General features: G+C 42.4%; 2 protein-coding genes across 2 annotated transcripts; both read right to left on the bottom strand.

Annotated features, from left to right (window-relative positions):
* Nucleotides 1-16,849: 16,849 nt before the first annotated feature.
* Nucleotides 16,850-43,175, bottom strand: tgfbr2b (transforming growth factor beta receptor 2b). The gene is made up of 8 exons (XM_072679849.1): nucleotides 42,929-43,175; nucleotides 34,669-34,819; nucleotides 33,954-34,138; nucleotides 26,190-26,485; nucleotides 25,380-25,886; nucleotides 23,628-23,769; nucleotides 19,298-19,425; nucleotides 16,850-17,927 (listed from the first exon to the last, which is right to left on the bottom strand). Exons 1-8 carry the CDS (start codon nucleotides 42,990-42,992, stop codon nucleotides 17,739-17,741), a joined length of 1,662 nt encoding a protein of 553 aa, XP_072535950.1. The 5' UTR covers nucleotides 42,993-43,175; the 3' UTR covers nucleotides 16,850-17,738.
* A 40,976-nt stretch (nucleotides 43,176-84,151) lies between these two features.
* On the bottom strand, nucleotides 84,152-249,389 carry rbms3 (RNA binding motif, single stranded interacting protein). Its single transcript, XM_072679848.1, has 14 exons — nucleotides 248,198-249,389; nucleotides 208,643-208,800; nucleotides 192,425-192,483; nucleotides 188,196-188,287; nucleotides 135,896-136,053; nucleotides 134,790-134,869; nucleotides 109,852-109,958; nucleotides 107,824-107,867; nucleotides 103,421-103,517; nucleotides 101,179-101,229; nucleotides 92,086-92,196; nucleotides 91,495-91,584; nucleotides 87,608-87,735; nucleotides 84,152-87,343 (listed from the first exon to the last, which is right to left on the bottom strand). The coding sequence occupies exons 1-14, from the start codon at nucleotides 248,270-248,272 to the stop codon at nucleotides 87,340-87,342; spliced, it is 1,254 nt and encodes a 417-aa protein (XP_072535949.1). The 5' UTR covers nucleotides 248,273-249,389; the 3' UTR covers nucleotides 84,152-87,339.
* Nucleotides 249,390-251,386: the final 1,997 nt, after the last annotated feature.

Genomic DNA, 251,386 nt, shown 5'->3' with positions numbered 1-251,386 from the left:
GAATTTAACTGCCTGGTTTTGTTACTGTGCCTTTAACACTGATATGCACATCATATCAGAATATTATGACCACCCCTGGTCTGGATTGAACGCAGCCCATTATATCAGTTCCGCTTACCATATAAGAGCACTTTGTAGGCCTATAATTACAGACTGTAGTCCGTCGGTTTCTCTGCATTGTTGACATGGTGGTGGGGTGTTAGTGTGTGTGTTGCACTGGTACGAGTGGATCAGGCGCAGCAGTGCTGCTGGAGTTTTTAAACAGCGTCTCGGCTGCACTGAGAATAGTCCGCCAACCAGAAATATCCAGCCAACGACGTCCTGTGACCACTGAGGAAGGGCTAAAGAATGACCAACACAAACTGTGAAGCAACAGATGAGCTTCTGTCTTTGACTTTACATCCACAAGGTGGCCCATCTAGGTGGGAGCGGACAGTGAGTGGACAAAGTGTTTTACCAGTGCAGCACACACCTACACACCACCACCATGCTAGTGTCACTGCAGTGCTGAGAATGAACCGCCACCCAAATAATAGCTGCTCTGTGGGGTCCTGACCATTGGAGAACCGGGTGAAAGGAGGCTAACAAAGTATGCAGAGAAACAGATGGACTGAGATAGTCTGTAATTCTACAACCACATAGTGCTCCTCTATGCGAAGTGGAGCTGAGGTGATGGGCTGAGTTCAGTACAAACCAGGGGTGCATTGCTCTAAAAGCAGCCCGGAATGAAAATGGTCTTATACGTGAATAGGAGGGAGTAAAATGCTGTAGGCTGAATAGAGGGATATGTGTCAATGCATTTACGCTGCATTTTTTTGAATATTACTTCACTATTCAGGTCCATATATGGTCATATATTAGACATTCGGTTCTCACAATGAAGCCTGTCACTTGCTGATGTGTTGGCTATGTGTGGGAGAAACAGGTACAGACTAAGCAAAGCTCTTAACGGCATCAGCACAACTGTTTCTGTCGAGGGTGGCACAGACCGTTCCCCGTCACTCATTTTAACATTTACATTTATTCATTAGGCCGCTGTTGTTTTTTCAAATCTTTTCTTATCTTTTCAAAAGCAACCCACAAGCCAGGTAAGTACAACCCAAGCATGCAACTCTGACAAAAAACTTACAACGACATTATTCATTTGAACTTTCTTAAGACTTGAGGCCTTTTGCTGGTATGAGGGTGTGCAGCCCCATTTAGTCATGTTCAGGGCATAATTGTACTGTAGCTAAACTCAAAGGATAACTATAGGAGCTCCATTCAAAGGTGCAGGATGGTAAGCAAGCAGTATACAATAAGGTCATATACAGTTACTACTGATCCTGCCCACAAAAAGCCTGAATCCAGAGTTGTGAGGAATGAAGCAATTATTTCCAGACACACCATTTATTAGCTGCCACTGTAGTGTGACATCAGAAATTCACTGTAATGATACCTCCGGTGCTTTGAAAGGCAGAAAGAGAATGCTGAGATGCTTTGAGGAACTTGTTTAGTATTCACTCAGACTTTCTTTTGATCACAGCCATGACTTATAGACTCAGTGCCTATTTCTCTGTACTATGTACAGACTCGCCCGAACTGTTCATAACCAGGCTACTTCTTATTGCTCCTCTTCTGCGTTCATCTAACCTAGCGGCCATTTCCTGTGTTTCTGAACAGACCAGCGTGCAGAGAAAGCATAGCTACACAGGCCATGACATGTCCATCATTCGCTCTCAGATATTTAGTGTGGTAAAGTCAAAAAGTTCAAGGACACCCCATGAAAAACCTTCTTTTTTTGATATGTTTAAACATATAGACATTTGATTTTCACTTAAAGAAGATATGTCTTTTAAAAATCATGCATAAAATGTAATGAATGATCTAACAGTCTTTGGCATCAACCAAATACTTAAGTGCATTTGAAAGGATTTAAAAGTATCTGTACTTTTACTTAAATACTCTCAAATATATATATATATATATATATATATATATATATATATATATGTGTGTGTGTGTGTGTGTGTGTGTGTGTGTGTGTGTGTTTGTGTGTGTGTGTGTGTTGTTTTACTTTGCAGAATCAGATCTGGGCCATGAAATGTGGGAGATAACTGGTCAATTTAAAAAAAAATTAAGCACTTTCAAATTGTAGCAAGCCAATTATAGCACACCTTTCACTAAACTCCGCCCCTAACTGCAGATTTTTCTAGTCATAACATACAGGAGTAACAGCAGCTCTACTAAGCCATGTCACTTACTTCTGATCCCATTTGTATTAAGTAAGATAGTTTGTCAATTTTATAATCTGTGCTTTGTTATGTGTGCAGCCAAACAGGTGTTAATAAAAAAAATACCTATGATTTTGAATGGCTTAGTATTTTCGATACTTCTGTACTTCCTCAGATAGAAATATGAGTAGAGGCCTTTACTTTTACTTAAGTAATATTTTAGTAAAGATATATTTCTTTATTCTTTCACTCAAGTACAGAATTTGTGTTCTTTCTTATCCTCCGGTTACGTCTGTGAGAAAATGATTCAGGTAACTTTGACATTTGTGGAAATGGTATGGGGGTTTGTACATGTCTTAAGTAGAAGAGCATTAGAAAAACTTAGCACACACTCTCAGTCTGAAAGAAAACGATAAACCTAAAGGTACATGGTCAGTCTGTTCCTGCGGGGAAAATCCATTATGTATTGTATAATAGTGCAGTACCAAGCCATTGACCTTTGACTTTTACCTTGTCTGCCACCTACCTGCATACAAACTAAGTAGGTTAGAAAAATGTTGAACGCTACACAGACTCAGCACCAGCAAAGGCCCAGCTGGCTGAGGTGACTGTGCTGAAATCTATTTCAACAAGTTCCGTTCAAGACACTAGCCCCCTCTGGAGCCACCATGCTGAATACTCTTAATCACGAGACACTCAAAGAAAATACTGCAGATGCTTTGAACTAAATTGAAGCAACAGTGTAAAATAAAATACAGTGTTTGTTGTGTTGCTTGAACTATGTTTACAAGAATGAATGGAGTAAAAAGGATGCCCTCTGCTGACTGCTAGGCGTAGGCTGTGATAAGGAGTAATTATGGTTTATTATAAAACTTTGCTTCAGATTAGACGGATGGTTGAGTGCACAGCTATGAGTACTAAATGGAAATACACACGGCTTCACAATTTATGTGCTGCCAGGCTGCTCATACATATTATTGCTTGTTTAGTAAAGAATAATTAAAGGATTTGTAGGGAGATGTTATTTGCAGCATGAGAAGGAGAGGTCAGCTCTGTTCTACATTTTTTTCTTTTTCTTTTTTCAGAAATCTCCCTGTTTCATAAGACTACATGTTTTTGTTATGGTGCAATCCTTTGAAACAGTTGGTACATTAATAACACTGCATCATGCCTAGTGAATTCATCTTAACAGCAGTCAATATGTTCGTAGTTTGTAGCTCAGATGTAAAATATGATGAGGAACAGTGTAGTCATCATTCAGTCAATGTTTAGAAACATCCCTTAGGCTCAAAATATCTGTTGGATTTTTTAGAGGCATGGCCCTCAGAAATATAAAAATGACTATCAATAATGCACTAAACTATTTCTGTGCCCGGGGTAGTCAGATCCTATAGGGCAGCTAACCCACGCAAGGCCTGGTCCTGATGTTTTCTCCAGTCTTTAACCTCTCCCTTGACTGTTGGTTTTCCCTACATGCTTTAATGTTGGCCTAGAATGGAAACTGTCAAACTTGGCACAGTTGAATAATGAGAGTTCGGTATACAGAACTGACACACCGTGAACCTCAAACTTCGCTGTTTCTTCCTTGAAAAGAAAATTAACCAAAAACAATACTTTAAAATAAGACGGTTAAAAAAACCCCCAAACTATCATACAACGTTATGCGGGCCAGAGAACGGAGAAGGACCAACCAGTGAATGGACGCAGTGAATATCAGCATGCGGGAGGCCATGGGAAACGCTAACACTAGGCTAGCCAGAAAAGAGAAAAGGACAGATCATAGAAAGCTTTGTTCTGCACCTTCTTTAGCTAGCTAAATGCACATCACAACGTGGGGAAACTGAGAGGCCAGCAACACTATCCGTAAAGACTACATAATAACAAATAGTAATGTGTTCTTGTTAGAGTGCTGAGCTGTAGTAGGCGAAGCTGTGCTAGCTACTAGCTGCTGTGATCCATCACGATGGCATACAAAAGTCAATAGAAACAGAGCTTTCCAGTTTATTTTCACAAGCCCACCATAAGAATAGGAAAAGGCAAAATAACAGGGCTGTAAATGTGCTTGTAAAACTGCATTCAACACTTTATTGTGCCCCAACCAAAGTGAAATAGGCTGCTAAATATCCATACGTCAAAAAACAACTTAAAACACTGAATAAATGCATTCTCTGCCACTTTTAGCAGAACCACCCAAGAAACCTGCCATAACTTGCCTAAATGAGAACCACCTTGTTACACTGACTTTAGCAACATTGATTATGTCAACATCTCAAAGAACACCTTTGAATCCATTCCATGAAGAATTGAAGCTGTTTTTAGCCAGAAATGAGATCCTAATTAGTACTAGTGTAATCTTCCTCAATACAGTTTGCAGAGGTTACAGCTGCGTGGCAGAAACACCACATGAAGTCTGGTATGACAACACCTACCACAGTAATTCTACATCAACAGCTCAGCCTTGTCAGGGCCTTAGGTCAAGTACCCTGAGCCCAGTTTACCACCTCTTTCTAATCTAAGGATTAATACCTTCCTTAAAGCTGATCTCTAAAAGATTCTTCATTGTGCCAAACCTCTTGGCTGAACCGTTGGCGCCTGAATGCTGGATTGATTGCTGTCAAGCGTTTTAGTGTACACTGATTATCAGCTTACTTTAGTATAATTGCCATTGGAACCCAACTTGACTAATCCCCTAACTCCCGTTGGCCCTTTGAATCTCCAACTCGATTTTTCACCCTCAGAGCAAATCCTGATTTCTTCAATCAACTGAATGTTAGACCGGATGCTTATTACTCAATTCACCACACAGGCCTTGAACCCCATTCTTTCAGCATTTGCCCTTACTTTTAGAATTCAAAATTCTAGAAAGTGACACCGCTGGCTTTAGAACTTGAAGGGAAAGGAATGAAAAGTGAAAAGGGCTCAGTAATTAGTTTAGCAGCTAAATGTGGCTTCTAGAATAAAAAGAAAAACTGTAGAAAGTGATAACTGAATAGCACTGAAATCCTTTGGGAAAGCTGCTGCTCATGTATGCTGCTTGTATACTTTGGGTAAGTGCCTAAATCTCTGAGCTCACAACAATTTGGTGTTATTACAGTAATAGAATATAGAGAATCAAAAGTACTGAAACCAGCTTGGAAAAAAAGGTTGGCTAAAAAATAAGTGTATATACTACTCGATCAATGCTGTTGAAACATCAGTAGTCAATGCATCACAATGCACCACTGCATTTCTACCCCCATGCCTTTGGGCTTTCCTGTATTGGCAGGCACAGTTCCAAAGTAGCTCCAGTGTTTGTGCTGGCTGAGGAGGCCTGAGATAGGCGGCTGGTATGTTTGAAAATACAGTGTTAATGTAAAACCGGCTGCAAGAATTCCATTGCCATGATGTCATGTACCTGGTCTGCCACAAAGTTTAGGTAGGTAGTACGTCAGACTGTTGTCCACATGAATGCTTGGGTCCCAAGGTTTCCCAGCAGAATATTACAGAGAGCATGACGCACTCTCTCCACACTCATACACTTCACTGGCTTGTCTTCTTCCAACAGAGTATCCTGGTGACTTCACTTCCCCAGACAAACAGCTTCATGTTCTTGGACTGGTCACTAGCTGCGTTCCGAAGCCTAGGCCGCAACTGTAGGTAGGCTGCATTATTTGCCTGGTCATAGAAAGCTGTTCCCAAGTCTTTAATTGTTAGGTTAGCCTACGCTTGGTGTGATCTGGAGGATCTGTGCACTGCAAAAATGGTGGAAAATGAAGCTTCCAGAGCAGAGTTGGTTTAAAAATGTTATTTCTGTGAAGAAATGAAAAAGTGCACACACAGTTTCACACTACAATTGCATAAGGGGGGACATTTCTGGTGACCTCACTACGCAGCCTGGTTAGACTGTTCCATTTGTGTGACCAACAGCCTGCTAAGAAGGAGGTTTCAAAGGACAGTGCTACCGAGGACCTGCCATACCTCGGCTGCAGTCTAGGCTTTGGAACACAGACTACCAGAATTGTTCAGCCCAACATTGTATCTCAGACCTTAACATTTTGAGAATGAGAACATTTTGAAAAAAATCTCACTTATTACTCATATTAAAAATAATAATAATTCAAAATATTACTTGAATAACTACAAAGGATATCACTGCAGAGTGTGAGTGTGAAAAGAAAAGTGTCTGAAGAGAATAACTGAATGTGAGAGAATTCAGAGCAAGTTCCTTAGAGATACTGTGTGTGTGTGCGTGTATGTGTGTATGTGTGTATGTGTGTCTTCTCTTTGTTCAAGGAGCTGTTCCTTTCATGGTGAATGTGACAGCAGGGACTACTGTGCTTGGGGCTTTTGATCTTCTGAAGACATTTGTGAACATCTGTGAGAGAACCAGTCTCGGGCTCCAGGTAGATGTCAGTATCTCATTCATTCTCTCATTCATGTGTGTCTCTTTTTGTGTCTCTAGCTTTGTGTATGCTGGTAGGGGAGTACTGAAGTTAAAGAAGCATCATGTGGTAAAGATAATCGCAGCTTTTCTCAATGGCTTTTCAACATGGTTGTAGAAATTATCACAAAAAGTATATCTATATCTATATCTATCTATCTATCTATCTATATATATATATATATATATCTATATATATATATATATATATATATATATATATATATATATATATATATATATATATACACTAATAGGCTAATATAGGCTAATGTTGCTAAGAAACACTGGACATAGACTGTCAACCCACTCAAACCACATCCTGATGTTCATCCTGATGTTCATTTGTATGTTGTGCTGACGAGTTGGTGATTATAAGAACATGGTGTGCCCAACAGTAAATGTCTCCACACAGCTGCTTAGTGGGGCAGCCATTTTTCCACTTCTAGTTTAAATAAAGTATATCTGTGCTGTTTTGTTCAATGTCTTTTAATAAACGTTTTAATGTAGGTTGTCAATACATGTGTGAGGTAGCTGTATAAAGAGTTTGGTGTCTATTTAACAAAATAAGATTCAGCCCAGTCCATGCCCAGTGTTTGCTAATTACCATGACTCTAAGTACAATTGTCACGTCAGTTTGTCCTGTTCTGCAGAACAAAATACAGATGCAATCGAAACAATTCAATCTACATTGCAAATCAAAAAAATAAAAATAAATAAACCCATCAATTTAAATAGCTCAACACAATTAATAAGTGCTTTCTCCAAATTATTTAACCCCTTCATGACAAGCATCTTCAGTACTTAGTACAGAACCCTATTGCTGTTATGACTTGCTGCAAATGTGATGCATAGCCAGACGCAAGGAATCCTATTCCATTCATTGGACAATGGCCTCCAGTTCACTAAAATATTTGCGTTTATGTGCTACAACCCACAGTTCAAGCCAGGTGACTGTGACAACCACTCCAGAATTTTACAGGACGTTTTCTGAAACTAGATCTTGGTGGACTTGTGAAAAATGCGGTATGCTTGGGATCACTGTCCTGTTGCAAGGTCCAATGACACCCAAGCTGCATCTTCCTCAAGGAAGGCTTGATGTTTTCTCCTAGTATTTCTTGATGCTTGCTTGATTCAATCTTGCCCTCCACATGCTGCAGGTATCCAGTGACAGAAGAAGCAAAGCAGCCCCAGATCATCCCCAAGCCACTACTATGCTTCACTGCAGGCAGGTAGTTCTTTAACCTTGAACTTGTGAACTCTTCCAGTTGTACCTTTAGGAGAGGCCTTTGCTCTCTTACTGCAAGCAAGGCAGTGATCTCTTTTCTGAACTCTTTGGACCCTTGATGCTACCAATGAAGCCCTTGATTAGACACCTGATTTGCAAGTGTCTTCTCTTGAGAGTCGTCATTAAAGACATTGTGTGTTGAATTTGGAGAAATCACTTACTGCAGTTGTGCTTGTTAAAATGGTCTTGTTTGATTGTTTTTTGCAAAAAGCTGAACGTTTGTAAATGTTAATATACCTGATTTGCAGTGGAGGTTGAATAATTTCTATTGCGACTGAATTTCTATCCCACTAGGGGGATAAACCTCACTCACTAGGGGGCATAACTCACTCATAATATTGCATTTATATTCCAAATCAATCAGTGAGTACAATTATTATCCCCAAATGGATATTATTATTATCATTATTGCTTAAATGAAGACTGTCAGAATGCCAAAGAATATTGTCAGTATTGCAGGGCACCCTCAACAGTAGCGTCCCTGTAGAGGCAGCATTAGTCAGTGTCCCCATTTCAACAGCAGCAACAAAAAGATTCATAATTTTATATTTCTGTATGTTTACAGTGTAAATGTAAAGGATTTTTTTCCCCGCAACCTCATCAATACTCATCCCGTCACTCCTGTTGATCTGGTGTGCCTAAAGTTTTGCACTGCTGTAAAAATTGGAGAAATAATGTTTCGCATGGCACAGCTGTCTAGTTGTCTCCTCCATGTTGGTTCACACATTTTCATTTGATTTTGATTACTGCTTCATTACTGAAGTGAAGGCTGACAGGTCTCATGCTCATGCTCTGGTGGGAGAGTTTATCTTGGAGCCATAAGCATCATCTTCTCTGCTGCTGAGATTCAGCCTTTCAGCCGAGGCCTCCTGCCTCTTCTTGTAGGACAGACTCTGTGACGAGTGTTCAAGCAAAGGACAAGTCTGGATGTTGACCGTGGACATGCAGAGCATGGAGAATAGACTGGATGAATCCCTAACTTTGATCCGGTGAGTTTTGGTAATCGTGCAGAAGCTGTCAGAGTTTCTCTATAGTGTAGAACTGAGGTTACTATAAGAATGTGCCCTAAAGGTATGTAGTCTTTTGAAGGTAATTGTACACATTTGTACACTGGCCACCACTGGCCTTGTGGTCTTTCTGCATAGTAGGCCAAAGTGGCCAGTACAGTGGGCGTGTTGATTTCATGCGTTTCCTTGTGGCACTGCTTTGGTAAGAGCGCCCCCTGCTGGTGTTGCGGTTGAGCTGCACACAGTCAGCTACACCATTCACACCACTGACAGGTGAAGTGAAACGCGTTGATTATCTCGTTACAGCGGCACCTGGTAAGGGTGGGATATACAGTAGGCAGGAAGTGAGCAGTCAGGTCTTGAGGTTGAGGTGTTGGAAGCAGGAAAATAAATCTGCACGAGTCTTGTGGGGTGTGTCCCGGTATGCAGTGGTAAAAACCTACCAGAAGGTCGAGGCTACATGTTAATCCTCGCCTTAAAGGCGCCTTAAAATGCACTGAAATGAACGACCACACCCACAAACACTTCAGTTGTCCTGAATACTTTTAATATCTGCTTCATCCAACAGTTCAATAAAGTGTATTTTAAAGAACGTGGTGTTTTTGTTTAATTGAGGACTAAAATATGATTTCTGAATTCATCCACAATTATGGATATTTACCTTTTCACGTACGTATTTTTTTATGGTCCATTGTTATATTTTTATTCCACAGTTTATATTTATATCCCGTTTAATTAAACTTTACTTTGAAAGACTTTTATCGATTCCAATTACTAATGTACAGGTAAAGCTTGTACAGCCCTTTTTACGTTACGAATTACAAATCCTATACAGGAAGCAGCGTATGCCTACGTAATTATTATTATTATTATTATTATTATTATTATTATTATTATTATGAATCATTATTATTGTTGTTTTATTTTTAAATTTTTTTGCAAATGTTAGTACAGTTTATATTAATCTGCTAAAATTGAATATATTTTAATGGAATAGAAAAGATAGAAAATGTGCCAAATATTCTTCCTGTCGCATTTAATTATATATATATATATATATATATATATATATATATATATATATATATATATATATATATATATATATATATATTGCAGGCAGTGTAGCTAGGTGCTAACTACAGTGTATTTTGAAGCGCAGTTGTTCATTTAATGCCAATCGGTGAACATAGTCCGACCAGGGTGTCTAAACTTTTTCACACGACTGCTACAGCCAGCACTGAGCCTATGTGCTGAGTGATTTCTCCTCGGTTTCATTTGGTAAACCCTCAATGACTCTGATGACCAACAGGAGGCGTCCTAGTGGAGCAGACTGGCCTGTTTTTCTAAGAGCTCAAAATAGCCGTAATTACTGAGAGGCTCGTCTACGAGAGGACTGTAGTGTAAAGTTGTGCGAATGACTGGAATACAGCCTGACCACGTCCCTGGGCTGCGAAGAACAAAGGTTATGTTTAGTGCTCGAGTTCTGGCAGAAAGAGCGTTTGGTTAGCAAGTGGTGCCTGTAGTGCTCTCCACAGCGTGCTCCTCTCCGAGAAACAACACACACTGTTTTGGAAGGAGAATGTTGGCCCTGAGCTCCAAGATCTAAAAGCAGGACCAAAAAAAAAGAAAAGAAAACACACAGAAAGGGGAAAATGTGTGTATGCTTTCATGCATGCGTGTAGTCCCGCTACAGAACTGCTGAACTGAACTACCAGTATGCTCCACAGTTCCCCCCTTGTAGTAGCTCGCTTTTATCTGCCTTATCTGTTTGAACACTGTGCACCCATGCGGTGCTGCTGATCAAAGAGTGAGCGAGGAAGCACAGCTCCATTGTGTTGAGCTACCAGCCACACAGAGGCACAGCCAACAACTTCATCATCAGGCCTCAGGTCAGCCTGCAGGACATGGAGATCTCTGCTGGACAAAATCAACATGCAGGAAGAGAGAGATGCGAATTCAGCTGGGAAGGGTGGGCCAAACCTCGCACAGGCCGTATTAGTATTCTCTGTATCGGCAGCAGCCAGTTGCAACTTAAATTTAGCCAATCAGCGTTTTCTGTTGAGAGGCTGAGAGGCCGCTTATGCTGCCCTCAAGTCATCTCATCGTATTCAGGAAAAGAGTGCTTACGTACTTACGGCTGGGAAACTAGGATTTTTCGATGATTCCCGACTTTCCGAGTTGGGGATATGTCACTAAAAACTGCAGATAACTGTGTTATGTGCTAGCTAGTTATTAAGCAGCAACACAAAAACAGACAATAACATGCTACTGATACTTCTTACTGGATAAAAATATCACTCATCTGATTGTACATATACTTGCTCAGAAGAAAACTAACAAACAAACCAAAAACGAAGTGTTAGTGAGGTTTCCGACCAAAACCACTTGATATTAGCTACGTCGCACTCACGAGCTCTGAAGTGGTAGCAAAGTACGAACTCTGGAGGTGGACTTTTAAAGCAGCATTATTTAGTGGTAAACTACGGATACATGATAGATATTGGCCATAATGGATGTGAAGCACGCTTTAGTGGAGAAACTATGGGCCTTGGTCTAGATACTCCAAACATAAAAATCACACAGCAGTCTAGTGGTAAAGGTAAAAATCTATAGGTTTCTTCGAGGTTTCTCACGTAATTTGTAGAGAGAGAGAAGCTTGGTTAGCTGGATGCAGTCATGAAAAAACATTCCTGACTTCAATACCAGTCATTGAGAGCTTTGCCATTTAGATGGACAGAAGGGTACATTTCTGTATGAATAGGCCTCTCTCTCTCTCACACAGCCCAGTGTTCTTATTATATGATATAGATATGATCCAGCAATATACAGCATTCTAGAAATTCCTAGAGTTCTCTTAATAAGGTTTTTAATAGGGATGCCCCGATACCAGATTTCCATTCCAATACTGATACCAGATTTCTAAGTATCTGCCAATACAGAGTACCGATACCAACTCTGACTTAAATACTTGATAGTAACAACTATAATATTCCACTTATATAATGTGTAACTTTATATATATTATAACCATATATAATATATAATAACTTATATAATTACTATAATCTTCCACTTTTGGTAGGTTGTGCTTTTTATCTCTTATCCCAAATAAGATATAATAAGCTTGAAAGAACAGCATTTACTGGTTGATTAACTGCATTTGAAAAGTTTCAGAGCTATGAGTAAATAAAAATTGCCACAGTGCAGAAACGCTTGTAAGCAGGGAAGCAGAATCTTGCTAAGCTCGACCAAACAGCTTTTTAATTGGTGTTCACATTCAATTCACATTTCAGAGCAGTGAAAAAATGGCAGTTTAGAAACAAAAAGTGCTTCTGCAGCAGTTTCACATTCAGGTACACGTCCCTGTGTAAAAAGACACTACACTTCAGTGTGTGGCCTTTAAACAAGCTCCTTAAACTCAACTTTTGGTTCAGAAGCAAAAAAAAAAGAGCTAAAAGTTGCATTAAATGTCTGTTTAATGGTAAGAACTAGTTATGGCTGGCTTTTACTGGTTGTTTAAATATTTGGTATGCAAAACAAAAGGTAGGGCTCTCTATTGCTGATACTGATACTGTGCATAGGTGCCCAGTATTGGCACCAATAACGATACAGCATCATATGTCTGTATATGTTTCAGAACCAGACCTGGTCTGTAATGTCTCGTACTGTATCTTCTATCTGAGCACATTAGAGCTGAACTTTCTGATCATTTAGGTAACTGTTAATCTGCTGATTTGTTTTTAATACCAGTTATATATTTACTCAGTTTCAAAGCTTTGGTGTCCTGCAGGTTGTGTTAAACTGTATTGGGATGGTTGTTGAAACTGGAGCAGTTTCGCCACCACGGCTCTGTTTATTAGCTAATGTAAAGCACTGATGAAGGCAAGACAGTATAGCTTAGCAGCAAAGTGGTAGGGCATCAGATCACAAGTGCAGCGTCCACACTACTACGTTTTCGTTTTAGAACCCTGGCGTTTGAAAACGTTGGCTGATTCTCAATCTGCATTCTTGTAAGTCTGTACTTGTCTGTGGTCTATTCAAAAGTTCACTTCTAGCCAAGTTCAGTCTGAATTCCCGGATGTGTTCATGTTCCACACGTGTTATCGAGGATGCATCAGGAGGTGACTTGTGTGGACTTGGCACAGCCAAATATCCCAGAATACATTATGCACTGCGCTTCTATTCCAATTGCAAAATGACTGTACAGCGTCCTCCCGTCCTCTGGACTTTGTACTCGTGGGTCGAACTTGACAAGTCAGTACTACCAAGTACATCAGTCTAAACTTGCTGTACTTTGTATTGAGAATCAGCTTACAGGCATAGTGAAGTAAAACAACACAACCTCAGCTAACTCCACAGACTACATCAACAAGAAACTACTGACTACAAGTTGGCCTACTGTTCTATGGGACAGTGTTGTAAAATGGTCAGTTAGTGAGAACGTCACAAGCGTTTTTGCTACTTTGTGAGGTAGTCATCTGTTAAAGGCGCGGTTTGTGACTTTGTTAGTGTTGTGGTTGTACAGTCGCCAGAGTGATGTGGATACAAGTGATATTTCCATAGGATAATATCTACACAAAAGTGTGTGGACACCTGCTTGTGCAGAGTTTCCTCTAGAGGTTTTTCTGCTCTTCAGCCCAATGCTGGGAGAGCTTAGTACTGCTATATCCCATGCTTGGCATGTTGCATGGTGGCCTTGGGCGCAAGTGACCCATTCTTTTGCCAATATTTTTGTGTCTATGTGCATTTGAACAATGGTGTGAGAGATTGGTGTACCTTTAGTGAGGGTGTCTGGATACTTTTGGACATATAGTGAATAAAAAGTCATGTTTTTGATCTGTCAGGCTAAAATGGGCTAAAAGTTTCCACACGCAGCCTTGAGCCAGCTGCAACATATTTTTCTTTCCATGATAAAATTAAGTTCTTCTTCTGTACCTCCCCACCCCTCACCCTGGCTATTGTGGTGGAGCAAAATGTGCAATATTTTCTTGCTCTCCACCCAACCAAAAAATGTAGCGATGGAGTGCTTTGCTCTGGTCAGCAGCATCCCATGTAGATGTGCCAAAGACTCACTTCAGGTCCCTGAAGGCTATTCTGAGCTCAGTTCCATAGACAAAGCTATTTACAGACGCAACGCCTGTGTCAGCACCGTGGCTGCTACCCCCAGACAAAAATCCAGTGGTTTAGATCTAAAATAGTGTAGTAGAGGAACAATGGTGGCTGAGTGGAGGAAGGAGAGAGCAGGCAGGCAGAGAGCAGCAGAAGTGCGGGGAAGCTGTAGCTTTACTGAGGAGTTAGAACAGGGTCTGTCTGAGTGAGCCAGGTTGACATTATGGTTGTCAGTGTCAGTGTGTGTGGTGTGTGTGTGTGTGAAAGATTGTGTGTGCTGCATGGCTACATCTGATCTGCAGTGCTTGCAACAAAGCCCAGGCAAACTGCTGGCTGCATCTGAGGTGAAAGCTTTCTCCAAACAGCCTCACGCCTCGGGAGAGGTGCTGTAAAGCTGAGGTTATTCTGCTCAATTAGATGACCATCTGCCCTCTGCCCTTCTCTGCTACTGAGCGCACTCACTCCTGGCCTTGTGGGACACCCGTTTCCAAAAGACAGCAAACGCTGTATGCTTGCAGTGGACTGAAGAGGGCCTTCTAATTATTACAAATTGCTACAGTGGCATTAGTACACTTAATGTTCAAAAGTGTCCAGACACCCTAATTCATCTAATTAATGAATTCCGTTTCTTGATGGTTCATTTGACGCTGACACAGGCATTCAGTTGTGCATACACAGCTTGCATAATCTCCATTGAAAAGCACAGGCATTAAGATCGGATGCTCTGGAGCAACTGCACATGAGTGCACGTTTTCTGGAGTGATGGAGCTCCATCCCAATGCTTTTGGAATGAGTTGGAGTTGTGATTCAGAACAAATCATCCAGGATCTGAACCTACCTGAACTCATCAATGCTCCTGTGGCTGAAAGCAAAGCTGTAGAAACAAATCTTTGATTTCTGAAGAAACGTTAGATGTGGTGTCCACAAACATCTGGCAACGTAATGTAGGGTCACATGGGTCACAATTAAAAAAATCTGATGATCCAGCAGTAGAAGAATGTCCTTCACCCATCCATCTTGGACAAGGCGCCAGTCTGTTGCAGGGTACCACATCACTATTCAGGGGGGCATTTAACATAGCAAATTCAGTCTGTTATTCTAAATTGATCATTTAATATCTCTACATAACCTCCTCTTGGCTTAGTGCAATCAATTTTGCACAGCAGTGTTTTAACATCTGTTGCGAAGCCTTCTCAGAAGAGTAGAGACTTTTACTGCAGCAACAAACTCTCTATTAATTCCTTTGATTTCCTGAAGAAATGTTAAGTGAGGTGTCCACAAACCTCTGGAAATGTAATGTAGGATCACATGGGTCACAGTGCAAAGAATCAAATGAACCTGCTGTAGAACAAATGGCCTTCACCCATCCATCTTCTTCTTGGTCAGGGTCTCGGTGGGTCTGGAGCCGACCTGGAATCATTGGGTGCAAGGCAGGATTATCCTAAGGTGCCAGTCCATCGCCACATACCACACACACACACACACATTTACTCACAGCTTAAGCATTGCCATTTCACTTACCATGTGTTTTCAGGAGGTGGGAGGAAACCCACATCAAACTCTACACAGTATCAGTAACTGGAAACGAGTATCAACCCCACAACCCCAGATCCTTGCAGTGTCACTGTGGTTATAATTTTCCATGAATGCAAAAAAAATGACACTGCAATTTGTAATGTGCTTGTGTACTTACTGTTGTTTACCTACTATCTCAAGCCAGTTGGTGCTCTAATGGAGGCCAATGCTGGAAGTACCTTGTAGTATTAAAGTAACTACCCTTGAGTGATGCATAAGTAGCGATATACATTATATGGACAAAAGTATTGGGACATGTGCTCATTTAAGAGGTTTATTCTTCTCTTGTTGGAGTAACCATCTCTACTGTCCATGGCTTTCTTGATTTTGGAGCATTGCTTTGAGGATTTGATTGCATTCAGCAACAAGAGCAGTAGTGAGGTCGGGATGTTGCATTATCACCACCCCACCTCATTCCTAAAGCATTGGATGGAACACCACAATTCCAGAGAACGCACTAATTATATAATTATTATAATTGCAATGCTTCACAGCTCAATATTGGGGGGGGGGTGGCTCTAGCCCACACCTGGTATTAGGTAAGGTGCCAGCAAGTTCATGTTTATGTGGTCCAAATAGTCCTATTCTATTGGCAGTACTTCTCTACAGTACTACCCCACAATATGGGCCCCAGTTCAGGGAACTGGGTCCAATAAAGTCTTTATTGAACGACTTACACTATATGTCCAAACATAGGACTAGACAAGTAGCTAGTCCCAGTTCGACCTGCACTGCCAGTTGTTCTGCTGTTGCACTGCTGTCATTCTCTGTGCTGTACTGGTGCTGTTTATGATGGTCTGTACATCATAAGTTTGACAGTTTCTGTCTGCGTGCGTGAGCTGTAATGCTCTTAAAATGTCAGCAAGTCTGACATTCTGCTAACAGGTTCGTTTCCCAGACTACAGAGAGAGTGTGAGAATGCACATCAACAACAAAGTACTGTCTATAATTCATGCCTGCAGTTACTGACTACTCAGGAATGGAATGTTCTTTAGGACTCTTCAAGCCCTGGGTTGCAGCTAGTAGTGATTAATAACTGTCAGTCACTTCTTATGAAGTACGGCGCAAAGATGTAACACCTTTGTCAGACTGAGAGTGGAAATAAAGGTGATACAGATAGTAATGCAGTGAAATCAAAATAACAAGCAGATATTATCTATGTTTCTATTCACCTGATAGCAAAGGAAAGCGGAGAAGCGTAAATAAAGAGAAAATGAAACAAGTCCAGCCACTGTTAGAGTAAATACTGTACATAAATGTATTTGATCATAAAAGATTTACAATATATTACATACAGAAAATACATAAAAAGAAAGGCACACATTGCTTTTGATTCCTGATCAAGTATAATATAATATGACATCTTTGGAAATGCTTTACCAAAATACTGATTTTCTTTACACATGAAATTCCGTGCAGGGCTGTGTTCCCTTTTTTGGTTTTTGCGAAGCTCTGAAGATGTTTTCCACTGAAACCCTATTTACACTGTGCTTATTCTCTCTGGCATACACGTAAAATAAAAGTCCTTGTTAAAACAAAGTCAAACACACACCTCTTATTCATACAGATGGAGTCAGACATGATTACCTACATCCACACATGCGTATATACACACACACACACACACACACACACACACTCACTCACACGCACGCACAAACAGTTTGTCATAAAAACAGTGCTGAATTGATCTGTACAAGTCATATAATCTCTTGTTAATACCTGCTGAAGTGGAGAAGTCCACATAAATCATTGGTAAAAACACCAGCTATGCATAGATAATCTGATAAAGTGCATTAACTCTTTGGTTATGAGACACATTATAAAAAAGCTCTAGGTACTTCATTTCCCCATGGCCTTCACCCTGAGGCCTCCAATACACTCCAGTACCCAACTCTCCCACCCCCACCCCTAGCACACACTCACACATTAGCTGAAACACACTGAATGTATCCGCTCTTCCAGTTTCCACTGTTTGGAGGCAGAGATTCTTCTTTGGGAATCACATGAGCTGCACACAGATGGACCTGGTTGGCCACCAGTCGAAGCAGCAGACAGAACAGTCCAGGGAGGCTTTAATTGGTCTCTGTCTCTCTCGCGCTCTCTCTCTCTCTGTGCCTTTCTCATTTGTCATCACTCACGCTCACGGAGCAGTCCTCCGGAATCTTCTCTGCTGAGCTGCTGCGGGTGGACAGCTTGTCTAGCTCGTCGTCCATCTCCCTGAAACGTTCGGCCACACACTGCGCCGTGAGCCGGGCCTCTGGGTCGTGGTCCCAGCACTCATTGATAGTGGCACACACCAAGGCCACGCCCTGCAGGGCACAGAGAGAGAGAAATCAGATCACATGCCTGTTCTGCAAAGATTCCTGATGCACAGTTCTAACAGGCTTGACCCCAACATGTCCATACACACAGCCCACAAGCGAAAGGCTACTTTAGGAGAATATGGAGGTGAGGCTAAATTGGCCTAAGTTGAGAAAAGCCAGGGTGAGAACTGCAAGGGCCATGTGCAATGGTCAGCTAGCCAACCACACCATGCCGACTGGCCACAGAGAGGTCAGCAGTGCTATCCAGTAACAATGATTACAAGTACAAAAAACACTTGTGTGTTAAAAGTTAGGCTAGGCTATGAATGCTGTGCATCCAAGAGTCGTTGTGGTGATGTAATCCAGCCATTAAAAGCAGAGTTCATCATTTTACAGTAGGCCTACAAGCTTACTTTCATTCTGAGGCAAAATAACAGGGCTGTAAATAGGCTCTTAAACCAAAATCACATGCTTACTATTTATACATCAAAGAACAACTTAAAATACTGAATAAATGTATTTTATGGTACCTTTTAACACACTGGAAAAAAGATAACATTTAAAAAGTGCCATAAGAACATGCCACATGCCTTTTCCCCAATATATAACATTTAGCAAATAAACAGTAATTGTGCTTTTAAATGTAATAGAACTTAAAATTCTCTCTATTCTCTGTAGATGATATGAAGAATGTTCTTTCACTTACAAAATTGTTCATTTGACCCGCGATGCCTAAACGTTTGCATTTGAGTGTATATTTCAAAGGTAAAACAATAAAGATAGACCAATACTGCACAATAACAAATTCTGCATAGCTGTAAAAAGATTTTTTGTGGGTGTGGGTTTCGTAGGTTAACGAAGACCAGTAAGAGAATTTAAAATATGGACCATGATCATGTAATAGGCCAAATAACAATCACTGCTGATTCATTCACAGAGTAAACTTTCTGTTTGTTGATTTTTCAAAACCAAGTAATCATTTGAATCTAGTCATTGTGACGGCCCTAAACAGGCCCTGAAAAATACTGAATCTGCGGTTACAGTTGAAATTTCATTGTGATTAACCTGCATGGAAGAACTGGAGGGTAGATTCATAGCCAGCATGAACATCCTGTGTGGTTTGTTTGCATGCCTTTGCATAGTTTTCTGCACAAAAGATACCGATCAACTACCAGAAAAGTGATTACTAGGTTTTCAGTAATTGGCTGCCAGTTTTTTTCTCTTCAGTGTGTTTCCTCCTGCTTCCTAGTAATCGTGTCAGTAAAGAGGAAAGCATTAGCTGCCCTCAGAACATCTCCTTGAGCTTCTCTCTGCAGTCTGAGTTTTGTGGTCAGCTGTACTGTAGCGGTAAACGGCCTGTGGCTCTGCTCTCTTACCGGATGTTTCGTCCAGCTGTTGGGGATTTCGGGTCTGCCTCTGTCTCGGAGCACGTTGTCCTTCATGCTCTCCACACAGGGGTGCTCTCGCACTTTGGAGCCAAATGGAGGTTCATAGTCCTTCACCTCTGTAATGCACACAGACACACGCGATTAATCGCTCACAGCATTTCTCTTCAGGAAAAAAGTGCTTTTTACTGTACGAGATTAGATTAGTTTGGCTCTGTGCGCCGAGGTTTGGAAAACCGTGGAACTCTACTCTGGAAGTAATGTTTGGTTTGCTCTGGCACCTTCTTTTTACATGGGTAACCGAACAGCAAACACAAAACACCACCGGAGAGATCGGTTTCCCCAGCAGAGAGCCAACAATAATAACAATAATGAGAAGTTCTGATGGCGTGTTGTTTGTTTTCCTTATGAAAACAAATTGGGGGAAATATGGCCTAATCGCTAGACCATGCCAAGACAGCGCAAACCAGCAGTGTTCCAGGATAATTTTCCAAAACCCTGTGAAATGGAGCTCGCAGCAGCTGCAAAGACCTTTTCCTATAGCTCCGTCCTGTCCACACACACACGCGTGCGCGCACACACTTGGAAAAGGGCAAATAAAGGCATACCCAGGGTGAAGAAATCTGCAACAAAGCAAAAGGATATAACAGACCCCTGGAACATGTGTGCTGTTACAATAGCAGCCAGCATAAAACTCATTCCCACAACCGTAAGTGGAAGAGTAAGTTTACTTTGGAGAGCGTGTTCTCGACAGGAGAGAGAGTGTGGTATGTGTTTTTTGCCCTGTGCTGCGGGCCCACAGGAAGGGGCCTGGCCAGCATGGAGTCCAGGACAGGAAGTGCAGGGCTGTGATTGGACCCCTGCAGAGAAGCTGACTCCACATGCGGACGCATCCTGTTTTTGACAAGTGGACTTCCCCTGTTTCAATGCTTAAACAAAATACTCCCACCACATGCGCTATTTCTGCCACTACGCTTCGGCCCTGGATGCTGAAGTGTATAAAGGTAGCATGGAAGAATCTTTACGCCTACACAGTGTCGCAGGGGGCCGCTTTGCTGTGTTCACCTTAAGGGCATCACTCTGCAGACATGGGAGTGAGTCACAGTGGGACATAAAGCACTAGTGAAGAAACAAAACAGCTCCACCATCTCTCTCTGCACTGGGAGCTGTGGCCTGAGCTTTGAGAGTGCTCTCGCTATGCGAGGAATGCCGTGGTTTTGGGAACAGATGTCCCGCGGACCAAGGCCTCCCTCTTCAGGCCCTGTCGGCCCGCTCTGGCAGAGCGAGCTGGGGGAACAGCCTTTTCCCTTTCAGATTATCCGTCTGAAACCTCCACAGGCTTGTCTGTCTGACTCTGCGTCTGGGAAAGACGGGATGAAAAAACAAGGCTTAATCCTTAGGAGAGTTATTACTGTCGTTCTTCTGGCCTATTCAGATGTATTGACATTACAATATGCAATGAAATATAGATTTTTTATGCACTGACAGAGTTTAATCCACACTTTTCTTTCTGATTTGGTGTAAAAAAAAATATCCAGAAACTCCAGAAAAAGGCAGGGAAAGAAAATTAAGAATTAAGTGCTGAACATAAAATCTGTGATGGACCGTGCCCAGCCTTGTGCCCAGCCTTGTGCCCAATGATTACAGGTAGGCTCCAGACCCACTGCAACCCTGATTAGGAAAAGGGGGATAGGAAAATGGCTGGTCGGATGGAATGAACATAAAATGTCAAAATCCTTTTGTTATTGCCAGTGATAACTGCACAACAGGTTTTAAGGGTTAAAGGTATGTGAGAGAACGACAGCTGGTCAGAACAGACAGGAGTAGAATTCCTTCAGAGAAGAGGAAGAAGAAGAAGAAGAAGAAGGAGAAGAAGAAAAGGGCAGCAATGTTTCAGAATGCAGGGAACGTCTAGGGGCTTTGAAAGGCAGTCCTGGCATGAAGTCAAGCACACTGAGCTATTTGAGAGTGTACGAGCAGTGTGTGTGATTGTATATTAGAGAAAGAAGCCTGTGCGGCACTGCAGTGAACCTGAAACCTGTAGTGATGGATGGCCCAGCCGTATGGGGTGCTGCCACCTGCCACACAGCTGCTACACCCCCCCCAACCCCCCCCCCCCTTCACTACAGAGGGGAGCAGTGTGGTGTTTCTTAGGCTGGCTGACTCTCAGCTCTGCGCTCTCCGCTCTGCTTTACTCTGATCCAGCCAGGGCCGCACCCCATGCTAATTCAGGACATGCTAACAACAACACAGCGATCCAGAGCACAACAAACCGGCAGCCACAGGTTTCCATCACTCCCTCATGGGCCGTGCTGTCTCTGTCTCCGGGCAGGAAGAGCCTAGTGACTTTTGGGGCTCCAAGACTAAAGTTTGAAGTATTTGTGTGAACTAGACAGGGCCTGACTCTTCATGTAGGGGTTGGTCACTTTCAAAAAGCATTTCTCAAATAGTTCTCGAGCTCAGGTCAGGTTCAGATTTCACGTCTGGGTTTCTCATTGCCTGTCTGTCACCTTTTCGGCCTGCGTTTACCCCTGCTTCAGTTCAGACAGCCTTTATTAACACATTTATTGGCAAGGAGAATAAAAGCCTGGTGTGATTTCATAATTTGATATTAAAGGCCCCATACCATGCAAACTGATGTTTTTGTGATTTACATAAATGTATAAAATACACTATATGGACAAAAGTATTTTGACACCGCGCATTTATTGATCCTTTTAAAATCAAGGATTTCATCAAAAAATGTTCATCCTGCTTTAGTTGGAGTAACTGTCTCTACTGTTCAGGGAATGCTTTGTACTAGATTTTCAAGAGCGTCACTAGGTCAGGATGTTGGATGATCACACATCTGTGCACATCGGTGTCTTAAAGTAAAAACTTAAAGTAAAGTTAAAGTATGGTTTATAAGAAGGGGTGTCCACAAGAATTTGGACATATAGTGTACAATTATGTAGAATGGGGGCCAAAGGTACAGCAAGACGAAAGCAGAGTTCAGACTCAAACTTTGGATTTTAACAGAATGTTCTCAGGGCCGATTCAAAACGCTCCCCGAAACAGAGGGACAATTTCTGGATAGCTCCTCCTGATGCCTACCCACATCAGTGTGGAGCTGGAATGTGACAGCGTGTCTGGCTGGAAATGTCGTGAGGTCTGCAGATAAGCCCATAGTAGCAAAACAGCGAGGCTCCTGTCGTCCCTCTCAATCACACAGGGAGCATGCTGGGGCATGTGGGTAACACAAACCCTGCATCGGGACAGTGTGCTTGACAGCAAACATACGCACATATACATAACGGCACGCACTTGGCCCATTAAAATAGCCAACACCAACACAGAAGCCCTTCCCTGTGAATGCGATGACCTGAGCACTTGAATGCTAGTCAAGCTCATGGGAGCTACTGACTTTCACATTATGTGAATAATCAAGGAGTCATAACGTCTTACACAATCTAGCTAGCTATCTAGCTCCTGTTTCAGTAACATGCTCAAAATGAAAGGTTCCTAAAAGATGAATAGTTTACACAATTTTATTAACTTCACTTGGAATAGATCCATTAGATGACATAGAGGTTCTTTTTCTTATTTACAAAAATGGTTCTTTAGAGAACTGGCCTTCAAGACTCTTTTTGTACACCCTTAAAATGGGGGTTCCTAATGGTAACAATGTCACGAAGAATACTTAGAGACTTCTTACTTAGAACCCTATTTTTGCTATGTGTTGGAAGAAATTAGCTGAGAGCTGTCATTTTTCTTTTGCAGAAGATCGCACACACACATATGTGCTTGTGCAAACATGCATACACACAGACTCAGAAGAAACATAGAGGGATTCTTTTCCCCACCTGACCAAAGAAGGACAAGAAATCTGATGGTCTATTTCACGTTCTACACATTCCTGACATTCCAGCAGCCAAGTGAACAGCAAGGCTACAGAACCACCTCTGTTCTGCTTTAGAGTGATGCAGAGAGGCTCTGGAATAACAGGAAACAGCAAATCGGTCGAACCCGTATATGGGTTTGCAGTGAGTTTACTGTGCACAGCTCTGAGACAATAGCCTGGCAGCAATGGCAAAACAAAATGCCACAGCCTAATAGGAGAAATAGCTAACCTATTTCCATCCACTCTCTCCTTGAGGGGCAATGACTGACTCCATGGAAATAGAACTGCATTCTTCTGAGGTTGTTAGGGATGTTGGACACAAAACTGTGCTCTCACAGGGTTTCTTGTTCTCCACACAATGCCACAAATAGCACTACATGTTTGGCCCTCTTTTGCAACCGTGTTGTTCATCTGGTCATGTACTGATATGAGCAAACTCACCTCCAATGGCGTTACACCTAGAGGTGAGCTCCCACAGCACTAGAGCCATGGAGTACACGTCCGTCTGCTTGAAGGATTCAATGTTCTCCAGGTTGATTCTTGACTCCAGCACTTCTGGGGCCATGTACCTGGCTGTTCCAACCTGTAATGAGGAGACAGAACCACAGGTCATTGCAATTCCTTGCCTTTGTAGTCTAAACTCTGCATGGGCTTTGATCTCGATCTTGGATTCAGGATTTATCGCAAGGAAGATAGACAGACTCCTATCTACAGCCTGGAGGCCTCTTATCTCTAACCAACTACTTGCTCAGTTCTTTGTTCTGCACATGCTGCATTTGTTTGTTATGCTGCTTTCAGTGAGTTTTCCTCTTAAAAACTGTGAAACCTATTTAAAGGTCTCAAAGGAAACCGCGATGTGAAGGAACAGTGGTTAAAGTGATTGTGGGTTTTTTTGAGTGTAGTGACTTATTTTACGCTTTGAAATGCTTCACAGCTTATCAAGCTTATTTGGCTGCTTACTCATTTACTCAACACCTTTGTGTCTTTGCATTTTCAGCCTGTGAATCACAAATCAGCGCAAACACACAGAACAAAGGTCACACATGCATCAAGACTAAGAGATGCCTGAGGGGACTTTCCCTGCAAGTCATAACATAGCTCTGCCCTAACTCTCACACTGACACTGTCAGCAATAAGATCGGCTTTAGTCAGGCATCACACCAGTGCGTCACACTAAGCCAACCGCCATCGGTTGTGAGTATATGTGAGAGATCTGAAATGTGTGACAAAATGTGTGAAAGAACAACACCATAAATCATTTCTCATAGCCATTTTGTAATTCAGTCATGGTGTATCGGTCCACCCCCGGGGGTAAAATCCAATTTCGTTTTTCGCGTAGGCTGTCGTAGTGAGAGTCAAGATTTGAATTTTTGTTCGGCTACAAGACAATCAAAGTGTTTCTGTAAATTGACAAAATCAACTTCTCAAAAAATGACTGATTATAGGAATTGGAACTGATTACGGGAAAGCTTAGATTCTCTTATTATCTGTAGGAGATAAGTTATTCTTAAGGTTGTGGAGTAAGTACTGTACGTATGGATCCATCAGCACCAATTCAACCTTGAGGTGACTTGTGAGAGTAATTTTTCCTAAAAAAAAAAAAACAGAAAGAAAAAAAACACGCTACATGATACACTTTAGATCCAAATGTTTGTAGACAGCCCTTCTTATGAATGCATTCAGCTACTTAAGTTGTCACTGAATCCCATCAAATCCTTGCAACTGTGCTTCAGTGCCCTGGACAGTAGAGACAGTTATTCTATTCTGTGTCCCAATACTTTTGTCCAGTGTAGCGTATGTTTTTGTTAATTGATATCACAATGCTGACTTTTGCGATACTGATACACTACATGTCCAAAAGGTTCTACAAATGCATTCAGCTACTTTAAGTTGCAACCATTGCTGACACATATGTGAAAATATACACATACAGCCTGTATAGTCCCTGTTGAGTAGTATTGCCAATAGAATAGGACTAGCTGGAACAGATGAACATGAACCTATTGGCACCATGCCTAATGCCAGGCGTGGGCTAAATGCTCCAAAATCTAGTAGAAAGCCTTCCCTGGACAGCAGAGATTGTTTGGCCATGTAGCGTATCACAAGTCACATCCCAATCAGGTCATATAGAAATATACTCGCATTGTGGTATTTTGTCCACATCGTACCGCCCTAAAATAAACCAAAACTTGCCTGTCCGCTGTTGGCCAAGTCGTCCACAGACAGGGAGTTGTCCAGCCGCAGGCCCAGGCCGAAGTCGCACAGGCAGCAGGTGAGGTCATTCTTCACCAGAATGTTGGAGCTCTTGAGGTCTCTGTGGACGATAGGCACTTTGGGCCGGCCACAAGGTGTGTGGTCACTGTGGAGATGGGCCACGCCCCGGACCAGCGAGCCGCCGAGCAGGCGCAGGTCCTCCCAGCTGATGACGTGGCGCGTGAGGTACTCCTGCAGGTTCCCGCGAGGGTGGTAGGCCGTGATCAGCCAGTACTGCTTCTCCACCTTCCTTTCCTCGGCTGTCAGGAAGTGCAGCACGTTCTCATGCTTCAGGTCAATGTCAGAGAAGATGTCCTTCTCATTTTTCCAGGAAGCGTACTCCTCGTAGGGGAAGATCTTGACCGCCACTGTCTCAAACTGCTCTGAGGAGCTCTGTTTCAGCTTGGCCTTGTAGACCTCGGCAAAGCGGCCCTTGCCCACCTGCAGGTAAGGGTGAGCAATATGATGAATAGGTATAGTGTGTATTCTGTAATATATGGCATATCATAGACATTGCCAGTTTAAACCAAACACCTATAATACAACAGGCCTGAAAAATATAGAGCTTTTAATCGTCATCAAAATGCTGTTAATTTGCAATCCAGATTCCATCTCATCCACTTTCAGTTATCAAGGAAACATGGTCTTATGCAAAGGTTTGGGCACATTTGAAGTATGTGTTGTGGATTTTCTAAGGGAAAGAAAGGTCACATTGTGATGTTGTTTCACGGCGCTCCCTCTCACCTGCAGGTCCAGTTCGATGGGCAGTGGCTCAGTGTTGTGGTTGAGGCTGTTGGCATGTGTGGAGCTGCTGTCGGAGCGGTCGTCGTCCATCATTATGGCGCAAGCGTCACTGCAGTCCAGAGGTCCTTTGGGACCTTTTCGCTTCAGTGGCTTTTTGGTCTCCCACTCATTGAGCTTGCGGCGTCGCTGGATGCGGTACCAGTAGAAGGAGACCACGACAAGGATGGCCAAAACCAGCAGAGGCAGCAGACTGACCAGAATCACAGACACCAGTTGGCTCTCTATGACACCTGGCTCTATAGCTGTGGACAGAGCACCACAATTAGCTTTCACAGACACTCTGTTCAGTACCAGTAATGTTGCTGTATATTGCAATTTGTGTCAACAGAGACTTCCACTGACACATCACCTGCAGGTTCAGTGTTAATCCCTACAGCAGCAGTATATCTGTTGCGTTAGCAACCAAAAAGACACTGCAGTGCTGAGATATTTCAAATACGGCCTGACTGCTTTTAGCATAACACAGACTTTCTATGATGAAAAACTATGCTAGAATGAAGAAATCAACAAAAGCTCTTAGGATTCTGGGACTCCAGAATGTGAATTCTCTTCGTCCCCATGCTATACTACAGTATTTATATCATTGTTTATATAAGGATCGTTGAACAGAATGTGACAGTTCAGAACTGATCACATTTGACAATGTGACAGTCTGACTGTCATATTATGCAGTGAAAGACAAATAATTGGAACTATTGGAGTCTTTTGTTTTTTTGTTTTTCTTTTTTACAGCACTAGCAATGCTCCCAAAACGAGGAGGGTTTCCTCCGATACATGTGAAGCCCGCCACTGCCTCTTTTCAAACTGCCGCCAATATGGCATTGCCAGGCAGCCAACATGCTAAGATGAAAGTAATCCCCAGCTCCGCTGCACTAGCCTACAGACGCCTGTGCCGGCCAACATCACTTAAGAGGGTGATGAGGGGAGAGAGCATAGCCAATGGTGCCCCCTTAGACTCCGGCCACTGTGTCATGGCTCAGAATTCCACCTTGCGACCCCTGGGCCACAGTGATCAATTTCATTTTGGACCACATTAAATTACACTGCACAATACTATATGCCATATTACACTATGCCATAATATTTGCCATTATATGCCATAATTAATAGCTTATTAGTTTTACATCAGTCAAATTCTACACTTAAAAATAAAAGGTGCTACAAATGGTTCACCTGAGCAATGACACAGAAGAACCACGTTAGGCTCCATATATGTAATGGAGATGTGTGAGTATGAAAAACCATCACTTGACCAATTTAAAGGTTCTTCACACTCAAACATCTCTATTACAAATATGGAGCCTGGTGGAGAGGTGGTTCCTCTATAGAATGGCTCAATGAACCATTTGTAGCATCTTTATTTTTAAGAGTGTAGTTTAGGTACTGGTTAGGATGAAGAGTCTTCACTAATATGCTTGAAATCCACGGTCTGTTTGTGTTTTTGTGGGACCTATGAGGAAATGAGCTACACAGAAGGCCTATGTTCTGAGGCACTGTCTCAGTCCCTCAAGGAAATTTACCATGCCACTCTGTCTGCCTGCCAACCTGGAGTTTGGCATAGCACCTCGAGCACTGCAGGTTGAGTCTGGAAGCAGAGCTATTGGGCAGAGAGTGGAGGCAAAGCTCCGTCTGTCTGCATTCCTCAATCACACACACATACACACACACACACACACTTACAAAGCACTACCATCACTAAGAGACAGACATAAAACACTCTAAAATAGATACCCGGCTGCGGAACATTAAACATGACAATAAAAGGCAGGGCTGTCTGGAAACGAGAGCAAAACAAAGCTAACTTGAAATTAAAAAGAGCTCTACAGGACAGACTGAAATGCGCAGATTTGTGCATACTACATAGAGTGGAATATTCTGGTTTTTTTCTTTCTCCCACATTTAGTAAAAAAAAAAAAAGAAAAAAAAAAGATGAAGTCATGCCACTTTTTCTACAAAAAAGAGAAAAAAAAAGAGAAAAAGTCAAGAGTGCCAGCTACGCTGTGGTGACTGGTGAGAGTATTAACTAATAAAAAAGCCTCTTTTCCTCTGGCCATTCAATTATACACATGTGGATGTGTGTACATGTGAGTGTGCCAAGCTCTTTCTAACAGGCAGTATGGAAGTCATGTTCTCCAAAGCCCCTGACTCACAGGTTAGTCAAATAGAGTCTAATTGCTTCAACATTCTCAGCGGGTTCAGAATAACAGTCCAGAAAAAAGGGATGAAATGTGTCTGGATTCTCATTAAAAGGAAGATCCTTCAGACGTAACTTCACGGGAAAACTATGAAGACAAATTGGAAGACAAATTAACAGCTGCTGAGCAGCTTCATCTTAAAAGAGGGTCAGGATTTAAATCACAGTTTAAAACTGAAGACAAGTGTCTCCTTGTCTCTGAAGGGCTGTAGAGTAATATAGATTAAAGCACAGATAAGACATCAGATTCCTAGATTAAAGACATTTGCCTTGTTCTTACTGAAGTGTGGGATCACTCAGAGCACTACAGTGCGGTTATGCAGGTTTGGCCAGATGCTCTGATTCCTGCTTGCTCATTTCACTTACTGCAAATTATTTGTTTATAATATAAGGTTTGCATATTTTAATTGGATTTTATTGAACAATAAACTGACTGATTCAAATATTCCAAAATGTAATAAATGCATGTACAAATGCATATCGTTGCTATTCATGCAAACCTCTCATCTCCAGAAGACCAACTTTACAAGAGCCTTAACTTTCAATGGAAGTGACTGTTAAAAGTCACTTTATTCCAAGTCATTTATAAGCATTTCTATTTCCATGGCAAATCAGCATGGCTTGGGATTTCGCCCTTTACACACAAACTTTTAGATTAGACCACTGAGTCAATCTGAGTTCTCCTCCAATGTCACATTTACACATTGAAATATCACTTGTTCCTGTCAGATGAGTAACTGGCATTTAGATCTTTCTGTTCTGCTGGTGGGACAGAGTGTGTGGGAGTTCTGCCGGAGAGTGGCTGCTAACATACAGCTTGTAGCATAATAGAGAGTTTAGGTCATTGTTATTTGTTTGTTATGGTTACAACTATGACTAGTTTCACAGCATGACTAGCGCTGTAAATGTGTTTATCTCGCTTTTTTTTGATGTTGCAAGAAATCCCTCTCTTGCTCCCCCTCTCTCTCGCCAGCAGTGACTCAGTCATGTCTTCAGAGCATCTGCTCTGTGACTGGAGGCCTGGATTCCATGGTGTGGGGGAAGAGAAGAAAAATCTGTACGGACCAGACCTGTCAGACACTTCCACACTCTTCTGCTGCCTTTTCTTCTCCTTTTCCTCAAAATAACCTGTGATAAAAGAGCAACTGAGGGTGAACAATTCCTGCCCTACCGTCAGACTGACTCGGACACTTAGTAAGAATGACGCATTGGTGAAGAGTTCTTGCTCCTGACTGAGAGGTACAGCTGAAACAGTTTGAGAGAGCAGTGTAAAGAGATACATCTCTACAGACGTACAACTACACATGTGCCAGTTTCGATTTCGACAGCCATGAGCATTTTCACTGAGACCAATGTGAGGAAATCTGTCATAGGTATGAGCAGTTGCCTCTTACCTACTGCAGCATTCAAAACAGACAAAACGTGTTGAAAGTTGAAAGTATGTACACTCTGAGCGAAAAGGGTTCTATATGGTACTGAAAATGGGAACCATTTCTATATAGAACCGTTTGCCGACGAGAGTTGAGAGTTGTCATGGTTCTATGTCATCAACGTCACACAAAAAAGACGTTGAAGGAAGCAACCCTCTTAACTTCCAATGGAAGTTGATGTAAAAATTGTCATTCTGGAGCATTTCTATTGGTCTATGTATGTATGGAACCATGCCAAATTCAAATGATGTCAAAAAGTGTTTTTGCTATTCAGTGACAAAAAAGAGCCACCGCATTTGCTAAAGCAATTTTCTGAAGAGTGTAGAAGACTGGTGCTAGTACACTGTTGCACAAACTCCACTGAAACAATTGAGAACAAAAACAACAAAAAAACCCCCAAAGTAACAAAGTAAAAGGATGATGAGAAAGTAAAAAACAAACCCAAACATAATGAAAATGACTAGCATAAAATCTATTTCACAACTGTAGTCTGGAACTGTGACCACATGCACTAACAAGCTGCAAAAGCTTAGTGTGAAATTTGTTATGTGTGAAGCTGTGGCTATAAAAACAGTGCTGAATGCCACTTTAGAAGAATAGTCCTGAGATGCTTCCAACAGCTATAAATCGAGAGCGCTGCTGCAGTCCACATTACATTTGTCACTCTTCCTATTGAAGCAATCGAGTTTACAACTGCAAAAACAGGAAAAATGTGTGTAACTGACACAGCAAAGCGCAACACGCTCTCACTGATAAGCTTTATGGGTTGCTTATTAGAAACGAATGTACGCTTGGTGGAGCGCTAAAGAGGAAAAGCAGGAATATAGCCTATGCTCATGATTCATTTAGTGATCTCCATCTGTGATCCATCTTGAATTCAGAGCCAGATTCATTTGGGCCGTCAATCAGGATCAGAGTGAGTCAGTGTGCAGCTATTTGCGAGGCCCAACATGCGGTTCTCATGTCATATTAAACTGCCAGTAAATCAAGATATAAACATTTTGTGACTGATACAAATGAAGTGGCTAAAAGTTCAGACACACAATTTGTACTTTATTGTAGTGAGAAATGAAACATAGTTTTTGTTAAATAGAGTTTAACTCTAGTTCACCAGTTCTGAATGTTCACATTTCTTAAAGCAACTCTATGTAGTGTTTCTACCTTAAAATAACAACATTAAAATCATTGTGATGCTCCGCTCACCTGTAGCAGGGAGAAAAGCGTAGCTGTCGCTGCTACTCGTGGCTCGGCACACTGCTAACTGCACTATGTAACTTTAGAAAAGCAGGCAGGACAAGGCAAGAACTGCTTAGAGCTACTCTACCACATCAATCCATGTGTTTCTTTCAGTTTCTTTCAGTGCATCTCGTCCAGACAAATGTGTTCTTCAGGGGTGGCTCAAAGTGTGAATTACACTTCCCTACTGTTGGGAGAGCCCAGGAGTAAGAAGAGCAAATTTTCCATAGCGCTGCTTTAAATTCACAGCAAATGAGACTCTTCTGCAAATTCAAATCTTCTGCATAATGAAATGGTTAAGATGTAAACAAGGTAAGTTTGTTGATCTACAGAAATGTAACAAGTAAGAAACGTTGGTGGTGTTGAAGTTCCTTCATGGAAAGTTACTCAACAAAGTTTTGGCATAAACCTTTTTTTCCAAAATCTCTTCAGGGTGAGTGGCATGTGCAGGGTGTTGTCCATAATTAACAACACTGAATATGGTTACTGCCATGCAAAAACCTTGTATCTCCACTGTTGCTATCTCCGTTTTTCACTTTTGACAGTGTCAATCTGGCAGTTGTTCTTTATATCGTATCAAACTTTCATAATGCATGGACCAACAGAAATGCTCTAAGATTTTTACATTGATTTTCATTGCAGTTAAGAAGCTTTTTCCTTCTACTGTAAAGTTGCTATTATGGAGGTATATGGTTTTTTTTTTGTGTGACAGTGGTGATATGCAAATTTAGAATACATGCATAGGTTCACTGGCGGCTTTGGACAGTCAATGAAATGGCTATATTTGTGTAGGACAAAGCAGTGTTGGGAAGCCGGGCTCCCCTTGGTCACAACTGTAAAGAACGTTTTTCTACAATTGTACATGAAGCCACTCAGAACGATGATGTTTACATCTCAGCCATTTCATTAATTATACAGTCAATATATAAATAATATTCAGAACTAAATAAGAAGTTAAAATAGCAGTTTTTAATTATTTTTCATTATTCATTATTCTTTCATTATTCATTATTATAGAAAGACTCACGCTAAAGATTAGGTTTGGTCTGTATTAATATAACGGTAAGCAGGTGGTCACTATAAACCTTTCTGAAGACAGGCCTACAAACACAAAATTCCAGATGTGAAAGGCTTTCCACACGTCAGAGGTGTCTGTTTGTTACAATATAAACAAAGGCACTAAGTAGCAGTATTTTATCAGTGGAATTTTGGAATGGGAACATTATTGACATACTTGTTGGGCCCTAATTTCCAGTAATGCTGTGTAAAGAGTCGGAGTGTTTTAATAAAAACAACAGCTAAAATCTTTGTTTTCCTCTTTTTAATTTTAATGTTTAGTTACATTTGTTTCTTAAACAGACTGAGCTGGTCTCCTCATGCTCTGCTCGTGATGTCTAAAAACACTCTTCTACCGATCCATGTTGTGGCACTAAAAACTGCAACACTCTGGCTCCACGCCACACATAGTTAATTTCCCAAAAATGCTACGGCTGGGAAAAAACAATGCCAAGCATTTCTGGAAAGGTAAATCGTGGCTCCGTTCCAGTAAATAAACATGGGCTTCCTGCACGTCCTCACTGAGGGAAGGAGTGAGGCCTCCTCCTCTGTCTGAACCTCGAGGAGCATGGGCTACTCTCACACATCTCACACTTTACACACTTGCACTATAGAGCACTATAAGCCTGTATCCAGTGCCCAGCACTGTAAGCTATTACAATGGTCTGCTAGCTTTTATAGTGTTTATGTTTACTCACATTTTCTTTTTTTTCTTTTTTAAGCATGTAAAGAAGGTTTTGTGAATGCAAGAAACAGTGTGTACACCTCCTCAGCCTTGTTTACATTTGGGAACACTGAGTCAGAGCATGCCCAGTGCAGCCAGCTGCTTGTCTATGTGGTTGTGATGCCTCTGCTTTGAGTTAATAGACAGGAAACCACATGTCTGAGATCCTCCGCTTCATGGCCTCGCAAGACAGCCCGAGCCAATCTGTCTCAAACAGGCCAAAACACAGCTAGCGTCACTGAAAAGGGGTTGTACTACTACCTTGGTATTTCCACATGAACACATCAACTAAAAGACAGAATTGTGTTGTGTCGACGATTGTGTAAATCTTATTCCTGTGCAGACTATGTACACACAATTGAGCAGATCATGTATTACAGTTGCTGTAGGGCAAAGTCTCTCATGACTTGAGCAAAAGGCTGATATATCATTCCAACTATGACTTGATGCGCATCCTGTAGCTATGCTAGGCTATGCAGATAAGTGAGTGGTAAAAATCCTCAATGCTGCGTACAGGTTTTAGTAGAGCTTTTATGACTAAGTGACAGTAGCAATATGGCTTTCTAACACAGTCAGCGACTGCAGAAAAGCTACAGATTAGAACTGATCTTCATATGCAAAGCCATGTGCCACTCTGAACCATGCTACAAGAACACAAAGTGGGCTATGACTCACTACACAGCAAAGTACCACAAGGCATCAAACAAAAAGTCCTCATTTGACATTACAAATGTATCAAAACCACATTCTCACCCACACACCCACTCGCTTAACCTACTGAGTTTCAAAGTTCTGTTCATTGCAAAGTCTAATGACATTTGATGTAGCGTATTACAACTTAATGCACAGATGATGCACAAATGAGAACTTTTCAAGTCCTACATCTTCGATGTAGGTCAAAAGGCTCACAATTTTCATTGTAAGAACTGTGTTTTTTCAGGTTATTTAACCCATTTCTAGACATCTAATGACCTTATCAAAAGAAATGAACGGATTGGTACAAAAGTCTCATGACGGAAAATGTGTAGTGTAGCTGGAGGAGGAGAAAAACCAATGAAAGTAGATCTTACTGTGAGGGAAAGCCAGGATTTCATTGCACTCTTCACCGATGCATGAGCAGATGTAGAGCTGACCAATGGCTGTCTTATACTCCTTCATCTCGCATGTGGTGCTGTTATAGTCGTCCAGATGAACGCCATACACAGGCTTGGACGGGTGATGACAAACTGTCTCAACTGTTTGGTTCCCCTCATTCCTGAAGGAATTGGACACATCCGAGATTGAGCACACACACACAGTGATTAAAGGGGTTATATAAAGAGGGAGGTACTCAGTATAAACACAGTCAGTCTAGGATATTTCCACATCTACGCAAACTCAATAAACCCATCAGAGCCGGAGATGCTTTCTAACATAATTGGGTTAAACTTCTCAAAAACAATATGACAAAGAGATGGAAAATAACAATTCTACTGGTGTGTTTTTTAAAGTGATAATTTAGCCACAAATATTGTGTTGTTAGCCTTATTAGTCTTAAGATGCTAACGTCGCTGTTAAGGAGTAAATGCAAAATCTCCATTTTTGATAATCTGAGTTCTAAGCTTCCATTACTTGTTAGCACCATTAGCATCATACCTAATTTCAAACAGCAAATACACCTCTTTTTTTTTTCCCTGCTTCACAACTGGTCTATCTAACTGGAGTGCTGTACTGGATCTATTATTATGAATGATTTATTATTAAGGTTTGTGGTGAAGAAAAAAAATAATAAAAGCAGTGACATACCAGATTGCCACGCAGACCTCGTCAGTATTCTCACAGATAGATGTGATGCTGCAGTTGGCCTGGCAGGTGCCGGTGCCGTTACAGGAAGAAGGCTCCTTGTCGCAGAACTTACACAGCCTTTGCAGCTTAAACATCCCAGGAGGCATCCGTTCTACAATACAACAGAAGAGCAACAGACATTCAGTACGATCCAAACTGTAGTGTAGGATTGTGCCACAAACCTTTCCACCACCGACTGTCAAACACACTGACTGTCATTTTCCCTGCACGTAAACAGTATGATCATGAAGTTGTTCCCAGTCCAGTCCACGTTTTTGGTCTAGTCCTGCTCCCATCAAGCCTGAGCCAGATAATTAGCAGTCTACAGGCCCTAATTACCTCCCTGAAGTTTGTTGTGTGCTAGAGCAGAATAAAATTGTGGTCGGGTGGTCCTTCGGTACTGGATTAGGAACATGCATATTGTTATAGTACATTCTGCACCCTAAGTCCCCTCTTCTGGAAGTGGCATATCAGCATGCTGGAGGAGGGATATCTGTAGTGGCTCACTGTGGCGTGTGGGAGCGTGCATCTCCTAGGCCATCTTCTCTATTTCTGACCTGTTCATGCCATCCTCTGTAACTCACTCACTTTCCCTTGAGAATATAGACATATTTTAGAGTATATACAATATATTAGTATATAGATATACTATAAATTATATATATATATATATATATATATATATATATATATATATATATATATATATATATATATATAATTTATTAACATTTTATTATTCTTTCAGTATAGCATTTTCTTTATGACAAAAAGATTACTGGTTACTGGTTACTGTTCTATAGCATGGATCCAGAGAACTCCTTTTGGCAGCTAAATGACACATTTATAACCCAAATACAGCCATGCCCTACATATACACACACACCTATGGTTGGGAGGTATCCACTTCATCCTGCGTTAGCTTACTCATCCTGCTGTTGATTAACTGACACAGGTATTTCCAATAAATACTCAAGCGACTGGTGTTGGAGTGACAGAAAATGTGGCAAAATGTGACAGGTTTATGGTGTTTGGACCTGTGGCTGGCCAGCTAGGCTTGGTGGGCCTGTTTTTTCCCGCCTGTTTTCAGAGCGTGATCCCCAATCAGTGAGCTCCCACAGCGCTCCCACCCTGTGGCCATCTTCACATGAATGAACAAGCTACTTCGGCTGTGTACTAGATAGACACTAGGGATGCACCGATCAGGATTTTTCAGTTCCGATACAGATACATAAACTCTGCATATCGGTCGATACCTGATACAGATCCGATACCATTGTAGAATTAATAAACCGTATACCTCACTATGCGGGAGAGACTTAAGGCATCAGGATTGACTTAAACACTACTTTACTAACTTTGTAAAACAAAATATAACAAATTAACACATAGATAGAAATGTACTAAAATGCTATTTATTTGTCACTAAAATAAACAACTGTGCAGGACCTTGACACAACATTCAAATTCTAAATAAAAAAATATATATTATAGAATATATTAAAATACATAAAATGTATCAGCATATATAAATAAAATAAGTAGCTTCACTTTGTCAAACTCACAAACAGTAATCAATCTTATTTTTTTATTTTTAGAGTAATTCAAAATAAAATCTATCAGCTGAACCTGAGCATAAATAAGTAACTTGATCAAAAATTGCAAACATATAAACATGTAGTGCTGTCTCACACCAACAAATTAAAGTGAAAGGATACCCGATCCAGCTAATTTCGTTAATATCGGGACCGATATCCGATCCTAATATCGGATCGGTGCATCTCTAATAGACACATCAGATGCCCTACTTTTATAAACAGGTACTGCAGTTAAATAATAACTGCAGTGATGACTATAATGACATTGCAGTTGGAATCACATAACCACAGTATTGCAGACCTAGCACTATTTTCTTCTCCGTTAATATTGTACTAATGAACACATATGAGCGCTTATAGACAGCCCAGGCATAACTAATATACCAAATGAAGCAGTTTTAATCAGGTGTAAAAAAGAGGGAGAAGTAATCTTCAGTTTGGTGTGAATCGTTTCTTTGGCATTAATAAATACCAGGAGCAGCCAGGGTTAATCAAGACAGCCCCAACAGCTGACCACTTGTGTCCATGTGTTTATGTGTGTGCACGTATTTGTGTGTGGGTGGCATATGCAGTCATTAAACAGTGTAATGTAGCCCTCTAGAGCAGCTGTCAGCTTCTGTAATAAGCATGCCTCCCCTGATAAAAGCCTTCCTCTGCTCTGATAAAAGGCTTTCCCTGCCTCTGGCTGGCTGAAGGGGAAGCCACTGGGGCAAAACCATCACAAGAATCTCGGTCCAATGTATGTGATAGGATATATGGCCACTATAACCAGCAAACTAAATTAAATGATCTATAAAACACACAAAAATACCCTTTTATCCAAGCGACAAATTGCATCAATGCAAAATAAAATGAAAAGGAACACGTGGAGCCGAATCACCGACCCTTCACACTGGCACAAATTGCCTTTACCCACATATGTATGAGGATAGGACAATTAAGCAGGTGATCAAAAGTTAAAGGGAACTTACAAAGCTAAGAAACAGCACTAATCATGAAAATGAGAGCTAGCTTCATATGTATTTGGACAGTGACTGTTTTTGTAATTGTGCCCCTATAACCACCAAAATAAGGCAATCAAGATGTATTTGAAGGTTTTTATCCATCTATACTTGCAATATTTGGCTGGATCACTGGTTCCATTAACAGCCATACATGTCCCTGCCATAACAGTGCCTCCACCATGTTTGGCAGATAATATGGTATTGCTTCAGATCATCTCCATTAGTTAATCTTGATTTCAGCTTTTTGTTCCAAAGAATCTTGTTTCAGAACTGGGCAGGTTTTTGTTGAATAATTTAATTAAATCAGTCAAATCTGTTCATGAAAGTCACCAGTGTTTTGCATCTTGTGGTAAACCGTCTGCATTTACTTTCATGAAGACGTCTCTTGATTGTCTTCCTTGGTTTTCCACTTCTTTTTTTTGGTGTTGCTGAGCTTGCCAGTGCATTCCTTCTTTTTAGGAATGTGCCAGATTGTTGATGTGGCCACTCCTAACGTTATTACTTTCTCTCTGATTGGATTATTTTGTTATTTCACCTGTATCGACACCTCTTTGGACAGCAAATTAAGAGTTCCCATAAAATTCAACACTAATGAGTGAACAGACCATGAAAGTGCTCATCAGATAATGTAATGTGCAATTACTTCTGAATCCATATAAATGATGCAAATGGAGGAACAATGTAAAAAAATTCGTAAACAGCTTGTAAGGATTAACTGTCCAAGTACTTATGGACTTCAGTAATAATCATTTTGAAGTTTGTAGATGAGGTCAGCTTTCTAGACCTAATCACAGGTAGTGTCCTATTCATGCTCAATCATAGGCATGATAATACAGTACAGAATGGAGACTATGTGTCAATTTGGTTGTAAAGACCCTGAAATCAACAAGATAAGTGTAAATAATTGCTAACTGTCACCAGTGCCCTGCTTCGTTTCCGTCCAGTTTCAACATGATATGACAGCAGTGATATTCTAATATAAACCCGCATTCCCTTTACTGTAAGCATCACAACAACATTAAGTAAGGTTTGGCTCCACAACCATCCTCTGAGAAATTCATTGGCGGGGACATCTGCACTGCTTCAGGGTAAATTCAGGGTGTTAACAAGAACACTGCTGGACACCCCACCCCATCCTTACCAAGCTTTTTCCAAAAGCTTCAGTATATTAAAATCTCTTCCAAATACCAATGCTTTCCAGAAACCATCTGAATTCACTTCACTTCTTACACCCCATCCATCATACTGTATCATATTTCCCACATTTGTTAAAAAACAAAGGTGCTTCAAAGGGCTCTTCTAGCAATGCCACAGAAGAATCACCTTTGGTTCCATTAAGAAACTTGTGAAGAACCTATCAATAATCAAAAGAATGTATCAGTGTTTAGGCTCTTTACATTTACACGTCTCTATTACAAACATGGTTCTTTATATGACCAAAGAAATTCTTCCACTGAATCGTTCAAATCACCTTAAAAAGAACCCTAAGAAACGATGGTCTTATCAAGTAGCTCTGGCCTGAGGGTCTTTGTCTTGACTAGTAACAATCCATCTACTCTCGGACACTTTAGACTACAGCAGGACCACTCTGTTCTTCCCCTGTGTCCCCCTTCCTTTCATGTGTCCCTTCTCCACTCCTCCCCTTTAAGGATGGACCAGGTGACCTGGACGAGGAAGGAAGAACAGACAGGGCGGAAATTTGGCTTTCCTTCCACAGCTAGAATAATAAAGCGGGACAACTTTTACTGCCACTGCAGAGAGATTCACATCCACTCTGTCTCTGACTTCACAATGATTTGATTTTTTTTTTTTGGGATTCTTTAGGAAACGATTCAGTACAAAATTCAAAATGACTCTAAAAAGACAATTCAATTTGGGATGATCTATTGCACAACAGTGTAATAGATCAATGCCTTTATTGTCAATTATGAATGCTTCCACTGCATTTCTACACTGCTGCACTTCATGTCTCTGGCTGTCTATGGATCATGTGGTTTGTGCCTGTGGTTGGACTTCAGCAGGCGCAGTACCACAACGAGCAGGGTGATAGCAGCCCTATAAGTCAACTAAGCCCCTTCTTCCCTCATTCAAAAAAGCCACATCTCCCCTCGCTCCCCTTGTGCAGGAAGAGCATGTGGATGGAAGCCTCTGGCTCAGTGGAGCGGGCCAAGAAGGGATTGTGCCCGCCACGAGGAGAGGAAGACTAATATGGTCAAATCAGATCCAGCCACTTTGAGGTTACGTGACCCCTCTTCTCATCCCTAAATAGCTGTTTCTCAGCTCTGCACCCAGAGGCCCGCAGAGGCAAGAGTAAACATGGGCTCAGACTCACACCCCCTTCTCAACTGGCCTGAGTCTTACACTGCTCTAAAGGCCTACAAAAGAGCCCTTTCAGCCTGGAACCACCACTCTGCTGCCTGCACTGAAAACCCTTTCACTCCAAAAGTCCATCACTCATAATCTCCTTATAGGACAGCATAGGAAAGCAGTCAAGCAGGCTTCAGTTTCCCTTTACCAGATTTTCAACAGGTGAATATATGGCTTTACAGGCAGTGGCTGGCTCAAGGAGTAGTACTTTATGTATTTATGGTAGACCTGAAAAGATATTGGTGAACAGCAGACATGTCGTTTTCTGCTTTGATCGTGTCTTTCAACAGCTTGGCTGTTGACGCAGAGATAAAAAGGCCTGATGGTTCAGACAGGCTGTGCAGAGCTTCTGATAAGTCTGGAGGGAGTGGACACTCTCCCAAACCAGGGGATAGGAACGGTTGCACATTTTATCTTAGAAAAACGTATGCTTATCAACATCAGTGCAGTCAAGTCTGAATTACATACAGACTGACAGACAGGCAGGCAGGCAGACCAGCAGACATACAAGCAGATAGCCAGATGAGCAGATAGCCAGACAAGCAGACACACTGGAATAGAAAAAAAATATTTAAATGGTACGGTCTTCTGCCTCCACAGGCAGACTGCTTGTATCCTAGCTCTAAATAGTCAGTGCTGAAGGTGGGAAGGGAGAAAACAGGTGAAGCAAACTGCAGTACCTCAGCGGAATGCATTACACCCACAGCCAAAGGCTCTCTGATGTAATGAACTATGTGTAATGACTAAAGCAAACAAGGCACAAGCCCAGCTCAGTGTGTGAAACTCAAAGACATGATACACCACATGAACTCAATACTACAACTCCTTTCTATTGCTAAGTAATACAGAGTTAATTGGGCTGAACGCAAACCTGTGGACATTGCTGCCTCGATGTGAAACGTGCGACTGCAATTAATGACAACATATTTACAGCCTGCAAGTCAAACGACTCCCTCTGTCCACTTTTGGCGGGATGATTGGGTAATTATTATCTAGGAGCTAGGAAGCACCTGTCAGGAAAAGGCCAGTTTAGGGAGAGTGACTTATGGAAAACAAAGTGTTGAAAGAAATACCTTCTGACGGCCAAAGCTTGGCTTACAACCTACTAAATGACAAAACCTCCATAACCTGCCCTCTTAAACTATGGGAAACCTAAAAATGTAAACATCCACTGAAAACTAGCTCTGAAAATAGTCCACTACAGACTGTGTAGATGGTCTGTTTGTCAATGACATTCAACTAAATATCTAACTATTAAATATCTAACTATTAAATATTTGATGCATTGATTTTTAATGTTAAGTTACTGTCAAAAGGGTAGATTCTAGTACTGTAAAAATGTAACTCATAATTGTCGTTTTATTCAACTCAAAGACCTGGGACTCTTTTGGATCTCAACTCAAAACCATGGAAAGCGAAGAGTCAGTTTAGATAAACAATTCAATATTTGACTTCAACAAAAAACTAATGCTAACATCAAACTCCAAACCTAACCCTAAATCCAAACCCTACTGTTGTACTAAGTTTTACTAGGTTGCAATAATGTATGCAAGCCTCTCAAAAAAAAGTGTGACCTTAAATCGTAGTAATTTTCCTCGTGTAGGTATTTAAACTAGTCGCTCATGAGCTTATGGTTCATGATAATACACCAAACTGTGCAGAATGCTTCGGAGTAAAGCCATCCTTCCAGCCCTGTAGACCAAAGAGAACCCATCAGCCTTGTCTATCACAGGCAGGTTGCTATTTAAGAAGGGAGCTGAGGCCGGGAGGGCCTCATTTGATATAATTAGTGCCTAACTCACCTGTAATCATGGGGTGAAGAACTGGAATTAATGACAAGGGAGAGGAGAATAAACAAACAGCTCACACCGTATGAAAGAAAGAAGGAAGGGGTGTCTGGCTGGGGCTGAAATGTTTCCCTCTTTAGACCCTCAAGAGCCAAAAACTCCCACTAAACCCAGCAGAGCAACAATGTAGAGGTTAGCTAACCCTCAGCACCACTATTTCCATACACACAAACACACAGCAGAACATGTGCTACACGTTTTAACCCTGCACCTCATCTGAACCCGGTGCAACAGTCGGAAACATAAGGTCAAAAAAGCTAAACTAACTAAATCATTTCATCATAATGACTTAGTATCAGAAATTCAAATAATAATAAAACTTTTTGGAGTTTTTAAGTGGCAGCCTTGCACTTTAAGGGCCTCTAAGGACTAAAAAAAAAAAGAAGTTTGGACCAAGAATAAAATAAAGCAAACAAGCAGAAGGCATGTCTCTGTAAACCTGTGGGGGGAAACGCCTTAGGAGTTTATTATTAGCCTAGCATGCTGCATAAACCCCCTCATAAACAACCTCCTGCACCTAGCAAGTAGCTGCAACTCAGCACCAACTCCATTACAGTGGAGCACCTGTGGAAATATGTGACTGATTGCTCATGTTGCGTAACTTGGGCTTCAAGATGAGCTACAAGGAAAACAGCGCGTACTGCCCAACTCTGAAACACGTCCACTGTAAGCGATCACCTGCTGGACACAGCGAGATCAGCCTGCTTATAGAGGAGGTTCGAGTACACGGCTGTGTTGCACTGCTGAACAGGACTACCGTTCACTGAGAGTGTGTGTGTGTGTGTGTGTGTGAGTGAGTGAGTGAGAGGGAGGGAGGGAGGGAGGGGGGGAGTGACTACTGTAGTTACTCAGGCTGGATCTGTACCTTGTTCAGCATTTCCCAACTTTAAATATTTACACTGACGAGTGTGAGGACCTAGATCTCGCCTTCATCAGTCCATGTAGCTAAACACGCTTTCAGCACCTGGACTGCGGTGTGTGCTGTTGCTGTATGTCCGGGCTGGAGTAGCCTGTATTCTGAGGTAAAACGGACTACACACACTCAGTCACACACATCTACCGGAAAGTGTTTTTTCTGTGGATTCAGCACCTGAACTGATTATCTGTTGCCCCCGACAGAGCCCCTTTACCTAAAAACAGCCCACAACGCGCTTCAGCCGCAACTCCGTCAGCTCCTGATGAAGTTCTCCTGCGGGTGTGTGAGTTCCTCGGCACCTGATAGCTAGCTACGTTTTTAAACTCCTGCTAAAGTTGTTTTTTTGACTATTATTTCCTCCCTGCTCGAAGCCTTATGTAGCTGAACTAGTAGAACTTCACCCCGGACTGGTTTTAGCCTCCTCTCCCGCTGTCCCCTGCTGTCTGCGGCCGAGAAGGAGACGAAGAAATGTCAAAGAAGCGGACTCACCGATTCCAGCTGCGGACACGAAGAAAGTGGCCCACCACAGCACGCAATACCGATACGGCTCCATCAGTGAAGTTAAGCCTTTCCGTGCCGTTCATTAAACTGAGGCGAGGCGGAGAGTCTGTTGTGTGAAGTGAAGCTGTGTTTGCGCGCGCGCGCGCGCGTGTGTGTGTGTAAGAGTAAGTGAGAGAGAGAGAGGCAGAGAGCGCGCTCTCGCTATGAGCTGCTCTCTGAGGAAAAGCTCGGCGCTCTGTGGGCTGAGCCACTGCAGCCCGACACAGGAAATCTTTCAGCTAGGGCAGGACTTTTCCTCCTCCAGCCACCCTCCCGCCCTCTGCAGCTACACACTGTTACCCCAGCCTGTAATTACACGCCTCAAATTCTAATTTAGAGCACGCTACTTTAAAATGACACGTTGACGATGTTACACACACTCGCACTGAACACAAATGGCACACTGAGTTGACATGGCGTCCAGTGAATGAATTGTGTTCATGTATTGATGATTGATTATTGATTATGTGTTGATAATGGCTCCCACCCTCTCTACAACACGGCGATGAGACACAGGAGCAACAACATTCAGTGCAAGACTCATTCCACCGAAATGCACCACAGAGCGCCACAGGAGGTCATTCCAACCTGTGGGCATCAAACTCTATAACTCCTCCCTCAGCGCGTGACACTATGGTTCATCTGTGCAATAATAATAGTACTGTAATTTAATGTAATGTGGGTGCCATAATTTTAATTTTCATAATTATTATTATTACAGTTATTACCACTATGCCACTTTATTATATTTGTATAATGTATATATATATATATATGTACATATTTCAAGTTTTCTCGATTTTTTTCTCGATTTGTTTTCAATTTATTTTATGTATAGAGTGTTTATTCCTACACAAATCAAATCAAATCAAATCAAATTTTATTTGTCACATACATAGTCATACACAGTATAACTTGCAGTGAAATGCTTTTATGACAGTCTGCCCACATCAAAGCTGTACAATAAAGATCTACATTTAAACTTAACTAAACCTAACTAAACCTAAACGGTTGCAACTGTAACAACTGCAATTTCCCTCCTGCGATTAATAAAGTATTTCTGATTTTGATTCTGATTCTTGTGACCACATTTAAATCATGTAAATTTACTGTGTCATTTTTTTCTGCCCACAGGATCTCTTCATTCAGGAAATGCTGCAGATCCACTGCAGCACAGAGCAGTTACTTCACAGCACTGGTTAAAAAGGAGAGAATGCAAAAGATGGGATTCTTAAGAATCAAATGGGGTTCCACACAGAAACTGTAGAACTTCATGTTTAGCAGATTTAGCAGGAGGCGCTCGCAGCTTGATCATTTATTTGCAAAACGCTTTTCCTTCACGCACTTTTTCACAATTTAACAATATTCTAACTTGTCCTAGTGTAAACATCTTATATTTGGGTGTATTTTCCATTTTCCATTTTCAAAAAATGGCAATAATTTGGTGGCTGGAAACCCCTCATAATACATATGAATAACAAAGGAGAGAGAGAGAAAAATAGAGCTAGAGAGACACCTATAGTTAGAGAATGTGATGCCGCTGATAAGACACATAATTAGACTATCAGTGAGACACAGTGTGACTGACCGGCAGCACAGTCCACTTAAGTTTCAAACTTCCTTATTTGTAGGGTGAGAGAAAAAGAGAGAGAGAGAGAGAGAAAGAGAGAGAGAGAGAACGGAGAAAGAAAAAAGATAGAGAGAGTAAGCAAAAGAGTAAAAGAGAGAGAGACAGAGAGAGGACAGACAGCTCAAAAGAGGGAAGAAGAGAGAAAAAAGAGAGGAAGAATTAATTTAAGAGAAAACAGAGAAAGAATTAGAGGTGGTGTGTGTGGGGGGGTGTTGACTGAAATGTGGGGTATGCTCTCCCTCTCTGTTTTGGATGAGCAGTCGTATGGCTCGAGCTTGGCCAGACAGACAGGCCTGAACATGCACGGAACCACACACACACACACACACACACATACACACACCTGGCAAAGCGCCACCCAGCCAGCCTAACACACCCTGCCGCTGTAGATAAAGGCGAGAGAGGAGTCACAGAGTCTGCAGAACTGAGCGCTTGCCACCGAACAGCAGTACTTGATGTGGAACCACAGCAAGTCAGAAGGCCGTGTTTCTGCACATGCAGCCGGGAGCACTGAGGTCTGCTGATGATCGATGGCTGTTTGTGCGTGATCAGACTTCAAACAGCACCGCCAGCACCTCTCTCTCTCTCTCTCTCTCTCTCTTTCTCTCTCTATCCCTACACACACATATCAGCATGGTTAAACCTCCATCCCTCCACCTCCACACACTATTTACACATTGTGTCCCAAAGCTAAGCCCCTAACGGCGGCACACCCTCCCCTCCCTACATCACCTGTGCTGGATTCATGTCTCCAGCACTCTGGGTTACTCCTTATCTCTATTAAGACCCATTAGACTCCACTCATTATTCCTCACCTCAGCATATCAACCCCGCTCTCTGCCAGGGGCGCGTTCTGAGTTATTCTGTGCATTTCTTTGAAGTGAGAGCACCCTCTTGGCACGAGTGGGACAGGTTATGAAAGAGTCTGTTTGGACAGACGGAGACAGAAAGAGTGAAAAAGAGAGAGAAGGAGAGAGAGAAGGAGCGAAATATGGCATAAGATTTTGTGTAAAGCTTTTTTGAGCTTCAAAACAGTGCATGTGGCGCAAAGCTCACATGGCCCATGACTACACTAACTGTGAAGAATGGTGGTGGTAGCATCGTGTTACAGGATGCTTTTATTCAGTGAGGACTGGGAAGCTTGTAAACACAGAAGGATGGATGAGTGATACAGAATAAAGTTGGACAGTGAAGGCAACCTCCTTCAGTCTGCTAAAAAAAAAAACTAAAGCTTGAAAGAGGACCTCTCAGCACGACAATGATCCCAAACACCAACACAGGGATGGTTGAAAGTCCAGATCTCAATCCAGTTAAGAATCTGTTGACACTATTTAAAAAATTCTGAAGCATCATCCATTGAACCGGAACAACCTGGAGGAAACTTGCCAGGAAGAATGAGTGAAAAATCACTCGCAGACAGTGATCAATGCTGGTAGGAACGTATCACCACAGACAGGTTACAATACTTTTGAAACACTATGTAGACAAAAGTATTGGGACACCTGGTTATTCATTGTTTCGTCTGAAAGCAAGGGGGAAAAAGAGTTTATTCCGCTTTCTATTAGATTTTGGAGCATTGCTGCGAGGACTTGATTGCATTCAGCAACAAGAGCATTAGTGAGGTCAGTATGCTGGAGAACCAAAACCCCACCTTATCCCCAACCAGGAGCACTGCCAGGGATTTTGGGCCCCATGAAAAGATGTTACAATGGGCCCCACAACTCACAACTAACAATTCTGCCTTCCATACACTCAGGTACTTCAAGCTTTAAAAGAGTGATGTCATACACAAACCACTTTAGTTTCCATGGCTAAGAACCATGGCTGGGTCCCAATTGCGTCCCACTACACCCTAACATTATAAGGTACATACTATATACTAATCTTAATAGTGTGGGTTTGGCAGGTTAGTACACAAAATGTTAATGTGCTAACCCATTTTCTACAAACAGGAAGTGATGAAGCGTTGCCATGCCAACATACATCACTGCAAGTTCACCTACTGCCATCGCCGCTGCACTTGCATCATTATCCACCATTTTTCTAATAATTGTTCCAGGAGTCACTCCTCGCTTTCTGCTTCGCATTGCATTGTGGGATGATAGTGTCTATCATAGTGTCCACACTTAAAAACCGACTGGTTCTGAGATTGCGTCTTGGATATTTGAGTATACTCAACTTTGAAACTTTTATCTATACTACATACTTCATACTCAAACACTAGCATTAGTAGTTAGTACACATCTGGGACGCACCCCATGTTTGTAAAAGAGATGTGTGAGTGGAACCAAAAGTGGTTCCTCTATGGCATCTTTATTCTTAAAAGCACCATTATTTTTAAAAAAGTGTAATTCCCCCCATTAGTCCTTGAGATGAGTACTTTGTGTCCTGACAGTCTCCAGAGATATTGAAGAGAAGGCTGTATTTACGAATGGACGAAAATATCATTCACTTTCTCCAGCTCTGTCTCTTAACACTCTGAATGTAGACGTTTCAACCTGACAGGTAAATGATTAGCCTCTGATGACACATGGCGGTTTTATACTCTTTCAACAGGTGCCCTCAGGCTGCCACATTGTCTGATGAAACCAGCTTGACATTTCACTGGTGCTGACAGTGCTGCCACAAACATATCTAAACACATCAAGTGTAAGTGCTAAATGACTCGAAAATACACGACTCCTGTGGTTATATTACACGTTATGTTTTATCAAAGCTCTCTGAGGGTGCTGTGAACTTTATTCAGGTTTATTCTTGGCACTCAGAGGCTGCATAGAGGAGTTGGGTTTCTGTTGGCATGCTTTGCTTTGACACAGGCACTGTGCCTCACTCCTCCAGTGTCATCTGATCCAAGCCACCGCAGAAACACAAGCGGACGGGATGCATCATTCGCGCATGCTGCAGGTCAGAGGTGTACGCCAAAGGAGGTGATCTTACTTACCACTGAAGGATGAATCCTATTGTTCCGAACCATTGTGATAAGTGTCTCCTGCCAGACTCTTCATTTGATCCTCCCAGCACATTTGAAATGAACTGAACAGTCTCAAAGTGACAGTAGGGATTGACATGAAATTGCAGAAAGCATTTAATGAAACGACCAGTTCTGTTCTTTTAAGAATACTTTTTTTTATATATGAATTAAATGAGATGACAAAAGTCCTGCACCTAATCGTCTGGGTTACACAAAGCATTCTAACATAACCTAGAATCTCTAGATACCCCCTACCTTACCAGCCCTTCCCAGGGGTCACCAGGTAGGTACCCCCCTCAGTGTTTTGCTGAATTAAGCCGAAAACACCTCCGGAAGGCTTAACAGTGAGGTCTGGCGTTCCGGACCCGCCCTATCCAAGCTCACTTCATAAACCTATCATTAAACCAACCTCATAACCGCAAACGTGATTATTCTGTGGTAGGATTTGTCTTGGGAGGCAATATTTGTAGAGGGGCAACAAAGGAAGAGATATACAAGTAAAGAAAGTAGGTGGTCTCTCTTTACGGCTGAGGGTCAGAGTTAGAGAAACTTTCTGGAAGGCCAAACCAAACGTCCTCATAGCCCAGGTTAGGCCCACTGGCCACTGACACCTTTTAGAAGCAGAAGTTTATTTTGCTTATATGTCATACTGACGCCAACAGTCGGCAGAAAGTCAAGCAAACTGAAAGTTACAGCTGCTTTTCTTATGCATGTAGCACAAGTATGGACGAATTATCTTCAATACAACCTGTGCAACGGGAAATACCAGCCAAACTAAGGTGTTTAATCAGTGTTGGTGTTCAGAAATGGGGTGAATATGAGCTCAATGTACAGTGTTTAGTGTGTAGTTCTGCATGATGATAATATCTAAAAACGTGCTTGTAATACATGAATATGTGAAACTTTCTGTAGGGGATATTGTGAGAAGAGTCAAGGGCAGGATAAGAGGCAGCATTATCGAACAGCATACAGGTCCATTTATTCTCATTTTACAAATGATGTCTTCTAGAGTGCAGAAACTGCAGCTTACATTAGTAATGAATGACCACATCGCTTTCATATAATACAGAGAAACTGCATGAACTGCATGGAAATAAGCACATCAGTGAAAGAGAGACATAAATAAAATAAAGTGCCCTGCAAACTCACCTCTATATTACACACAGAAATGTTTTACACAGAGAAGAACACAAGATGATGGATGGTGGGAAGTAAATAATAGTTTATTGGGGAATAGAGCCAGTGGTAAAGATGTGAACATGGTGCCTCTACTCTGTAGGAGGGCAGAACCTGGAATCTCGTTTACTCAAGGAGCAGGTCTCCAGGAAAACAGCACAGAGCGTGCATTACAAATAGACATCTGTAATTTTGTATCGGTAAATCGTATAAAAATATGGTTCTTTCACAAGTGCGCACTCCTTATGGCGCTACACCTCCTTTTCTCTCCCTCTCCCTGATGTAAGTGACTCATTTTAACTGCAACCTTTTCTATCTTTAGTCTTTATCGCCTGAAAATTAGCAAGTACTTGTTTTGACATTGGTCATTGGTGTTATGGTATATATTGGCTTGCCTATTTACCGTTGTACTGAACTTGTATCAAACTACAGTGTGAACCCAACCACTTTTGTGTACTGTTACATCCTTCTTTCATATGTATTTAATCAGCTAAGCAAGTTTTCCTCTTCAGTTTTAAAGAAGTACCATTGGATTGTCTCTGAATTAGCTGACAATCAATTTTCCCTTCAAATCCTACCAGGGCTATCCTATTTATGAGATTAGTGTGCATATGATGTTGTAGGTGCATATGATCATAAATTTGGGTGTCACTTTATTTGTATAGCACGCTTCAGCCAACTGTAGATTCTCAGCTGATGACTGCTATCAAACTATCTGGTGAAACTTCAGATGGGAGCAGGGTAAGGGGTAGATCTAGGTTTTGTCTTAGGGTTAATGTAATGGATGGAGATAAAAAATTAGGGGGAAGTTAATTTAATAGCTATTTATTTTAACAATTTTTAAAGCTATTTTAGCTATTTAAAAAGCATCTATCTAACCAAGTGAACTATCCAAATAAAACATTATCCAAACATCTGTAATTCAATTAAACAGGAAATTCAGTTGTCCATGATGGGGACTGTTTCTTGCTAATGCTAAAGTGGTCTGTGGGTTTTGTCTATTTTTTCTATTTCAATATTAACTGATTGCACATTTTATGGCATTATCACCCATCCACACTCGAGGCGTAGGCTAATTAAGTTAATGTTGTATCCCTTTGCCTATGCTACCAGAGCACCCTACATATTCTCTAGGTGGTACACTGCTCTGCTTGAGTTAAGTAGGGTGTTTGATCAGCTTAGGGTCCGAAATTTCGAACTGAATGTGAATGTATGCCTTTACTGCACCATGTCAGGAGCTGATGTGCTGATATGCACAGTTCATCTAAGCTGCATACACAATCAGCTACAATGTAATGACGCAAACTCAGACATATTAGATACACACAGACTAGCTATTATGTACAAGTATATATATATATATACACACACACACACACACACACACACACACACACATGGAACTCATTCCATTAGTCTAGGTTGAGCCATACATGCTTCAACAGGCCTCATGCTAAATTTGCTTGTTGATCACATTCCACAGGATATCAGATTAAAAACAGGATATCAGTGCGCAAGAAGCTCTCTAGCACGTCTTTTTTGAAAAACATGACAGCATGCGCATGCGCATGCGAATACACACACACACACACACACACACACACACACACACACACACACAGACACACACACAGAGCTGTTGTTCCCAGAATACAAATCAGTTCTTGTCCTATAAAAATCCTGCATGTAAAAATAAGGGAATAGAAGTTGTGTTCATACTGAGAGGCCTCTAGAGAGTGTGTGTGAAGGCTCATCCTGCAGTTTTTAAACTCTGCCCTGACATAGGGGTCGTGCCACCACTCACTCATGTCCTTCTGTCAGGGCTGCATGCCAGAGATGAGACACACTCAAGTCGCATGTTGCCTGACTTTCGACTTGCGCTTAACTGACTTGCCAAATTGCAAATACTGCAAACCTGAAAGCAGTAAACAGATAAACCTTTAATTTATTAATAAATGTATTTATTAACTTCTGTATTTACAGTCTCTGCCTGTGAGTTTGAGCCATTCGCAATTGTAATGCAAAGTACTTAACAGAAAAGTGAAGAAACAAAATGCCAAATGTGGATATCACCCCAGCGCAGTAGGAAAATTAAACACAGTCGGAAATCTGGAATTAAGGCTCAGCAAAGGTGCACAACAGTATTTACTATAGTACTGTTCTCCCACAGCTTGTAGTGGCATTACATTCTGAATAATTAAGTTTTGCCTTTAGAAAAAAAGCTTTAGTCTGAAGGAAGAACAAAGCACTATGTGCAGTAAATGCTGTGTTTATTAAAAAGACAACTTGCCCTTCATGTGGTTTGGACAGCATTCTAGCTAGCTAACAATTGCTTTTTAATGAGTCTGATATTTTGTCAGTTACAAATGTCACTGTTTTACAACAAAACTGGATTATCTACACCAGCTAGCAGGATTTTGTAGGGGTTTAGTTCAGTATATGGACAAAAATAAATGGACATGTATTGTTATCCAAAGATTTAATTTCATTCCAAAATACATTTCACACACAAAAATGTATTTTAGAATTTATCACAGACATACCAAATATATTTCAAAATCCATTAGCATTTTCATAGCATATATGTTGTTTCAGAATGAATTAAATGTCATGAAATTGCAATTACACAACTTGTTTAATTTGAAATGACGGATACAGGAAGTGGAGACAGGATGATGCCCAACCCAGTCTTCCTATCTCCGACAAGAGGAAGAGAGAAATAAGAAAGACAGGAAGAGGAGAGAAGAGAGGTAGATTAAACTAGCTTTAGGATTTTAGGTGGATTAGAAACTGTGTGTGTGTGTGTGTGTGTGTGTGTGTGTGGGTGGGGGTGGGGGGGGGTAAAATGTATAATTGTAGCAGGAAGCAGAACTTTTGCAGAGTAGAAAAGAGGAGCATCCTTCTGGTTTCCTGCTGTAGCTGTAATGTCCTTTCTGATGTAAGACAACCATATTCACCTTTTGTGTTGGACACCACCTTTAACCCATCCGTGCAGTGAACACACAGGCACAGTTGAGCAGAGAGGCAGCTTGCCAAAGCCCAGGTATTGAACCCACAATCCCTTTCATCAATAGCTCAGTGTCCTAACCACTGAGCCACCACTGCCTCTACCTAATGTATTCAATCCATCTCTCATTAAGCAGCTGCAGGTGGTCAATCGGCCTTTTCCTTCTTTTTAGAGGTATGTGAAGCTTGGTTAGCTGGGTGTTTTTTAATTTTTTTATGCAAGTATCTGTATTTTATTATTATTTTTTACATTTGTATTACTGTATCCTCTCCCTGTTTGGGGTTCCTGCAGCTGATGAGACTAAGCTAAAATCCTCTATTAAACACTAAACACTCAGTTCACACTCACACTCAAACTCTCGGCATTTGTTTGCACAAAGCATCTTGTGAACACCTCTGCATTATACACAGTGCTTCATCGCCCCGACACATTTTTGGTGCTTAAACTCTATTGTGTTGGAGCTCTAGTGGTTAAAGGACCATTGCCCCTCTGCAGATACACAAGACCACTTCTCAAACCATGCAAAATAAACAGAGTAGCTTATTGTTCTCTGCATTTGGGAATGAGCAAACTAGACAGTCCACAAAAGAGAGAAGTTGCCCTGCGCATTGTTCTGAGCTGATGCTTTAAAAGCACTGCTGGTTTATGAGTGCCTTGACTTCCACAAAACCTTCAATGAATTATGAAAATACAATCAGAGGAATCATAATTAGAAGAAACCACATACAGGTTCTGGATATGCTGGGTAATGACAGCTGCTCTAAATGTGATCAAAGTGCCTGATAAGTGAGTGCAAGATGATTAGAACATAAGCAAAATGTGCTCACAGTTACACAGTTCATAAATCTTCTCTCAGGCAGTTAGATCACTCAGTCTTTCATCATTCTAAGCTGGGTGGCCACTTCACTGTTATCCCTCAGCAAACACAATGACTAAACATTTTGGTCATCAGTAATTAGCATGGAATTACAGTGGAATTGTTCCGTAAGGGGGCAGAGAGAGAGAGAGAGAGAGAGAGAGAGAGAGAGAGAGAGGGAAGACTGTTTCAGATAAAGTCTTTCTTGTCTCTGCATAGACTCCTAAAATAAAGGTGTCAGGAGGTTGCTTTGGCCTCTTTTCCGCTGCAGGGCTAAACGGTTCTGAGCACGGAGGGCAACCTTTCCGGTGACTTTTCCACATGGACAAGGACAAGGTTTGGCACAGAACGTTTACAAACCTGGCTAAGCCTGGTTTTCTCTGCATGGTTAACTGGCCATACTTGGGCCACAGAACTGTTCGGTAAGAGGGCTTAATGATGCAGGGATCCGCTGATTGGCTCCACATTTGCATATCCTTTAAGGACTAAGATCCAGGGTCTTATATTTCCAGTACAAAAAATAATGGTGACCGTATCTTGGTCAGTGGAGGACACACTCGTTCAGCATTTGCAGAGTACAGTGTGTGCCGCTTAGGGAAAAACAGTCCAAAAAACCTAGTTCTCCATTTCACATTTGGTTAGCATGCTAACTCTGTGAAATCAGGGCGGGAATGTGAGACCAGTCGCATAATTATTACGAGGCATTGAGCGCTTCCTGGTCCTGACTTAGCAACAGTGAATAGAAAATGAGGCCGTAACCGATCCGAACTATTTATTTGGACCTGCAGTGGAAAAGAGGCCATAGTAGTGATGCCATAGAAGCACCAAACTTCTAACTATAGACCTATTCTACTGCAACTGAACCGCTTTTGCAAATGAGGTGTGTGATTGTTTAGCACTGTTATGAAGACTTAGGATCCTAGATGTAGGTTCCATACTCATTAACAATTGTTCCTAGAACTGCTCATTCAAGCTGAGAACCCTGTAGTGTGTAGTTCAGCCAATATCTACTATCTTCAGCTTAAGTAAGGTTTTGAGGGAAGGAGGCCAATGGCCCACTATAATGTGTGTGTTACCTGGGAAGTGAAGAAGAGTGTGGGTAGAGTCGTGAATCTGCATGCTGTGTGAGGACAATCTGTCGTCTTTGGCTAACAGTGGGGATTTTCTCTGTCCTCCCTCACCCTTCACACATAGTCTGTGCCAGTGACCCCTGCTAAGCACGGAAACAGGCTTTTCCGACAGTAAGCAGTTTGAGGAGGAGGCTGGAGCACTGATCTGAATGCTGCAGACAGGAAAGCAGGAAGAGGGGGCCTTCCAGCTTCTGGACAGGAGGTGACCAACATTGACTTCTTACTCTTGGACCTAATGATTACTTGCTACAGAACATTTAGAGCCTGTTTCTCAGACACAGATTAGGCCTAGGTCTAGACTGAAATGCATTTTTCAGTGGTGAAACACTATTGGCATTGCAATTTAATCCAAGTCTGGCTTAATCCATGTTCCAACATCCCTTTGACCATTAATGTAAGCCAGGCTTTCATGGCACTTCAGAGGCAAAGATCTGCTCACTAAATACTACTCGACAATAGCAGAAAGTCATTGTGAGTATGTTTTAGGTTTAGGAGCAAAATGCTTTCCTTTGCAATTCTATGAACCAGTATCAGATCTGAGACTGCCCCAATTGCACATGGCTCTCTGATTGGAGACAGAAAGCTGCTGTTAGGAAGAGGCTGGTGGAGTAAACTATAAGGCAAGTCTTCATGCCATCACAGCTGCAGTATTTGACCATAGGCTATTGATAGTGAGCCACTCCCAGAACATATGGAGGGTTAGGCCAGCTGTTTGTGCATGCCATATAAGCCAAAAAGGATCTGCACGTGATTCCCCAAACCATTGAAACCTTTCAATAGCGCTGGTACAGGCCATAGGAAGACGTTTCTGATTTAACTTCCCAGTAATTGGACCATCAGGTTCAGAGCATATAAGGGAAAATGAAGCTATATCTCTAAATGGGTCTTGGTGGTTGTGGATCAGGTTAACATTACAACACAAGATGCTAGGCTAACTTTGCTAAAAAACACTGGATTTAGACTGTCACCAATCTCATCTCAGTAAGAATCTTGATTTAGTTGTTTCGAAATGCAAACAAAATGCGATGTAATCAAGTCTTTTAGAAAATTGCCTACCAAAAGAGATGTGACCAGGTCTTATGTAAACATTTAAGCTAAAACTGAAACTAAAATTTTGAATGAACGCTCAGCTAAAGCAGATCTTCATGTATATACATGGGTCTGAGTAAGCCTTACTCAGCCTACTTTGTCCTGAAAATGTGGTCTTCAAAATCACACACTGGCCTCTTTTCCACTGCAGGGTCGAACTTTCTGAGCATGAAGGGTTACCTTTCCAGAGCTTTTCCACACTGGCGTGATTCGGCATGGAGCGCTTACAAACTGGGCTGAGCCTGTTTTTTTCATGCATGTTTAGCTAACTGTTCTTGCCATTCAGTGAGAGGGCTTAATGACTTATGAGGTATCCACAGGTTGGGCCCCACATTTGCATCACCTTTGTGCTGCAAGATCTGGGATCTTAATATTTCTAGTACAGAAAATGATGGCAACAGTAACATGTTAAACATACTTGACTACTTGAGTACTCGACCATGGGCTTCATTCAACATCACTACTGCAGTGTTGACATGCCCGCCATGGGCCTAGTCCAAAATCCCTACCACAGCAATAGCATGCTGGCTACTAGGTTCACCCAACATCACCGGCCAGGCTTGCTTAGAGGACATTAGCTTAACGTTTGTGAAGGAAACACTTAAAAGTAAATGTCATGTCCAACATTATTTGGAATACTACATATATGAAAATGGGCTCCTTTGCATAGTTTGAGACAAATGGGGTTTATGCATGCATATGGCTTCAGTAAGTTAGCTAGCATTAGCTTGTAGTTGTAGTGCAAGACTAAAGAATGAAACTGTTGCGTAATTATTATGAGACGCTGTGCACGTCCTGTCATATTGTGTCCTACTGTGTTCTAAACCATACTGATTTGCCTGCATGAAACAAATAAACATCTGAATGGAATGGATGAGTGGATTGAGACATTTCTGGGAATGTATTACTGGAGGATTGGTGACAGTCTACATCCAGTGTTTGTTAGCAGTGTTAGCTTAGCTTATCTCTCATTCTACAGTAAAGAAGTGCACATTAGAGACCAAATATGTCTTAGCTGATCAACTGCATGTGGTGTAAGTATTCCTTTAATGATGACAGACTCCACATACCACCAAACTGTTCCCTGGGTTATGACCACACTGTGGTATGAACAGATGAAAGGGGGGCTTTAACTGAAGGAAACTTTCAGCTTGTAGAGATGGAGAACACTGCTGAGAACCCCACTTCCAGGGCTGAAGCAGGGGAGGTCTTGCTGGGACGGGGTGGAGAGTTTTACTGGGGCAAACCCCAGAGAAACCCCTTTAAGGGGGGAGGATGCGGCTGCTTGGGTTAGGGATCTGGCAGAGGCTGAGCGTCCATAATGAGGAGCAGGTCTGTCATTAGAGGATGAAAGCAGAGGGCTCAAACCAGAGAGGGGATAATTACAGGCCCTGCCGACGATGGTTGGAGATACAAGACCCTCACTGTGAGGAAGTTCGGGACTTAGTGTTTACGATTTAGAACAAGAGCTTATAAAAAGTGGTTGAAGTGATGTACATAGTTTATAGAAAGGCTCCTCTTATGTTCTGGTACAAAGAGGAAAGAGGTCGCCATGACAAAAGACGTACGTAAATTGTTACCAACATCTGCTGAAGCACCCAGAGCAGCAGGACTACAGGGCCTACGTGCACTATGTGCAGCTACACTGCAGTTAGCCATTAGTCATGCAAATATTACTGTCACTATTGATTATTCAAAGATCCAGAGAGTCTACATATATTTTGCATTTTGTCCCCCCAAGACAGATATGCTATATATCCAAATGTTTGTGGATGCCCCTTTTAATTAATGCATTCAGCTACTTTAGGTTGCACCATTGCCGACAGAGATGTGCAAATGCACGCACACATTGTCTAGTCCTGGTATTAGCAATAGAATAGGACTTTCTGGAGCAGATAAACATAACCCTATTGATACCATGCCTAATGCAAGGTATGGGCTAGAGGGGTATAACGAATGATAGTTAGTGCTCCATTCAATACTTTTGGGATGAGTTGGGGAATTGGGGATGAGGTGGGGTGGTAATCATCCAACATCCTGACCTCAATAACGCTCTTGTTGCTGAATGCAATTGAATCCTCACAGCAATGCTCCAAAATCTAGTAGAAAGCTATCCCTGGACAGTAGATGCAGTTGCTCCAACAAAAGGCAGATGAACTCTTTTTAATACCCTTGTTTTTCAGAAGAAACAGTGGCGTAAACAATGAACTGGTGTCCCAATATTTTTGGCTATGCAGTTGTTCATTCTTTGAAAGATATTTATATGAAAATTAGATAATGCACTTGCATGAACATGAGATAAAAATAAGTGAAAAACTAGGAGCTTCCAAAATTGAATTTATAAAATGCATTGAATGACAGAGAGCGAGAGAGAGAGAGAGAGAGAGAGAGAGAGAGAGAGAGAGAAGAATATGACTCTAAACAACCATTCAAGACCTGGTAGGCGAATAGGCAAACCAAGGTATATTTATTTTAGAGAACATTTCATAAACAAGAATAAACAGACAGACAGAGGTGAAAATCATGCCCCGCTCTCGCATCAGATCTGAAAACGTCCACAAGGGTTTCTGTTCATTTTTTCACTGTGAGATGACAACTTAACACTGTGGGTCTAAATGAGTGTGGAGCTCACGAGGAAAAAAGGAACAAACATAATTTACATATATATAAAAAAGTGGGTTCCCCACCACCCCAGATCAGAGTCCAGACCTTAACATTATCGAACATATTTGGGATAATTTGGGGGGTGAGAGAAAGCTTAAACCTTATAATAAACAAATAAACAAATAAACAAAAACCTCACTGCAGAGATTTCCTCCAGATAGCCAGTCTCCTAAAAGAATGGAAGCCGTAATAAAGGTAAAGGTGGGCAACGCACTTAACATTCAACCATCTGATACAATATTTAGTTGTTGATGTCTCTTTATAATTTTCTGTTAAATAATTTGTAAAAATAATAATAATAATAATAATAATAATAATAATAATAACTGAAGGGTGCACTTTTGCATAGCCCATTATGTCAATAATCTCCATTCTGATTAGCTGTCCCATATTGCCCTAGATTAGTGTCAAACTATCAAAAGGCAATTTAGGTCACAATACTTCTTCCTATTCTAATTTAACTTTCATTTAATTGAAATTGCTTTATTATTATTATTATTATTATTATTATTATTATTATTATTATTATTGTTCAAGAAACCAGCAAGATAATTAAAACCATCCATTACAAGTAATTTGCAATACAAACACTGTTAACTTGTGTTCATTTTAATAGAGAATTGAGTTAATCGTTAATCGAGTAATCGTTACAGCCCTCCATTCAAATAAAATTGGCGTCACCGCCCAAAGATCCCCTCCTGGCCGTAGAACAGGCTTGTCCCATCTCTCCACAATGCGCCAGGCAGCAGAGGGCTGAAACTGAGCCATGGTGTGGCTGTGGGACAGGAAATCCCGTCAGGAAAAGCAAGGATCCAATAACCTCTGGCCTAACTGTACAGGCCCCGTCCCAGCCCAGCCACTGTCAGCTATTACACCATAATGATTTACTGCTGCTGAGGCCTCAGTCAGCTCGCCTTATCTGCTGCAGCAAGGGGGGAGGAGGGGACTCTAATCTCTGCCCAAGAAGAATAACAGCTGATAAGTCTTTTGCTGGGATGTTGTGCTTGTATGTGTGTAGTGGGAACACACACATGGATGACATTTCTAAAGTAAAAGCTCCGGGGGGGCTTTTGCTCTTAGGCCCCACAGGAATGAAGTGTAACCAGATACAGTAACATGTATGCTGAAATACTAGACCAACCACATGGTATGTGCTACTCTCCATGGGATGGTAAAACGTGTGATATGGTGCCTCATTCAAATATGTTGAGGTATTTCTTTACCCTAGAACCAGGAATCCAGGAAGGAGACTGGAAAGCAGACCAATAAGCAGTCACCTGGATGGAGCTATTGCAAGACCACAGCATTCCTCATTTTGCTGGGAATGACACACAGTTCTAATTAAACCTTAATGGCATTTCCGATAACATGTCAAGCTACAGTGAGTCATTGAAACTGTGAATGCCTGCAATTTGTAAAGTCATTTATTCACACTTATTAGGCGGGACGTCTATAATAAATTCTAGCTTTTCAACAACACCTACAACAGTCATTTTCCAAAGAACTTTAATAAGAAAGACAATGTAGTCCTCATAATTATGCACATTCTTGCAGAGGCTGCCATTAAGCAATTCTGGGCTGTAATTTCCACTAGATTAGAAGATTAAACCCCTCTATGCTAAAGACAGTGGTTTTATATAGAACCATGACAACTCATAAAATGGCTTAAATGGTTCTTTGGATGGTTAAACGGTTCTACAACCAAATTCAACTTCCACATTTAACCCATCTGTGGCAGTAAACACACATACTCATGATTAGGGCAGTGAAAACACACACCTGGAGTGGTGGGTAGCACTCTTAGTACCCGAGGAACAATTGGGAATTAGAGCATTTTGAGAATTGGACTTGAACATGGCAACTCAGCTATGGATGCCGGTCCTGGGGCTCGACCCAGCAACCTTCTGGTCTCAAGCTTCATTTTCTCTAACCTATAGATTTATTGGAAAATCCTTTAAAATGCTTCTACAACAGAAACCCTTATGATGGTTCTATATGGCATCAAAAGGGTTCCATTGTTACAAGTGAAAGAACCCTTTTTCAGTGCAGCCGTTTTGCTTAGAGTGTAGGTGGACAAGGAGATTTATGTAAGAGAATTCAAGACAAGACAACCGTATTCATCATTTGTGTTGGACAAAGATGGAATTTTGCCTCCACCTTTAACCCATCCGTGCAGTGAACACACACACATACTAGTGAGCAAGCACACACAGTGACAGTGAGCACATGTGCCTGGAGCTGTGGGCAGCCATTACTGTGTTTGCTCAAAGGCCCAACAGTGATAGCTTGCCAAGCCCTGGTATTGAACCCACAACCCTGTAATCAATAGCCTGAAGCTCTAACCACTGTGCCACCACTGCCCCTAATGGGCTGTGTTTCCATTTGTGGACTGCACTGATTAAAAAGGTTTGGAACTTTCCTATCTCCTTCTTGGTCAGGGTGGTGTCGGGTTGGGGGCCTACTCTGAATTATTGGGTGCAAAACAGGAACCCTTTTTTTCTTTCAAATAAATGTTGTCCTTCCATTTTATTTCTGTGGCCTTCATTTAAAAAAAGACTATATAACTCAATTTGCTGGATAAACTCCTGCTTCACTAATCGTGACTATTTTGCAGTGAGGGAACTCTATAGTTGTGACATGCAACACCACATCTTATTACACGTGAGACTGAGTAGCAGTTTGAAAACTCTCACTACCATGTAATGATGCTCATTGCACTGCAAAGCCCAGGGAAGCGTGGGCCTGCATGTTGATGATGTCATTCCAAAAGGCCTGTGTAATCCCCAAAGGGGCTGAGAAACACAATGCTCTCACTCTGTCATTCAGTGACTAAGTGCGTAAGATACACACACAGCCCAACGTGGACAGGAAGTGCTCCGTTTTGCCTGCCAGTTGAGGGCGAGGCCTGTGAGGTCGTGGATGAGGTTGTTATCTCTGGGGAAAGACTTAAATAAGACCTTACAAATAAGCTGAGAATGACTTAAGGACGCACACATGTTTAGGAAAAGAGTGATTCCACAGTTCATTAGCTCCAGTTTGTAGCTAAAGAGGCTACACCATTCCCTTCACCCCCAAAAATGTAACACTAACATTAGACGTCACCAAAAGGAAATCAGTGGATTTTCTCATTCTTACAAGATTTGGGTTTTTTTGGTAACAGGAGCAAATTTTAGTTTTTTGTAGTAAGGCCATAACACCACCACCCTCTCATTAGATGACTAAATACATGTACATTTTATATAGTAAATAGAAAATAACAAGTTTAAAATTAATTTAAAACAATCACATCAATGATACTGAGCATCAGGACATTTTAGTACATACCTCAAACCTTTTAGAGCTTTTGTGAAGGAAGAAGCTGAATGAAAACTGTAGTAAACATGTGATAAGTTTGCCACCCGTGTTTGATTGGACCTGTGCGTACATTGTACAGTTAGGAAACTTTTGACAACTCAAAAAAACAACAATAAAATGACATAAGATGTAAAGATTTTAGTAAATCTCCCCTGCACCTCAATGGGTTTGAAATGAAGCAATCAAGAAATGACTGAATTGTTGAACTTTCAGCTTTAATTTTCAGCTTATGACAACTGATAAGAAGTTACATGGGCAGGTGTGGCCTGGTCCCTCATTATTTCAAGGCAAATATTAGGAGATAAAAGGTTTGGAGTTGATTCCAAGTGTGGTTCCAATGCAAGTTCTAATTTGCATTTGGTAGCAGTTCATGGGAGCTGTCAATATAGGATCCAAAATGTGGTAAGAGAGCAGAAATATTAGAAGTAACTAACTCAGCTATTTGGTACATTAAAAAAAGAAAGAAAAGGATGCACTCACTACTACGTAACAACCTGGAGGATCATGGAAGACAACTAAAGTAGGCGATTCTTTCTTTTTATGAAGAAAGATCCTTCAAAACATCTAGTAAAGGGAAGAACAATCACAGGGACGTAGGCATATTATTGTCAAAGTCTACAATGAAGCAACACCTTCATGAAAGTAAATACAGAGGGTTCACCCTGAAAAAAGAAACACAATGGTCTGATTAGACAGATAGAATCAGTCTAAAATGTCTGTCTGGGTTTGGAACAAAAACGGATGAAACCAAAATTAACTTCAGTATGGAAAAGAAAAGGAAGCAATGCTACATAAACTGTCAAACATGGTGGAGGCACTGTTATGGCATGGGCATGTATGTCTGCCAATAAAACTGGATCACATCACATTGATAGGAATGCTGATAGAAGTACATAGCAGGGTGAGTGTATGGAGTTATAGTATATATAATAATATACTATCATCTGAGTTTTTCAAAGTCTTATCCCAGTATATTCTATATGTGTTCTAAATATATACATCTAAAAATAACTTAAGTAAGTACTTTGTTGTTATATAAAAATGTTGTTATACATTTTTCTGGCCAGAAATAATGATAATAGTTAATAAATGTTAAATGTGTTTATTTACCAGCAGGGTTTATTCTTCTCCCATGAAATGTAAAGTTTCTAAGTTTAAGCTACAAACAAACCCTAAATTAAGTAGTTTGAGTTATTTTACCCAGTATGTGTCTGTATCTATGTATACTTAATGTCCATTTTAACTTTAATGTCCATGTATAAGCTACAGAGTGGCTAAGAGAAGCCTTTGGTGGACTCACATGTTCCATCACTCCCTAACTGACTTGCTTTGTTTGGCTACACACATTTCATCTTCCCCATATCTGACACATAACACATGTCTGGACACTTTCTTGTACCCTAAACCACCATGTCTAGTCGTCTAGAGTCCTTCACTTCCTATTTTAGTGTCCCAGTAATGATGCAGCAGTTTCAAATGGTCAGAAAGGCCACATGCCGACAGCACGTGTAAAGCCACAAATCCGATCAAAAAAAAAAAAAGCAAATCTGCATTGCACTCAGCTGTCTAAACACAGTCGAAGACATGCACTGTGTTTTAACAGCTGTAAACAATGCAGCCGGACCGCTCCATTCAGCAGCGTTACACCGGACCACAGAGAACAGGCTTCAGCCGAACAATGACTGTGCACATATTGACATCACACTTTTCCAGGGTGACATGCCCAGGCCAGGCGCCCAGCCAAGACAAACATTCTCTTCAGACTGAATCACTGTTTCCAATCACACCAATCCACACCATTGGCTGCTAAAGACAACCAAGAGCTAGGATTTAAGTCAGAGTCAATTAGAGCAGTTCCCATCTGCAGCGGGGTGTGGACAGAACAAAAACACAATTCATTTGGCAGCGCTGGACCTCTCTGTTACGTGAAGGTTCATCACTTAGACAGCTTCACTCATTTTCCCGAAACGTTTCTTGTGATTAATGCAGGGAGAGGCCTGTGCACTGAGCTGCTAAGGAGCTCTGTGGAATGGTGAATGTGCTGTTAAACATCTGAAAGCTCACCTGCTCTGCTAACCTGTCAGTGGTAGCAGAACCTTCACCTTAGCCTAAACCTAAACCTCAACTTAACCTACTACACCTAACCCTTATCCTCACCTCAACCATAACAGAATGTGATGTTCTTACTGTTTCAGTCCATACATTACTATTTTAGAAGCTCCATAATGGAGAAAAGCAGTCTGAAATGTGGCAAGACTGTTTGCTCAAATCCGCACGTTCACATATATCTGGATTTTTAAAAAAACACTAAAAACAGAGCTTTTAGAAACAGTCTCTAAGGTGGAGGTTTCTGAAAACTCTGTATTCAGTGTTGTCTTGTGGACGGGGAACACAGAGCTTTATGAAAACGCTGCCATCACAATGTATAATATTTCTGGCTAAATCTCAAATATCTCCTTATTCTGTGTCTAGTGAACTGCGCAAGTCATGAAACTACAACGTCTACACGCAGATAGCTGTTCTATTTCAAAAATATATTAAAAATTCTATTCAGATTTGGAATCCATCATGTCGTGACTTGCATGGTACACTACATTAAGTGTAGTTTGGGATGACAGGGCTAGCATGCTCATGCAAGCATTTTTGTCTCTGTGTGAATGGATTTTTTTTTTTTCAAAAATGGAGGGAGGGAAATATTTATATATTTGTAAAATATTTGGATGCATGTGGAATGTACTCTGTAGACTGTTTTTTGTATCTGGCAAAAGAGCGTCACCAGTGAACGGGAGCTGTATTAGAAGTAGTACCCCCGCAAGACAGAGCTGGTGTACAGCCCAGGAACTGCTGGACTTCACAATGATCTTGCCATCTCTATTAAAAAAACTCACTGGTCCCTCCATCTACAGAAGCATGAAGCCTTGGTGTAGACATGGATGATCAGGTTATCGTCCTCAAGTCATGTTGCAAATCTCACTCGGTCATGCAGATGTCTTCTTTTCAACATTCAGAGAATTGACCCTTCCTCTCTAGAGAGGCCACCCAGGTGACTGTTCAGTCTCTCGTCATTTCAAGACTCAATTACTGCAACTCTTCTAGCTGGTCTCCCTTTGCACACCATCAGGACCCTGCAACTAATCCAGAATGCAGCGGCACAGGGTGCCTGCGTTCTTTTCACTGTCTTCCTGTAGCTGCTGCCTGAATCAGATTCAAAATCCTGATGCTGGCCTACAAAGCCAAGAATGAACCAGCCCCCCACCCCCCCATACCTGATAGCAATGGTCAAAAGCCGGTCAGTGCCAAGAGCCCTTTGAGCTTTAAGTACGGCTCAGCTTGACCCATCATCCCTCAAGATTCACGAAAGACAAGCGTCCAGGTTTTTTTCTGTCCGGGCACCAAAGTGGTGGAACGAACCTCCCCTGGGTGAAGGAACGGCAGAGTCACTGGCTGTCTTTAAACGCAGACTGAAGACCCACCTCTTCTGAGGGTACTTAAGCGAAGGGTAGTGTGAAGTATTATGGTCTTCATGTTGACTCTGACATGTTTAGTAGTATGTAGGCTTAAGAGGTATCTTTTGATCCTAGGCTATACAAACTAGCTACGGGTATTTTCTGACTAAACAGAAAATTTGCATAAGTAGAATTTTAATTACAGACATCTCTCTGATAAAACCAAATCCAACCAAAAGCAAATCGTAAAAAAGCATCGCTGAAATGATTCGCTGAAACTTTCCAGGAGACGGAAAAAGCGTCACCAACTCTTTACTCCACTGTGCTGTTTTTTTTTGTCCCCATCCCCCATACCTTTGTGTTTTTTTTTATTAATGAAACCTTTTTAGATGCTGTATTTTTTATATAAAATGATAAAATATGTGTGGCCATATGGCAACAGCATGAGGCAACGGACCTGCAATCTGCAATACACACAGTGGGAGTAAATGAATACACTGCTATTGCTCACTTCCCTTCCCATACCAAGTTTTTTTTTTATCAGTATAATTATTCTCATCTGTATTTGTCTTCTTAAAATATGTATACATAAATGGCCATTACATGCCTGGATAGTGGATATTGTGGCTGTGTCCTGTGGAAGTGTACTGGGCGTGCAGTTCCATTGTGACAAGTTTATGCCATATGGTGATAAAAAACGTTTCCAGTGTAAAGTTTGCTAGTTTCCAGTGTAAGCCTGCTGTACTGCTTTGCAATGCAAACACTGTATGTGTGAATGGGCAGCATGCTGTAGCAGTCATGCTGTGGTGTCACCACACTCCTAAAAATATGGTGATGAGTGATGCCAACCAGTTTCAAATCCATAAGGGAGCATGTCTGTAATAGAGCTGTGCGAGTGTGAACCTTTACATCAAGTGATGGTTCCTCAGAGCTTCACACATTTCTATTATAGACATGGTTCTTTATGGAAGTGGTTCTTCTATAGCCTCACTTCAGTGTATGTCACACAGAGGTAGTGTGTGTGTGGGTGGAAAAAACACTGCAGCTTACTTGGAAGCTCTTCCTCAGGGCAGATTTGCTTCTCTCTGCACCTCTCATGTACACCAATTCTGCAGAGATAGACTGAGGGTGAAGAACAGAACAGGGCATCAGTGGGGAGAAGGGGCAAAGTCTCAGATCAGAGGCGTTACCTGAGGTACATGAAGGCTTTAAAATCAGCTGCTGAAACGATCTGGAAAACAAGACAGAAGTGGCATCTGTTGAAGTGCTCAGAAGCTCAGCAGCTCAGCAACTCATCAGCTCAGCGGAGTGAAAACGACGAGGGGAACTCAGCCTTTGGGTGGATAGTGGATACGAGGCCTGCAAAGAGGGGAGGTGGGAGAAAGACAGTGAGTGATGGAGAAAGAAAGAGAGGGAGGGAGAGGCTATTTGAGAAAGAAAGCGAGACAGTGAGAGTATGCAATTAGAGCGAGAGAGAGCGAGAGAGAGAGAGAGAGAGAGAGAGTACACTTTCTCATGATCAGTCAGCACAATGTGATCTGTTTGGGTCACACCTAGAATTTCCCTGGTGAGACGTTTCCTTGAACTGCTCTCAGGATAGAGATCAACTGTGTATGGGATTGAGTAAGAAGAAAGATTGGGTGTGTATCTCTCCCTCTACTTCTCTCTCTCACACACACAAACACATGCAGTGATCTTACAGCACAATCTCAAGGCAAACAGGAGAGGCTTATTTGTTCATTCGAACACTGAGAAGACAAATAACATCATATTTATTCATTCAAATGAGTGAGGCCATGTGCTTGTTTATGAAGGGCGGGCCAATTTCTGTGCAGCTCTAAAACACATTAAGGGGCATGGTGATACCCAAGACCACATGTGTTGGAGAAAATAAGAGAGAGAGAGAGAGAGAGAGAGAGAGAGAGAGAGAGAGAGTGTGAGAGTGAGAGAGAGAGCGAGAGAGGGACTTTAAGGTAGAGGAAGTGGCTGAAACCCTGTCTGAGGGGGCTACAGCGTGCTGCCTTTAGCTTGGCATCTGCAGACCGAGTGTTTGAACAGCTGGGCTGCAGCCTGATAGTCTCAACAGACAGTAAAAATAGTGTAATATTTCACTAAAGTCACTGACTTACACAAACCAGAACTGTCGGCCTTGGCATGCAGAGCCCCGGAATTATGGAACAATTGACCAAATTCATGTTCAAAACTAGGGTTGTGTATTAGCCAGAACCTGGCAGTACAATACGTCTCACAATATACAGAGGTTACGATTCAATATAATGGGATTTATCATGATACTATAAAGAAATGAAATATATTGTGATTTGATTCAGTTAAAAGATAATATTGTGATACTCCAGTATCTCAATATTTTCTTACACCTCTATTCAGAACTAAGATACTGGGATGATTTTTAAATCTAGACTGAAACAATTTGAATTGACATCATTTCATAATTTCAGATAATTTTTTATCATCTAAATGTATTAGAGGGGTAGTACTATAGGTACACTGTACACTTTACATCAGTCAGACTTTAATTCCTCTGGCTGATGAACCACTGGATGTTCAACAGTCTGTTTTGGTGTACAGTACTGTATGTGGGTCAGAGCAGAATTGCTGAAACTGTGGAACTGTGTTTGATACTGTAAGCAAGACGACATATTGGGATTTAATTCAATTACATTTTAGGAAAACTATCAACAGTAAAAAAGATACACCACCTTATGCGTGAGATCTGAGTAAAAGAAAAGTATACTTTTTATGAGATCAGAAATATTGATGTATTAAAGTATTGCAGTACCAACCGCAGGATAGCGATGTTGTACTCGGCCTTCAGATCCCCCTGTTCTGATTGGATAAAAAGTTCACTTTTCTTTTACTCAGATTTTATGCATATGATGCTGTGTTTCTTATACTATGACAGTGACAGTTTCTCTTAAATTTTATTTTTAAAAAATCACATTGTTTACAGTATCACAGTATATTGAATTGTAACCCCTGTATCATGATATGTACCATATCATTTGGTTCTTGCCGATACACAACACAGAATGAGCCACTGTCAGCTACAAATCTATGCATGCAAACTTATAATTAAAAATCAATTCTGTGTTTCTGAGAATCACTACAGTATTGCAAAAGATAATATTGTGATACTTCAATATTTTAATATTTTCTTACACTCCTATTCAGAACTGAGATAGTTTTATAATCTAGACTAAAACAAACCTTTTTAACCTAATTTGAATTTACATAATTGATTTCATATTTATATATTTTTAAATCTTTTTTTAAATCTCAAATCTTTGTCTTTTTTATTACTTTATTACCTTGATGTATTTACAGTCTTATTAATACACTGTTGAGAGTCCTTCACCCTGACCCTTATGAGTGCACTGCTAATAGTGGTGTATTTTTTTAGTCTTTAATGAGTAATATGTGCTTATGGATGTCTCATGCAACATACTCATGTTGCTCATGTGACACTGGGACATTAAACTTAAAGCTGTTGGAAAATGTGTCTGTGTACTCAAAAAAAAAAAAAGAGTCAACAGAACTGATTCAGCGATCCTGTTATAGACATATTCATGATTAAACGTGACATGTGCTGTCTTCCAAAACTGCTACAAAAACTGCTTCAACCTGCAGGGCATGGACTCTAGTGCACTGACAAGCCACAACATTATGAACACACACAGATCATCACACATTCATGTAATCAAATCATGTCAAGGGCTGGGATGTATGGTAGATGGTAACTGAACAGTCTGGGCAGGTGTGCAGGCTTGCAGAGTGCAACCAGGGGTGAGTACTATTGGTGGTCGAAGGGAAGCAAAAACTAGCGACAGGGTGTTGGTCGGTCAAGACTTATCTAAGTGAGAGGGCAATGAAGGCTATAGCACCAGGGAGGGCTACTGTGGCACGTCACCCTGTTGCATATAGGAACGCATATCCACAACTCAGTGCCCATGTTAACCCCTGTCTGCCATAAAAAGCATATATACAAATATTGGAAATGCACTGTGGAATGGAAGAAGGTTGCCTGTTCCATGTGGATGGCCTGGTACGCATGCACCAGAGGAACCAGGGGAAGTGATGTCACCAGAATGCACTGACGAGCTCGTGGAAGCTGTGTGATGCTCTGGGTCCAACATTGATAGTATCGGATAATGCACCCTGCCCCACTTGCAGTGTCTTGTACAGTGTCTAGAGCCTTTTATCCAAAGCTCTAGACACTGTATATTTTATTAGAGACGCATTTTGCGTTTGGCACATCATTCAGACTTTAATTCCTGTGGCTGATGAACGACTGGATGTTCAACAGTCTGTTCTGGCGTAAAGTTCTGTATGTGAGTCAGAGCAGAATTGCTGAAACTGTGGAACTGTGTTTGATCAGTCACATCTGATGCTGTTTTCTAGGAGCTGATTGAGGGTCAAAAAATGTCTCTACATCAGTCTTGTGTAGGAGCGTATGAGTACACTTCTTTCTTTGAGCAATGCCATTGAAGAACTATGTGTGAGAATGAAGAACTAAGTGTTAGAGGCACCTTTATAGGCTCTCTAGGCCTTTCTACACCAGAGCTACTTCAAACAAAGGCCTACCTGCCCTCTCTGCAGGCTCGGTGTGAAAGCAGCAGCCTTTAACCCCCCCCAAAAAAACAAAAAAAAACAAAAAAAAAAATGGAGTGCACATGGTGTGTGTGTGGTGAATCATGCGAGGAATCGTAAAGCGTGTTTAGTGCAGTATGTTTCTCAGTGACCCAAGTCCACCCTACCAACTCTACCTCAGCGCTCTGGTATGCAGCGCTCACAGCCTCCTCCTCTTTCTCTCTCTCTCTCTCTCACTTCACACGTTCATCTTTCCACCAGACAAACAGCCTTTTAAATCAGTTTATTCCACTTCCTGATTTTATGGCCCTGCAGAGAGCGCAGGGCGTGCTCACAGACGGTCCGGGGCTGTGTGGCAGAAGGTGACTTTTGGTCAAGTGCTTCACATCTCAGTCATGTGAAGCAAACGGTCTTGGAAATGTGCGAGGAGAAGTAGGAGTAGAAATGAGAGACATGGGAAGGAGAGAGAGAAGGGTGTGTGAGAGCGAGAGAGAGAGACTTCTACATGTGTGTGTATGTGCTGTGCATGTGTGTGGTCAGTGCAGGGGAAATTCAATAAGCCAAAGCCACCGATCTCCAAACCGTTTTTATGGGTGTTCCTTTAACAAGCATCAGCTCCACAGTCTAGACTCCTTATGACTGTCTATGTGTGTGTGTGTGTGTGTGTGTATGTGAATGAATTAAAGCAGCATATGGACACAGAGGAAGAAAAACAAAATGGTGCTCATGCCCGTTACACAACAGTTAGGTAGGTGGAACAGAAAGCGCAGGCAGAAATCCATGCTGAACTCCTGAACTCTGAAGCCTGAAGATCCACCGCAGTTTTGCAGTACTGCTGAGTTTTGGGCTGAGAACTGCAGCTCACAGAAGTCAAGCTTGATCAAACTCTCAGCTTAATTCAGGAGGACAAATCTGGTTTAATTAGGGGCAGTCTTTAATGGTCAGGTGACTCCTTGGGGTTTGCCAGGCGAGTCAACCTGCTAATTAAGCCCCCCCCACCCTCTCGCCGCCCTTTCCCTAAACATTGTCTTCAGGGCATGCAGGAAAATGAAATGTGGCAGGCAGGGCTTTACAGAACAGTGTATGCTTCGCCCAGAATGTGCTCTTTCTATTATGAAATTGGAAATGTGGGGCCTGTATGGTTAGTCCAACTAGAAACCAGATAGTTTTGTCCATGGGTTCCATGTTGGGCTTAGATATGGATGCCCTCCAAGGTCTGTGATAGGACCAGGAGGGGTTAAACATGGCCTGGATCTGGGTTGTACACTGCATATGGGGCCTATATGGATGTGATTATGGTGGTTGTTGACAGTCAACACTTAAAACGACATACCTGCATTAGCTGAATCTGACGATTGCTAACCAAGCCATGCTGAACACGGATCTGTACTAATCTAATGGCTACAGCTGTGCGGATCTGTCCTGAGGAAATTTACTGATCTCTCAAACGTATCTCTAAAATAACTCAACTTTGAGCAAGCATAGGGGAACCATATGTCCTCTGGATTTCTGAATTTCTGAACTTAATGTCATGCAATTCATTTTGATTTCCAGTCAGCATTTGCATCTACAGTCCTCACTCCTCATTCTGTGTACTGATGTCTACAGCTGTAAACATGTCTCTGTATGCCCCACCTTCTTTACACCACTGTTAGTCTACCCGTACCTGCAACTACTGTACATTCAACCACAGGCCAAACTGCTTCCCATATATGTGTTTAACAAGAGCAGCACATGATAATTGACCATGAATGTAAATACACACCAGTCATTTATAGAAAATCACTCTGTAGTTGCACCTTAGCAAAACCAAGTGGACCAAATATCCAGTCAAAATTTCAGTGACTATACTGATGCTATACTGATGATGAGGGTGTGGCCTAAGGAGGTTAACACCCTATATCAAGGTGTGCACAGTTATTAGGCAACTTTTTTCTTTAGGCAAAATGGGCTAAAATAAGAGATTTAACTGACTCTAAAAAGTCAAAAATTACCACAAGTCTCTCAGAGGGATGCAGCACTCCTGAAATTACTAAGATATTGGGGCGTGATCACAGAACCATCAAACGTTTTGTTGCAGTTCTGTCATATTCCAGAACTGCAACCTACCTGGAGTCCCAAAAAGTACAAGATGTTCAGTGCTCAGAGACATGGCCGAGGTAAGGAAGACCACCACTGAACAAGACACATAAGCTTCTAGGAAATATCTGAAGACAGATTTTTGGGGTTTTATGGACTGATGAAATGAGAGTGAATCTTGAGGAATGGGTGGATGGGCTCGTGGCTGGATCAGTAACAGGCACAGAGCTCCACTTCGAGTCAGACGCCAGCAAGGTGGAGGTGGGTTACTGGTATGGACAGGTAATATTAAAGATGAGCTGGTTGGACCTTTTCAGGTTGAAGATGGGCTCAAAATCAACTTCCAAGACAACTGGTAGTTTTTAGAAGACACTTTCTTTAAGCAGTGAACCAGGAAGAAGTCTGCATCTTTCAAAAAGACCATGATTTTTATGCAGGGCAATGCTCCACCACATGCATCCAAGTACTCCTCTGCATGACTAGCCAGTAAAGGCATTAAAGATGAAAAACGTATGGCCTGGCCTCCTTCCTCACCTGACCTGAACCCTATTGAGAATGTGTGGCAATTTTTAAACAGGAGATGTACAGTGAAGGAATACAGTACACCTCTCTGAACAGTGTCTGGGAGGCTGTGGTTGCTGCTGCACAAAAAGTGGATCGTCAACAGATCAAGAAACTGATAGACTCCATGAATAGAGGGCTTATCACTGTCATTGAAAATAAGGGTGGCTATATATTGGTCTCTGATATATATTTATATATATATATATATATATATATATATATATATATATATATATATATATATATATGTCAGAAATTTCACTTGAACAGATGAAAAGAAAAAAGTGAGATGGGAAAATGTATGTTTTTTATTTAAGCTGCGTAATAATTCTGCACAGTAATAGTTGCCCAATAATTGTGCACATATAGATATTGTCCTTAGAAAGCCAAAACCATATGACCATATAGGTTTTCATTCTAAACAGAAAACAATGATGTGCTGTTAAAGAAAGCTGGACTGAGGTCATCTTAACTGGAGCACTAAGAAAACGAGTCTTACTCTTAGGTGATAACATACCAGACACTAGGGAACGGATACAGGGACAGAGGGACAGTTGTATTTGGAGCGTAGGGAGAAGCTGAAGTACACACACTTATCCTCCGTGTGATGCTCGAGTCCTAATGCAGAGCAGATGTGCTTTTGAGACACTGATTCAGGCTTGACTTACAAACAGTACACATGAGCTGGAGAAACAGACCCCCTGGAACTGTGAGATGCAGGGAGACAGTGCCAGTGCATTGATAATATCTTCAGGAGCCCAGTGTGAGTAAGCAGCTTCCACAGGGACAACTCAGTTTATCCAACACTTTTAAAAATGAATAAATATAAAGGAGCCAAAGAGGCCTCTCTGGAGCCATGCCATAGAAGAATCACTTCTAAAGAACCTTTGAATGGAGATTTCTTCAGAAACACTTTGAGTGTGAGTTGTGAAAGTAAAAAAGACGTGGAAAAAAGTTTTCGAAGGTTTTCTCTATATAAGATAAAGCTTTACCTCCATTAAAGTGACCATAGTCTACATTTTTTATGTAGTCTACATTTTTACATTTACATTTTTTTCTCTATTAATGTCTTAATTAACAGGACGTTGGTAACTATGGCTTTAAAACTCATATGTAAATGTACTTTGTGTTCTTATTGGCTGTTCTGCGTTGTGCCTTGTCCAAAAAGCATCCCAGGTTGAAACATTCCTTATATGATTTGGCAGACTTAACCAAATAGGCAGAATAGGCATAGGCATGGAAATGCATTGGGTTTTGTGATTTTTCATTTTACAGCTTAGTTTCCAAATATGGGTGACCTGGGGAGGTAGCATGGGGTGGTAAACCTCTTAGAATGTCTAGTGCACACAGTGCCCTCAAACCATTTAACTACAACAATGTGGGGGTAATTAGGCTTTCCATGATACGGGACATTTAACCGTGAGCACACCGCAGATCACAGCAGTTCACCTTCACACTGACGCCTAACTTGCGTAGAAAACAAATGCCGATGGCTCTTTCCCAACACACTTTCGACTAGGTTGGGTTAATATTGGGCAAATCTGGCACCAGTCTGCATTAATCAGCAGGCTTCTACTGGTCTCTGGCCTATCAGTGGGCTTAAGTTAACATTCCATTTAATTAGCTCATTACCACACTCCTCAAACATCACCCTCCCCCAGGACTATTACACAGAAAATAGTTAATACGCTGCCAGTGCCAATGGAATGTTCCAGCAACTCTGCACACACACACTCACACGCACAAGTACACACTGCTGTGACGAGCCGTGTGGAGTTCAAATCCAAGGATGAGGCAATGGCGCAAGCCGTCCCATACTATTCTGTGAGAAAACAAACAGAGTCCAGAGAAGAGCTATAACTCTCTCATCTCCTCTCTCTGTACAGCTCTGATCCTGAACACTCACAGCCTCCTCTACGATGGTCCACATGGGAAATACATCCCCCCTCCCCCCTTGATATAAAGAGCTGAAAGACCTGGGGTTGGACTTGCGAAAGGGTTCCTTAGGAAAAAAAAAATGGAGGATCCTCAGAAGAGTGACCTTCATGGAATACCCCAGTGTTTTTAAAGGAGTCTCTATCTGCTGTAGCATGTGGTCCTCTATCATCTGAAAAACCAGTTGACTCAAAACACACTAGTTAGGTGCTGAAGCATGTGTGAGGTTTTCAGTACTTCTTTCTTAAACAACAGATGAGATTTAGGAAGATAAATGCCTTAAATGCAAATTTAAAATATTTTTTTAAAAATTTAAAAAATATTGGCCACTATTATATTTCTACCAATATATATTTATATATATATATATATTATAATATCCGCAGCAAAGCTTCCTTCTTATTGGAGAGGCATAAAATCCTCTCTCTTCTACTGAGTGGGAGTCAGCGGAATGCCCTTCTCCTCTGCCTGTGTCAATACACAGCTCCGCGCCTACTCACCACACACTACACACACACACACACGTACACACAGCGCCACTGTTTATGCCTGTTGTCAGGGCTGGAGTCATAGCAACGGCTGCAGCCATCTGAGCCTCCGTTAAGCTAGCCATATCTGGAGAGAGAGCATGGAAACATGAGGGAAAAAAAATATGAGCGTCTGCATAAAGTTCCACATTCCAGGGAAATATCAGAGGGAAAGAGAGAGAGAGCGAGAGCGAGAGAGAGAGAGAGAGAGGAAACAGCAGGAAAAGAGAAAGAGACAGAGAAAAGAGGATGTCAGTGCATGGCAGATATTTGTGTGTCTGATGGGTGTGTGTGTGTGTGTGTGTGTGTGTGTGTGTGTGTGTGTGTGTGTGTGTGTGTGAGAGAGAGAGAGATAAACCTTAATGAACTCCTGAAAAGAACAAAAAATCCAAGTCCATGTGAAATGGAAATTCATCACCATCCTACCAAAGGCCTGTGCACTTCCCACTGTTCAGCCCAGCGGTGGGTTTGGCTGGGCCGAGTGAAGAATGCAGAGGGTCCGACTAGTGGGAGGTCTAACTCACCTACTCACCTCCAGTCTCCCTCTAATGGAAACACAGCAAGCATCCAAATACTCTTACACTGACTTCACATACACTCAAATGAGGCTCTATGAAGGAGTATGTGGGAGGTTTTGGTTAAATAAGGGCTTCAGCAATTTTCATACTGAACATATAATATACTTTACCCACACGTTTATTCTGACCATTGTTTCTGTATTTAGTCGTTTACATTAAAAGTGAATACCAGGGCACGTGGTCCTAACAACCGTAGTAATACTTTCATACATACATACACAAGTTCATATTGCTATCTGTGTGGGCTGGACTCGTTGATCTCAGGAACCAAAATTAAAGCTTACTTTTTCCAAAACAAAGCTGCAGATAGACAGTCATGTGACTATTTAGGACACCCCCATGGAAATCTTTGTTGTTGTTTTTTCCATTGACTAGTTACATTTGAACATATGATCTTCATTTTGACAATATTTTGAGATTGACTAAATACATATAAGTGAGAAAATAGCTTTTAATAATAATTAATGTTTAAAATAATAAGCAATCCTAAAATGTCATGAAGGGACCCACAGATAGCTCTTGCTACAGCTGGTACATAACATTAGGTAAAGTGAAAAACTATTATTATCAGGCATCTGTCAAGGGTTGGGATTATCAGGCATCTGTCAAGGGTTGGGATATATTATGCAGCAAGTGAACAGTCCGTTATTGAAGCTGATGGGTGTTAACAGCAGGGAAAATGAGCAAGCATAAGAATCTGAGTCACTTTGATAAACTGTGAAGGTTCCCGATATGCAATGGTCAGTACCTACCCAAAGTGGTCCAAGAAAGGACAACCAGTGAACCATTGCCAGGGTCATGGGCAAGTCGCACTGATGTGATCCATAGAGGCCCCACCTCACACATTACAGGACCTAAAGGATCTGCTGCCAACATCTTGGTGCCAGGTACCACAGGGCGCCTCCAAAGGTCTTGTGCAGTCCATGCCTTGAATGCTCTGATCTGTTGTGGTGGCACAACCACCAATGTTGGGCAGGTGGTGTTATTGTTATGGTTGATTGGTGTATTTATTCACATACACACACACACACACACACACACACACACACACACAGATGGAGTGAGAGAGAGAAAAAGAGAGAGAAACCCATTCAAACTGATTAGGAACAGAGTTGCTCAGGCTCATTGAGACATATGGAAAATTAACAGAGACATCTTGGCCTTTATGGCTGTTTTTCCTCCATGCTTTCTCATCATTTGCTACATGCCAGAAACCAGAGACAATACAACTGCTGGGCTTCATTGAGTTGGTCCAGGAGACCAGCCGAGGTCGCTCACAATTCAGTAGGTTACCATAGAAACATTCCCCCAGGTTTCCAAGACTTTCCCAAGTCTCTGGTCCACAGGTAATCGTAGAAACAGCCCGGCCAGCTGGCGAGGCGCTCGGGCAAGGCTGCCAGTCTCCCCCTCACACTCTCTGCTGGCTCACTGGCTCGGGCCTAAAGAAATTACTGCACTGCCTTCCACAGCCAGCTCCTCAGAGCTCTTCACAGCTCTTGTAGGCTGAGCTCTCTCTTATAGGAGCTTGGCCCGTCAGCCTTTTGGCCTGCTGTCTGTTCCACTATAAAGGCTTCAGAAGGTGAAGAACTGGATTAATCAAAAGAACAGATGTATTCAACTCAAAACGCCTCATAAGAAATGACTCTTGGCCTGGGCAGTGTTTTACCTTAGGCATAGGCCATGAGATCCATTAGAACAATTATGTACACTGTAGGTCTAAAAATTTGTAAACGTCTGTTCATCCAGTGCTTCTTCTGAAATCAAGGATATTAACATGGAGTTAACAACATCTAGTCTTCTGGGAAGGCTGAACTCTAGATGTTGGAACACTGCTGTGCGAGGATTTGATTGCATTTAGCCATAAAGACTTTAGTGAGGTTAGGTACTAATGTTGAATCATTACTTCTGGATCACAAATGTTCAAACAGTTTCACCTCTCCACAACCTAATGCTGACTGATGCTTGGCGTTGGGCATGATGATCTCAGGCTCATGTGCAGCTGCTCCAGAGCATCCCATTCTACTGGCATCCTACTGCTTTTCAATGGAGATTATACAAGTGTGTGTGCAACTGAAATGGCTTCGACAGCAGTGAGTACACCTTAAAGCAGCTAAAAACACTAGTTAGAAGAGGTGTCTGTAAACTATTGGACATATAGTGTAGACTCCAAATCCTGTACTTAAGGTAAAATATCAGTGTATTTGCTTTAAATGCAGTTAAGTATTAAGAGTAACTAATGTTAGGAGTTATTGTGATTTAATAGTTCATCTCATTTCTTTTTGATAAAGAATTTCTGTTAAGGCCTGTGGAAGTAGAAACTGTTGCTTTTAATAAAAAAACAGCATATTGCATATTGTTCAATTCTTAAAGTGTCAGTGGTATTAGCAGATGGGGAAATTCTGAAAGCTAACATTAGGTTTATTAGTCGGTGTGACTAAAGGAACTCATATGTCCCGTCTAAAAAGATTCTGTATCATAAAAACTAAAAAAAAAAAAAACACTTTTATGCCGTCCTCCAATTTTCCATAAATTCTTACAATATGATGGCTGATGTATACTGTTAAAAGTATATTCCTCAAGAAACCATTGGCGTTCTTCAATTTTAAACTGTGAAGGAACCTTTAAGAAAAAGAAGAATTGGCTTTATGGACAGTTCCTGAAGGTACTTTTAGGAACCCTAAAACATTTTCTTGAAGGTTCTGCCAAAGTTTCAAATTGAAGAACCTCTAAAAATACCTTTGAGGAACTCACACTTTTTAACAGTGATACTGCTACTTAAGACCTTGTCATAACTGTGAAGGTTAGTACTGTTAGTGTTGTTACTAATATCGTAGTTTTGTGTGTATGAATACAGGCTTGATGTGTGTGTATATTATTATTTTTTAATTTTATTTAGTCTTTATTTAACCAGGTCGGTCCTGTTGCGACACAATGATCTCTATTCCAAGGGAAGCCTGGCTGAGATAGCAGCCTAAAACATCAGTTTCAACATTTAAATATGGTGGTGCTGGTCAAATGTGTAAACTATGTTATCCATTATAGTAAGTAAGCAATACCTGATGTATGCAGTAATATATTATTAATGAAGGAAAATACTGGGAACAAAAAGTGTGTCAGAGGTACCTGGTCTGAGTGACAGATGCTAAGCTATGATTGTACTTTTAGTATTTAGGGATGAGGATTAACTGATGTTGAAAACGTTAGCGGCCTCACACATAGTGACAGCTTGACAGTGACATTTCTCTGTCCTTTTGTTGTTAGTCGTTAAAATCCCCACACCACACGATCTGCCCTAATCGAAACACCAAAGCTTTAGATTATACATTAGATTATATATAGAACAAAAGACAAAACCGACGGCTCTGAACCTCAAACCCTCACAGCACTTTCTCTGTAACTGCTACATCACACACAAACAGCCAAGAAGGAAAGGAAAAACAAAAAAACTGTAATGTAGCACCTTGTACATCTGTGCATTTAAAAAACATGAATCTGGACAGTAAGAATGAACACGCTCAAACAACACGTGTTAGAATAAAAGAAAGGACTGATTAATAAAGCAATACTAATAAAGTAACACTTTTTGTGTATATTGAGGTGTTCATCAATTATGATTATTTGTAGCTTATCATCCTATCTGCTTTTGTTAACATTGATAAAATTGGGTGTGCTGCTGGTGGGTTTGAAAAGGCAATGCTATGGCTGGGACCACTGAAGAGAAAGCTGGTTCTAGCTCAAAAAAATATTCAATATTCAATATTCATATTAAAAATAAGAAGTTCTTGTTTTATTTTGGTGCACCAGTGATCATTTGTATTTGCTCCCCTCATGTATGCACACAACAAATAAATGTATGTATGTGCGTATTGGCCTTAGGCTTGCTTTGTAGAATGTGAGAGCCCTGTTGACTGTATTTAAGAAAGTTTGGCTCAGCTCAGCTTTCACTGGTTGATGGTCTTTCAGACATTGTGCTTCACGTTTACGATTCACGATCGGGGCGGCTAACATCGAGAGACCTTTTTGCGATTGTCGGGAGGTGCAAATCGGCCTCAAAATCAGGCAGACTATCCTGTAGTGTGGGCCAAGCATGAGTGAGATATGCACTATAATAATTAGCTTCAGTTTGCATGTACATTTAAAAACACATACTTTCAGCTGACATTTATCAGTTAAACCCATAATCCATGCAGAAAGCAGTGGGATAAGAAGCAGGATATTTTACTTGTAGTAGGGTGGAACTGTTGCACCGCAGGTAGTGTGCATGCTGCACAGCTCTAGGGGCTTGGAATTGTGGGCTTAATCCTCTGTTAGGAGTTTGGCGTGTTCTTCCAGTGTCTGTGTGGGTTTCCTACGGGTGCTCCGGTTTCCTCTCACCTCTCAAAAACACACATGGTAGGTGAATTGGCAATGCTAAATTGTCCCTAGACATAAGTGATTGAGTGTGTGTGTGCACGTATGTGTGTGGTACCCTGCTATGGACTAGTGCCTTGTCCAGAGGGCCCAATGAATCTAGGCAGGCTTCGAAGCCACTACTAGGACTAAGTGGAAAAAGACTAAGCTCATAGTGGAGTGAAAACAAAAGCATCAAAAATGCTACATATAGGGAAGGGATAATTCCTTTGGCAAGCACACCTGACTGATAGACAGGTACACCTCCCTTTCCTTCAGAGACTTCACTAAGTATGTCAGGACAGGTAAGTGCAATCAATTCTGACTTTGGGTTAGAGCTCATTTTTGTGTTTCTCAAATTCGGCAAAAAGTTACGTTAGAAATTGTGCATGTGGACATTCTACGCTCAGATCTTAGCTCAGTATCGACTGAGTCAAGTTCAAACGGCTAGCAGCTGCCGTTTAGGTGCTCCTGAATCTTTACATGTGGTGATCTCATCATCTCACACCATATCCTGCCTTTCCTGTTGTGATCCTTTGAATGGGTCCACTTAGACGAGCTTATTGTGCCTTTGACTTGCACTCCTGTAATTTACAAAGATTTCCCATGGATTCCTTGCAGCAGAGAGATCATCACAGCCAATGGGAAAAGAACAAGTGAGCCTCAGGAAACTGGGGGAAGGCAAGATGCTGGAAAGTGTGCTAAAGGCAGCTATGATAGGCAGTCATTTGATAAAGGAAGCTGAGTTGCCGTGTGATTTATGTGGGACATATGCTCCACATGTCAACAAGAGTGTAGTGTATACAGTCATAGCACACATACCAGAGCACAGCACTACTCTGCTCTCTCTTTGAGCGAGCCTCATTAAAAAGTAAGAGCTAGCAAGATGTCCATGTATTTAGGAAGACGTGAGGTATGCTGATCAACGGGGTAATGTGTGTGTGCCCCAGGCATTAACACTTCTGCAAATAAACCAAATAAGGGAATGTGTAGACTGTCGGCAGAGGTTTCTTTTAAAAAATAGATCTTCTGGAATGGAGAACAGATCCTCTACTGTAAGGAGAAAAATGTGTCTGGCTCTCTCCTTCGCTGCTCCAAATGTCAGATATGAAGATGAGTATTGTATGCGCAGGGCGGGGAGGGTTGACAGGGTTTGAACGTAGGGAGAAAAGGACAAAGGTCAGCAGCAGGCCTGAAACAGCCACTTGTGTGGAAGAACAATCTCTCTATCGATCCGTCTTGGATGAGTAGGAGGAGGCCAGGCGTGGAAGGTCAGTGGCCACTGTACCATGGGGCAGGGTTCACTGACCTCTCATTCTTTCCATTGGAGTGTCCTTTCTTTCTTTCGGTCTCTGTACACTCTATACTTCTACATACTGCAGTGTACTCCATGTAGAAGTGGACAACATGATGATATATACCACTGCCAGTTTGGGTGACAAATTAGCGAGTTTCACAAGGTTTCACAAGGGGATGCAACTACACTAAATGGACAAAAGTATCTGGACACCTGCTCATTCATTGTTTCTTCTGAAATCAAAAAGAGGTTAGAAAGTTGAATGGTCACCACCCCACCCCTAACTCTTTTCAAAAATATTGGATGAAACATCATCGTTCCAGAGAACACAGTTCCACTGCTCCACAGCTCAATGCTGGGGGGCTTTATACCACTCTAGCCCATGTCTGGCATTAGACCTTGTGCCAATGTGGTCAGACTTAGTCACTTTATTGGCAATACCTCTCCACAGGGACAAGACAAGCTGTGTGTGTATGTGTGTGTGTATTTGCACAGTTATATGAGCAATGGTTGCAACTTACAGTAGGTGAATGCATTCATTAAAAGGGTTGTCCACAAACATGTGGACATATAGTGCACATATTGTGGCTGTCGTACCAAATCTTGAATCCCCATTTTTGCTGTTTTCAGAATGACTTCACACTGACTTTCATTACAAGTGAAGCAGTTTTTTTCGGGTACATTCTGATACAAGGGTTTTGCATGCCAGCGACAGTATGTAAGCAGAACCAAAACTGACGTATTGGCTAAGTGTTGTTTGAGCACTGGAGAAGGGAAAAACTTTAGCAGACACAGCTGTTCTGCCAATTCCTAGCATATATTCCTGGTGTTTGATGATTGTGCCTTATTCATACTGAAATAACTGCAGGTACTGCATTTATCGAGCGCTTGCCTACTTTCATGCTTAAAACAACCCGTGTTCATATGCTTCCTTTAATCCTTAAATCCTTATAATGCTCCTCCTCAAATTTACCTCCAAAATGCTGACGGCAACATTGCTAATGCAGTGCCCGATTAACACCTACTTGTGTGAGCAGAACCTCGAATTAATTCAGCACTGAAAACTGTACTGCACTGTGGCTGGGTGTTTGAGAGTGTGGTGGTTTAAACAGAGGGTTAAGAAGGCATTTCAAATCTGTCAAATAATGTGCTTATTTATTACTAACATTGTAATATTAAAAGTACATTTGATTCAATCATTCATTTTTGTTTTTGCTGTGCACAGACAAATGGATTTAAACCACTTGTAGAAATCCTGTAAACATCAACCAGTGTATAGCTACATACAAACATGCCTGAACTACATACAAACAGTAGATTAAATGTGAGCCCAGTATACCATTTTTCTCAACCGTTTGTGTATATTAAATGTGAAATGCTGTATTGTATCCTCATAGTGCTGCACATATCTGTGTTCATAAGAATTCTGTACTGTATAGTTGCAGCAATGTCCGTGTACACTAGCTCCATTCTCCATTACGCTCTCTCTCTCTCTCTCTCTCTCTCTGGGCCTCTATACTGTATGTGTGCATATCCAGCAAATTCAAAGCATTCCAAATTTCTGCATCTATGGTCCCCTCCACTGGTCTCCTAGTGAAATTACATGCAGACGTTCCTGCTATTGAACGTTCTCACTGGCTTCAACTCAACACCTATTAATCACTTCCACTGCACTGGAATATCCTCTTATAAAACACTATAGTTTACTTTAGGACACTACAGTAAGCAGTACAGATGACATGCTTTGCAAAAATGGTTCTATATAGTACTGAAAAAGGGTATTAGAGTAATGATGATGGATCCCTATTGTGCCTATATAGAAGCATCTATAAAAGAACTTCAACCAATGCAAAAAACACTTCAACCAGTCAAATAAGCATTCAAGTATTCAGTTCTACCTAATATCACTCTAATAGAGATTTCAGACACACGTGAAAGTATTACTACAGTATACCACTGTACGTATTCTAGATTTTACTCTAAGCAAAGCATTCTAGGACTGAAAAAGGGTTCTTTGACTTTGATATGGTAACTCTTTGGTGCTATACAGAATTATCTATAAAAGTGGTTAAAGGTATGAAGAACCATATAAGCATCCAAATGGTTCTTTCAGGTCATGGTTCACCCTTGAAGAGCTAAGGACTGCCTTACAGAAATACTTTTTAAGCACTATTTGGGATGTCATACACAGGTGAAAGGTATAATAGGTTATTTCTTATCTTATACAGCACCCCGTCTACACCTGGTCACTTTATGTGACTAGTATCTGGACTGTATCTTTATCATATATTAGCTACAAGTTCACACTTGGTAGTTATTAATATGTCTCTGGTTAGTCAGACTGAAAGGTGATTGGTGTGTTAGGATGGAATATGCTAATTTCATCGACGCACAGCAATTATTACTGGTGCTTCGGTTGTACTGGGAGGGGTTTGGCTGTCGAATGCCGAATCCGTCGAATAACATGGTTTAAATGCAACTCCGATCACCTCCTGAAGTGGTTTGAGTGATCTGTGGGTTGGCCTAACCCAGATAAAATCCTGATACTCAAGATGCATGAAGTGAACAGGTGTAAACGGGGATCAGGGAGCTCAGACAGTCATGTATGAAATAAAAACAATAAAAACAGTCTAGAAAACATGGTGTTATTTTGACCTTTTTTATTGAAAGCTTCATTGAAAGTAAAATAATAAAACAGAAGTTTAAACTCGACATCCACTGATTTACAGAAACTCTCAGGATCACGACTCGAACACACGGGAGGCATGAATGTGCAGCAAATAAAAAAAAAAATAGCATCCTAGAACTGTTTTCACTTTCGTAATCCTTTCAACAACACTTGTAGAAATAAAAAGAATTTCATAAATAGTCTTCTATTTCCTCTGTCAATAAGTTAATTTCTTATAGAGGTTTTGTTGTTTTGGCTGAATTTGGTAGAACATTTTTTTATGTTTATTTTTTTTTCCATGCTGACACTACATGACCCTCCCATTGCTAAAGCCGGAGGTCTTTGATAGGTCAATGAACATTCTTACTAAATGATTATCTGTGACAGTCGATCAGATCTGAAGACACAATGTGAGACTCCATCCTAACATCCTATGAAATGTGCAGTGTGTTACAAAAGAGGAACAGGCCTCATCACCAAGTGCACAGCAAAAGCCAGCAATGAGCTCACTCAAATGAACGATTATTTGAAATCGTTAGCTCCAAGAATAGGATGTCCTTCTGAGCTTTGTAGAAGTGTGTGAATTATTTAAGTTGGCTTACTGTTGGCTTTTACAGTGTGGGAACCCCATTAGGAACGGAAGAGTACAGTACACTAACTGCAGGCTGCAGCACGGCAGAATGAGAACTGCGTTTTACAGTTTCAAGCAGCTCCCTACCATATCTGCCATGTCTAGAACTGCAATGCAAGAGGCGTTAGGACCCTTTATAGCATAGAAATGTACTCTGAAAGGTGCACACGTGAAGCTGCTGGACACCTCTTAACACCTGTTCCTTATGGTTTTGAGAAAGCAGCAGTCATGTAATCTCTTTCCATGTGCCACTGTGGCCCTCCAATACTGAATGCTTGATAGCAGCAATTACATGATAAAATGAACTCTCCAGAAAGGCAGTAGAAAAAAAAGAAACAAAACTTTCAGCTAAAGACCAAGTTTCGTTTTTTTTTTTTTTTTTAATCCAAGTAATGTGTAAAACGTGTAGCTAGTCTGGCCTCTGCATTGTAACAGAGCTATGCTTAGTGTAGTCCTGTCACCGATGAGACGTTACAATGTAGCCTACATATCCTCGCCGAGACGCATGGTAGAAAGGAATTCATATTAATCACCCCTCACAAAGTCCACCCCCCCCCCCCCCCCGCATCCCGCATCCCGCATCCCAACCCCAAATACAACAATTTTTTTCAGGTCACTGAATGGCAATATATCGATGGTCTCATCACTCTGTGGTACTGTATTGTCTCAATCTCAATCAGCAACTAGTCGTTTGCTTTAGCAACATCGAAAAGGGGAGAACACACAGAAGACTCTCGTCACTACAAGTCAACCGGCATTGCCGTTAACTCTGACCCCTAGCGGCTGACTCGTCACCATGTTACCCAGTGCATGCTGAGGAGCAGGACTGTTTAGCACCCAGAGATCCCCTCTGTGAAGAGACAATGAGAGACGAGCTTCAAATAAAACGCTCTGGACAACGTGCACAGACGAACCACCAGGACTGAGAGAATCTAGCAAACATCTCAGAGCCTGGATTCAGAAAAATGTTACATGACTAGTAGAAAATATGTTGGGAACAGAAATAGCTTCCTTTAATTTAGAGAAGAGAAAAAAAGGAGTTTTTCCATCTTAATGAAGAGTTATGAGGATGTCACTCCAAAGGTACTTCAGAAGAACCTTGGAAATAACACTGACTGTGAAACCGTGAATAAAGGAACGAGTAGCGCCAAAAGAATGTCCACCTAAATGTCACTATGTGTATTTAAACTCCTTGTAGAGCAAAAAATTAGTGTGATCAAATCATCCGATCTTTTCCTTATAATATTAACTTAAGACTGACAGCCAAGCCTTTACTATCTTCTCAGATGAAGAGCGACTGACCTGTGGTAGCTGATGTATGTATGATCAATAAGGATGGGCGGAATAAAGTACAGTAATGTCAAGTATGTCTTTCTCTGGTTTGCAGATTCAGCTCTTCATTGCTTTGTAACAAGGCACTGGACTGGAGTAATCACCTGTTTCCACACTGACACACAACCCTTTTATGCCACTTTTGCATCGTGAGTTTATGATGTTGCTCAAATAAATGTTGCCAGTGATGGGTGGGCTTTTTTTTTCTTTTCTTTTCTTTCATAAAATTTGGTACTGCCAATTAACCCACCCGTTTTAACTCCCCCCTAGCACTAGCAATGCTCCTGACACTAGGAGGGTAAGGACTTTTCAACGTTTTCGAACTATCGCTGATGCAGCATCAGCAGGCAGAGGAAAGCGGCAGGTCCCCAGCTTCATCACACCAGCTAATAGATGCCTGTGCTGGCCTACCTCACTTACACATGATGAGTGGAGTGAGTGCCATCTACAGCCAATTGTACTCTCTCTGACTCTGGCCGCTGATGGCAAAGCGGCTTTGCTGAGGATTCAAACTCACAACCCCCCGGGCCACAGCGGAAGCACATTAGGCGGGTGGGCTTTTAACTATATTTTACAGAGGTTTATATTGGGACATTTGCTTCAGGGCATCGCCTACATACCGCATACATATGGTCTTCCCCACTGGGCCAAAGCAAAACTCTCAAGTAGTTTAAAAACAACAGTTGGTGATTCTAAACCTCTTCCGTATCCCGTTTCCTCGTGGTTGGAATAGCTTGAAATTGAGGTAGCTATCTGCAGAGAGTTTAAATACACACAAGTGAGTACATCCTACTTTGGTAAAGGCTATGACGTGTTAGTTAGCCACACTGGGGATGCAGGAGATTTCCTTGTCGCTTAAGAAACCCATGCAGAATACGCAAGACTGAAAGCACGAAAGTCCGTGAGCTGGGGCTGCCGTAACAGAGATATACAATGTCCTCAAGCTGAGCTGAGAGGAAATTCCTTCTGCAGCTTCTCTGATGCCATCTGCTGGGGAGATACCACACTCAGCACAACGCACACCATCACTCTCCGTCCAAGTCTGAATGATTGGCAGAAAAGCTGCAGCACTGGAAGGAAGTTGAAACCCACAGCCCCCCACCCCTCCCAACAACCACTGAAAGTACCAGTTTGGCCATCAAGGTCAAACAAATACTTCTGAGACACAGAGACTACAACAACAAGGCCAAAAAATATCAAATAGAAAAGAAATCGATCTACTCCACTGTCTCTACGGGGTTTCTTCATCTTTGGTATAAAATATGCCATCCATGGGCTGCATTTGATCCACAGCTAAGAAAGACTAAAGAAATTGTCAACAATTTCCTATTACTATTGCTTTTTGCACACATTTTCTTTATTTTAATTCAAAAGCTCCTATCTACGTACTTTTGCGCTGCCAATATATTTTTTTTGTCCTAGTTTTTGTAGTTTTTTGTATTTTTTTTTCTCCGCAATGAAACAAGCAAAGCAGGCTGAAAACACCTTAAAGCTCATAAAAAATATTGCAGATAAAAACAATAATGCCATTAAAAATGATCTGCACTACACAATAAACTGCATTTCCCAGGATGCAGTGGTTTACATTTTTCTCATTTTTTTTCTCTAAAAAAATGCAACTCTCTTTAAACACATCACTATATTTTGACTGTCCTCTCTTTAAACACAAAGTCGCCACGGATAATTTAAAATGTCTTCACAAGACCTCTCTCATTCCTCTGTACAGGTACTATCACATACTTCCACTCTGCCCCAGGCCTCGCAGCACTCCTTTAGTCCATTCAGACAGTTTGTTGTTGTTGTTTTTGTTTTTTGTAGTTTTTGTTTTTTTCTTTTTCATTTTTTTCTTTTCAACAAGACGTTCGACTGGGAAAAGTCTTGGACGTTTCTCAAAATTAAGGCAACAAAGATGATAAAACATTGATATTCTCTAGAAAACTAAAATCTAACTCATAAAAAAATGAAAAGTAAAAGTAGCTTAGAATCTGAGGAAGACTTCTTTTTTTTTCGCTCTCTCATTCTATCTCTCGCCCTCTCTCGCAAAAACATGCTTCCTCATCTAATAGAAAACTCACTGTAGCTGAAAACCTACCTGCACATTCAGAAAATAACTGGAAAACTTTGTACTTGTTTGAATTTCATCACTTCATGAAGGAAAAGTCTTGTAAAGTTGTAGATAGCCATTTAGCTCAAACTCCAAGACTACACATCCCTCTCCTTAAACTATGATGGTGGCTTTCAAAGGCTCCTCTTGCTCTGTCCAGGTGTCTGAGAAATCAATCTTCTTCTTCTCTTTTTTTTTGGTGCTTGTGCAAAGGTGGACACAAACGTTTTCTGTTCAGCTTTTCCTTTCGTCCTCCACGTCCCCAGCACAGTCCCCCAATCTCAAGGCAACGCAGTCACCCAAACACCCCCTTCTCCTCCTCTCGTTATCTGACCGCCCGAGGGAACAGGAAGAGCACGAGCCGGGGAGGAAGCAGCCATTGCAGGAGGAAAGAGATCGAAACAGAAAGAAATATTGAGAACAATACTGACACTGATCAAATAGAGAGCAGTAACACCTGAAACTGAAAAAGAACCTTTTCTCCACAGAATGTAAAGCTTTTTATAGGACTAAGTTAGTTTAGAAGCTCTGTTTGAAATGTGAGTCTAATCCCTGGCTTGTGTCTGTGTGTAGATACATATGATGAGTCTCACTTAGCAGGTTGGTAGGAGTAGGTGGGTGCGTGATCGTTGGTGCCATCCACGCACAGAGGCTGCTGCTGACCGCTGGCGTCCTGGGAAGAGGGAGGGACGCTCTGTGGAGACGCCTCAGTTACCACACCCTAGAGAAAGTGCACATTGCGGGTCTTTGAGAGTGATGCATTCAGAAAGTAAAGACAGAAAGGAGCTGAAGCCAGTGCACTCGACTGCTTTAAAGAATACCTCCACCTTCAATATCAGTGGGCATCCTGGTCTCTTTCATATTACCTTTAAACAGAAATCCCAGATTTTTGAGGAGGGACGTTCTGACCTCACTGTATATTTCTACATTAGTGCTATTCTTTCCTTTTCTTCCTTTTCAGTAAAAGATCTATTTTTTGTATTTTATAACTTGGATTGAACTTGAGGGGCCAGATTCACAAAAGCTGTACTGAGAAGACTTAAGATAAACATTGAGAAGTTCAGAGTTATTATGTTACCATTACTTATTATTATGTTACCACTACTTATTCATTCATGCTGCTACACTCTGGTCATATATTGTGGTCATATTGCTGCTATATTTTTAGATTTTTAATTACTTTGCCTATTAATGTCTCTCCTTTTTATATTTTATTATTTTATTTATTCAATATTGCTCTTTGAGTGTAACTGGGACCTTGAGATCACAATTTCGTTCCACCCCCATGTACCACATGGGATATGAATGACAAAGTCTCCTGTATCCTGTAAGAATGTCCTTAAAAGCAATTCTCCAAAAACTCTTGAGAAGACATTCTCTTAAGACAGTCTTAATTATTTTCCTAAGGCATTTATCAGTTCAAATGTTTTAGTGAACAAAAGCCAGACACTAATAGTACTTTAAGAACAATATCCATGTTTAATCTTGTTAAGTTAGACATTACATTCAGTAAATTCAACCATTTAAACTGATTATTATACAATTATTTTAGAGGCTTGGCTTCTGAACTGTGAAGCTACTGTGAAGTTAGGAAAATAGGAAGGTTTGTTAACAATATCAATTTATCTTACTGTTTTTTTTTATAAGCATGAAGTTAAGAAAAAAGGGCATATCTACAAAGAATTTCTTTCCAAACCCACTTTGGTGAATCGGCCCCAGGTTGCCACCTTTAGCCTTAGTTCATATTTACATCTCTAAGACGAATACGTTAAATATACTGAAATTATCTGCATTTTTGCCTGTTTTCCTGGTTCATGGCCAGTGGTTCTGGTTGTTAAGTCTCATTACACGGCTACCGTCTTTCATTAGCTGGCCATTAGCATTGATTTCCTAGCAACTGTATGACCTTCATATTACTAGACTAACATTAGGCCTCCCATTTTTGTGAAGGAAAAGGACACTTCGTATACACGTCTGTCATTTTACTCTGGGAAATGATATAACTGCACAGATTTCATCACAGTATCCTTGACAACGGAATTCTACAGTGACACACATTCACGTCTATCCCTGATTACGATTAATATTTCCGAGAAGCTGTGACGGAGCACATGAGAAATCGAAGCTACTGGTGATTCAGTAATGTTCCAGACTGGTGAAAGTCACATAATCACAACTCCAGACACCACGCTTTAAATCCAGCCAGTGCTCATTTAACCCTTAGATGTCTGGAGGAATTACTCTCGTTTGCCATAAAACTGAAATGTATAAAACTATGCAAATATTTGCATATATGTATATACAGTGGGGAAAAAAAGTATTTAGTCAGTCACCAATTGTGCAAGTTCTCCCACAAATGAGAGAGGCCTGTAATTGACATCATAGGTAGACCTCAACTATGAGAGACAAAATGAGAAAAAAATTCTGAAAATCACATTGTCTGATTTTTTAAGAATTTATTTGCAAATAATGGTGGAAAATAAGTATTTGGTCACCTACAAACAAGCAAGATTTCTGGCTGTCACAGACCTGTAACTTCTTCTTTAAGAGGCTTCTCTGTCCTCCACTCATTACCTGTATTAATGGCACCTGTTTGAACTCGTTAACAGTATAAAAGACACCTGCCCACAACCTCAAACAGTCACACTCCATACTCCACTATGGTGAAGACCAAAGAGCTGTCGAAGAACACCAGAAACAAAATTGTAGACCTGCACCAGGCTGGGAAGACTGAATCTGCAATAGGCAAGCAGCTTGGTGTGAAGAAATCTACTGTGGGAGCAATAATCAGAAAATGGGAGACCTACAAGACCACTGCTAATCTCCCTCGATCAGGGGCGATCAAAGGCTACGGTCAGTAACACACTACGCCGCCAGGGACTCAGATCTTGCAGTGCCAGACGTGTTCCCCTGCTTAAGCCAGTACATATCCAGGCGCGTCTGAAGTTTGCTAGAGAGCATTTGGATGTTCCGGAAGAGTATTGAGGAAAGCTCTTATGGTCAGATGGAACCAAAGTAGAACTGTTTGGTACAAACACAACTCGTTGTGTTTGGAGGAGAGTGAATGCTGAGTTGCATCCAAAGAACACCATACCAACTGTGAAGCATGGGGGTGGCAACATCATGCTTTGGGGCTGTTTCTCTGCAAAGGGACTAGGACGACTGGTCCGTGTACATGAAAGAATGAATGGGGCCATGTATTGTGAGATTTTGAGTGCAAACCTCCTTCCATCAGCAAGGGCATTGAAGATGAAATGTGGCTGAGTCTTTCAGCATGACAATGATCCCAAGCACACTGCCAGGGCAACAAAGGAGTGGCTTCGTAAGAAGCATTTCAAGGTCCTGGAGTGGCCTAGCCAGTCTCCAGATCTCAACCCCGTAGAAAACCTTTGGAGGGAGTAGAAAGTCTGTGTTGCCCGCCGACAGCCCCAAAACATCACTGCTCTAGAGGAGATCTGCATGGAGGAATGGGCCAACATACCAGCAACGGTGTGTGCCAACCTTGTGAAGACTTACAGAAAACATTTGACCTCTGTCATTGCCAACAAAGGATATATAACAAAGTATTGAGATGAACTTTTGTTATTGACCATTGATTTTTTTTCTCATTTTGTCTCTCATAGTTGAGGTCTACCTATGATGTCAATTACAGGCCTCTCTCATCTTTTTAAGTGGGAGAACTTGCACAATTGGTGACTGACTAAATACTTTTTTTTAGGAATTATGCATTACATGAATTACATTCTGCACATTAACATTTTGAAAAACAAACAAAAACATGGCAAAAATGTTAAGAATGGTAAATAAAATCTGTAGACACTGTAGATCTGGTTGAATGTTTAGAATCTGCACTTTCAGCAGACATTCTCAGTTTGTTTAATAATGAGCTTCACTACATGGCCAAAGGTTTCTGCACACACTCCAGAATGAAGGGATTTATTAAGGGTTTGGCCGCACTGCGCTCCAGGAACTGTCTCGACTCCTCAGGGAAGGCTTTCCACTAGATTCTGGAACACTGTTATGAGGATCTAAGAGCATTAGTGAGGTTCAGGTACTGTTGCTGGATGATTACTTCTGGATCACAAATGCCACTTCAACTAAACCCAAAGGTATCCGATGGAGCTCCAGCACTCCAGAGGACACAATTCCACTGCTATACAGCCCAATTTCTGCCTATTCAGCCCACGCTTGGCATTAGGCATGTTGCCCTTAGGCTCATGTACCAGAGCATCCGGTTTTAACACTCAATGCTTTTCCGTGGAGATTATACAAGTTGTGTGTACATGCACATTAAAGTAGCAGAATTCACAAATTAATTAGAGTGTCCACAAACCTTTGAACATATAGAAGGCGAGCGAGGATTAAACATAAAGGTAAGGCGATAGCAACTTCTATGGTTTAAAATCAGTTGTGGAGAACAGAGGGCGAGGCAGAGACGGCTGCATATAGCATATGAGTACTTGTGCAGAGTGAGGCTTACCTCCACTGAGACGGCTGAGGCAGGCACCGCAGTGTACTGGGGAATGTAGGTTCCCTGCATAGGAGCTGCAGCAGCCGCCGCAGTCATGTACTGCAAACAGAAAAGAAGAGCACAGCGCAGTGTTGATAACTAGTTTAACCAAACCAATATTCTTCCCCTGAAGTATTCCAGTGGCTTGCGGTGACGTCAACTTCTTCATTGACTGTTTTTGATTAAGTCAACCCCTTGAACCCTAGGCTTGTTATTCAGATATTAAGACTATAAATAATACATCCAGTAACATCCAGACGATGAATCACTAAGCACATGTTATGCAACTGCTATGAAACTAACATGTAAGATTTGCAGTTATGAAAGTCAGGAACTTAATGGGGGCTCACTGGCAAGTCTTTAGGGTTTAAGGAGTTACTCAAGCCTTCAGAAGCATCTGACTGTGAGAATGAAGTGGATATATTACTGCAATCTTTTTGTCTATTCTTTTTTTTTTTTCATCGTAAATAGACTCATTCTTCTCTGTGATATACTGTACGCTCTATCTGTCTCTTCCAGATGTTTGGCTTGAAGTGTATGGTGGAGAGTGGAGAAACGCACAGTGCCAGTGGTGCCGAGGGACAGATGGTTCATCTGCTGGGTGAGGGGTCCCATCATGTTGGCTGGCTGCATGGAGATGGTGTGGTCCATGGCTGGCGTGATCACAGCACCCTGTGGGTGGGCACAAACGCGTTAGTCAGACCACATGGGGGAGGTAAGAGGAAATTAGTACCCATTCAGTTTCATGTCTGCATAACCTTCAGAGTTAATGCCCTTAAATGTAGTACATGCACGGCCTCCGCAGGCTCAAAACTCTCTCGCTCTCCCCCTCTTTCTCGGTCTCACTCGCTCTTTTTGTCTTTCACACAACGAAACCATCCAGATCACCCCAGCTGGGTCCTATTAAAGGGGGCCAGACGTGTGTTGTTCCACTCCAACAAATGAAATAATGCGATCCAAATGCGCGTCACGCATACTTCTGCAGAGATGATGCATTGCTCACTTAGCGGCGGCGCTCACACACACACACTGCGGCTGTGTTTACGTTTCAGGCACGCTGCTCCACGAGTGTTAACACATGTGAGGTAAAAGACGGAGCGAGCGGCTGCAATTTGTAACTGCTCACCCCAGACTTCGGTTGCCTCCGTTGCGTGAGTGTTTTAGCAGAACTGAGGTAAAGGATGCGCGCACACACACACAAGCTCACACACGCTCATGTCTTGCCCTGATTACGATTAATATTTCCATGGGGGCTCTTGGTCAGGTAGTTTGTCAAAAAGTCGTTATATTCTGAAGTTTGCGCAGAGTAAGGTTGTGCCGGGGGGAAACCACAGCGCTGTCTAAAGTGTGCATTATTAGCCGGTTTTGAGTGGGCCTGCTCTACGTCTCATCAGATAGATTCTTCATTGCGTGCTACCCAAAGGTCAGTGTCTTGCCTGGGTTGCAGTGGAGCAGGAATCTTCTGAGGTGTCAGTCTGCTGCAAAGTGAGGTCCATCATTGCCCCAACACAATGAAGAAGGTTATGCGTTATTTTTATGGTCGTTTACAGATTAACTATAAATGCTCAACATGCATGTTAACCCACTAGCTGGTGAAACTGGAGTAATCATCAATGGCGTTAAAATGAGAACTAAGGATTAAGAAGTGGTTTAGGTTTTGTTGTGAGTTAAGGATGAGTCATACATACAATACATTGTATTGATGTAGTTTGTTCATTCAAAAAAAATGCAATGTAGTTTAATTGGTTTTATTAAACTGCAGTACTCAAAATGAAACCAAGCAAAGCCACGACTTAGCTGAAAAAGTTTAGAGGAAGAAAAACAATATTTGCTTCAAAAACATTTTCTCATACTGAAGATCTAAGGACTGCCGAGAGCGGTGATGTAATCTTAGGTAAGCTGAAGTTGTGACTCCTTGCTTGAAATATTATTGTAAAAAGAAGTGGTATGAAGACAAACTGTCGCTACCACAGCGACCGCCAGACTCACACAGCATTGCTATCGCACCGTTAACATTGCTAGCGTGGCATTAGCACAACTTCCTACTGCTACTGCTGTGACTGTAACATCACTATTGCATGATTAGCATCGCTGCTGCGTCAGCCACCGGCTTCACCAGCATTGCTCGAGTCCTTTACCAGCCAGAGTCACATGAAATGGTGCATGAAACAAACTCCCCAATGTTAAAATGCCGTTGAGAATTCTATGTGGCCAACGGCGGTCTGGCAAATCTAGGCTTGCCCATTCTCAACAGTGGATGTGGGAAAACTCAAATGAAATTTACATTTTGAAATCTTTTTAAATTTACAGAAAAATGATATTCAAAGGAATCCAAAATTTATATACTGCCATGAAATGATGTATATGGCTAAACAAATATTCATAATAGAATTACACATAAAAAACAATAAGAAAATGATTAAAAACACAAACTCAAAAAATGTCAAGTGAGTGTGATTTTCATTTACGTCCACATTAGGCAGTATAAATAATCATGTTGTCCTATCATCTGCTGTATCACCTGCTACCAAGTGTTACAGAATGGGGATTTTAGCGGTGTGCTGTGAATGCCAGAAACTAATTGGGAGGATAATTCAGACATGGCTGAATAACACATTTGTAAAACACCCATTTACAACCTGAACTGTGTGGGGGTGGGCTTAACCTGCCACAACTACAAATGTAATGACCCCTTCAATTTATTTTGGTTCATCATGAAGATGAGTAAAGTGGTGCATATTAATGCACTACAACAGAAGATTGTTTCTCTTCAAAAGTGATTAGGATCCTGCTCTTATGTTGCCTGTGTGCATATCAGAGTCTCCGACTGCAATGCCAGGTTTTTGACTGGTCAGAAGGCCTATCACTTACATGACTGCCAGTGCTGAAGTTGCCTGAGGCTGCAAGATAGCATCTGTTGTTGCTGGCTGCGGCTGGTTTGCTATGGCTTTCTGTAATCCAGTCGGAGCAGTTCCAGCTAGTAGGACTAACTTCATTATGACGTGGAATACAGGAAGTTTGAATGGGGGGGGGGTGATTACATAAATAATTGCACCCTGGATCTAGGATAACCATTCAACATCCTGCTTATCTTCACATCCTTTTTCGTTTTCTAGAGAAATAGGTTGGTGGGACTTGGCTTTAAACACACAAGACATTTCATTGCTGTATGATTATTCATTCTCTGTTATCAACCATTACTGATAAAGCGAATAACATTGAGTATCTTGTAAAAACAGTGTATACAGAGGTTTGGTATATTTGTCAGACGGAACATTCAATTATTTTTGTCATCGTGTTGGATGTGGAAGAAATGGGTAGATGTGAAGACCTAAGCGGCTTTTACAAGGGCCACATCGTAATGGTCAGGCAACTGGGTCGGAGTGTTTCTGAGCATATGGGGCTACATAACTGCAGATCAATCAATCACAGTGTCAATGCTAACCACTGTCCACCACTGAAAGTCCCTTCAAAGAGGCGCCTGAATGGTGCAGTCATCTTAGAATTTAAAGGTTCGTTGCCAGCTCAATTCCCACAGATGCCACAGTCATCTGGGACTGGAAGTCCTGGAGAACCTAATAGGCATGGCTCTCTAGATGATTATGATGGTACTTGATAGGACAGTACTGTTTCCTCTCATTACTGTAGGAATATGTTAGCTGAACAAGCAGAACTGGCAGTTAGTGTTCTCCTTCAAGTGTGTTGAATATGCAATGAAGTGGTTTGGAAGTTTGGAAAAAAGCAAGTATGGGCTATTTACGCGTAGGTGTAATGCCACCAGAATGCACTGTAGGACCGCTCAAAGGGACGGACCGAAATGTTTTAGGTCATGTTTTGCCAGCATGTATTAATGTGAATCTCACTTTGACACTGTTGTGTACTAGACACATTCCTTGATGGCTGTGGCTTCATGCTGAAGGATAATACCACACTGCAGATTGACACTGTTCAGGAATGGTTTGAGGAACATGATAAAGAATTCTAGGTGTTGCACCAGCTTCAAAATTTCAGAATTTCCAGAATTTAATCTGATCAAGCATCTGTGGAATGTACTAGAAAAAAAGTCTGTGGCAGTGATATCATACAACTTACAGCACTCCAACAATCTGCTGCCCCTGTACAATGCTTGCCAATGCTAACCAGTCAGTTTTCTCCCCCTCCATCACATAGCTTATTGATATCTACTGATTTTGTATCAGCAGCAGTTAAAAGAAAATGGTTGGCTGGCTGGCTTTACATATTGGGAATAAGCATGTGCTACTCCTCACCCTCCCAGGGGGACACTGGGGAAGAATCACAGGGAATCTTCAGAGGTCTTGCAGAGTTTAGCTGTAAATGGAGGCTGATGTATGTACTTTAAACTGTGTATCCCCCGATGGATCACTTGGTATGGACTCCGCAAAACCTTGAAGGCATCTCGCAGTATCAGGCATAAGCAGGATATACTAGTTGTGAGGTGGGGCCTCCATGGATCACATCTTTGTTCCCGGTACACTGGTTGTCCTTTTTGAATAACTTTTGGTAGGTACTGACCACTGCATATCTGAAAACCCCCAAAAGACCTGCCTGATGTTTTGGAGATGCCGTGACCGTCTAGCCATCACAATTTGTCAAAGCGACTCAGATCTTTAGGCTAAGGATAACCTAATTTAACACATCACCTTCAAGAAGTGACTGTTTGCCTAATATACCCCACACCTTGACAGATGCAACTGCAAATGAGGATAATCAATGTTTTTTACCTCACCCGTCACAAGCATCCTTGAACGGTCATGTAGGGGAACTGTATTTCCACTCCGTTATTGCGGATTTTCAGAGGGTTGAGTGTTTCTTTAAGAGCATTCAAGAGCCACACATAAAAGTACACACTCGTGCACACATGCTCACCACACTCTGTTCCATCTCTGTGTGCGAGCACGGCTCAGCTGTGCTCGTACTTTCAGTGCATGTATTTAAAGAATGAACTGTGCAGACACTTGGCGTCAGAAGAGCTGTGTCTTTAATCTAGGCGTCAGAGCTAAACTGCTGGAGCTGCGCGGTGTGAGCCGTGCCTGTCATCTCCGCAGCGCCAGCGGCCTCCAGCTAACAGCTCAACCCCACCCCCGACAAGCTCCCATAATGAGAGGAGGAAAAAAGAGATCCACTTGGAATAATTCTCCACTCTCATTTACAGCCATATCAGTGAGGGACTTAGACAGATGATTAAGGGCTGTGGGTATGTGTGTTGTGTGTGTGTGTGTGTGTGTGTGTGTGTGTGTATTAATACAATTCCCCACAGGGCCTGCATGCAGAAGTTGAGCGACACAGAGAGAGAATTGCGCAGAAATGCGGGAGCGTCTCAGTGCTGTTCCTCTGCTTTTCAGCACACATTCACACGAAAAAAAAGCATTTTAGGCACTTTTAGGCAAGACCTGTTATTTAGTAACTACTAACTAGTATAAATGATGTAGTATCTACAATGAACAATTCAACACCTACTAGAAATAAAGACCATTGTTTTGCTCTTTACAATAAATGTGATATCTACAATAAACAATTCTGTATCTAGTATTAATTATATGGCAAGTATAACAAAATCTGTATCTTTCATAAATAATACAACATCTATAAAAATAATGCTGCTACAATAAATGATCAGTCTGTATCAACAACAATATTCAGTATCTAGTATTAATGATGCAGTAGTGATAATAAATGATTCAGTATTTAGCATGTTACTGTAGCTACAATAAATGATGTAGTGAGTATAAATGATGCTGTATTTACAAAATGTTTCAGTATATAGTACAAATGATGAAGAATCTACAATAAATGATTCAGTATTTAGTGTAAATAATGCTGTATCTACAATACATTATTCAGTTTTAAGTATGAATTATGCTTTACCAACAATAAATGATTCAGTATCTAGTATTAACTCAGAATTTACAGTAAATGGTTCAGTATTGAGTATGAATGATGCTTTATCCACAATAAATGATTCAGTATCTAGTATTAATTCAAAATCTACAATAAATGATTCAGTATCTAGTATTAATTCAAAATCTACAATCAAAGATTCAGTATGTAGTATAAATGAAGCTGTATCTACAATCAAATATTCTGTATTGAGTATAAAATGATGCAGTATCTATAATACGTAATTAGTATTTAGTATAAATGATGCTGAATCTACAATCAAAGATTCTGTATTGAGTATAAATGTGGTACCCAGTATAGACGATGCAGAATCTACAATAAATGATACAGTATCTGGCATAAATTATGCTGTGTCTACAATAAAGTATTCAGTATCTACTATGAAGGATTCAGTATCCAGCTAATATATAATATGGTTTGATGGTAAGGAACTGAAGTTTGGGCCCATATACATGCCTTTAGACCTAAGGACCCATGTATATAGCTGTCCAGGCTGGAACCTTTCTTAGAATGAATGAATAATAATGAATGAGTAAATATATGTAAATGACATGTATGATGATTTGTAGTGACAGCACTAACAGCTGTTTTTGCATCTAAAGTTACCATGTATGTACAAAAGGGAGTGAACAGTACGTTTTGTAACATTGAGTATTGTTTACATGACATACATAGTATAAAACTATTATTATAAAAAGCATGATAACAACCTTTTAACCTCTAAATAACTTTAGTTGTGCCGGAACTGTGGGTCTAATCTTAGAACCGTTTGTTTTTAAGACTGCACTCACAGACAACAGCTTGAGTATTCCTTTAGCAACAGAAACAGAACATACATCTCTGACTTTGACCTTAAACTTGAACTCCTTGATGTCAAAATGATTTGTTGCTTGGGGTCTGAGGCCTGGACACACAGACCAGACTGGAAGGGGTCTCCAGTGACATCACAGGAAAGGAAGAAACTGATGCCAAGAGGAAAAGGAAGTGGCCCTGTTTGTCCCTCCGAGGCAGCAATACTGAAGAAAACAGACTTCTGAGGAGGATGTTTCATATCAATCTTGAACATGTTTGCAGCGTGGACGAAAATAACAGTGCACACACACACACACACACACACACACACACACACACACACACACACACACACACACACACACACACACTCAAGCAGACTACAGAGATTTGGTGGGAATAATGCTTAATAATACTTGATATTGATAATTGCTTGATAATACTGGAATAATTGTTATGGTGTGAAATCATTGTAAGCATTATTTAGTAATTACTCTCTCCTTTTCATTCCCAAACAACCCCCCCACACACACATTTCTGCGTACAGTGCAGTACCTGCCAAGGCACATCCACCTTTTCAAGCCCCTGCAAACAGAGCGTGTTCTGCAGAACGGCGGAGATAAAAGCACTAAATCTTTATTCAAACATTTGTTCCTTTGTCTCAGCAAATGGCTGTGACTGGCAGCGACTTAGGGAAGTGTCTCATTTCTTTTCTTCCCCACTCCGTCGCCGTTTCGCTCTAAGCGGCTTTGCAGTAATGCACTACGGCGGTGATTTGTTAATGTTCATTTCCTGAGAGGGATTTGGGGACGATTCACATAGGCATTCTTCTCTTGAATAAGATGTAGTGGGAGGGTGCGTGTGTGTGTGTATGTGCACTACACATGTGTAAGTGTGGATACAGTGTAATGTGTGAGGTGTGTGGGCACCATGCAGGCATACATAAATACTGTGGCATGGTACCTTCATGGTGAACTGACGCAGAACAGAAGTGATGGTAATCATCAAAGGAAAAGACACACACACACACACACACACACACACACACACACACACACACAGACAGAACAGTGGCCGGAGACTACAGCACACAAGAGAGCCTCCATTGTCTGCTGATCTGCTTAAATCCTCATCTCCAGCTCCAGTCGCTATGGTCACGTGTCTCCAAGGTAACAAGGTGCCAACTGCACAGCTCTCTCTGGTTACAATGCCTCTCTCTCTCACAGACGCTTTTAATTGCCTGCCTTCTCTCCACGCGAGAGCGGGACGAAAGACCAAAACAAAAAAACATTTTTTTTTCCCCCCTCAGTCTTGTTTTCTCTTTCCAGGATTTTCAAACGAGACAGGGATCATCGCACTGACTCCGACAGCCTTTCATAGGAAGTTGTGTTTTTTTCCATCTCTCCCTGGCGGCGACGGTCTTATCTGTCGAGTTGCCAAATAATCAGACAAGAGGATTTTGTTACAAAACACCTTTACACATCACCCCCCTGCCCACCCTCCCAAAAACAACCCACCCAAGACAAACACTGACTCCACAAACATTACACAGTTAGACAGAGAGACGGACAGATGCTCGCCCGACAGACAGACGCTCCTCCCTCATTTCCTCTGTGTATTCCCCTCTGGATCTCCCAGCCCAGAGCTCTTTGCACTTTGATTTCTTTTGCAGGTTACACACCCCGAACGCCTGAAGCACCTGAAGCGGCTGACTGAACACTCTTAACTAACGACCATCCGTCCACACTAACATCGCTCCGGAGCACTGAGTGGAGCGCAGGTACAAGGCCGGTGGTCAGCAGGCAAACCTCCAAACATGTGCTTGGTGGTTAACTTCCCACTCCCATGCTCACGGAAAAGAAGGAGAGGCTGTCTCGGAGTGTGTGTTTGTGTGTGTGCGCGCATGCACATGTGTGGTGAATTTTCCAAGCCTGGGGTGGCAGGTGTCCTTCCTGCATCCTTACTGTGTGGGCAATCAAGACAATGAGAGACTGGGAGAGACGATGAGAAAAAGAGATAAAGTGAGAGAGAGCGATATTAGCAGAGATCGGACCGAAACCAAGACGGAGACCATGTGGAGCGGAGGGGGTCAGACAGAGGCTCTGGGTGTCTGATTCATGTTTGCTTAATCAGCAAGACTCTCTCTCGAAAAAAAGGAAGAAGAAAAAGTCTTTATCCAAACACACACACACACTGTCCTCAAAGACACATTCACTCGGCCCCCACACCTCCTCACACAGCCACAAGGGGGCAGAGCCAGCACTCCTCTTTGTATACCCAAACCTTCTCTGAAGCACTATATCACTTTTACCTGTCTGCATTTTCTTGTTTTCTCACACTGCACGCACACAAACACACTATTGCATACAGATGCATTCTGTACAGTTCTGCACAATACACTGATCGGCCATAACATTAACACCATTGGTGACTACTGTTTGTTAACAGTTACAGTTTTGGCCGTTGACTGAATGTTGTAGAAGACTGTAAATTGCAGAAGACCAAACACACTTGGTTCCAGATGAGTTTCAGCGGGCTTGACATCAGAAGGTCAATGTTTCGATCCCCGGGCTGAGAGGTCACTGAGCAAGGTATGCAACCCCCATTTGCCCTAATCAGTAATGTGTGTGTTTCCCTGCCATGGGTGGCTTAAATGAGGAGGTTGAATTCCTGCTGTACTGCTGTGCAATAGCCATCAAGTGTGCTTAATGAACGTTCACAGCTGTGGTTAACATAACGCAAGTGAACTTTAATCACTGCATAAAGAGCTCACCACTGCATTTTCAACACACAGCAGGGTACACTGCATCATGCAGCAGTAAACATGCAAGATGGCATTCCAGCTGTATAATACAGCCCGGTCACGTACGCACACATGCTAAACCACTCACTCACTCACTCCCTCACACACAAGAACAGATATAGCAGATGGGGGGGACTTACAGTAGGTTGCATAACGTACTGTTGATGAGGCATCCAGGACGTACTCTGCACCTGTGGGGAGAAAGAGCATTTCCTCATTTTCCCTCCTCTTCCTCCTCCCTCCAAACCCCCAGACCAGCGGAGGCAGCGGCCAGAAATACCGGCTGATAATTACAGTGGGATCGGAATGCCACGAGGAGCAATATTGTCTCCTAATTACAGCAGCGCGGCAGCAGTTTCATCATCAAAGCTCAGTCTGGCCCAAAATCTCAACTTTCATCTCCCTCGCCTCACCGCTCAGCTCATAAAGCCCTACACAAATATTCCTTATTATTGCATTTGCGCTGCAACAAATGCCTCTATTGTTTTCACAACACAAGAACGATTTAGCGAGCAGCAAAAAAAAAAAAAAAAAAGGCTCAGCAGCTACAGGAGAGATACGCATAAAAAGGGGTAGTTGGAAGGGGCTCGCTTAAAGGGTACATGGGTTAAACTGTACATTCCTCATCCTTTTCCCCCATCGTGACGGAGTCTGTAAGAAAAAGCTCTGCGGAGCGGTGCGCTGGTGTGATCATCTGGCAGTAAGTCCTCTAAGGTGTGTAAGCACACACCTCATCTCTCTCCAGCTGCTGAAAGATTCATGCCCTCGCGCTTGCTCTCTCGCACTCACTCTCTCTTTCTCTCGCTCCCCCTCCCCCCCATTTAAACCTGCAAGGGATACAGTTGTCTCTTGTTCCATTCTTTCAAAGTTTAGGGGAGAAATAGAGGTGGCGTCGCATTGATTTCCCGTCAGCTCGGGTTGGAGTCATTTCTCTGTGTTCACTGCAGTGTGTGATTCAATATTAATTCACTCAGGCCGGGTGGGGTGTATGCATATTAGATCACAATACTCAATTAGGAGATATTCTACCCCTCTGACAAACGCAGCGACATCATCAAACGTGTACGTTGTGTTAATGTAGGTGGCTCTTTGGGGGTCACTCTGCGGTCCCCACTCTGCTGTTTGTGCATGCGGATGTGAACAGGGTGAGCGTGTGTGTGAGAATGTTAACAGGGTGTATGTGTGAAAAGGGAATAACACAAAATTTCGAAGTCAAGCACAAAACGTTGACTTTTTTACTGGTTTAATCTGATCTTCAATCTGGCAGTTGTTCTTTATGTCATGTTGAATTTTTCATATCGAATGGATCCAAAATGACCTGAAATCTTTTTTTTTTTTTTATTATGCTGTAACGCTGCCGTTATTGCATGGCAAAGACTACAACCGTGAATATAGTAGTGGCCAGTGAGGAAGTACAAATTGCACTGCTGTATTGTTTCGGCAGATCTCTGTGCTTTATTGAAGCATTTTCATGTTTAGAGACGCATCCTTTCACTCCACCACATTTCATCCTACTTTTATAACCCCACTGCTTTCTGCAGGATGGGTCATTACTCGGCCCTGTGAAGTGGGATAAACTGGGCAGGCCAAAGAAACATGACACTAGTAAACTGAAGCAAACCAACCAACCAATGCGCACCCTTCATTAAACCCCGCCTCTAAAATGCAGATTTTCCTGCCGTTGGAGCTTTAATATACAAAACAAACTGGAAAAAACTGAAAATCTAACTTGTATGCCTTGTATGCTGGTCTTCACAGAAATAAAAAAATAACTTCTATCTACAATGACTACTTTTATATTCAGGACCATTTTAAAGCAAGTATGTTTGTATATTTCTACTTTCACTCTTTGAAAGTGCTGATTAGGATCAAATTTACAGAACTGAGCTGACTGTCTTATTAAGAGCAACCATTATTTATGTGTACATATACAGTTTGTGTATGTATGACTGTGAATAGGGTGTGTGTGTGTTTGTGCGAATGCTGAGGGCAGGTTGTCGTGAGGACAGGGGGAGTTGCAGGATCTAAAGGGCTTAGCTTCTTCCCAGCTCAGCACTGTGTGTTGTTTAGTTTAGCTTAAGCCAAATCAATTAAGAATGCTCATTGCTCACAGTCAATGTTTGCTCTTCCTTCCCCTCGCTCTCCTTTCTGTTCAAGGCTGGAGCAGAGTGTTAATAAGCTTTCTCAACATGGCAAACAAAGGGAGAGATAGAGAAATAATATGTTCCGCCCCCACTTCTGCTTTGTGTTTGTTTATAATTGCGTACACATTATTAGAGGTTTCGTACATTTGCATGTTTACATTGTTCTGCATGCTCGTGTCGGTTTGTGTCTGTCTGTGTGTGTGTGTGTGTGCCCCCTTTCAAAAGCACATGACCTTACCTGATACGTGGAGACAGGAGAGGCAGCGATGAACGGTGTGATTGATGTCTGGGCGATCATGCGGTTGGTGGAGATGCTGTATGGTGAGGAGTAGAACCTGTAGGAACACACCCACACACCCACAAACTCTTTAATACCCTTGATTTCCAAAGAAACAATGAATGAGCAGGTGTCCCAACACTTATTTCCAAAGAAACAATGAATGAGCAGGTGTCCCAACACTTTTGTCCATATAGTGTACTTTAACTGTTTCTTGTTAATGCCCATGTTTTGTACAGCTCTTAGTACAAAGATCTTAAAACGTACACATCTTAAATAAACCTATGGTTTCATTTATAAAAAGCCAAAACATATGAGGTTAAACACTTTGAAGTCATGGATAAATCAAATAGTGCTGATTATCTCATAACACATAAAGCTCTGTGGTTTTTCTTGTATGGTAACAGAAATGTAGGTGTACTCTGCGTTTTGGATGCTGGAATAATGGCCAGCATAAAGACTTGAGTGACTTTGACTAGTGCCATATTGTTACGCCAGGATGGCATAGGCTTGCGGGGTGCTCCAATTCAGCACCAATGTATACCTACCAACAGTGGTCAAAAGAAGGACACAAACCAGCAACAGGGTGCCAGGTGCCCAAGACTATCACAGAAGGATTACTGTAGCACATGACAGAATATCTGTTTGGTCACAACGCAACAGTGCATCCCATCCTACTGTGTTGCAGATTGCCAATGCTAACTCTGCTCTCCACCATCAAAAGCACCTACACTGTGCATGTGAGAAGCAGAAACGGATTGTAGAAGGTAAAGGTGCACGTATTTGTCACTGTACTATTTACAGCGAAATGTGTCCTCCACATTTTACCCATCTGTGATAGTGAACACACACACACACACTAGTGAACTAGGGGCAGTGACCACGCACACACACCCAGAGCGGTGGGCAGCTAACTCCAACGCCTGGGGAGCAGAAAGAGTGAAGGGCCTCGAACCCACAACCCTGTCATTATTAGCCCGGAGCTCTAACTGCTGAGCCACCACTGCCCCATACCTGCTCTTGTACCTGTAGTGGCTTCCTTTTACGACTTGCATGATTCTGCTATTGGTGTCTTGGTGACCGAGGCCATGCCTTGTAGTGTTGTAGTTGTAAATGACCAACAGCACATTAAGCATATTGGTCATAATGTTTTGGGTCATTGTGCCATGTAAGTACATTTTGTCAATCATGATATTAGAAAAAAAGAAAATCTCATGGAGACTGTACTTATGACTTCCAAACAAAGGAAGAGGAAATGATGCAGACACAACTTAATTACCTATTTTTTTATTTTTGCACACAGAATAATGGAGGTTGGAGTGCTGCATATGTTGACACTTGGCCTCTCGTCAAGGTAAATGAATGTAATATGTTATTTTACACAATACCAATGCCAATAAACTAATATGTAGGATATATTTATTCATAAAAGTAATAATAATACTTTTTGAGCACATGAGCACAAACTCCTCGTATACAAAAACATCCCCAGCTACTACATGATTGAGTCTTTTCCTTTAACTCCTATTCATCCTGTGTCTAAGAATGTGCGATACGTGTACGTTAGCCTGCTTTACGGTGCGTGAGTCTCCCTATAGCAGGCTGGCAGCAGAACGCTGGGCCGTGACTGTATTTATCATTGTGTACCTAGAGCGGACATGTTTCATCTGCTAGGCCTGTTGCTGTGCAGTATCGATTGGTGCGCCTGGCGGCTGAGTAATGGAGCGTGGGGAGCGAAACGCTGTCTGCCCCGGAGTTTCCACTACACACACCCAACCGTCGTCACACACCACAACCAGAGTGACAACAGTGTGTCACACGTCGTCCGGATGGAAGCACGCAGCCAATTATGGGGATACAAATGCAGAGGGAAGGTGCCGACGCCTGTTTATGTTTGTGTGCTGGAGGCGTGTGTGTGTGTGTGTGTGAGATTCCGCTTTGAGTGTAAAGCTCGGCTGTTATTTACGCTGGCCGTTATCAGCTATGGCGTGTCATCAGTAAGACGACACGGCCCATTAAACAATTACAGAGGCCTAATTGGGAACAGAACACTGGTAATGCTGGAGCGGTGGCTAATTAGGCTACAGCGGGAACCGATCATATTGGGAAAACCAAAATGAAGAGGAACGTGCCAGAAACAGAAAGACATACAGAATCAGGGACTAACAGACAAAGGAGGACATGAGCACAGTTTCCTGGCTCCCTGCAGTGTTGCACGACTACACTGAAAATGAGGGTCACCCTACAACGTATTTCCGAGTTTAAAAAAAAGGTTTATTGATTGACTGATTGATTAATTGAGCGAGCTCAGGGCTCACTAGTTCACAATCTACTATGGGGGTCCAACTCTGTAGTATTTGAATGGAATACGGTCTCTGGACCTCCATGAACAGAATTTTACAAGAGGATGTCTGTAATCTCATGTAAGAGAAGGCAGTGTGAATCACAGAGAGAGCAGCGTCTAGTTGATTTAGTGGATTAACTTGTTCATCATCATCATCATCATCATCAGAGCAGAAAACATTTGATTTAACACAATTTCTCTGATAACTTACAGAGCTAGCTAGACAACAGAGACAGCGATGTTCCAGTGGCACTGATTTTACAGCAAATGTAAATGGTATTTTTGTGTTGAGTTAGAACATAGTTTGGGATAAGAACCACATCCCATACACTCCTACCCTCCCTTTCTTTGCGCACTACAAAACTGTTCCTCTCCTTCTTGTAACAAACATTATGGTCCAAATTATGCTAAACCTTTCGGGACCCATCAGCTCAAAGCCCCGCAAGAATGTCTTGAGTTCCGCTTCCTTGTCTTAGCCAAGCAAGCGTGGTCCGAACATCACAAATGATATGCTATAACGTCTCACAACACACTTAAAGACAATACTGCTTGGCTAATTTGGCCTGCAGAGAACAATATTAAATTTTTTTAGTTTAAATTTTTTCCACTACTTAACACCAGCACACCAAACTGGACAAAAAATTGTCCATATTCACCCAAACAGAAATCTTGTACGTTGCTGTAAGTTAAAAACAATCTCTACACTGCTTCAAACAACACAATCCTTCCTTTAACCTCAAACTACAAAATGATTTACAATCTTTATGATTACACTTTGCCCTAAATGCAAAATAGGGTTTCCAGCACCTGCTATTGCTATAAACAGTTCAGTCGCAAGCGGAAAGCTTGCAAATGTTACAACAGGCCTTCAATATACTTTCAAGAAACTGTAGCTCGTGAAGGTGCTCCAGTACTGCAGGTGGTGCTGTGACACTGACTATCGAAAAAGCAATGCAGGCTGTAAAATATAGCACAGCTAGGAGCAATTTAGGATAGGCAATTCACCTACAACATGCTTTTTTGGGAAGCGGGGGGAAACCGGTGTACCCAGAGGAAACCTGCACGGATATGAGGAGAACACACCAACTCCTAATAGTCGGATTAATGGATTGAAACTACAACCCCAGGTGCCTGGAGCTGGACTTCTCCCACTGTTTACTCTAGGGAACCACAGTGTTTAAGCTAACCCAGTCATGTGGAGGCTGCATTTTAGCTCAATGAGAGTTATTTATATAGCTTTAAAAGGATACTGTTATACACAGTAAAAGGATGATGAAAATAATACATAATTAAAACGTTTACTTTTATGGTACAAAAATGGTCAACAAGGTATCTTGCAGCTTGTATGTTCTGTACTCTCCCCTATTCCGCACATACGTGCTTAAGTGCAGTCTATATTCTGTATGTTACCGACTTGACTGACTTTATTGACACGTGACTGTATTAAACCACAAAAATTCCCCAAACTTACTCTGTCTGCCAGGCAGTTACGAGGAGTTTGTAAGTTGTGCTGGCCCTTGCTCTGTCTTTGAATGTGTGTGTGTATGTATGTGTGATGGTAAGTGCTGTGTCAGGCTGCAGAGGGAGAGGGGCTGTATCTGTTCCCCAGAGGGCACTATGGCAGGCAGAGCTGAGGGCACAGAGGCCGGAAGAGCAGGCACACACGGGCAGGCTCACATTTCCCTTACTCAAGCAGCCGCATCCAGCCTGCAACCCATACCTGACGAAACGCTTACACCCTGCAGTGCAACAGTGGCACAAACACAGATGGGACAGGACAGCTTCTGTGTGTGTGTGAGTAAGCCCTTGCGTGTGTGTGTACAAGGGGGTACGTGCCGGTGTGTATGTGTGTGTTGGTTTGTAAGCGGGTTAGACTTGGGCATTAGTCATCACGCCTCAAAGTTTGCTACCCTTGCTATAAGACTAGTGACAGCAGAGGGGAAAAACTAATGAAACAAGGGCTTTTGGAGAAAAATGAAGTTTAAACAAACAAATAAACAAATAAATAAAAACCACTCACCCGTTCTGCATCGCAGCAGGGTCGTAGGGCAGCGCCATGCCACTCTGAAAAGCAAGAGCGACATGAGAAACAGTGAGGGGCCGTTGGCGTCCACACCGAGGCGAGACCAACATCTAGCTGTGACAGGTGCTGTAAAATCTACTGAGTAATGCGGGCTGAAGAGTAGGGTTGTTTGATAGAGCCTGGCCAAATGCTCTTTATGTCTTTAAAAGCACAGGCCAGGCCTTGTAGCGGCGGATCTATTACCCCGGAGAGCCGATCGGCGAGAGCGGGCTCACCCGCCTTTGATACGGCGCAAAGTTATTTGGTATTTACAAGGCTGCAGGAGGCATTGCTCATGTTGACACTGCCGTGCCGGCTAAGTGAATGAGAGCAGAGGGCTGCGCTACTCGGCCCGCATTGGAGCGGAGCAGATAAATAGGCCTCGTATACCGCAAGCTGCAGGGTGCCAAACTCTCAGCAGGGAGGGAAAACACAGGGCCTGGTGGGATAGCCCACGTATGTGTTACTGTAAGCCGTCTGTGCTTGCTGCATTGAGCCTTCTGTGCAAACACGAACACCTGTGTTAGCCGGGCCAGCCAAATGGCCTGCATGCTGCCAGGCTGTGGTAATGGGGCTCAGGGTGGGTCCAGTCTTGGCTGGCATTTGGCATGTTTCCCTAGACCATCTGAATGCCCAGAAAATGCCAACGCTTCCCCCTTTCGGCCGTTTCTCTGCAGCCGGGCCTCTTCCAGAAAGCCAAAGCAGAGATTAAAGGACTGAGGCGGAGGCAGAGAACCTTAAACAGGGCCAGATGTGCCCGTCAGTCAAAGCAGCAACCCCCTCCCACCCCTTCCTCTCATCCCTCTCTGCCCCCTTCTTCTCTACCCTCCAGCACAATCTAAGGGCACCCTCAGCAGCAGAAGAATCTCTTCTCTCTCATCTCTCAGCCTCTGCTGCTGCTCTTTACCTCTCCACTTTTGTCTGGGAGCTGTTACTGCCGTGTCAAGCCAAGGGCCTTTTCCAGCCTGTACGTTGGATGCTTAACCCCTTAAACCTGTATGTGAGCCCACACTTCCTCACATACTCTCTAAAATATAGGACACTAAATGCTTGCTGGCTTGGGCACATGGAAAGACTTTAGGAAAAGGCTCCAGTTTTTGCACCACCTTCACAATACAATACCTTCCACTGAAAGGAATCACTGAGAAGACCCCTTTTGGCACCTTTACATTTAAAAGTGAACAGCACTGAAATGTTACTTGCACTACAAGTTACTGAGAATGTATGTGAAAATAAGCCAAGTAAAATAATAATCAGCCATTTGTAATAATACATAACCAGTGTAGTGGGTGGAGTTTTTACACTTTTTGGCCTGGACACCAGAAAACTAAGAAGAACAGCTTGATTTTTGATGTGTTGCTTGGTTGTTTGTAAGATGTAAAATGTTCATAAGAACAGCTTTGCAACTGTGCAAACATTTTTCACATGTAGAGGTCACATGACTTTACACAGTAAATCATTAATGTTCGGATAAATATAAAAGGTAGTGATTTTACATCACTGTGTTTCAAAGCTCTTCCCATGGGAGTCTAGTATCATTTATAGTTATCATCCAACACCTGGTTTGGTAAATCAATCCTTAATGATGGTAAATCAGGTGAGCTAGGGATGGAGGCTCAACTAATCATCATGTTGGCTGGAGAGTCCAGGAGAAATCTGGAACTAAGCCTTGTGCTTCAGACTAGCTCACAATATCTCAACTACTTTCTTCTTCTTTTACTGTATTTATGTTTCTGTTATGCATCTGTTGGAATACATACATATGCTCACTGGCTTCTATTACAAATGTGTTTGAATGTGTGAGTTTTTCTGTCTTCTGTAAGCACATCAAAAGGAGTGTCTAGTGTTCCTGATGGTTTGCTACAAAAGCAGTAAATTGGAACATAGGTTGCACACCTTCTGTGGAGTATCCCTACGAGAATAATAAGCCTGCAATCCAAGGGTTAAAGGGCGGGAGGGGAAGGAAAATGCTGAAGAGGCGTTTACCTCTCCTTCCCGTGGCCATGGCCTGCCGTTCTGGGGATACTTGGTCTGATTCTGCCGCTTCTTCTGTCCACCGTCCGCAAACTTGCACAGCAGCGGCTCCGTGGGGGCTGCAGAGAGAGAGAGCGAGAGAGAGAAAGAAGGGAAGAGGAAAAAGATCAGTCAGCTGGTCTGCAGAGTGAGGGAAAGGGAGCGTGACTGCTAAAGGTCAGCAGCAGTAGGCCGCTGGAAGGGTGATGACCTCAGCAGTGCTGGGTGTAAGTCGGTCCAAACAAAAAGGAAATGTTACACCTCGGGAATCCGCACAAGCCCAGAGAACCCCCCGGAGAAGAGAAGGCAGCGCAAGCCCCCCTTTTGAAGTCTGATTCCCATCGCATTTCTTTTCTCCTTCCTGCATTCATCTGAGCCCACCCGGCCCCCTCCCTCCCTCCCGCCCTCTCCAGCTCTGCTGAGATGCTGGGGCTCCGCTCTTGGCATGCGTTTCCTCCAAAATTCCAACTTCAAAACGAGCTCGCTGGCGCGCCTTCAAAGCGCACGGCCTGATATTGTTGAAATAATAAGCGCCTTAATCGCGATGGTAAATAACTTAAACATTATAATGGCCGCTGCTGTGACGGCCAAAAGTGATAGCTTCAGAAACGCAAAGCGCTATTTGTTTTCTGTGCTTATGCGAGGGCACATCATGCGGAACAAAAGAGTGAGAAAAGCAGTGGGAGAAAAGCTTTTCCACAAGTTCAGACGGGTCAGTTCACACAGCTGAATGTCAATCTGAAGACTTCAAAATGACTGCTTTCAAAACCACTGTATTCCAAAGCAGTTCTGAGCACAAACACCACCTTTGCTTTAAAACTCCCTTTATATGAGCCTATTTCACAAACACACGCGCGCACGCACACACACACACACACACACACACACACACACACACGATTATAACAAATACTGCCGGCAGTAAAAGATACTATTATGAGTGCTTGGAATACATTGAACACACTCCCCCCCCCCGAACAAATTCCTGCAAGCCATGGCTAAACTGATTTTGTTTCCCTAGCAACCAGAAAAACTCATTTCAAGCGAACAAAACTTCCAGTATGATATGATCTGGAAAAGAGCACTGATAGATGCAGGAGAGCCTTTTTTTTGCTCTGTGTGGTCCAGACAACTCCAGTGACTAATCCAGCCTTGCAGCTAAATGCCTTTACACTCACCTCCAAAAGAACCTCAGCCAGGAAGAGAAGCTTCAGAGCCTCAAACACACACTTTCACCTGCACTCTTTCATTTACAAAGAGGGCAAAACAAAAGCGCTGTCTCTCCTCTGGGATACACATCCTATTTCTTCCCCTGATCTACATGCAAATGCACAACAAACATACACTGTAAGCACTGTGTTAGCAGGTGCTCTGCACTAAGCAGAATCTCTCTGATTTACACTTTACAGGCAACCTCAGGATTCCATTTCTCTGCCTGCACTGCAGAACCCACAATTACTGAGCGCAACAAACACGCTAGAGTGCTTGCTGTGGACAGCTTTATCAGAGAACTGTGATATTAATAATATAGAGTTATTAGTGGGTTATAAATGAGACTCTCTATATCCTGTGAAAATAGATAAAAAGAGAAGAGAAGAGAAAAGAATGGAAGACCAGAGAAGAGAAGAGAGGAGAATGGAAGATCAGAAAAGAGAAGAGAAGAGAGGACAATGGAAGATCAGAAAAGAGAAGAGAGGAGAAGGGAATGGAAGATCAGAAAAGCGAAGGGAAGAGAAGGGAATGGAAGATCAGAAAAGAGAGGAGAGGAGAAGAGAATGGAAGATCAGAAAAGCGAGGAGAGGAGAAGGGAATGGAAGATCAGAAAAGAGAAGAGAGGAGAGGGAATGGAAGATCAGAAAAGAAAAGAGAAGAGAGGAGAATGGAAGATCAGAAAAGCGAAGAGAAGAGAATGGAAGATCAGAAAAGAGAAGAGAGGAGAAGGGAATGGAAGATCAGAAAAGAGAGGAGAGGAGAAGAGAATGGAAGATCAGAAAAGCGAGGAGAGGAGAAGGGAATGGAAGATCAGAAAAGAGAAGAGAGGAGAGGGAATGGAAGATCAGAAAAGAAAAGAGAAGAGAGGAGAATGGAAGATCAGAAAAGCGAAGAGAAGAGAATGGAAGATCAGAAAAGAGAAGAGAGGAGAAGGGAATGGAAGATCAGAAAAGAGAGGAGAGGAGAAGGGAATGGAAGATCAGAAAAGAGAGGAGAGGAGAAGGGAATGGAAGATCAGAAAAGAGAGGAGAGGAGAAGGGAATGGAAGATCAGAAAAGAGAGGAGAGGAGAAGAGAATGGAAGATTCTCTAGATTATGTTTCATGCATATTCAGTTGGATGGCAGGTGAGCATCCACGAGGCATCTATTTTGGACCATTCAAGTATAGTGATAGCTATGTCTGAGAAGAAAAAAAGAAGAGAACTGAGGAAAAGAGGTTGGGAAATCAGAGAAGTGACAAAACGAAGATACAGGGATTGAAGAGAAGATTGGAGAACAGACAAAGACTCAAGAGAAGAGTACAGACAATGAAGAAAACAGAGGAGACGAGGATTGAAGAGAATATTACATACAAGGATTGAAAAGATGATTAAAGATGAGATGAGGATTAAAGAGAAGACTAGGATTGAATAGAAAATTAGAGAATATACAAGGACTAAAGAGAAGATTGGAAAGGAGACAAGGATTGAAGAAAATATTAGAAAGGACACAAGGAGAGATTAGAGAGGAGATGAGGATTGAAGAGAAAATTAGAGAAGAGTATTTAAGATACGATTAGAGAAAAGACAGTGGTTGAAGAGACAATTAGAGGATATGAGGTTTGAAAAGATTAGAAAGGAGAGAAGGATTGAAGAGAGGATTAGAGAGGAGACAAGGTTTGAAAAGAAGACGAAGACTGACGATTAGAGAAGAGGTTTGAAGATAAGATTAAGATAAGTGAAGAGATAAGGACGGAAGAGAAGACTAGAGGAGATAAGAATTGAATAGAAGATGACAGGTGAGGATTGAATAGAGATTGGATAGATGAGGATTAAAGAAGAGATTAGAGAGGAGACAAGAGATTGAAAAGAACATTAGAGAAGAGTACTGAAGATAACATTAGAGAAGAGTACTGATTGAAGAAAAAAGAGATTTTGAGAAAGGAGACAATGAAGACAAATTAGAAAAGAGACAAGGATTGAAATGAAGATTAGAGAGGAGACTAGGTTTGAAAGAAGACAAGAATTGAATAGAAGATTACAGAGGAGACAAGAATTGAATAGAAAATAGAGAGGAGACCAGGATTGAAAAGAATATAAGAGGAAATGAGACTTGAAGATGAGATTAAAGGGGAAAGAGTACTGAAGATAAGATTAGAAAAGAGACAATAATGGAAGATAAAATTATAGAGGAGATCAGAACTGAAGAGAATATTGAATGTAAGGATTGAAGATATAATTAAAGAGGAGATTAGAGACTAGGATTGAATAGAAAATTAGAAGATGAGGAGATGAGGATGGAGACGAGGACTGAAAAGAAGATTCGAAAAGAGAAAAGGACTAAAGAGAAGATTGGGAAGGAGATGAGGGTTGAAGATTAAATTAGAAAAGACTATTGAAGATAAGATTAAAGAAAATGCAGTGGTTGAAGAGACAATTAGAGAATATGAGGATTGAAAAGAAATGGATTAAGAAGAACAATAGAAGATTAGAGAGGAGACAAGGTTTGAAAAGGAGACAGGAACTGAAGAGAAGATTAGAAAAGAGGTTTAAAAATAAGAGGAAAGAATACTAGAGAGGAGACATGAATTAAATAGAAGATTACAGAGGTGAGGATTGAATAAAAGATTAGAGAGACCAGGATTGAAGAGAAAATTAGAGGAGATGAGAATTGAAGAGAAGATTAGAGAATAGAAAAGGATTGAGAAGATTAGAGAAGAGAAAATGATTGATTAGATAAGAGAAAATGAGAAGAGGACAGAAGAGAAGAAACATAAGAAAAAGAAAAAGTACTGCAGAGTTTTGAAAAGAGACAAGGAGTGAAGAGATAAGAATGGAAGATAAGGATTGAAGAAATGAAGAGATAAGAATTGAGAAGAAATAAACTTGATTTAAAAAGAGATAAGAGAAGAGGATGGAGGAAAAGAGGAAGATGGAAAAGAGGATGGAAGAGAAGAAAAGAGGATAGAAGAGAAAAGAAGAGACTTGGCCTAACGAGCAGCAGAGAAGAGACAAGGGCTGATGAGAAGATTAGAGAAGAGAAGGTGGTTGTGAATGTGTTCAGGGGCAGTCGGAGCTGGCAGATAAAAGCCTCTTGATCACACATTGGTGTGTGTATGTGTGTGTGTGATGAGAGAGAGACAACCTTTCTCCTTTACCTGCATGAGGTGCGTAGGTCTACACCTGCAGCTCTGTCATCACATTCATATTACACACCTTTCCACCCCCCCCCAACACACACATACACCCACACACACACACACTGTCCTGCACTGATAAGACCTGTGCACAAGCACTTTCATTGTGAGAGAGAGAGAGAGAGAGAGAGAGAGAGAGAGAGAGAGTGAGGGAGGCAACAGAGCAGATCGCAGCTTTGGCAGTATGTACAAAATGTTAGCGCAAGCAACTCTCCCACTGTCTCCCCTGGTCCATCTCAAACAATGGGACAATGAGAGCAAGAGAGCTAGAGCGCACGAGCGCGCGAGAGAGAGACAGGGCAAGAGAGGGAGAGTGTGTGTTTGTTTCAGCTGAGAGAGTGAAAAAGCCAAAGCCTTCACTTTAAACTCCTTTCCCAGCACTGTGGGAAAAGGACTAACTCTGAAATAACAACCAACACTGTCATAAAGCAGCGAGGCCAAATAACTCAGGGAGCTGAGCGGTGCTGAGCTGAGCTCCTGCAGCCCAGAGAAATAACCGTGGCCATTTTACGAGCACAGCCTCAGCGCAGCTTTCTCAGGGTTTTGTTTTCTTAGCCAGGTTGCTCTCAACTTTAAACTGCAATCAGCAGTCATGGACCTAAACCCTGCACTACTGATCTCTGGCATCTGACCTGCCAGCACACTCTACATTTCATCCAGTGAGTCTACACACACACACACACACACACACACACACACACACACACACACACACACACACACACACACAAAGATTTGGTCCAAACTATGTGTCAAATCACATATAGCCCTGAATATAATAGCCATGAAAATAATTTGCGTACCCAACCTAGTCATTCTGAACATAATCATGCCATGAGTGAAGGACCGCCACTCAATGCTGCTCATTGTAGCTCATGTAGACATAGAGGAACGCCTCTTTCTAAACGTCTTTTCACCGCTCAATTTTTCCAACCAAGCATCAACGTTGTCAAGACGTCATGCATGTCGAGTTTATATCGGAATATCTCTCACCAATGTCCCACAAAAACCTTGTATTTCCATTTTTGCTGTTCTTCACTTGTTGGCATATTTGACACAGTAACTCCTTCTGAACTGGTTGTGTCTCAGTGTAAAAGAGCAACACGTGCAGCTTTTGCAAAACACAATCAAACTGACCAAGTCAAGATGTTGTTGTTTTGTTGGTCCTGCCATACTGAAGGTCAGGATATTTCTGTACTGAAAATTTACAAAATCAAAACACACACACACGCACAGAGATGCTGGCAAGTAGGAGTGCACTGGGCTGGTGTGTGAGGAGGTGTAATGATGGCTGGGAGGTCGGTTGTGCTTTACTGGCAAAGACTTTTAATAAATCTCCCTGTTTTTCCAGTCTGCCCTCCCTATCATACTTAATGAAGTAAACCATGACGTGATCTCTCCAACCACTGCAGGGCAAGTCTCGCACTCACACACACAAACACACACACACACATATATATCTCACACATGCCAAAAGCTCTCATTAAACTGTTTTCAGCTATAAGCGGGAGGGAGAACAGACAAAGTGGGACAGACTGGTGGAAACGAAGACAGATCAATCCCATTTCATCATTTATTACAGTTACACAGAGAGCCTAGACTGTCCCCACAACTGTGGAAATACATGTATATCATTTTATATGCATGCATGGTGGACCAATGTATAGGAATACATGCACTTGCATTCACACACGCATGCAAACCCACACAGAGAGGCATGCGTAGTAAATTGGTGTGACCACTGAATTGCATCCCTCCTCAACAGCTCAACACACTTCTTCAAAAGACTAGTGTGACCTACAGGACAGAGAGCGGTGGGAAGAAAACGGCATGTTCAGATATTTGCTTTTACATGAGCATGCCACTGCATAAGAAACATTAGAGTGTGTGTGTGTGTGTGTGTTGTTAAGTGTTTCTATAACATTTACCCAAGCAGACAGCTCTAACCACATGTATTTCCAAGCTGTTTATTAACTCTGGGTCACGGCACAGTAGATATTCTAATAGGGAGGGAGGGAGAGAGGGAGAGAAGGAGCGAGGGATTTAGGGGGATGCAGATGAGAAGATGGACATGTGTTTCTAATCTGAGGCCAGGCGTCCAGCCTGCCAGCTCCCGCTGTGCTCCCACAGACCTCCAGCCTTCTCTGTGTGCGGCGAGCATTCCTGCAGCCACGCCCAGCCCCGGCACTGGACACACACTGGATCCCCTCTGGACCTGTGCCGGGCTGTCCGCTCCCAGCCGTCTCCACTCTGCTCTCAGTCACTCATCGTTTATCCCCCTCTCTCCTCTTTCTCTCCCAGCCAAAACCAACTGTGGGCAGAGTGGCGGTGAGGGGATGAGCCTGGCTAACCGCTACAGCATCCAGACTGGATCTCCCACTGAGAGACGCTCTTTTACACGCATCGAGGATCAACTCGTCGAGGATCAACGCTTCTCCACTGAAGGCTTGCAGCTGAAAGGGATGGTTTGAAGGAAACTGTAACGCACGGTTTTCAGATGGTTTATCTGACAATGTTCAGTTCCATAGAAACGTACTTCTAGTTATAGTCAACAATGATGACTTCCAAGGAATTTAAGCCTCTAAAAGATATAGAGTCATAGAAACATATTAAGTGAAGTGGCTACAAATACACTGCATAGTGCCTGAGACACTGTTTTACAGAAGATTAAAACACAATTAAATTCATTAAAAATAAAATACGTAACTCTACCAATTTACTATTATCAACATATCACAAAAAAAGAAACCTACAAAATGAAAAACCTACAAAAATGTGTGTGGGCTCAGTGCTGGTTTTGGATAGTAAATATAATGGGTATATTTAGTTTGTACTGTGGTGTCTGTCACCACCACTGTAACAGTCAGCAAGTTTCTCTTTCTACTATAAACTATTTCATATCAAACAGCTCTGTCTGACTCTGTTTACAGTTCAGGGACTGAATTATAAAGTCATTTTGAAAAATCTATGGAATTCCACTAATGAGCCAAATCAAAAACCACTGTTGTTCCTAGAAAAAAGAAATTCTTGACTCCAGGATTCCTGACTCCATGGTTGCTGCTTGGCTACCATAGTCTACTGTTGAACTATGCTTGTTTAGAGTGGTTATTATTAATAATAAATTATTGTAATAATTTGTGTATTTTATCATGCTTGATTTCAGGCCTAAAAATGGTAAAATCCCTGTAGTGCATGTCCTTAAACTGCTTACTTTTTCAGTTTTGCCAGGCCTGCTGTATGATTAGCCGACTACTGAACATGTGAAACAGTCTATTTTTCTGCTGCTAAACGAGTGTTCAGATGTGTTTGAGTATGATTTTAGTTCTAATAGTGTTCATCACATTAATCTATAGGCTAAATGTAATATCACTGACAAAATGAAACCTTCTCAAATACGCAATCTTGACTCGTTTCTTATATGAGATAAGATGGTTTGGTATATGGTGTGTAGACACACAGGATGGTGTTGTGTGCATTTATATGATAGGTTTTCATTCTGAATTTGAAGCTATGACTTTGAAAAGACCAATAATCCAAAAGTAACTGAAAGTCCTCAGATTACATTACTTTAATACAGTAATGCTTTGGATTATGTTACAGTTACCTTTTCGAGTGTGTTGTAATACAGTGATCTGTAATGGAATACATTATTAAAGTAACCCTCCCTACTCTACAAATAGCCCTGAACCTTTCTTTACTTTTATAGCTTTGTCTAGCTTTTCACAGTGTAAATTGGTGGGGTATATACCACCATTACTAGTTAGCTACATCAGCATAGCAGCTCTAGAGCAAAAGTGAAAAAGCAAACCTTAAACACGTAACACTAAACAGCGATAGGAACATTATTCACATAAAAGAGAAAACACAGATCGATCGATCTATCCCAAACTAGCAAATAGCAAGGCCCACCATCTACTACACTCCCATCACTCTACTGCACTGTCAAAATTCAAGAAGGGTCCGGTGGTGCTGAGTTTAGCTGCAGCTTCTGCACTTGATTAGGCAGTGTGGAGTCAGATTCAGAGGGTGGAAAAAAATGGCTGTGTTTACCAACAGGCAGAACGGTGTTTGTCCTGGCACAGTGTGTTCTGTGTGTTCTCTTTTCTCCGCATGTGTGTGCGAGGCGTGGGTGGGAGGAGTGTGTGACCCTGACAACGCGGGTGTCTACACACCGCCCACACACTAATAGCAGCCGCTGCATGCCTCTGTTCAAGTGCCAATGCTGCAGAACGCTGCGCAGGCCAGGGACGGCTGGTGTGCACAGGCTACAAAAGACAAAATATAAAACACACACTAAAAAAACACAGTGAAGAAACAAGATAAAAAACACATAGTGAAGAAACAAGATAAGACAAAAAAGAAACACTAGAAAAACACAAGATGGAAAACAAATACTAGAAAAATGATGGAAAACACTCTAGAAAACACCAGACACGGAAGACAAGGTAGAAAACACGAAATAAAGCACCCTAAAAAAAAAAAAAAAAAAAAAAAAAAAAAAAAAAAAAAAAAAAACACTAGAAAACACAACACTGAAAATAAGATCAAAGGCACACTGTGTAATGGATCCCGGAAACATGTAATCCATATGGATGGGCCCCCCACGATTTGGAACACACATAAACTGCAGATTAATCATCAAAGTTTAACAGTGAAGAATATAGCTTTACTCCTGCTGGCTGCTGGCACAACCCACTGACCAAGATACACAACCCCACCGACGACAAGCTACACAACTCCACCGATGACAAGCTACACAACTCCACCGATGACAAGCTACACAACTCCACCGATGACAAGCTACAATGCAACTTGGAAAGAGACAAGCTAAAACACAAACTACAAAACAAAAGCCTAAAAACATCTAAATGCTAAACGCACAAGCTAGACAACTCAAACAGCATCATATATGCAGGTAACCTTTACCTAATAGAAACACCCCTCACAGAGCCAAACAACCTAAACGCTCATCCAACAGTTAGCATAATGTGTATTCTTGCTCTAGACACCATAATAATGAGTCTGATCCTGGTTGTATTCTGCAAACATCTTCAGTCATAAAGCACAGAGCTGTTTCTGCATAACATCAGTTGTTTATTTGTTTATATTTATTCCCCTGCGGACACCGAGGCGGTCGTCTCACTGCTCAAGAATGCAACACATGCGCAGGACGTTTGCGAATTCATCTGAAATACACGCGCTTACTTTATGAGGACCACAGTCCCGGTACCAGAATCCGGCTTCACAGGATTCTCGTGTATTCTGTTTGTCTTGAAGGGATGGTTCACCGAAAAACCTAATTCACACAGTTTCCCCCTTCACCTCAAACACAGTCGATAAGCTAAAAACATTTTGGATGGCAAAGACCTTCCACCATGCCAAATCTAATTTCAGGAAGGTAGGGTAAGCACCCTCACCTCCTCTGTATACACACACACTACATTGACAAAAGTATTGGGACATCTGCTGATTCACTGTTTCTCCTGAAATCAGGGGTAATAAGAGTTTATCCTGCTTTTGTTGGAGTAACTGTCTCTATTGTCTAGGGAAGGCAGCCTAATACATTTTGGAGCATTGCTGTGAGGATTTACTTGCATTCTGTGACAAAAGCATTAGTGAGGAAAATACTGGATGGAGTTGTATACCTGGGCATGGTGACTATATGTTCGAGCTGATCTGCTCTAGAGAGTCCTATTCTATTGGCAGTACTTCTCTACAGGGACTCCACAGTAGATCCCACAGTAATGTGCTGAGGAGCAGTGGAACTGGGTTCTCTGGAATTACTCTTTCCAATACTTTTGGGATGAGTTGGGGGCCTCACTAATAGTCTCGTCACTGAATGCAATCAAATCCTCACAGCAGTGCTACAAAATCTAGTGGAAAGTCTCCCCTGGACAGTAAAGACAGTTACTCCAACAAAAGCAGGATAAAAATTAAAACATGCACAAACAAACACACACACACACACACACACACACACACACACACACACACACACACAGCTCCAGAATATTATGTAACTGGGGCATCAGCTGGATTTTAGTCAAATAAACACTTAGTTTAGTGAGTTTCATTTCTCAAATCCTTTTAAATAACTAGTAACAATTTCAGACAGGTTCGCTAATTAGTAACACCAGGTGATCTTAATGAAAGAAAAACTACTGAAACAGGCTGTTCTACATTATTAAGCCAGTCTTACTTATTGTGCAACATGGCAAGAAAAAATACCTATTATTAATAGGGTAACTATTTTATATAAAACAACTAAAGCAGCTGATGTCTCTGGCATCCCAAGAACCTCTCAGACTGGCAGTTGGCAAAAACTGCATTTCGGGCACCCCCAAGTAAAGCTCACAGAGAGAAAGCCTTGCTGTGGGCTCGGAAATACAGATGAATGGAGTTATGGACGGGTAGTAAATGACAACCCTGTTCCAAGAAAACTGCAATGCCAGCAAGAAGGTGGTGGCCTGATGATTTGGGCTGGAATATTAGGAAGCGAGACGGTCAGTGCTTTTAGGGTCCCTGAGGGTGTCAAAATGACCTGAATGAACTGTACCTTCTGATATAAAATTGCTTGCAGGGCAATGCACCATCCCCTGTGGACAAAACACAGTTGACCCCTTGTGGGCTTTGGCCTGAAACAGAGAAAAATCATGGTGTGGCCACCATAATCACATGACCTCAATCCTATTGAGGAGCATCCTGAACATGTGGCGCATCCTGAAACGGAGGATCTATGGAGGTGGGTGGCACTTTACCTCCAACTGCAGCTGTGAAAAACAATACTGGCATGCTCAAATGAACTTCAGGCAGAAACAATGCACAAGTAAGACCAAAGACAGACATTCCACCCTGCCAAATCTAATTTAAGGGAGGCAGGAGCACCACTCTCACATCCTATATACATACATACATACATACACACATACACACATACACACACACACACACTATAGACAAAAAAATATTTGGACACAGCTGCTTATTCGTTGTTTCTTCTGAAATCAGTGGTATTAAGAGTTTATACGGCTTTTGTTGGATCCCATGACCTCAATCCTTATGAGGAGCACTCTGAGCCTGTGAAGCATCCTGAAATGAAAGATCTATGAAGGTGGGTGGCACCTATACCTCAAAACAGCAAGTGTGTTTTAGATGCTCTGTATGGAGCTCTATGTCAAATCCTTGCTGTCACTCGCTCTCTTGTAAAAAGTTGTATACAGTATTCAATATCTGAATAATAAGGACAAGGTGGGGTGCAAGGGAGCCACTATCAATATGCAGTAGACTCCTGCGACAGGTGGAATGTCTGTAAAGGCTTCCAGTAGCTGTTAGCATTGTAGCTCCAGTGCAAAAGAAAAAAAAAAAAAACAGCAACCTTCAGACACTAAACAAGCCTGGGGCTATTGACTGCACTTGAGGGCACGTTGTGAATGTGATTCTTCTGTGAACCCCTCCTTTAACACTGGTACAGCAATAGACTCGTAAGGTCGTCTGTGAAGCGTAAATAAGCGAGATTCCGCACAGTGCGGACCACCTGCAGAGACAGTGCTTCGAGTGTGAAAGCTGAATAAGAGGGAGCTGAAAGCCCGGTTCAGCTCAGGCTCTGTCTCTGAAAGCCTGTGTCCTGGATTGGGCCTGAGAGAGACAGCAGTTTGCTCTGAGCCCGGATTTGTTTGTTTTGGGCCAAAGAGGGTAAATACCACTGGACTGTTTGACATCTCCTCTCTGTGGAGAGGGAGAGCACAGGAGATGGGAGCTAAAGAGAGAGAAAGACAGAGCGAGAGACAGGGAGAGAGAGAGAGAGAGAGAGAGAGAGAGAGAAAGAAAGAAAGAGAGAGACTGTGGGCAGAATACAAACACTGTATAATCAGCTTAGCCTCCCCACTTCCTGCCTTTTAATGGGCTTGCCTCAATTTGTCTGCCTGTTGTTTGAGCTGAGAGATGGATCCTATAGCTCTGCCTTCAGAACACACCACTGTGCTCCAGCTAACCTATACACACACCTCACATACACAACCAACGAGAGAGAGAGAGAGAGAGGGAGAAAGAGAGAGAGAGAGAGAGAAGGAAAACATCAAGACCTGTCAGAGAGAGAGAAAGGAGAGCTGCAGACAGACGAGAGACAAAGAGTGAGACAGACAGAAAGCAAGGGAGATAGCAAGAAAGAGATGTGTGAGACAGAAAGATTATTAAAAGAGAAAGCGAGAACCACAGAACTGAGAGAGGGCTTTTGGAGGAGAGAGAGGACATTTAAGGGAGGGAGGGAGAGAGAAAGAGACTGAGAGAGGGAGGGAGAGAGGCCTGTGAGAGAGAGAGGTAACATTTAGGGGAGAGAGACAGAGAGAGAGTGAGAGATGTGAGGAGAGATGCGAGATGAGAGGTGAGAGAGGGGCTATATTGTCTGTGTCCTCTTGTCAAAAAGTGCTACTTCTGAGTCCAAGTCTCTGCTGCTCCATTAGGGTTGGGTTTACACTGTGCTTAGAGGGAAACACATTACTGTATTACTGTATTACCGTCTGCCAGAGACACAAAAGAGACCTGTCATTAAAGAATGAGCTGTCTCGTCCAATTCTCCATCCGGGAATAAAAAGAACAGTAAAAAGCTCCCTAATTTGGCAGGTCACTGAGAACGAGGACGTACGTGTGTGTGTGTGTGTGTGTGTGTGTGTGTGTGTGTGTGTGTGTATCTGTGTGGGTGTGTGTGTGTATCTGTTTTTGTGTGTGAAATCAAATCAGTCTGATTTAGACATGTATGAGTCATCCACCGGCTTCAATTAAAGCTTCATAAAGAAAAGCACATTAGGATGTCTTAATGGACTCCCCTCTCAACGACCATACCCCTCCGCTGTAGGCTGCTATCTCCTTCCAGGTCAGACACACACACACACACACACACACACACACACGGCTATTAGAGCACTTCAGATCAGATACTTTTCACCCAAGGATCGTTTTTCTCTCTCTCTCTCTCTTTATCTCTCCTCAGCATTAGAATTCTATCTGGGATAAATGTGATAATCTGGGCTCGTCTGTTTATCATAGCGCAGCTGAATCAATCACTTTACAGCTGAGGATAAATACAGCAGGCACAGACTAGAAAAGCGCATTTCCTGAAGCGCATTCCGCTTCCAGGCAATAGCTAGGCTGTTGCCACATGGTCACTAAGGTGAATCTCTATCGTGTTGCTAGGTAGGTGCTACAGTATCCAAGGTGGTGGCTATGGTGGTGTTCGGTTGCTAGGGAGCTGTTTAGTTGTTGGTAGGTGGTTGCAATGGTCTCACTAGTGCACATTGATCTTTTTGCACATTTGCATTCATTCCTTAAATGTAAAGAAATTCCATAAAAAACATTGCTGACATAACAAAAGAGGAAGAGTTTCAGATGTTATGCACGTTTATATCACAATATCAGACCCGAAGAAAGAAGGAGCTCAGCCATGGCGCAGCTTCTCGTGCTATACTGATCAGTACAATGTATAAAAAAAGTCTACCCTCACATGTTTACTGTGTAGTCAGGAAAAGAATGTGCCCTAGCTGGAAATGGACAGCAAGCGTTTAGCACTGCAGTGAAGATCTTTGTTACTGAAAAAGGCCCCATTAGCAGGAGTGTCAAAATGGAACGAAATCCATTTTCTGTTCGTGGATGAACAAGCAGGACGTCAGCATGTGTTAGCAGCGTGAGCCAAGAAGCTTTACAAATGGTGCCTCACTTTAAATTTGCTCTTTTCTAGGCCATCTGAGGATTTCCACAAAACACCTGGTCCACCTGCCTCTACAGGCCAAGTGTTCTTGTGTGTATCTGCACATGTGTGGATGTGCACACACATGACGTTGACCGTAGTACACTGCTGGATCCAGGCCGGGCTCTTAAGAGTGCTCAGGTAAGGGAAAAAAAAAAGGTGTAAATGTGTGTAGATATCTATCAACAATCAGAAATTGTGCCCTTCAATTAAACAGGGCTATTTAGCCCCCCCCCCCCCGATTGGCTTAAATGCTCAGAGGAGGACAGATGTTTAATAATGAACCTTTAATAAGTGATTAAAATGACAATAATTCATCATTTTTGATTATGTTTGTGTGGCTACTTGACATAGCCTCTGGCAAAGTAGGATGTATAGTTACTGTCACACAAACCTTTTAACCTACTTTCATTGGAGGATTTTTTTTGGTCCATTCATCAATTTTTGTTTTAGAAATGTTTTAAAAAAGGCAAAAGCTTGCTAGCATTGCGCTCAGCCATTTCTCTACCCTGCTAAAAGCCAGCATCAACCTGGTCACCAGAAAAACAAATAAACAAACAAACAAACAAACATGTTGCATTTTGAATGCTTGTATGCAGGTCACCAGCACTAGAAGCTGATATGCTGAACACCAGCAAAACTATGTTCCTAACCAGCTAAACCAGCACCAGACTAGCATCTTAGTTTAAATATATATATTTACATATTTAAATATTTTTTGTCTAAGTGTAAAACAGCGAAAGAGTGTAATTGCAGTATTTTCAACTGGAAATTCTTCATCTGGTTGCGTTTTATGGGCACAGCTTTCAGAAATAACAACTGGGTTTTTTTTCAAGGAGTGATTAAGAAGCCACACTCAGATGTGCTCTGAAGCTTTATGCTTTCTTCAGAGGTTTATCACCACAACGTTCCTCTTGCTTTACTGGGACATAAAACTATAACTTTACTAGTACTAGCATACTATTTGACTTGGCTAAAAACTACCAAGCAGAAATTTCAACCATTACCTTGGGATAAAGTGGTCAAACACGGTAAAAATACGGTGGTTATTTGTGTTTACGCTCAGCCCATATTAGAGAAAAAGAGCACTATATAGTGTTAGCCATTGAAGTGTTTTCAGCGTCTGATTTCTCAACAGTATGTTTTGTAATTAAAGCTTAAATGGTTGGTGTGGTGCAACAGATAAGACCAGTACCGGTTAGTGAGCTACCACACTATGTGAGAGACTGGGGTTCGATTCCCGATCTGGGTAATTATGCTGCGCTACACCGATAAGAGTCCTTGGGCAAGATTCCTAATACTACATTGGCCCACCTCTGTAATACAAGTAACCTTGTAAGTCGCTCTGGATAAGAGCGTCAGCTAAATGCCATAAATGTAAATGTAAATGAAGACACAGTCCCTTAGAGCATGGATTGGAGGCCTCCAGTTTTGGAGGACCAGATCCCTACACAGTTTGAGGATTTTTAAACACACCTGATTTAAAGCAACACTTCAGAATCACTGTGATGCTCCACTGACTGTGAAAGGGAAAATGGCATCTCTACCATTGCTACTCCAGGCTCCTTTGTATTGCCAGCATCTACACTAAGGAACTTTGACGTGCAGGCAGAAAAAGGCTTGTGGGAACCGTGTAACGCTGCAAAACCCCAGACATTTTTGAGTCACAGTCAGTGATGGTTCTGTATCTGTCTGTAACTCTGTCTGTCCAGAAATGCGTGTGTAAAGCGTATGGCTTAAAGCATGAATTACCCTTCCAGACTGCAGGGGGAACCAGGGAGAAAGAAATACCAATTCTTGTATGATACTGCTTAAACTCAGCAGTTAATGCAGTAATGTGTTTGACTGGCCCTCTGTCGCCCTCCCCTGCCTTAGATTAAAATGCATGATACTCTGGTCCAGTCTTGGTGCAGTCTTGGTACCGGATTTTCTCACTGGTTTGTGTTGTGTATGAACTGGAATGGGTACTGTAATGCATGTGAATAGGGACAACAATATTACGTAAGAGGACTTGTGCTATGTTTGGAACTGACCTCTCCATACTTCTTTAAAAACATCAGCGTAAAGCTTGAACTGTGTGTTTCAGCATGACGGGATCATGGAGCAATCACACATGCTTGAAGGCCTTCCTGTGAGCAAGGTTATGGGTGTAATGCATGTGCCTTTATGAGCCTTTTTAAAAAGCCGGATATCTTACTCACCAGCAGGGTCCCCAAAGCAGATCTGACCACAGACAGAGAAGATGCACCCTTCCTTACTCACTCCCAGCATCCACATAAACCTCTCTCTACCTCTCTCTCTTTCTCTGATCTGTCTCTCTCTCTCTCTTTCCTCTTTTACGCTCTCTCACTCAGACTGCCTCTCTCTGAAGTACTAAAACTGTGTATTTTTAGAGTCTTCCTCTTCATGCTTCTTACCATATTGGGAGTGGCAAATGAACTCCTGGGCAGTGTGTATAAACACACACACACACACACACGCTTTTGGCCAGTCAATTCTTATTCAAAACCATTCACACCACATTTTATGACCCCCTCTCCTTCAGCCAGCTTGTTGGATTACGTTTTGGAGTGTGAATGAACAATTAGACTGCTCCTGAAACGAGGGCAGAGGAAATAACCTGCAAAAATGCATATGCAGCCAGTTCCTGCTCTATTGGGTGCAGGTGTTTTCTCTGTTCTCTGAATGGGGGGTGGGGGTCTCATGGCCCATTACACTTTGCAATAAGGCCAGGGAAAATAAACTGCTTCATTAGCACATCCCTCCAACAGCCCCCCTCCACACCCTCTCAGACGTGTGAAGTGTGTGTCTTAAACACAGCCTGTCCAAACAGCAGACGTCAGTCAGCAGCCAGTGCCCAGCGCTCATTAGCGCCTCTGACTATACACACATTCAGGGACACACTCGCAGGGAAGCTGATCTCTAGTCTACAGAACCTCACCGCAGCCTTGCACACACAGAGCACACTACTATGTGAACCACTTAACACTTCTGGACATCAACATCCTAGATGTTCTTGGATAATTTAGCCACTGTTGTACCACTATTACCATGGCAACCTCGGCATGCCTGCACACTGCTCTGTTGTAGTATAATTGCTAACATGTAAATGCAGGATAGGGCTAGGGTTACTCTTTAGTAACTTCACACACAAAAAAGGGTCACAGTGGGACTGGAGCCTCCCCGGAATCTTGGGCACAAGGGAGAAACACCCTCTGGTCAGGGCGCCAGTCTATTGCAGGGTACCACACACACCTACACAATGTATCTTAACCAAGTCCCCCTAAATTTTTGTAGGAAGAAACCGGAGCCTTACAAGGCACAAGGAGAACTGACCAAACTCCACACAGACAGCAACTGGAGCGATGATTGAACTCACAACCCCAGACACAGCTCATTACATGCATTGATTGCATTGGGTCTGGAGCCTACCTAGAATCACTGGGTGTAAGGAAGGCAGGAATATCCCCTGGATGGCGCACCAGTCCATCCCAGGGTACCACACACAACCATTCACTCACACACTCTCACTCATGGCCATGTGTGTTTTTGGGAGGTGGGAGAAAATTTTAGTACCCTGTAAGAACCCATACAGACACAGGGGGAACACAGCAAATTCCTCACATGCAAAGACCGGAATCCAGTCATCCTAACCCCAAACCCAATTCCAGGTCTTTTGCTCCACAGCTGCTGCTTCAATAGGATTCTTTACCTTTTCTCTACCCTCAGACATTCCACCTGCCAATGGCCAACTTTCCATATCCTGTCCTGTGTCTTCAGCAACTGACCATTCACACCTTGGATCTGGGTCATCACATTTCCACACAACTCCTCCAGTATCTCTTCATCACCCCCAGGTTCTCTGAGAATCTTGGGCATTGTCACTCCCAATACAGCAGGTTGCAGGTCATTCCCCTTCGCTAGATTTCTTCATCATCCATTTGAACACTATTTGTTTCTAGGTATTGGTACTGCAGGCTAAGCACACCCTCTCATTATCTAATTTTTCTATCTACTGAACTGGGCTTCTATTCTTTCTACCCACCATTTGAATTATGTGCCCCTTTGTTGTTCCCAACACGTCTGACACCACTGCCATCTATCTGGACACCATATCTCCTCAGGCCTCGCTTATGCACGCTCAACATAACCACCTCACCCCCTTCAACTCTTTCAACAACTCCTTTTTCCCTGGGCTACCTCAGCCACACTCGTTGCATCCCACCAGAAAGAGAGACGCATCTTCAGACACCCCTTCAGAACATCTTTCGGTCTCTCACATTTGTCTGTGCTCAGGCGTACAGAATCTCTGCAGGCTCTGTCGTCACACTTCTGGATACTACCTGTTTTCAGGCCTCTTTTCTGAAGGCTAAGCCTGACCCCTTCATCTCATCAGCTCTTTTGGATTGAGATCTGCACTTTGCACCTTTTTGCTGTTCAACCACTCCAGTGTTGCTTTGGCCTTGTGCTTGGGATCAGAAACTGGTGAAAGGTGAGGTTTCTTCCAAGCTTTAGCATTTTTATTATTTTTTTTCTCAGCAGACTGAAGTAGTTGCTACATGTGTTTTGCACCACCCATTCGTTCTTATATTATAACAAGGAGCCCAGTCCTCACTGAAGAAAGACATGCCTATAACATCATGCAACCACCACCATACTTTACTGTTGGAATTGTTGTTTGTTGAGGACTACAAAAAACCCAGGCAAACCCCAGACGTGCTTACCAGATGTGACATATCTCCGGTAATATCTCCCCTCCCATTAAACCAATTGTATGCAGAGGTATTGATATCACTGAATGTACTAGTACTTGCGTACCTTCACTCCATCCTCAGTCACTAAACGCTGAAGCTCCTTTAGAGTGATTGTTGGCCTCAAAGTGATTGTGTTGCTTCCCTCACAAGTGTTGGTCCATGCTACATTTTTAATACCAGAAATACACACACAAAAAAACAGCCATAATAGAAACTAGAGAAATGCTGGTGCTTTGCTTTCCATTGCACAAGCATCTATACAAAGGTGTATTTTTGTGGAGAGAGAACTTTAGCTAGCGCTCTGGTAGAAAGAGCTGATCCTGTAAGAAATGTGGCGAAATCAGGGGCTAAAAGAATGAAAGTGGGTGTGTGAATGGTAAGGGGTTAAGAAATTAGATGATACTTCTAGAACCCATATTTTGCCCCAGCTGCCCTCTCTCCCAGCAAACAAATCCTCAGAGTGGAAGAGTGGAGGGTGCTTTTCTAGATTGATTTCCTGAACTCAGAGGCATTACTGAACAGAGTGGAGCACTGCTTAATGGGTCACTCCATCTCTCTCTCTCTCTCACACACACACACACACACACACACACACACACACACACACACACACACACACACACACACACACACACATACTTTCATCAGTGGGGCCCTGCTAGGAAACCACATCAGTGTGGTCTAGCTGAAAAGCCACATATGTGTGTGTGTGTGTGGGGGGGGGGGGGGCATTTAGCACATAGGGTGTGCTGGATAGAGAGGGAGAGAGAAAGATGGCGGCGCATTACTTGAAGTGAACAGAAGTGTCATAGAGCCCATGGGTGTAGGATCCGAATGAGATCCGGGTGTAGTGTCAGCAAAACCAAGAAACTCCCAAGACCTCCCCAACACAACCCAGAGGTGTGTGTGTACGCGTGAGTGTGTGTGTGTGTGCACGCAAGGGGTCAGAGCATTGCACTGTTGTAATCATTATCTCTCCCAGCATCAGCATGTTGCCTAAGTGCATGAGTAATTATGAGGACTAGGTGTGCAGTCCAATGGCTCCACTGTGGCCTGTTATAACAGCCACGTAAGCTAGAGCTAGCCAAGCGCAGAGAGAGAGAGAGAGAGAGAGAGAGAGAGAGAGAGAGAGAGTTCCTAAATGCTTCCACTTTTTAATAATAACACTCACAATTGATCATGGAATATCTAAGAGGGAAGCAATTTCACAAACTGATGTGATATCCTATTACAGAACCATGCTGGAATTCAGTGAGAATGACCCATTCAGTCACCAATGTGTGTAATGGCAGGCTGCATGGCTAGGTGCTTGAATTTATACACGTGGCAATACGACTGAATGAAAGACCTGAATTCAGTGATTAAGAGGTGTCCCAATACTTATGTCTATATAGTGTATCTGTTATTCTAAATGGTAAAGAGAGTAAAAGATGACCAGATTTCCAAAAGACAAAAAATTAATATTTTAAGAAAGATTTTTTATTTACATCAAAAAAAGGCCCAAAGGTTTGGATGCCCTGCATGGTCAGTCCTTAGTAATCTCTTTTGACAACCATCACAGTTTTTCTGGAGCAGCTAAAAGTTCTTTCAGATTTTGTTTTGGGGGATTTTACCTATTTTTTCCCGCACAAGCCTTCTAGTTGTGTAGGAAAACACACTACAAGGCAACTACAACACAACTACAACAACATTTCTTAATGTCAACGCAAGCTTAGAAAATAATGACCTGAAAGTCTTCCAATAGCCTTTTCCTGAATGTGGGGATCAATTATTTTAACTTTGTTAGGTACTTGCTTAGAAGAGACCATAGTTAGACATTAATTCCATTGATTGCTATTGATTGCTGAGACCAGGTCTAAGGAGCCTGAGTGTTAATTAAGTTTTGATTATTTAAGCTTCATCGTTTCAAAAGATGCCTGTAAACATGCCATACCCTTAAAGAGCTTATTAAGCTCTGAGATCTTGGTTAAAGAAAGCTCAAATTTCTTTGGGTGCGCCAATGTGCATGATGCCACCCCACTCTTAAAACACAAAAATAATGCACTTATGGTGCTTAAAATGTTGAAAATAACATTATATAAATACTGTTATAAATTGTTTAGAAATCTGTATTTCACTTCTTTTAGCTCTTTTGGATTGAGATCTGCACTTTGACTTGGCCACCTTTTTGCTGTTCAACCACTCCACTGTTGCTTTGGCCTTGTGCTTGGGATCAGAAACTGGTGAAAGGTGAGGTTTCTTCCAAGCTTTAGCATTTATATTATTTTTTTTCTCAGCAGGCTGAAGTAGTTGCTACATGTGTTTTGCACCACCCATTCGTTCTTCTATTTTAACAAGGAGCCCAGTCCTCACTGAGGAAAGACATGCCTATAACATCATGTAACCACCACCATACTTCACTATTGGAATTGGTGTTTGTTGAGGACTACAAAAAACCCAGGCAAACCCCAGACGTGTTTACCAGATGTGACATATCTTTCTCCGGTAATATCTCCCCTCCCATTAAACCAATTTTATGCAGAGGTCTTGATATCACTGAGTGTACTAGTACTCCATCCTCAGTCACTGAACGCTGAAGCTCCTTTAGAGTGATTGTTGGCCTCAAAGTGATTGTGTTGCTTTCCTCACAAGTGTTAAAAAAAAAAAAAAAAATCACCTTATGGCAGCCTCATACTTATCTTACCTATAAGAGTTCAGAAGGTAAGAGTCTAAAAATGATCTGTTTAAGTAGTTGAACTACTGGAATTAATGTCCAACTTAACAAGATTAAACATGCAGAATGTTTTGAAAGTATTGTTAGTTTCTATGTAAGAAAAATAATGGCTTTCTGAGGCCACACCACAGTTCTCATATTTTCCAAGAGGATATTAGGCGCTTAGTTTGATTGTTTTTTCCTCAATTTTACGGATTTAACTAAATAACAGAAAATTAAAACTGTGTACGAATATAAAATATTTAAGACTTAAGAGAACATTTAACAACAATCTTTTCTGAAGATTCTTTGTACATTTTGTTCTTAGGAAAGCTTTTGTAAATTTGTCCCCAGGTCCTAATAAAGTGTGATAGTTTTACAAAGTCTGGATCTTTTTGTTGTGAAATTACTGTTAAATATATCATCTTTGATTGGTATTATTATTATTATTATTATCTTCATCATCCTCCTCTGTGACCAGTCAAATATCTATATAAATGTCTACACCACCCTTGGGGTATGTAGTGCCTATAAAAAGCTAAGCGCGCACACACACACACACACACACACACACACAAATTGAAACATGAAGCAAGGAGTATAAAGATGTCAGGTGCTATAGCGGGTCATAAAACTGTCTATCCTAATCTAATGACCTCCAGATCCTGCAGACCCTGCAGTAGATACAGGTGCGCAACATGCAGGGAAAGCATCTCTATCAGGCGTAATTTAATAAAGTACGCCTCTCTGAGAGGAACCTTCACTTTGTGTACACTACACACACCCCGGTACGCTCTGACACAGAGGCGGAACGCAAACACAACAGATCCATCATCATCTTCTGAAGCACAGCCGCATCAGTTCCACTCGATGCCTAGCAGTCTCTCTGTTACACAGAGGCAGAGGGAAAATCAATGAGGTGCTATTTTTGAGCGTTAAACCTGGATATCAATACATGCGGCGTTTCATTTTCAAGGCTGAATCCATTACAGTGCTGGAGGAGGATGGGTTTTTATCCCGGACTTTAGGAAGGCAGCACTTCTGGGCAGGGTTATAAATCATATCTCGCGGCTCCTCTTTCTGCTCGTGCCTTTTCATTCCGGGAGCTTTATTGAAAAACTTTTTTTTTCATATTAATTTCTCCTGTAGCCAACGAGCGTTTGTGTCAACTGACAACAAGTCATTGGGCATGATAACCTAACCCAACGCCTCCTTCAAACACACACACACACACACAAAGGCTGTAAATTGAAGGTTGATGGCAGGAGGTGGGTTCAGGCAGGGAGTCTCTTAGTGAGAAAGAGAAAGGGGGGGGGGGACAAAAAGAGGGGAGAGAGAGAGAGAGAGAGAGAGAGAGAGAGAGAGGAGAGATGAAGCCATCCATCATCCACCTGCCTCTGTCTCTGACACTAGGCGTCACAGTGCACATTGCAAATCACACACAGCTACTGCCGGAGTCACAGCTTGTGCTCTCGCTCTCCATCTCTCTCTCGCACCCTCTTCCTCGCTCTGTTCTGTCACTTGCTTTCACACTACCATACTTTCTTTCCCCTTCCATTTAAAAATAAACAGATACAAGCATACCTTCCCACATCAAACGCTGCACACACACCTCCCTCTGTTCTCGACGTCTTCTGCCCTCCACCTGCAGGCAAAGCTACGCTACAACCTGCCCAAACCTCTTCTCCTCTTGCCGGCACGCAAACCCCATGACAGATGAGGGGAAAGAATGAAAGAAAAGAAAAAAAAGAGAGCCTGGGAAACCTAAACCAAGTGTGTGTGCATGTGTGTTTGACAAGTTTGACATGCACAGCCCATGGTGTTTATGTTTACACACTGGCTTCAGAAAGCTCTCTCTCTCATGGCTCACAGCAGCCCTGTGACTCTAACACTGTGACTGGACCATCATGCTGGCTGAGGAGCATGTGAACACACAGACTTCTGGCCAGTTCTGTATGGGGTCATTTTGGGCTCCAGCTCCAGCTGACCTATCCACGCTCTGCCCACACATCACAAATGTGCTCGTTTTTAGCACCTGTTTCAACACGATGTTAATACGTTTTATTGTATAGAGCATCTACATACAGTTCAAGCACAGCACTGTTTAAAGCAACACTAAAATTTTTACCTTCAAATAACAGCTTCAGGAGCCTTGTGATGCTCCATTGACTTGTAATAGGGAGAATAGTGTTCATGTTGTTGCTACTCTGGATTCGGCACGCTGCTAAGTGCAATAAGCTCAACTCTAGAGCAGCAGGCAGGAAACCGTTTGAGACAACGGTCACATTGCGTAACCCAATATTTATGTACAATGCTGTCCTGTTACTCTACCATATCAGTCCACCTGTTTATTTCACTTTCAGTGGCGATTCTGTATTTCTCACCCTTTAGAAGCGCCTCAAAGAGTGAATTACACTTCCCGGCTGTAGGGGGAGCCCAGGAGGAAAAATACCAATTTTTGCATAGCGCTGCTTTAAATGTCATTGAAATTTAGGTGAAAATAAGTTCATATAGACATATTATAGACCTTGATTTCTGTCTATGTGCTAAATTGAAAAAAATAATCAATCTTAATCCCAGGACCCCTGGTGGGTCCAAATGTCACACACTTCTATTCCTTAAGAAGAAGCCAGCTTGCTTATATTGTACTCATTGTAGTTAAGGCATAAAATTCCATCCTAGTATCAGTGGGTCTTCCGCTCACTCAGCATTGAAAAATGCATGTTAATCTGAACCATGAACCAAATGACTGTAGATAAAACCTATATTTAGAGGTTAGCAGCACTCCAATGAACAGTAACTGCATTAACATGAGCAGAAGTATGCTCTCTTTAGAGGATTATTGACCAACAGTGCCTATACATTTGCAAACTGCAACCGTAACCCTGAGTTGCCCGTTTACAATGATACACTGTAGCTAGTCGAAACTATGCAGGTTGGAAAGTCAACAGCGAATTTGCCCCCATGTTAACACTTGTGCAATAACAACAGCGTAACCTCTCTCACATAGAGAGGTTTTTTTATAGGAGGAGAATAGTTCGGAAGATGAGCTCTAATTGCAAGCCTTTGTGAGTCTAATTTTCGAGCACCCTACACAGTTACTAGATCACCCGAGAGAGAGAGAGAGAGAGAGAGAGAGAAACAGAGAGCGCGCGAGAGCGAGAGAGAGAGAGAGAGAGAGAGATTGACCTATATGCCTCTCTACTGGGACACTGGTCAATGGCATTGCCTAAGGGCTCTAAGCCACAGGTGACGTATGGCACAGCTGGGATTTGATCTCTAGACCTCTGCAGTGTTTTTACCGATGCAGCAATGTACAGTTGGAGCGGAGAGTCCTACCTGGCACTCCTGGCGGGGTTTTCAGAAACTTGCCGTTGAAATGCTGAATCACCACATCACATTTCTCAGTGGACTCCATCCTAAAAGAGAGAGAGAGAGAGGGACAGATTGAAGGGTATGTTTAACTCTTGTACACTCAGTTATGAACTTCTCAAAAGCGTTGTAACTTTGAGCGCTCTCTTTAGACTGGAGTCTAATTATTACAGACAGTGCCAAACCTGACCTTTATTCAGTAATGGATAAAAAAAAGAAGCAAAGCAAATGGGCTCATATTTACATCCAGCTGGGGAAATGATATACCAGAGAGAGAAAAAGGGAATGAGAGAATGAGAGAGAGAGAGAGAGAGAGAGAGAGAGAGAGAGAGAGAGATGTATTTAGTGTTTGTCTCTTGCTGGCTGGAGTCTTGATTTAGCCCGGCTCTCTAGTGTGTATCCTCTCTTCTGTGAGGCCCTATTCAGCCATGTTCACCCAATCATGGCTGAATGGCTAATTGGTTGGCTGGGTTACACACACACACACACACGCACGCACGCATACACACACACAGTGAGTGGTGGAGCATGAGTCTCTGCTGGGATCTCTTACACAGCCAGTGACCCTGAACACCAGCCAACCCGCCCCACACGCGCCACAGTGAGGATAGTGAGTAGAATAAAGGCGGTGGGTGGAGGAAAAGAAAAAAATAAAGAAAGGAGGACAAAAAGAATGAAGGATTGAAATAAAGAAGAATTAATAAATGAAAGAAAAGCAAACAAAGAATTGGACCCATGTACTTTGTATTTCCATCTCTACTGAAGGCCTTTTGCCCTGTTTTAGCCAATAACCATTGCAGAGATGGCCACATGCAGCACTGACCACCCCAGCTCACTGCACATCTACATCCAAACAGAGTCCAGTCCAACTCCAATCAGCCACATCAGCCACCTGCTTCCAATAATCACAGTTTATTCAGCTGGCCTTTACGAGCTGGCTGAGATGTTGGAGATGTTGGGCTTACAATTTTTATGAGAGCTGGGCATCTTGGCATGCAGATACTGGCATAAATCTGTAGGATGAGGACCAGTGACTACTTGAACTGACTACTTGAACTTGTGTCCTGGCCTACCTAGCAAAGCCGACTCCTCGGCTGACTCCGCTGGCGTCTCGCAGTATCCGTGTGGAGATGACATGGCCGAAAGGCTTCAGCATGTTCTCCAGCTCCTGCTCATCCATGGACACGGGCAGGTTGGAGATGTACAGGTTAGTGGGGTCCTGTTCCTGTTGCTGTGGAGAAACACACACGTTAGACCATCAGTCTGGATTTCAGTGAGGATACCCACAAGCCATACATTTGACCATACATTTATTTCCAGACAGCTACACTGCAGGCCAATGCTTCAAAAACAACAGTGGCCCAACAGCGACAGCTTAGTAGACCTGGGTATCGAACCCACAACACTGTTATCAATCACCTAACACTCTAGCTGCGAAGCCCCTGCATTTTCACCTTCACCTTAAAGAAACTCATTACTGTGTCCGTTTTCTGTCTACACCCATATTCAAGACAACCAATTCACAGTTTGTGTTGGACACAGATGGAAAAATCAACCCAACCGTGCAGTGATACAGTGATCACACGTGCCCGGTGGTCAGCCTTTGCTGTGGCGCCTGGGGGGCAGAGAGCTTTAAGGGCCTTGTTCAAGGGCCTAACAGTGGCAGCTTGCCGAGCCTGGGTATCAAACCCACAACCAGGTCATCAACAGCCCCGTGCTCAAACCGCAGGGCCACCACTGCCCACGGGTTTTAGGCCCGTCTCTTTACATCTTAATTATCCCCTCTGGTTCCGGGCCAAGCTCTGGGCCGAGTGTTGGACAAGGGGGGTATGAAATGCCCATGGGGAGAGGAGAGATGTGAGCTGTTGAAAATGAAACTGTGGAAATAAAGAACAAGGAGAGCTAGGGGCTTTCGCACTGGGCGATACGCTCACCCTTCAGCTGCTGGAACACATTGGTTTGGCTAGGGCCTCTAACAGTGAGACCACCAAGCTAGCTAATGGGGGGAGTAGAGAGGAGGGGAGTGGACACAAGCACTAAGAGCTTCAGGAGATGTGAGTGTGAGAGTGAGAGAGAAAACAGGGAAGGAAAAGAGGGAAGGAGAAGGAATTAGGCAAAACGACCAACCAGCAAAGTGTGCTTGGATATGTTTTATCTAGTGTTGTAATCTGTGTTTATCTAATGCAATCAAATGGAGAGGTGGAGGGATGTAGCACTTTCTAATGTTGAGGGGGAAGTGATTTGACTCCCCTCTACTAAGATTACAAATGTTAAAATGTAAATAATAAAGCAGACAATGCATTTATTAACATACCAATGGTCTAATAAAAAGAATGCTGGCCTGTTGTATGCCAAAGTGCATTCTGGCATTACTGATACTACTGCATATCTAAACTATCAACTTTAGTATTTGATGGGAACTAGAGGGCATGCAAGAAGCATCTGCTATTCTTACCATAAGCCATAAGACACATATGTTTATCAAGACTTGTGTGGGTGTGTACTTTACTTGATGTGCTGGTAAAGGAGAAAATACTGAACACACAGTGAACTAGAGCTGGGCTATATGATGATATTTTATCGTATCATAATACATTTTGTTATCGCGATAACAATATGCTTTTCTAAGCATATCAAGGATACTGTTACTGCTTAATAAACACTAATCAGCTTCAGGTTTCATAACGAACAGGGTCATTAGACTGGTTTAATTAGATGAAGTGCATCAGAACTCACTGTTCTCAGTACAGGAGAGGATCTGAATAGTAGTTTTTAAGGCTCTGTCACTACTGATGTATGTAGTCTGTGATTACATGTATTGTCATGTAAAGTCTTTAAATATTGTGATGTAATATTTTTACCATATTGCCTAGCCCTACTGTGAACCAGCACAGATCAGCAGATCTCAAAATTACTGGTTAAAAAGATGAACTGAAAAGTGAAGCACATGATACTACATAATAATCAATTCTGACCACCCTGTAACAAGCAGAATGTATTTATAGTTCAAGTGAAATCTTTCACAAACGTACTTTTATATCAGTGATGAGAGCTGATTTCATTAACTTGAACAAATTTCAATCCTTCGTAAAAAAGACATTGGGGGGGAAAAAAAAGAGAAACTGCAACAAAATCAATAGGAATGCTGGGAGGCTCCAGCAGTTATCTGACAGTATAAATGAGTCCATTTCCCTTCACACAATTACTCAAAGCAAGGGAAAATGTCTATTCATCAGCAAAATATGCTTAGAATCTAAAAACTGAACTGAACAGCCATTACTTTATCACAACCTGCCTGATGCTGTACTGGTCCCTCTCGCCAAAACAGCTCTGACCTCACAAGATGTAACCGGCATTAACTTTAACAATTTGCACTACAGTACCTTTTCTATGGACCAGGCTAGCCTTCACTCCCCATGCTCATCAGTGGGCCTTAGGGAACCCCTGACCTTGTTGCCAGTTCATCAGTTGTGCTTCCCTGGACCACTTTTGGTAGGTACTGACCACTGCATACCAGGAACACCTCACATTTTCTGACACAGTTGTCTAGCCGTCACAACAGATACCACTGCATGCCAATGGACAGCATGAAGACCTGAGCAACTACGACAAGGGTCAAATTGTAATGGCCAGACGTCTGGGTTGAAGGCCTAGCTAGCTAGCATAGCATGTGAACAAACAGTTATGGCCTTGTGCTTTTAACTACACAAAAATAGGACAAATCATCAACAGGACTGGTATAATGGCCATGCCAGCAAGCCTAGAGAAGGAGCAGGATATACGAGAGAGAGAGAGAGAGAGAGAGAGAGAGAGAGGGAGAGAGGGAGAGAGAGAGAGAGCGAGAGAGAGAGAGCGAGAGAAAACTGGGTGGGAGCAATCAAGAGCGAGACAAATATCGAGTTAGAGGGCAAGAGAAATGGAGAGATGGAGCTAACCACAGAGTGAGAGTAGGATGGAAGGGGTTAGTGAGACTGATAGCTTCCCGCTGGGAGTTAAGAGTGCTATTTGACGTGCATGTCTGCAGATAGCAGATTGCACTGTATTGCAGGCAAAAGGTTCACATGCATCCCAGCCCTGCAGGGGACAATTACCCCTTTATTAAGCGAATGTGATTAAAAGAGCAACAGCAGTGCTTTTAATGCCATGTAAAATGGCACAGTGCTCTTCACAGGCCAACTGTTCCCTCCACCCACTCCCCCCATTTATTAGGCCGTAATATGCCGCACCTCTCTAATAATGGTATTTGAGTCAGTGCCTTACCGAAAGAAAAACCCAGAATCTAATATATTTGTCACTCTATTCAAATCTCAGACCTGGAGAAGAGTGACAGGTTGGAGGATCGTGCCAGTTATGAGGAAAGGAAATACGTTCTGAATGTCAATATAAAGAAGAGCAAAGAATTCCTAAAGAACTGACTTTGCCAGAAGTATGAATGATTTATGAATCTGAAATGAAAACACCGCCTCTTCCCCTCAAGGCCCCTGAACAAGATTTGAAGAAGGTTTGAGTTATGCCGGAGTCTTAAAAAAAAAAAAAAAAAAAAAAAAAGGCCTTCCGAGGATGAGAGCTTCTTACGTTACTCCAAAACGGTCTGCTGTGATCATGCTTTGGTTTAGCGTATCTTATGTTCCTATTCTGAAGCTGTAAGTGAACATAATGCATGTAGGTTACGATTATAGCCTGCAGACAGCCCATTCTTATTGCTCCTGCTCTCTGAGCTCTGGCTATTATGTGCTTCATACTGGAATATAAACTGCGACTTCAATCTCAAAATGAAAGAGTGAACTCCTAACTTCTCCAATTCTCAGACGCCACCTTCGGCATCAATAACCTCTGCTCTACAGAAGTCCACAGTAATCACACTCATGCTGTATGTATGTGGGCCTACAAGTTATTCTAGAAGTACAGTTCAGGATTTTTGTCTTCTGACGCATTGTATAGGGGACATACGTGAGTGTGGTCATGTGTTTCTCTCTCTCTCTCACACACACACACACACACACACACACACACACACACACACACACACACACACACACACACAGCAAAGAGCCAGAGAGCATGTTGGTATAGAACTGATTAAAACCAAACGTGCACACATATGAATCACTGGTTAACTGACAACATATAGAAGAGCGGCAGAAAATGTGGTAATAGTAGTAGTAGCAGCAACAGCTGCAGTAGTTGGTGGTAGTGGTAACAGCAGTGGACGTTGTAGCAGTAGTAGATGGTAGTAGTAACAGTTGTGGTAGTTGTAGCAGTGGAAGTAGTTGGTGGCAGTAGTAACAGCAGTAGGAGTGGTAGTAGTTGGTGGTAGTAGTAGAAGTGGTAGTTGTAGGTGTAATAGTTGGTGGTATTAGTAACAGCAGTGGTAGTTGGTGGTAGTTGTAGGCGTTAGTAGTAGCAGTAGTAGAGGCAGTTGTAGGTGGTAGTAGTAACAGCAGTGGTAGTTGTAGGTGTAGTAGTTGGTGGTAGTAGTACTAGTTATAGGTGTTAGTAGTAGCGGTAGTTGTAGCTGCAGTAGTTGGAGGTAGTAACTGCAGTGGTAGTGGTAGTAGGTGTAGTAGTTGGTGGTAGTAACAGCAGTGGTAGTAGTAGCAGCAGTAGTGGTAGTTGTAGGTGTAGTAGTTGGTGGTAGTAGTACTAGTTATAGGTGTTAGTAGTAGCGGTAGTTGTAGCTGCAGTAGTTGGAGGTAGTAACTGCAGTGGTAGTGGTAGTAGGTGTAGTAGTTGGTGGTAGTAACAGCAGTGGTAGTAGTAGCAGCAGTAGTGGTAGTTGTAGGTGTAGTAGTTGGTGGTAGTAGTATTAACAGTAGAGCATAGTGACGTAATGAAAATTATATACAAGATTTCATAAAAACCACTCAAGTTGTTTAAACTGATTAAACTAACTAAAACAATGACGCTGCTATCCGTGTACTAACAGCCCTTTTACAGTGCATGCGTGCACAAGTTTTAAGTCACACGTGGCGATATAATCTAAAACACAAGACACGGCTACTATATCGTTCCATATGTACTTTCTTTTGCAAAAGACGTTCATATCTGAATATATAGAGCAGGAAAAGGCACAAAAGTAACAGGTAAACTGTAACAGTTTTATGGACGGAAACAGACCGAAGCAAAACACACTTCTGATCCTTATATCCTCATAGCAACAATATCTGTGAATATTGCAAGTAAATACATTTGGAAAAGTTCACTGTTGTATCTACAGATTCTTCTGTAATATAATATAGATGTGATTATATCAAAGGTTGGAATTTGATTCAGCCTCTTTTCACTAATATTTATTATACATCAGATACTGTTCGTTACTGTACTGTGACGGTTTACTCTTTAATCTACTACCAGCCAAGTCGGTTATAGTAAACCCCACCTTTGGGGTCAGTTGTAATGTTTGCATATCCATCACTCACTGATTATACGTGGAGGTTGCTGGGTACAAAGGTTACATTTTCATTTATAGAGATTTTTCGATTTTTGGCATGAAAATATGAATTTGGCTTAAACTACTATTATACGCAATCTAGCAAAAAAGCAAAAAGCGTCAGCTTGTGCCCCGCTCTCCCCCACACATAGCACAGCAAATATAGTGAAGACGTGGTACAAAAGCTACAGAGAAAAAATGTTAATGCAATCATTACCACACGCCCTGACAGTTCATAAAACAGAATGCCAAAGTGAGCGCATATTTAAAAATTACAGCTGACTCTGGTGTCACAGAACGTTAAGACCCAGTTCTGTCCTTGTCTCAGTCACTGTCTTGGTGTGTGTGTGTGTGAGTGTGAGGAGTTTTCAGTGAGCATATGTGAATGTCATTAGACCAGGGACATTAGCTGGCCCTCCGTCTGCCCTGACCAGTCTGACCGCTCCAATTTTAAACTCCATTAAGCAGTCCCTATTCTGTGTAGCACTTCTTCCACTAGTAAACGGGCCTACTTGCACTGATGCTGCATGTCCTTGAGACAGTTGTAATGCTAGTAAGAAAGGGAATCGCTGTCCAAATAACCTATTAATACTTTATGAATAGTTAACAACTGTGTTATAAATACTTAATACCCTCTAAACCCCTCCGCCCCCTCTGGAATTGCATTATAAAGCCAGCACGGAGGTGAAACCAAGGTCAGAACCTTCCATGCTGTATAATGTGTGTTCTAGGGTTCTGGGTCTCAACATGGGGTAAGATCATTTAAGGCCCATGTTAAATTTAAGCCAATATATCGGAGATCATCCCATAAAGACTCCAAATCACAGATACCACAGTGTCATACGCTTAAACAGCGTGATTATAGGAGTGAACCTGCATGTGCAGTAAGTCTAAAAAGCAAAAGCCAAGCACAGCCTCTAGGGCTTCGTTCAAACAGCAGGTAAAGCGGCCCAGATATGTGCCTTCTATTGTAGAATGAACAGACACATTACACCAAATATTTATGAGGTCTGTTACCTCGCTATCCCGCCACTGAAAACCTCCCTCACTGCTGCGGTCCATTTGCCCTTCTCCGCAGTGAGTGTCGAGCTGGACTGATGTTAAAAGCACATGAATTCTGATCTGGCTGTTCAGTCTCGCACTGCCGCGTATCGGATATTTATCAAACGTCAATAGCAGATGTGAAAGTGGCCCAAATCAGACTGTTACATGGTAACACATCTGTTTCACATCTGAACGTAGCCTCAAGTTCAAACTACAGATAAATGTCACCCACAGCTGACCGTTTCCTCATTAATTAAAATGTGTTATTTACATGATAGTGTACATGATACATGCAAATTCATGCAAATTCACCAACAACTTTCCACAACAGTCCAACGTAACTTCAGGGTGAGGAAACCTAATGATTAACAAAATGTCTGTTACTATGGTGAGTGTCAGGAAGTTCTTTACTGCAGGTGGTTACTGTGGCGCAACAGAGAACACCACTACCGGCCAGTAATCGACTGGGGTTCGATTACTTGACTATGCTACAGCAATAAGAGACCTTGGGGAAGACTCCTCACAGTATGTTGGTCCACCTCTTTAATAAGAGCAACTTTGTAAGTGTAATGTAAATGCAGGTGAACAAAAGAAACAGAGCTAAATTTCTCTCTGAGAAATCTCTCAAAATTTCTCATCTTTCACAATTAAATGAAGCACAGAAACTCACCATTTTTACTCTTTTCTGTACACTTAGTTTAACACTGTCATTTTATTGCCTGCTGTTTGTCCTTCAGTAGTCCATTACTCCAGAGGAAAGAAAGAGGACCACTGTGTGTGCTGGATGAGTATACTCTAGGTCAAAAAGATCATGTGAATGACAAATCTGAACCCAATCGAATTTGCACAGTAATTGGGATTTTGGCCATTTTAACTTAGCCTAGTGTATTCCTAGTCTGAAAAGACATTCACCTGATGTCTTTTATGCTACATGCACACACTATCTCTCTCTCTCTCTCTCTCTCTCCAACCATTTACCCCAGATAAAATGGGAAGCATTTTTTTGCACAAAGCATTTGCACTAATAACCTCACTACCTCACTGGACTCAATATGTATTACACATTGCATAATTTGCACACTACGCCCAATTATTTATTATTCTCTGTCTGTACTGTATTGTGTTGCACTTGTGTTCTGTATGTACTGTCTATGTTGCACCATGGTCCTGGAGGAACGTTGTTTCGTTTCACTGTGTACTCTGTATGTAGTTGAAATGACAATAAAACCCACTTGACTTGACTAACTGGCCAAGCAGCTGATCTAACAGCTAATGTCTTCCTTTTAATGCACTCATCTTACAAATGTAGCTGTACCGCCTTAATAAGTTAAAAAGCCGTCAGATATTTGCAATTATTCTCTCACCTTTATTAGCTTATTAGCGCTAATGTCCTCTGAACTGATGGAAGTTCCTTAATGTTGATTATCGGCCTAATCCCTGGACCTTTTATAATGAATTCAGCCACACGGTTTAGGTCAAATATGCTAATAAATTAAACAGTAAAATTACTTTTAGTAGGGGTTTGATGAACTATTCTGTTTCACAGGTTCTGTTTTTAACCTACTTCTTTAAAATGACTATCTGAAGAGTCTTTAATATTAATTATGACCCAGTTTGACCTCCATCTCCTTCATGATTTGGCTACCAGATACTTACTGAAATGTTGCAGTCAAACCACTTCAATTTTATAAAAGTGAATAGCAGAATATTTGTTCTGAGAACTATAAGCTAAAAATACCATCAGCAGAATCCATACGTGTGTTCACTAGCTGCTCCTGTCTTTTGGTTTTAAAGCAGCATTATGTAGCATTTTTACATTAAAATAGCAGCTTCAAAAAACATGTTTATGCTCCACTGACCTGTAATGGGAAGAATATCACTGGTTTTGTTGATAATCTGAGCTCTGCAAAGTGCAAATTACACTTCCCAAGTGCGGGGGGAGCCCTGGAGCAAGAAACACTAATTCTCACATATTGCTGCTTTAAATACTAGTTCTGACCAAAAAGCTGTAGGTATGTCCATTGCTAAAGCAGAATAAGGCTTGAGGACCACTAATTAATAGCACTGCAAGACGTAGAGTAGACGTAAAATAGAACAAATGTGTTAAACATGTCTTTAAAACAACCTTCTACATTACATAAATGTTCTATTCTAGTGGTTCTCAATCCTGTTCCTGGATGAACCTGCTCCCATCACACCTGATCTGAGTAATGCATCTACAAAGCCCTTCCCAAGGTGAACTGGACATGGAGCATGGAGAACACTAGAAGAGGCCGGACAGTAGTACACTCCAGGACCAAGACTGAGAACCACTGTTCTTTCTCAATGTTCAATCTAAGAATCACGTAGGAACATTTCCAGCATGCCTGCAGGAAGTCCAGACTCTCCATATTGTACAGCATGAGTGTGGACTCCTGGGCCATTCCTAGAGAGACGAGCTGTGTTCAGAGTCGTGTTCGAAGCCATGTTTCACACTGTCTCACTCCCTGAGGATGGAAAAAGCCTCACCACGCCCGGCTATCTCCCACACTGCTTCATTCATCCTGCCTGGGTTACAACCAGCGCTAACAACACACACAAGAGGCCCATGCTGAGCCCATTAGCCGGGAGGGACTGTGCGCTCTAGTTGGAGCGCTGCCTGAGGAGGCCAACAGGGAGGATTTGGAAGCAAAGCTAGAGAGCCATACAAAACATTACCGACACAATCGGCAAGAGCTGATTCAACCTATTAACTCCCATTACAGAAGAGTACCAACATTTCCAGCTCTAACTGGGTGGTGTGCGGAGGTGTCTCATTTAATTAGGCATGTCTTTGTGCCATTCACTTCAGATTCGCGAGATTTGAAAGCACAACCATGGTGATCCCTTTCACAAGTCAGGATATTCAAGCAATTAGTGAGGAGGAAGTGGGACAGGAAAACTCAAGGCTTTTGGGTCTCGGGGTTCACAGGGTTGGAAGAATTGCTGTCATTTACTAAGTAACTAAGTGTTTTTCCTCCACTAATGTGGTAGTTGGGCTACATTTTGCTTACGTATTGGGATATTTTTGCATAAGCTAGCACTAGAGAATAGGCAATTGCGTTTGTGTATGCGTGCAAAGCGAGAATTCTGACCTCATGTTCCAGATGAGTTTCTCCAACAAACGTCAAAATAATGTAGGCCAGTCTTTAATCATGTCACATCAAAGGTTCAACAATGTGCTTTAATATACACTCATAGCAAAAAGCACTCTATAGATGCAGTACTGACGAAGGCTTCTTTGACTTCACAGGACAATTTCTGGTGTTATATAGAGGTATGTTTTAAAAGGTTCTTTAAACATCCATGTACAAGAGGTTTTCCTTGTATATAAAGAACCATTTAAGAATCCACATCTTTCTTTGAGCTGTCTTGGTTCTATATATACACACTAACTATGGTTCTTCAATGGTTGAGCTTTAGTAAAGGCTAGTCACCTGCACCTGATGGGACTATATACCCTGAATATACCCTAAGACCTCTGAGTGTGATTGTATGAATGGTTCCTTGCTGTTAGGATGTCTATCTAGAACCCTTTAAGACAGCTTTAGCCAAAACATGTTTTTAATTAGTAAGATAATAAATTGTATACTGTAAGCAAGTCTCTTTTAAACCGAAATAAATGCAGTGTTGGATTTTCAATAAAGTCCTGCCAGTTTAACATTGGACTGCAGGAAATGAGACCTGAAACCTCACAAAGTATTGCAGGCTATGTTTAACTATGCTCCTAAAAAGGGTTCTATTCTATCGTTCTATATAACACCAAAAAGGGTTTTTAGTACTGTAAAGAACCCTTCCAGCTAAAACTGTGCTACATTATTGGTTGTTTTTAAAACAACACAAAGTAATTCACAACTACTTTAAGTAGCAGTATAAAGTGTTCATCATGAAGCACTAGAAGCAAACTTTTACAGCAGGAATAAGAATTACTCCTATACTAAAGATCTACCAACATCTGGGTAGGAACTGGGAGCATCCAGGAGAAACAGGAGGAACCAAACTTTGTTCATCTAACTATTTTTTTTCTAGAATACACAACTCTTGTTTGTTGTACTGTATAATTTCTGTTTATAGGCATCTGTTCTAATGATTTATTAAAATGCACTTATTGGCAGTAGAAATAAAAAGTTGAAATAGAAAGTGCTTATGTGCACAAACTTTTGCACAGTACTGTATGAGAACAGATAATAATGGCCGACATAACGGAGAAGCAGCCTGGGTTTCTATTGGGTGGTTAAAAAGGTGATAAAAGATGGAACTTTACAGATGCTATTGATTCCTGGTAAGCTAACGCCTGCAACTTTAATTAGAACTGCCATCAACAGCTGTTCTCTCATTTAGACCTAATCACTGCATCAGTGCCGCGAGCCTGCTTTAAGGGCAGGGAGAAGAGGGGGGGGGGGGGGGTAGAGTACAGTTATTCTATACACATACTCTGCGCTATGTAGAGAGGTAGATAGGAAGATGGTTATTGTGCACCTGAATAGTGACCTAGGGAGTAAACATGGTGTGTGTGTGAGAGAGAGTGTATGTTTATGTGGCAACTGAGGTGTTACTGTAAGTGAGGATGTAAAGGTGCTGACACTGTGAGTGGTTTCACTGCAACGGCAGGTAAATCCAAAAATGGAAGCCAGAATTGGCTTGTTGTAGAGCGATATCGCATCACTCTTACTTCTCACACCTCCACTCTCCCTCTCTTTCTCGAAGTCTGTACCCTTTTCTTTGCCTCCTTCACTCTTGAGACGTCCCATGTGGCATTCTCACCAAATGGTCACCATAAAGATTAGCAGCCCATGACCCACAAAACATGTGTATGACTCAATGACCGGGAGCTCAAGCACAGGCTCTCTATATCTCCATATCTGTCTCGCTCATATTCATATTCTCTCTCTCGCTCTCTCTCTCTCTCTCTTTCTACCATACCCCCCTCTCTCTATGGCACCCATCCATCACTCTCATTTCTCAGCCCTGTTTGCTGGGAGCCAGATGAATTTATGATGCATTACCTTGTTAAAGCGGCACAACTGGCAAGGGAGAGCTTACGTGTGCGCAATGTGTGTGTGTGCGTTTGTGTTTGTGTGCGTGTGTGCAAATATATTTGTACATGCAATTTAGTGTACAATGCAAATGACTGGCTGAATGGGTCGTTGTACAGTGTGTGGGTGTTATTATTGTTTTTGAAAAGACATTGTGGGGAAAGTAATAAAGGAAAATCGTATAAAAAAAGCTTAGCAAATGCATCAGTGTGGTGGAACACAGAGCCGTTCCCTGCATCTCCGCCCGTATCCGTTTCTGGATTCGGCTTTTGAAGCATGCATGGCAAAACCCTGAAGACTGAGTTTAATGTGTTCAGTGGATTTATGCCTGAAGGATTCAAGAATGATGAAAAATGTTCCTGCAAAGGAATATATGTATTTAAAAGGTGTTTCATAATTTATTTATTTATAAAAAAAAGCTCCTGCCCTCTGCTCAGTGCATGGTCTAAACTGAGTGGTGTCTCTACAGAGAAGTGTCAGGAGGACGTTTTAAAAAGTAAACATTTTATTTGTAAGAGTTCAATTACATTTCAGCGAGGGATTGTGTGAATAAAAGCATATTTCTGTGTGTCGTCAGGGCAGCGTGTATATGGTTTTATTGAACTGAAATTGTATTTCAGTGAGGAAATATGTGAATAAAAGCAACAAAAACATTTATTAAGACCAGCTGCCCACCCTACAACTACCGCTACCTGCCTACCACTAGTTGCCTACCATTCATTACCCAACTATATAGATTTTTTTTCATGGATTGCTGTATTATTATTATTACTACCATTAACCTTCATCGCTTTCATTATTTCCAGCCCTACTATTGACTATAATTAGTAAACCTAAGCATATGTATGCGACGTATGCAATGATCCTGTGACTATCAAAGTTATAAGATTTTTTTGGGGTAGTTTGTAAAGTAATATGGTTTTCCTTTAAGCTCAGTAAAGCATACTGTCCCACATACTGTCCTGAAAGATTAAGAATCCGCCATTTCCTACTGTCTGGTAGCCATGTGAATTCATATATTAGTCAGCTCGCCAGTATATTTACTGAAGCCGAAGGCTACATATATCAGTTACAGGCCGAATCAAAGGAAGAGAAGACTCAAACTTAACTACAAATGAAGTTTGGTACATAGAGGTGACATACTGTGAACCTCAAACAGAGCTGTTCAACGTGCCAATTCCCAAATGTTTCTTACAATGTCAACACAAAACTGTAACAATCTTAAGTGATTGTTAAGTAGATGACTTACACCTCCAAAATTTACATAGATCCAGCCCTTAAGCAAAAGCCTTTCAATGCTAAATGCTACGACTTCCTCAGGAGAATATGGAAGCAAGGCTAAAAATGGCAAGAAAGTCCTAAAGCAAGACTCGGAAATAATTACATGTTCTTGTTACAGTGTGTGGCTAGGCTAGGACAGCCTATGCTATGGATCTGTAATCGGTCATGATGACATAAATCAACCAATAAATCTAATATATATTTTTAACCCTATAAGCCCATAAGACATTGTGGCATAGACTGTATTAGGTGATGAAAGGTTATAGAGCTTAACTGGTCCACAGTGGCACATTGATTGCTCTGTACCACTTACATTTACATTTAGGCATTTAGCAGATGCTCTTATCCAAAGCGCTTCACTATTTACTCAAGAACAACTTCAGCTAGTTGAATAGACTAAAAAGTTTAGACACTACTAAACACAAGCCAATATGGAGATCATAGCACTCTACTGTTCGTCTAAGTATTCTCAGAAGAGGTGAGTCTTCAGTCTGTGTTTGAAGACAGCGAGCGACTCTGCTGTTCGGACACCCAGGAGAAGTTCGCGCCACCACTTCGGTGCCAGGACAGAAAAAAGGCTGGACGCTTGTCTTCCGTGGATCTTATGGGGTGGCGGGTCGAGCCGAGCCGTACTTGAAGCTCGAAGGTCTCTTGGTACTGACCTGTTTTTGACCATTACCATCAAGTACGGAGGGGCTGGTCCATTCTGGGCTTTGTAGGGTTTTAAATCTGATGCAGGCAGCAGCTACAGGAAGCCAGTGAAGAGAATGCAGCAGTGGAGTGACATGGCTTCAACTTAGAAACGTTGAAGACGACCCATGCCACTGCATTCTGGATAAGTTGCAGGGGCCTGATGGTGCGCAAAGGGAGCTGCAGTAGTCAAGTCTTGAAATGACTAGAGAGGCCACCCAGGTGCTTGTTCAGTCTCTTGAGAGGAAGGGTCGAATTCTTGCTGGAGACGTCCTTCTCCTCTGCCGTCAATGACATGTGCAGCACCGCTGTTATGCCTTTGGGAGCTTACTACACCTTCTACTACTTCACTATGGCGGCTTCATGAAGTCAGCAGTTTTCGAGCTGCTACACCCCTTTGCCCTATTGCCTATTATAATGCTCTTTGGACATCAGTCAAACCTCGTCTTTTGCACGTGAGGATCATTCCGAACTCCGCTACAACTGACTGGTGTGCTCGCTTATTTGTAAGTTAAGCAAACCCTCTGCATCTGGGCAGAGTTCAGGACTTCAGAGATGGGTGGCAATAATATTCTGATTTGTACCTGGTTCAAAAAGCATTCCTATTCAGTACCACCCCTTATCTGTACATGCACGGGTACGTATGCATGGGGCCGTGTGGTGGAACAGTGTTCTTTCACTCATGAATGTGTATATGTCTGTAGCAGAAAGAGAGACAGACAGACAGCGAGAGCAAGAGTGAGAGAGGGAGAAAGCCAGAAAAAGAACGAGACAGAGAGATATGCAGTTAGTCCAGAGTAATCCATCACAGAGAAGCGGTGGCGGCCCATCCAGAGCAGCGCTGTCTATCAGGAACAGGGCAGAGAATTAAGGCTAGAAACAGACACATGCTGGCATGAGAGCTGGAATCAATCACAGGAAAAAAAGAAAAAAAAAGAGCGACACAAAAAGCAAACACTCAAAACAACAAACACAAACCCAGCAAGAACAGAGAGCCAGCACGCCCTTCCTTCCTTCTCAAAGATGTTTCTGATGGTGGCTACAGTCTTATTTAGACCTTACACACTATACAAAGTGCTATGATAGAAAATTGTTAATTTCATAAAGAGAGTCCTGCTAAAATGAGGCGGAACTGTTCTGCACTTAATTACCAACAGCATGTGCTTCTGCCGAGCATGCGTTCAGCTGCGGATGACCCAATACTGAACCACACTTGTGGATAACGCTGTGGATTAAAAACCTTACCAGCTAAACAGAGGGGGTAGGGTGGGGGGAGGAGGAGGTTGGTTGGTGGGTAAGAAGAGAAGAAATCATTGTGACAGTTCTGGGTGAGGGACTGCAGCAGGGAGAGACTTAAGTGAACGGAGCAGGGAGCATTTTAAAAATGACACCCAAGGAGGCCTTTTATTTGACATATTGCGGGAGAGACTGCAACAGAAAGCAAAGCTTGTTCCCCAGATCAAAATGAAATGATTTTCGAAGGCAAAGCAAAGCCCCTAAAAGGATTAGATCTTGGAATTATGCTGCTATTCAATCTCCCCAAGCCTGGTGCGCAGGCACATATGAACAAACGTGAACATTAAACACAGGTATTATCCACAAATCTGCCTTCGTCGGTGTGTATGTCTGCAGTGCGAGCTACGTGGACAGCTCTTCGCAAGCGCCTCGGTAGCTCACTTGTGAAATCAGTGCTGGTAATAAAGCCGGGAGTTCTAATAGCAATCACTTCACACTGCTCTGCTCTCGCAGGACGTCTCGGTGCAGTTGACAAACGAAATGAACAGAGCGTCAAACCAAGAGAGTATTCAAAACACAGAGCATTTTTTGTGACAATTTGCAGAAACCAGCGGGAGCACTCGCAGAGCTGGTGCCAAGTGGAGTGCCAAACTCCCCTCTGATGTCAAGCAGGCTTCTTCCGAGAACTCTCAGGTGGCGTCAAAATCACTCTGAATGGCATCACGACCCACAAGCCCCGCCAAAATGTGCTCCTCTTTTGTTAGTGAGTAATCACAATCTTATTGGGCCGCTTCCTTAAACAAACGCTGTGTTCACATTACAAGGATGAAATGTAACTGGATGTCTGGATCTGATTTTTAATCTTTTAATCTAATTTTTAAGATTATATTTGAGTCTAAATTGAATACATATCCAAAATGTAGCTGTGCGACTATAATGAGAACTGTCAGACTGGAATACATACATATCCCCTGCCTTCATTACTCAGAGTCAGCAGTATGTCAGCAGTGGCTAACAACACAGCAGCTAATGTACTTAAAATAAATTCTGAGTAACAATTGACTAATTTAAGGCCCAGTCCACAACCTTTCCAGATTTGATTCAATCATTTAATTAATTGATGTATTTTCCTAGCAGAATTTCTAAAAATCTCTATATACACATAAGAATGCAAAATGACCATAGAAAGCTACTCTAAAGCGGGGGGCCTATAATGGAAAATATGGAAGACAAAAGTATTGGGACACCTGCACATCCATCGCTTCCTCTGAAATCAAGGGTAATACAAAAAAAAAAGCTCATCCTGCTTTTGTTAGAGTAACTGTCCCTACATATTTTGGAGCACTGCTGTGAGGATTTGGTTGCATTCAGCAAAAAAAAAGCGTTAGTGTGGTCAGGATGTTGGATGATCACCACCTTACCTCATCCCCATCATTCCTGCTCCACAGCTCAATGCCCTTTTTTTTAACATCTCTCCATTATCTGCTTCTTCAAAAACAAATGAGACTACCTCAGCTGACTACCAAACTGGAGCTAAACACAGAAGGAAAATCACCAGTTTAGTTTTTTTTTTTTACTGGTAAGACTTGAGAAAGCCAAACATGAGGGAAGCGAGGAGGCAAAAGGCTAAAGCTAACTGTCTTCAGCTTCAGACAGGGCACAATGAGAGGACAGTGACAATATCCAATAGGCCATTGAAATAATTAGTGTTTTAACTACACTATAATATGCGACTTTGTGAGCCATTACAGTAAGTAGATTTCGTCCCAACCAAGAAGTCCAACCACAAACATACTGTTTATACATCAGGCATCAATGTCAAATTTTCCATTAACACATTCTCTGGCAGCTTCAAAAAAGATCTGAGTTTGGGTGGGTTCAATATAAAATTCATAAAACACTGAAAATCTCTGTATCCCAATAAAACATTGTGTCAAAATTCCAGGGACATAACCTGCCGATGGCTGCTACAAAGTTTGCACATTTATAGACGTAGCACTGATCAGCCAATAACTTCCCCAAAAAGCCCCATGCTTTCTTTAAAGGTTCTGTTACGACTGTTCTGAGGCCATACAGTTAGTGAACCTGTCAGCGCTGGCCTGAATCACAACCTCCGTACTATGCAGGCAAACACACACTCACACAAACACACACACTTGTACACAGAGCCCCCTGTGTGCACCCTTGCCATCCTGGGCTTGTGATGAGGGCTAATGGGAGTCAGCTGTGTGGTGTAATTGGTCAGGAATGCAGACGGGGGTGCTGGGCGACAGGGCTTTTCCACGCCACATCAGCTGGCTGGAGAAAGCAGAGGCGGCAGCAGCGGGGGCCAGGCCCAAGCAGAGGGACCACGCTCTCTCTACGGATCTTCCCCTATCCTCCCCGTGACTGAAACAACACAGCGACACTGTTTGGCTGGACATCCAGTTCCAAGCCTGCCTCACAAATAACGTAAGGCCTTGGCAGCTCAGCTCTATCGCAGCGACCAAACAGCCTCTGGCGCAGTCACAGTGAGGTCAGAAGCCTCTGAGGAACCATTCAGCTACACAGATTTACCGGAAAGTGAGCAATGATAAGAACAGTTCTCAAATTCAGGAGAGCTGCCTTTGCTAGAAGTAAAACAAGAGGGCCTCTATAGAACAGCAGCGTAGCTACTATGCTCCTCATGTGCCTCAGACTGAAATCAGACTGAGGTCAGTCGGCAGGGTCTGTTTTATGTGTCTAGCTTCTGCTTTCAACCATCATAGAAACACCTTAAAGCCCAGCCAAGGCAAAATCTAGAAGAAAATAAGGCATTTTTTTAAAAATACGAGTTTGAGGTTGAAGCGCTAGGTAAAAGCTGATTTTTACATTAGTCATGTCTGTGATGTCATAACCATGAACACGTTTACATATGACCAACTCATTCAAACTACAACAGTTTCATCTGCCCTTTCACACTAATGAATATCTCTTCTGCAGAAAGTCTGTAGCAAGGATTGGGGGCGAAACTGACTAAACATGCTGTTCCTTGTCGATAAGCACATGCATCATTGCATAGCCAAGGTTCAGACAAAGGTTCCAGACATCCACAAGGCCTGAAGCTGATTTTCCCCGATGTTCCCGAGGATGCCAATTCAATCGTAACAGTTTGTTCCGTACATTTCAGCCCAGGCTTTTTTATTATTATTTCTTTCTTTATTTTTTTTTTTTGGTACAGGACAGCCAGTCACATTTATTTACATACACTGAGCACTTTATAAGGACAGCTATACGAACACGGATTAAGGGCCAAACTTGCTCTCAAAGCAACCTCAAGTCTTTATGGGTTCCAAAGAATGTTGGATACATTCCTTCAAGATTCTGATCCAAGTTAATGCGACAGCTTCACACAATTCCTGCAGACGTTTTTCAGGAGGCCTTTCATGCATTGAATCTGCTATTGGATTCAGATCCAGTGACTGGGAAGGCCACTAAAGAACACTGAACTCACAGTCATGTTCATGAGGTCGGAGACTACTTTTGCTTTGTAACACGCTGTATTATCATGGTGGATAAAACATTAGAAGACCGGTAAACTGTGGCCATGAAGGCATGCACATGGTCAGCAATGGTCCTCAAACAGGCCGAGGCATTCAAGCGATAACTGATATTAGCAGACCCAAGAATTTCAAGAAAATATTCCTCACACCATTACACCACCTCCACCAGTCTTTAAGGCACGTTGAGTAGGATTCATGCTACCCAACTATGTATATGCCTCAGCAGATACAGAGATTCCCCAGACCACGCTATGTTTCTCTAGTCTTCAACTGGCCAATTTTGGTCAGCCTGGGCCTATTTCAGCCTCAGCTTTCTATTCTGGACTCATAGAATGGAAAACCAACGTGGGCTTCTGTTGTTGTAGCTCATCCACCTCAAGGTTGAACATCTTGTGCATTGTGAGATGCTTTTCTGCTCACCACAAATGTGTTGAATAAGTTGCTGTAACCTTTTTATTATCTTGAACCAGTCTGGCCATTCTCTGTTGACCTCTCTCACCAACAAGGTGCTTCCGTCAACAGAACTGCTGCTCATAGGATGTTTTTTCATCATTACAACATTCGGAGTAAACTGTAGACACCGCTGTGCTGAAAATCTAAGGAGATCAGCAGTGATCAAACCAGCCCGTCTGGCACCAAGAACACTTGCCACGCTTAAACGCTACTGATGGTGATAAAACTGCATAATTAAACAGCAGATTATTAAATGCATAAATGTAGATGTGAATGTAAACTACGAGAAAAACAAAAAAACAACAAAAAAAAAAAATAGGAAGTCCTGGATGTGTTCATAGACCTAAATGGTGTGAGCTTTTCTCTTTGTCTTTGTCTTGGCTGAGGAAATAGAGAGTAAATGGTGGCAGGTTCTCTGCTTGCCAGCACCATGAGGGATTCCAGGAGGAGACACAGGCCACAAGTGAGGGGGTGGTAAAGGGGTGGTCTATGAAACACCTGGCCAGGGGCCGAGACTTGGGCAGGCCAGGGCCGTTAAATGATTCATGCTGTCTAGGTAAGAGTGGAGAAGCTGTCTCTGTCTCCGTGTCTCTGTCTCTGCCAGCGTCTGCAGGTAGCCTTGTTATGCTAATGTCTGGGGAGGCTCTTTGAAGCCGCACTCATCTCAGAGATGGCTGATGAGAGGCCCTTTTTATGCCTGTCCAGAGGGACTCATTAGCGGAGAGAAAGAGTGTGTGTGGGGGGATGTCACACTGGGAGAGATGGAATGATGGAGTTGCAAGAGAGAGAGGAAGAAGGAGAGAGAGCAAAGAGGAGATGAGAGAAGGACGAGGAGGCTTAGGAAGGCCAAGCTTCCTCCCTCAGCATATGTGGACAGATTACCATCATGCAGCATATTGGCAGTGAAACAGGAAGAGTCAAAGATGACTCTCTCTCTCTCGCTCTCTCTCTCTCTGCGGACTTTTCAGCGCACTGCGATGCAACTCTGACGCCAGGCCAGCGCTGAAACGAAATGCGACTCTCGCCGAGCTCTTCCAAAAACAGCACTGTTAGAGAATACTCACAAGAGCGAGTGCGGTACAGGCTGCCAGCCATTCACAGAGTTGCGTGCGCTTACATTCGACAAGGTCGCTTGAGGTAACCTGAAATGTAGGCCGTCAGAAAGATGTTTCGCCAATGCTGCCTCTGTCTTCCCGTCTCTGTCTCTCTAACTCTTTATGACGAAGATGAGCAGAGCCTTTACATAGTTGGGAACTAGTGTTACAGGCCTGTTCAGGCGTAGCTGGTGTTTGAAGCTGAGGGAAGGAGCACAGGAGAGAGACAGTGAAAGACAGAGAAATGAAGACAGACAGAGAGAAAGAGAATGAGCAGACGAAAGAGAGCGAGCGAGGGAGGATATCTGGGTGAAATCGCCTCAGCCTGAGCTGCTTTAATAACAAGCCTAGGGCCAAAGGAACACAGCCTCAGTTCCACACCATCGCCACACTTAATAACACTGGCCTCCATCACGGACACTCTGAGAAACCTCGCAATTCTCCTTCCCTTCTCCCACTCTCTCTCTCTCTCTCTCTCTCTCTCTCTCTCTCTCGTGCTTGCATGCTCGCTTGCCCGCGCTCACTGCAACCCTGCCTCCTCGTCTTCCAGGGAGCCTGGATTTTTCATTAAATAAATGCAATAACCAACGAGCCTAGTGGATTATCACTGAAAAAGCACTTTTTGAGATATGAGAGCAAAAATGAAAAATGAAAGTTTTTTGGAGGTTGCAGAAAGAAAAAGAGAGAGAATGTATTTCAAGCAAATGGCATCTGCTGTCTGGTCAGACAATCCTTGAAAGTTAAAGGAGAGAAACTTAATAAAAGCTCTAGAGAGGCGCAGTCAGCTAAGAAGAGTTCATGAGAAAAAATTTCCCACAGAGCAAGAGGACACTTACATAAACATCACATCCTGGACTTGGAGTGCTGAGGCTCAGAAGTCGGACTACAGGGGCGAGAGGCTGGGGGTTGCGGAGAGAGCAATGCATCCTGGGACGAGCCATTGGTAACCAGAGAGGATGACTCAAACCCCCGTGGGCTACATACAAAGTGTGTGTACGCAAGCTACACAGCTGGATGAAGAATCTCAAGCATGTGAGGTTAGCTTCCCTTAGCTTACACTTGGGCTGCATGGAACTCGTAGCATGTCATTTACAGCACTGATAGTGTAATGCATTCAAGCGCACACTGTTTAGAACAGGGGGAAGTAGGAAAGCAAAGGCTTGTGCTATTTGTATGCTTGTAGGCAGTTGCCTGGGCAAGCTTCGAGCTCCCCTGTAAATGTATGCGCATCATACACCTGCGCATACAGCACATATGCTTAACCAATGACCTGATGTCCTCAGCAGTACAAAACCAGACAAATGCTTGACTGACTGACTGAATGTGTGTTTCTTGATGCCTACGTTATGTATAAATTGTATAAAGTGTTTGGCATTTGTTGACCCCCCAAGAAACACGCTCTTATCCTATCCAACCAGCAAGGTGAGCCAATGTAGTGTTAAGAGTCTTGACCAAGGACTCTTATTGGTGTATCGCAGTGTAGTCACCAGGACTGGGAATCAAACCCCAGTCTCCCACCTACTGCGGTTGCTCACTAGCAGGTAGTGGTGTTATCCATTGCTCCACACCAGCCTCACCATGTGCATCAGCCCCCTTAGCTGGAGTGGGGTACAGCACACAACCACTGTAGATACACATTGCCACCGTTTTACCCTGAATCTACCTTGGGTTTGCCAAATGCCAGAAGTGAGCTACCTACCTGAATGACCAGTCAAAACTGCAAAGTTTGATTTGTGAGTGTGTGTGTGTGTGTGTGTGTGTGGCGGGGTGGGGGGATGGGGGGCGGATATGGAATTATGGTGTACAGAGGTTTGCCATGATTTGTGATGGAACATGCTTAGCAAAAAAGGCCTTTTTTTCTTTCAGGATGACAACAATCAGGTTTGAGTGTCCATATAATTTTGGCCATATAGCAAAGTTTTTTGACTTACCAATTGTGCTTAGCTGAATAAATGTACACTTCCAAGTTGATGCCATTTATTTTCTGTTTAATTTTCTGGAGTTGGAGAGAAATTAGAAAATGAGGGGCAATCTCTCCTGCAGGCAACAAGAGCGAGTCTCAGGTTTGGAGTGGCTGGCACTGAATAGCCCTTCCAGGTGAAATCCCACAGGACAGACATCGTTTTCCCACTGTGTCCACTGTGACAAGCGGGCAGTTCACAAACACAGGGCCATCTCCTGTTCCTGCGCCATGCTCACGACCTTATTTTTCTTGTGCCCATTTGAAATGCCAAGGTGCAGGATGTTGTGTATTGAGGTGCTTGTGTGTACGTGCGTGTCTTGTAAAAAGGCCCAGCAGGTTAAAGGGCGAAAGGGTGCTACGTGCCACTACTTCAGTCTGATCGATGGCTTTATCCGGTGGGCCATACTTGGCGCAGGATAACTTGTTGCCATGGTTATTTCTGTGTGGAAAGCAAAGGGATTAACCTCTTGGGAAAGAGATGGCTCTTACTCACTCAGCAGAGAGGCAATCAAAGAAAGAGAGAGGGGGGGGGCTCTTGATGTTTTGTCCATCCTTGTACAACTCTCCTCTCATTTGATCCCTTTGAGTGCTTGCTTGGTTTGGAAAGATGTGACACTAGTTAGTGTGTTTTTATTTTTTTTTTAGCCCCCGGGAGCACATTATGATACACAGAATTTCTGTGTAATACTAAACCTGGGTGTTAAGAGAAGCGTTCAGTAAAGTTGAAATAGGAAACACAAAGCAGCAATATGAAGCAACACTCCTCGAAAATCATCAAAATGCTCTCATCAGACCTCTCTGAGAACCGCCTTAATATGCTAATAAATGTGTGTTGATATCTCTAATTCGACACTGGGGGAGCAGCTACCCAGTGTGGGTGGTGGAGTGAGGGTGGGCAGCAGGCCATGGCTCCCCCTGGGTACAGTGCTGCGCTGGGGCAGTTAGTTAGTTGGAGCTTTAGCGTTTCTGCTTGCCAGGTTGCTCAGACCCGAAGCGAGGGCGGAGCCATGTTAGTCTTGTGCCCGGGCAGGGTTATACTGATGTAAGACTGACCACTCCACATGATGTAGGACCGCCCACTCTACATTGAGAGGAGAGCCAATATTAGCAAAAGACATGCTTGGTACATTCACAGCGGGGCGTGACGTAGAATCACATTTCACAAGCGCCAGCTCCACCCAGTAATGTAAAGGGGAAAGTCGTTATCAAGTAAAGGTCTGACATACATGGAACTATGGGAGCTGTAGTGGATTTGCACATATCGCTACAGTAATATCTGACATGCTAACGTTTACATTAGCTGCTTAACTCACTATAAGTCACATCAGCTACCTGAGGGGAGACTATACGACACCAAGTGGAACAGACTGCGTAATGGTGGAATGGCTGTGACTTTTGTGTACCGTTACACCTCTATTATTTAGAGGCCCCTTTTCATACTGCAGCCCTCTGTAATATATTATACAGGTCAATACTGTGATAACGATTAGCAAGCAATACTGCAGCCCTAAAGAGAACGTGTGTGTGTGTGCACACGTGATTATTGGATAGATTGGTGTACTGCAAGAGCTTGACCTACTTTGTACATCACAAGTGTCATGGCATCATAGAGATTTTTGAGTTTTATGTAAATCAGTCATTTCATGAGTGCCTGTGAAAGAACCGCAGTCCTGCCAAGGCCCGTTTTTGAGCCCCGATAAAATGTGTCTAAATTTCTCCCTATCATTTGTGCTCTGTTCGGAGCAGGCCTATCGACAGGAGCAAGGGGAGACTCAAACCGCTCAATCTGTGAAGCCATGGAGGTTAAATCAGAGCGCATAATCTTGTTTCCTTTTTTCTTACTTTCCCCTGTTGGAGGAGCCATTATGCATGCCACAGTGGAAAGTCAAATAAGTAATGTTCAATTTACCACAGTCACTCTCTCTACCCATTCAAAAGTGGAGCCTGAGTCTGTCTGTTAGCAACAAAGTTAGTATGTGTGTGCAGACAGAGAGAGAGATGCACTTATTGGCTGGCAGGAGTCTCTCTCTCTCTCTCTCTCATTTTCTCTCTCTCTCTCTCTTTCTCTCTCTCTCTCTCTTTCTCTCTCTCTCAGCAGGACTGGTATCAGCTTGGCAGCACAAGGTTATTTAGAAGTTGTTTGGAAAGGGCGAGAGTTGGGCGAGTCAGCGAAAAGCGCACAGCACCGCGGCTAAATGGGCTCAGATCACCACAGAGCCCAATGAATTCAGCCTCATTACCATCCCACCCAGCCCCCTGACCAAGGACAACACATGCAAATCCAATCCCCCTCACCACACTCACACAAGCACAATATAAAAGCACCCACGCTCAACAACATGGACGTGCAAACACATATTTATGAGCAAGAAAGTGTACATACGGTCTTCTCGGATACACTGTTTCATTAGAAGCAACATATTTAACAATACCTAATGGTTTTTTTTTTTCATTTCCAATTTCTACCCAGCAGATATAGACTCCCCCAGTCACCAATGCCACGAGTGCTGGGAGAGTAAAGGCCACCATGTGCTTCCTCTGAGTCAGGAAGCAATCACCACATCTTTTCAAACTGCCACTACTGCAACAGCAGCTGAACACTCTTGGAGGAGAACACTAATTGCCAGTCCTGTTACATCCGCTGACAGTGATGGGCGCTGGCTAGCATCACACACTGAGATTTGGAGAGAGGTCATCCTACTCACTCAGAGTGAGTCGGGCCAACTGCGCTCTCTGGAACTCTCGGCCACTGATGGCTGTGGCTGGCTGTGGCATCACCGGGATTCGAACCAGCAGCCTCTCGATGGTGGCGCCAAGGCTTAGACGGTGCCACTCTGGAGCCACATCCATAATCTGTTAAGTATGAATAAATACTGAAGAAAACAAAAGGGCTTATGAGGAAGCTTTGCAGCATGCCTGGCCTAAGTAAACGGAACCCATTTCACACTGCAGGGGATGTGTGGTCTTTGCTGTGTTTCTCTTGTGGACCAGTAGTCAATGACAAAAACTGACATTAACCTATAAATTTTTTATTTCTTTTTTATTTATTAAGTTCCTCAGAAAAAAAATGTCAGTCACCTTTCTTCCAAACCCTAACATTACCCATAAATTAAACCCGAAAAACCTAACCGTAACTCTAACCTAAACCCTAAATCTAATCTTAAATCTAACCCTAAAAGTGTAAGGGTTAGGTTTAGGATTACATTTAAGATTTAGGTTAGAGTTCTTACTTGGTTTTAGGGTTGATTCATGGGTAAGGTTAAGGAAAAGGTTAGGGTTAGGGTGTGGGGTTACATTCAATAGACAGTCATTCTATTTAAAAAAGTTCAAATAGTTAACATTGAAGGTCAAGTCTTTGCTACTAAAACTTTATTGAGGACCAAAATGGCTTTACACTTTAATCAAATAATAAAAAAGCCCTTCCTGACACACAAAGCCACAATACACACATGATGCATCTGCCCGGTCTCACCTCACACTTCAAAAATTAATTACGGTTCAGTCCTCCTCTCATTTCTTCTCACACAAACACACACACTGTAATGCTCTGATCTGATGTGATGGTAGAGGTCAGCACTCCTTCAGCTGGTGGTGTGTGGGTGGGTGGCGAGGTTGTCAGGTCAGAGCAGAAGCGTGAGGGCTCATCTGCTCCGGCCTTATTCCAGCCATATTCATTCTAATCAGTGATAGACAGCCGAGGCCCGGCCATTAACACACATTTATTCTAATGGATGCAGAAGAGCGGTTAGCCGGCATGCTAATGGGCAGCGTGTGTGACAGCGCGGTGTGCCAATGGGCCAGCAGGGACGAGTGTGTGTCAGTGTGTGTGTCAACCCTGTCTCACTATCAAGGCCGCCATCACAAGTCATAAATGTTAATGCATTCTCCCCCAGATTGACACACGCGAGTGCCCTTGTGCAAGTGTGCACGCATGGACACACACACACACAGCAATTGAGATCTGTTTCATGGGAGGAAGATGGGGTCAGAAAGAGAGACGGGAGAGTGGACGGGATGGGAAGGGGGGGCACAGAGAGGTTGCGAGACAGAAAGAAAGAGAGAGAGAGTGCGCGAGAGCGAGAGGGGTAGATGAGAACGAAAGGTTACAGCTGTTGATTTGTGCTGTGATGTTCTGAAGGTCTCTCTCCCTCTCTCTCTCGAGCCGCTGCTGTCCTCAAACTTTGATCAATGGCTTTTGCTTCCGCCTGTAAATCTCCTCCGCACCATGCAATCAGGGGAGCGGACTAGGTGCAATCACGCTATCCTGCAAAATACCACCCACTGCATGTGCTAGCAATCACCTGCACCAGAAACCACTCAAACGCCATCATATACATCTACTTTTGGCTGAGCGGTCTTTCCCAGGGAATCGCTGTAATGGCTAAATACAAGCAGGGCTGGTGTTCTGTCAGAGGGACGAAAGCCCGTTATTACTGGAAACGTTACCAAGCTGCTTCCATTGAAGTTCTTCCTTTCATCTTCATTACACACGATACTGCTCCTCTCTGTCTTGATTGGCCAAAAGGGTAGGTTATTGAGTCCCAGAGAAATTAAGCCTTCTTTCATCACTTACTCCTTTACCCACTTTCTCTCTCTCTCCCTCACACACACACACACACACACACACACACACACACACACACACACACACACACACACACACACACACACACACACACACACACTTCCTCCAATGCTTCTGCTAACTCCTGACATGAGTGCTCTGATATTTTTCAGTTATTGTGATCCTGATAGAGTCTTTTTCCAGTCTACACACACACACACACACACACACACACTGCTCTGAGGCTTATCTGTCATGACCTCAGATTTAGAGGCAATAGAAAATGATAAAGGATATGAAGGACGTGCTGAGAGGCAGTGAAGGATCACACTACTGCTATTGAACCATGTCACCAAGCATCTACAACACTCCCCACACACACACACACACCAATCAAAACAACAATACCTATATATTTACAATTGAAGCTCAGGATAAAAAAAAGACACTGATAAATGAAGTAAAGGAGAACAGTGAGATTATCTGAACTTGATAATCTTATCAAATCTGGACCATCTCCCGTTCCTGGACCTATAACTCATCACATTTCCTGACTTCAATGACATAAGATAAGTAAAGTGTGTAATGTGTGAGACATTTTATTACCGATCCACTGGAATCAATAAAGCTCAGCATCTAAACACACAAAGACCCCGTTTACTCCAGGTCTTTCCATGCCTTTAAATCTGTCTGTGTGTATATACACACACACACACACACACACACACACACACACACACACACACACACACACACACACACACACACACACACACACACAATAGGACTAATCCAAGACTGCAGGTGTAAACGTCAGTTTCAAATGCATCCCAGACACATTTGAAACGGATTCAAATCTTAAGGTGGTTTGAGAACTTTGCTGTTCTGCATGAGCGATCTTAGGACTAGACGATCTCCAGTTCAACCGGGACTACTTTCTCCTTCCACAACATTCATGACCTGAGGTGCCCTTGAGCAAGGCACCTAACACCCAGCAAGGCATTAGCACCTAGCGCCTAGCACTGACATCAGAAAGACATTATTTTACCATGCTTATACTCAGTTTCTATTCTAATAAGCTATTCCCACCAGCTGCAGTGTCCAGCTCTTGCTTTGGGTGAATTTAGAGTACTGATGTAATGTTGACCAAAGGGGCAGAATGATAGAGCGTTCTTCAACTTCCCTTCCACTATAAACACACTCCTATCAGTTCCTACGTAGCTTCGCAGTAGGCGTTCGTCCAGACTTGTGGTGAGCTCATGTATGGTTTAAAGCCAGAAGTGTTACCCAAGCCCCTGCTGGAAGGCCCATGGCAGACGTTAGCTGGGAGGGAGCTAACGCTAAGCCAGCGCTGGAATGAGCTCATACGAGTTCCGAAGCCAGAAGACCACCACAGCCCCTGCGGTAACGTCTACAGCCGCTGGCGTGTGAACAAAGCAACAGAAACGAAACTGCTTTGACTGCTTACTTACAGAGGTAGGTGAGGTTAGTTCTCAGTTATTAAAACCTGATAACCTCATTTTGGTTTTCAATTAGATGACCCAATTTGAAAACTCCAGCTGCCCTTTACAATTCATCGGTCAACATAAATGGAGGAAAGGAGTAAGGAACGTTTTTTAATAAGCAGCTCTCTGATATCAGCAACATTACAAACTTGCCTCACTTTAGAGGCAGAAGTTTATGGACACATTACAGACACCTGAATGTGCTGATCGAGTAAGATAGGAATGTCCCAATCTGATCCAGTGGACTGGAATTGGCTATTTTTAGCCCAATCCACTTCCAACCCTTTGTTTTTACCACTGTGCTCTAGAAGAGTACCATGAACATATATTATTCACCACCTGCATCAGTGAGGAGGGTTCTCAGGTCACAAAACCGGTCTGCAGTGTGCAACTTAATGTAATATCTATGGTTCTTGTGCTTTGATGGAGATTGATTCACTTTTCCTCCAGATGTTTGTGTATTGTCTGCACACGTTATAGAAAACTGAATCGTAGAACATTCAGGACACTATAAAATAGGTAGTTCACATCAGTAATCAACAACATTAGAAGCATCATAGGGTATTTTAAGACAATAGGCACACTTTAAAAAGGCTGTTTTAGAAATGCTGGCAACCGGACAAAATAAATCATGAATACAGTGATTTTACTTCAGTATTAAGACACACAAAGATCAGACTGGATACTCCGTATTAAGACACCTAGAATGAAATGAAGCCAAAAAACCTGGATCGGGCCAACCCTAGCTTAAACACCTTATAGCAGTGGTTTATAATATTCTATGCATGGTTTTCTCTGCTATGATTGGTTCATTGTTTTCTGATGGAAGTGCTGAATATACAGCTCTGGAAAACAATAAGAGACCACCCTACATTATCAGTTTATCTGGTTTTACTATTTATGGGCAATGTGTTTAGGGAAATGAACATTTGCATTGTATTTCATAAACCACAGACAACATTTCCCCTAAATTCCAAATAAAATTCTTGCTCTATAGAGCATTTATTTGCAGAAATGACAACTGCTCAAACAATGCAAATAAATTATTATAACAATTATAATGCAAATAAGTTATTATTCAAATTTAAACAACACAGCACTAATATTTGAATTTTGAGAGCATTCAGAAATCACTATGGTGAAATAACCTTGACTGCCAATTACAGCTTTTATGTCTTGGCAGGATCTCCACTAGTATTTCACATTGCTGTTGGGTGACTTTATGCCATTCATAGTATATAAATTCAGGTAACTCAGCTTTGTTTGATGAAATGTCTGGAATACAATGGCTGCCATACAGGTAGAGATGCAAATGTAAGAAAAAAAATATTTAATTTTATTTTTTCCAGAGCTGTATATGTCATTGTTAATGATTCTACCAAGTTCTCAGGTCTATTTACACACACGTTATGAGCGTTGATCATGCGTTGTGTGTATTTTATGTTCTCTGTATACTTGACGTTACTTGTTTAAGGGAACTTTCAATATAAATATCCGAACTCATCTTAGCATTCGCTGAGTATTTAACTAAAGCATTAGAAATAAGCTTATAAATTGGAAATGTTTTTGACTGAGCAAAGAATGTGAGAGCACAAGCAGCTGAAATTGCAAGTCACACTACGTGAATTAGTCACATGTAACCAGAATAATACACGGGACCCTTTCAAGCAAATTAAAGGTTGAGATTAAAGATGGCAAACAGGCAAATTCACTTTCTTACTGCATGCTTGATTTCAGGATTTCTAAAAATAAATCATGAAATTAACCAATTAGCAGTCCAGGAGAGATTACCTTATCAAAAAATGTCCATTCACAGATGAAGTGAATAACACTGATTATCTTGAGTTGAGTAACAACAACAACAGCAGAAGTCGGAAAATTCGACCCTTCCTCTCTAGAGAGGCCACCCAGGTGCTTGTTCAGTCTCTCGTCACTTACAGACTTGACTACTGCAACTCTCTTCTGGCTGGTCTTCCTCTGCGCACCATCAGGCCCCTGCAACTCATCCAGGATGCAGTGGCACGGGTCGTCTTCAATGTCCCTAAATTTAGCCATGTCACTCCACTGCTGCGTTCTCTTCACTGGCTTCCTGTAGCTGCTTCCCGCATCAGATTCAAAACCCTGACACTGGCCTACAAAGCCAAGAACGGACCAGCCCCTCTGTACTTGATGGCAATGGTCAAAAGCCGATCCGCACCTAGAGCCCTTCGCGCTTCAAGTACGGCTCGGCTCGACCCGCCATCCCTCAAAATCCGCGGAAGACAAGCGTCTAGGCTTTTTTCTGTCCTGGCACCAAAGTGGTGGAACGAGCTTCCCCTGGGTGTTCGAATGGCCGAGTCGCTCACTGTCTTCAAACGCAAACTGAAGACCCACCTCTTTAGAGAATACTTGGACAAATAGAGTACTATGGTCACCTTATTGTCTTGTGCTTAGTAATGTCTAAGCTTAGAGGTATCTTTTGAATTATTAGCCTATTCTAACTAGCTAAGGCTTTTCTTGGGTAAATAGCAAAGCACTTTGTAAGTCGCTCTGGATAAGAGCGTCTGCTAAATGCCATAAATGTAAATGTAAACAGCAATTACAAGACATACCAAGGTCTGGGATATTCAGTATGTTAGATGCTAACTGAACGGTCAAGAGAAACTGGCAACATGAAGAATTGAGGGACTTTAACAAGGACCAAATCCTTAAGGCCAGATTTCTGGGTTGGAGGGACCAACAATGGTTTAAAAAAAAAAAAAAAAACCTACAAAAAGGATGCTAAACACCCAAAGCTCACCGATATGCAAGGATAAGGACAGCTATGCCATCTGGACTGAACCGGCAGAAAAACTACTGTGGCACAAACCACACACACAGACACACACAAAAAGATTAAGGACATGGGCATTGGAAGCAGAGCTTGGTATAATGGAAGAAGGTTGCTCGGTCCAGTTAGTCCCATTCTCTTTTACACGGGTGGCTGGAGACAGGCGCGTCGTATACCAGTGGGATGCACTGTAACAAGTCCGACCCACGATGGCTTGACCTCACAACTTACAGAACAATCTGATGTAAACATTTTGGTGGCAGATACCACAGGACCTACTGCGTATTAGACAAGTGGTCACGTCGGGTATTTTGGCTTTTGCCCGATTTTTTTTTCTTTTTTTAATAATATTAAAGATTCCTCAGATTGATATTAACACATAAATATGGATATTAGAATAGCTAATAGAACCTGATCATCCTGACTCCGCACTGGAGAATACAACATTTCCCAATGTTTTACTCATGCTAAATTCTTTGGCTATTCCAAACTCTACACAGTCGTTGGTAGAGCAGCCGTCCAGCGACGTCTCTGCTAAGTCCATATTGACGTGATGTCTGGGCAAGGGGCCGCTGTTTTTTGGCATGTACAGCATGGGATCTGTCATGGCTGTCCATACCGCGCCCTAATATATCTTAGCATGGGCAGACCAGCAGAGCAACGATCTGCCCAGGGTGGGTTTGGAGAGATTTCCTGCCCACTTCCTCCGGTCAAAACCCCATCCATCAGCCGGTCCATCAGTGGCGGCCTCGTATCAGCGGCATCAGTAAGCTCACTGTTTTTAGATCAAATGAAAAGACGCCCTTGTGTTGTTTCTGCGCATGTGGAGGAGGCCGGAGCCAGAAGATCAAGCGGCGGCAGAGACATTAATCACCCGCTGCTGGCTTTCCTGCTGCTGACTTCCTGATCTACTGGGGAACACCCATTTTTTGATTTATATAACAACCGATTTATGGTTGGCGAGAAATCAGATTTTTTTTCAGATTTTTGAGTTTGACTAGTGTTAAGTATATCTTACAGGTGTGTTTAGAGACGAACAGCATTTTGGGAGTGTGTATGTGTATTAGAGAGACAGGGCGAGAGCGACAGAAAGCTAAGATCCTTCATTTGTCTTTGTTTAGTGCCAGATGCTCTTTGGAGCCAATCGATGGGCCTCTTACCCAAGAATCAGTTCTAGGGCTGGGAAAGACTGGAAAGCAAAGAGACAGGATGTGTGTGTGTGTGTGTGTGTGTGTGTGTGTGTGTGTGTGTGTGTGTGTGTGTGTGAGAGCGAGAGCGAGTGAGCAAGAGAGAGCGAAAGCAAGAGAGAGAGAGCTTACAAACACACACATACACACTCATGTCCCAGAGTTAGCTCATCAAAGCTGCCCTTTGCAGCAGCCGTGCTGTCCTCTCAGCAGCCTGACCCGAGCCTCATTCAGCGCAGGAGACAGGAAGTGGGGTGAGTCTGGCTGTGCCACAGACTGGACTCTTCCAGACTGTTCCGTAACTCTCCTCCACCCTCCCCGTCTTTCTCTCTCACTGTCTCTCGTTCTCTCTCTCTCAGCCTGAAAGAACATGCTGTTCCGCCAACAGCAGCTGTTTCCACAATGCAATCCCATACGGAGTGATAACCACTCACCCTCTCTCTCTCTCTTTCTCTCTCTCTATCATGCTTTATCCCTCCATCACTCTCCAGTCACTTCAAACAAACGGAGTCAAAGGGATACGGAATGCTTTGCAAAACAAACCTGGCGCTTCATGCTCACGCGACAGCTTTTTGAGGAGCGCTCGTCTGATGGTGTGCTAACTTTACTGATCTCAAAGTTAGTGACACATGAAGCACACTGTGTACACACTCAGACACACACATTCGAAATACACAGCACGACCCCAACAGGTCAAGATATTTTGAGAAGCGATGTTTAAAAGGTGTTACAGCTCAGGAACTGAGTTTAAAAAAGCATAAATACTGCTGGTTACAGATTAGCCATTACATTAGCAACACACTGATTATCTTCATCTACAGTTGCATTTGTCAAGGGTTGGGGTATATTAGGCAGCGAGTAAACAGTTAGTTCTTGAAGGTGATGTGTTAAGCATAAGGATCTGAGACACTGACAAAGACCAAATTGTGATGGCAAGACCAATTGGGTTTTTTTTTCCTGGTATGCTTAGACCAAAAGTGGTCCGAGAAAGGACAACCAGTGACCGGGTCATGGAGGTGATCCATGGAGGCTTTACCTCAAAACTTCATACGACTTAAAAGGACCTTCTGCCACATCTTGGTGCCATGGAGGTCTTTCCTTGAATGCTCAGATCTGTTTTGGCGACACAAGCGGGACCTACTCTACATTAGGCATTAGTGTATGATCATTAGCCTAATGTTATGGCTTATCGGCATCAGTGTAAAAGCACTGATTCAGAGATTCCACAACCTCCTTTGGAATCTGAGCTTAATCAGGTGTGCTGAATCAGGCTGTTTTAAGGGTGCAACCACATCAAGTATCTACAGTAAGGGGGACCGATTTCACCCAGACCCCCCAAATGTCTTATATCAGTACTGACTCATGGGTAGTTGAGATAACGTAATATATTTCAGCACCAACACTTCTTCTAAATATCGTTACCAAAAAAAGAAATAATAATAATTATCAGGGACATGGCAACAGATCTCCTGCATGACCCTGCATGTATGTGTGTTCATTCGGATGGCTGTCCATGTACTGTTTCAGAGGGAGTTTGATTCTACAACCTTAATCACAGTGTTGGGTCTGTGTGGGGAGTACCATCATAATCAATCCCGATATTACAAACAACGCATGAACAGCCTGGACAACAGCCAGGTCAGAAATCCCAGTACAGCAAAACAGAGCTGATCCCAAAAACCTAAACACCTACAGAGCATCTGATATTGTCAGTGTGCTCACAGCACACAAAAAAACATTTGCATCTGCATGCTGCAGTCTTCTGCAATAGAAGTATTATAGAAGTGATAATGCGATTAGCAAGTAAAATAGATATATCTACATATTAACCATGTGTTTAACAAACTATACACAGTGCATGATTAGCAAACAACACAGGTTATGGGAATTAGGATTTAGCAAACGGTTTATTGTGCTGAACCTTCAAATAATATAGGCTATTTGCAAACAGCATATTGTGCAAGATTAGTTATTAATATATACTATGGTGATTAGCCAACAATATATAGTCTATGGGGATTAGAAAACAATACATTGTGCAAGATTATCGAACAACCCTCCATATGCTGTGTTTTGAATGCTTGTATGCTGGTCGCTGGTCACAGAGGGTTATATACTGATCACTGTTATGCTGGTCAGCCAGCACCAAACCACTACCACAAAGAATAGCAAAGAATATACAGTATTAGAAAACCGCAAGGCTATTAACAAAACAAATATATAGTATTTTTCTTTTTAGTTGCATTTATTTGATATATAAAGAACCTGAAAAGTCTTTCTTATCTTTCTGAACAAGTGTTATTGTGATTAAACACATCTATAAGTGTTTAGCAATTCAAACTGCACACCAAATTAGCAAACTTGCCTGGAAAATAATACAGTGCAACCAACAACAAAGGAGGCCTCATTCACGTATAAGCACACACAGAGCTACCTTCATTTTTTGACATAGGTCAGATGTTATTAGCCCAGTTTGCGCAGCTGTCAGAAATGCACAAACTAATAATATTGACAACATGGGACACAACCATCTAGTCAGTTTGGGTGTTGCTATGCCATTGTACTATGCATTGTACTACTTGTGCAAGTTGCTTTATTTAAAAAATAAATAAATAAACAAATAAATAAATGCAGGAGTGGTTTGAATAGAGCCACGCTTGTAAATCACCTTATTGTTATGTTACATAACATCATAATATTAAATAATGTCTGCTACATTTTAGCTTAGACACTGAACATGCACACATCTTTAACTTGCTCTGTAGGGCTGCACGATATTGGACAAAACTGACACTGGCAATTTTTTTGTTGCTCTGCAAAATCTATCCTGCAATGTGACTACTGTGCATGCATACACACGTTTATACATACATACACATATCTGGGACAACACCAGAGCCGGATTGCCGTCGAGACATTCAGTTTGACAGGGCTAACTGATGACTCCTTGAGCTGTAAAATCACCAAACTGTGCAGCAATCCAGCCCTCCAGGACCAAAGTTCCCCTCCCCTGGTTTAGGCTATGGGGGATTAGTAAACCATACACTGTGCACCATTAGCAAATGATATATTGCGCAGCTCTAGGGTACAGTGCTGGGCTGTGCAGTCAGTGTAGCAGGACCTCATTCATGGGTGTGCTGAGAAGGTGTGAGTGAAACCTGGGCTTGTGCAGACGCCCTGATGTGTCTGAGCCATGGGAGAAATCACACATGACAGGAGCGACTATGAGCCGGGACTAACAGATGAGACAGGACGAGACGGCAGCGTGAAGACGGCGAGATGAGTCAGAGTGATTCTCTCGGTCCCTCTCTCTCCCTCATATTTAAACTCAGACATTTGCAAGATTGGATTCCCGTGCTAACACCTGGATGGAGATGTATGGCCGCCTGCTCAGCGGTGCGGTGGAGGCTGCTAGCCTTGATTGCGTTCTACGAAAAGGCTCAGATGATGAGTCCCACACCTTTTCCTCTATTTCCTGTTCTGTCTGTATGGCCTATCTCTGTGCACAGCCTCCACCCCAATACACACACACACACACACACACACACACACACACACACACACACTTAGGTCTTAGGCACCCCCTCCACTTCCTGAGTGCATCCACTAAAAGCCCTTCCTTCCTCACACAGCTGCTAATGCACAGCTAATGAGATTGCTGAGAGGCTGATGGAGGCTCGGAGATACTCACATTCAGACTACATCACCCATAATTCAATTGGCTTTCTTCCTATTGTTAGAGGAACCAGAGGTTTAAGGGCATAGTGCTTTAACATGCAAAAGTCGTCCTCATACACATTCCTCGTTCGAAACACACTTAATTTTTTGCAGTGAAGGAAGCAGATTTTGCTGAAACACTCCTTAAAATTAAGGTGCATTAAGGTGTGTGTGTGTGTGTATATATATATATATATATATATATATATATATATATATATATATAATGTATTATTTATTTATTTTTTTAAATATGAAAGAAACTGTATACCTAGTTAACATTTCTCAGCCCTAAAAAGCTTCTGTATGGAATCATACACAAACCCTCTATGGCTTTGCTCAAAGAACCATTTGAAGCACCTTGATTTTTGTGTATATCAATTCCTCACAGTCATTAATCGACTATAAAGTAACAAAGTTTAGCCTGTTTCCTTCTCCTTTAGGGAACCTCAGAGTTCATCCGTCTTTCTGGAGATGTTAACCACACTTCCTTAACATGACCGACCCATTCATCTATCTGAAGTGTTATGTTTAACATCCACCGATGATGGATGTGACGAGACATCTCGCTGCTTTACGTTTCTGCCGCTTCGGTTTAGTTTATCAGCACGTAGTAAAGCGCCAAAGTGAACAACACAGACCCCTGCAACCCCCTCCCGCCCCCACCCCGCCCCAAAGCTCCACAGAAAACAAAGCTCTGAAAAGTTCTCCAACAAAACAGCAATAAACAGCTGAAGATCTGAATGACAAAACCACCAGAGAAGCAAGATGACAATAGGTTTGCGGGGATCCATTTCAAATTGGACCCTGCCGTGGTGCAATTGGGGTTTCACCGTGGCGTCGTGGACCAAAGAAGCCGCATTATATTATACAAACCATCAGAGAGCGAACGGGGGATAGGGGGCCACCATTTTGCACAACCGGAATGCGCCTGGCGCTTATTGCTTCCCGGACTCATTTCATTGTGTCGCAATAGATCTCCTTTATGTTTTCCTAGTCCTGATTTCTGTTTTCTCCATTACTTCTCCCGGCTAGACGACTACAAAAGACAAGGCATCTGTTTTCAATCACCGAGAGCCCCCACCAAACCAAAAGGCAACAACACGCGTGTGTGTGTTCGCACGCACATAACACACACACACACACACACACACACACACACACACACACACACACACAGCAATCCCAGCGAAGAGGGAAATACACTTCACTGGATATTTAGGGAATGGGAATTTGATGTCAGCGTAGGGAGAGGAAGGGTAATCACATCTTTTCCTTTTGTTCTCTTACGCTCCCTCCCTCTTTCCGGCCTCTTCGTGGGAAGAAGAATTTCGCCGCAGCGGTGCTTGGATTTCAAAACACTGCGTGGTTTTGGATTACACTGGTTTGCAGCTATCACACATGAAGCAGAGCCACTTTGGGGAAACACGCTAGTTTCCTGGCTCATGTAAATTTAACATGGCTTGATAAGTGGTAATGAGAGCGGCCGTGGCTCCTGCGTACGAGGTCCTGCGCTGGTACAGTGTTTAACGTTACGCTCCGTTAGCTAAAGAACAGGGGTAATTCTTATTCCAATTCGCCGTACAACGATGCTGTTTGTCTTTCGCCGACTGTGCCATGCCCTCAGGCGCTCTTCGAGATGGAAAATAAGCTCGCCGTCCCAAATGCACAGAGAGCCTCCGAGGGAGAGGGCCGACCTTGGCTTAGCTCCTTCCTGTCCACATAAAAGAGTTGGGCAATTAATAGAATTGAGAACGACTCATTTCTTTCAGTGCTACGTCGGTCGCATCACAATCTCGCTTTTCTCCCGCCAGCCAGACCTCCTCATCAGACGTGCCGTGCACTGCACGCTCGGCTTCTGCTATGGGTGAACTCATCTGTTCCTGCTGAAGGTAGTGTAAACTTTAACCCTCAGAAGTCAAGAGTGATTACTTTCATTTGGTTCTTCTATTCCAATGTAATTACGTAATGAATTACTTCACCGACAGCTTCAAATCTGCATGTTTGACAGTTTCAGTTTATTCTGACGTCAAACGACTATAAAACATTGCTGTAATGTAAAAGGGTGTATGGTCACGCTTACATTTGCGTTTAAGGCCTTTAGGAGATGCTCTTATCCAGAGTGCTTCGCTGTTTACTTAGAAAACATCCCTGCCTACTTTGTATAGGCAAGAATCCAAAACATACCTCAAGCTAGCCACAAACGGCAGTATAGACCACTTTTGAATGTCAAAATGATAAAGTCAGACATGAGTACAATTGAAAGCCTTAATAAGTGCTAGATAGGTGCTGATTAAAGAGAAGGGTCTTCAGGCGACATTTGAAGAAGAAAGCGACTCCACCCGGAAGCTCGTTCCACCACCTTGGTGCCGGGATGGGTCTTTTTTTAATGATTCTTGAAGGATGGTGAGACAAGCCAGGCCATACTTGAAGCTTGAAGGGTTCTTGGTGCAGATCGGATTTTGACCAATGCCATCAAGTACGGAGAAGCTGGTCCGTTTTTTTTTAGCTTTGTAGTGTAGCCAGCGTCAGGGTTTTTGAATCCGCAGGAAGCCAGTGAAGAGAACGCAGCAGAGGAGTAACATAGCTCAACTCAGGAACACTGAGGACACGATGTGTCATAGCACACTTTATTATGTTTTGCCCTGGCTGTATTTATACATCCTGTGAAAATGGTTTGCTCACCGCAACGGCTCACAGGAGCCATTGAGCATTGCATAGCATACCATAGGTTTGTTTTTAGCACTGCAACAAGAATATACACTATAATCATTTCTCCAACTGGTCCCTCCCACAGTCTTTTTAGCTTTTAGCCTAGCACAGATAGCCAGGGTAGCCCTTCTCTGAGCAGCTCAGCCTAAAAAGGTTGATGTAATTAACCTCGTCGAAGCTTTGAATGGGGCTCAAAAGGCTTTTGCTAGTGGGCGTAAATATAACGAGTCAAGGGGGTTTTGAAACTGGCACATTTTTTCAGCCCTGGTTTGATCTAAACGAGAGGAGAGGAACACTCCTCAATTTTTCAAGGGCTTGACCGATGCCGGTTCACTGTGGAGACATGTATATCAAATTTGATACACTAAGGCTTTGTATCTGTGGTTTAACTTATATATAAAAAAACACCAAGTGGCCCATTTTTTCAGTTTAAACACCGGTCAGATCAGGAGAACCAATCCAAAACAACCTCTGAGTTTGTCTCATTAAGCTGTAAAAGCGATATTGCCCAATCGATGTCTGGAGTCCAACAGTCAGTCATTTAGTCTTTTTAAAACTGAACTTTTCCTCAAATCAAAATCATAAAAAAAAATATTGTCTTGTTCTTGTAAACACAAATATGGTATTGATTGACACTTCAGGATCTGCACTTCCAATGAAATTTGTTTTGGTGAGTCAGGAAAAAAAATGAAACCCTATCAAAGCCAACATCACTGGTGATACCTTCAGATGCTGTGACACTGGAGCTCTCTGTGTGCTGCTGGGTTTACTACCACTATATAAAGGAAACCGTACTACCTTTATTGTTGGCTGCACTGTAAGTCACCCAATAGAAATCTTAATTAGTCTTAAAAAAACAAAAAACAGCAGATAAGTACAGATTAAACAACAGAAAATGCTGCTTTGTGTGTGTGTGTGTGTGTGTGTATGTGTAGACCTTAAAGGACCTATTGCCTGCAATAACAAATCAGTCCGAGACACACAGGTACAACCATGAAGTGTGCTGAGAAACACACCGTGGACTAATAACAGTTGATTGCAATTAATAACAGCTGACAACTGTGCAGCCTAAGCCTAATACACGCCGAGCACCACAGAAGCGCTGATCTAGCCCGTGTTTTCAGGGGGGAGCTCATGCTAATTACTGCTAATTAACTGCAGAAGCAAGCCTACATGGTGAATTCTCATAAGTCGAGGTTTTACGGTGTACTTCGCGATGCTGCAGTAATCAAACCGCCGCAATTACTAATCAATACCACAGGCCCCATAAACCAGCTAAATGTTCCGTAACCACTCGGACTGAAGAATCACAAATCTGATGCTAAAGCCGTCTAGCGCAAAATGACCCAGTGTAATTTGGAACAGTTATGTGATTATAAGCCATACGTGCAATAAGTGACTTGATGAAAATGGAGCTCTGTAAATCAATTGATTTCCCCAATGAGAGCACTGTACTCTGAAAAGATTACGCCTCATCAGACTCAGATATGCACCCAGATATGCACTCTTCTTCTGTGTTTCGATGTGTGTGCATGTTTAGTAAACAGGCCAACAGAATGGTCCTGACTTTGTAATGTATTTTTACTATAAAATCACTTTTCTTTTAAACTCAGAGAGACTTTCTTTTTACAGACGGTTAGGGTCCTTAGAGAAATCTGTACATTTCTATTTCCAAAAAGGCAACTTTACAAACTTTTAACGGAAGTATATATATATATATATATATATATATATATATATATATATAGATATATAGTGGAATAAGTTATTTCCAAGTCATTCTGGAACATGTCTATGCTCCATTTCATCCCGTCACTGCCAGATTCACATTACGGAAAAGAGTGAAAAACAAAAATAAGGATACAAAGTGACAATATAACCGTACTTAGACCCTCCTTATAAGTTATAATGCTTATGATGCTTTATAACTGTTTTAAATTTTCATTTACATTTATGGCATTTAGCAGACGCTCTTATCCAGAGCGACTTACAAAGTGCTTTGCTATTTACCCAAGAAAAACCTCAGCTAGTTAGAATAGACCAATAAATCAAAGGATACCTCCAAGCTTAGACATGACTAAACATAAGACAATAAGGTGACCATAGTGCTCTATTTGTCCAAGTATTCTCTAAAGAGGTGGGTCTTCAGTCTGCGTTTGAAGACAGTGAGCGACTCGGCCGTTCGAACACCCAGGGGAAGCTCGTTCCACCACTTTGGTGCCAGGACAGAAAAAAGCCTGTACGCTTGTGTTCCACGGATTTTGAGGGATGGCGGGTTGAGCCGAGCCGTACTTGAAGCTCGAAGGACTCTAGGTGTGGATCAGCTTTTTACCATTGCCATCAAGTACAGAGGGGCTGGTCCGTTCTTGGCTTTGTAGGCCAGTGTCAGGGTTTTGAATCTGATGCGGGCAGCAGCTACAGGAAGCCAGTGAAGAGAACGCAGCAGTGGAGTGACATGGCTAAATTTAGGGACATTGAAGACGACCCGTGCCGCTGCATCCTGGATAAGTTGCAGAGGCCTGATGGTGCGCAGAGGAAGACCAGCCAGAAGAGAGTTGCAGTAGTCAAGTCTTGAAGTGACAAGAGACTGAACAAGCACCTGGGTGGCCTCTCTAAATGGACCAAATATTCATTATACTGTACATCTTTGCACGTCAACACCTTTATGTATCTTTTTTTTAAGTCTCTTAAAAATAAATAAATAAATAAAAATTAATATATATAAAATTATATATATATAAAGACAAAAAGTTCTATACACATATAAGCAGTTATACGCTATATTGGCAAAAGTATTGGGACACCTGCTCATTCACTACTACTACTTCAAGAAAAAAAAGAAAAAGAAAAAAAAAGTGTATCCTGCTTTTGTTGGAGTAACTGTCTTTACTGTCCAGGTAAGGTTTTCTAGTAGAATTTGTAGCACTGCTGTAAGGATATGATCATGTTCAGTGACAAGATTATCACCCCATCACCAATTTGTCCCAAAAAACTGGATGGAGCACCATCATTGCAGAGAACACAGTTCTACTGCTCTATAGCTCAAAGCTGAGGGTCTGAATACCTCCCTAGCCCACACCTGGTAGTCAGCATGGTGCCAATAGGTTCATGTTTATCTGCTCCAGAGAGTCAGATTCTATTGGCGGTACTTTTTTAGTCAGGGACTAGACAGACTGTGTGTGAGTGCGCATTTGCACATCTGTGTCAGCAAAGGATGTCAGACATTTGGACATACACACAGTGTATATGTATATGGGATATATGCAAGACCTCACATGCTGACACTGTATAAAAACAAGTGTGTATGTGTGTTTTGCAGGCTGTCAATCACCCAGCGGTAGGAGTCCCGGCGACAGGTGCAGCGCCAACTCCCACAGCGTTCACTTCTGCCCTTATGGTGTTGGAAGGGACTCTCTCTCTTACTTTGTCTCGCATGAACACACACACACACACACACACACACCCACACACACACACAGACACACACAGACACACACAGACACACACAGACACACACAGACACACACACACTTTCTCTCTCTCTCTAATTAGCAGTCTGACCTTGGCTGGGTTCTAGCGCCTTTAACAGCAGTGACCCCTTTCTCTTAATTTTATAAGTATTAAAACTTTATAAGTTCCACAGGAGTGGACACAGCCACACAAACACAGTGACCTGTATAAACTGCTGACTCTTATACAGATCCTAGCCTATATACTGTGTATTTAAAAGCCGTAAATCTCCACAAATATTGTAAAGCAATAAAAATGTACACACACACACACACAAACAGCGCACTGGAAAAAGGTGCAAATAACAGCAAAAACAGCCTCATTTCAGCAGCGTAGAAAAGAGGTGCTACATTATTACCCTGTCGGAATTCTTTCATTGTGCACTACACAGCAAAACATGACCAACAGTTCAATGCTCAACCGTATTTCAGAATACCAAAGCAACAGTAGGACACATCTCTCTCACACACAGACAACTTAGTATTGCTGCTGTGATCAATCAGTTGGTGCATTAGAAATGTGTTTAATTGATTAATCAAGGAAAGATAAAGGTGCTATTAGTTCATCAAGAATAATTATTTCTCATGAAAACGTAAAAACAGACGTCCTTTAGTGTCATTTTCTTTCAAGCACAGCACTCAAAGCACATCTGCAAAAAAGGACTTTTGTTGGGAGCATTTCTGCATATAAAAACACAGCTTTATTCAGTGTCAAAGACACACGAAAGGGCTCTTACAGAGGTTGACTGACACTATGTCCAAATGTTTGTGGACACCCTTTGCTTTCAGCTACTTTATCATTGCTGACACAGATGCACAGCAAATGCACTCACAAAGCTTGCCTAGCCCCTGTATAAAAGGACTGCCTATACAATTGGACTTTTTAGAGCAGATATAGCCAGGCGTGGACTAGAGGGGTATAACCCTAGCACCAGCTTCCACGTTTCTTCCATTTTCTGTCGACTTCTAAAAGCCCGACACTAGAATTGCAAAAGGTAGAATCGCTTTATTCCACGAGTCTAGGAGATGGCCTCCTCTTTCAAAGAGCAATTCTATACCCCCAATTGCTTCTTCTATAAGGCTGTGACATGTGGAGAATTAACAAGCACATTTTCCACACTCCTATATTGCTATATAACAGCCCGGGGGAGAGTTTTGTGCTGCTCTGCAGTGAGAACAAAAGGCATTATCGCGCACAAGCGCATATTGAAAGTAATCAGCTGCACTAATTAACAGGCACGATATGTGGCTCACGGTAAACACATATCCTCACACACACACACACACACACACACACACACACACACACACACACACACACACACACACAGTTATGCATGCCAACTTGCACTTACATATACATACAAGAAACATCCACACTTACACTAGGGCTACCAAAATAACCACCGCAGATCGATCCACTCCAGCTAAAACATAGGAGAATATTTGAAGACACTGAAACACTCTTTAGCAGTTCAGCTTCAGAAGTGCTTCTGATAAGCCAAGCTAATAATCACATAAATCAACACACATCCGTAACAGTGGTGTTGATTTGCCCCTGCTGCTTACCGTTTCTAAGGTATGAAGCATGACATCCCTGACCTGAATGGACTTAATGGAAGAAATTTCTCCAAAATAGGCAAATACAACATGTACATGTTCATGGACCAGGCTTCTGTTGGAATTCATGCGACTTTTACGTCAATCCAACGCGACATTCGCTGAGGATAAAGGAAAATGGAAAAACAGCAGTGAGGGAAGCTTGATTTTCTTCAGATATTTATGAGGTCTGCCAACACTCAGGCTGTGGCTGAATAATGTGCCATTTTTACAGTGAGCTTGAAAGCATCATCTGCTGAACGTGATCAAATCCTCACAGCAATGCATCGACCTCTAGTAGAAAGTCTTCCCTGGAGAGTAGAGACAGTTACTTCAACAAAAGCAAGATTAACTCTTTTTTTTAATACATTTTAGAATACCAGTAAATGAGAAGGTGTCCCAATACTTTTGTCAATATATTGTATGTTCAAATGTTCATGGTTGTTTTTGCTTGTTTTTTTTTTTTTATATGAACATAATGTTCTGTTAATGGCGGTTTTGCATATGAATATTAAATTCACTGTACATGGGTATGAGCCCTGCATATAAGTTATGAGCCTCTATGATTACTTATAACCATATCAGCCCTGAAAAATATGTATCAGCCATCCCCGAATATACATGTGTACATTCAGAAATATACATATTACACAGACACACACGTTCATGCTTGGACACACTCTGGTTTCTCAAAGCTCTTCCAGCTAGCCGGCTCGCTGAGAACAGGGACGCTATGTAAGGCAGAGGGTGATCTCCACTGAGCACACAACAGGTAAACTATCAAGTGCATGAAGTGGGAAGTGACTATGGTAACTGAGTGCTTGGTAAGCATGCTTCTCCCGCTCTCCAACATCCCTCTCTCACAGGCCTGCGCTCGCACTCGCCTGTCTGCTGAGGATAGCAGTCACCGAGCTGCAGATGGCAGACTGCTTGGACCATCTGAGCAGCAAGCCGAATGTAAATGCATATGATTCAAACCACACATGCACACTCAACGCTATGCCCCCCCTCCCCCATGCCATCCCCACACTCTCATAAAATCATCCTAAAATACTATTTTATAGTGGGTTTTATATCTTATAGACTGACCTCCAGGATATTTACATTCCCATTATCTAAAATACCAGCTGACAGGTGTGTGCAGTGATACACACTCTAAACTGATACTTTGAGTTGCTGACAATGCGCTATAATTATACATGGCTTGAGAAGACGTTTAAACTGGTAAACGTTTACTACCTTTCCATTATGCACTTCACTGCTGCGGCCTGGGAATAAGGTCCAATAATAGCACCTAGAGCATGCCAGAGGGCGCTCTGCTTGAACACAGTGGTAAAAGCATAGGATCAAAACTGGGTCAGACTTAAAATAATCAATACCCAATACTGACCCAATCCTAAGAATAAACACAAATGTCTGGTCTATTTATCATGAAATGTGGATCCAACTGAAAGGATCCCTCTCTCTCTATTAAAATAACCCAGTTTTGCATTTCAGTGGAAGTGATGAACACACTATCGTTTTCAGTTCACTTGCAAAATTGTTTGTCCCGTCGAAAATGACGCTAAAATCTAACATGGTTCATATTACAGCAACACAGTAAACCCAAGGCCCCCCGCTACAAATGAATTTCCTGCTCTTCCATAGCATGGTGCAGTAAAGACCCTTGTCCAAAATTTCAGGAAGGGACAGTGTTATCTGTTTGTAGAGAGCAACAAGCTGAGTGCTAAATCACTTTGGGAGAGCACCAAAACAATAAGATTGTGACAGAAAGAGAAATTGCTACCCAGCTAGCAGAGGTCTTACCGGCCGGTAGATCATGCTCCTACCACTCTCTTAATGCATTTCAAAACCGAATACAAGGAGGAATAGCCAGGGTATGAAAGAATCTTCCCTCTGGTTAAAAACAAACTGAAAATAATGAAGAAAATCTTCTAAGCTGAAAAAAAAAACCCTCTTCACTTTCCAAAGTTCCTGATCCTCCTCAAACCACTTCACAGCCCACCTGCTGGGCTAATACAGGACCTCAATACACGGGTCATCTAACCGCTTTAACAAGTGACATTAATCATGAAGGAAGTGAAGTCTATGGAACTGTCTAGCTACACTGGATTATCTATTTAATAAAATCATGCAGAACCACTTTACAAGTTATATTAATGGACTGTTTTGCAAAAACTGCAAGCAATTTACAGTAGCCTGTGGAGCGATTTTACACACTTACCTAACAAGCAGCTGTCCAATCGTATGCTCTCTGTTTAAACACACAGCTCAGAATATGTTTCCTGCCTAAATGTATTGATGGTTGAAATTAAATGTTCAGAACACTACATGTACACTCATACACATGTGTGGTTACAACAGCACCTGGCAAGAGAACAGTCAGTTCATGAAGGTGAAGTGTTAAAAGCAGCCAATTGTGATGGCAAGACGGCTGGGTCAAAGCATCTGCAAAACAGCAGGCCTGGTGGTGGAGTACATGTATTACCTTGTAGTGTTTTCATCAAATTTTGTAATAAATGTTGTAATATTACATTCATAGATCAGCATATGACTATACTTAACAAGCAAGGACAAACAGTTTTTATATATAAAAAAAATCTATAAACCAAAATGTATTATTGTATTATACTAGCTTATTGTTCAGTTAATTAATCAGGTAATTAGGCAAAAATTAATGGAAACACATGGCCATTTGTTTGCACTGTCTATGCAGAAAAGGGTCCTATACAAGTTATGTAAATCCAAAATGTAGGGTTTTTAAACCACATGGACTAATTTGGAATATGGGTAAGAACTGACGGATGAACCCAATATTATAACCTCTCTGGTCAGAGTGGCCACTGTGGCCCCTTTTCCTTTGACCTTTTGTCCCCACCAGCATCTTTTAATATGTTTAGTTAATATCAGTCAGTATTTGTCTTTCCTATTTCCTGTTTGGTTTTCAACTTGACATTTGCAGTCTTTGCTAGTGGTTGGAGCTTGATTCAATTGGTATTCACTGAATTTTGTATCAAAGCAATGAAAACTACATTCTGGCTTGAGCCACAGATGACAAACTCAAAAATACAAGCAAATACATGTTAACAACACATCAGACATCATTGCAGACAGTACATTTTCAGCATTTTGCAGCATTTTCAGCAAACTATTTTTTAATATATAAAATACAAGTCAGTTATTTTCTACAAGTAATTCAAACAGCCTGATGAGGAGTTCCAATCGTCAACGTCTATGCAGTTCATCACTAATCTGCACTATCATCACTACTCTACTGAATTCTGCAGTGAAACAGGAACCAGAGAAATTCAAGATGGCTTAAACTAGGGCTATCAGCCTTCATTCATAGTGCAGGCACCTCGGACCAGGCGAAATTTACACCAAGTAAAGGTAAGCAACTGCCTAAGGTTCCCAGGAGCCAAGGGGACCCATAAAAATACAAATGTATATAAAAGTAGAAATGTGCTGAATTATACAACTTTCTTTGAAGTCAGGAGTATAAGATTATTAGATTCATTTTAATATTAATGTTAAGGTGCTTATAATAAAACAATATAAAAGATACTAAAAAACTTTTTTTCACTACTGCCCAGTAGACAAAATATTTAGTGGTTTTCAGATGTAAAGGGCCCAGAATTTCATCAACATAGCTTGTGACTAACAGCACTTTATCGATGCTGGTAAGGACCGCTGTTGCGGTGTTAGCAACGATGCTGGACAAAGCCAGCGGGCCGGCGCCGTAGTGATGCTGAACGAAGAGGCAGTCCTTATGTATGCACGTTTCAACAGAGGTCCGTCACTCAGCCAGTCAGTGAGCAAAATCGTCTCCTCAAGGCACTTCTTAACTTCCAGCGGTCATTTCGGAGCATTTCTATTAGTCCCTTCATCTTGAATTTTTGACACATTCTAAAGAACAGCTGGCAGATACAATTATGTCAGACAGTGAAATGCATTAAAAATGGTGATGCAAGGTTTTTGCGTGACAATATGCTTCTCCGCTCATAAACGCTGAGCTAGTGCTAGGCTTCGGCCCAGTTTTCCATTTTTGCACTGGGTCTTAAGGTTTTGGGGATTTGGGTCATTGGAGCTGCTCATGCATCAGCAAAAACAGACCATTCCTCTCCGCAGCTCAAAACCAAGCACCTTTGTACTAGTCAGCACTCCATCTCTTCCAAAAAATGACAGTAATTCACTGTAAATGCACAGCCTGGCCACCACTACTCAATGCGTATTCTGTTCAATGAGGTATGCAGCTGTCGAAGAAAGCAACAAGGCCCTGTTACCTCTGGGAAGCAGACACAGCAATCAAAAGAGAACACCTTGTAATTCAGCGTAATCGGCTGAGGGGGGAATAGCACTGTGATCACCAATCAGAGGGAAATAGAGGGAGAGAGAAAAGAGAGAGAGGGTGGGATTTCGTCGTCCTCTGAGCCTTAGGCATCAACAGCTCGGTCACAGTGGACAGGCATGAGATGATTGCTCAAGTTATCCAATCCTCTCCAGTGTAAACACGCGCTGTCCTCACTAGCAGCACACTTCACAGCTTAGACAAAGGCTGATCAAGAACACGACCCGTCAGCCATTCCACAGTCGCAGTGTTTTCAGCTGAGCTCTGTGATCTTTTCAAGCACATCTCTTTATTTTCAGCTTATTTATCTTGGATGAATTTCAGTGAAGTGGGAGATAGTTATTTTGTATATGTAATCATCTAATTATAGACTTTACAGATTGATGCAAACACTACTACTGCTGCTGCTTCAGCCCTCCAAACCAAGTGTGGCCATTCAGCCCTGCTCTGTCTTTGTTGACTGTCCTTGTATATGCTCCCCATGTGCTTTTAGCCCATGTAATCCTGTTTGTTTGGTTCTCGGTCACTGCTCTAGCCCTACCTTTTCACCTGTTCTGTAGCCCCTCCCCATCACCATCGCCTTTCCAGCACATATACCTCTTTCTATGTCTGTTTGTTAGATCACCTCATTTCATCTTCTTGGTTACTCAAATTTCGTCATTGATGTCCTGCATTTAGAAGTGAAGTGTAGTAAAATGTAATGTTCCATAAGTATTGAGACACCTGCTCACCAGTTTTTTGGGAGCAACTGTCTCTACTGTCTAAATAAGGCTTTTTCCCATATTTTAGAGTGCTTGTGAGGTCAGGATATAGGATGATCACCACCTCACCTCAACCCGAATTCATCCCCCTGTTTCAGTATTGGACAGAGCACCATCATTCCGGGCACCGTTTCACTGCTGGTTATAATGGAGCAGGTTAATGCTTATCTGCTCCAGAGAACAGTCCTATTCCATTGGCAGTACTACACTACAGGGACTAGGCAAGTTGCGTGTGTACATTTGCACATCTGTGTCAGTCGAATGCATTTATTAGAAGGGGTGTCCAAAAATATTTGGACATGCTGGGCAACATCATCTCTGACAAATAGACAGGTGAAATGGTCCAGAATCATGCAAAAAGCTTAAGCTTTTAATGTGAAGTTACTCTTTTGGAGATACATATGCAGCTTGTTATGGTAGCAATGATGGACACAGTAATGAAATAATCAAAGCTTCCCAATTTCTTGGATGTGTTACAATATCCAACCATTGACTGAAGCATCTCTCCACAATGCAAACAACCAGTGTTTGGTCCAAAAGCAGATTCCATGTTGGTAAAGTTTCTATTTTCTGATCTTATGTTCAGCATGTTTCACACGGTCTAGGCTGTGATTTTAGCTTTGTTCAAGGATGTTGAGGGAGCATGTTTAACTGTGCTTTGGTTGCTTGCAGGGAGCATTAAAACAAGAGAAGTGGCCTTAATGAAAACACCTTCAATTGGACTAAGCCAAATACTCCTTCACTGTGCCTGTAGTTAATTCAATGAGCCTTAAGGCAGGCCATTTAGCCCTTTTAATTGCTGTTCTCTCATTGTTCCAAAGATGCATGTGGCAATCTACAACACCACCACATCCCCTGAACAACAGCTCAGCTTCACACTGATTCCTACATGAGGCACCAAGACTTTCATTTCTTAGTTATGCCACAGAATGATTATTATTATTATTGCTCTTAATAGTAATAATGTTTAGAATGATAATTCAGGAAAATAACACTTACCACTTTCTATAGTCGCTGGAAACTCCACTAAATCTCCATCAACACCAATGTTAAAATGTTGAATGGGTGTTTTAATGATGTTCGGGCAGTTGGCCATAACTTCGGAATGACTTTTCCCCACATGGTGCTGCGCATCCACCAAAGCTAAGCTCACACTTTCCAGGTTACAATAGCCAACAGCTCACTGGTTTCGCTGTTTAGCTCATTTTTTGCTAAGCTATGCTTCTGACAATGGCATCGCTTTAGTCGTTCAGGACTTACTTCTTGCCGAAAACCTTAAAGTACTCTTCAAACGCACCCCTGGGGAGATGCAGTCCTATTATTGTCATTTTGCCATTTAATATGAGTTGCAGCTAACCTTTTTAAGAAGCTGGTGGTGCTGCTCTGGTGCAAACCATGAGAAGAATATAAACCCAGGTTGCTGCTGCTCACCGTTTTGCTAAAGAAATGGGCTTAACATCTTTTTTTCCCCCTCTGCATAAGGCGGCCGCCCGGAAAAACACAGATGTTAATCTGGACGGGTCTAAAATTATCAGACAATCGCTGAGTTCAGTTAAAAACAGTAGGTAATTCAAGCAGTCATTTTCTCAGAGGACGGCACAAAGGAACACAGACATGGTTGATCCTGATGGGAATAAACTTCCAAGAAAGAGAGAATTACCCTTTTCTAATAATGAAGCTCTGCAGACCAGTGTGCCAGACTTATTTTTTTAAAACAGCTGCCAACATTAGTTTAGAATAAAGTTTGGTCAGTGTGTTTGGACCTCAAATCCTCCGACTAAACTGACTCTTAAACCTGACACTTATCCTAACCCTAGGGTTACTAATGCTGTTCAACTATCAACTACATTTGAACACAGACACTGAAGCGGTGTCCATAAGTGTTCACTATTCACTACGTGTGAAAGTCCAGATCACTATATAGAGCACTATTCACAAGTAAACAGAATTCCACAAGGTAGTGAAAATGTTTTAGAATCTGAGTATGAATCTTCAAACCAAACAAATTATGAGTATGAATTATGGGTATGTCCACCAGGGTATATTTTTTGTACACTAATATATATACATACACACACACACAGACGCCTCAGCCATGAATGTTGTGGGAGGAGAAAGCAGTCACATTTCAGGGAATTGACTTGGAGATTGTCCAGTCCCAAGCTCGCTTCTGTAACCCTGAGACCACAGTCCCCCCCAGCAGAAGAAGCAAGTTAGGCTAAAATGCATCTCAAACCACCTGAAGCTTAGGCACTACGTTTTCAGACACCACTGCAAACTGGTATGTTATATAGTGACTAGGGCACAGTTTTTGCACACAGCTTAACAGTTTGAGCATCTGCAGACAGCCCATAGGTGACAAATCTGTCTGTTCTTGTGTCTATCTCTCTGATGGCCTATGTCTTATTAGAGAGAGAAGACGAACAGTAGTGGGCGTTTGGATGCGAGTGCTGACAGGCGTGCATTGAAATAGGATTTATGATATATAAGCCATCTGCATTCTGACAGCGCAAAATCTTAAATATTAGAAGACAGAAAGCTTTGAACAGCACGAACGTACTCACTCACTCTCTCTCTCTCTCTCGCTCATGTTGTCTCATGTATGTTTTGTATCTTTAGCTACACATCGAGTCTAATATCCATTTTTTTCTGGTCCTGTCGTTAACGTGTAGATGTTTCTCCTCAAATCCAGACTGTTCTTAATGCCATAGAATTAAGAAAAACAGCATTGTCTATGTTCCACTTGTTCTACACAGCTCTACACAAACTAGAACTGGACTACATGTGAAGATAGACCATATGCTCACGTCTGTTGACACCCCTTTTGATGAATGCATTCACTTGACACTTGATGTAACCATTACTTATTCATTCATGCTGCTACATTCCTTTCGTATTGTGATTAGATTGCTGCTACTCACTTTCCTATTAATGTCTACCTTTCTTATATTCTATCATTTTTGTTATTATTATTATTATTAATTTCTTAATTCAATTTATTGCTCTTTGGGTGTAACTGGGACCTTGAGGTCTCAATTTCGTTCCACCCCATGAACCACACGTGATGCAAATGACAATAACGTCTCCTTGAATCCTTGAATTCAACTACATTAAGTCACACTTATTGCTGACACAGATGCTTGTCTCGTCCCTGTAAAGTAATATTGCTAATAAAACAGTATTGGCAATTGAATGGAAATTCCTGGAGCTGATGTACATAACCTGTTGGCACCATGCCTAACGACAAGTGTGGGCTAGAGGGATATAAAGCCCCCATCACTGAGCTTTGAAGCAGTGGGACTGTGCTCTCTGGAATGATAGTTGGTGCTCCATCCAATACTTCTGGGATGAGCTGGGGAGTTGGGGATCATCCAACATCCTGACCTTACTAACGCTCTTGGGGCTGAATGCAATCAAATCCTCACAGCAGTGCTCCAAAATCTAGCAGAAAGCTGTCTTCCCTGGGCAGTAGAGAGTGTTACTCCAACAGAAGACAGAGGAACTCTTTTTAATACCCTTAATTTCAGAGGAAATGAAGAATCAGGTGTCCAAATACTTTTGCCCTATGTGTATTTGACTATTTCTATATATGTAGAGATTTTTGTAAGGCATTTAGGTTATTTTACTATGTTTATAAAATGATTTTATAGGACCATCCTTGAGGGATTAGCTAGTGTTTTCATAAGGTTATGTATGTTTCCTCACAGCTGTACAGATTTGCCTACACAAGTTTCTGGTGTTTCGAATTTTCAGATAATTGTATTATTACAATTAAGACATTACTTCAATACCACTGATTCTTTAGACATTTTGTCTGCCTGCCTTGGCTAATATCTTCATCATCATCACCACCACCAGCAGTAGATCAAGTTTACAAAATGCTCTGTGTGACTTACCTTGGCCATCTGGGCCTGCACTCCACTGGCCTTGAGAGAGGCTACCGCTTTCTGAGCTGCTGCAGGACTGTCGAAATCCACAAAGCCATAGCCTATACACACACAGACACACACATAAGCAGACACACAACAAAAAGCAGAGAGAAGAAAGTTAAATGTTACCACAAGGAGCAAAATTTCAGTTAAGAAACATGTGTGCGAGTGTGTGTGTGTAGAGAGGTGATTAAGGGGCTGCAGTAGGGAAAGCCATTTGGCTCAAGGCTCAGGCTTGTCAAGCCTTTCTTCAGAAAAACGACAAGAGGATCCAGCCAGGCTTTACACAGAGCATTCAGCTAGTCACATTCATTTGCGCTCTTGCTCGCTCTCTCACTCTCCCGCTTGAAAACAGCCCTCTGTGTTCAGAACACATGGTGTAAACTTTCAGCCCGACACATGTAAATACTGAGAGAGAGAGAGCAGCATGCAGAAATGTACAGATGTTCCAGAGACTGCAGATGTGTCAAAGCCCCTTAAGAAGAGTGTGCATGAGAGAGCGAGAGAGAGAGCGAGAGAGAGACACTGAGATATGACAAGGGTGTTCAGAATACAGCAGGTCAGAAGGACAGCCCTGCTTCTGGTCGGACAGAGCGGTGAATGTTTCTGAGGATGTTGACCTCCCGGGTGGAGCGGCGGTCACCAGGAAGTTGGCAGGGACAGAAGGTCCGAGTTTAAGAATGCAGTGATGTGAACTGTACACGCAGTGATACGCCCAGTTTAACTGCACACAGGAACGAGCCAGAGAGAAACCAGAGCCTCAGAGGAGAGAAAACAGACGTGTGTGTGTGTGTGTGTGTGTGTGTGTGTGTGTGTGTGTGTGTGTGTGTGTGCAGACATCATGCATGAGATTTTGGCTTACAAGGTCCATTTGGAGAGATCTCTAATTAAAAGCATAAATGCAATGCCTCCAGTGACTACACACTCTCTCTCTCTCTCTCTCTCTCTCTCTCTCTCTCAGTGTTCCAGCCCCAACTCTGCCTCTCTCTCGCTCCCTAATGACAATCTCAGCTAAAGTATTGGGACACAAACACTGGGCTTATGTCACCTGCAAAGAAAAAGGGGAATATGGGGCAAGAAAGAAGAGAGAAATAGAGAGAGAAAGAGACAGTGAGAGGAAAGGGAAATCGAGAGAGACAATAAGAGCAAGACAGAGATCAAGAAAAGCATTGAGACAAGGAGTGTCATCAAGTGACAAACAGAGAAAGACGAGAAAAAGAGAGAGAAAGAGAGAAATCGAGAGAGACCGTGAGAAAGAGAGACAGAGACAAAGGAAAAAATTGAGAGTTAGGACAAAATCTAGACAGTGGGAAAGAGCTAGAAAAATCAAGAGAGGTAAAGCAATAGAGAGAAATAGGGAAATCAAGAGCGAAAGAGAGAGAGAGAGAGAGCGCGAGACAGACAGATAAAAGGAAATCGAGACAGAGAGAGACGGGTCTTTGGTTCTACTAGCGTGATATTCACCACACACAAATATTTACGCTCTCTCTCTAATGAGGGCTCCATTATTGAGCCAAGCAGGAATCCAACTCTCCTTTGCCCACTTTTTTTTAAATCTGCACTCTGCAGCTTTGAAACCATTTTTTTTGCCAGTGACTGCATAATTAACCAATATGCATATTCGTTCTATAGCAGCGAGCCGCAGCGTTGTGGTTGGCTTGATGCTCAGCATATGCTGGGAACACGGAGATGAGGGCGTTTATGAGCATATGTTTTTACATAGTTTTACGTTATTAAGAATGCTAGCGCAGCAGGGCATCACTGTGACTGTCCTAGCGCTGTTTCATGTAAACAGTTATTTGGGAAAGTGAGAGAAAAAAATTCAAAACACACACACACACACACACACACACACACACACACACACACACACACACACACACACACAGAGTTGCTGGAGCTCTGATGTGCACAGAAGAGCTTTGAACTGTGACATCAGTGAACGAGGCGCAGCAGCAGTCTTCTTTTTATACAAAAGAGCTAAATCAATGAGCGTTGGGGTGGCCATGTGATCCCATCCAGTCACTGCTTATAAAACCCTGAAGTTGTTCTGACCTGGTAAGAGCATACTTTTTACCTGTGGCAGGTCTTTACCAATCAGCTGGCTGTAGAACAGGCCATACAAACACACCTGCCCATTCACACAACTCAGCCGAGCCTGACAGAAACATAAAGTGTGAATGAAATGATCGTGTTTTCCTCCTCCTCCTCTCCACCTCCACCACCATTCTCTTTACTCTTTTCTAATGGGCCTGGCTCCCATGGCTGCTGGCGCTGGGCCCATCAGGGTGGAGGGGGGTCGGCTGAGGAGGGGAGGCTATCTCTGGGAAAAGGAAGTCCTCTAAAGCCTGGAGTGATTTCCTCTGTTTCCTTGCTTCTCTGGCCTGTACTCTTGCTCTGCCTGCCCTTCTCTCTCTCTCTTTCACATGTGGTGTCTGTACTGAGCTGTACTGTAACTAATACAAATGTGAACGCAGATTCAGTTCACGTTCACTTCAACATTCTACTGGCCTTTACAACGAAAGTAGACACATGCACAATAGGGACAAAGGTTTGTGGACACCTGCTCATTCATTGTGCCAACACCCCCTCCCCCCCAATCAAGGGTATTAAAATAGAGTTAATCCTGCTTTTGTTGGAGTAACTAAAAGGCTTTCTAGTAGATTTTGGAGCTCATTGCTGTGAGGATTGGATTGCATTCGGCAACAAGAGCATAAGCGTGGTTAGGATGTTGGATGATTATCTCCAAATCACCTTATTAAATAGAGCAACATCATTCCAGAGAACACTGTTCCACGGCTCAGTGCTGGGGGGCTTTAAATATTCGAAATGCCTTAAAAATAGTTCACGACTGGCATTAGGCATGCTGCTAATAGGTTCATATTCACTCCTATTCTATCAGCAGTACTTCTTTACAGGAACTAGACAAGCTATCTAGTATCACAGCAATTTGCACATCTGTGTCAACAATGGGTGCAACTTCAATAGCTAAATGCATTCATTATAAGGGGTGTCCATAAACATTTGGACATACAATGTACTATGTAAGCAGGTGAACAAGGAGTTTCTATCAGAACTGTGTACAGAATAATGATATAATAAAACTTTGGCTGGTTATCAGGTTTTACAGAGATATACTGGGCACTATACTGGGAGGTGGGGGTGAAAATGTTAAGCAACAACAAAAACGAGCGGGAGTGCTACACCTGAGATACTGGTGTGCTAAGGTCATAGGCATGAGGTCTGAGACTGATAAGGTAGTGGGATGAAAAGAAATTCTAGCATTCTTTGCTGCTATTAGTGTTTTGGGGAACGTTTCTGTGGGACGACTGTAATAAAGTCGTAGAACCTTTGTTAAGAAGAAATAAGCAGGGATAGCCTTTACTATTCAGCCCATTACACAGTATGTATCAGAATGAAAAGCTGAAAGTCAATCTAAAGTATGAGAAGTACTTTATCTCCAGCAATATGTGACTGCTGATGATTTAACCCCCCCCCCACCACACACACACACACACACACCCCTCACACTATTAAACTTACTTAAAATGCAAGAAGTACAGAGTAAAGATACCAGTGCACACACACACACACACACACACACACACACACACACACACAGAGCTGGAGAAGCTACAGTCCCCAGCAGATTGTATCCATGGCAGAGTGTCTCCTGGAAAGCGGATGTCTGCCAAATCATCGATTTCAGTCAGACGCCTCCCTTGCCCTGTGGCTATTTTTAACGTACCCCCCCCCTCAACGCACACACCCCCACGCTTCCACCCTCTCCCCCTTGGCCTGCACTTTTTACATCAACACAGGAGAAACCCTGCTCTATTTCATGCCATCGCTAACCCTTTTAGTCACGCTAACTCTTATCCGGCTGGAAGGGCTACTCCGACAAGCACTCGAACGCTCATCCTGTTGTAAAGATTATCCCAACAATCACCCACACACTTGTGCTGCTGCAGAAGCCACTCTCAGCATCATGTAAACGTTTATCAGTTTCTGAAAACCAGCGATGGCGTCACATAGACACCGCACGCTTCTGCCGTGCTAAACAAGTCAGCCAAACACATTAACCGACTCAAATATTTGGCTCAGCGCACTGAATCGGTCACGTATAGCCGACTGTTAACTGCCAGCCACCATAACAAGCTCGTCTCAGACGTCAGGACTTCAGTAACTTTGCTTACCTTTGCATTGGTTGGTGTTTTTGTCGAGGATCGCCTTTGTTGACACTATTTTCCCATACCTGGAACAGACAGAGAAAAGACCCAATCAGCAAAACACACCTGCTAATGGCCTGTCCTTAATGGTTTGTGGCTGTAGTATGAAGCTTGTGCTATATATGTGTGTGTGTGTGTGTGTGTGTCTGTGTGTGTGATTGCAGGGGTAATCACTTTAGAGCTTTATGCTAAAGACAGCATATCGAAGCTTCCCCACACTCACGCTCATTAAAAAGTTGGACCTACTTCCAGAGGAAGGAGTGGAGCAGGGTTTGGGACAGGTCTAAATACACCCCCCCCCCCCCCCCCCCCTTCATTAAACCCTTTACCAGAGAGGAGTTTTTTTTTTTATTTTTTATCAATATATCCTTGAACAGTCCAGAGAAGGAAAGTTAAACAAGGCGTAAAGTGAGCGTAAACAAGGGATAAGGGGAGGTACAGTTTGGGCACCAGACTTAAGCGGCAGACCCATGTGAATTAATTAGATGCTCAAAAAGCTTTAAAGCTGCGTGAGAGACTCCCTGCTTTCTTTTCACTTTTTCACCTCAGTTCTGAGTATGACTCTATGCAGACACATCACATTCAGCAGGACAGCTAGTTTGTGGTTCAGGGTGACCAAAGAAATGAGCTCCGACAAATAGACAAACTGAAAGTACTGGAGATACTGCAAAAAAAAGAGCCATATCATAGATATAGTTAATGACATAAATACCAGATTGCTTTGGCGAGTATGATTCAGAATTCATACTAGATTTTGGAGCTCATTGCTGTGAGGATGGGATTGCATTCAGCGACAAGAGCGGTGAATGGTCAGGATTTTGGATGATTATCACTACATCACCTCATCCCTAACAGCACTGAATGGAGCACCATCATTCCAGAGAACACTGTTCCACTGCTCCACAGCTCATTTACAAACACAAAGTGGTGGAGATACTGCAAAAGAGTGCCATACCATAGATCTAGTTCATTACATAAATACAAGATTGCTTTGGAGGGATATGAATCATAAATCAGAAAAACTTTCAATAGAAAAGTCAATTTTATTCCAAAACCTGGAGCATTTCTATTGGTCTGTTCAGTCAGATACAACATTCCAGTTGTCACAAAAATGAACATCTGCAACATCGGAGAGCATCACACTGCAACAATAGGTTTGTGTATCGTCACTGGCAGATACTTGCATGAAAAATGTATCGTCATCGACCCTAAACTCCCATATCATTGCATCTCTAGCATTTACATAGTTACTGGCATAGGTACTGCCTGCAGAGAAGAGTCATCTGATGGCAACTGACAATATCAGTAGGCAAAATTGTTTAATTAAAAGTTTTAGGGTTGGGTGCACTTTAAACTTAATATACAGTCATGCCCGAAAGTATTCATACCCCTGGCAAAGTTTGACTTAAATTTACTTTTATTTAACCAGAAATTATATTTTTGCCTGGAAACGACACAGGCATCTCCCAGGAGATAACACGATGATGTACAAGAGGCATCATTGTGGGAAAAAATATTTCTCAGCTTTTATACACATTTAAACAAAAAATGGCATGTCCAAAATTATTCATACCCTTTGAAAACTGTCACAGTATATGGGAAAATCCAAAGTTCTATACCATTCCAAATAGTCCAAGCTGTTTTAAAGCATCCTAATTACCCTGATTCATTGGGAACAGCTGTTTTAATCAACTCAACAGGAGAAAAACAGCAGCTCTCTGCAGTTGGTTTGTGGACAGTCATGGCTAAGACAAAGGAGCTCACTAAGGACCTGCGGCTGTGCATTGTGGCCGCTCACAAGTCAGGAAAGGGCTATAAAGCCATATCAAAATGTTTTCAAGTTCCAGTGGCTACAGTGCAAAGTATTATTAAAAAATACAAGAAGTTCCGCACTGTGGAAAATCTCAGAAGATGTGGTCGGAAGCCAAAAGTGACACCTGTGCTGGCCAGGAGAATAGTGAGAGAGGTGAAGAAAAATCCAAGGATCACCACCAAGGCCATCCTGGTGAATCTGGACTCTGCTGGTGGCGACATCTCAAGGCAGACAGTTCAACGGACACTGCACACTGCTGGGTTCCACGGACGCAGGCCAAGGAGGACACCACTTCTCCAGAAAAGGCACACAAATGCCCGCTTGACCTTTGCTCATCTGGACAAAGAAGAAGACTTCTGGTGTTCTGTTTTATGGTCAGATGAAACAAAAATTGAATTGTTTGGCCACAATGATGTGTCCACCATTTGGCGTAAAAAAGGAGAAGCCTTCAACCCTAAGAACACCATCCCCACTGTCAAACATGGTGGTGGGAACCTAATGTTTTGGGGGTGTTTTTCAGCCAATGGACCAGGGAACTTGATCGCAGTAAATGGCACCATGAAAAAAGAGCAATACATCAAGATTCTCAACAACAACATCAGGCAGTCTGCAGAGAAACTTGGCCTTGGGAACCGGTGGACATTTCAGCACAACAACGACCCAAAACACACAGCCAAAGTGGTGAAGAAATGGTTAGCAGACAAAAACATTAATGTTTTGCAGTGGCCCAGCCAGAGTCCTGACTTGAATCCAATTGAGAATCTGTGGAGGGAGCTAAAGATCAGGGTGATGGCAAGGAGACCCTCGAACCTCAAAGAGTTGGAGCTCATCACTAAAGATGAATGGGCAAAAATACCAGTGGAGACATGCAAAAAGCTGGTCAGCAATTACAGGAAGCGTTTGATTGCTGTAATAGCCAATAAAGGCTTTTCTATTAATTATTGAGAAGGGTATGAATAATTTTGGACATGCCACTTTTTGTTCAAATGTGTATAAAAGCTGAGAAATATTTTTTTCCACAATGATGCCTCTTGTACATCATCGTGTTATCTCCTGGGAAATGCCTGTGTCATTTCCAGGCAAAAATATAATTTCTGGTTAAATAAAAGTAAATTTAAGTCAATCTTTGACAGGGGTATGAATACTTTCGGGCATGACTGTATATATATATATATATTTCAGCCAGTATTACTGACTGACATCTTAGAAATTCCTATCAGTCTAGACCTGCTCACCAGAAGCCTTTCAGTACTTTGGAGAATCAGTGGCATTCTCAGCCGTGCACACCGTTCATTACCAATGATAAACATGCACAGGTATCTACATGCTGAGCGCACTCCTTTCTAACCATCCCTCACCTTCCCTCTCTTCCCTCCCTCCTTCATCAGAGAAGGTAATAAAGTTCCTTATCTGCTCTGTATCCGCCAGCAGAAACGGATGACGGATATAAGAAAGGCATTCCCAATGTGACTTTTAATTAATGTTTAATGCGTCTCCTTCCTCCAGGTACGACGAGAGACTATATTACCCCACTTTTATAGGGACGGAGGCGTTTAATAAAGGAGGGATCATTTCACTGTCACCGCGAACAGCGGCGGCCCATCAGGCTTTCTGCCACAGACGTCGCTGAAACGGCAGCTAATTCACCCGAATCGCTCAAATCTCCAGAGACTCGGCTTAGGGGGAGCTCGGCTCATCGGAAACGAAAACGTCTCCAGACATTTTACATGTCTGAATCATATGAGGTTACGTTGGTGACATTCTGACATATTGTCTTCAAAACACAATAGAAAGAAAATGCAACATCCACACTGCCGTGTCGCCATCTCACAATTTGAAGCAGCGGCTGGGTGTTTTTGCAATTGTGGACGCTCACGACTCGAGGATGGTTGAGGATGTTTACAGAGACAATGCTGATGTTTGGATTTTTGCTACATATAATATGGTGTGTCAGTAAACAAAGCATTTGCCTGGAGGACTGGCTGCAACCACATTACAGAACTCGCAGACAGGAAAACAAGTGATTGTGTGAGGAGAGCCTGCTCCACAATAACGTGAGAGAAACACGTGCCAACATCTGACCACTCTGCTCAAGCTGCAGTCAGCCCATCTTGACAGGCAAGAGTTAACCAAACCTCAGATATTTAAACAGAGTGAAGGTGTTGAAGGCGTTAGGCAAAGCAGTACTGGACTGGCTCCACTCCCGAAAGCAGTTAGGAATGAGATCATGTGACTCTTTGAAATGAGCCTTTGCCAAAAGTAGAAGAAGAAAAAAAAAAGAAGCATCCTGTTCAACAATGAGCCAACAAAGACTCAAAGACTCATGGCCTCTGTCTTTATAAATTGGCGCATGGGCAAAAGTCCTTGGCATTTATATTTATGATGGACAATGACCTCCAGCTTCCTGTTTTGGTATTCCCATTGCATAAACTTGCTAAACTTGTGCTGCTCTGAAAGGCTTTGTTGTATTTTTTTTTAAGGATTTAAAAATAATTACAAAACATAAAAACACATAACTACACTACTATGTATCACTACAGCTTAATGATGGAATGAGCAGCTAAAGAAGGGTCTGAGGCTGTTGTTCAGTGGCATACTGGCAACTATGGTGTATGGTCTTTCATACTGGTTATTTGACAATGCCATTTGACAATGCCACAAGCTCTCAAGTTTTCAAGCCATGCCGCTTTGCCATCATCAGCCGGAGTCAGAGAGAGCACAATTGGAGAGCTGTGGAAATGAAAAAGCAAGAGGCACAATGCAACAAGCTCTCACAACGTCCCTTACAAGTTTTGCACTGCAATTGAAAGAGGTGGGACCATTTAGGTGGCGTTCCTATACAGCTTTTCTAGAATGCTCCATTTGTGTGACCAATGAGCTTCACAGGACAGCCCTGCCAGCGACCCACCCTATCTGGGCTGTAGCCTAGGTTTTGGAACGCAGTTATTCTCTCATTTCCAATCTGTTGTGAAAACCACCATCAAAACTAGGCACCCTATCAGAGCAAAGTAGGTGATGGGGGGAGGGGCATATGCTTTGCTTTCCTATTATTCATAAATACATTCATTCATCTAATGGTCAGGGTTGCGGTCAGGGAATCTAGAACCAACCTGGAATCCTTGAGTGCAGGGCAGGAAGAGGGGACAATTTATCATGGCCAAGTCACCTACCATGAGGTGGGAGGAAACTGGAGCACCCGGAGGAAAACCCATGTGGACACGAGAACACTGCGCCGCCTGATATTAATTTTAAGGCGCTCATTTTGTAAAATCAAAGAGTGACATTGAAAATTAAACCACAAAACAAACAGTCTTAATGAAGTACGCACGCTTGTCCTGTTCCATCAAGACACAGGCACAGCCTTTAATGGCTGGTCTGCAGCATTCCTCGTCATGTAATTAACAGTCAATGATGGCTTAGTGTCATTGCATTTAACATCCATGCCTGGAACAACACTGGAACACTTAATAGCCTACAAGGAAAAAAAGATACACTGAGAGCAAAAAGAGGCTTTCTATGGCCATTTTCTAGAAAAGAAAAAAAAAGAAAAAAGAACAGTAGTCTCCAAGCTCAGATTATTTTAGTCAGACGTGAGTTTAACAGACACTGACTTGTTCCAGGGATCATCTTTTCTTCAAAGGAATTTAGTAGGACAGCATTCTGTTTGAAGCTGCCACATTTTGGAATGATTTTCAAACATCGGTAACATCCAGTTTTCAGCTATTTCAGATGTTCAGATATAAATCTATATCCGTGTGTGTTGTCTGCTGTGTGTCTACATCCTGATGTTCAGTGTTTTTACTTTTCCACTGTGCTTCCTTACATAAGCACACATTTGATCTGAATGATGAAATCTTTGCAAGCACTACTTTAAGGCTTAAAAGCCCAGCAAGAGACAGTGAGTGAGTTATGCTCATACATGTGTACATGATCTCCAGAACCACAGCCTAAGCAGTGAACACTGGTTTTGTGAATTTATATAAGATTATGCAAATTAGATTTAAAGAATACAGACGTAATCATATTTCTTCTTAATGGCATTCTTGGAAAGACAACAAAGCTTTGTTATTGAACTTTAACATTCAGAATGGCCCTCTCTGCCTCACTCCTCACGCTCACCATCAAAAACACACACATGCCCTGGACAGAACACAACAGAGGTGAGGAGAGGAAAGAAGAGGAAAGGAGAAGAGAGGAGAAGAGAGGAGAGGGAAGAAGAGGAGAGGAGAAGAGAGGAGAAGAGAGGAGAGGGAAGAAGAGGAGAGGAGAGGAGAGGGAAGAGGAGATAAAGGGAGAGAAGAGGAAAGAAGAGAAGAAGGGGATGAGAGGAAATGAAAGAAAAGGAGAAGAACAGCAGAAAGAAAAAGATAGGAGGGGACGGGAGAGGGGAGGTGAAACGAGAAGGAGAGGAACTGAAAGGAGACAAGCAGCAGAGAGGAGGAGATAAGAAGAGGAGCAGGTTGGAAAGAGGAGAAGAGAGGATGATAGGAGGGAAGTAAATGAGAGGGGAGAAGGAGGATCGATAAGAGAGGAGATGAGAGGGGAGGAGATGAGAAGAGGAGCAGGTTGGAGAGAGGAGAAGAGAGGATGATCGGAGGGAAGTAAATAAGAGGGGAGAAGAGAGAAGGATCGGAGGGGATAAGAGAGGGGAGGAGATGAGAAGAGAAAAAGAGGGGAGGAGAGGAGGAGGCAAGGAGGTGAGAAGAGAGGAGGTGGAGGGGAGAAGAGAGGAGAGGAAAGGAGAAGAGGCGAGGGCAGAGCAGAAGAGATGAGGGGCAGAAAAGGAGAGGAGATAGTAGTATAGAAGATGATAGAAGTGAGAATAGAAGAAGGGAGAAGAGAGGGGAGAAGCAAAGAGATGAGAGGGAAGGAGATGAGATGGGAAGAGATGAGGAGAGAAAAAGAGAGGGGAAGAGATGAGGAGGCCAGGAGGTAAGAAGAGAGGAGGATCAGAGGTGAGAAGAGACAAGAGCAGAGCAGAAGAGATGAGAGAGGAGAACATGAGAGGAAAGGAGAGGAGAGAATAGTAGAGAAGATGACAGGAGAACAGAGAACAGGAGATGGGAGGAGAGCTGCGAATAGGAGGGTAGAGGAGAGGAGATGGGAGAGGGTATGAAAGAAAATGAGCAGAGGAGAAGAAGGGAGGGGTGAGGAGAGAATGGGAGAAGAGAGGATAGGGAAAAGTGTAGAGATGACAGACACGTGTGTTCACATCACATCAAAAACGTCCTGAAACACAAAATCACAAGAGGATGCACTTTATTTCCTTTGTGTTAAACCACACGTTACCTGAATGTCGGATTAAGCAAAGAAATGAGCGCAAATGTTTAGGCAACTGTCAGGAAGTTCTAACACCAAACGTTCCTTTAAATGCTCTGCATGACATATGGTAAAGATCTTTATATTCTGCACATGCTTTAAGAGGAACATGACATGCCTGAGCCCAACATGTTATGACAGAGCAGGCTAGGAACAATTCCCAGTGGGTTGTGTGCATCACCAGGACCAAAATTGTGTTGTTTTTTTTTGTGCGGCGCTCTCAGCTGATGTGTGAAGTGCTAATGACAGCTCTCAAAGGGCCCTCACACACTCTGATCTGTGTGTTTATGTCTCCTAGAATGCTGGCAGCCGCGGGTGCCGGGCTGTTTGATGTCTCGTGCCGCGAGATGTGAACCGACATCCTCCGATGTCTTTCAACTCGCATCCAGGTGTGTGCGGGGTATCTCCTAATTGGCTACCAATGCAGCTGTCTTGTCTGACGCTGCGCTCATCATTCGTGAGCACAGATGAGCATATGTCTGATGTTTGTGCAGCCATTTGCTCTGAAGGGGCTTTTTGACTTTGTAAGCCCTCACAGAAGGACAACTGAGCAGCAGCACTGGGTGGTTGGTGTTGAGCAGTGGCTGGAGAGAGTGGCTTCCTAACTTTTGGCAAAGCAAATCTGTAGTTCTTTAATATGAGCAGTATTTTTCCCCTCATATGTACATATGCAAGAGACAAAACATTATGACCATTTACAGCTGAAACAACATGATGCATGTCAAGATCTGCAATATACAATACTATGCAAATGTTAGTTGGCACATGTGAAAATTAGGACGAACAAGCTGTTTATCTGGGCAGTGAAAGATCAAAATTAGAATAAATACAAATAATATTAATGTAAAAAGTGGTGGTTTTACATCACTGTTTTAATCTACAAACTTCTCCAACTCTCACCTCATGGGGGTCTGATTTGGTAAATCAGAAGTTAATAATGGTAAATCCATGTGCTGGCTGGAGGCACTCAAGACATCAACTACTTTCTTCACAATAAGAAACTTGTTACTTTTTACTGTATTTATGATTACCTGCCTCTGTTCTAATGTGATCTGGTATTTCTACACACAAAAACACTCATGAAAATGTGCCTAGATGCCTACTTCTGTATGTTACACCAGTACTGGATAGTACACCATAACTGAACAGCCCATTCTGTTAGCCAAGGTGTTGGATGCTGGGGAAATGGGCAGGCACAAAGACCCAAGCAACTTTGACAAAGGCCACCCTCACACTAGTGATTAGGGCAGAGAGCACACAAACACACACCCTTGGAGTGGTGGGCAGTCACCTCAGAGCCCAGGGAGCAATTAGGGATTGGGTGCTTTGCTCAAGGGCACCTCAGTTGTGAATGGTGAGGGAGGAGAAAGAGCTGTTACTTCACCACCTACTGGGCCAGGGGATTCAATAGGTGACCTTGAGGACCCAAACTTTAGGCCACGGTGCATTAAACCACTGTGGCAGAATTTGGAATTTCTAATGATGATTACAGGAGGAATGCATGCATGTATGGGTGCTCATGCTAAGCCCTGTCCACTGCTGAAAGCATCTACAACGTGCATGTGGTGGGTTTAGTCATAGCTAGCATTGGCTAGAGGGGTATAAAGTCCAATGTCAATGGTGCAGTGTTCACCATCTACTTTCTCAATAATTAAAGGTGCTACAAATGGTTCTTTGAGAGATGCCACAGAACAGAGGTATTCAAATCTGGACCCTGCATTTAGTTCCCAGTCCTGGACTTGTAATCCCTGGTAGGTATGACACTATGTGGCCAATCAATTACATTAACTGTTCTCTTAACTACCAGCAAGAACAAAATCCAGGCCTGAAAACTGGATTCAAAAGAACCATTTCTGTAAATGGATATTTGTGGAGGAATAAAATCATTGTAAATGACCAATTTGTGTTCCACAGTCAACAGTTCCTAGAGTGGTTATCCTATGGCATTGTTCAAAGAACCACCTGAAGCACCCTTATTTAAGAGTGTAGTGTAAAGCAAGACTGGAGGCTGTTACTAGCAAACAGGGGACAAACACTCTATTAATACCCTTCATTTCAGAAGACACACTGGACAAACCGGTGTCTACAAACTTTTGGTTGTGTAATGTACCTTGGCTATAAGTCCAGAAGGCACTAGACAGCACTTTTGCTGAAAGGCATGAGCAGATGGACAGTCTGAAGAAGATTTAACCTGAAGACACCTCTACCTCTCAATCCCTTTCTCCCTCATTTATTGCAGATACCTGCAAGCAGAGTGGCAATCATCTGTCTCAGGCCGGGTTAAGATGCCAGGGAGGTGCTGCACTTGAGTCAAAAATAACCCCAGCACAGTAGCTGCTTTGAGTCAATGCCTGCGATCTCTCTAGACGCCTTTGAATGGAAGCTTCATTATGTAGCTACGGGTGTGTAGCTGTAAAGCCTCTCAAGAGTGGAAAGTCATAGCAAACTCCCCAAGCGTTCTTTCAAGGTAACAAGAGTGGGAGCATCTAAATAAAAACGCACATCAACATCTATGACGTGTCATATTTATAAACATATGCATGTACTGATGCTGCCATATTAAAACTTAACTTTATTAACTCAATTTGTTTCTGTTTATTATTTTAAGCATTTAAAAGCACCAGCTACTCTCATAGCTCTGTTTTTTTTTTTTTTTTTTATAAACATTGACAATTTATAAAGAATTACCACATGGGCAATCATAAGCAGCTGCCTTTAGTGTGACTACTAAGAGCCATTATGGATTTAAGTATAGATTACACTGCCCAGACAAGGGCTAACACACACAAGGCCATTCCTCTCCCCCCAAATCGGAGCCATTTTCACTTTCCACCCACTGGTTAGGACTACCCCTACCACACAGAGCTGAGAGAGTGAAGGCTAGCATGCACTTCCTCAAAGTCACACAAAGCCAACCAACCACTTGTTTTCCAGCTGCCGTTACTGCAACGGCACTAAACAGCTGAACATGCTTAGAGGAGAACACTAACTGCCAGGTCAGTTAACAGACACCTGCTCTGGCTAGCATCGAGCAGAGTGATTGTGGGGAAAAGAGAGGGAAATCTACTTGTGAGAGAGTGAGGCCAATTATACTCTATGGCAGTATTTCTCAACCCTGGTCCTCAGATCCTACTGCACTGCACTTTTTAGTGTTTTCCCTGCTCCAATACACCTCATCCAACTAATCAGCTGAATCAGCCCATTCTTAAGTTAAAGTGGGTCTGCTAAAGCAGGAAATGCACTAACCTGTGCAGGCCAGTGGGCCTCAAAGACCAGTGTTGAAAAACTCTCTTGCTGTATGGCAAACCAGCCATGGATGGCTGTGGCATTAAAGTGATCTAACTGGCAACCTCCTGAAGATGGGTCCAAGTTAGGGTCACTTGGAGGCCCCAAGCAAACACATTTTAACATCAGCAAAGGTTTGTAGAAAGTCCAGAAAAAGAACTGACAAACCAAATGAAGGAGCGTGAAGAGAGGGTGAGAGATTTCAACAACAATCAAAGAGGTATAACACGCTAACTAGAAGTTTGCTGCGTTTGTCTGTTCAGAGTACTGTGAAATCAGGGAGAGCGTGTGAATCTTCAGGCATAATCTTACATGACAAAGCCACGAAAAAAGCCAAAGAGGCCATTTCTATAAATAAGAGCTGGCTTGTCCAGTGAAAATACTGCCCTGTCACTGGCCTTGTCACTGGCTGTGACAACAACTTGCGTGCTGTAGAAGGCTGAGTGAATCTACCCATGTATTTCTGAAGTCTGCGTGTGAGGCCTCCCCCCAGAGGCCCCATTGCTCTGTTCAGAATATGGCAGCGAAGCACATCAGGGAAATTCCTCCAGTCAGTCAGTTAGTCAATCAAGCTCGGAGAGAGAGGGAGAAATCTCAGCTGCCAGTCTGTGTGAAAGTTAACTTGTGCCCTTTTTCCAGCATCAGAGAGTCGAAGGAGGAGCTACAAGAAAACTGTAATTCTAAAAAGAAAGTGCATGAATACACCCCCCCCCCACCAAACACACACACACTCAGATTAAGATATTAACTAGACAACAACCACACCTACACAGACCGTTTCTTTACTAATCTAGCCACCGTCATACACACAAATCAGTACACGCAGTACGCAGAGTTTTGTCAGGAGTTTGCTCGAGGCAAACAGCAAAGCAGTAGCAGCAGCAGCAGCAGTCGTCGCCGGCACAAAACCACTGAACACAATTAGCCAGTGTCTGCTCAACCACTGCGTTACATTACATTAGTATCAAAACCATAACGAGGCTCTGTGAAATGTGATTATTTGATGTGCAGTAGTCCTGCGTCCTTTAGGCTTCATTCAATTAGACATCAAGTTACAGAACGGAAACGATAAAGACAGACTTCAGAATATGTTCCACAACATAGGCTAGTATTTCTCTCAGTCTCTCTATCTCCCTCCCTCTCTCTCTCACACACACACACACACACACACAGCTCTGAGAATTGCAGCATAATGAGAAAACACAAATGTGATGAGAAGCACATGTTCACCCAAGGCTTGTATTAAAAATTCATAATTCATAATCAGGCCTTTTGTGATGTGGCTGTGGTGTGTTTTCAGGGCTGTTTGTCTTAGTAACTCAGTAACGCTCCCAAAACCTGACCTCTGCTGCACCATTTTAACAACATGAAAAGGAATGCCCTTAAAGTGACACGGCCCGACTTTCTGGTGCTGAGCCTCGCTGCACAAGATATCCAGTGTGCAAACTCGGAGCCAGATGTACGTACGAGCCGGGGCAGCACAAAACTTGCCTTGATGGGACCACGATATGCATCTGAAATTAGACTTTAATTTACTAACATTGCTGCTTATCACGCAAACACTACATAGCCCCGCCCATTTACGCCACACACGGTTTATAGGGCGCAGCGGAGGCACAACCAAGCTAGAGATGAAAATGAAAGTTCAGCGGAGACGAGAAAACAGTTCTATTAAATGAAGTGCTCTCCCACCAGAACACTGCATGAGAGAGTAATTCGATATGGGCTAATTAAAAACACATGTACATACGGTCCCGACAGTGTGAATAAAGGTATTCTGTAGGTAAATGCTTTTTCTTTTAGCTTGCGTCTCTGTTTAGTCGCTGCGTCTTTTCCCTTTGTGATATTTTTTTTAGAAGGAAGAAATAATAGCCATGTGAAACCCTCCCGTATCTTGCATGACATAAGGGTATGAGGGAGAGAAAATGCATAACATGCACACGTGATAAATGCATTTCCGTGAAAAGTTCCCACTTTGAGCTCCACAGTGCACTTCTGAACGGGGATTCACAGACACTAACAGCTGGTGCTTGGAGTTTTAAGCATGGTTGCTTCCAAAATGTATGTATGTTTAATCTTAAGAGACAATGCTTTAGCCCGGCATGACTATGCATTTCCAAGTTTGCCTGGAAAGATTAATGTGGCATCCAGCCCCAGCCTCGAATGATATTGGGTCCTGGCCGATCTAGCTAAAAAAAAAAAAAAAAAAAAAAAGACCATCAGCAATCGGTACCAGCTCCAAAAACACTGAGCAGTTCATCTCTACTTTCAACCACAGATTTTCTCTGATTCTGAAACAGTCAATGTGTTTCAAAATATACAAAAACTCTGCTTTTACTATTATAAATTTCACTTTAACAGCAGCGCTGCTTGCAGGTTGTCAATGTACGTAAGCAAGTATAAAAAAGTGAACCCTTTAGAATGACCTGCATGAACAAATCACTTGTAAGTATTCGGTCATTGTCTTGTTACATTACCCAACGTATCTTCAGTTCAAGGTCACAGACTGCTGTCCTTACAATCTCCTATAAAATTATTTGACACTTTTCAACTGACTGTTCCCTCTATGACTGCAAGGAATTCAGACTCTAAGGCAGCAAAGCAGACCCAAACCATGATGCCCCCTCCACCATGCTTAACAGTTGGGAGTAGGCTTTTGGGTTGTGTATTTGTGCTACACAAGTTCCACTTGTGTCTCATGTGTCCACAGAGCATTTACCAGACGAATTGTGGAACATCCAGGTGGTCTTGGGCAAACTTAAGGTGGGCTGCAATGTTGTTGTTTTTTTTTTCCTTGTCCGTGACCATCCATAAATAGCATTCCTGTGCATTTCTGGACTAATAGGCAATTACAATAATTTGAATGGCTTTGGGGTCTCCAACAAAGATTTTAGCACAAGCCTTAAATTTCCTTTGTTGGTAAACTTACAGCAATTACTCCTTTAGCCTTAGCAGCATTTTCATCTACTACACTTTAAGCCTGGTGGATAAGGCTAAACAGGACTCATTTTCACCTTTGTCCACTGCTCATAAGTTTTCCCCTCTGATAACAAGCAAGCAGCAACATCTCTTAAAAGGGACTATCCTACAGCAGAACAAACCTGGAACCTGATTAAGCACCTAGCATAGTAATCTGTTTTGCATAGAGAGTCTCTACTCAAGTCCTGGGAGAATTTATATAATCACACTGTTGTGTGGCTCGGAAATTCCCCTTGTACAACAGTTTGTTGTAAGAAAAATGCACTTGTAAGATCTGAATCGAATAAGACGCACAGACGGGACATGTCATTTCGTTTGGCTGCCAAGTTGCGTTAGCCAATCAGAGAAATGGCTCATGAATATGTATGACCGTGCATGCAATGCCCTCTGAAAACAGCACATGCATGGCAAAAGGGCAGCGAGGCCTTGAAAAACAGTGCTGGGAATACTAGAATACACAAAAGCAATTTGAGTGAGGGACTGAATTAAGCGTTTAATAAAAGCTACAAGAAACAATTCAAAACAAAACTAAAAACTAATATTAATTTTTCATGTACATTTCAGACTGAAACATACAACCTGTCCCAAAAGCCACGCTTGTGTGTGTGTGTTCATGCCGATCCCAAATACAGCACTGATGCATTTCACAGTTCAGTGCACTTGTGATGTTCTAACACACCGTTTCTGAAATATTGGGGAGCAGAGGTGGGTGACGAGCAATGTTTCATTGTTATTGTGATTTATTGTGTAATCATGATACACAATTTGCTTTTCTGAGCATACTGTGGATATCACCAGCCATTTAATAATAACTACACGTTTTATTACCAAGAGATCAATTAGTCCTGCTCAACTGGATGTAGCACTTCGAAGTCCCGCACCAACAGTCACTGATAGCAGTTTTTACAATCTGGCACTAGCAGCGCATTCACACGATGTGTCTAAATATCCTGATATGCATCATGTATTATGAAAAGGTGTTTAAGTATCAAGTTGCATCATGATATAACATTTTTCCATATCATCTCCTGGGGAAAGCTGTTGAAATCATAAGATTTTCAGCGCCTGCCTATACAACAATTCCACACACTGTCAGCCTTTTAATGAGTGCTTGAGCGCTTTTGACAAATTCAAAAACCTAATATATATATATATATATATATATATATATATATATATATATATATATATATATATATACATACACAGTTATTTTGTTTGACTGTTTTTGTTATTTTATGATAAATATTGTTTGTGTTATTTGTATTTCTACTCATATGTCAGTTCACATGTATACTGCATAACGGCTGTGTGCTAGCTGGTCTTTTTAATGAGACTGAAAAGCGCTGAGGACACTGAGATTTCTCCTTTATATTCGGGACCTATTGTAGTTTCAGCACTCCACTTCCAAAGGGAATCGCAAAAGGAAGATCTCCAAAATGTCAGCCTGACAACAGCACTTCACACAGCCCTCTCTGCCACCAAGAAGCAGACCCGGAGGACACGGGGAGGGTCACTGGACTGCATGTGTGTATGTGTGTGTGTGAGAGAGGCAGAGAGAGTGAGTGTGTGTTCGGGGACACAGTTTAGAGCTTTACAATAAAGCCTGGTGCTTGGTGTCCAAAGATCTCAGTGGGGTTATGGGAAAAGAAAAGTGGTGTTCATGAGAGTTTTTCGCTGAGCCACGGACGAAGAGAACCCCGAGGCGAACCCCTTTGACCTTTCCAAAATGTTACTGCCCGTTTGGCACGCCGGCCGCACCTAATGAAACTTTTATTGCCATGAATATTTTATTCCAATCCCGCTCCAGGCCCGGGGCAAACCCGGACCACAGCACACTAAGACCTTGGAGAGCAGGGGGGGTGGGTGGCCAGGCAGGGCTGCTGAGCTCAGGAGAGGAAAAGATATGAGCTGGGTTGAGACTGATATGCATAAAAGGTAGATTCAGAATCGCTCCCTTGTTTCAGTGAGTTAAGGTTATGAGGAGCACAGCAGATCTGATGTAGTCAAAATTCCAAACACGTTGAAAGACAACATTCCGGCTGAATTGTGGATCTCTCAGGATGCTTAAAACTATGCACAGAACAAAACATATTAATCAAATAATGGTCAAGAGAATTCAGCAGGAATTTCTCAGTCACAAATGATCCCACATTCACCCCACTCAAGGTCCAGCTCCAGCCCCCTGCGCTCTGTTCCAGCAGTGGGGAAAAGTCAAGTGGTGTTGGGAAATACAATGTAACCCTGGATAAAGTGTCTTGGGCTTTACAGGCCAACCACCACCCCCTTACATACGCACGCACGCGCGCGCGCGCACACTCACTCACTCACTCACTCACTCACTCACTCACTCACTCACTCACACACACACACACACACACACACACACACACACACACACACACACACACACACACACACATCTGTATGATTCATTATAAGAACAGATTATGCAAGCTGCCCTCTGGTCTTCATGTGGAGTTTCACAACGACTTATCTCCCAAGACTAATGAGGCTGACCCTTCACTGCCTTATATGGGCCAAGATATTCTTGGAATTTTCGCTCATCCGTGGGCCTTTCTTTTCTTTGCTTGCGTTGGAACAGAACGTGTGTGTGTGTGTGTGTGTGTGTGTGTATATATATGTGTGTGTGAGAGAGAAGTATCCATATTTGTGCATATGTGTACGTTTGTCTTTGTAACTGTAAATGGGAATAGAGTAGCTGGAAGACAGAGTAAGAAAGAGACAGAGCGAGAGAGAGAGAGAGAGAGAGAGAGACACAGACTCACGGTTGGCAGAGTTTGATGAGGTCCTGGTCTGTGGTGCCAGGCGGGAGGCCTCGGATGTACAGGTTGGTTTTGCTGAGCTGCTCCGCTGCACTGTGGCTGCTGCTGTTGGTGCTGGGGCTGGGCGGAGCCATGGGAGGAGGGGGTGGGGCATATGACTGCTGTGAGAGACAAGAGAAAGAGATGGAGATGATGTCAGTTAAACTGTTAACTGAACTGTAAAGCACAATACAGCAGAAAGAGCACTGGTAAAGCTATTCATCGCCATGGCTGCAACATTTTTGGACTATTCCGGGTTATTTCTTGTGCTCCGAAATATCCACACAACATAAAGGGTAGCTGGCCTTTTTACATCTTGCCAGTGGACCAGTCTCAGAAATCCACCTTCACTATCAGCAGATCTTCCTTCCTCTCAGGTTGTTTAAAAATGCATGTTGTGGGGTTGACGATAAACGTGTGGAGGCGGGGTTTAGAGAGGCACAAGCTTCATAGAAAGCAGTGTTAAAGTCAAGAGGGAAAAATCCTTAATATTTCCTCATCTACTGAGAGTTACAAACGCAGCAGTACTGAACTTTCAACCACTTGGGGGCGCACTAGCCAGCTTTGGAATAGCAAAAGTGTTATTGATTAGCATAAAATGCCACTTATTTAAAAATATTCGTAGGCAAACTCAGTGTTTACTATCGCTTTAACTTGCTCAAATCCGCTGCTAGAGGAGGGAGATCCACGACTGCCACAGCGAATCAGAGTATAGAACAGGCACTTTCTGTGTGCTGACGATTTTCTACTACTATTTTTCACTACATAACAGGTCCATGGGGCCTCCTTCATGGTCGGATGTGCTGGGTTTTATGGGATGTTTGCATATCAAGTAAATACAACAACGCTGGGAAATCATGCTATTAGTGGGTAACTGTGGATTATATGGCAGAAATGGCCACTATGAGATATTTTTATAACAGTGACAATATGGAGAATATGTGCAGCCCACACATGTCTTTGGCATAATGTTCAACACAGAGGGTCTTTCTGTGTTCTTTCTCTTTCCCTCTCTAGTCACTTATAGCAACATTTCTCTGGCAGAGCCTGCTCTGTGAGTAAGAACGGTGTTTACTCATGTGTGTGCATGTATGTGTTAGAATGTTCCATTGAGATGTATTGAGACAGTATAAATAAAGCACAAGCTACTATACTGCACTGCTATATATAAGTCCACCCATTCCCTTCAGTAGTAGCTGCATCTCAGCACAGGAAGCACAGGAAGAGCCTTTTATGGAAAATGACATTCAGGCTTTCAGACAAAAGTCTACGCTTCTAAATTTGTGACTGAACAGGGTAAACGCAGGAGGTGACGTGCACTGGAGTGTATAAAAAGCAATGGTCGTTTTTTTTATGCCCTTGTGTGCTAAAAAAGACTGCATTCCCAAGTAAAGGAAGGCTGGGCTAGAAAGAAACTGTAGATAAAGTTAAATAAGCCATTTCACGGTATGTAATTTAGATGGAGTAAATTGCTACTTTAGAGTGGAGATCAATGAAGAACGATGCCTTTTTGAAAATATTACCATCACTGCTCTGCTACACTAGACCGCCACTACACTGCTGGAAGAACTGGGGTGTAGCCCCTTTAGAATCTCTTTAATGTGTGTGTGCGTACCTGTCCTGACTTTGTAGTGAAATCTCAATACCTCAAAAAAGAAGGTCACAAGCAACTGAAAAGTCTTTACTTTGTGCTGTTTTCTAAGGACGTTTTCACACCTGATCTGGTCCGAGTAAGGTAAAGAATTTGTGAACTTGGACCCCCCACCCCGAAAAGATTCAAGTGCACCAAAATGCCTCCCAACAAACAGAATGCGAACGTTCAGTCCGTTTATTGGTCAGACCGGTCTAGGGTGGGAGTAAGAAAGTAAATACAGGAAGAAGGTCCTGTGCTCCAGACTAGTGTACATGTCTGTGCAGTTTAACATGGAATAACAGCAGGGATGGCATGTCTTGGTGTGGTTCTTTTTATCCACATAACTGTATTCACACCTGCTCAAATAAATCACATCAATGAAAAAAAAAAAAAAGGAACGAGACTTTATTTAACCGTACTAAGCAGTGCAGGTGTGACAAAAAAAAAAAAAAAAAACAGCCAGGTCAAAACTGCTTCTCCTTCTCCTGCTTCCTGAAGGTAAAGGGGAACTTTTTTGGACTAATTTGTCAAAAAAATCTACATAATTTAAACGTTGTGATGTAACCCTTTACAACATTTTAATGTGAAATAGAAAATCTGCAATACAAATGTAGTCATTTTACTGAATGCATGTCTATCAAACAAGCAGTCAACCCACAAGTGTCTCCTGTATCGCAATATAATGTAATGCTGATCATCGTGAACAGCTCTTTGGGTATTATTCTGCCCTACATTACCACTAATTTTATATCTTTTTAAACTCTTCTGGACTCAGGCAGTGGGTGTGTCACTACGTCATGTAAAATATTTCTGTCAGGAATCTTCAAGTTTCAAGTTTATTTGTCATCTGCACAACATGTCAGGACATTTATGCATTGAAATGCTTGTGGTGAGGCTCAGGTTGATGCTCTACAGAAGGACAAACTGTATACATACTAAACATAAAACATAAAATAAAGTTATATAAAAATTATATTAAATAAATACAAAATATGCACAAAATATACATAAAATACAGAATATACAAAGACAGAAGGGATTTGTAGAAATTCTTTGATATGTACATTTATGAGGTATAGTCAGAGAGAGTGGAGCTAAATATAAATATATATGTTTATGTCTATTCCTGTTGTATAAAGCTCTTGTAAAAAATAAAAAATAATAATAAAATAAAAATTCATGATTCATGATCTGTGGTCCAGTCATAATAGAATTGTGGAACAATGTTGGGTGAATCCGTCTGATTTAAATTCTGTCAAAAAGGGGGAAAAAATAGATATAATCAAGATTTTTTGCATGACCGGCAACAACAGACATAACTTAATCAGATAAGACAACGTCCTCACATTGCATAAAAAAACAAGCGTGTGTGTGTTTTTCTGTGGTGAAGCCTCCGTCTTTGTTTGCGATAATCATTGGCTGTCACAGTGCTGCACACTAGCAAGTCTAGCCTGATATTAATCTATTACCTGTACTTCCCCACAGCCTACAATTACCACAGCCTGAGACAGACAGGCCTATCGGAAGAAAGACTGGCACGCTCTGCATTAACGTTATTCCCACTCCACTGAGCCTCAGGCTACCGCCATGAATGAAAGCATTGAGCTCTCACGAATATCTCACACTCACACACACACACACACAAAGGCTTACACCTAAGGACAGAGATGAAATGCAGGCCAGACGCATTGCATGTGCACATGTAAAATGAAAGTCAGATAAGATCTCCAAATTGTGGAGAAAGGGGAAACCCTCTCTGAACAATGCTGCTATAAAGACAAAGGCATATTCACAGCAGTGTGCAGTAGGACCAGACTAGTATGAAAATTGGGCCACTAATACTAATGCTCTTGGAGATGGAGAATATTGGCCAATATACTATAATTAGGGATCACTGATGCTTTAAGCTGTTTAAATACACATAACTTTTTTAGGTGATGCTACTCTGCTACAATATATATATATACAGTGAGTCCAAGAAGTATTTGATCCCTTGCTGATTTTCTTCGTTGGCCCACTAATAAAGACATGATCATTCTATACTTTTAATGGTAGATGTATTCTTACATGGAGAGACAGAATATTAAAAAGAAAATCCAGAAAATAAATCTAAGGAATATATATTAATTGATTTGTATTTCATGGAGTGAAATAAGTATTTGATCCCTTAGTATTCATTAGCAGTTCTGGCTTTTACAGACCAGTTAGACACTCCCAATCAACTTGTTACCTGACCTGAAGCCACCTGTTCTCACTAATCACTTGTGTGAAAAACACCTGTCCACAGAATCAGACAGATCACACAGATTTCAAGTCTCCAACATGGGTAAAACCAAAGAGCTGTCACAGGACCTCAGAGTCAGAATTGTTGACCTTCACAAAGCTGGAATGGGCTACAAAAAGATTAGTAAGGTGTTGGATGTGAAAGTAACAACTATTGGTGCAATTATCAGAAAGTTTAAAGAGTATAACATGACAATCAACAGACCTCGGCCCGGTGCTCCAAAGAAGATTTCGCCTCGTGGGGTGGCAATGATGCTGAGAACAGTCAGAAATCGTCCTGCAACCACTCGGCAGGAGTTAGCAAATGACCTGAAGGCAGCTGGGACCACAGTTTGCAAGGAAACAATTGGCAACACTTTGCGCAACCTTCCTGCAGTGCCCGAAAGGTACCCCTGCTGAAGAGAGCACATGTGGAGGCGCGCCTCAAGTATGCCAATGATCATTTGAAAGATGAACCAAGTTATTGGGAGAAGGTTTTGTGGTCAGACGAGACCAAAATTGAACTTTTTGGCCTCAACTCCACCCGCCATGTGTGGAGGAAGAAAAATGCTGCCTATGACCCCAAGAACACTGTGCCCACCGTCAAGCATGGAGGTGGAAGCATAATGTTTTGGGGGTGTTTCTCTGCCAAGGGTACAGGGCTACTTCACCGCATCACTGGGAAGATGGATGGAGCCATGTACCGCACAATCCTGAGGGACAACCTCCTCCCCTCTGCCAGGGATCTGAAAATGGGCCGTGGTTGGGTCTTCCAACATGATAACGACCCTAAACATACAGCAAAGGCAACAAAGGATTGGCTCAAGAAAAATCACATTAAGGTCATGGAGTGGCCCAGCCAGTCGCCAGACCTCAATCCGATCGAAAATCTATGGAGGGAGCTGAAGGTCAGAGTTGCCAAGCGACAGCCCACCAACCTTCATGATTTAGAGAGGATCTGCAAAGAAGAGTGGGCCAAAATTCCCCCTGGTGTGTGTGCTAAACTTGTGGTTAACTACAACAAACGTCTCACCGCTGTGCTTGCAAACAAAGGCTTTGCCACTAAGTATTGAGTGTGTTTGGCAAGAGGGATCAAATACTTATTTTCCTCATTGAAATACAAATTAATTAAAATATATTCTTTAAAATTATATTCTGGATTTTTGTCTTGATATTCTGTCTCTCCATGTTAGAATATATCTACCATTAAAAGTGCAGAAGGATAGTGTCTTTATTAGTGGGCAAACAAAGAAAATCAGCAAGGGATCAAATACTTCTTGGACTCACTGTATATATATATATATATATATATATATATATGATTGTGTTCCCAATACATACATATTTTAATGTATCGTAACCGCATTAGAAAATGTGTGTGAAAAATATCGACCCGCAATTCCCATATCAGTGCATCCTTAGAGTAAATGTGTTCAAAATTGATGCATTTCCTTCACTGTTGAGACTCATGCAATATGACCGTGCAATATGACCGTCGGTTCTTAATTCTCACATTTCCTGTTCCTAAATAAGTGAGTTCGTAAATTTATTTTAGAAACAGCTGTGATTTATTATATCCTGATAATCAAAGCTTAAACACACACACACACACACACACACACACACACACACACACACACACACACACACACACACACACAAAGAGGCCAGAGTACTTTTTCATTGGGTTGAATGACATGACTGGATGGACTACCTGCCTGTCAACCTACCTATCTCAGATTTAGGACTAGGCAATTCATCGAAAATGAACCTAAACAGACATTCAGACATTCTAATTGTTTTTTTTTTTTTTATATTTATTTTAGTACTTTCCCCACTGTGCGAGTTCATGTACTGTCCCCTGTGCAGGCACGCAAGTCTGACCTGTCCAGTCCGTGACACGGAACCAACATGGAGGAGATTGCAAACATCAAGCCAACTGAAGTACCCGAGCAGACTGTTCTAAAATAAATAAATAAATACAAACATACACTAAAAATGCCATTTCTGTCCATTGTTAATTAATGAATCGAGTTAAAATTGCTCAATTAATCGTGATCTTGATTTGAGGTTGTATCGCCCTACTCACTACTCACGTCCCTGCCCACAGGAGCATGCTCTACACATGTGGTGTCCATCATCCAGCTCTACATACATATACATACACATAGCTGAAAGTTGGCGAGTTGGTACGAACGCTCTTTGGCGTTCGTCTAAATGACTCGGGCACATTGATGGGTTTTGAGGGCTGGCTTTGGAAGGAGGACTGAAGTAGAGGGTGGGATTTTGTCAGCCAATGTGATACTGCCAATGAACCCACTCATTTGTAATTCCCCCTAGCACTAGCAATGCTTCTGACACGAGGGCAAGGACTTAACACGTCTCCTCCGATACATGTGAAGCCAGCCAAAGGCTTTTTTTTTTTTAAACTGTCGCTGATGTAGTATTGCCGGGCAGCCAGACACGCTTGGAGGAAAGCACCGGGTCCCCAGCTCCGCCACACCAGCTAACAGACGGCTGAGCCAGCCAACATTGCTTAAAAATGATGAGAGGAGAGCATGCCATCTACCCAAGCAGTGTTCTTCTTCATTTTCTCCATATTTTTCATGTTTTTGTGTTTAAAATGCCACCCAATGCTAATAGTTTAAAAATAAGGAACTGACAGTGTGGCACTGAGGATTTCCATTTAGCAGAGGTTTCCACAGGGAGGAAACCGTTACATGCTCAAATAGCATTCCTCATATATACATTTCTTAATATAAGACAAGCCACTGCACAATGATGCTTTGGCGGTGGGAATATGATTAATAAACATTTGAGTCAGACTGTAGCTCAGTCTGAGCCCCCTATCCCATCCCACCCCACCCCCAGCTCCACACACAAAAGCAGCTCTTGTGTAACTCTCAGGTGTACAAAAGCCAGGTGGAATTCATAAATACCACAAGCCTGGAACTATAGACATAGACATGACTGACATGCCTGAGACGTCTAGTAGCGCACACTCTCTCTCACACACACACACACACACACACACACACACACACCTGATCAGAGTGAAGAAAAAAAAAAGAAAAAAAAAAGAAAAAGAAAGCCCTTCAGTGTCTTATCGGACTCAACCGGCCTCATTTTACACAGCAGGCCAGGGCCTGGCCTCCTCTACGTGACGGCAGGATGGAGAGAAGGAGCGAAAGAGAGCAAAAGAGGACCTGATCAAAGAGCTCGCCTAGGAAACCTCTTTCAGCCAATTTGTGCAGCTGTCAGGGTCCCGGCGATAGCACATCGGCGTGTGTAATATGTCAGGAGGCGTGATGGGGGAAGCCTTTGAAACGTCAAAAGCGCTCACTGCTCCCCCCAGCACACAGGCCAGGATTAGTGACAGAGGGGGAGCGCAGTGCTACTGCTACGACGAGTTGACAGAAGGCTCTAGCTCTAATGCACACACACACTTGCACACGTCCACACAATACAGTAAAAGAGCCCAGCATACATCTTCGCTGACACGCAAAAAAAAAACCTTGTCTCTCCAAAATGGCAACGTGAAAAATGGAGATTGAGGCTTTTGCGTGACAAATCTGTCACATTTGAATAAAATGGTGACACTTCAGCTTATATTTACCGATATAAAGTGTCTCAAGATTACATTTTAAAGACATAAACAACATCAATATGTAACTGTAGCTGACATTCCACCTTAAAATAGGGTCGGAGGTACATTCTAGAGAGCGTAACTTCTGCACCATTTAAAGTAGAACAGAAAGAAATCAAGAAGAAACTGGCGAATAAGAAGCCAAATCTAGCCTGGTGGGCACAGCCTTGTATGTGTACGGCGTCCTTAACCACTGCATTCACAGGCAGATGTATTCCACCTAGATTATGCAACTGATATGGATAAATTACCAAAAGCACGGCTGACTAAGCTGTTTTGTTAGAGAATGATGGCAATGAGAATTAGAGAGACAATTACAATTATTAAAATAAACAAGCATTAACGAGCACAGCAGCCACAACCGGCTAGTATGAGAGACAAATATACTTAGATTTACAGACTGCAGTGTTCTAGAGAGGAGTCATGTCCAATTCATGAACCATTTGATACTTTGCATGGAGATTTTAACCCTTGTGTGGTCTGAAGGGTCAAATGTTTACCAGCAGAGAAACCCCCACAATCATTTTTTTCAGCTTGAAATGTAACGGCTTTTCCTAGAGTGACCTTGGTCTTGGTGTCTTTGGTCATTTTCATACTAACACTTCAACTAATATGTGAATGACCAATGTTTCACAAACAAAACACAACATAACCGTATGTCTGCTGTTGGTTGGTGTGGCGCAACAGAGAACACCACTATCTGCCAGTGAGCTACCACACCATGCAGGAGATGGAGGGTTCGATTCCCAGTCTGGGTGACTGTGCTGCACTACGCTAATAAGAGTCCTTGGTAAATGTAAATGTCTGTTGCACACCTGTGAGAGTATGCGGCAACTACCACTAGGGGCTCTGTTGAGACTCAGAGACTCAAAATCTCTGAACCAAGCCGAACTAAGTACCTCACGTCTGACTCAAAACGAGCTGGTCAATAGAGCTGAAATGAGCCGAAAAACTATATATATAAAAAAAATTGGTTGCGCTTAAGGGCTCCGAAGTGACTGAAAAAACAGTTTCTGACCAGGGAGAAACAGGTTCGCTTGAGTCTTTCTGCATTAGAAGATGTTCATGATGTTGACGTTTAGGCCTGGACCTCAGTTCTGGTCAGTTTAACTGCAAAATGTTCTGAGGATGTTTTCTGTGTCCTTTTCTCAGTTAGAGCTTCTTAACACCTCCCCATCCTCTCAGACTCAGTGTTGAGGATGGTCAAGAGCACCTGTGGATCTTTTGACGGTTGCAATATTCATCTTATATCTATCCAATCCAAGATGGATAAAAAAAAAAAAGGACAACCTGATTATTAATAGCAGTGTTGCCAAATATAGTGATTTTTCCATGTAATTCCCCACAGTCTAAATATACAGCTTTACAAAGACCTCTGCACTGTCCTACACACAAACGGCACGTGAAGTGAATGCATGCACTATAACAGAAAGACTGGGCCGTAGCATTTTCAGATCATGTTGAAAGAGGTATGGAGTGTTGATTTTAAGGCTGTAATTTTAAACAACATGGCTACATTTACATCTCAGACAGAAACATTCATGATTATTAAAAAATGATCGGGTCAGATCTTCCTTTCCTCCCTAACTCTGCTTTCCATTCGTCTTTCCCAGGCTGTTTAAATCAGGCCTGTCCTCACTCCTCCTCCACCCTCGTTGTCTTCCTCTCAGCTGGGCTACTGCAACGATAAACACTTTCCTCCTCTCCTCCACCCTCTCGTCCTCCGAGGATAAATCTGCCCCTCCCTCTCTCCCTCCCCCTGTCCGCAGCTCCGGCCTGCCTGCTCCGCTGCCCTGTGTCCGTCTCTATTTAAGAGTGAGTGATGTGTGCGCACATTATCTCCTCTTCGCACACTCAGATAGCCCCTCATTTCCCTAAAGAGTCCTCCAGTCACCAAACAATTAGTACTTCCTGGAGAGCACTCCAAAATGGGTTTCGAATGGCCGCTTCTCTTTCAATCCCTCTGTCGCTCGGCCTGCTGCGCTCTCTCTATGTCCCCGCTGCTGTCTTTCTTTCCAGACAGAGACGGGGGGGGGGGGGGGGAGAGATAGAGAAAGAGACTTCAGAAAAAGGAGAGAGCATTAGAGAAAATAGAGAGAGAGAGCAAGAGATAGACACGTGAAAGAGAGAGAGAAAAAAAAACAGAAATAATGGCAGATAAAGATGGATAGAGAAACTGTAAAAGATAGTGAGAGCGAGAGAGAGAGAGAGAGAGAGAGAGAGAGAGACAGACTTACCCCCTTTGATTCAGGCACATGTGATTACACTCAGATTGCATAATAGATTCTCATCACATCATGACATTGGAATAGCACAGCTTTTATGTTAAAAGCTGTGCTATTCCAATGTCATGATGTGATGAGAATCTATTCCCAGTGAAACGTGTACAGACAACTTCCACTTCCTCCTTGTGGCTTATTCTCAGATTTCTTCTCACTACTCCATTGAATGTAACAGAGAGAAAAGGGTCACCGTCGCTGCTCCTCCTGGCTCGACATGCTGCTAACAACACAATGTTAACTTTAGTGAAGTGCCGCAGGACAATGCTTGCCGGATTTGAAGTAATGGTCTCCAGTCATATTTGTGAAATGTCCTATAATATTGCTCTAGCGTGTCCGTCCACCTGCTTCTTTCACTCTTAGTGACGGTTCTGGATCTCTCAGGTTGTCCAGAAATGCATGTAGAAAAGCCTGTCCTTCAGTGGTGGATCAAAGAGTGAATTAGCCCAGGAAGAAGAAATGCCAATTCTTGCATAAGGCTGCTTTAACCTATTGATTATTATTGGATTAATGAATATTAAAAGAATATCTGATTTCATATAATCTTGTTACCCCATGCTACCACCGCCAGTCAGGATCAAGGCTAAATCAGGGATAATAAATGGATTGTGTATCAGCCATTTAAGACCAGTCCAGTTCCAATCCTTTGGATTGCAGAGCACCCTCTGGTTTTCTCCAAGTTTCTATAGTTGAACATGAATAGTCTCTAGTTGAATTTCTGCTAGTTTAATCCATGCTGCCACACCAACCCTGTTCCACTGTACTTGTGCAATTTCAAAGGTTCAAGGGTATTCCATTATATACTCCTGAATTATGGCTGCTTTGAAACATAATGATCATGGAAATGCTCCGTTTTACCAGTGGGAGAACCGTGAAATCAGTCAGAAAGCCTGCATCTACTGAACAATGGGTTAACATTACTACATAGATTATTGAAAAAGATCTTGATGGAGTTTTAATCATTGCAGCCTTACAACTTAGAACTCAGCATATAGGAATAACAAGCAAAGAGAAACAAATCTGTACTAATATAACATCAAAGTCAAAGTCAGCTTTATTGTCAAAACTGTTATATGTACAAGACATACACAGGATTGAAACTGCTTTACTCTTAGACCCATGGTGCAACGATATAGACATCAAACATTTAAATAAACATCAAATAACACGAAGTAAGAAATGGTCATTTACTCATTTGTAGGAATGTAAGAGTTTAAGTGTTAAGCTATTTAGTTTATATAAATAAACAGAGGTCCCCGACATTGATATCAGAAGTAAAGTGTCATATGCAGCAGTATACTTATAAAGCATATGAATAAAGTTTATGTATAGAGGTCCCTGAAAGGACAAACACGTAAAGTGACATGCAGCAGACGAAAATAGAGAAAATAAGAAAATAAGAGCTTGTAGACTCTTAAAGGCAAGATTACCTCTAACATTAGTGTTAATAAAGAAATGTTTCTTTCCTGTCAATTTGAAATAATAATTAAACAAAAGATTGAGGTCGAGATATGGCCTGAAATTGCATGTTAGCAATGTTTTTCTCTAGTTCTTCTACAAAGACAGCAAGAGTAATGTCCAGAAACTGTAAGAAAACAAGTACAAGCACGCACACACACACACACACACACACACACACACACACACACACACACACACACACACACACAACCTTTTCAGAGGTCAGTGGCGGACGGTGCATGCTGCAGAATGCTTGAGAAAGTGAGGACCGAGGCAGCTCCGCTCTTCACTATTCCACTCAACCCGCGGGCTTCCTGGGGAAGGGGAAAGAATGCCGGCTATTTTGGGAGTAGGGCTGAGATCCCTTCCTTCCGGACAACAGTAGCCTGGAGGCCTGAGGAAATCCCAAAGACCAGATTTTGCGGAACACACACACACACACAAACACACACAGTCCATTTTTACGAACAACACCGTCTGACCCAAGGATCCATTACTGCACACGTGAGCCCATTAGCCCCTGGCTAATGGCTGCACAGCGTCTGTAGCGGAGCTGCTGCAAGTGGCCATTAAGGCCTATAGTCAATAATCTCTTGCATTACAGTCCACATCTTTGAACAGACCTTGTAAACAGTAGGCGTCAGCGATGGGTATAGCAGGAATCCATGGCAAAATCGCAATCATTTTTGTTTGAGGAATGTTTCATCCAAGGGAAATAATAATAATAAATATGACTTGAAATTATACATTTATAGTTTATACATATATATTTCTTTTGACAAAAGAGTAGCGTGAAACTGTTTTCTATGAGGTTAAATGGGACTGACATTTTTACACACACACACACATATATATATATATGCATGCACCAACATCGTAAAATAAATACAACTGCTAGGTAATCAGTGTTCTTTAAGCACTGACAATATCTATGATAGACTCATAAAAGCATATCGTGAACCAAAATAAAATGTATTTAATTAAATTAATCAAATATTGCCATATTGCCCAGCTCTACTACACATAGTATTAAAAAGTGGAACAGTGTATAATGGATATCCTCCATTCATTCTCAAACTTCAAAGAGTTAAGTTAGGACTGTAACAGTACAAAGCATGATATTTTACTATTGAATATAAGCCTCTCAATTCCATACAGTTATGGAATGACACAGAGGTAACCAGAGCAAATAAAGTACTCATTTAACACAGCTTGTATTCTCAGTAAGTCAGTGAAGTACTTAGAACCTCAGGAAGGTCCAGAATGATGGTTCTTCATGACATTGGTCCCACTCATTGTAAATAAAAAAATCCAGCACTGCTTCCTAATTATAATGTGTTTAGGCACTCTTTAGGCACAATTCTATTTGTGTAGTTCTACCATATGGAAGAGCTTGCCTGGCTGTATCTACACAGATAGCACTGAAGACAAAATCCTGACTGGACAACTGGAAAACTTCTGGAAGTGGAATTCATGCTTCCAGCCACCACTAAAGGACATGCTTTACATGTGCATTTCACAAGCTGAGTGACACAGAACAGTCAATGAAAGTGAAATAAGCATGAAAGTGAAATAAGACTCACACGGCACAGTGACATCACCTCATGCAGCTTTGTGCTGTTTTCATGAGTATTAGCCTGCCTGCTTCTCTAGACTTACATACTGCTGTATGTTGTAAGAGCATCAACATGATTTTCAATGTGATCATGATGTTATTTAAAGGTAAAAATGCTTCATAATGCTGCTTTAAGCATCACTCCATTGCATTAAAATGAATACAAATAAATAAATAAATAAATAAATCACAGACATGTATTTTCCAATTCCCAGAAAACATCACATCTTCTCCGAAGGCCTAAAAGGCCCTACAAGTGCTTGAGAGGACAGTCCTGGTAAACATAGGAAACATTGGCTCAGAGCCACCATATTACTCCATAGCTAGTGCTTTTGTTGTGAAACAATGTATTTTTAATAACATTTAGAATATATACAAATGCTCTACTAACATGTGGTACAATTTCGGATCTGCCTTAACGAACTGAATTTTGTGAACCGTTACACCCCTAGTTTCCATAGGCAATGCTGACCGGGTTCTGATTTCATTTCTTTGAGAGTGCATAAATTAGGCATTACCAATTAGGCCTGGGCGGGTGGGTATTATCACAGCGTGGGCAGACTTTTGAGTACGGGAGAAAGACGGCTGTGTGAGAGGTTGCCTCCCACCCAAGCCTTTCACTTTCTGACCTTTGGAAGGAGTTACGCAGTGCAGTAGACCACACACACACACACACACACACAAAATCAGAGAGCACCTGGGTAGAGGTCTACACTCCTCCGCTCCATCGCCCTTTCTTTCTTTCTTTCTTTCTCTCTCTCTCTCTCACACACACACAGCAGGAATGCAGAGGCAAACAGACTGGCTTTAATTTAGGTGGAGCACGCAGCTCCAGAGGCTCAAACCACACTCCAGCTCGTTAGCGTCAGGCCCACGCTCCTTTAATGTCATAAACAAGTTACACAAACATTCACCCAGACAGGACTAACAACATCCTCCACTCTGGCCTCTTCTCACGGCACCGGAGTGAGAGAGAGAGAGAGAGAGTTTGTCTAGCACAGATTCGCACTCTGTGTGCTATCAAACTCATCCCACCTACACAATAAGTGACAATCTGTACCTTATTCCACACTGACTCATTCACATCTGCGATTTCACATCGGCTACGACACGGCATTATTCACCGGAATTATTCGCCCCCCCTGAAGTATTCCCTAAGCGTGAATAATCAATGGCCTCACATAATTATGGATATATATATATATATATATATATATATATATATATATATATATATATATATATATGCAAATTTCACTAAAGCATATTCAACATGTAAGCCCACCTTGTCCTTTGTCGCCGAGGCCACGGTTTAATTCTGCTGAAACGTATAGGAATAATGGGAATTCTATAAGGAATTTCCCACAAAGTTGGCGAGGAATCAAAACCAGCAAAAGGTTAAGACGAATCCAAAGTTCATTTCTGTGATAGGCTGAATCTTACAATATTTCCATATGTGAAAATCTCTTCTTCTGAGAGACCCTCTTCCCCCCAAACCACCACCACCTCCTCCAGGGGCAAGCACCTCATATTCAAATGTGAGGAAACAATCAGTGTCTTCCTCATTTACATATGAACAGGAGACGGAAAGCTCGCAAATCCGTGGCGGTCCATTTTAATCCGAGAATGACTTCTTCCTGCATTGTTATGAGAAACAGTCCGGTAGCTCTCGCCCCGCTCTCTCTCTCTCTCTCTCTGTCTCTCTCTGTCTCTCTCTCTCTCTCTCTCTCTCTCTCTCTCTGTACTCTCTCTGTACTCTCTGCTCCCAATCTTCCGGCTGAAATTAACATCAGAATATGAAGCTTCCCCAGACCGCAGCACCGGCTGAGTCCTCACGGGCACCAGGCCTCCGCGGACCACTGTTGCCCCGGCAACAAAGAGAAGGACACGGAAGGGCCTTATCAATCAATTAGAAATGTCTCTGTATCTGCTCAGGACAATGAGCTACAGGGTTATGACTCCTCCTTAGTTTATCAAATTCATTACAGCCCTGCCCGGAGAGCTATCACTTTTACTTTGGAGACTGTTTCTGCAGCTACAATTCCTTGCAACAAGATGTTATATACGTGTGTACCTGATTATATTATCCTTTAATAAAATGCAGAGTTTGCAATGCATACTAATGAACACAAAAATCTAAAGATAATCGCTGCTACAGCGTGGACAGAAAGGCTCTCCCAGTCCCCTCAAGAACACTATTCTTTATAGAGATCTTAGGGAAATCAGTGAAGACAGAGGAAACGAGGCTTAACTTACTTTCCTTTCTTGTTTAAAACGAGGGTCATATACAATTCATTTAGCCCAAGGAGAGTTTACTTCCTGACTTTATTAAAATTCCTCCTTCGGGCCTGCTTTTACAGCCAGCTTTCCAAGAACCCGGGCTTGGGAATTTTTCAATGCCTTTTTTCTGTTCAGGCCGACTGAGAATCAAGTTAATTGCCATCACATGGCCTTGACATCTTGTCATGGCCTTGTGGATCTAGGGGTCAACCTCATATTAACAAGTTCTGGAACTGGAAAACCATATACCTTTTCCATCGTTAAATAAGACAACATGGACGTGTCACACAGTGAACCTCAAACACGGTTGTGTTCTCCTTTAAAAGCAAAACCCCCAAAACCCATACATCATCATTTTGGATTTATTTATACCCTAAACCATTCCAGCACACAGCCCAGTGGAGAAAGCCTTTCAAGGGTAAAATCAACAGCTATGTTTGGCTAATACGGAAGCAAGGCCAAAAAGGCTAAAAGCTCAAGCAGCTGAAGCATGCTGGATGCCAACTGGAGGAAGCACCACTGCACGGAAACTGGGGGATTCAAAGGACGCTAGGTGTGTGCTAGGCAAAATGCTAACCTATTCGACCCAGGAACAATCTCTTCAGCTAGTTAACCTCACACCGACAGGTGAGACATGCAGGCAGGACACCAAGGGTACATCTTACTGTCCGGGAGGAATAATTGCAAAAAAAAAAATTCTTAATGCCATTAAAACCGAATGCCAAAAAACTAAGCTATGCTATAGCAGTCATAGTGCCATAAGCCAGCCAACAGAGTATATCTAATTTCTTATTTATTTATTAATTTTTTTTAATGAGAATCAGTGCATTTCATTTAGGAAAAAATATACAATATTGTAAATGGGCATCCGAAATTTTCACTTCAACCAATCACGTGACACATTTACTATTTATACATCCAAGAACAGGTTCAAATACTCAATAAATGCATCTGATGGAGAGCAGCTAAAGCAAAGCCAGCACTTTCTACAAATCCAAACAGCGCTAGATGAAATGTTAGTATAGTATTGTGCTCAATACAGTCTTGCTTTTTGTGTTGTGTTGATGACTTACAAAAGGCCCGCAGTAGCCCACTGCACTCTCAATGGCTAAGATTCAGTGAAGCAGTTCAAACTCGGCCGTAGAAGTTGTAAAACTGAAACCCTCGGCCGTTTCACATTATAGATTTATCGACGCTGACATTTAAGACACATTATGCGACGGCCCAGTGATTTTGCAGAAACATATGTGGCCAAAGACACACTCGGGAGTGTGCGGCTGTTAACTGTAATCTGAATAACGCTTTCACACACAAGCGGCCGCAGCACATTCCGGTGCTAACCTTGAATTCAATCTACACACCACCCTATGGTATGCGCAAACACAAACACACACACACACACACACGATGAAGTGTCACTTGCACGCCACCTGTGCTTGTCCTTCTCACCGCATTGAGTCATCAGCTTTCCAGTCCATTAGTCAAACACCATCAAACGTGGTCACATCATGTCTGCGTGTGGTTGCTGATGCTAAAATATATGGCAAGTACCAGCCCTGTTCCTTCCTGTTCCTCCAGACAAAGCCATGACACCTCAACAACGATGTCCGTGAGTCACTGTCACCCTCACAGAGGGTCAGCGTAGAGGCAGCGGAGAACGTAGCCTAGCTGGACATTGCCGCAGAGACGGGGGAGAAAATAAATAAATAAATAATGCAGTACGTGCAAAAGTTCATCACCCCCAGCAAACACGACACTGTCCCAGCCCCGCAATCAATCAACCTGTTTTCACTGCTAACTTTTCATCACTCTACTAAATACGTGTCAAAGCAAGCGTATCGTGTGCACCCTTCCCTGCTAGGATTTACTGGGTACCGACTGATTTAGTGGATGCATCGAATTACCGTGAAAGACTAGAACTATTCGTTTCACCTACCTGGTCTTTTTATCGTATGGGGAGGGGCGCCCAAAGAGACAGTGAAGCACAGAAGGGGAAGAAAAAATATTTATACTCTTGAAACCTGAGTAACAAAGCTGACACCTGGGAATTGGAATGTAAGGAGCACAGAGGTTTCTACTGAATGCTACAGGTGGCCACAAAGTCGGCCAGAATTACCCCCCCCCCCCCCACAGTTTCTGATTAAAAAAAGATGGTGATTTATGGTGCACTGGAATTGGCCCAACTGATAACTGACCAAACCCTGGGAACAAGTGGTACACATGATTTTACACTGCCATTTAAGGCCTTTGGCTGATGCTCTCCTCCAGACTGACTTACATTTGAATCATATTACACAGGTAGGTGAATGTAGTGTTTGATGTCTTGCGTGAACTCTTATTGGCCTGCCACAGGAAGGGCGATGTTTTGCGAACCACTATGCTACACATGTCCAAATGTTTGTGGATGCCCCTTCTGATTAATGCGTTCAGCTACTGACACAGAAGTACACAGAGCTTGTCTAGTCCCTGTAGAGAAGCAGTGTCAATAGTAAAGGACTCTCTGGAGCAGATAAACATGAACCTCTTGGCATCATGCCTAATGCCAGGCGTGGGCCAGAGGGGTATAAAGCCCCCCCAGCATTGAGCTGTGGAGCAGTGAAACTGTGTTCTCTGAAATAATGGTTCTCTATCTAATACTTCTGGGAAGAGCTGGGGGTGTTTGGGATGAGGTGGGGTGGTAATCATTCAACATCATGAACTCACTAAGGCTCTTGTTGCTAAATGCAATCAAATTCTCATGGCACCAAGATCAGGTAGAAAACCTGGACAGTAGAGACAGTTACTCCAACTGTCCAAATCCAGCAGGATTAGATTTTTAATACCCTTGAATTTGGAAGGAACAATGAATGGGCAGGTGTCCCAATACTTTTGCCTACACAATATGACCTGATAAGTATCTAGTATAATTTTTTTTGTTTGTTTTTACATATTGTCCATACTTACAATATGGCAGTGGTGGCTCATTTGGATTATTTACAACAGGTTTGTGGGTTCGATACACGGGTTCGCCAAGCTGCCACTGCTGGGCCCAGAGAACTTGCGCAAAGTGCTTAACCCTCTCTGCACCAGGGGCTCCGTATCATCTCTGTCCCTGGCTTTCTAAGCTGGAACATGCAAAAAGGAAAAAAATTCTCACCTTCGACTGCATGCTGTGTTAGTGTGTGATACAGTATGTTAGGATGACTGCCCACCCACTCAGCAATCATTCAGATCCTCAAGAGAGTTAATAAGACACGGAGAGATACAGAGTCAAATACAAGAGGGTGGTTAGGAAATATTGCACCAGTAGAGCTTCATTTTTTTCCCCCACCATTTATTGGCTGAATCCCTGACTGTGCACTAACATCTGGCATGTCTATCTAATACTATTAAAATATGCTGTATAAACCAAAGCAAAATTCTTCATTTATTATTAAAAACAGATTAAATCCTATAAGTACTTCGCTGCCCTTTTTGGTTAGGCATCAAATGGTTGTTCCTTTCCTTTTCCTACCCACTGAACGAGGAACTGTGAGGATTATATCCAAATTAACTCATTTGTTTTCTTGGGTAATGTCACACTAGCAGAAGCTGGAAAGAGTTTTTATATTTGTTTTTTTCCCCAGTGTGTGCAAGTCATAACAGCCAGGGTTCCCTTTACAGGCAAAGAATATTAAAAAACAATACATGTGCCAGGTTTATCCTATTATCTCATTAAAAAAATACTAGTGCAGTGTGTGTGAGTATACACACACACACACACACACACACACACACACACACACACACACACATATATATATATATATATATATATATATATATATATATATATATATATATATATATATATATATAGTGTGTAGTTGTTCCTAACCAGGGTTATAGTGCTCCAATGCGTCAGCTTTTAGTGCAGTGCCAGTCGATCTGTTATGTGAGCGCCACAGACTGCCCGACGCTGCGCTTTCACACTTCAAGGTTCAACCTTTTCTGTTGTCAACATTACATGGAGATGCTTCTAAGAATCTAAGTTCTACCCCAAGTGCCCATGTTAAATTACTGTAAACATTTATCAAATCAAGCATTTTTATTAGTCCAATCATCATGAAATCAACCTAAAGAGGCAGATCACATCAAAAAATGTAAAACAACATAAACTAGGTATAAGGTCTTGTTCCGACAGCCCTGTGAAGCCCAGACACCGGAGTAAAAAAACGTAGGGTAATCAGTATCTGTATCAAATTGCAAAACAAAAACACACAATTATAGCAGGACACATAAGCATAATTTAATTCGAGCCTCTCTGTCCCACAGCTAATTGCTAATGTGTGGTGAGAAAATTGACTGATGTCAGAGTACCAACCAGAGAGTGCTGCACATCTGTACTGATCTGAATAAGCCCTACAACAGAGCCGGATACAGGTGACATAAAGCAGCCCTTAATTACTGAAATATACTAATAGCTACAGGGCGTAGCGATACACAAAAGTCATGCCACACACCACGGTTTAGGTACAAGGTCAGTACAATGAGGGGGGGAAGCAACAAAATGCAAACGCTTCCTCCATTAATTTTATTTTTATTGTTAACGGCTTACAGCTTAAAGAAAGGGCACTGTGACATGCACCGAGCCATGCCGCTTTGCCATCAGTAGCCAGAATCCGAAAGAGCACAATTGGCCGTGGTCTCTCTGGGTGGGTAGATGGTGCTCTTTCCCTTTATCACTCTTAAGCGATGTTGGCCAGCACAGGAACTGAGAACCCAGCACTTTCCTCATAGCGTGTCGGCTGATTGGCAATGCCACACTGCTATTGCAGTGGCTGGCTTCACTTGAATGGGAGGAGACATTTCTTCAAGTCCTTACTGTCCTTGTATTGGGAGCATTGCTAGTGCTAGCGAGAGTTATGACCGGGTGGGTTAATTGGCAGTACGAAATTGGAGGGGAGGGGGGGGGGGAATAAACAAATAAACTAATTAATTAATAAAATAATAATAATTTTAATAAATTTAAAATGTTTTTTTTTTAAATACATAATTATATTCACAGCCATCCTTTATTCCGACTGTTCTGGATATAGCTGCTAATATACAACATAAGGTGCATATGATTCTGTTGGTAGCATTATTAACCGTGCCCAGCCAAGCAATAAAGAACACGGCTATACTAAAGCAGGTCCTGCTTTCTAAGGGTTAAAGTGAAGCCTTGTGCCTCCTGGACTGCACTCATGCTGTATTCAATTCAGGCTGTTTGTCCACCCACTCAATGTAATTATCTCCAGAGATATTTGTGTTCCTGGACACAATGTGATCATTCAGACACACAGTCAGGCCTGAATCTTCACTTAATGCAGCCACAGCTTGTCTTTGTTTTAAACGGCTGACAGAGACGAGGAGCGAGGGAAGGGGAAAAAAAACAATTATTTTTTTGCATAACAACAGCAGCTATGCACACACACACACAGACAGTTACGAGTAACACCACCCTCCCACTCAGTATCTCCCTTACTGTCATAGTGCCAATTACTGTATAAGCAGGTAACATCCGTTTGAGCCAGGCTTCATTCCACACAGCCCATAATGAGTTACACACAGCGCGACAGCCCTGTTTAGTGGAGCACCGTGATAAGTCAAGGAATCGCTCCACTGCACAGATGCACACACAATCCACCTTATAACCTTATATGCATATCAAATTTGCAAAAAACACAAATACACAGTTTTCAGTAAATGAGCATGCAATAACTTCATAACAGCCATTCTGGTATGAAGTCTGTTTTCAGCTTAAAGTAATCAATTAAAAAAATAATAATAATTTTTCATACTACATTCAATCACTTGTCAATTGCACATTTGCATCTAAAATATCACCTTTATCTAACCTTATATATAACCTTACATATACACTTATACATTTTCATGATTATAAATGTGTCCTTGTTAACACAAGATGTGTTAACAAAAAGAAAATGTGTTCGCATGCCTCAGTTTGATTGACCACCCCACACACTCAATTGTTTTTGTCTATAAATTACAGACTGTTGGTTTAAAGTGCATTTCAAAGAGGAAGTGACACCATTTGAACCTATAGAGACGTCAGGAACAAAGAAAGAAAAAAAATTATATATATATATATATATATATATATATATATATATATATATATATATATATATAGAGGAAAATAATAGAATGAACCTCTCTTTCATGTTGTGGAGAGCTGTTGAGGGAAGGTTTTTTTTTTCTCCTATAAAGAGAGAGTTTTATACTTTTTAGGAGACCTGCTGTCAGACTGCCTGCAGCAAATCTGCAGGGACACCCCCCGCCCTCCACATTCAAAGTTCATAGTTAAAAGATGGAGACTATTCTGCATGTCACCATTTATGTCATCCCATACACATCCAGTGAAGCTGAAGTCTGGACTCTGGAATGGTCAGTTCATTGTTTTGAGAACCAGTAACTAACTATGTTTGATTAGAAAAATTGACCTTTTTTAATAAATGAATATTAAATTATTTTCATTACTTTACTTCAGTAGATGTGTGAAGTATCTGTACTTTAATTAGAAGCCTTAAATATTAGTTCTTTTTAAATAAAAACTTTACTTTTTTTTACTTTAATAGCATTTAGAAGTGTGTACTATTATTTTTGGTACTAGTATTTTCTAAGTGGAATAATTTTACTTTTACTCAAGTATAGGACTTGTGTGCTTCAGTCAGCTCTGCCTTTTAGATCAATCCCGTTGAGTCTTTTTCTTAGAAGAAGGATAAACAGAAACCTGTGTATTATTTCTCAGATCTGAAGAGAGACTGGAGATCTCTCAAATCTGAACTGCACACATATTGCCTGTATGAGGGGGGGGGGGGGTATCTACACGGCTGCTACATTTTCATATAATCATCTGATAAGTGAAAGAACATATACCCAACAACAGTACTGTATCTAAATGTGTATTATAGTAGTCACACGAAGACTCAGGTTTAGTAAAAGCAAGGGTTTAATACACCTGAATAACAACTCCAGTAAACGGTTCTTCACACTGTAGACGGATTCTACACAGCACCAAATAACATTCACCATCATAGCTCTTTTTTAGCACCATGTACAACCCCTTTTGCTTAGACAACACTGATAAATGATAGGAAAGTGGGGCTTATTATGGAATGAGATTCAAAGTGATGAGGGAGAGAGGTACAGTACTATGGAAAGGTCCTGTTGTTAATAATTCATCCTGTAAAGAGTGTGTGGTTTTAATTGGTGGTGAGGGATAATCTTGGCATGCTCTTCTGGGACTCACTCTTCATCCAAATTCCAGGAACCTGCAGTGGGCTGAGGGTTCAGCACCCCTACTCGGGTAGGAGAGGCAGAAAGCATCCGAAATCTAAAACCTACCTGGAAGCACTCAAGCTGTGTCTGCACTCTGCAGCACCAAGAAAACACCAGCCACTTATATTTAGCCAACACACTCCTCCAACTTAATCAGTGGTTCTTTAAGAAGTTGTCTAATGACACTTCCAGCACCTCACCATTATATTCAACAACCATACAGTGACCACTACACTACATAAACTATATGGGCAAATGTTTTGGGACACCTGCTCATGCATGGTTTCTTCTGTAATCAGGGATATTAAAAAGGAGTTTATTCTGTAACAGTAGAGTAACTGTCTCTACTGTCCAGTGAAGGCTTCCTACTAGACTTTGGCACATTGTTCTGAGGAACTGATTGCATTCAGCAACAAGAACATTATTAAGGTCAAGGTGTTTGGAAGATCACCCCACCCCCAACTGTTCCCAAAAGTGCTGAATGGAGCATGGTCTTTCCACAGAGAACACACTTCCGCTGCTCAATGCTGTGCAAAAACGCTACATCAGATTCATGATGTTCATGGCTATGCTCTTACAATGACCGATCCCCTTGTCCCCATTGTAATTAAACAAATCCCAAATAAGAAAACACTGGTGAATGTCAGGATCTTCATTAACAAAAAGAAAGTGGGTTATAAGGAGAAATTGAATGTTAAGGAGAGTTTGTGAATGAGGCCTTCGTTTTTATGTGCATTATAAACGCTGCTTTGAAAGACGTACATCTTTGAAATATGTAAATTCTTCAATTTACTCTTAATCCAGTCAGATCGCATTCTTACTAAATTAGTTTTCCTCCATTTGACACAAAAGGCCTCAGTCACTTGTACGTACTCCTGCAGTTCTTGTGGCCAAGCAAAGCAAAGCAAAAGAAAAAAGAAAAAACACTAAAGACCAGGATAAAGACCAGGCCTGATATGGACCAGATAACATCTTGGAAGAGCCAGAGAGGCTTTGAAGATTCTCTGTCCTAATAATCTAAAACCTGCTCTAAGGAACCACAGAGCACCCTCAGGTGCATCTGATTCTACACTCCAGCCAATAGCAGTTCTGCATCAAGTCCGGGTAAAAACAGGGCTTAGACAAAATAAAGGAAGAATCTAATACAGGGGGTTAAAGCTCATAAGCAGCATGCTTAGTTGAAGCTAATGTACTAGCTTGGGTAAACACATGTATTACACAGGGGCTCTCACAAATTCATTCAGCAAGACTCTCTCCCACCAGTCTACTGCACAGTTTTGCGTCAGCAGAGGTGGGACAGGCATCCAGCTCATGCCTTGAAATGTTGCAGGTCATGATAACCATTTCTGGCCCCTTCGAGGTAAATGTAAATTTTTATGGATCTGGCATCATTTTACAGCGAATATTATAATTAAAAATAAATAAATAAGTCGCTAACATACTCCTCTTACTTTGACTCACGTGATGCTCGTCACCATGGTAACATGAGCATTTGTAGTTCACTGTAGTTCATGTCATTTTGGCATTTGTTGAGTACCATGTACATAAACGTCTCAGTCCTGATCTATAATCTGAATTAATTCAGTCAGACTGGAGAAAATCTTAGCATGTAAACACATTCACTGACATTCGAAATATTGGGTTTGTGGGAGTTTACGTATATGCTAATCTACAATACGACCCAGAACACCACTCTGTCAGCACAATGTTCAGGCATGTGTGCGTTTTTGCATCGCTCTCCTCTTTGTCTTTGAGCTGTTAGCCATGATAATCTGCAGATGTGGATTGGCCCACCCTGCTGAATTATGCAAACCCAGCTCAGCCCAGGCTCAGGAGTGCAGGGGGAGACAGACAGCTTGTGGCCTCTCTTTTGAAGATGAGAGCCTACCCCCAATCCCGGCTGTGTCTGTGTGTCTCTCTCTCACCTTGCTGTCCACTACACCACCATTCATCCAACTCCCCATGAAATATGAAACAGGGACCCTCAGCCTTGTTGCCAAGACGCTCAAGCCATGCTTCCCCTCTAACATTTTGTCTTCACCTCCCCCTTGCCCTCCGTTTCCTCTTTTTTATTTTTTATTTTTTTCTTCTATCATCCTTCTGCATCTCCACCTTGTACTACTCATGACTTAGCAGGTCCCCTGCACAGTGTGCAAGTCTGACCCAGATCCTTCCTGCGCTCAGGCTCTGAAAGGCAGGGATAAACGCCTTGTGCTGTGTGATCTAGCCTGACATGCTTGTAAAATGCTCTCTGAAGGGTCCGTGTTAAATGAAGGACGTTCAAGAGTAAAGCAAAAAGATCACAGGCCTAACTGAGACCACAGACGTTGACCTACTCAAGACCATTATGTCCTTGAACACGATTGGTTCAGAGTGCATCTATGAAAATGTCTTCCCTTTGAGGGGTCATTTGTTACCAGTAGGGGTGGGCAAAATGGCAGTTAAACTGTGGAATAAGAGCTAGAAATTCAGATATGCTGTCACATATTTCTCTAGCTTAGCCAAATCTAAGAGCCATCAGATTGCAGTCACAGGACACTGCAGTTTCTTCTTCAACCGCTGGATGGAACTACGGAGCTTGTGTGCAGCTGCAGAAGTCCATTAAAGCCAGTGTTGTTCTCCATGTGTTTGTCAGTCTGGCCATTTTTACAGTTTCTGACTGAAACGTTTGTAGAATGGGTAAAAATACTGGGGTATTTCATGAGGGAAGCAGAGAAAAGATCTCAAACATTACTAACTGGATACCCGTCCGAGTCAATCACGCGGTCAAGTATTTAACCACGACCAGCAGTACAGCACCAACCTTCGGAAAAGTGAAGAAATCGCGTCCAAAGTGGTGGAGCAAGCAAATTTCATGTTGAGACACAGTGCAGGAACTTTACAGGAGCCCTGCACAATGACGTGTTGCCAGGTTCGCCTAGAAAAGTCAATGTAGCATCCAGCACAGTCTGTATCGGCCCCTAAAACTTTTCTGTTCATCTTTGTATGACATCATGATCAGTTTCACAATAATTGATATCTTTACATTTTTCAGACATCTTATCATTTAGAATGGACAGGGAAAAAAAAGAAAGAAAAAAAAAAAAAAAAGGTGGCGGCACATTTAAAAGGTACAACCGATCTTTGAATTTTCCTTTATTTAATCCAGTTAAACAGGAATAATTATAGATTACAGTTTTTTTTGACAAATTGCACATAGAATTTGGACGAAGGGCATGTTTTGTTGATTTTCTAGGAGTTATAGGCTGAACTGAACATATTGGGGGACATTTTGTGACTTCAGTAATTTGTCCAGGGGAGCCTAAACTTTTTCATACAGCTGTGTATAGTCATTCTAATAATAATTATTTTATTAAATACTTGCCAGGTACTTGCAACTAAGTGAAATTGAAATTGGTTGGTTTGATTCATTGGTGAAACGAGCCACAGAACGAACCAGGCCAGCCTTGATTTGATGAGGGAGTGCGGTGAAAATAATTGCTAACTCAGATGTTGGCTGATAAGGGGTGAGTAATAGAGAGATACCCCTACTATTAAAAAAATGTCTGCAAGCCAGGGACAGAACTACTAGCACTTATTGATTTTAACTCTCTTACAGTCCTACTGAATAAAATATAACCATCTCCACATTTCTTCCACACTGCACCACTCTTGGACACTCTCTTAGACACTCCCTCTTGGTGAATCACTTGCCAATGCCATTTTTCTAAGAATGCAGTCAGTTAGTGCTCTCAAGACTCATGCAAGCAAAGCCCATGACCTGCAGAGGTTCCTGCAGAGGTTCTGAATGAATCTGGAGCTCCTTCAGTAACAGCGGTCCTTTCTGACCTGACCTAATGGTAATGTAATAAAGCATGTTGCTGCCGTTATTGCGTATCGCTCCTCTCACGTTACGATGACATGTACAGCTACACCTGGGTTGGCGGCTAATTTGAGGAAAATCAAGACAAATCTCTACCAAATTACATTTTACAAATGACATTATCCAACCTCCTCTAGTAGAACGAACCCAGCTCAAATAAAGTCTCTAATCGCATTCAATATGCCTCAGCGACACCATCTTCTCAAGGGAATTCCATTCTTTAAGGGTTTCTAATGTGTCCGCTTGCATTCTTGGAAAGTCGTAGGCCAAAGTATGATCCAGTTGACCGCTAAGCAGTTGAACTTTGCATGGCTGTGAGAGCTGGACTCCAGGCGCTGACTCGTAGGCCGAACTCATTTATTCTCAAACTTCAGTTGAAGTTCGCTAGGTTGGTGGAATAAACATGGCAATGTTCCAGCAGCTCTATGCTTAATTACACAAGAGTTACTGCAAAGCACAATTCTAGTGCGCTAGCCTGCTAACAAAGTCCCTGTTGCCGTTAGGCAAACGCATCCCACAAACAAATCAGTGCAGATAAAAGAACTGACTCTACAATGTTAGAGTTTGTACATAAAATATAACATTAGCCAGCAGTGAAAAACATGTAGTCACTGTTTAGGCTAGCTCAGCCTGGCAAAGCCTCAGAGCTGATCTTCAAAACTGTGCGACTTTTCATTTTTTTTCACTTTCCTACAAATGTTTAACAAAATACTGTCACAATGTCTATAATGGAAAGTGTGGTTTAGAAGCAAAATCTGAGATCTTGGGTCACGTCTCAGAACTAGCCGCATGTGAACGGAGTCACTGCATTTCATCTCCTTGTTCTTGCACCGAGCATCGGCAATAAAGCTGAATCCATCTAATCTAATGAAAGTCAACGTAACAAGATTTAATTCCAAGTCCTTTGGAGCATTTTATTGGTCCATTCATCATGAAATTTGGACACAATGTACTGTGTCAAAAACAACTCCCAGCTTCACATTCTGTCAAAAAAGTAAAAAAACTGCAAAAATCGACTGTTTTGGGGGCACTAGAGGGACCTACACAATATTAGGCAATCGGTGTATGTACACAGATTTTGACTGAGGGAGTGTGTGCTTACGCTCAGAGCCTTTCTTTTTATTTATTATTATTTGCAAACGTTTGAGCACCCCTGATCAGATTTTCTGATTTTCTACGTGTAAATTACTTATACACATTTTTTTAGACATTTACGGCATTTAGCAGACGCTCTTATCCAGAGCAACTTTCAATAGACTAAAATTCAAAGAAACCTCTGCATATTTTAATGCACTATTACTTAATTTAACATATTCAGGGGGACACACAGCAGCTAGTGGGGTCAGCTAGCCGAGGACGATTAGTTTTACAGATTACAAACACCACTCCCAAAGATGCTAAAGGCACTGAATGGTGCTCCATCACTCCAGAGAACATAGCTCCATTTCTCCACAGCCCAGTGCTAGGGGACTTTGTACCCCTCTAGCCAATGCTTAGCCTTAGGCATGGTGACCTAGGGCTAATGCACAGCTGCCCCAGAGCATCACACCCTACAAACGATGCTTACCTATGAAGATTATACGAGCCATGTATGTGCAAATGAACACCTGGGTCAATTGGGGTGAATTAGAAGGGGTGTCTGGATGCTTTTATGGACATACTGTCTATTACTGATACCAATACAGTGCACAGTATGTAGGCTGATATAGTATTAATACTGGAGGGGGTCATCTTCTTCAAGAAGAGTCCAGCAGAAGAAGAGGAGGAGTGGGCAGCAGGGGAACAGGTGCTTCTTTTTGTGGCCCTGCATAGTGATCGACTCATTAGTAGGGTTGGGCAGTGCTGACTTTCTACACTGAGTGGTGCGTGTTTGTAGTCTAATTGGGGTTGGAGAGATAAACCTAAGACTTTTGCTGACCTCTGCTTTTGCCCTGTCCTGCACTTTCAAGGTTGAAGCAAGCTTCACACACATACATAACTAGAGACAGACATCCCTTCCAGAATATCAATATGGGCTCTAATTGGCTCATATGGGCCAGTATGTGAGGTCGTTTGTATGTAACTCAGGTGCACAGCAGCAACGCACATATAGACATGTGCTCAAGTAACTGTGCTACCTGGGTGAGCTCTCTTACGTGTCTCATGTTTCCCCACCCCCACCCCACGAATCACTGCCGCCATGAAATCACCACCACCGCACCTCCATTAGGCGGCCCACCAGCATGCGTGTACGCGTGTATAGTGCGTGCATCTGTGTATGTTCTGCCGCTCCATTTGAAGTGTGTGATGGGTTTGATGGAACATCAGATACAGCAGATGCGGCTAGTAGAAAGAGCTGGGGAGTTTAAAAGAAAGGCGCATAAAAAGTTTAACATCCTTTCCAAACCTACTTCCTCTTCCCCGCTGCCACATGAGGAGATGAAAGGGCTATGCTCTCACAAAGGCTCAGAAAGAGGGCCCCCCCCCCCCTCCACATGCCACTACTTCGGCCAACTAAACGCATCGCTTTTCGGCAACAGCATGAAAGGATGACAATCTGTGTGTAGATGATGGAATCGTATCAATGCTGTATAGGAAGCCTCCCTCAGGTCACTGTTGGCCCCTGGAGGCCCCATGCAGCACACAAAACACTACAAACTGGGGGTGTAAAAATAAAGGCAAAAATGCAATGCCACCATCATGCCAGTCGCACTGCAGTGCCGAGAATGACCCACCAGCCAAATAATACAGGCTCGGTGGTCGGCCGATCGGTGTACTCTTCACACTACACAACTCATCTCGTAATCGAGAATCTGTCTTTCTTTTCCTTCCATAATGGATGTCAGTAAGGGATGGGTGATACAAGTTGCCTTTGCTCTGATTTGCTGCAAAAACACTTAAAACAAAACAAAACAAAACAAAAAAAAAAAAAAAAAAAAAAAAAAAAGAAATGGATGAGAAAATTGATGCTTGTTGATGTTGTATAACTCCACCCTCTGCTTTCTCCTCACTCCATGTCTTGCACCCTCATTGGCTGTAGCTAGTCCAGTCAACACATTTATTGCCTACTTCCAGTCAAAACACTTTTCACAGCACCGGATTTAGAGTAGCCAACAGGTCCAGATATTTAACCCGACAGATATTTGTTGGGGGCGACCGATATGTCTCTGGCTTTTGCGAGCCATCTTTAAAAACAGTAGACGACTTGAAAATTGGGACTAGGATGTACCGCAAACTCAAAATTACACTTTTCTGTTGAAAAACAAACAACACTACACCCTAGAACACTATACTCTTTTGGGGACCACCTTGCTTTTACAGCCCCCTATAGGTGAATATTTTGATTTGAGCTTGACTTGAGCTCCCAATGCAAACACTGGCCTGCCGATAAATAACTGAAGGCTTAAGGCAACAGAGGAGATCGACAGCTGCTAAACAGTGAACAGAGGCTTGAAAAAAAAATTAATAAAAAAAGAGGGCTTGGGATTGTTTACTGGACTAACTTACACATTCAAGAACGAGGTGGAGAGCGTAAGGATTCTGATAGCCATACATACAATGACGGCACTCGCGGAGAAGTCAAATTCCATTCCCTTAAAACCAATATTCACTGCGTATTAATTCTCTTGAGACGTTTTCCACTGGGTAGGCCTGTTTTCTGGTATTTTACTTTTTCCTTTAACTACTTGTGTGGGTTCCCATACCAAAACCAGGCTTCCTTCATTCTAACATGAGCATTTATTTGAATAGGCTGTATGTAAATGTTCTGTATGTAAATGACCTCTGTACTGACTGGCTCCAATGCATGGTCTCATTATACTTTCAGTGTGAACGGTCAGAGCTGAATAAGTGTGTACACACGATAAGTGTGTTGATTCTGGTGCCTTCACAAAAACAATCATCTCTAAGATGGGCTGTTTCGCAGCTTATGTTCTGGATTTGGACCTGGAAAGATTAGCCAGAGTTTATACACTACATCAGTTTCTCTCGTTTTTTGAAATGAGAGGAAGACCTAGTTTTCTATTATACAGACTCTTTCAGCTCCACTGAATAAAAAAATAAAGCCTACAGTAGAGGTCATTAACTGGTAACAGAGGACAACTATATGACCCGGCTACAGAGCCGTGTGACTAAGGGCAGTTGAGCACACACACAGGAGCTTAATCATTCATAAAACCAGCCAGGTTAATAAAATATGCAGGGCCACTCACCAGCACACTGGCAAAGTGCCCCTGTAGTGCCTTTGCTTTTAAAACTCGGCACAGCAATTAAATGAACATGTCTATTGTGTAGGCTGCAATGTGTGCGTGACAGAGCAGTATGTGTGAGCGAGAGAGCAAACCAGACAGAGAAAAAGAGAGAAAGAGAGAGGGAGGAGTTGTGCTCTCGCACCAAGTTCCACACCGTGTGTGTGTGTTGCAGCTTAGAGGACAATGTCACACAGCCTGTAGTGTCTGTAGGACTAATCCTGTCAGGCTTTTATCTTCCCCTTCCTCTGACACTTAAACACACTCCCCTCGCTCCACCCCCCCCCCCCCACCTTTCTCCATGTCTCTCTCTCTGCATCTCACCTCTCTGTTTTCTCTGCGTCTCTTTCTGCCGCTGTACCTCTCTCTTGCTGCATCTCGTCTTTTCATCTCCTGCTCGGTCTCTGTGTCCCTTTTCCGTCTCTCGCTCCACCGGCCTCTCTGTCTAGCTCTCCCTCTGTATATGTGTAGGTCTCTCTATGACAATTAAATAGCAGTGTTGTGTAACAGATTTGGCTAATAAGTAGAGCTGGGCATTATGATGATATTTTATCTTATTGTGATAAATTATGTTATTGTGATAAGAATATGCTTTTTTAAGTATATCTAGGATACTGTTAGTGCTTATTAAACACTGATGCAGGTTTCACTACAAACAGTGTAATTAGACTGATTTAATTAGATGAAGTGCAGCAGATGTTGAATAAAAATTTTTTAAAAAAAATCACTGTATTCAGTACAGGAGAGGATCTGAATAGTAGTTTTTAAGGATCTGTCACTGCATGTAATCATGATAAATATTGTGTATCGCGAAAAAAGTCTTAACATATCGTCCAGCCCTACTAATAAGTCATATGTCTAGCCGGTCCACTAGTTCACTGCTTACCACCCCCAAAAACATGCAAATGAAGCGAACTGAACCCAGACGAAAGATCACTGCTGGATTAGACACAAAGGTCATGAAAGGTCATGATCATGGATGTTTCTTCAGCTGAACTCCTGTGACAATAGGGTTTCTCTCAAAGACCCCGTTTATACTTGGTCACTTCGTGCATCTTGAGTATCAGGATTATATCTGGACCAGGCCAAGACACATAAAAATCCAAGTGTAAACACACCCAGGACGCATTTAAACCGGACACAAATCCAATCACTCAAACCACTTCAGGTGGTGGTCTGGGGCACATCTGAGCCAATTGTTATATCAGTGTAAACACATCCAGCTCTCCAAAAGGCATTCAACAACCAAAACCCCTCCTGGTGCAACAGAAACACCAGCAATAACTGCTGGGAAATGAGCAACTTTGCATATTCCATCCCACACAGCAATCAGATTTCAGTCCGTCATAAACGGAGACGCATTTGACTACCGAGTGTAAGTGCATGTGGCTAAAATCTAATCAGGATGCAGGTCCAGATCCTAATCACATGAGGTGAGCAGGTGTAAACAGGCTCTATGACTACTGACCACCTGCTTCTACAATGATCCATGTTAAACACAACTTAAACATACTTTGACTATAAAAGTATTCACCAGATCTCAGTCCCGATGGGTCGGTCGCTCACTCGAGCGCGTCCTAACGCCACTTTCACAAATAGGCAGTGACTATGAGAGGAGGAGACAGCGCACTTTTGAGTGTCATTAGCCACTCTCTTTGTAGCCTTGAGCCTCTGGGGTGTGTTTGGACAGGAGTTTGAGTGCCCGCCACGCAAATTAGCCCAAATAAAAGCATGTGGGCTGTGCAAATTAATTCGAGCGGAACGCAACAAAAGCGCTGTTTACATAAGCTAATCCCAGGCAGTCCGCTAGCTTTCAGGCTAGCTCCAGCAGGCTCTGCTGCTACATGGATATCTGTAGTTATTAATCAGCCATCCCTGGAGCGCTCTGCAACCACAAAGTCTTTATCTTATCGAGAAAACAACAAGAGCAGCCAGTCCTTTCAGATGGCATCTTCAACAGTGTTTAGAGGCTGAACAAAAGAGGCCAGAGCAAATGGTCTTCCCTAAAGCCTTCTTTAATGTATGCGTCTGACGCACGCCCGTTTCCGCGCCCATGCGTGGACAATCGGACACGGTTACAGCAGGTTAAGAGCGCTGTGGCTACATCTGATTAGAGCCGCCTCTCTCGTGGCCCCAGCCGCAGAAAAGGTGTGCATAAATTGGTGGTGGTGGTGGGGCGGGGGGGGTGTTTGGGGAGGCGAGCAGGGAGGTTGGACAGTGAAATCCCTCAGGAGTGTGTACTCAAGGATTTATGACGCCTTGCCTCGCCTGCTCTGTCCTTGGCTTTGACTGGGCTGTTTTCCGAGGGAAAAGGTTTCCAGAGTGTGTCTCCTGATTAAAACGCAGGGGAAGGAGGAGGGAGGGCAGGAGGAGGAAGGGGAGTGACAGGAGAGAATGAAAAGCCCCATACTGAAGCGCATTCGAAGGGTGCCATCACCATCCTTCCTCTGTCCCTCCCCTGTCTCCTTCCTGTGCAGTCCTGGCGCACCAGGAACAGCAGATACGCTGGTGTTTATCTTCTGCAGAGATGACAAGGCCTGTCAAAATCTGTCGCTGTGTGACGTGATTAGCTCAGATTGCTAAACACATCTAATCAACTCCGAACGGAGGCTGTTCTGCGATACCTTTGAGCAAACGGGAAGCTTACCTGTAGCACAGCACCTGTACTTACCTACGCTTAGAGCTCAAAGCTCATTACTTAAGAAGTTACAAACATGCTGATGCTGGCACATGGGTTGCATGCACGAACCTGAGTGTACCGCTAAAGATACTGACCAATCGTGGAGAGAGATCTATATAGGCTGTAAAGGCTAAGCTAAACTAACTTCAATATTTATCCTCTGCTGAGACGGTTTTGTAATAACACTTCACAATACAGAGGCAATGAATAAAAAATAACTTCTCGGTTATGATTTATTTACGTATTAAATAATAGCTGCACGGATATCTGTCCATGCCGATACTGATGTCGAGCTATAAACATTTAGAAAATGTTCCATTATCCATATCCAAGACAATTGACTTTTTTGAGGTGGGTTACAAATAAATAGAATGGGAGCAACAATGAACATGTTCTCAAAAAAAATCAGCTTGACGCAATCAATGAAATATAAATATCTGAGCCATGCTGATATGAGGCCCGATATCGGCATGCATCCCTGATTTCCTTCTGGGAAACGTTGGTCTTGTTAACGTTTACAATCCCATACAACGTTTCTATTGGTACAGAAAAAAAATTGTAATGTACATTTTCATTTGTAGCGGAGATGTGTAGACTGTCTGTATCTTACAAAAAAAGATAACCCTTTTAAAAACAATTTTATCAATATCACTAAGCAAAACCAAAATTGAATTCATTTGGAGCCCACTCTCGATTTCCCGCCCAGCAGCACTCACCATACTTCACTAAGGTCCATTCACTGCTGAGCAAGCGGACTTCTGGCTAGAGAAGCTTCAGGCTTTTAGGCACAGAGATGGAGAACCATACACTGATCAGTCCCTGTACTCATGCTCTACTCATGGCTGTAGGTTACTCCATGTATTCCAGCTCCACAGGCCTTGTTGAGCACTTAACTCGGAGAGCCTAAAAGCTAGCGGTGTGTAAAAATCCGAAAAGTCAGGCCCTTTAAAGGAAGAGAATCCATCAGGCCCTAGTTGTTACAAAGTGGTCCTTTATTAAAAATGCAGCAGGTCCATTATTCTAGGACCAGAGCTTCTCTCCTGCTCTATCCAGCCCGCACACAAACCAGCAGTCTGGTCAGGCTCCTTTAGGCCCCGTCAATGGCTATAGTTATGGAGAAGTCCATGGGCAGCTGGCAACAGATCGAGAGATCGCATTTAAATTCAGTCAGGTAACAGAGGAGCGTGCTATATGTGAATCACTCAGCCGGTTCGTATGTGGAACAGCTCAATGTAGATCCTTCTCTTCACAAAGAGCTCAGATTCCGCTAAACTGGTCAAAATCCTCTGATCTATGTTCCAATGTACACTTCCTCTCACCGATATTCTTCTATCAAGCATTTATTTCTGCAACAAGGGCAGTTTTATATCCTTCTATAAGCGTATGCTAGTATGTTCCTATTTTCTCAGTCAACCCCACCCCTCTGAACAGATGGCTGGAGAGAATGCCCAGGACACAGTGGGAGATCGAGAGAGAGATTGAGCGAGAGATCGAGAGAAACACTACAATGTGGGAAACGAACCAAAATCATAGCAAAATATTATTGCTTTATCGTGTTATGAGTTTTGCGCCTTGTGTGGAGAGGGGGAAAAAAAAAAATGCTGTGTGAGCATGACCTGCAAACTGGCGCATAAAAAAGGGCAGTTAAGGTATGCCGCACTGAAACTAGAACATCATGTGACATTCTCAAACCCCCACCCAGAAAATGCTTGCTGTATGCAACAAGATTTGCATAATTTATGATTATTTATTTTTCTTTGCTGCTATTGATGTACAACATTAAAAGACAGGCTTCAAAGCAGGCCAAACATTTCCTCTCCTGCACATTCACAAAGGAAGTAGAGCAGGAATGACTGACAGAGAGGGAGAGAGAGACAGGATGGGGGGGGGGTTGAAGCATAGCCCCACCCTATAAAGTACTATCCTCTTTTGTGCATACAGATTGCATACAGTTCACTACATGTCCAAATGTTTGTGGACACCCCTTCTAGTGAATGCATTCAGCTACTAAGTTGCACCCATTGCTGACATGCATGCACAAATGCATGCACACACACAGCTTGTCTACACCCTGTAGAGAAGTACTGCCAACAGAATAGGACTCTCTGGAGAAGATATACATTAACCTTTTGGCATCATGCCTAATGCCAGGCGTGGGCTAGAGTGGTATTAAAGCCTCCCAGCACTGAGCTCTCTGGTAATTCCCTGTTAATTTACAACAATTTTTAAAACATTTAAAGAAAAACATTCTAATTATTACAAACTATGAACAGTCCTTATGTAAAGTGGGCTACAGAATAGAAAGATAAAAGGTGATGTGTTCGGGTTGTGTAGTAACTCACTCATGTGCATGGCTCAAGAAAATGATTAGGTGAAATGTGTAATTAAAATCCTCTACAGAGTAGCAGAGTTTGCCTCAGAAAGTTCCAGCACTCAAACCCACCGCTAGCTGTATACAGGCAGACACACTCAGGAAGCATCCTGCCGTATAAACGTCAGACTGCTGTCCCACTGGAGGAGTTTGCATGTATAATTCATACAGCACACATGTTAACTTTGTGTTTCTGTGCAATCTGCTTCCAGAACAGCAGCACCTGTGCTGAATCAAATTCTCATTTATTCCGACACAATCCCAAAGAGGTCCGAGGTAAAGCCTTAACCCACAGAGAATAGTGCTGTCTAGCACAAGTCCAGAAGCTCCAAACAGTCGCTTTGTCTGCACTCAATACCCATGGGTGACAATGGTTCAAAACAAAGATTTCAGACATTTAAAAGGCTCAGATCATGGAAAACACCCTTTGTTATTTACTCAAAATAGTAGTATGAAGAAATGCAAAATATGTAGCGTGTAGAAACAACATATACGTCCTTATCCATATATGAAAAACTATGCTGCATTCAATAAGCAGCTTTACTGTTTTTTATAAAGAATATATGCATACGCCCCTGGTTTAGAATGAACTCTCTAGCTCCACTTATCATATTGCAGCACTTTATAGCTCTAAAATTACAGGCAGTAGTCCATCTTCGCTGCATACTTCATTAGACTCCTTTTACCTTGTTCCTCAAATGGTCAGGGCCCCACAGGACCACCACAGAGCAGGTATTATTTGGGTGGTGGGTCATTCTCAGCACTGCAGTGACACTGACATGATGGCGAGGCATTAGTAGTGTATGTTGCACTGGTACGAGTGCATCAGACACAGCAGTGCTGCTGGAGTTTTTAAACACCTCAGCGTCACTGCTGGACTGAGAGTAGTCCACCAACCAGAAACGTCCAGCCAACAGCGTCCTGTGGGAGCATCCTGTGACCACTGATTAAGGACTAGAGCAGAGGTGGGCAATCCCGGTCCTGAAGGGACAGATACCTGTACATTTCTTTGTGCTTTTCCTGCTTAAAACATACCTGAATCAACTCACCTGTTATTTACCGGATTTAGTAGCTCACCCCTGGACTTGAGGCTAACCAACACAAACATGAGCTTTTGTCTCTGACTTTACATCTACAAGGTGGACCAGCTTGGTATGAGTGTCTAATAGAGTGGACAGTTTAAAAACTCCAGCAGCACTGCTGCGCCTGATCTACTCGAACCAGCACAACGCACACCAACACACCACCACCATGCCAGTGTCTCTGCACTGCTTTACCCAAATAATGCTTCACCACCATGTCAGGGTCACTGTAGTGCATCACCATCACCCAGATATTACCTGCTTGGCCTGGCTCGGCTCGGTTAAATTCCGTTTCACGACTATGGAGATCTTAGTAACACAGATCATTAGCACCTTCTAAATTATTTTTATAAGGTGGGCTTAATTATTTAATTAATACAAGTTCATAAAAGGGAAAAGGGGGGGGCGCTAGTGCTTTTGTCTATGACAGGAACGTTAGGAATCAATCTCCTAATTATCCACTTGCAGAGTAAACAGCACGTTGCCATGCAATAGTCCTGTGTGACATTGTGGGCAGCAGAAATCTAATGAGTCTCATGCATAACGCTCTCATAACGCTGTGGGAACGTTGCAGACACGCTGCGTGTCATCCAACTGCAGGCCAGTTAGCGTGCACTCATGCTGAGAGCTGAGATCTGAACGGACCAGTGGATGTTATTTCTGCGACACAAAAAAAACGGACCCCGCTGTAAGTGAAAATGTACACACCGACTCAAAACCCTGAATATCAGCTCTTTCGCACAAACACACACAGACTCACAGGTTTGTTACACACATGCGTGTGCACATACACACACCCCCACACACCCATGTCGCTGATTGAATGGTTGAAGGGGCCCCCACAGCCTTCTGTTGACACAATACCAGGGGGGAATTACTTCCCTTTAAATCCGTTTCATATCCCACTGGTGTATAACTGCTGTCATGGATACCTCCCTCTGCATGAACTGTGCATGAGCCCGCTCACAAACACACACATAGCTCTCTTCATGCATCCATCCGTGTTCTGTTAAGCTCGCTGTGTTATGGGGGCATGCAGCCTGCTGCTGCACGTGTGTAGGCAGGAACTGAAGAGCCATATTGATCTCCAGAAACCATGATGGAATATGATTATGATGAAGCTAAAATCAAATGTTGCCATTTGCCCGTTACTTGGTGCACACTGATACCAAACGCCTGCTGCTCTTTTTGGACAGACCAATGCAGGGCCAGAAATTTCACTGGCAAACTGGTAACTGTATTCTAGTTCAGTACAAAAGCTAACTGGGAGCTATCCAGTTAACACAGAGAGAGAGAGAGAGCGTGTGAGAGCACAGGAGCAAGAGGGAGAGAGAGAGCGCGCGAGAGCACAAGAGCAAGAGAGAGAGAGAGCACAGTGATTGTGTGTCAGCTGCTTCTCTTCCCCCCACATGATTGATTTCCCCTGGAGGAATGCCTCCACTCTGAGAGCATGCCGGAATCAAGATTAATAAGAGGCCATTTAAATCTCCAGTCTCCCTCTCACACACACACACACACACACACACACACACACACACACACACACAGGCCTACAGTCATGCACACCAACATGGGGCCCTCATCCTTCACAGGCAAAGGCAAGTATCTGAAATCCGAAGCGTAGTGCGACTCTGTGCCAAGAGCGCTCCTCTTCTCTTCCAATAATCTCCAAATCAACAATCATTCCCAGACCACACTATTCTTCCCCTACGCTAACGCCAATACTCGGCTCCAGCGGAAACCAATTCCCTCACAATAAGATCGCGAATACATGCTGTAAGTAATTGGTGACTGTTTTTGTTTCTCTTGAGTAAAATGAGAAAGACAAACAGATGACTCCAGGGATGGGGCCTTGCACTCTGGAAGGCTCTGGGAAATTCATTAGACAGCGGAAGAGGGCAAGATCTAATTTGACGTGACCTTGAAGGCTTGACTCATGAAACGATAACTGATGGGCCTCAGAAAATAAATAAAAACAAAGCCAAAACAAGCAAGGTGAAGCCCAGTCTCTCCGACGGAGAGCTGTGCGGGTCGCAAACAGTTTTTCCAGCAGAACGATCCTCAGGTATTACTTGTTTGCCTCTGGTTCATTCCCTTTAGGAAAACAAGCAAAACCGGATTCCCCTTCTCAATCGCATCACCCCCTAAAGTTTCTCCACCTTGATAGTAAAGAGAAGAACCTCCTCGCTTGCTTATTCATGCCCCTGGCCTTGCCGGCCTTTCTCTCATTCAGAGCAGCTCATCCTCTCTGAAGTAAAGACTCGTGCATCGCAGGTGCCAACTTAATTTTTTTGTTTGGTTGGTTTTGGGGAGGATGAGAAATAAAGACATGCGTAAAGCAGCACAGAGTCAGGTAGGGATCACCAGCAGTGTAACAGCGCCTCGATCAATGCGCTGCAATCAATTCTACACTTCAGAGTGGTGTAGGGCTTCAAGAGATGGATGTTATTATTCAGCTCCACCATTAGAGCCCCACTGTGGTGCTGAGGGGACAGAATTCGGGAGTGTGCGAGTGTGTGAATGTGTTTGTGTGGTGCATCTGTCTACTGGTGTGTATGTGTGTGGGATGCAATTAGGCATGTCATCCCCACTCTTACTGGCTCTAGCCTGGACCAGCAGTAAAGTGGAGTTTCACCAAACATCAAAAGCTGGAGATGGCAGCCAGATATGATGGTCAAATCACATGATGTGCATGATAGTTGCCCCCCTCCCAGGGTGGGAGCACAGAAAGGAAAAGAGAGAGAGAGAGAGAGAGAGAGAGAGAGAGAGAGAGAGAGAGGGACAGAGACGCACACTGAAGAGGGAACCCATGCACTGTACCTTAGTCTGGAGATAGTGAGGGTAGTAGTAGGTGTACTGGGGGTACATTGGTTGCTGTTCCAAACGTTTGCCCATGTAGCTGGAATCCCTCTGGCCGTGGCAGGATAAGGATACTCGCGTCTTTGGTCCGACCAAAAAAAAAAAAAAAAGAAAAAGAAAAAGAAAAAGAAAGGAAAAAGAAAAGAAAAAAAAACAAAAACTCCAAATTGCCCCCCCACCCCTGCTGCTTCCTGGACCAGAGGTGAAATCCGTGCAAAAAGGAGGCAGGACAGAAAGAAGGGAGAGAGAGAGAGAGAGAGAGAGAGAGAGAGAGAGAGAGAGAGAGAGAGAGAGAGAGAGAGAGAGAGATAGAGAGAGAGTGATGGGGAGTGTCAGAGGACCTCTGGCTGTCCTTCTGTCAGTCACTGTGTAGGAGTTGCTCCTCGGCTCTTCTCTTACACGGGAAAAACGAGGAGAAGATGGAGGGGGGAGACGGGACAGCCGTAAAGAAAAGGGAGAGGAAAGGAGCAGTGGTACAGGAGGGAATAGAAAAGAGGCGATGAAGGGAAGAGGAGGAGGAGGCGGAGGAGAAGAAGGAGGAGGGGAAGTACAGGGGGGCTTTGCAGCGATTACTTCTACGAAAAGCTAGCCGCTATTCTCCAGCTCATGCCTCGACTTCGTCTCCCGCTCAGTCTCCCGCTCTCTCTCTCTCTTTTCCTCTCTCCCTGGTTCTCTCGCTCGTCTGTGGAGTGTCAGATCCTGTGGGAGGCTGTCAGATATCCCAGGCACACACACACACACACACACACGCGCGCGCGCTCCGCTCTGCTGCGTGCTCCGCTCGCACCGTTCTGGCTGTCGCGCACAAAGCGAAACGGGCTGAAGATGCGAATGCACTGTTGAGACACAGTCAGTGGGACCGAACCCTCCTCAGCTCCAGTCCGGCTTCGATCGCAGAGGAAAAAAAAAAACAGCGCAAACTCCTGGAAGGGGGAAAATCCAGCACTTATCCCAGACCCACACACAAAGCGCACAAACACACACTGATGATGTCTTCTTTTCCCACGGCCTGCTTGCCTCCTTCTTCGCTCGCCCGTGTGAATATGCGAGTGTGTGTGTGTGTGGCTGCGTGCAAGTGCGGGTGTGTGTATGAGAGTATGTGTGTGAGCGTGAGTGAGTGAGTGAGTGAGTGTGTGTGCGTGCGCGCTGCCGGCTGCTCCACACTGTGGGGAAGAGTTAAAGGCTCGGCTCGGGCAGCGCTCAGATCCCTCCTCCTCCTCCTCCTCCTCGGCCCGGTGGGCGGGGCTAAAGGCAGGATGTAGTACTGCCTGGCTGGGGGTGTGTCTTAAACGGCCTGTGTCTCTCTCTCTGGATAGGCTGGCCCTGTGAAAAGCATGCACTCTGCAGGGTGGGAGGGGCCGGGAATAGGAGGGAGGAGGGAAAGGGAGAGAGAAAGTGGCAAGGAGCCGAGGCCCTCTACTGGTAGTGCTCAGATTGCACACAGCCTTGTCTAGCCTCATCACTTTCATGTCTGTCTATCTGACCGCCCCCCTCCCCCTAGCCTCTTTAGCACTTTCACTGCACTGTAAATTAGAAGAACCAAGGAAAGCGCATAAGTGATTTGCCTTATGTCAGCCAACACTCCCCTCACCTGCGCACGAATGGCAGTGGCTGAGGCTGTGACACACTGACACACTGGCATTCATGCATACTAGAGCGGAGGAACCTGGCCTTAAATAGCACTTACATAAGACTCTGTACTTTGATGCTCAAGTGTACTCTGAGCCCAAAGCTTTCACTGGAGGACAGAACTCACTGCTGCTCTTGTTCCACTGCTAAAGTGAATTACTTATGAACTACTTTATTATTACTAGTTAAATTAATACTACAAATGAATCCAGAGCAACTTCCTAAACCACTCAGAAAATAACCCTAGTGTCACCTAGTGTCCAAACTTTATTAATTGATTTTTCAAACCTTGTACGAGAACTTAGCAACCACAGGCTCCTCCAAACAACTGTCTATCTGAAAATGAAAGTAATCGATGCCCACAAGAAAGGCAATGTTAAGAAGATAGCTGAGAATTTCTACAAGGCAGAATGTTAAGAAATAGCAGTTCAAGGGAACTGCGGAGGTCAGGATGAGATCTCAAAGACAGATAGAATTTCTTATATGCTGGTAAGACAGGCAACTTAAAACCCACATGAGACTCCAGAAAATCTGCATGAATGTTTAGCAGTGAAAAGGATATGGCACCTTCCCACTTTGCAGCTTGGCTTGCATAGACAATCTTCATGGAAGAGACATAAGAAGGAAGCCCTACCTGTGACCTTGTCACATAACTCAGTGTTAGAACTATGCTCGAAAACATCTAGCTGTAGGGCTGTCAAAAAAGCACTCCGTGGCCACAATCTGCACATCTGGAGGGAAAAGAAAATACATTTCATGAAAAAGACACGGACAGAAGCAGAAGGGATCTAACATTCTTTGGGGTTGTGTTGCCACAACTGGAACTGCAAACACTGCACTGTGGAGAGAAAAACTGATACCGCAAAACCCATACCCAACTACATTAGGAGACACAAACTGAAGCCTTTTGAATGGCCCTCACACCCCCGGACCTAAACGTTACAAAAAAACATGTAAAGATGTGTATTTGTGGCCAAGGGTGCTCAAACTTTTGCATAAATTACAATCACGACTTGCCAGAAATATTAGCTCCACTCCATATGTCTGAATACTGAATATTATAATATAATAATGTTATAAAACACAGGTAACAGGTAAGCTCCTTAGATAAATGTGGTTGGTGTGGCGCAACAGATAACACCACCACCTACCATTGCGTTACAACACCACCATGTGGGAAACCAGGGTTCGATTCCCGGTCTGGGTGACTATGCTGCGCTACACCAATAAGAGTCCTTGGGCAAGACTCCTAACACTACATTGGCTCTCCTCTGTAATACGAGTAACCTTGTAAGTCGCTCTGGATAAGAGCGTCTGCTAAATGCCATAAATGTAAATGTAAATGTAAATAATTCTTAATTTCCTGTAAGGTAAGACCGATATTCAAACAAAGGAATCAGCCAACAGTTCATTGAGTAACTCCTCTTTTCAGAAGACACAAATAAAACAGCCATAACACTAGCTTATTAGCAGGCTGCTTGACATATGTACGCCAGGCCAGATTAATCAGATTAATATAAA

The sequence above is a fragment of the Salminus brasiliensis genome, chromosome 5 (assembly GCF_030463535.1).
Source record: "Salminus brasiliensis chromosome 5, fSalBra1.hap2, whole genome shotgun sequence".
Classification (NCBI taxonomy): Eukaryota; Metazoa; Chordata; class Actinopteri; order Characiformes; family Bryconidae; genus Salminus; species Salminus brasiliensis.
This window is presented reverse-complemented; position numbering and strand designations above follow the sequence as displayed.

What these genes read in the sequence shown, in the direction of transcription:
- tgfbr2b (XM_072679849.1), bottom strand. Translation starts at nt 42,992, where the DNA reads ATGGAGCCGTATCGGTATTGCGTGCTGTGGTGGGCCACTTTCTTCGTG. An exon ending in CACTGCCCATCGAACTGGAC is followed by an intron (nt 25,887 to 26,189) that starts CTGCAGGTGAGA and finishes GCTCACCCTTAC; the next exon opens with CTGCAGGTGGGCAAGGGCCG. An exon ending in ACTTGGCCAACAGCGGACAG is followed by an intron (nt 23,770 to 25,379) that starts GCAAGTTTTGGT and finishes TCCTCATTACAG; the next exon opens with GTTGGAACAGCCAGGTACAT.
- rbms3 (XM_072679848.1), bottom strand. Translation starts at nt 248,272, where the DNA reads ATGGGCAAACGTTTGGAACAGCAACCAATGTACCCCCAGTACACCTAC. An exon ending in TGCAGGCCCAGATGGCCAAG is followed by an intron (nt 136,054 to 188,195) that starts GTAAGTCACACA and finishes GTTTCTCCACAG; the next exon opens with CAACAGGAACAGGACCCCAC. An exon ending in CCTGCTGCGATGCAGAACGG is followed by an intron (nt 103,518 to 107,823) that starts GTGAGTGGTTTT and finishes GTGTTCCTACAG; the next exon opens with GTTCTACTCCTCACCATACA.